Source organism: Enoplosus armatus, chromosome 22 (genome assembly GCF_043641665.1).
Source record: "Enoplosus armatus isolate fEnoArm2 chromosome 22, fEnoArm2.hap1, whole genome shotgun sequence".
Taxonomy (NCBI): Eukaryota; Metazoa; Chordata; class Actinopteri; order Centrarchiformes; family Enoplosidae; genus Enoplosus; species Enoplosus armatus.
Window position 1 is genome coordinate 9,819,797 of NC_092201.1, and position 253,862 is coordinate 10,073,658.

General features: G+C 40.9%; 12 protein-coding genes across 13 annotated transcripts; 5 read left to right on the plus strand and 7 right to left on the minus strand.

The window, feature by feature from the left end:
• Positions 1 to 6,378: 6,378 nt before the first annotated feature.
• atxn7l1 (ataxin 7-like 1) lies at positions 6,379 to 30,196 on the minus strand. The gene is made up of 12 exons (XM_070929368.1): positions 30,085 to 30,196; positions 29,571 to 29,645; positions 23,709 to 23,813; positions 16,817 to 17,012; positions 16,292 to 16,719; positions 13,168 to 13,250; positions 11,298 to 11,560; positions 9,920 to 10,136; positions 8,784 to 8,905; positions 8,043 to 8,588; positions 7,431 to 7,683; positions 6,379 to 6,396 (listed from the first exon to the last, which is right to left on the minus strand). Exons 1-12 carry the CDS (start codon positions 30,179 to 30,181, stop codon positions 6,379 to 6,381), a joined length of 2,403 nt encoding a protein of 800 aa, XP_070785469.1. The 5' UTR covers positions 30,182 to 30,196.
• Positions 30,197 to 34,703: 4,507 nt separating this feature from the next.
• Positions 34,704 to 40,823, minus strand: sypl1 (synaptophysin-like 1). Its single transcript, XM_070929062.1, has 3 exons — positions 40,755 to 40,823; positions 35,500 to 35,691; positions 34,704 to 34,890 (listed from the first exon to the last, which is right to left on the minus strand). Exons 1-3 carry the CDS (start codon positions 40,821 to 40,823, stop codon positions 34,759 to 34,761), a joined length of 393 nt encoding a protein of 130 aa, XP_070785163.1. The 3' UTR covers positions 34,704 to 34,758.
• A 1,541-nt stretch (positions 40,824 to 42,364) lies between these two features.
• nampt1 (nicotinamide phosphoribosyltransferase 1) lies at positions 42,365 to 65,545 on the minus strand. 2 transcript variants are annotated; one of them, XM_070928831.1, is made up of 11 exons: positions 65,416 to 65,545; positions 57,762 to 57,918; positions 55,376 to 55,479; positions 54,044 to 54,172; positions 49,982 to 50,140; positions 48,915 to 49,051; positions 46,724 to 46,949; positions 46,496 to 46,615; positions 46,166 to 46,306; positions 45,926 to 46,057; positions 42,365 to 45,703 (listed from the first exon to the last, which is right to left on the minus strand). In XM_070928831.1, the coding sequence occupies exons 1-11, from the start codon at positions 65,467 to 65,469 to the stop codon at positions 45,590 to 45,592; spliced, it is 1,473 nt and encodes a 490-aa protein (XP_070784932.1). In that variant the 5' UTR covers positions 65,470 to 65,545; the 3' UTR covers positions 42,365 to 45,589. The 2 variants fall into 2 exon arrangements, with proteins under 2 accessions (XP_070784932.1, XP_070784931.1); XM_070928830.1 differs by having other exon boundaries at positions 45,923 to 46,057.
• Positions 65,546 to 69,031: 3,486 nt separating this feature from the next.
• gsap (gamma-secretase activating protein) lies at positions 69,032 to 96,781 on the plus strand. The gene is made up of 33 exons (XM_070929046.1): positions 69,032 to 69,119; positions 69,728 to 69,798; positions 70,803 to 70,859; positions 70,961 to 71,030; positions 71,326 to 71,373; positions 71,458 to 71,546; positions 71,973 to 72,042; positions 72,195 to 72,244; positions 72,598 to 72,708; positions 72,835 to 72,891; positions 73,000 to 73,046; positions 73,240 to 73,325; positions 73,437 to 73,439; positions 73,849 to 73,926; positions 74,035 to 74,121; positions 74,332 to 74,424; positions 74,593 to 74,761; positions 75,170 to 75,260; positions 76,985 to 77,054; positions 77,547 to 77,626; positions 77,811 to 77,891; positions 78,344 to 78,466; positions 78,582 to 78,637; positions 79,827 to 79,858; positions 81,181 to 81,242; positions 82,779 to 82,874; positions 87,107 to 87,177; positions 87,436 to 87,530; positions 88,289 to 88,408; positions 93,666 to 93,727; positions 95,347 to 95,451; positions 96,398 to 96,494; positions 96,681 to 96,781. The coding sequence occupies exons 1-33, from the start codon at positions 69,032 to 69,034 to the stop codon at positions 96,779 to 96,781; spliced, it is 2,616 nt and encodes an 871-aa protein (XP_070785147.1).
• Positions 89,229 to 91,110, minus strand: LOC139305368 (urotensin-2 receptor-like). The gene is made up of 2 exons (XM_070929342.1): positions 90,712 to 91,110; positions 89,229 to 89,792 (listed from the first exon to the last, which is right to left on the minus strand). The coding sequence occupies exons 1-2, from the start codon at positions 91,108 to 91,110 to the stop codon at positions 89,229 to 89,231; spliced, it is 963 nt and encodes a 320-aa protein (XP_070785443.1).
• A 4,082-nt stretch (positions 96,782 to 100,863) lies between the features above and the next one.
• On the minus strand, positions 100,864 to 142,431 carry ccdc146 (coiled-coil domain containing 146). The gene is made up of 23 exons (XM_070929369.1): positions 142,413 to 142,431; positions 142,055 to 142,254; positions 128,001 to 128,083; positions 126,914 to 127,129; positions 123,984 to 124,041; positions 121,781 to 121,863; positions 121,449 to 121,542; positions 121,252 to 121,325; positions 120,054 to 120,284; positions 119,779 to 119,868; positions 119,347 to 119,443; positions 117,922 to 118,014; positions 117,378 to 117,545; positions 116,631 to 116,719; positions 115,170 to 115,334; positions 114,939 to 115,014; positions 114,089 to 114,237; positions 113,764 to 113,992; positions 105,507 to 105,617; positions 105,241 to 105,378; positions 104,562 to 104,687; positions 102,771 to 102,893; positions 100,864 to 101,064 (listed from the first exon to the last, which is right to left on the minus strand). Exons 1-23 carry the CDS (start codon positions 142,429 to 142,431, stop codon positions 100,864 to 100,866), a joined length of 2,913 nt encoding a protein of 970 aa, XP_070785470.1.
• On the plus strand, positions 132,453 to 141,699 carry fgl2a (fibrinogen-like 2a). Its single transcript, XM_070929000.1, has 5 exons — positions 132,453 to 133,061; positions 133,888 to 134,092; positions 138,389 to 138,608; positions 139,486 to 139,656; positions 139,748 to 141,699. The coding sequence occupies exons 1-5, from the start codon at positions 132,453 to 132,455 to the stop codon at positions 140,061 to 140,063; spliced, it is 1,521 nt and encodes a 506-aa protein (XP_070785101.1). The 3' UTR covers positions 140,064 to 141,699.
• A 31,452-nt stretch (positions 142,432 to 173,883) lies between the features above and the next one.
• On the plus strand, positions 173,884 to 186,856 carry lrrc17 (leucine rich repeat containing 17). Its single transcript, XM_070928804.1, has 4 exons — positions 173,884 to 174,156; positions 174,889 to 175,387; positions 182,770 to 182,925; positions 186,414 to 186,856. The coding sequence occupies exons 1-4, from the start codon at positions 173,884 to 173,886 to the stop codon at positions 186,854 to 186,856; spliced, it is 1,371 nt and encodes a 456-aa protein (XP_070784905.1).
• A 1,795-nt stretch (positions 186,857 to 188,651) lies between these two features.
• On the minus strand, positions 188,652 to 192,791 carry LOC139304902 (ras-related protein Rab-19-like). The gene is made up of 4 exons (XM_070928805.1): positions 192,100 to 192,791; positions 189,997 to 190,180; positions 189,692 to 189,795; positions 188,652 to 189,590 (listed from the first exon to the last, which is right to left on the minus strand). The coding sequence occupies exons 1-4, from the start codon at positions 192,292 to 192,294 to the stop codon at positions 189,402 to 189,404; spliced, it is 672 nt and encodes a 223-aa protein (XP_070784906.1). The 5' UTR covers positions 192,295 to 192,791; the 3' UTR covers positions 188,652 to 189,401.
• A 1,496-nt stretch (positions 192,792 to 194,287) lies between these two features.
• LOC139304903 (tetraspanin-8-like) lies at positions 194,288 to 198,270 on the plus strand. Its single transcript, XM_070928806.1, has 9 exons — positions 194,288 to 194,368; positions 195,114 to 195,179; positions 195,719 to 195,832; positions 195,998 to 196,072; positions 196,217 to 196,315; positions 197,280 to 197,366; positions 197,571 to 197,630; positions 197,724 to 197,807; positions 198,166 to 198,270. The coding sequence occupies exons 1-9, from the start codon at positions 194,288 to 194,290 to the stop codon at positions 198,268 to 198,270; spliced, it is 771 nt and encodes a 256-aa protein (XP_070784907.1).
• Positions 198,271 to 201,137: 2,867 nt separating this feature from the next.
• On the minus strand, positions 201,138 to 206,666 carry LOC139305399 (tetraspanin-8-like). Its single transcript, XM_070929370.1, has 9 exons — positions 206,607 to 206,666; positions 205,804 to 205,872; positions 204,940 to 205,056; positions 204,702 to 204,776; positions 203,608 to 203,703; positions 203,133 to 203,225; positions 202,902 to 202,973; positions 202,182 to 202,265; positions 201,138 to 201,272 (listed from the first exon to the last, which is right to left on the minus strand). Exons 1-9 carry the CDS (start codon positions 206,664 to 206,666, stop codon positions 201,138 to 201,140), a joined length of 801 nt encoding a protein of 266 aa, XP_070785471.1.
• A 2,720-nt stretch (positions 206,667 to 209,386) lies between these two features.
• pus7l (pseudouridine synthase 7 like) lies at positions 209,387 to 214,564 on the plus strand. The gene is made up of 10 exons (XM_070929122.1): positions 209,387 to 209,520; positions 209,695 to 210,529; positions 210,784 to 210,943; positions 211,129 to 211,348; positions 211,490 to 211,588; positions 211,776 to 211,857; positions 212,226 to 212,391; positions 213,007 to 213,133; positions 213,790 to 213,843; positions 213,936 to 214,564. The coding sequence occupies exons 2-10, from the start codon at positions 209,740 to 209,742 to the stop codon at positions 214,308 to 214,310; spliced, it is 2,073 nt and encodes a 690-aa protein (XP_070785223.1). The 5' UTR covers positions 209,387 to 209,520; positions 209,695 to 209,739; the 3' UTR covers positions 214,311 to 214,564.
• Positions 214,565 to 253,862: the final 39,298 nt, after the last annotated feature.

Sequence of the window (253,862 nt, forward strand, 5' to 3'; positions counted from 1 at the left end):
ATGGAACCTGGGTTTTTGAAAGCTGTGCTCCCTTTTTGAATTAATTTAATGAGCATTAAACGTAACAGACAGAAACTTAAAATGGTTAATAAGACTATTAGCCTTGTAAATTTGTGTGAAACCGTTTTCCTGAAAAAAGTTGGAGTTACCATTCATATCAACATTTACTTATAAGTAGTTCAAGGTTGACGTTAAATCTATTTGATTTTCTCCATTTAGTCAATCACTTATGAACAATCTGTGAGCCAAACTGATCTACCACAGTCTGTAAATTAAGGTGTTAGTATCATAACACAAATGCATTTCCTGATCTCTTCATAAAGCTTCACAGATACAGAAAAGTGAAAAAAAGAAAGCTCAGGGCTGGGCAAATGTCTGATTACTGCTGGCGGTGTCCTTTCTCAGGCTGAGTGGGGATTCTGTTGAATGGCCGGCTTGAGCAGAGATGATGTCTCAGTAGCCCACTTTCCACTGTAAACAATAACAACATAAAATCAGTGCTATAAAGAGAGAAGGGCAGTAAAATGGCACCACAGAACAATCAGACGTTTCCATTTCATCTGTCTTACAGTACATCACATGATGTTGAAGTTGCATCATGAAAGAGTTGTCAACCACCAAAGGGAAATCCTCTCACCATCTTACATGGAGGTCAAAGGGATAGCTACATCACCAATGGGGTCTGATCTGGAATTCAACATCATGCTCTAAGATGCTTGATGTGTACCAAGAGTCTGAGCCCACGTTCTATGATTAACATACTGTATTTCTAACTGATAAGCAGTGTTTAACTGTTGATAAAGGATGGAATAAATAATTAGCTTACAAGCACCAAGTGGGGTTCCCCAAAGATCACATTACACACTTAATCATGTGATGCATAAAATTTGTTTTTGGTTTCATTTCCTTGCCAACATAGGTGGTTTTCCCGCCGAGCTATAGTGTCAAGAGAACAAATAGTGCTTTTGTGTTATCAGCCTTTAGAGATGGACCTTAACCTGGCAAATCATACTGCTGTGGAGAAGAAGCTCCTGAGTCACAGTCCAAGATCCTCTTTCTAAATTCAAGAGAGCATTTTACTAGTAATTAAGAGGGATCTGGTTAGATTACACAAAACATAAAGGTTAGGGTCATGTGTTGTCCAACAATGGAAATGGAAAGCTTTGAAGGGGTCTGAATGGTCACACTAATTTATGTGCTAACTGTTTTATCATAATAAGAGATGGATTAAAAAGAAAACACGACTAATGAAGGCAGCCACGCTGGTGGCTTTGTGAGGCTGTACCTAGGCACAGCGTGCTTTGAGCTAAAGGCTAATGCAGGCATGCTAACATGCTTATGTTTAGCAGGTATATGGCCATACATAAAAGTAGAGGACAAATTGACTTTTCATGCAGAACCATCAGGTCAAATTTTCAGAAGATCGCCGAATTAATTAGGATGGATCATCATCTGGAGGCCATAAATATCTGTACCATATTCTATGCCAATCCAATCCAACTGTCAACCTGCTGGTGGCACTAAAGAGGAAAAGTTAGGCGATCAACACAGTCAGATCGATCTTCATCTAATAGTTGTTGAGACATTTCAGTCTGGACCAAAGTAGTGGACTGATTGACCAGAATCACCATCACTGGAGGCAGGATGCTAGGAAAAAAACCCTGAAAACAAAAGTGGGCAAAAGTCGCTATTATTCTCAGATTTGGGCATGGAAGCAGACAGGGCTCAGCACAGTTCAGTGTTTTCAATAACAAAAAGTGCAATTACAGATGCGTCTGACAATATGTAAGAACATGATATATAATTGCAGCTCCTTTATGAAACAGACAGCCACACAGAACTTTTTGCTCTTCTCCAGCAACACAAAATTATCATGTGAAAACAGTCAACAGAGAGCTGCAATAACGACACGTATAATATGCAACATTCATCATCTGTGAGACTCTCCTTCCAATTAAAAAGCTGCATCTTTGATTTACAAATAACACAACATCCACTTTCAATCATTTAATAAAAGCTTGGATATAAGACCTGTTTTTTGTTTTTTTTACAGCAAGTGTTCAGTTGTTTTGATGGGAAATCCATTTTCCGATCCAGCTGCAGTGAGAGTGAATAAACCCAAACCTCTTACAAGGCATTTTTCAGACATTCAACCTACACCACTGTTTGGATCAGCAACAACAACAGGGTGCTGGTTTAGGGGCCAACTCACCAAGAATATACTCTTCATCTTCCTTTACTACAGTTGCCAGAGACACTTTTACAAATATATAGTTATAGATTTTTGTTTTAATATCTCAAATATTTATATAAATAGAAGTTGATTTAAGATCTGGGCATTATAACAAAGTGCAAAAAAAACAAACAAAAAAAAACAGGAAGGGGAACGTTTAAAAAATAAAACTGTTAATACCTCCATAAAATTCAAGACAATATACAACTGCTCTGAAATCAACATCCATTAGCTTTGTCTTAACTTTAGCTGCAACAGACTGTAACTTCCCATTTCTTTAATAAACAGTAAGTCAGGGTGGCATTTCCCAAAAAACATCTTATCGCTAAGATCGTTCATCTGTAGATACACGTGAGAAGGTACGGAGGGGGAAAACAAACCCCACCTAATAAAACAGCTATATACTGGTACATCTGTTGGTATGTTGCTTTAAACAGAGAAAACTGTGGAAAAAAAACATTTGTTTATAATGTAATTGTAGGCATGTTAACCAGTTAACTGATAAACCACGTGTATCTACAGTCAAATAAAGACCACCGAGCCCCTATCACTAAACTGATCTAAGAGCTGTTAGACAATCTCATGCACTGATGAATAAAGTGTCATCACGGGAAGCACTTGGGAAAAGCATGACAAAAATACAACTGATTATGTACAATTCATTCATCATTAGTGCTTAGATGCTTTTGAGACAAAAAACAAAACAAAAAAACCCCCAAACGAATCCTTGAAGTTATTTCCACTGAAGCAGTTGGCAAGTACCAGGTGGGAGCGTCGCTCACAGCTTCATGCCGCTATCAAACAAATCAAAATGCTTTCAGTTACTTTAGCTTCATCAGCAACACCGGATGAATAGACGGGGTACTTTTCAGACATTTTGAAGGTTCTTACCATTTGTTTTTTGACATTATTGTTGCATCCACGATACCACTTTTAAGCAAGGAAATCACATTTCATGAATTTAACGTTTTTCTTACACCTCTACCATATCATACCCTCAGTTGTGAGCTGCTGTTGAAAAATACATGTACAAGATTAAATTTTAATCATGAATTTCCCCTTTAAACTTAAGTGTCGTCTCTTCAATTCGCGCTTGTTGTTTTGTACGTATACATCTTGTAGATATTTAAAAAAAGAAATTAAAAGGCTCATGGAATGGCTGTGCTGCATTTCCAGTGCAGTGAACTACTGAGCCACCAGAGAAGAAATGGTACCAAGCGTGACGGGTGCAGCTGATAAGTAAGTGAAGGCATTTTGACCTGGCTTTGATTTTTACATACACAACAGAGACTGGACCAATCAGCCCTGGAAGATAGAAACAGTTTAAAAATATAGCTATAGTTCTGAACATTGGAAGAAGTATGAAAAGGGTGGAACCACAGGCAAACAGGAATATGGGGCCCTTTATACGAAAATACTAACCAGTGTCTGGTTTCACAAAATCAACTTAGGTTCATTAGCATCCGTCAGATAGGAATTGTGTGGTGGGGCACAGAGCTATTACAAATGTGAAGAAATACTGGTATAGTAGTAGTATAGTACTGTAATTTAATATTGATGCCTCCATCAGCAACAAGATTGCCATTTTTTATATAGTTATTTTTAATGTCATCAGGTCCAATTCCCCCACAAAATCACACAAAACGATTTACGGCTCTCAGACCGGAAGAGCCTATGTTTACATTTTCAGTTTCACAGCAAGTAGTATGTTAGCCAGTTAAAAGGAAGCAGGAGGAGAATTTTGTTTTTGATGGCCTTGCTGCCGAGCTAAATCTTGCTGTTGGCATATCATTATGAAGACATAACATTACCAGGGAATGTGCGCATGTGCCAACCGTGCATGCAGCCTGTTACAGTCGCTGTTTGTTGTCTTATTTTTTATTACTTTTCTCCTTCATTCCTTTATCATAACTCTGTATTTACTATTACCAAGCAACCAGATCTGTTAGTTGTAGGCTTACATGTAATCTAGGTGCATGAGTGGTACTAAATCAAAGTTTACTTTGTTTCACCATCGTCATATTACAGTTATTAATCTTACATAGACACAGATAGATACATTACCTCATCGCTATGCATCCTGTAAACAGCCGTGTTTAAAAAAGAAAAATAGAGAAAATATTTAAAACAACTTGCATCTTTCTTTCACTCGCTTACTTCCAAAACAAGTGCACGCGCTAGCCAAATCAAGACCTTGGGAAAGACTACTGCTTTTGTCCACAGGAGCCGCCAAAATCAACACAAAATGAAAGTTCATTATAGTTGCTTTAAGTTTTACAAGATCTAAACAGGATGAAGTCTTGTTAAAGTGGTGATTGAGGTTCACTGAAGTACTTTGGTTCAGTGATGACACCTGAGCCATCTCCATGGCAACTGTGTAAACTCCATCTGCTGATGAAGGCTGCAGCTCTGTCCTAATTTCAAACTACATACTAATTCTAATGTGTGTGCTCACACTGGAAAAGTGACAACATTGAGCAGACTCAAAAGTAGTCAGCAGCAAAATACTAAAAACGGCTCCAGAAATATCTACAAATATAATAATAATATAATATAATAATATCACTATAAAATATTTGGAAAAAACTTTTTGCTTTCTCTTTGTGAAGTTTAAAGGCCGGTAGCTTTACAAAGTTAGTCGATGCTTGTATCATTTCCTGTTTCCATAAAACTGTTAAATATGTTAATTTCTTGTATACTAACTGCAAAAAACAGTGTAGTCTAATGACAGTAGATAGATGGTATAGATAGTATCATTAGAGCCAAAACTGTCAACCTAATGAACAATTTGATTTTGAGAAACCAGGCCAATCTCATCAATATTATTAAACACAGACCAAGGTAGGAGGGCAGAAATATTCCCTCCGTTTAGCTCATATTTAGTAAAAGGGGACAATTATTAATAAATACAAAAATAATAACAGATATGTACACATTTTCAACAATATGAACTATCATAATACTTTCAACATTTCTTCAAAATGCAATAGAAATAATTTTTTGCTCAAAAAGTCTCTGTAGCTCAAACCTCAACGGTTAGTTAGAAAACAAACATCACTTAAGAATGATAAATTATTATACAAAAAAAGATCAGACTCCGTGGTAATAATTCCTTTTTGGATGCAAGTCCTGACACACAGACAGGAGTTTGTGTTTCTTGCAACATTTAAAACCAGAACGAAGAAAAAACAAACAATCTTCAAATAAAATCGGATTTCTTCCTATATTGAAATACAACGCATTGACACAGCGCCGTTGGTAACATAGACATTTCTTCTTCCCTTGTGTGAACAGGTCCTCGTGTGGCACTGCTGGAGACTGCTCTGGAGTCAGTGAAGAGGGAAGCAAGGGGAAACGAGGGCAGTAAGTGCACTTTGAACGCGGGCATGCCAGGATGGATAGGGAGAGAGGGGGAGAAAGGAAAAAAAGAGAATGTTGACAAAGTTGTTTGATATAAAGAGTAGTAAAGAAAGATGGAGGGAAATAAAGAAGGAGGAGAAAAAGCTGGATAAAACCCAACTACAACTGCTGTTGTCTCTTCCATCTTTGAGAAAGAGGAAAAGCTGAAATCAGGAGAAAGACAGAAAAAGGGGTAGAGGGGGGACAGTTGAGGGGGCATAGCCGAAGGCTGAGTCCTATAGTAGTCGTGTCAGTAGGTCCTTCAACCATCTAACTCCAAAAAACAATCACAGACCTCTTTCCTTGTGAGCTGACCGGACACATTAACCAGGAAAAAGGTCAGAGCAACCAGAAAGGAAATATCGTCTCCCCAAAAATTGTGCAGTGGTGGTGTAATTGACAATGCCTTGCAAACTTTGTGAGGCAAATTCCCTTTTCAGAGCACACGTTTTTGGATTCCACTGTTTTGTTCTGAAAAGGCTGCGACCACACAGCAGCTTTCCATCAAAACGCTCCATAATTAGGAGGTGGAGAGCGGAAGTAACTGCCAGCCAACTGTGGGTAAAGACTGCAGGGCCCCGATGTCACAGTGGGTGAACTGAACTGTCATTGGGTAAATAGGGGTGACATCGCCGAGATGAAGCAGTCCGATTGGTGCTCTCAGTGGAAGAGCAGTGAGGTCAAAGGTCACAAACGGTAGTGGCCTGCACAGCTGCCCAATGTTCAGTCCATGAAACAGGTTTCTGTCAGTGATGCAACTTGGCCTGCAGAGAGGGGAAGACAGAGACTTATTAACTGGCTTTCATTTATTACTGGTTCAATGATGGATTTACTGGGAGAAAAGCAACTGCTGCATATTTAACATGCCTTTAAACTGCCTTTTCCTACCGAGATTGTGAATAAATGTAAGGCTGTTGGCGACTTTGTGAAATGCAGCTGGCTTGCAGTAACATTACCACAACAACAAATGTAATGGGCCACCTGTGAACTTGTCATCTAAGTGAGTTCAGGATTAGATTACTTGGGTTGCATTCAAAACAATTTGAACAAATCACGTTAGCTCTCATTCATTCAAGCTTGATTTCTTAAGAAAGTAACTGTATATTCAATTGTTTGCTCATAGCAGTGATGTATTATTTCATTTTGTGATAAGCTTTGCCTTTTTTGTTTCAGCTTACAATAACAGAAATGAATGGTGGGTTGGTTTTCTAAGAGAACTGACACTAATACAAAATGCCACTTTGTAGAATATTTTCGTAGCAAAGTACAGCTGAGACTGATGGGAAAGTCATTGGTTTTGCAGGTATTTGGCCATAAATCAAAGTATTGGACAGTTGGTGGAGCTAGGATGGAGGATTCATCATTCATGAGGATTCATGAGGTCCATGAATGTCTGAGCCAAATTTCCTAACAATGCATCCAATAGTTGTTGAGATATTTCAGTCAGGACCCAAGTGGTGGAGTGATCACCTGACCTGCCATCCTACAGCCGTGCTGCTAGCATGGCTAACTGAGACAAATGCGCCATTTCCATGACAACTGGGAAAACTCCATCCCCTGATGAAGATCATTAAATGTGGTTAAAAGCTTGGAGAAAAGCTAGTAAAAGGATGTTGAGTTAAGATTTCCTTTGTCAGACAATATTTTTTACTTCTTCCAAGCGATGGATGTGAAAGGGGTGTATAAATAGACTCTTAGTTGACTATAAGGTTGGTTTGACAATTCAGAATTGAGCACACCAAATTATACTCAGGGATATTCCTTGTAGTGCATAATAAAGAGACTATGTGACACCTACCTGTCTCGGGGACTCGGGCCCCGAAGCCATTATTCCCCCGCCATCACTCCCATTCCCAAAGAGGCTCTCCAACCCACCCGGCCTGCTCAGCTTGCTGGCCTTCCCTCTGTAAGAGCTGGGACTCCTCCTCTTCCTCCCCTCTGCTCCGCCCCCATAAGCCAAGGGTCCGGAGGGGGGAGCCAGGGGTTGATGGGGGGCGGAGGCAGGCTCCCTGCTGGGTGAGTGGGGTATACTGCTTGTGCCAAGTTCCCGACTGGGGAGGACCAGAAGAGGAGGAAAATTGATGATATATAGTAAACTGCACAGTCGGATGTATTTGGACTGGTATAACATCATCACAGCAGATTTTACAGTGCTGTGTATTTTAGAGGAAAGCCAAACACCTGTCATCACAGCCTCTGCACTGCTGGCACTGTCCTCTCTGTTTACACACTGCTCTACTTTTAATAAATCACCCTCTCAAGTGTTTCTCTACATACTGTATTATGTCGTGCTGAGCCGAGCCTGTATTGTGCTGTTTCTAGCCCTGGCTGCTACGATCAAAAAAATAAAGATAATAGCGTTTTGTTTGAAGGCATTATGTGGAACACATTTAAACAGCCCTGTACACACCTGTTTTGTGAGTTGTGGCTTTGAGACACATCGGCTCTGGATAGCCAGTCCTCTCCGCCGCTCCAAAGCCTACTTCCCCCGCGTCCAAGTCCCTTTTTCCTGGCTGGGGTTGCTGCTGTCCCCCCCGAACCTCGTAATGTTGGATGATAGCTGCTGCCGTTCCTCTTGTGATTATCCACAGTCGGAAACAAGGAGGAAGAAGAAAAGGATGAGGAGGAGGAAGAGGAGTAGGAAGAGATTTTTCTCTTCTTAGATCCCACTACAGAGTCCTCCATGTCTTTGGATGGGCGGCTGGATTTATGCGTGCCGTTACGGGCTTTACCCAGCGCGGAAACTGGGGCGACTGGCTGCGCAGCGCCTCGAATGCTGAACACCCCGGCCATGGATGCAGACTGAGGGAATGGGGCGGTGTAGGAGAGGGAGTTGGAGGGGGAGGAGAGGACAGGAGAAGTGACGGAGGTGGGAGAGAGAGTCTGTTGTGAAGTGACAGGGGAGCTCCCAGAGGATGAGAGGGAGAGGAGGCTCTCAGCAGCCAGAGGCACCTTCCTGAAATAGGAAGGGGATATTTTAAATGAGAAATGCTTCACTGCCCATATAAATTCAGAGTACCTTAAGTACTAATCAATATGTTGTATTTTACTGAACAATGGTTTTCTGCATTTACACACATTTATGTGAAAAAACTCTACCTAATCAAAGAAAAAACAATTTACCTTTAAGTGTACACTGATGCACACTCACCTCCACATCTGTGAGTTAAGATGTTTCTCCACCATGTTCTGGAGCGCCAGCCTCATCCTGTCCCATCGCCTGTCGAACACATAGTGGCCCCGTCCCATGAGCCTGCTGCTGAATACACAAAACTGGAGGGAGAAAGAAGAGAGAGAGCAAAAGGGATTGGGACAGTAGGGAAGTAAGGTGAGGCATAGAGAGAAGAGGAGAAGGCATGTAAGAGCATGTGAGACGTACATCGAGTGAAAAAAGAGAGAGAGAGAGAGAGAGAGAGAGAGAGAAAGACAGAAAGAGGAAGTAAGAGGTGGGTAGACAGAGCAGGATGTGGAGTGAAAGAGGCATTAAATGACAGAAACAGAGAGATAGATTGAAAAGAACAGATGACCAAGAGAGCGCAAAGAGGAGAGAGAAAAATACCAAATTAAGACTGACTATGAAAGATTATCTAACACAAGCAAAACTAAAATCTACACAAGAACTTCACAAGTTCAGATGTCTAAAAAAAGCTATAAACCTGACCTTCTAAGCTGGATGATATTATTACCAAATTAATGCTTCTTTTTAGTTTCTAACACAAGACTTGAGTATCCACCACATGAGAGTGGGCAGCTCAAACGTTCAACATCTCTGCTTTAGTGACAATATACAGTATAATGTACAATTTAATTAAGACAGGAAATGGAGTCATGTATCCTTCCTGTGAGCACCTTTTTGGTCTTGATCCAGATTCTGAACAACAACAGTTCATCATTAATCCATAGAGGATATAATTATGCATTGAGGTGGTCAGTTTGGCAGGAAAGTTTTCTTTACACTTACTTAATAGCAAAAAGCACAGCAATTTAATGTGAATGACATCAATACAACAAAAGCCCATATAATATAGTAACATCATAGCCATTTTTTAAACTGCTAAATAGACATACTGACATCAAAGTTGCACACAACCCTTTCCTCTTTTTTTGCACTGAAAGAACTAAATGAGCAGTGGCAACAATTCCTCTAAATGGCATATTATACTTTTATCTGCTGGGTAAAAATGGGAAATATTGTTTCAAACTTTAATTATTATTATTATTTAATGCCCCAAGGTTATGGAGCATAAAGATGTCTGTTAGCGCAGCATTAGCAGTCATAGTATTTACCCCTAAAGGTTGTGGGTGCTGATTGGAGCAGTGAAAGGCAGGTCTGTCAGTGTCCTCTGGAGTCTCTGCATCTCCCTCGTCACTGGAAAGTCGACCACCGTCTCCTGTTGCCGTCACCCAACTGTGGGGAGATGGCTGGGAGTTTGGGGCCGGGGCAGGGGCTGGCGCTGGGGGCAGAGGACTGGAGGTGGAGCTGGAGGTGGTGGAGCCTGGAACACTGAGGTGGACATGTTAGAAACAGAGAGGGGTGAGTAAAAGAAAAGATAGGCGAGGGAGCAAGGGAAAAGAGAGACATGTGGAGGGGGAGAAAATGAGAAATGTTTGTAGTATGGAGAAGCAAAGAAGAGATTGGGAAAGAGAAGGGAGATGAAGTGAAAGAGAAGTGATAGAAGAAACAGAAGAGTAATGCGGAAAAATAAATGAAGAGGAAAACAGTGAGAAGAGGAGGAGAAGAAAAAAAAGGAAATGGTAAGAAGGCAAGATTGAGGGACAGAGTGGAGAAGTAATGAGAAGGGAGAAAGCAAAAGAAAAAGAGACAGAACGACAGAAAAGTCTTAACAGATAAACACAAAAGCATATCTACACCAACATGTCTGCTACAGTGACAAAACCCTAAATAACTTCCTTTTTCAAACAGAGGATCATCTTGTAAGCAGAAGGAAATGAGTTTCTCCTGACACTTTCACAAGGGCAGACTTGCTATTGTTTCTCATTTCTCACTCTTGTTTACAGCATCCCCTGGTGGAAGAAAACATGAACAGACATGCATCTGTCTGGGACCAGCACTGTTCAGCTCCAAAAGTAAAAATGAACAAAAGTAAAGATTACCAAACTACCATAGTAAAAGTCTAAAATCACTAAATAAATAAGTAAATGTAAATAATGCTAAATAAATAAATACAAAGGCAATAAGGCTTTTCTTCAGAAAGTGTTGCTTTTCCTTACAAATTAAAATGAAAAACTCTAGAAAAATAGAAATCTTTATATAAGACCGATTTGACTCTTAGCTTATGTTTTTGATCACATGAAATAAATGAGGCAACATAAAAGTCAACATTTAAGGAAGCAAATAAAATTGTAATATTTTGAATCTTATAAGCAATCTTATAAACTGAATATCTAATTGTGTAATTTAATTACTAATACTGTGGTTTAGACACAGCTATATTTTTAACATTTAAATTTAAATATTTTACTTTTGCCAACAAAACATCTGGGCACCAAGGATACTTCCTCCCCTTGTATTTTAGGAAGATTAGACACTTGGATCATGTGACTGAAGGAACAGTTTTTAAAGTAAAGTGTATCAAGGTAGAGGTATTTAAAGGCAAACATTGTATAGTTAATACTGTGTGTGTGGGGGTGTCCACTGTCCTACCTGGGTATGTGTGCATTTGCCAGACGTAGCTTCAACGTGGACAGGGGTCGTCCATTTGGGCAGTGAGGCTTGCTGGGACATGTGCTCTCTTGTGACGCGAGACTCTGACTGCTGCCTTCCTTCCATCCCTGTGCTCTGTCCCTGTCTTTCTCCTTCTCCTTCACTCCCTCCTTCTCCTTTGCCCGCCCCTTGTGTTCGGCCAGGAGGATGTCGAAATGTTTCCTTCGCCCAGGGACGGCCCGGCGGTGGGTTAAAGAGTGAGTCTGTAGCCGCCGAGAAAAACAAACAAACAGAAAAAAGGTTAATAGCAATTTCATATGTGTCCTTCTGTGAGCTAATAAGCACAGAGTGTTAAGAGATATTAGGTTATTTCCAGAGAGACTTCGTTAATGAAAGTATTGATCTGTGAAGAATTCAGAGAGTAGCTCAAACAAACTTCAGCAGGGGCTTGAATCATGGCTCTCTGGTTTCAGGAAAGTTTCCATAATCACTGCACCATGCTGCGGCTTACGTCTCACCAGACTAACATTGGTAAATATTGCCAGTGCATGGTGAGCTTGTCTACCCTTCCAACTACTTTGGACGGTAACCAGACATCAAACATTTGGTTTTCCAAAAGTCCTCTAAAAAATGTGTGTGAGGCTGGTGAAACTCTGGTTGGAACAGGTAGAATGGCTTGTAGAGGGAAAATGGTCCTGTACTCACTCAAAGGTCATATTGAGGAGAGGTGCATCTTCTATACATTACAAGTCATTGTCACCAGTTTAAAAAGGGGCACTTCACCTATTTTACAAATTCAGTTCACTCATCTTGAGGAGTTCTACTCGGCCTATGAAAACTGAATAATGTTTTCTGTGGCTCTGAAAGAACTTTCTACAGTCTTGGGGCTTGAAGACAACATATTTATAACAGAAAGCCTGAGTTATAAACTGGAGGTGTGACTTTGAAAGAAGTAGGAGTTTGCCAAGCAGGGTGGATCTTATGAAAGATGCTATACAACTGCATTATGGGAATTGAAGGAATCACGTGCTTTTGAAGCTTGACCCATACTAGAGACTAAAAGTGAGGATATAAGTTTTGACCATCCATCTCTTGTGATTCCTTCCTACTATATGAAAGTGCAATACTGGAGTTGAAGGTGCCATGCCACTTGACCACGGCCCTCTGTATCCGAAACCAGCACTTAAGATCAAGTGCTCTCCAGACGAACATAAACTGGAAGAACAATTGCGCAAATCTATTTTTCTATTAATTTTATTTCACGTGTCTTTCCTCATTTAAAAATCATCACTAAACATTACTTAACAGAGAGCATCAGTGGCCATGAAATGTCAGTGAAACATGTAGTTCTCATTGGGACTGCCAATATAAATCTAGACATCAACAATGAGTTTTGTAAAAAAGAAAACAGATGTAGACATGATTATTCTCACAAACCACTATAAACAAAATCAACACGCTAGCCTGATACATCTCTAATTACTTAATAACCAGTTTGGAGTGATTAGTAAAACTTGCTAGAAGTAATTAAAGGGCAGTAAAATAAGAGTTGTACTGCTGAAAGATGTTGTAGCCTCATCCAACATCTATAATTACCTCATCTCGGAAAGTGTAGGCCCTGTAATGCTTCAGCACTGCTACCCCGCATTAAGTGAGAAATGGGCAGTGCAGACGTATCACAGAGACAGACAGGGCGGCAAACGGGGTCGGAGCTGTGGTAGTGTTGTTAGCGCACCCTTCAGTAATATTACTCTCTTGAACAGACAAAGTTACTTTGCTGGTGAGGCCGACTTAGACAGGAAGCAGGAAGAAACTATCACAGAAATTACACACAGGTGAACAGAGTGTTGTGCGTGCGTATTTGAGTTACCTTGCAGGTGAGAGACCTCGTGCAGGGTCGCTTAGTCTCGGGGTCCTGGACTCCACAGTGCTTGTTAGGATCAAACACTCTCCCTGTAAAACATGAAAACACACACACACACACACACACACACACACACACACATTAGACTGGTACTAAAGGCCATCATTTAGTCATTTCTTCCTTCCCTCCTTCAAGTATCAAATCACATTTGCTGGGAGTGGGAGCCTCACAGTGCCACGAGTGCATTCATTTGTCTCTTTTGCGACGGCACTCACTGACATTTGTCTATTCACATAGTCCTTTGTTCATTCAATCATTCAGTCGTGGTGTAAGGCTAGTGTCGTCTAATAGTACTATTCAGTGTGACATTAGTAATGTTTCAATGTTTCAAACAGATAAACTGTACAGATCCCGTATGCTGTGACAAATCGTTCTTGACAGGATGTACTGGCAGCCTTACAAGAGTCAACTGTGACTGACAGCCCAGGAAACTCTCTCCTGCTTTAATGAGAAGGATCTGAGGGGAAACTGTACTTTTATGATGAAATGTAAGCTCTTAATAAAGCAAAATATGTTTTCTGTGACTCCTCACGTGTAGCAGACTTAAGACTAATCATACATGAAGATGCTATTTTTGCCAGTGGGAACAGTTTGGGTTATTTCACAGGAGAGATTTCTGTATTTCTTTGTTTCTCTGTGCTACTCTCACTTGTTTGAAGTGTACAGCGCTCAGTTGGAAGATGGTGTCATCAAATACTTCCATGCACCAATCAGGATTCAGCAACATTTAAATCAGAATCTGATTGACAGTGAACGAAACAACCTACCAACTGTCATCAAATCGGATCAAACCACATGCACACCATCCTGAAGAAGCAGAGTGTTAAACTTGTAATAAATAATACCTAAAGATGTAGTCATGAATATTCAATGTTACAGAGAAATACTATATTAGAAACTTATGTTTTCAGGAGCTTTAAGGGTTAATACATCAGTTGTCACCAAATGTGCTTACAATGAAAAAATTTTTAAAGTCATACACAGCAATTAATATAAGCAGAAAAAAACTGCCAACAAGTTCCCCCTTTTTCTTTTTTTTTTTTTTTTAAACCTGGGACTTATTTTCATACTTCACTTCCCTTTCACTAACAGACACAGGTTTGTACATTGAAAAGCATTTGGTAATAACATGTCCACTCATCCTCACACTTTCATGTTTATTTGACCTAGCGTATTAACGTTGATGGTCTTTTTCATAAATCTAATGTTTATTGGGGTTATGTTAGTTATTATGTTTGTCCACCAGTCATGTGTTATAAAGGTTGGGCCATCCAGTATATATGCTCCCCCTCTTAGTCATTTAGTTAGGTCTAAGTCAGATATTCAGTTCTGTTTTGTTGAACTCTTTCAGGGCCCATTTTAGTTCATATTCAACTAGTATGTTTTCATTTTTTTGGTTAATAAAAAGCCACCTTTTTGAAAAACCTGCACCTTGTCTCTACCTGCTCGGTCTGATCATAATGACAACAAATCCTCAGTTTAACTGCACTATCTCAAACAATTGATCCACGCTGCGCACTATGGTATGTACAGTAGGTCAAAGTTGATCCACTTGCTACTTGTTACTACTGCTTGCAAATTGTTTACATCCTGAGTCAAATGTTGGATGTTGAGATTTAAGTCATGGAGGCCCTTCAAAGCAAACTTTTGTGAATTTTCTCGGCTGATACAAACAGCTAAATCATTGCATAGAAACACAGAGAGACCTTTGTTGCCCCACACAAACTATCCGGTCAACAACAACCTCGAGTCAGCAGGTTATCTTAAACAGTGTTACTGTCAGAGGGCTGTAATCTAGCGCTGGCCTTTCCTATAATCCCTGTAATCTTTTTGTGCTTGCAGGACGACACAGCTCCGACGGATACGGGTGAACAGGCAAACACACGCAAATGTACAACAGCAACAAACATGCACTTAACAAAGACAAGACATAGACATAAACACGTTCACACAAACTAAAAAAGGAAGTAGATAGAGAGAGAGAGAGAGAGAGAGAGAGAGAGAGAGAGAGAGAGAGAGAGAGAGAGAGAGAGAGAGAGAGAGAGAGATGGTGAGTGTGAACACAGACTGAAGGAGGACGGTGATGCAACACAGAATGCAGAACAAGATGAGTGAGAAACAAGACGGTGATGAAAGAAAAAAAATTAGGCCAGAGAAGGAGTGTGTGAGAGAGAAACGAGGAGGTCGAGGCAGGAGGTGGAGAGTGAGAGGATGAAAAAATATAGACACACAGGAGGTGGGGGAAATCTCTCAAGACGACAAGCAGCTTTTTGGCAGCAGGAGCTCGTGAATTAGAGGGTGTAAATCAGAGGCTCGGAGCACAGCGAGACACAGCACAAACGAAGGGAAAGAAGAGAGAAATCAGGAGGGGAGGAAGAGGAAGAAGAGCTGCACAGAGAGACATGACACCAACAACCAGACCCTGAAGCATCACAAACCCTTTTAACTGTATCGCCATGCATGTTTTTACCTCTCTTACTTCTAGATGACCACTGGGTTAACTTGTGGGCATCAATGTTAATTTTAAAAGGAAGTTAAAATGAGACAGAACAGTGGTAAGTGAGAAAGATCAAGAGAATAGTGAGATGACAGAGAAAAAAAGAGAGAGAAAGACATTAGAAAACTATAAGGAGGTGTCTCTCGCTTTCCAAAACATAGAGTCCCAAGCCCACCACTGTGCCGTCTGCAGCCAAACACTCAGGTTGGAAGCTCTCCAAAGGATACGAGGATAAGAAATAGTGAGTGTGTGAGCTTGTGAGAGCGTATGCATGTATGTCTTGTAGGAATTCCTGTGTAAAGCTTAAGAGTGTAATTTAAGGAGCAAAGCCAGAAACACAGGAATCCGTTTTCTGACCTGTATGTTAATGGATCAAGATCACAAACCAGCCATTAAAATGCAGGCAGGAAAATTATTACATTATTAAATGTTCTCCACATCTTCAATGACGTTAGTGAGCTGTAGAGGACTGTGGATGCACAGTAAAGCTCTGAAGATTAAAGAAAGAGAAAATGTGCATGTACAAGGATTTCCCCTGGATCAATGCAGAAAAAGTAACATCTTAGGACTGACCTGAGAGTCTTTTCTGCGACCTGGAAGAAGTCTTAGTTCCATTTTGCTGCTTCTTCTCCAATGGCGACGACGATGGCAGAGCGCCAGATCGGTGGGAAGGGGAAGGTGACGGGGAGGGTTTCCGGTCCAGCTGGGAAGGAGAAGGTGTGGATGATGGCCGTCGGTCCAGCGGAGAGCGTGCCGGACTGGGGCGCCCGTCAAGAGAGGATGGGGACGTGGTGGAGCGCGGCGTGGAAGGCCCGCTGGTGCCACGGCCGTTCGTGAGCTTCTCGCTAGACCGTTGGGAGGCTGGGGGAGTGAGGGATGGAGGTTTGAGGGAGGAGGGAGAGGGGGAGGAAGAGGAGGAGGAGGAGAGGCGCACATGTGACGCTGAGTCGGCCCGGTTGAGGCACGGCATCTTCTCCAGGCTTACAACGGGAAGGGATACACTGGAGAGGGGAAGAGCAAAATTAAAACTTTGTATAACTAAATGTTTTGGCAGCAGCAAAAACAGCGTTACATGAAACGCCTTAAAAAACTGCCCACCACGTCTTGTTCCGTGCCCCTTTTGGTGGGTAGACAGCAAGCGGTGCCTTGCTGAAGCGGGAGTGAGGGAAATCTTTAGGGACCCTGAAGGCCAGCGTGTCCCCAGGACTGGGAGCCACAGCGGGGACCACTGCAGCTTTGGGCTTCATGGGGACCAGGGGGCTCCTGGAAGGGACGGGGGAGACGTGGCGCTTCTCTGAAACAGGTCAAAACAGAAGCAGAGACAAAGATCTTATGCGTAAGGTCACACAGATGCATAACACACACAAAAACACACTCAACAGATCAAGACTCACTCCTACTCTGAAGATCATGCATTGCTAGTGGGTACTTTTTTGGATCTGATTTGCATCTAATTCGCACCTGAGTCTAGTACAGAGTGTAGTGTAGTGTGGTATTTACACAAACTTCTTGTTGTTTTTTTTTTTACCCTGCTTAGGTGCCAGATGGCTGTGTTGTAACAAAGGAGACACAAATCTGTGCCAGAACCTTTCCACAAAAAGAATGAAGTATTTACTAATCAATTAAGTGTACTTTTCTCTAATTAGCAACTTGCCTGACACCATCTGAAGTGTCCTTGTGTGATAAACTCCACCAACCTGTTATTATGTGAAGTTCAAACAAGAGCAACAATTATAAATACTTTTTGACCTAGATCTGATCTGAACACACAAGTGAAAGGATGCTGAGACGCAGAAGAAACGTAAGGGGGAATAAATCACGAGGCTGTGGGGGACAAAAAGTAGGAGAGGAGAGGAGCTTACACTTACGGTTTTTGCTATGCATGTCTTTGTGGGAGAAGGGTGGGGAGGGAATGAGGGGGTGTGGTCCAGGACTGTCTGTTTCTCTCTGACTGTCTCACAGGGAAACTACACCCCAGCTACCTGAATGAAAGCAGAGGGGTGAACATGTCATAAAAACAAGAGAAAGGAGGCGGGGGAGACACCCTGCACACACATTAAAACAGTAGTTTGAATTGGTAACAATGGTGTGAACAGTAAAGAATGATATGTGACACGAGTTGTATTATGTTCACAGCTCAAAACAGAGTTCTTTTAATCTGCTTCAGGAGGTCTGCAAGATCTAGCAAGGTTTAGCTGATAGATAAATTGGTGAAAAGCAGCTGTTATTTTTGGGATGAGACTGGCCCTTGTGGTTAGCTGAATTTCCTGTTTGCTGATAAGATGCAAATCTAAAACTGAAGAGAGCAGTGACATGATGAAATAGACCTACTATAAAGAGATCAGCTCAGGTAGAATATATAGACTGCTTCATTTCAAATGTTACTTATGGTGTGTGTATTTGGAAAAGAAGTCATACCACTCTCAAGCTTTACTTTGATAACAGACCGTGTGTAGCCATTTGTTGGTCAGCAGATTATTATGTCTGAGTCATTAATATACACCTTGGAACCATGAACACAAATACTGCTGCAAATGAATAATGTACATCCATGCACAACAAAACTACACTACTACTCCTACAAGTATGCAACTGCACTATGCATAGCTGTGCACTGTGCACAGCCACATATGCTCACAATTATACAGATTAACAGCAAATATACAAAACTCAAGTGTCCAAACATTTTTTCTCATGCCCTGCCTTAAAATACTTGACAGTGAGTTTGACATGTACTAGCCAAACAAAGCTAAAAGAAGCTCCCTAATACATCTACACTCACACGCCCACAAACACAAACACACAGTGACAGAGTAACAGAGTCAGGCAGACAAAACAGTAGCATGAGTATGTCCATAGCCTGACACCCTGAGACAGATCTTTGCACTCACCGCCCAAGCAGGTGGTAGCATGCATGCCCTTCGCACGGCTCCCTTTTGAGCTCAGCAACTGATGACAGAGGCCAGCTGGGCATGCAGTTAAAGGGCTTTGTTATTGGTAACCACCAGAGGCAAAGGCCCATTAGGGATGTGATGTACTCTCAGCTGGGCCTGAATCCGAGCATACAGCAACTCCGACTCAACTGCTGACTGGGCGAAAAGAAGTGAAGGGTCCCACAGCCTAACCACATGCCTGCAAGACTGAAGGCTGCCATAACCCTGAGATATGACAGCACAAAATTAGAGATGGGAGACGATGAAGCAGCCAGGCAATGTCTTCCCTGCCCCTGTAGAAGTGGGTCGACAAGGCAACGCTCCTGGTCCCACCCGGGGAGCACAACCCAGTCCCTCATAACCTGTGAAAATCTCACCACACAACCAATAGCTAGCCGCTGAGCCTGCAGCCCAAGGCAGACAAAGATTTCCCAAAAAACCTGTTGTACGACTATCATAGCAGCTGACAGCTGCTCTCATCCAGTGTGAGGGAAGGAAAGGCAATTCTTCAGTCCAGAACTCGTCACACCCCCCATCCCAATTAACAAGCTAGTTGATTGACTTGTGTAAAACAAACTCCTGACCAAGTAGCGCTGATGTCATGCTTTACTCAGTAAGCAGCATAAGGGATTCTGTGTGTGTGTGTGTGTGTGTGTGTGTGTGTGTGTGTGTGTGTGTGTGTGTGTGTGTGTATCATAATGTTGTACAAGCCAGTTAATGAGTGTAGTAGTAGTCTACTAACAGCAGCACACTGGAACAAAAGGGCAGAGCAGACAGACTGACCGACCCGGGGTGTTTGCTCAGAGTGCATGAGTACACATCAAAGTGTTCTGCAGGTGACTGAGGGAGAGTGTGTGTACAATGTGTGTGCAAAGTGTGTCTGTGTGTATTGAAGAGATTAACCACTGCGTGCTAAGTATAACAGGTGTGTGTGTGGGTATGACTGCATTTCAAGTGCATGTGTGTTTTTGTAGTAGTTTGAATGCACAGTAGAGTGTGTATGTGTGTGCAGCATGTTTATATGACAATACTTTGTAAGAGCATTAATTTGCGTAAGTGAGAATGTGTGTGTGTGTGTGTGTGTGTGTGTGTGTGTGTGTGTGTGTGTGTGTGTGTGTGGCAGGTGTGTAAATAGGCCAGTGGAAGCAGAGGCAGCTGTATTCAGAGTAGCAGGATCAAAGTCCAGGGCCACATTCGCAGGTATGCAGCTACAACAGTAATAATTTCACACATTGAATGACTTAACTGTATAGTTCAATGAAGCTGTACTGTATGAATGGACTGGGAAAACTGTGTGCACTTTGTACAGGAGTGTTTTTTAATTTCCTGATTTCAGCATTTTGTTTTTACTTTCCATGCAGGAACAAGGTAAATAATAAATCTGAAGATATATGCTATCAAGTGTACCCAAGTGTGGTTATTTGGCCAAGCCAAATACTTGTGACTTTGTGGGTCCAAATCGACCTGCTATTCTATTATTGTACTACATTTATAACAGTAAAATTAAAACATAATTACGAGCAGCTTAAATTGTTGGCTAACAAAAAACGTTTACAGCTTGTGTACCTGTATGCACAGTAAGACATAATGAATTTCCCCCAAACCAGATATATTGTGTTTTGTAACAGAACTCATCCTGTGAGCAAGGAGCCGGTTGGGAGCTAACCGTACTGATTTACAATGCATGGAACGGCTGCCCAGCCAAGGTCACTAAGCCACTCGACCACAAGGGCACCCTCATTACTACGCTCTCCTGCCTGCCTGCCTGTCGTTATGGCAATGCTGAGAGCCCAGCTGGTTGCCGATTGGCTGCAGACTCATCCTGTGGGTGGAGCCATTGCATGATGAGGAAGCAGCGGCTCCCGGAGCTCAGCTGGGTTTGTTTACATTGAGAGAGGAGCAGGGGAGAGAGTGAGAGAGAAACAGACGAAGATTCTCAGTCATCCAGGTTATCTAGAAGAACTGAGTCAAAGGCAACTAGCCTTGTTGTTTTAGAAACAGCAGGCTGTATTGTAAAAACAGTATATTGAAAACATTGGCATTCTGGTAGTACACATACTACTGTATACCTCTATGTACCTTTGCTTTTCTAAACACCGTTCAAACTTAAGTGCAAAGAAAAAAGCAAGGACAACACTTCTGATGTACAGTGGCAGCTGGCATTTTAATTGGCCCAAGACTCAGCTAATGGTTCACACACAGACAAGCCACAGGAGCAACATCACCACCACCAGTAAACGAAACTAAGCAGAGCTTCTGTGGTTAAGGGCAAACTTTCCAACTTACAAACATTAGAGAAATTAACATCTACACCACAGCCAGAAACACACACTTTCAAACAACAGCAAACTCAAGACACAGAAACACCGAGCAGCCCAGACACTTGTTAAGTTAGGAGTGAAATGACCTGCCTCAGAGCTCAATTAATCCACCACTACAGAGAAAATTTGGAAGGCGAGTAGAGAGAGAGACAGACACACCCACCAACGGCAACAACATGACCCTTTCATCATGCACTCGACTTACTCACACACAGCGGGCCAACGGCAGGGGAGGCAGAGTGAAAGAATGGAGAGAAGAAATCATGGTGGATGAAAGAATTGGAAGGAAAACACTGAAATATCTGAACACGGCATGGAGTTGCTATTTTATCCAAACACACAGCTTACACTGACACACACACACACACACAAATCATCAGTTGTGACTCTTGAATTCTCTAGTTTATCATGGTGTTCAGGGCCCAAATGTACCAACATGTGAAATGCTCTTTGAAATAAACTCATACTAAAACACTTATGAAAGAAAGTTTCATTAATCTTCACATAGTACTTAAAAGAGTGGTAAAAACATATCTCTTCATTGGGGAAAAATGTCTTTACAACATCCTGGTCTGTCCATAATAATCTTTGAGGTTCACTCACAAGCATTAAACGCAACTTTGCACATTTTCTCATTACAAGCTCATTGGTGAGAGCATGGTACCAACACTGCCAGTATGAGGGATTTATTTGATATCCCACTGGGGCCACTTATGCTAAGAATATACATGCTTGCCTTCCTCTAAGGAGATTTAAATAAACAAATCCACTAAATGGAGCAAGTCTCTGATGTATAATACACAGTATATCTTAACCTTTTTGAACAGAAGACAAAATGAAACATGTATCAGGTATTGGTCCTAGCTTAAGTTGTGACCACTCTCTTCTTCACACACAGCAAAGCTTGAGCAGCAAACTGGGTATGTATAAGTCACAGCCACTGACCCCTGAGGCAGCCGACGCCCCTCCTCCTCTGTGTGTGTGTGCATGCATGCATTTCTGCGTATGTAAGGCCTCTATGCTGATTCCATGCACAGGTCAAGCATGAAAGCCAATCCCATGATGGATACACACACATAAAAACAAACACAAGGCCACTGCAATGAATCGAAATGCTTCTCAGGGTCACAACATTTAAAGCAGAATCCCCAGCAGGGAACAATGGCGCTAGGATATTACAGTGACATGATCGGACTGAGCAACAATGGGAGGAAATGCATAAAACACCATAAGAATATCTTGACAGCGGCAGTTCCTAGAGGCAGTCCACTCAGCAGAGGTCAGGAGGAACATTTTTCATGTCATGACGCATAGTGGTTGTGTGTATAATGTTTCAAATTTAAGAATGAAGTCAATGAATCAACTATCGTGGCTGGACAGTTTAACTTCTAGGTCACTGCACTACAGTTGAAGTTATTATAGGCATAAAAGTATATGATGAAATAAGATGAAAATGATTCCAACACAAGACTTTTCTACCAGTCAGCATGTGACTTGGCCTCAGCACCACATTGCCTGCTTGTTATCGTACTGTGGCCCAAGGATCGTTTTGTTTTATGGGGAGCTCTCAGGAGATTCCCTCTCTTGCCTGTGTGTGTGTGTGTGTGTGTGTGTGTGTGTGTGTGTGTGTGCGCATGAGAGTGTTTTAGACCTGTTGTTACCCGACCCTGTGTGCGTGTCAGCAAGCAGAAATGCTGCCAACAAGAGGGGATGGGGGGGTGGCTGCAGGGGGGCAGGAGCGGGGACAAAACAACAGCGCCTGCCAGTAGTCTATGAGTGTGTGTGTGTGTGTGTGTCTCACAATACCACTGACCTCTTTCTGCTGAGAAACAGAAAGTGAGAATGTGTGTCCATGCAACTTCACTGGCCTCTCTCCTCTTAGGGAAAAGTGTGTGTGTGTTCATTAAGCGTGACCATGTGTCGTGCCCCCCCACCCGCGCTCAAACAGACGGCTCAGGCTAGTGCACGTGCCGCCAACAGAAGGAAGCAGCAGCTCGCGGGCAGATGCGAGCGTGCTCAGTGGACCCACAATCAAAAACAAACAAAAAGGTAGACAGACAGGGTGGAGGGCCAATGAGAGCCGGGATCAACACTGCTACCGCTTAAACAACAACACTGAATGGTGAATACATACTGTATACTTTCTACACATTATCAAAATCCATACTTTTGTTAGATATTAATACTTTCTACAACCTTTTCAAATCAATTCATCAACATTTTCCAACCCTGCGTAAAAACTCTGTAGGATTAAAAATCAGGAAAGTGGTACCTTTGCAGCCAGAGGTTTAACATATGGATCAACCCATCTGCCTGTCAAATTATCCTGAATAACAAAAATATCAGCCAATTTAAAGCATTATCTTTGCAAAATTGGCTTTTTCCATATACGTATGTCTTGGATAAAAGAGCATGTGCACAATGCTACATCTGGTCCATTATTCTGTAAATTATTTAGTGTTTTCCAGTAATTATCAGCCTGCTGAGTATTAGAACAAGTGGTGTTTGTTTGTGTGGAGGATAAGTTGCAGGGATAATATGTGTTAAAGTGCCCTGCAGGGGTAAATAGAAATTATTGTATTGCTCAGAATGGCTATATGTGTGTTTGTTCTGTGCCTCTGTGTGATACCCCAAGGTGTGTGTATGTGTGTTTATGTTAGTGAAGTGTAAGGTTATGCCCAGAAGTTTTTATGTGTGACTAAGCCCTGAGGGTCTCAGTGTGTGTGTGTGTCTTACCATAGTGTGTGAGGATGCCCTGAGGAGTGACCACCTGATTGCAGACATGGCAGACAACAAGACAAAAATCCTCCAGTGCTGGAAACTGGCTGAAGACAAGCATCTCTGAAGACATGAAGAGGAGAGACCATATTTTTAGAAAAAGAACAATGAGAGTTAAAGGAATACAGCAAAACCGATTTATGGGTCAATTTTGTTCCAATTGGTCCATCCATCTTAAGTAGAATTACTCTCTTTTACAGTACATTATAAACACTGAAAAAATAATGATCCATCAGTACAACTTTTGTTGGGCATTTTTCCCAGCATAACCAATTGATCATTTTGTCTGTAAAATGTTAGAAACAAGTGAAAATTTGCCCATTGTAATTTCCAAACTGATTACTTGAAACATGACAGAAGAGATCTAATTTACAATCATATAAAACAGAGAAAACAACAAATTGATTATCAAAATCGACTCCAATTCATTTTAAATCGATCCACTAATTGGAGATGCTTCAGTCTCTAAAAATGCACTTTTCAGATAATGCTGTCACTAACACTAACTAATTATCACTGACATGGAACATCACAACCAACGGATGCTCTCATTACTAAAAACACAGGCATTAAAAGACAGACAGAAAAGGACAGACTAAAATCTAATCCTTTCAAAACACACACACAAACTAGCATACTCTGTTCTAGCTAGCATATAGCAACAATGTGCATGGTTACAAGAGATACCCCACCCACTCAAAAAAATTTAATTAATAGAAATATTGAGGAAAAACAAATATGTCCAATGGAAAATAGCTATTATCTCTTTTGGCTGAGCTCTGAGAGCCTAATCTTCCTGTACCCAAACAAGCTCTGCTGACAGAAATCACAGCACTTATTAGCATGGGGCTTAAGCCAGACTTGCTGAGGGGAGGTAGTATGTGAAAGCTCGCAAGGGAAAAATTGGAGAATGTGTGGGTGTCTGACAGCGTATGGGTACATGTTGTCATGACCTTGCATTGCTGGCCAGTTGGTGAGACTGGCCAGTCATGCTTAGTGCTCACCAGTGTGTGTGTGTGTGTGTGCGGGAAAAAAAAAAGATCTGCTGGGTCACTCAAGGTCAAAGCCATATTATTATACACACGTATATACAACGTGCACTTGTGTACATACTGTAAAAAGTCAGAGTTGGCGTCATTAATCATACATGAGGTGTTTAAGGACACACACACCAGGCTGTCATCACTTGTAGGAATATTTCATTACTTTTGAGTTATGTTAATATTGATTGAAGATTGCTGTTGAATAAATACAGAAGAGTAATGAGACTGAATCAAATGAAAGGCAAGGCAGTAATAACATGGTGGTAAAATAAACTGATATTAGCTGCTGAGGAAGAGGCTTTCATTTCTGACCGTCAGTTGCATGCAGACCAGCTGCACTGAAGCAGTTAATGCAATGTTACCAGTGCAATACATATATGTATGTATGTATGTATGTATGTATGTATGTATGTATGTATATGTGTATATATATATATATATATATATATATATATATACACACACACACACACACACACACATACATTGTTATTGTATATATATATATATTTTTTTTTTTAACTTAAATATTGAAAATGTATATATTTCATTTTTTATTTTTTGTACAGACTTCTCATTTCTAAATGTATGCTACTTTTCTACTCTTGAATGGGAGCACCTGTAACTGTGTAATTTCCCCCCAGAGATCAATTAAGTATTAAGTATTCTGATTCTGTTAGCGGTAAGATACTTTGCCCAAGTTCACCTTGTCAATACAGAATTGGAGATTATTCCTCACTCATTTTCCATGGCGGTAATTTCTGAGCCTGATCCTGGATTTAAGCCACAATACAAACTCTCTGATTCCTGTGTTTGCCGACCAAAAACTGCTTCCCCTCATTAGCAAATAAACTGCTGTGTTTGTTTTTGACTTAACTGAAAGTGGCCCAGATCCGAGCTACAATACAAACACAAATGGAAAGGTGTGGCTGCGTGTGGAAAACAACTTTTTAATATTGTCATTCCAGTCAACAGGTTTTGAAGTGGTGAGGATTAATACATTTGTAAGTTAAACTGCTGCTGCTGTTAACTCTACCTGCCAAGTAGTTTCTGCTCAAAAAACTGATCACCATCATCACAGTTTGTGTCTTTCTTTCTTGTCAATAAACTATTAGCAAAGCCAAGCGAAAAAATAAATAAATATGATGGGAAACATTTGTTGTCGGGTAAATGGCAAATTCTAAGGTTTACAGTAAAAGAAAAGGACTTGCTGGAAAAAAAAAGCAAGAATGCAATTTCCTGTGCATCTGCCAAGTCAAATGCAAACTAAGTGCTTAGCCTATTTCTGCAGCCTGAATTGTGTGCGTCTCTCAAGCCAACAGCCGCAGACTGCCAAATGACTGACAGGTTAGAAAATGAACTACAAAACCATCAGTCACTGGTGAATTTGCCAGTGAGTTTGCTACTAAAACAATGTATCATTAGAAACTGATTAAATTCAGTGAAAGTAAATCAACTTCCCATTGGTGAAAAAGAGTTTAGAAGGCAACTTGAAAGACCTTGCTGGTAAACAAAAGCGTTTGGATGGCAGTGGCTACCAACATGAGAAGAAAAAGAACAGCAAAGTTACTCAGCCATACTCATAGCCAACTGAGGTTTGACTGACTAATACCAAAGTAATAATGCAACTGTAACAAAGAAACAGAAACTTGTTTCACTAAGTAAATGATGTAAATGTACCAACTCAGGGGAAATCTTGAGGATAGGAGCCACCTTTGAGTAATCACTGTGCTACAAGAGTTCTAGTTGAGGGCACAGGCCACAGCAACAGCTTCAACTGAAGTTGTTTTCTGAACAGGCACACCAGATAATTACTGGTACTGCACCAAAATGTCTGACAGAGTAAACAAGCTTACCAGCGGTTGGATGGCAGCTAATGTTGCAGACCCTAGGCTACAAACTCAACAATTCTCTCCATTTTTACAAAAATGTCCCAGATCTGGGTTCCTTTTTTTCTTAATAAGATAGTTAAGACTTTCGGTTGGCTCACAAAAATAGGTGGCAGACCTTTTAAGTAAAAGTGTTTCAATAGTATTAAAGCTGTAAAGACAGCATGTCACGAGTAAAGAATTAATAAAAGTGCTGTTAGGATAAAGAATTCATCATTTAAAAAAAGTTTAAACCCGCTCCTCCCAAGTTTTTACTCTATTAAGTTTCAAAATATCTGTTTTCAAGGTCAGAATCATCAGATCATCAGGAATAAAAGTCAGGTTGAAAAATGAACAACAGCCAGGGAAAGTGTCACATGAAGCCATTTATGAAACAAACTGTAAGAATGGTTTCACTGACAGATCCCAAAAGGTGAAAATAGAGTTATAATCTAACATCAAAATTGCTCTCTTTGTCCAAGACATTGAGTGTACTATGACATAAGATGAAGAAAAACAGCAAGTCCTCACAGTATAGAAACACAGTGCTTGATCTCGTGAATGTTTGGCATTTTTGCTTAAAAAAATAAAAATAGCTGCAGATTCATTTTTCACTAATCAATTTAAGGTTTTTGAATTCACACCTTTTTTTTCACTCAAGCAGTCTTTCATAAAGCAATGTGTCATGCATTTTCAATTTGCCTAACTTTACGAGTACAAGAAATACATGCACCATTTTCTTTGACTATATTTAAGAGGTGACTGGGTAATATGACTAATTTCAGATTGAATCGTTTAAATGCAGACAATAGTACCCCATTTACTAAATGACACATTTTGAGGCGTCAGCTAGAAACTTTTTTTTTTTAAATCCTCAAAGCTTTCAAATTCCAGAGAAAACAGCTCATGTACTGCAAACAATATTGTGCCATAGCCTGCACAATGTGGTACTTTCCCTCGTGTTTGATGCATAATGCAGTTCAGTACGTTTACAGCACATTTGGTATGGGACAACTCTCAAAGCATACTTGCAGCGATGTCTTCATCATACAAGTGTACCTCACAGTTAATAACATGGCGTTCCTGACGATTGCCATCCCTACTAAAGACAGAGGTAAATGTACAAATAGCAGCATTACAACACTGCCTATTTCTAGTGAGATGATGACAGGGGCTGCCAGTCTAGCCCGACAAAGTTGCTGTTAGTTGTCATCATCTCCACTGTGTGTATGTGTGTGTGTGAGAGTTAAGGGTGAGAAAGAGACATAGATACCAATCTTGTCCTGCACCACACACCAATAACTGGCAACTTGGCCTCACCATATACTACAAATTTGTGTCTGTGTAAACATGTAATATATAAATCGACGATGAATCACACTACTTTCTGCTACAAATAAAGCATTTAAGATGTGTTTCCCTGTGTGTTTGTGAGGCTTGTGGGTGTCTGTGTGTGTGTATGTGCATATCACTCTCAGCAGGCCTTAGTGTCATGTTGCCAACAGATCAGCAAATCTGGAAACACCGCTCCAGTTTGGCTCTGAGAGAGGAAGATGAGGCATGTGAGTGTGTGTGTGTGGGAGGGGGGGTGGTGGTGGTGGTATGTGACCAGGGAGAGTGAGAAGAGAGTTTCCCCGGCTGTGTGTGTGTGCGTCAGTGTGTTTGTACGAGGGCTGCAGCACGCTCCAACTTCCAGGGATGACTCAAGTGTGTTAGCGTGCAGCGCATGCTCCCGTGGGTATTTATATGTGGTGAGGTGTGAAGGAACTCCTCTGGGTCTGTCCCTGGGGGGTGGAGGAACCCACTCACTGCTCAGGGGCCCACAACCCCACAACCCCCTCCACATCCACTTACACATGATATATAACTATATTCTAGCACAAGCCCAAATACAACACAGGTAAGACAATAAGTAAGACAGACTTTCAGCAATACACAAACTGAGCCCACTGAGGACACTTTAGTCTGAAATGATCAAACGTACACTATAGACCATACAAATATGCATACAACAGCACAGGCACTTCTAGTTGACTGCCGCTGATAATGTAGGCCTGTCATAGGTAACATATCCAGAGATTTTGCAACTAAAATTTGTCTTAGACTACACGTAATACCAAAAAAAAAAACACATTTGAGAACCCCTGCTGTCCAGCTATATTCATGTATTTCCAACAGCACAATAGCTTAGCTAAACTTATTAATATGGAGTTTAATACATATTCCATTTAGCCGAAATAATGATTAAGACACTTCTGATTACACCACTGGGGACACCCTTCACCTGGCCTGATGTTGACAGACCCAAAACATTCATATCACAAGATGCAACAGTTACTGGTTAATATTTAATGCTGTCTTCATTAACTGTAATTAACGACACGACTAATTGATTAGTCAATCAATAGACAATTAATTAGCAAATCTTTTGATAATCAATTAATCATTTTTAAAGCACAAATGCCAAATATTCTCTAGTTCCAGCTTCTCGCATGTGAGGGTCTGATGCTTTTCTTTGTCATATATGATAGCAAACCTTTGCATTTCGGACAGTTGGAAGGAATCAGAATAAATTATGGGGCAATTATTACGGGCATTTTCACAATTTTCTGACATTTTGTGGACAAAAGATGAATCGATTAATGGAGGTAAAATCATTAGTTACAGCCCTAGGTACAGGATACCTACTGTAATGCAAACACATAGCAGGTATTTTTTTTGTTCCCCTTCAAAGCCTGTCAAAAGTATGTAACGTTACGTACAATAATACCCAGTAATTTCTGTGAGAAGAGGTTCAAAATTGAAACATCCCAGCATCCTTAATGATGCAGAACATATACAACAAAACCATAACAAACCACCACCGTGTGCGTGACAGCGTTGAGTATCCGTCAGTGTAACTTGCTTACCTTCTTTGCTGAGCTTCACGGCTTCACCGAGGCAGTAAAGCTCTTTGTCGCTGTTATCCAAGGACGAGTCTGCGTCTGAACAAACACAAACAGCCACTTACAAACACGCAGGAGCATTCACAACAAACTTTGGGGCAATGCGTGGAGCCATGCTGGTCCGAGGCTGGCTATCGGGTTAGCATTAGCTTGCTAGCGCCTGAGCTGTGGCTTCCTAAAGCAAGTGAAGCTGTCAAAGCTAACTAAACTTACAGCTGGACAGTTGAGGATATCATTACTGCACGCGCCAATGCTACAAACTCTGAAATGTAACGGTTAGCTTTGCTCACTCGCTCGTGCACGACTGTTACAGCAAGCTATTAATACTGCATTTCGTAGTAGTATTTTTGACAGTTACTTTGCTGCGCTTTGACAGACCCTGCATGGTGGATACTCAACTCAATCACAGACAGTTGGACCACGCACTTCCCGACACTTTGTCCACAAAAACAATAAGGCTACCGACGTGCGAACTTACTGTCAACAAAACGTAATTTAGCCGCACTGACGAAGGAAGACCAAGGCTCGCAAAGGAAGGTATCCAGACTTGGCATTTGGCGATCCAGTGTCGCCATTGCTCTTCCTTCTTGTTGCTTTGCTGAGAGCCGTTTTTTCCTCTCTCTCCTTCGCACGCAGCAGGCGAAAAACGAAAGAACGAGATATGCTGACGTCGTTGTCGGCCAGCTTCGGCTGGGTTCGGCATCTGTCGGAGGTTTGAGAGGCTGAGCGACAGACAGGGAGCTATTCACGAGTTCAAAAGTTCAGTATGTATGTATGTATGTATGTATGTATGTGCAGCCCAAAGCCTATTCACGACATGCATATTTTTCATTGTATGACACTTACACGGTTACATTATGTTGCATTACAAAACATTAGACCTTATACATTTTTGAAATAGCATTGGCTAATCTAACGGAAGAAAGAAAACAACATGTATGTCATGTAACAGTGTCAGTTATTGAATGTGCATTAGGCTTATCTACTACAAAGACAGGGAATTCTATCAAAAATAGGGGGAAAATATTGAGGATCATAATACAACCTATTTTTGTGGGGGATGTGAATGCAGATTCATCCATTCAACAATTCTTTGCCAGACATTTAAAACAATTCTGTAGGGATAATAATAGCCTTACCCTATAAAGTCAATATTGCTGAATGTGAACAGTTTTAGTTACATTTGTAAAGTAAATGTTGAGACCTTACCTTCATTATCTACTAAATGCAACAATATCTGTATCTGCACAGTATACCAGGCAAACCTACTCATTATACATATGATCTTTGCTATCTACACTATACTGAAAAATGGTGGCAACTGTAAAATAAGGGTTAAATATTAGACCAGGCAGGAATGTGGATGAATAGGTTGAGGCTTGAAATGTTAGGCCCATGTTTGAACCTAAAAATGTATCTAAACTAGATTAAAATCTTCTCTCTGCTTCATTGAAAGAAACTAGAGTACTGTTAGGGCTTCACAGGAAGCTGCAAAGTAATGGGTTTAATGGATTTTGGAAAGAGGAGGTCAGAACTATGAATAATATAAAAACACTAAAACCTCTTTTCTATCTAACATTATGGTGTTTCTAGCTCAGATTATATTGTAAGGTAACAGCATCAGCATAACCCCTTTTAATTGTGTGCATAGCAAAAAGGTTTATTTTGATTATTTGGCTTCACTGAGAGGCTAAAAAGGTCTGAATGGCCTTGTGCAGGTTAGGTCAGAGGTTAGCCACCACCGCAAACAGAACACCTACATAACATGATCAGTAGCCCAAGGGTCTTTCAGAGAGCATAGTTTGATTTTAATTGTAGCCTATATTGCAATCAGTTATGTCATTTCTCTTTTAACTGGGTGAGGTGGAGACCGGTGAAATGCATGGATTTTTCATCTACATCATGCATTTATAAGAATTTAATAGAGGACACTGTTGATTAAATATGCCTGGATTCTGTCGTAATTGAAACAAATTGCCCCAGGATGTTTGGCTCCTCAAAAGTGGCCCAGCAGGTCATGCTCATGGCACTACATTGACCTCTTGTGGCTGAAAACAGAACCTGCATTTCAAGTTCAAAGTCAGGCTAGATGGAGGTGATGAATGAATAGTTCTTTTCCAGAAACTTAAAGTCAAGCAGATCACAGTATTTCTCTTCTCCCATTATGATACCTAACTACATAACTACATACATAACTTCTCTCTCTGTCTCAATGGGGTTTGTCTCATGAGGGGTTCAGTACTCTCCCACACACAACACAAACAAATCCATTACTGTCTGGTGTCATAAAACCTGACCAGAACTAAAGAATCCAGTGGCTACACGCCTGTGATCACATGATTTAGTTGAATCAGAGGGAGAGTGAGAAAACCAGAGAAGGGTGGAGATACAGAGGAAATGACAGCCTTAAATGAGGGCAAGGAAATGACATTGATTAGTTTATAATGACGTGTCAAATCAGGTCAAATCCACACACACACTTCATATGATAATCTGTGGCTGCGATCCTTCCTGTCTTTCTCTCACACACACACAGGCACACTTCCCCATGCTTCTTTTCTGTTCTCCCTCCTCTTTCTCTTTCTCGCAAACACACAAAAGGCTGACTCAATCACAACGTTGTGTTTGTTTCTCGGCACAGTGATCATTGAGGTCACGGGACAAATCAGGAGGTCACAGGACAAAACCAGAACACAAAAAGTACTATTTTTCTGACTCTTCAACAGTCATGATAATGGTTTTGGGTCACAAACGCTTCAATGTATTCAAATGCTTTCACTTTTATTTTACCTTCTATATCCATAAGGTTTTTTAAAACATTTTTTTATCTCACCTGAGCTGTTAATGCCAATGTTCCTTCCATATGAGAAGCATGACAGAAAATGAGCGACAAACACACCAACAGGCACAATCACGGCCAAGTGCCAACCACACACACATTTGCAGGATGTTCACTGAAGAGATTCATGAAAAAATCATTGATTTTTATTGAAAAAAACAAAGGTACATTGAAATTGTGCATGTCACAGAGTGAATGTACGTCTCTCTTGAATAAGACAGTCTGGCAGGTTAAATGCATAGGAATCATTGACAAAGCTATAGCTAGTCGGATGATGATTACAAGAGTGCAGAGGCATAACCAGTATACCAAACACATTTGTTGTTTCATTTATCTTTGTCTGTCCAAAGTTAAATGCATTTATATCATCCCACTTACATTTTTACTATATCAAAAGGCAATAGACAAAAAATAAAAATAAAACCAGAGATTCCTTCAAATAATCATCGACATATACTGAAAATGAAAAATAAAGCACAAAAGGTTTATAACACAGTTTATAAAACACAACACCAGCACACTGTTTGGTGCCTCATGGAGGATTTTAAAAAAACTAGACAATCAAAAAACAAGAAGGACTTGGTTGAACAACAACAAAATAACTGATTTAACATCACATGGAGATATGAAATCAGCTCAAACAGGGAAGAAAAACATTTCTGTTACTTGTGATGCAAAGACAATGATGAATGAAAAGTTAAGAGGAAGTCACTACTACATTCAAAATGATAACAACAAACAGGTTTTTGTTTTTTAAAATGACACAATCAAGGAAGGATTTAACCTTCCGCTGGTACCTAGGTTGAGACTAAATAATTCAAAGCTTTCGGACACAGAAGAAGTGAAAGATTTCTAACTTTGACTGCACTCACACAGCAAGATTTTCCTCAACTAATTAAGTAGCCAACTCTCAATCAATCGAGTATTCTTTATGGATTTACACTCTCACAGTGGTTTAAAGGGTATCATAAAACCATATTAAGCACCATACAAGTGCACTGTGCATGATGTGATAAGAACATCACTACCTCCCTGATGTTTGGGTTGGAGGCCATTTTACACAGTCCATGTCGGAAGTGTCTCAAGGTTTATCTAGCACGTATCCTCATCCGCATAGATTTACCTTACGGAGGAAAATCACAGGATGCAGGATAAACGTCCTCAGCATACTTCATGATAAGAGGACATCTTGGCACTCGTTTTGTAAATTAATAATCCTAGTTTAGTTTTGTCTAGATGTTGCAACACCTAATAGCCACCGTTAGAGGGCAAATAGGTTAACGGTGAGAGAGCCAATGAATGAAGGACTGAATGAATATTTGAGTGAGTCATTATGTTATATACACAAGATGCTTTGAATCTAGAAATATACAAAATATTAAAAGAGTCAACACATGGCTCAATTTCAGGGCCAATATCAAACGTATACAATATACTGTATGTCAATAAATTACAATGAATGTAATTGTGAAATCTGGTAATATGGTATAAAGTATTATGCTTCATAGCGCTTACCCTCTCCGTTACCCTGACAACCTTGATCACATTATTCTTATTGCTGCCTACATTAAAAAATGTAATCTTGCCCCTCGTGGTTGCTTTAATGTCACAGACAAACAGATGAGTTCAAAGTACCTTACATTCATCGGCATAGAATTCAACTAAACTGGTCCTAAAATTGGACCAGAGAAGTAAGGAAACCTCACAAGCCATGATGCTTCTATAAAGCTAAACAGTTTAAATACACATCTGGTCGTGGTCTGTGCATGTATGTGCTTACTAAAGCATAAGAAACCGTCTCTGAAGTGTTGTAAGAAGGCACGTTTAAAAGGATTTGAGACACTAATTGCATTGGTGTTGCTATAGTATACGACACAGGTAAAAATAAAAAATAACAAAAGCTAAAATACACATGAAACCTTAATTATGACACTTTCTGCTCCCCCACTTCCTACTGCTGCAGGGTTGCTTAGGCCTTCAGAGGACATGTTTTGGGGAAATTTTCATAAGTTTTAGAACTGTTCTCAGTTCAAGTACGCCATGAATGTGCAAGGAATTCAACTACCTACACTGGTGCTACTGTATTGATACGATCATAATCCAATATATATCCAAATCCATCAATTTTTAAACTGACCATCTATGAATTTATCCTTCATTTTGTTTGTCTTCATCATCTTCACAGAGCATTTTTTGTGTATGTGTAATAATGTCTTCATGCACATCTGTGTATGATCTATGTGTGTTGTGTACGTGTTGATGTCTGTGAGTATTTGTATGCGACTGTGTGTTGGTGTTGCTTTATATTGTATGTTAGATGGGTGCGGGGACCTGCTGCCTTCCCGGTCCGGGTTGAGAGGAGAATTTTTGGGAGTGCCAGCGGGTCTCCTTGTACACAAACCATGCGTTGCCCGCCCACACAAACATGTTGAGGTAGCCAAACACCTGGAAGAATGCAGACAGAAAAAAAAGTACAAATTAAAAACACTAGAAAACACTTGTAATAAAGGAGGAGGTTCTTATAATGTATTGTACTGTCTACTATCTTTGAAATAGATAAAAAATATTTGCTGGGTTTTGTATCAATCACAAACCCACACAATGTAGGACAGTTTGAGGACTTACACTGTGGCCACATTTGTGTTCATTCCAACAAATTAGCTTTGGACTTGTGACACAGAAAATACTGAGCAGACCACAGCAACAGTGTTTGAGGAAAATGAAAGTGTTATTTCTCATGCAGTGTCTCATGACTGCGAGTCAGGCTGCTTAATGTTTATGCTCAAGTCTTCTAAGCAAAGTATTATATAAACTGGGGGGATGGGACACTGCCAGAATCAACGACTCCGATTTATTATTATTTTCAAATAAAAATAGCCTCTCTACTGGCCAAAGATTTGTTTTTTAAAGTAAAACAAAAAGCTCGAGGAGCATTGACACTACAAACACATTGTTAAATTTATCATTTAACAGTTTAGTCAAGAATAAAGACAGACTGGTGCGAATGTAACTAAAATCTTCATGTTTGTAAAGCCGCTCTGTATTTCTTCTCACCACAGAGATGTTGAGGGTCCGCATGTTGGCGAACTCTGTGACCTCGCAGGTGACGTTGCTCCCCTTGCAGAGTGCCAGCGTGGCGCTGATGCCTTCAGTGTCTGTGGCGTACTTCACATTCTGCAGGCCCTTCGCCCAGGCGGATGAACACACCAGCCACAGGAAGACCAGGATCGCTGTGACCACAAAGTCCTGGAAACAAGGAGGAACGCATTAGCTCTACAGACAAGAAGCTACAAGCCTCTTGTTTTCAGCAAGTTTGTCAATTAGGAAAGCTGACCAGCGAGATCAATACTCACAAAAATGGGTCCAAAGTCAGAGTCCTTGTAGACGTGCATGTAGCCTAAATACACCAACAGAGCCACCATGCTGTACAGAAAGCAGACGATGGCGATGCCCACGAAGAACTCCGCTGAGGAGGCCGAGTCTCCCACCATGTGTGTCGTCGCGACAGAGTGGTTACAAATAGTGGCATTTCCCTCGACGAGCGGCACCTGGCTTAACCTGACAAGATGGAAGGTTAAAAATCTTTATTTATTGTACACAAAAGTGTGTTTCCTCTTTGGCCAGTTAAGCAGCTATGATAGGTGACACTTCAAAACTGTGTCTGCTGCTAAAAATGACTCAAATCACACAAAACTCTGTTGAGATTCTCACCTAAATGGGTAGTGAAAGTTGGCGTTGAGAGTTTCATTGCTGCCGTCGCCACAGAAGAGGGACACGATGTTGCTCCCTGAGAATCCGCCACAGCTTCCAAAAGCAAATATGGCCGTGAGCTGTTTGGACAGACAAGAGGGAGAGCGAGGGATTAGGGAAATGGTTGAGACCGATGTGAGAAAAACCTTGTTCAGCTTTTGGGGATATAGTATAAAAATCAAGAAACTGGGGATATTATTTCTAATAAACCTACAATGCAAAAACACTGTGACATGCATGTACTCTTGGACAATACAGTTTGAAAGCGCAATGTAACGTCACCTGAACTTCACACCCAAAAGAAAGCTGGCAGCCTTAAAAACATAACGTCAGCAGTAAAGAGCCAGAGGGACCAACAGATGGCCAGCATTTTACTCTCACAAACAGCTGAGAATAAAACTCACTACTCAACAATTTTTACAAGATCAGTTTTCTTGAGTCCTTTGCTTCTAACATGAGTTTTTTTCTCATGGAAATACCCTAGCTAAATCAAAATTCTCACTGTGTTTAGATAAAAGAAAACAGCCTTATCAACAAAAATCTTTATTTGTACCATTTTCTATATTAATTTTATGGATCAAACAGCAAGAAACACTTTCTAACATGTGTGACTTGAGAGATGATTTGGTAGACCTTTCCCTCTCTCACAAATCTTAAAGTTCAATAAAATGTGGCTTACATGGCTGCACTAATGCTGCTATTCAGCTCAATTCTTTCTTGCAGAGGCAGAAAGCATCTGACTCAGTGTGTAGGCCATGTGACACTAATACTCTCCTTAAAACCAACACATACTAAATTCTTTTAGTCAGGGTGGCTGCCACTAAGCTTAACCCTCAAACTGCAATAGGCGAAACAATGATCATATAATTTGTGGGTATTGAGCTCTCACTGATATCACTTACTACTCATACTTCATGGGTAATGATGATGTGGCACGAAGATATGCATTATACATCGCAATACACTGCAAAGGAGGATTTTGTTCTGCTTTTTGTAAACAGTTTTCGCACATTCTCGACCTGCAGAGCTTCATGTCTCTTCCTGTCATCACACATCCTGGACTGAGCCTTCCAGTACCACAGACAGCTGTGCTACGGGACATTCATGTCACAGAATAGACCACAGAACAACTGTCTTGCTTCAGCGAGCAGGCATTTTGACCCTTTTCAATCATGTGCAATCATGTAGGAAAATGGAGCTAGAAAAGCAAACACGCCTTCAGCTCAGCTACTGTATGTCTTTGCGGTAAAGAAATATTGGAAACTCATTAAAAAATCCAGAAGGTTACAGAATCGTGTTTTAACATCCCTGTTTTCACCAGCTAACCAACTTTGTCTGTCTGCTGATTGGCGCTGGGCAGGTAGAGTACAGTGGGGTTTTTAGAGCTTTTTCACTGAAACTGACACTGAGAGTGGTGAGAGTGAACCAAAGCAGTAAATATTGCGTAAAATTGAGGGCTTGAAAACCAAAACAATGAGCCAAAAGACGCTAAAACGCAGATGGAACAGACAATCGGATGATAATTCTCTGGTGGTTCGTTAATACAAGTGACCCCTTTCACACTACACATACCCATTTGATCCACTGTTCAAACAAAAATATTGATTACAGGTTAAAATGATCTATGTCCCCTTTGTACTGCAACTCTATAGACTGAGATGTGGCCCTGAACACACCAGAAGGCTTCATCAACAGAAAGCCATGAAAATGATGCCGAAAGAAATAAAATGCAGATTATGTAGATTAACACTTTTCTGTTGCTGTAGACGGCATGCAGTGGACAGGAAGTGCATTATATCATGTGACGAAGGTAATAACATTTAAAAAGAAAGACTTTTAATTGACCTCTTAAATTCTGTTTCATCAGCGCAACTGTATCACACACACTCCCACCCTTGAAAAAATGCTTACAACAGGCCATCTCAACTTTTAGCCTTTCGCTTCATACCACAAGACCCACACACACACACATACACAGTACATCTACACACACACCTCGAGGCCTCTCTCCAGATGTTTCTCCAGATGTCATTGGCTGCCACTTCCTGTTTTTCTGGCTACACACCACATTAAGCTACTTCTCGCACAATCTTGTTTCACTGACTCTGTCACTACGAGGTCAAGGAGCCTCAGCATGAGCAACTGTCACAGCCAGCGTGGACCAAACACACACACACACACACACACACACACACACATCGACATTTTAATTCTTTTGTTTATGTTCACATTTTTAAACAGAGCATAAATACTACGCTGCACAAACACAGTTGGACAGTTGGGTATTTTGTCATGCTTCCAATATCACCGCTTACTCCTAATTAAGGCTACAGGTGGCATTTTCTCCAAACATGGCGACTGCCAAAGACTGAGGACACAAAGCAGTTCCTCGCCAGCTTTATCTCAGGCATCCCAGACATCTGCAAACCACACAGTACCAATTTATGGACATTCCAGAGACTGTCCAATAAAATCACAGGCAGTCTCCACTCACAATCAAGCTGTGGGACGGATTAAGACGTGAGCAATTTGCACACAGAAACCACTCACATGTGATAGAAGTTAAGTGCCAGGTTCATGTATGTGATGCAAACAATGAAAGAGAACGATTGCTTCTAGTGGGAGCGACCTGTAATCTCACTTTAGCTGAAATATCTTGTAAGAAACAGAATAATCAGCAGTGTTCCCTTCAGTTCTTACACAGAGGTCACTGAGTCCAGGTCAGTCTGCCCAAAAAATCCCAAAGCCAGCGGAGCGTGTGCCCATTTTGTCACCGGGTTTCCTTCAGAAGCCCAAGAAACCTGTTCCTCTCCCTGTTTTGGCAGAGAGACCTGGCATCGCCCCACAAGTCCAAAAAGAGAGGAATAGTTTTTATCATCATTATTCAACATGTTGAGCGAGAGGGGCAGCCTTGTAGCATTTCTTACTCCGAACCCTCCTTCCTGTTTACTACTGTGTGCAAGATAATATCTAGGGAGGTATGAGTGTTTAGGCCAAACCACTCATGTGCCAAATAAACTACTTTTTGCATTTCGATCACTCCGAGGTTCGGAGGAAAATGTTGGATTTTTAGACAAGACAACCTGCTGGATACCCTTCAATTCCATGGACAGCAGTCGTGATGGACCATCTGTCAGAACTGAAAACTGATATCAACAACTTGCTGTTGTTGATCAACTAAACAATGAATTGATTGTATTGTATTGGCTCTAACATGAAGCTTGAACTGCGGCAACATGCCCATGTAAACCTGAAAATAATATATTTCCACTTTTTCTTCTCTGTATAAGTGCAGTTTCCAAGTTATCTACCAAATGATGCTGCCTAAAAACTGTGTTCAAGTACTAAATAATTCATTTGCTAAGGATAGCTTGTTTTTAACATTGACATATTGCAATAATTAAAGCAGTAAAGTAAAGTTTGTTCAACTATTTGCTTGATATCCAGCCTAACTTTGCTGATGTTCCTCCTGGAGCTGCTTAATGATGTCTTATATAGTCGTTGCTACACACTAGTGGGTGGGCTGGGTCTCAAGTATTAGCACATATGACATTCCCAGATTTAAAATGAGTGAATATGACCACAATTTATCACCCACACCCTTGTGAATAAGAAAATATGCTGGGCAACATAAGGGTTACATAAGGCCAACACAATTAAACACACACACACACACACAGCCTTGTTGTGAGTCAGATGACCGAGTGTTACTGCTGCTCTATAGCTCTGCATCTGTGTGTTAGTGTGTGTGTGTGTATTATGAGAAAACAGAACAGCTGAGAGAAACTGTAGCTGATCTGCATTAACGCCACACTGGATTCCTCTGACCCAGTTATGTGGAAGCAGAACCGGTTACAAACTGTCTCCTCAGTTCTCTCATGATATACAAACCTTGCGCTCAAATGTGTGAGTGTATGAGTAGCCAAAATGTTTCAACCATATGAAGAGTTATTCAGAGGTAAATTATTGGTGAGAGATGCATTAATCTGTAACTGTGTCGTCTGAAGGGCAGGCCCATGCAACCAGCATAATGATCCCAATGCAGTGGACATAACTGAGCTGAACTCACTTCAGCCAAGTCAAACCCAGTTTAAATCTATGAATCCTACAGATCTGAACTTATAGTAAAAATAATAAGAACAAATATATCCAAGAAACACCTAAATTATTGTCATAATGGGCATATAACTGGGTACCAGCTTTCTTATTCTTGTGTGATAAACACTTCCAAAAACTACATCTACATATGGCCTCATATGTCTTATTGTAAGTGTGAGATATCATAACTGCAGAGGAAAGAAAGATATGAAAGTTGATATATGCTTTCTATGAAAGTGTGAAATGGTCTTGGTCGTGTTTGTGTGGTCTGCATCTGCATTTTTAACAAATTCCCCCTGAAACAGATGACTTTTTCCTCAAGGGAGAAAATCGCCGGGAAAAGGGAAAAATCTAAGGAGCAAGAAAAGGACTGAACCTCCCTGTCCTCTGGGTATGACACACACACACACACACACACACACACACACGCGCACGCAGTAGGCTATATGCATCTAACTTACCCACTCCACTAGTTTGACGAAGCCCAGAGGCTCCTTCAGCGGCGACAAGTTCAGCCGAAATCCGGTCATCATGATTGTGCTTCTGATCCAAAGTCTTTATCCAGTTGTTCCTAAGCTGTGGATGTTGGTCCAACAGGGAGGAAAAAGGGGGAGTTGTTTGACAGAATGACGTGGTTTTACTGCCAACGCTGCAAAAAATCACCAGCCCAAGTTCCCAAAAGTGAGTTTTACATCTCAACTTTGCGCCAAAGCAGCTGAATCAAATGTCTGCTACGGAGGTGAGATCATTCTGCTTACTGAAAATACAGTTTCACGCGTTTCAGGAACTTTTAACAACAAATGACAATGGCTAAAATTACTTGAGGTGGATATTTTTTGCAGTGCAGCTTGAAAGACGAGTTCCTAGCGCTCCACTTGGTGATGAGCAAAATACGCAGACGATGCAGCGGATAAGGAGGGTAAAAGTGTGCCAAATTACGCTTTGCTTTTGGTGAGAAAGCGGCATGTGTATTTAGTTACAGGTAGAGGATGCTAAATGAAAAAGAAAAGAAAAAATAGGTTTTGTTTTTCCTCTACGGGGCTAGAAGAAAAATCTCCAACTACCTCAAACACCATTAAGACAACTTTAATACACGCCGCTACACTGTAAGCTATGTGTTACCACAGATGATCCATGCACAGTCACACCAGGAGACTTCCTCCCACATGAAAGTTACAGTCCGAGTACCAAACAGCATCAGAAGCGTCCTACTGGGTTTTCATTGGATCCAGCCGCCGGAATACGCAGGCTGCCCACTCCTTGCTGAGTGTGCAGTTAGTGAGGAAACGCCTCTCTGGTGCTGACTGGGTCACATGACTTTCAGGGAAAACCACAGACTCTCTTTCAACAAAGGAAAAGAGGAAAAACCTCAGAGGCCACCTACGACTGACCGAGCAACAATTAGTAAAAGCTCATTTCACAAGACTACTTATTAATGAGGGTCCCACATGTCGAACATGGCATTATTGGAATGAAATCAGTTAAAGGGCCACTCCAGATTTCACATGCTAAGACAAGTTTACTCATCATGAGTCTGACATAGAGATATCAATATTTTAGGTATTAAAAGTCTGATAACAATATATCGACTACATATTTCATAAATACAAAAAAGAGCGGCAGGGTTATATCAGTATACTTCCTATTCTTTCATTTCAATGAACTGCCAGCTTAATGTGAAGAGTCTCTTGGTCAGTGCACAGCACATCATCTGAACATGTAAAAATGTGTCATTTGCCTGCGGATACATAAATGAATAAATGACTAATTAATTCATATTTACTTGGGTGTAACTGGAGCAGATCTTTCAAGCATATTTCTATTTTTTCCTTTTTTCTATTGGAACCAAATTACAGAACTCTTTCAAGGAAACTTCCAAGGTAATTATTAGGAAATTACAGACCTATAAAATAAAGTGTTACGTAAATGTCATTTGGGTCCAAAACCTGGATATTTAAGTTGTTTAAAGAGCCCAATATTAGTGTCTGATGACATTTGAAGTGAAACACTAAACAAGTAAGATAATACTTTAAATAAATCCCATACAAAAGTAGGCAAAATAAATCAACCATTTCAAACTGACAGGGTGGCATCTTTAATCAATGTATTGTTGACAATATAGCAAGTTATATTAGTTAAAATATCAGTTGTGTTGGGAGAGAATTTGGGACAACCAACATATACATACGAGTAAAACAACAACATAAAGAAAAAAAAAAAGGTATTCACAAACATTTTTTCATCCATTACACACAAGGCATTCACGCAGGACTAAACACACTCACACACACACACACACACACACACACACACACACACACACACACACACACACACACACACACACACACAAAAAGCTAAAAGTTAAAAGCCTGACAGTCACAAAAAACAGTCACACTGCCAATTCAAACAGTTTTGGATATTCTTCTGTTGGTACAAAAATGGTCGTTCTGACAAAAATAATAATAATAATAATATCTAGTGTGGTCGTCTCCCTAACCTGCCCTCTCCTCCTTCAGTCAAACGAGTTGCTGTATGTACAAGGGAGAAGGCAGTATGGCCGCATTGGTTGTGAACAAGGATATTTACTGCAATAGTCCTGGCGGTTTTTTTCTCCTTTGTCATACAAAATAATATTTTTCTGAGGTAAGAACTGAGACAGTATCAAAGTAGTGAAATCAGAGTTTTACTAAAATGCACCCCATAACTGGAAAAAAAGTCAAGGACAGCTGTGTTGTTACTCCAGAAAACTTGAATAACAAATGATTTGACGGATAACAGCAGTGACAGTAGTAGGTGCAAAAACAGAAGGAAAACAAAGAAAAATAGTGCGACATTGTTTCAGCATGTGACTACAGTAGTTGTGTTGTTTACCAGGTTGTCTGTGTTTGAGCAGGTTGGTCTGAGCCAGACGAGGGAGATGGGAGTCAGTGACATCACAGGTTTCCTCAAAGTCTTGCCTAAAAATCACAGAAAACTAGCAGGGTCGTGAATAAGGTCACTGAAGCTCTAATAGGGGGTAGCTCCCAGGTGGGAATATGTGAAGCTATGAATGTGAATCTGCTGAATGTCTGAGAGTGAATAAACCATTACCTGGAGTTTAAAAGTTTTAACAGGGCAGTCTACAGCTATGCTAGCAGCTCTGTGAGGCTGTACTTTGAGCTAAATGCTGATGTCAGCATGCTAACATGCTTAAAATGACGATGCTAAAATGCTGGTGTTTAGCAGGTCTAATATTCACCATGTTCAACATCTTGGTTGCAAGTTAGCACTGAAAACAAAATACAGGCTGAGAGGAATACCATTAGTTTTGCAGGTATTTGGTCATAAAGCAAAGTGTTAGACACATTCAAATTTAGACCTGATGATGGCAGCATGCTATTTGTTTCCTGTGATGTCACCAGCTTCAAGCTCCTCTTAAATCGCTCCCAGCTCTGTGACAGAAAAACATCCCTTCACTCTGAAAGGGCCAACTCAGCAATGTGACTAAACACACCTGCAAACAGCAGTGACACTCGACTGAGAGGCTCTGAATGGGAAGATAATTATCGGCAAGATCCCATTTATACCTGGGCAATGAATCCAAACAAGAGTGCATTGTGCCATCACTGGGCATTTACACTATTCCCAGAAACACAGCTGTTGAAGTTTCCCCGCTTTTCACGAGTTAAGGCAGTGATACCAACGGCAACGCTTTGCTGTTCGGCAACTGTGCACCGCAAACTGCCAAAGCTTACTTACTTTTCTGCCTCTTTTACATTGCCCAAAGGAAAAAAAACACTCTCACTACTGTATCACCACCTGTTTGTCACGACGCTGTCTCCTTTCAGAATAAAAGGCCGGCAAGGAAGAGTGTTCTCTATTCCCCCAATCAACAAGTACATTTGCATAAAAGGAATACTACACAATCCTTTAAAGAAAATATCAGTGTACACGCACACACACACACACACACACCCAAGCACACACACACACCCAAGCACACACAAATCAGAACCAACATTTAACATACATTTCAGCCCAGAGCCACATATGTAATCTTTCATAAACACATAGTTCGATCATCTTCATTCCAGTGAAGACAGTGTTTGTGATGTATTTTTTTTTTTTTTTTTTTTTTACATCAACACCTATATTGTCTGTCTTATACAGCAAAGGCTGGTTTCAAGAGCATTCACCGTCATGAAGACCCAATCCAAAAGAGAAGATTTGGAGCTTCTTCGGGAATCTTACAACGTTGAAATAATTGATGGAAAATCAGCTTTTCATAATTTCTCATGTATTATTTTCACAAATGCTGGAGCAATATGTTTACATAGGTTTACACCTATGTATACAAAGATATCTGAAATTCAAAAAATAAATTCAATTTGGGCCTTTGTGATGTGAATGCTCTGCGGGCAACATAATGGCAGATAGATGATCATTTATATACCTTCAGAGATGCACCACTAACATTTTATTTGGCGGATTAAGAGTACAAAATATCCAGGTAGTACTTGACAGATATTATAATTTGGGCCATGACTACAGATTAAAAGCAAGAAAACTGGGAGAAATTAATTCCTTCATCGCCCATGATTATAGTCATGATCTTTTCTGTTATCGGTGCACTTTTATATACCATAATCATTTTCTTCCCTCACATAAAAAGACAAAGCTAAGTAGATTCAGACACATATTTTTTTTTCTAAACAGATCTGTACACAATACACGGGGCACGGTCATTGGTGTGGGTGTGGCTTGTTATTTCTGTCTGTTTCTGTCATAACCTGTCTCACCGTGGGTTCACTCCGCACGCAGCCGCCAGGAGCTCATTCAAAAACCTACAATCATCTGATTTGCTTTTGCGTCGGCATGGGAAAGTCTGCAGCCAATCGTATTCTGGCGTTGCAATATGCCTATGTGCCACATGCCGAAGTTCAATTTGGAGCAGCAGCATGTGGAAGTGAACACACGGTTTATCATCATAATGTCAACTTCTCTCCCTCTCACACTCATGGGGTGTTCGCCATTCATCAGAGGTGTGTGAGTTTCCAAATTCCCCACTCTCTTGGAGAACCAAAGACAGCATTTTGGAACAGAGGGGTGAATTTCCGTTAAAATTTAAAGGACCAGGTTTTTAGGAACGTTTTGGGTTTTAGGTTCTCAGGCTTTGGGAATGGGATCTATTAGCAGTGCACGCTACCTCCGTTTTCTGAGGTGACGTCAGAGGCCAAAAGGTGAAGGGTTAAGGGGTGGGGGGTGGGTTTGTTTTGGGGTTAGGGTGGAGGGTGGGGGTTCAGTAGTGCTGCGTTCAGTGCAGCAGCTCTTCAAGCTCACTCTCTTTGAGCTTAGCATTGTCTCTGACTTCATCAAATGTGTACGTCTTCACAATCTTCCCGTTCTGAAAGACTGTGTGCAGCAGGTCCTGGAGATGAATGGAAGAACAAATTGGAGGGAGGGTAAACAAAAATAAGGACAGGTGACAAAGGAGGGAGTGAGGGAGGGAGGGGCAGAGCAAAAGAGAGAGAAAAAAGGGGGAAACAGAAAATACGAAGGTGAGAGGCAGGTCAGTGTTGGTGAAATTAATTCCTTTGCATTTATGTGTCCAAAAGTGTCCGAGTGCTATTGTGGGCATTGAACTCACCACGCCATACTCCTCCAGGTCGCCTTTGCCCTCCTCCAGGGTGACAAAGTCTCCACTCTGTGTTCGGTGCAGAGACAGGCGACCTTTCTTTGACCTCTTGTTGGGGTCGGCCACTGGGTCCTTGAACACATTCACCTTTTCCACACAGACAGCTACATTACTCAAGATGCAATCACCACAGCTGTTGATTGTTTTCATGTTGTATTTAAACACACGGAAAGATTCTAATGTGCCGGTACTCACCCCCAGTCCATTAGTGACCACATAGCTGCATTTGAAGGAGCAGTTGAGCAGATCTCTGGTCAGTTTCTGCAGCAGAGCCCCTCCGGACCCGAAGGCAATGTTCTCAATGGACCACTTGTGATGCTTCATTCCCTCCACTATCTGTGGAAACACAAACACACACACATCAAAAATGTTGCAGTAGTACAACATTATGTAACTACTGATGTACTAGCCAATGAAAACCATGTCTCCAAGGATTCTTAGTCCAAGCAGCTTCAAACCTTTTACCATGCAGGGAGAGATGCAACCTATTGTTATGGTGGATCAATAACTAGCATGTGTCCGTACCTCTTGCAGTGTGTTGATATCAACTCCGTCTCCTTGTATGACTCTGATGTAAGGAGGGAGAACCTTAAAACCTTTAGAGTTCTCCACTGGAACAAACTTCTTACCCAGGATCTCCAAAACCTGACAGAAGTAAAAAGAGGAGAGGAAGGTGGTACAGAGAGGGGAAAGTTAGTGTCCTGGCTTGTTTTAACATCCTAGTTGAAAGGACAGCTGTGCACTTGGCCGCACCTTCAAAACCGTATCGAGAGGGTTTCCTGAGTCTGGTCGGACAACCAGCGGGGCGTCCGCACTGCGCTTCTCTATCAGCCCCCGTAGGTCTTCTCCCCAGATCTTCTCGCAGGCGTTGTAGATGTCGTAGCTGTCGCTGACTATGGATACGGGCACGCTGGGAAACTGCTTGATGATGTGCTCAAATGCATCTTTTTCATGGTCCTTCCCCCACGCTGTGATGGTACTGCAGGGAGGACGGCAGGGTTATTATTTTAGGTCCTACAATCAAAGGAGACCACTACCCACCATTTATTAATGATAGTCCCACAGATTGTCCAGAAGAGGGCAGTGCACTCCAGGTTTTAGTCTTGGATGAAACCAGACCTTGGCCAAATTGTATTTTCTTATGGTTAAAATAGGTCTGTTGTAGGTACCTTAGATAGCAGATGTATTACTGTCGAAAGGCAAGGACATATTGTTTTTAACTACTATTCTCTGCTATGTAGTTTGCTGATTGGCCAGAAGGAAGATGGTCGTGATAACTGTGGTGTCAGGCCAACGAATGGGGTAATGCAAGTTCCACATACAGTATTCTAGGTGCACCATATGCTGACAATGTTAATCATTTTGGCACCTACATATTTTATCTGTTCTTAGCAGCTAAGCAAGTGGGAGTTTGGCTACTTAAAATGTGTGGCATAAACATAACATTATTTATGATGATCATCTTGCTTAGTTCTAACAACTATGTTTTGCCCGATTAGTGTGACCAGTCATACCAGCACCATCTGTGTTCAAGATATTTACAAAAAAGGACATATTTTTTCCCACTTTTACCAGGTCAAATCTGGCCCACTACCAAAAAAATGTGTTCACAGAGTAAACTTAAGCTACTTGGCACTCTATCAAGACTTTAAAAAACTAAGAGAGATGGTATATGTTTGAAAACTATTTGACACAAACAGCAGACTGTACTGCCCTTGTACTTCTGACTCAGTGGCAGTTTCTTTCCAGTGCAGATCTGGCCATTATTAGTCTATAAAACTGGTATTTTTTTATTTTAATGTTAAGTTTCTGTACACCAATTTGTCACAGGGCATTTCTGTTACATTGAAAGTGTACAATAAACGAGCTCTAAAGGTGACACACCTCTGCTATAAAACACCCACCCATCCGTTTCCTTCTAGATCAAAATCAAAGTGGAATTTCACTGTGACTCCTCCCTTTGAGGTAGAAACCAAACAGATCTTAGGAGGGGGGCAATTACATAACGGTTACTATGACAACTACTGCCACCATCCCACAATGCACTGGTGCGGGGAAGAAGGGTGCGCTGGAGCAGCAGTAACTGCCCTGGTGGCAAGGAAGAAGAGACTCTGTGTGCATGAGAACAAAACAGGAAGAGAGAAAGTGTGTGTGAGCAGGATAAATGGATCAGTGCCATGAAACAACACCAGAAACATCGGAGGGATATGTGCGTCAGGGCAGCAGCCAATCAAAACCTCCAACTCCAGCCAATCACAGCCCCATTCACAAACAGACAGATGAATCAGATAATTAGTGTGAGGGTGACCAAACTCCAGTCAGGGAGGCAAATTAATGCCACCAACCTCTGCCAAACGATGAGTACATTCTCACTCTGGCTGATAAATCCCCTCCATCAACAGCTTTGGCAGATAACCAACTGTTATTTGAAACAAGTTTTTTTATTTTGAAATTCAATTGGGCTGGTGGGTGAAAAAGTTTGCTTCCAGACCTGGCTCTCGGCCAAAATGTGGACTATCTCACCAGAGGCAGCACTGGAGATGAATAGAGCTGCGACGTGCCGACTGTGCCCCTGTGCTTTCCGGGAATATGTGAATACGTGGCTTATGCTGATAATTAACAGTGTGCAAAGGAATTCAGAAGCCTCCAGGGGCCAACTGTTTTGCTTAAAAGTTTCTGTGAACCTTGTATGCCCCTTAAAAAGGAGTGTTGATCACGTTGGCAGACACCCATCATAACTTGGAGGTCTTATACCGCTGGTGTATTAATTAAAGTGTGTGGTGAACTCCTGCCTTACATCACAATGGAAACGGTGCCACTAAACCTCCTGGAAAAGCCAGGAAACACTCTATAGCTAAGAACTGTAGGCTACACAGAGAGATACCCTGTCTTTAAGTTTCAATGAGTGACATTAAATAACACGCTGAGAAAAGTGTGTGTCTACCTGTGCTCTGCAGCAGGTACCGAGAAGCCTGGCACAGGGTCCTTGGTGCCGTAGTACTTCTTAATGACTCCAATGCCGGCGACCGTGTCTGTGCCCTTGAAGTTGACCAGATGGGCGGAGGCCCCAATGCCTGCAGTCTGCAAACAGGAGGGAGATGGATTACACTGGGGAACACAATTTTTGTTGAGTTAGGTCTGACAGCTGTTTTTAACTAATTTTTGGATGCGGAATCCAAAACTGATCTCAGTTTTTCTCTATCACGTCAAGTTTTTGAACTATAGGATCCCCGTTTTCTTAAAAAATATGAAAAATACTGTACTTAACAGATATGTGTGTGATAGTACTGACCTATTGGGAGCTGCACACACCTCTCACCGCACTGTCTCAATTGTGACTGCACAAACAAGTTGCCACGTAGCTGTAGATGAGTCCAGTCGTAATCAGCTGGCAAGTCTTACTACAGCTAATCAGTGGAATTTTGCTTATCTGGAGGGTAAGCTGTGGAGAAAAAACTTGACGTGCTAGAAAAAAACTGACTGCAATTTTGGAATCAGCATGCCAATTTTAGTTTTAATCAGCCTAAAAATCTAACTCAACAGAAATTTTTTTTCAAATTGTTCCCCAGTGTTATAGGGGCTAAAGGGAAAACACATCCTATTATAGAGTAAATCTTAAATTAAATTTTTGTTGTGATTCACCTTTTTATTTCTGCATTTTATTTCATTTCACACCTGAAATCTGAAAATCTACTGAGCTCTTAGGTCAACAGATCTATCTCCATGACAACTGACATGACTATATCTGCTGATGAAGACCATTTCATACTGTTGAAAGGCCAGGAAAAAGCTAGGAAGTGGAACTTGAGTTGCGATTCCTTTGTCAAACGACAAAGTCATTTCCAGTTTATTTTGTTTTCAATGTATTTGTCAGTCTGCTTAAAGTAATCTTCATGTTTCCACCGCTGTATGGGTAAGCGTACAATTTCACTTTTAGAATATACTGTACTGCATATAGTACAGTATAGTATCGTACAGTACAGTACAGTAGCATAGTGAAGTATACAGTACCTCTTGTGAGGAGACGCCCCTGTAGCCAAAGTCATGTAGTTTATACGATAGCCCCTCCAAGTTCCCAGAAGTCTCCAGGAGGTACTTGGCAAGGATCTTCTTCTGCTCTCTGGAGTTGGTTGCCACAGTGATGGGGTACCAGATCTGAACCAGAATGGTCTGATGGAGGGAGGAAGGACAGTTCACTGGATCTTCATTACCATTTCAGGGTGTCGAGAGAGATGTCACCAGGAACGTTTCACAGCAAGGTGACATCTCTCAGCTTTTCGACAAAAAAACCCATTGTTCTCAAAGTGTATTGAGTCTCTTTAAACAAACATTTCTATGTGACCATTAAATCCAAGTTAACATATACAGCTAAAGTTGCAGCAAATGTTTTTCAGCGATGAACAGACTCGTGAATGTCTGGTCCAACCACCACACTTTCTGAGTATTCAACTGGTACTAAAACCCCAAACTAACAGGCTCAGGGGGATCAAAGAGGGCTGCTTATTCACACAAGACAAACTCTGGGAAAAATACATTCCTCGATGCCTCATGTCAACACTGGACCAGAGTCACAGATTTCAATATGAAAACAAGTGGCTTATCTGTACCCACCATCACCTGGGAAATTTTATGAATACACACTTTCTACCATCATAAGTGTACAGTATGTGTGTGTGTGAAGGTCTGCCTGTTTATGCTCCTCTACATAAATCTATTTCTAGAGTGTAGTGGGAAAATACAACATATCCCTTCCTCACCCTGAAGAGTTAACGTGAATAAAACCACAAGAACTACTCCCTTGTTGCCAGTCTTCTGTTTTTCCTGAAATTCCCACGACATAGGCAAATACATACTGTGCCTTAATATTCAAAAGTGATACATTCTAATGTCAAATCAGGGTAGATTACATATTCAATACTAAACTTTAAATAGGATTGATGATGAATGCTGATTTGTTTTGTATTACGCAGGAAGTACGTTTATGTAGAGGAGGAAGTGATACTGACCATTAAATCACAACCACACCATTCACTTCCATTCCTAGAAAGAGAGTACAAGAATACTACAACATGAAGCTGATATTATTATTATTATTATTATTAATTACACACTGTGCTACATTTCACCACTTATACGAAGCTGTGTGTGTATAATGAATAATGTGTGTGCCAAACCTCATTAACAGCAGATAGAGAGCAAGAAGACTAAAATTCAAAACACCAGGATGTACAGCTATCTTCCCTCCCCCACAGTGATTTCTGTAAACTTCACTGATTCCTCACTAGTCTACTAATACTACGCAGTGTGTCTTTTCACCCTATAACCCTCAGCACAGAGTCACATGCCGCCTTAGACTAATCATAATCTAAACCATAATAAGGACTCATGTGACCCCCCCCCTCCACACACACACACACAGTCACAAGGTCATGTTGACCTTTTCATGAGGAATCTGTATGTAACATTTTACATGAAATATAACACTGTAAAATGATTGAACACAGATATACACTCTCAAAGTTGCACTTCTACTTTCGAGTTAAAAAAAACTCTAATGGTGCATTTGTGTTTAATCAAATACTGAAGATGATTGTGACATTTATACAAGTTAAATACAGTATGCAATCATCGTTCGACAGTTTGTAATGGATAATGTCTCTAACGGTAGGTGATATAATGTGGCAGCAGTTCGGCAACAACAACACTCAAGAGGAATGTTTGCACACGCACTCACCCACACACACACAAACACACACGTGCCAACATAACTTCTCGGTCAATGTCCCAGAACAAAATGGAGGGAGATAAGGAACGAGGGAGTGGGGTGAGAATGAGAAAGGGGGAACAGAGAGCGAAAAGAGCAAGAGAGACGTAAAAAAGTAGAATGGCGTGACAAACGATAGAAAGTAAAAGAAGAAGGGACACCAAGAGCAAGGGGGAGAAAGAGAACAAGCCCAAGGACACCAGGCTGAACACTATGGCTAATTTTACATCAGCCATGAAGAATGACTGTGTGTGTGTGTGTGTGTGTGTGTGTTTATGCATGTATTTATATCAGCTGTAGAGAAGTGTGTGTATGTGTGCTGTATCCAAATTTATCAGGACAGCGTGTGTTGTGACTGCGCTCTTGGCTGTGGGTGACCTATGTCCAAGCACTCTTCCCTTTTATTGGTGTATTTGTCATTAGTGTTTAGTGTATGTGCATGAAATTATAGATGCAAATGTAGTCAAAATTCAGGACTTTTAAAACCTGCTGAGATACTTTAGGAAAAAAGAGACAGACATAAACCAAACTAACAACACTTTTTTGTAATTACTTAAAAATGTGTGTGCAAGACTTTCATAAATGTGCCTTTGTACAGTATGTCAAACACTTTCTTTTAGCATAAATAGACAGAAACAGAGAAAGCATTTTTTGTTTCTGTTTCTAAGGAATCACTACATGATTATCTGTGGAAGAAGAATAATTCAGTATTTATGAATGGGGCTGAAATGGAGGAAGACAGAGAGAGGATGAGTCAAAGAGAGCAGTTAGAGAAAGGGAGAGAGAGAGAGGCTCATGGTAAATTAATTTAGTTCTGCCGAGTCATTGCAGACAGTCTGTTCATGCAGCATTAAGTTCATAAGATCTTCCTCATCTCAGTAAGGAGTCACACTGTGCTCAAACTCCAGCCTCCTCAGTGCTGCATTTGACGCCGAAGTGCCTGCTTCAAATCACTAAAGCCTATTTTACCTCTGCTGTACTTTTTGTCACAAAAGATACATCGCGTTATGTTTGTGTGTTTTAAATGTGCTTTGACATGACAGAGTAATCAGGTGACATAAGCAAATATAAGCACCTGAAATCGTCTGCCAAACCTACAGTATGAATATGAACACAAACGAGATTGTGAGCTTTAGTTACCTTTAGTTAGTTGCCTTTGGACAAAACCAGGCTAGGTGTTTCCCCCTGTTTCCAGTCTTTATGCTAAGCTAAGCTAAGCTAACTCCATTCAATGGACAGAAACAAAAGTGGTATAAACTATTCCTTTAAGAAACAATTCAAACATGATTAACATTTCTTATATTGGTGTTATAACACTTCTTATATTGTTAGTGTCAGGAACATCACAACAGGAGCACAACACCAGTCATGTTATTAACGACAACAAAGCAGCTAATGCATTTATAAAAAAGACAGAAGGAACTAAATCCTTTACAGATGGCCCAACTGGCCCATACTCTCTTACACAGTCTTAAAGTAAATTAAAATGCAAACTGAATAAAGCTGACAAACATTCTTTACACTGTTCAGAATAATTTCAAAGATGTGATGCCTCGGGGAAGAGAACTTTGGTCAGGGCAAGGTGTTGATTCATGACTTAAATTATTCTGTGAACTACAAAAACACCAAACCCAGATTTCTCTAGCACCTGACTCGCTGCTCTTGTTCTTCTCAGTCAGCCTGCATGAATGACTTCTCTGCAGTTACAGCACATCTCTGAGCAGTGATTAAGCAATAAGCCATGACACGACTGTAATTCAGTGAGATTTAAGGAGAGATAAGAGGTGTCGTCAGGAATGCTGCCAAACTAAATACTTCATGGCTTTTATAAAACTGTTAACTCGCCACTGTAATTAAAAGGGCATAAATGTTGCTAATGTATTTAGTCTTTAATCAATGATCAAATTAAGCTAACCATTAAATCTTACTGGTATGCCTAGCAATGCAGTTTTCGTAGCACATTAAAATTTAAACTGTTATATGAGGGCATAGAGGTGAGAAATTTAAAATGGCTTTTAACTTGGCGAAGCTAACCCAGAGCTGAAAACTGATACCATTCAAGGGGAACTCAAGTGATTTAGTACTGCACTTCCATAAAGTTGGGCAACTCAGAAAAGACAGACATGCTGACTGTTTGTCTCGAGCGTGGGTCCAGCTCAAAAAACGATGCAACCAACAGCATTGGTTCAGTTAGACCCTCCCTGCCTGACGTGCTCTAATCGAACAAAACACTTGTGTGTCATGTCAGGACCCACAGGCATTGACCCTCTATTCATTCTGTGCCCAGAGGGCAAACAAAACAAACTTACCTCCACCCAGTTGGTGAGCCAGTAGCATTCAGGGTCTGTGCTCTCCACTGTGAACAAAACATTGCCTCGAGGAATGACACTCCCCTCTGGCACTGCCTTGATTTCAATAGGCAGGTGTCCATTGTATTTCTGTAAACACAAAGACACACATGTACACAAATATCCTTCTTAGAATCAGATTTACACTGTGGCAGTTTCTTCTTCGTGTCTTGTACAGAGTGTTACCATTTGTTACCATCTTTATAGAGATGACCTGAAAAAGGAGACAAAAGTGACACACATTTGGAGGCAGTACAGCTTCTGAGGCAGATTCGACCTTCAGACATGTGCTTCACACCTGGGTGCAATGTGGAAAGGCAGTGAGATTATGCAAAACATATGCATACAGAATTCACCCGTTTCAAACTTGGTCTGAAGCTACTTTTCCAAATTAGTAGATCATAATCTATACCACTACCAAAAGTGTGCAACATTTATGTGCTTGATGTGGGCCTTGCTTATAGATTTATTAACATGAAATGTTAAAACAGGCAAGCAGATTAAGAGCTGATTGAGCAATATGATAAGTGACCACAAAGAGAAGACGGAGTATAAATAAGCACTCATCAACAATTCTCCTCACTCGAGAAAATACTTTGTCAGTACAGAGCACTGTGCTCTCTCCAAGGTGCTGAAACAGAACCTCTCAAGAACCAGGAACATAGTATGCGTATTTTCTTGGATATTTAAACTGACTGTGGTTCATTTCCAGTTGCTGAATCTGACTTGTATCTTAAGAATTGTACTAGTTAAGCCCTTTTCTCCTGCTATGGAAAACCACAGCACCAAATGTGGTTCAGATGTTTTGTTATTTAAGCAAGCAGGCTTTCATGACCATATCTAATAAAAACATTTGCTTGATAAATGTTTTTATTAGATACGGCTTTTAACCACCAAGCCACCTCTGAAAATGTACACACTTTTGTTTTGTTTGCAGAATGTGACACTTATGATGGTGAGTCTTTATTTATTTCATTTTGTGTGTTTAGCAGGAACACACTGTATGTAATTGTGTGTGCGTGTACATGTCTGAGATGGATCTTAAGCCTCGCTGATAATAGAGACACCAGCTTCAGAATGTTTAACATACAAACATTAAAGTGTACTGGCACCTGTGTACATGTACACCTGCATACCTTGCTCCAACTTCTAGCTTTTTTTCTCAATAACCCCATTCCTTGAAAATAGTCCCTCATGGAATCTACTCACATATATGCATAAAAATTGTTATGTACAACTGCAAAGTATCACTTTGTAAATAGCTTTTTTTGGGCACTTTCAGCAGCCTCTTACCTCCAAAATGTAAGTCCACCCCTTCTCGTTGAAAACATCATCCTGGAAGTGTTCTCTGTATACCTCCTTTGCCTCCTGGATCTTCTCTGGAGTCACCACCTTTCCTGGAGAGGAGAAAGGAGGAGGAGGAAGAGAGAGAGGAGGTGGGGAATGAGGAAGGAAGGGGAAGGTAGAAGGAAACAGAAGCACAAGAAGGTACAGAAAGAGATGTTGGAGAAACACACACTGATAGAGCGAAGGCACTGGAATGCTACTCTACTGTTGTAATTAAATTGGAAGCATCCTGTGCATGCTGACAAGACGTCTTTGTCTAAACACACACCAACCAATTTCTTGTCTCATTCAAGTTACTAGACCATAGAAACGGTTGTACACCACAAACCACAACAGGGAAGTATGTGTACAAATGCAAGAGGATACTTTGATATTTCAAAACTTAGAATGTATAGTCTGACACTTTGGGAAATAAGCAGATTGCTTTTTCGTCAAGAGTTAGATCAGGAGATTGATACCACTCTCATGTCTGTATGGTAAATATGAAGCTATCGCCAGCAGCCAGTTAGCTTAGCTTGGCACAAAGCCTGGAAGTAGGGGGAAACAGCTTGCCTATTGCCTCCTCTAAAGCATTGTTATAGAGGGGGATGTGTGCTGGTGTGACTATTTCTTTGGTATTGCAATGACTTCCTGAGGTCTCCGCTGGTTGTCTGGGGACCTCAAAGTGACGACAAGACACCAGAAAGTCACTGCTTCAAGTAAAAGAATAGTTGCATGTGTAAATTGCTTTTAAATGTAGTTTTTTGTGCAATTTAAACAAACATGATATACCACCTTAATTAGTGAGCTCTAAAATGTGTTGGTAGGCAGATTTTATTACTTTTGGACAGAGCCAGGCTAGCTGTTTCCCTCTGTTTCCAGTCTTTGTGCTATGCTAAGCTAACCAGCAACTGGCTACAGCATCATATTTACCATACAGACATGAGAGTGGTAACTTTCGGCTAGAAAGAGAATGAGAGAATTTTTCAAAATGTCAAACTATCCCTTTGACTTTATTTGTTTTCTTTAAAATTCTTTGGTGGGAACGTTTTTACATTTGTCATTCTGTTTCCAAAATATCGACAACATTGTGCACTGAAAGGCCGTAATCTCAGGGCTAAACCAGTTCTTTGTTTTCACTGAAATGCTTTACATTTTGGGAAAATTCATATAAAACGAAAAAAAGTGTTTCCCTTTAATGTAAAACTATCAAGTTAAAACTCGTGAGTACAGTAAAATTAACTCTTGTTACTCAGATGATGGACACTTTTGGTTTCACAAGTTCAAGGATCAAGGATGCATCTCTGATAGTTAGCCTGATCATTGAGCTCCGAGGGACGCTCTGCGCAGACAGCTGGCCTTTCTCCCGCAGACGGTGAAAGAGCAGCTGTGCTTTTGTCCTTTCCCTCTCTGTTCTCCCTGGCTCTCTGCCTCCCCCGCACCTCTGCTACCGCACCATGAAATCCTCTTAAGATACCGGAGGGAGATGCATTCTTTCTTTCTTTCTTTCAACTCCTTCTTCTTCTGCCTCTCTTGCTCTCTCCCATGCCCCTCAGGATCACACTAACTAACTTAAATATCCACCTTTACAAACTTCAGTTAATTAGAGCATCGAATATATTGTATCCATTATACTTTGCCTCGTTTCAGTCTTTTCTCACTCACTTTTTTCTTCTTGACCTGCTGGCTTTGTGTTATGCTCTGTACAGTCTAATCAATGTGAAGCACATTGTAACCTTGTTGCTTTTTAAGTGAGTAAAAGGACTGCTCTGCAGGCCACAATAGCAAGCACCTGCCCTGCTGAAGTGTCCTTGAGCAATGCACTGAATCTTGAGGAGCTCCAGGCATGCTGTTCTGCAGCTGACCCTGCACTAGTCTGACCTTGTCCCGGAGGAGGGGGAGAGAAAAAAGATAAAACGCTCCCACAGGGACCAATAACGTGTCACAAAAGGCTTTTGGTATGTGTCCTGATTGCAAACTGGGCAACAGTAGAATAGTGTACTGTGCAGCTCCCACATAAAGCATAATGCGCATAGTTGACTTCAATAAATAAAAGTAAGCTTGGTTTATGTAATCCAAGTATTGGAATGTTACCCTTATTTAATTAGTTAAGTTGACTGGAAACGTGTATTTACACAAACATCCTGGAGAATCATTAACAGAGGTGGTGGCTTCAAAGGGTAAAACCTGCAAGCTGCAATGTCATTCAGTCTGGCAGCATTTGCCACTGAGAAGCTCCAACTGGGGTGGAAGTGAGCACTTCAGTGTCATGCTCAAGGGCACTTTCATTCAATTGACCATACAATACAAAACATAGGCCCTTTTGAGCAGCCCAATGTGAGTCAGGACGTACCTTTTAGGTATTTGTGGAGGATGTACTGTAGGCCGTAGAAGACAGTTTTGTCATATTTGACTTTTCGGCTTTTGGTGGGATCTGTCCTCTTCTCGCGGCACTCGAAGTACGAGTACACTTTACTCGTGTTGGGGGGGTACTGTTTGTAATGTGTTACCTGCAGAGACAGAGGGCACATCAAGGATATGAGACTAATTAGCATGGCTATTTACAACAAATACGTTATACTAATAAAACATGAATACACATAAACTGATGGCATAACTGTGGTAATATACAGTTCCCACACACACCTCAGAGTGAAGATTAAATCTACTGCCTGAACAGGGTTTCATAATTATTCAGGCTGAGCTGTATATGTAGGCTTTTTTTGAGTCATGCATTTCTTGTGATATCTTGGCATTGCTAAACAGAAGCAACTGGAAATGCTGTGTACTCTGGAAATTTCACAATGCAAAGTATAAAATACTGGAGTGTCCCACCTTTCAGAGGAACTGAGGAAATTTCTTGTATCAATGTTGAAACACCTTTCAGATTTTACCTTTAAAATAGCTAGATAACATGGGGAAATGTTAACTTCACACGGCCTACACGTTATGTTTCTGTTGGATGGGGCAGTTTTTGGGATCCAAAGGCACCAATAAAACATATTCAAGCAGCAAATCAAATTTTCATGCTTGGAGATGAAGCACTCAAGAGAATTCAGTAGCTCACAGCCAACAGACAAAGTCCAGAGAGCTAATCAGGGTCTCAACTCAAAAACTGGAGGAGCACTACCATTGTGGTATTTTATCTGTGATGTTAGCAAACATTCCAGTTCAACAAAAGACCCGTCAATCAATCTATTGTGTTAAATCAAATAATACAGTACTGAAATGTCACAATCAGGGCGAGGCATGTCAGTCTTTTCCCCACACATGCACAGTCTTTAGTATTTCACAATTCCATTATTCAGAAAACACCACTTTCAGTGTCTGTCAACTGACTGATACCAGATACACTGGCAGTTCAAATCAAGACCATCAAGTAAACCCTTTGAGACATGTCCAGACATGTTTCACACACACAGGAAGAGTAAACAGTTTGACTGGGACTACACCTTAAAAGACACACACACACACACACACACACGCACACACGCACACACGCAAAAAGGAACAGACACAGTGTCAGCTGTAGCCATCTGGCCATCAATTAAATCCCAAATGAGAGACCAGGGATTTCCACAGAGTACACTGGAGCATTTGAGAGGCAATTTCCCACAAATAAGGTCAACAAAATGGCAACTACAGCTCACTCAATCATTTCATAATCTGACATTTACTTTCAGATTCAATATCCATACAAAACGTAGCTTTAAATATTTAATGGCAACGCATTTACAGCCACAGGAGTCCAGAGATGAGCTCCTCGCCTCATTTGTGAAGAAGAGAAGACATAAATGTCAATGAACTACTCAGTTTCTTTGACCCCTGTCTCTGTCCTTTCCTCTGAGCTTTCAAGGACTCAAAATAGAGTCAAGACACACAACATGACACTTGGCCTGACCACATGTGTACACATTCACTGGCGCACATGCCGACATATACACACAAACACTGAAAACCAGTAACAGTCTAGTTAGCAAAGCACCTCTTCTTCTGTGTCTTTGATCCAATATGATAGTATCATGACACCACGGAGCATCAGGTAATAAAATGGAAACCTATATGTGACTGAATCATACAACATGTAGTCTTGATCACACAGTTTATTAAACGAGATCTGGTAGGTCAGCATATTTCAGTGTGTGAAATCCTCCGTGTCTAGCACGAATACAGTTACTACTAATGGCAAATGAAGGCGAGTAATTAAAGCTGCTCAAATCAATATTTTTTATATTAACAAAGGGTAAAGTAACTATGTGTAATCTGAAAGGAGTTGCTGTCTCATAGCTGAGCATTTAGTGACTAAAGAGCCAGATATTGTTCTCAGGAGTTGGTGGAGACCGAAACAAAACTAAAAGGAGAGTGAATATTGGATTTACATTAATCAGGTGGCCAGAACCACAACCCCAAATAAATGCTAATGCTGCTCTGTGTTTAATAGGTGACATTAATTATTTCTCAATAAACCATTACACCTTTATGGAGGTGATAATACCTTAATGTTGTGTTTACAACTTGTTCTGCTGCCAAAATGTGCCAAAAAAAAAAGAATGCTCCTTTAAATAAGTGCTGCAATGATTAGTTGATTAATCGATTATTAGATCAACATAAAATTGGCAACTACTTGGATACATTTTTTCAAAGCAAAAAAGCCAAAACATTTGCAGGTTCCAGCTTCTTAAATGTGAGGATTTCATAATTATTTGTTGTACATGATAGCAAACTGAATATCTTTGGGTTTTTGACTCAAGACAAGACATTTGAGGACGTCATCTTGAACTGTGGCAAACTATAACAGGCATTTACCACAATTTTCTGACATTTTATGGACAAAATGATTAATCAAGAAAATAATCAGCAGATCAATAATGACAATAATTGTTAGTTGCTGCCCTAGACAACTTTTGACTAAAGGGAAGCTCGCGTTCAGCTCAATCTCTGATCAGATTTTCACTGAAATATTAAACCAACTTCCTCCTTTTGTCTGCACTATAAAACCCTGATCGTGGTATTTAAGGATGCAAGATCACTCAAATTACTAAGACATATTGAACACATTAAAATACGGACACACACACAGCAACTACCTATAAAAGTATAGAAAGTCCAGGTACAGTCAGTCATTTCTGGCACACTAATTATTTCTCTATTGCCCTTTTAGGATTTACTGCTGTGTCTTCAACACAAAAAAATCCTAATCGGGCCACCAGAAGGGACATTTCTCCGTTGCCGTGAGTCTTACCAAACAGCACAACATCTGAAGAATGCAGCAGCTGTTAGTGTGGCATAATGCTTAATGGGAACACCTCATTACCTAAAGGTCACAGGTTCAACCCTCACTGTAGTCATTCTGCTCTGTCAGAAAAATACCATGTTACATAAATGACAAACTTATGTTGTAAGTGCACCTCCACCCAGTAGTATGTTCAAATCTGACAGACTCTCCACACCAACAAAAAACTTGTGCATGAGTATGAGTATGTGTGTGTGTGTTTCCAGACAATAGGCTAGCTTGGCTTTATGGCTGAGCTTCTCTTTTCAATCCAAACAGACACGACATAAAGGCAGTCAGGTGCAGCTTGTTTTCATGTCCTCTGAACGACATGTATGCCTATGCTGCGAGTCAATGCAGTCAAGTGCTTTGCATGCAATACTCTGTTCTCTCTTCACAAAGGTTATTACACAGACAAGCTATACTCATACAAGCCGCTTTCAATGAAAAAACACTGCACACCCAAACTAGGTATGCATATATATTCAAGGTAGAAACTTTCCATGGGAATTAACAGGAATAAAATGGAAATATATGGGGTTATTTGCTCAGGCTGTATTAACTGAACTTAAATTAAATTAGTTGACTCATTTAACATTGTATTGAACTTTCATTGAGCAGCAACAAAATAACATTCTCTATAACCCCCCTCCAAAATAAGACTCAGGCCTCCATATCCTCTCCATTGACTTTCTCAATATCAGACTCTGATGCCTCATCTTCACTATCCAAGCTTGTTGACGATGGCTCTGTGTTTGCCCATACGGCCACCAGTTTTTCAACTCTGTTGGATGGTTGCATGGCTTGGTGCCTTAATTTTACTGAATTCCTATTTAATGAGATGCTGGCAAATTATCTGTACATGTGACGAAAGAGTGCGCTGCTGAATGCAGTGCATGGTTACACTTCAATCAAATAAGCATACTTTTAACCTGTTTCAAGATACAATAACACCACTTTAGCACTGTATGCCAACATGGGCACTCGTCGCATGGCAAAGACGTAACATGAAATTCATTCATCAGTGTCGGCCAAAATGTTTTGTCCTTTGGTAACCTATGCTGCTTTTCTTGAGCCTGTAACTATCTTGACATGACAAGAAATGCATATTTTCTCAGCAACGTCCTGCTTTAGATTGGACACACTCATACCTGGTAGCTACCAAGAGCAAATGCAGCCTTCTTCTGCTCGCCACTGAGCAGGTCTTAAGGAGCATTTTGGAAAGTCTTTATTGAGGGATAAATAAAAGGATACTAGACCCTTGATTTGTTTAACTGAGGTTAGGTTAGTCATCTTTACATTTAGCACATTAGCAGACACTTAAGTTAAAAACCCATTTTCCTTCACATCAGCTCAAAACTAATCAGCAGTGATATTACCAATCATGATATGCACATACAGTGCTGTGAAAAAGTATTTGCCCCCTTCCTGATTTCTTATATTTTTGCATATTTGTCACACTTAAATGTTTCAGATCATCAAACAAATTTTAATATTAGACAAAGATAACCCGAGTAAATACAAAATGCAGTTTTTAAATGATGATTTAATTTATTACGGGAAAAAAGCTATCCAAACCTACCTGGCCCTATGTGAAAAAGTAATTGCCCCCCCTTGTTAAATCATGAATTAACTGTGATTAACCACATTTTTTGAAAACTGAGTTCAATTTCACTAGCCACACCCAGGCCTGATTACTGCCAGACCTGTTGAATCAAGAAATCACTTAAATAGAACCTGTCTGACAAAAGGAAGCAGGCTGAAAGATCTCAAACAGCAAAACATCATGCCGAGGTCTAAAGAAATTCAAGAACAGATGAGAAACAAAGTCATTGACATCTATCAGCCTGGAAAGGGTTACAAAGCCATTTCTAAGGCTTTGGGACTCCAGTGAACCACGGTGAGAGCCATTATCCACAAATGGAGAAAACTTGGAACAGTGGTGAACCTTCCCAGGGGTGGCCGGCCGACCAAAATTACTCCAGGAGCGCATCGACGACTCATCCAGGAGGTCACAAAAGAACCAAGAACAACATCTAAAGAACTGCAGGCTTCACATTAGTGTCCATGATTCAACAATAAGAAAGAGACTGGGCAAAAATGCCGTCCATGGGAGAGCTCCAAGGCGAAAACCACTGCTGACCAAAAAGAACACAAAGGCTCATCTCACATTTGCCAAAAAACATCTTGATGATCTTTTGGGAAAATATTCTGTGGACTGACGAAACAAAAGTTGAACTTTTTGAAAGGTGTGCGTCCCGTTACATCTGGCGTAAAACTAACACAGCATTTCATAAAAAGAACATCATACCAAAAGTCAAACGAGGTGGTGGTAGTGTGATGGTACGGGGCTGCTTTGCTGCTTCAGGACCTGGACGACTTGCCGTAATTGATGGAACCATGAATTCTGCTCTCTACCAGAAAATCCTGAAGGAGAATGTCCGGCCATCAGTTCGAGACCTCAAGCTCAAGCGCACTTGGGTTATGCAGCAGGACAATGATCCGAAACACACCAGCAAGTCCACCTCTGAATGGCTTAAAAAAAACGAAGGTTTTGGAGTGGCCTAGTCAAAGTCTGGACTTAAATCCAATTGAGATGCTGTGGCATGACCTTAAACAGGCCGTTCATGCTCGAAAACCCTCCAATGTGGCTGAATTAAAAAAATTCTGCAAAGAAGAGCAGGCCAAAATTCCTCCACAGAGATGTAAAAGACTCATTGCCAGTTATCGCAAATGCTTGATTGCAGTTGTTGCTGCCAAGGGTGGCACAACCAGTTATTATGTCTAGGGGGCAATTACTTTTTCACATGGGGCCAGGTAGGTTTGGATAGCTTTTTTCCCTTAGTAAAATGAAATCATCATTTAAAAACCTCATTTTAATAATAATATTAACATTTGTTTGATGATCTGAAACATTTAAGTGTGACAAATATGCAAAATAATAAGAAATCAGGAAGGGGGCAAATACTTTTTCACAGCACTGTAATATTGATTGTTTATACTGTGTCAAGTGCCTGAAACATATACATTTGAACTTATCTTTAATCTTACCTTAAAATTCTTTCTACAGTGGAAATAAAACTATAAATATATGAGACAAAATGAAAATGAAACCTAAACTACTTGTTTCCAAGAAATCAAAACCAAAACTGTAACTGTACCGTGCAAACTAAAAAAAACCCTGTTTATTCTGGACTAGATATCCTGGAAATTCAGGTTACAAAACTAAATAAAAAAACAATAAAACAATGCTAACCATGCTAATCAGAAAACTATTCACCTACACTACAGAAAACTTTCCTGCATCCAAAAAGAAAACAACTTAATCCTGTAAGGAGATTTTATGGGAAAGCTATAGCAGTTTTCTTAGTATGAGTAGCTCCATTACATGGTAAAGCACCAGGCTTACATGCTGATATACCTCACGTGAAAATACCTTCGACCAAAAGCTCACACACTCTCAGAGCCTGGCTGAGAATCAAAAAGAGTGCATTAGTAGACACAGGTTCATTACACTATATTTGTACAGCACTCTGTAAGAGATATGTTACAGAAATAAAGCATTACTCTATACCTTCTGTAACACAGTTTGGAATAAAAAAACCTATTATTAATATTCTAGTACATGTGTGATGGTATATACAAAAACAATAGTAAACTTTATTTTCAAAGTTATAGAAAATACATCCAATTAACTCAATAATTACTGAACCCTGAAATGGAATTAAAACAACTAACAGTAATAAATAATGTGCTGTTTAAAACTAGTTTATCAATAAATACAAAAAGGTCATAGTTCATTTATGCAGTTGTTATGTGATCTCAGTCTGAACCTTTCAGTTTTAATGTTGTTTGCATTTTGTCTTTCAAGCGCAAACTCCCTCCCCTTTCATATTTGCCTCTCTGTCCCATCATCACCATCACTGAGTGCGGTCACATGACTCCTGTACATGGCAACTGACCTGGCAACCGTCCCGACAACCACTTGCTACGTGCGATAATACATTCCTGCAAGTGAATTTGTTCTCTGTAACTAGCTGCCAGTTAACGTTACTCACTGTTATATTTTAAATCACATCAATGCTTGAAGTCAATTGTTACGTTTACAGGCCCCGAAGGAGTCAACTGTGTGCAAGACTCTGGACTCAAATAACCTAGCTGTCACAGAGGGTAAATACCCCTGGCTCTTTTTAACTTTCAGTTTTGATTTCCCGTAAGTGACGCATTGCCTGTGGTAGCAGCTACCTCCATGCTGGCTAACATTGTGCCGAGCTGAGCTCTTGAATGACACTTTGTCCATGTGCAGTTCACCGGGCTATCCGCAGAGCACTTGCTAGCCAGTGGCTAATATTAGCTTTTTTATATCAATTCCCTCTGCCCTCCTTCTGCGCTCCCTGTGAGCTAGCGAGCTAGCTAATTCAGCTAGCTAGATACCACTGTGGTTAGCAAAGCCGGTGGGGAGCTGGCTGCTCACTAACCCGCGGTCTTACGATATAAGTTAGCTAGCTCATAGAGGGATGCTTGCTTTCTGAATTTAGTACCCCGTCTCTGCTATACAAGCCCTCTCCTCCTCTTCCTCCTGCTCCTTCGGCCTGCCGACGGAAACTGGTCACAGAAAGCAGTGTGATGGCCTTGGGTCTGATGATGAAACCACCTTGACTTTATCAATTTTCATCCATCAGCCGCTCCCCTCCACCCATTCTACCTCCGTCTGAAACCAACATGGGTACGGTACCTTGTATGAATCGGTCGCTAACATTATGTTGAAGTCGGCGTCTCTGTGCTCCATCTTTCCCCGCTCGGTCGTGAGTCAGTCGCAGCTGTCAGTGTGTTGTGTTGCGCGCCGTGCTGCCGGGGACTCCTGCCTGGTAGTGTAGCTGCCGGGCAGGGGGGGAAGGACGAGAGGAGAGAACCAGGCGGGGGAAGGGGCGGGGAAGGGGCGGGCGGAATATCGTCACCAAAACTTCGGCATCCTTCGGCTATATTCGGTTCACTCGGCCAGCCAACCCGGTTTAACCAAAGATTGTCTATACCTACCGTACGAAGATGAAACACTCAACGATGAAAGCGAGACACCCAAGTGTCATCAAAAAGAAACTGTACACTTAAACTAAATTATTAATTCTTCATTATATGACTAGGCTTGGCTAATGCCTTCTTTTATACGCATGAATATGTATTTTCTTTTTCCGTATGGAACACAACATTTTATAGTTAGTGGGTTTGTCAAAATTCTGTGGTTTTGTTATTCATGAGATTTTGTGTCTTAGAAGAAATATTTACAACTATGTACTTAAACTAAATGCACCAGGTGTAGATGTTTTATTAATGAACATCTATGTAACTAACAAAATCATTTCATATCACATATAAAAGTATAATAGTGAGAGGTACAACATATAGAATTATAACCCACAAAATCATTATTACATTCATTTTAAAACATTATTTATTATGACAATTTTCACATTGTGTGCCACCAAATGGGGTTTTGTGAGAAAACAAAAGACAGCAAAAGAGAAGACATGTAGCAAATAAACAGAGTTAAAGCTTTTGGGGGCCTGCTAAAAAATACAATAGCACCTTTGAATATTATATTTCAAGTAACAGATATGTTCAGTGTGTTTAAAGTACTGTGAGAAAGTAAGGTAAGAGTGGGACCCTCTTGCTTCAATGTCCTCACAGAAGTGATGCACTGACATGAACCTCTCCCCTATGGGCAGTTCTCGAGCTCAGCAGAGGGGGGCAGTGTTGGTCCTCATATGCTATTACAATGTCAGAAATTTCACTAAAAGGCTCGTTTGGGTTTATTTGCGTGTGTGCATACATATATTTGCTAGAGTCAAAGGAACATTTCCTGTATAAATTCACGTCATACCTAATTAAAGGCACAACAACACAGGTGTTTTAATTTATTATAGCTGATTAGACCTCTGGGAATTGCTGAGGTCAAAGCCCATGCACCAATAAGAATGGCAAAAGTGAAAGTTGTCCCACCTTAACAGATGCAACAAAACTAACAGGAAGAGGGAGACGTCAAGCAACCTCAGTCTGCCCATACAGTCCTGCGAAGAGGTTTAAAGTGTGGGTGTACCAAGTGACAGGGGCTTTAAGGCATCAGAAGGTTTGACCTAGACTAAAGGGTCTTGTAATATTAACCATTAGTGAAGCCTTTATTATAGCTTCTAACATGTATACTTAGGCTATGCCTTAATTCCATTTTAAGCTATTAAAAATGCTGACAGTATTTCTCCTTACTAATCTCCTTCCTGTTTAATTGTTAAATTTGGAATGCTGTATATATGTGAGTGTAATGCAATATTTGTGTTATTGTATCACAGAGAGCTTAACAATAGCTCAACAGATGCTTAAGTGTGTCTGAATCAAAACAGTGAAGCAAACAGAGGCATGTGGTATAACTGCAATAAAAATGAGCAGAGACGAAGAAACCTTCATTACCATTTGCTTCTTGGAAAGAATTCAAGTGTCATGACATGTGCAGCCTTTAATGAGCTCTGTCTGGAAGGAAGTTGATGCATTAATAACATTCACAGCATCAAATTTAGTAGCCACAAAAACATTCTGTGGTTTCAGTATACTTCCGAGTCGGTTATCTTGACAAGCAGATGTCCATTTTTTTTAGAGTTTGACCTTTTTCCAAGTAAACGTGTGTAAAGTAAAGTGTGTTTTATAGCACATTAAAAAGGTTAAAACATGGAGGAAAACAAGTTTGGGGAAGGAATCTCTCATCAAAACCAACAGCGCCTTGATTGAAAAATTCAAGATAGACCTTTACTGGCTTGGTAAAAAGCAGGGAGGACAGCCAAGACTGATGGCAACTGATATGGGTGGCCTCAGCTTGCCCAATAAGCTGTTTTTTTCCTAATATTTTGGCTTGTGTTCAACTTGGCATCTTGAATCAGATTTCAGGGACACTGGGCTTTGTCCCAGTGTTTGGATGTTCTGAAATTCTAACAACAATTTGATCTCCCAACACCAGCACATTTCTCACTTCAAACAACACTATCTCTACCTTAAATAAAGTGATAGACAATGTTTTCTTACCCCATTTGATTTCCTTCTTTTATTTGCTTGCCATCAACCCAACCAGTGTACATGTAAACAGGGGAGGGAAGTTGACAATAAAGAGTTTGACTGTTGAAGTTTGAAGTTTTTGAAATCACTCCGACTGGGGTGTTGAGGTGCCTTGTTCCTCTGTTTTACTAATTTTGAGAAGGTGGTGAATGTGAAGCTCACTGCAGTCGGTGACTGGAACCAAGACAACAGACTCAAAATGCTTGAGTCAACTGCATTGACGACATGGCGGAGAAATGCAAAATCCCAAATCTCAGTGCAGCTACTAAACTTAGTTACAATGACAAGTTTTTTTGAATCCTCTAAATGTACTATTTGATTACTGATTAATCTACCGGTTGTTTTCTCGATTGATCATTTTGGTCAACTGTAAGAAAAGCAAAATAAAAAGAAATGCCCATCATAGTTTTAAAGTCCAAGGGGACAACTTTAAATGCCTTTTTTCTCAGACCATAATCCCAAATATAATCCATTTCTAATGATTTAAAAGCAGAAACAGCATATCCTCAAATTGGAGACTCTGAAACCAGAGTTTTCTGCTCATGTTATTGATTTGTAACTATGTATGAGTTTTAATCGTCATATTGTCGGGGACGATACACTGAAATAGGCTTTTTAAGAACTACCTATCAATGCGTAAAATATATATATATTTTTTGGGCGATAACTCAATGCTTTTAACCTAAAACCATACAACTTACCACACACTCTCCATACATCTATTGTAAAGCTCCAACTATTAATGTCAGGCTTCCAGTTCAATACATTTAGCAACAGATGATAGTCATCCGGCTGACACCGACCACTGGGACACACAGTATGAAAGGTGACAGATATGACGCCAGTGTGAAGTGCCTGCCTGGCGGAGGCTGGAGGCGCGCTCGTTCAGCGGGGCGGTGAGACATTCCAACCCGCTGGACCGATGCTTTCCTCGGCCTATGGCAGCGAATCTCCCGATTCTTCTGCTCCCCGAGGAGGGCGGAGCTAACTGCGTGACATTTCCGCATGTCAATAAAAATATGTTTCTGAAGTCAAGAGGAAGAAGCAGATAGTTCATGCTGTGGGTATGTACTTAAGTGCTATACTGCTGCTTTCACTTCTACAAGTGTCCGCAGTTCACATGTAGACTTTCGGTCACATGATGCCAAGCCTGAACAGACACCAGCTGCCAGGTGCTTCCTTTTCTCAAGTAAAGAAAACACTCCGGGGTGTTTTAAAAGCAGGGGTTCTGTGCTGAAAGCCAAGGAGACGGACACATGCTCAAGTTAAAGCCAAAGTTTGACCTGCACAGAGATGTGGTGTCTGATATCCTCAGGAAGGAGGCGTCGGTCTGCAGGGTGACAGGTGAGGCGTTCAGGAGTCCGCGGTTAGCAGCGTTTTCAGCGTCTTACTGTTGACGTATATAATTGAACAGCTGACCAGTAGGTAGCTAGCTAACAGTGCAAGCTAAAAGTGTCAGGTGTCTCAATTCTATTCAATCTTTCACTGTTATTACAGAATCTAGAGTGAATTGAACTGTATTATACATTTGTGTAGTTTGTACGTAGTTGCATAATATTACCTTACAAAGTCAAGTTTCCGGAGAAAATGTAGCTAGGAATGTCTTATAGTTTTAGCTTCAAAAATATAAGTCATAAAATGTTAATACGTATTGACCAGTAGATGGCGCTGTTCAAGTGATGAAAGTGATGCATGACAATGGTGGAAACATTAAGCAGCATATTCACAGATTCACTGCCTAATAATTCACCTACACACCTACACATCCGGGCACTTAACACATGTAATTACAACTTAATATACAGTGGAAACACTATATTCTCATTCAGCATTACACTTGGTATGTTCAGCCTGAGCAGTAGCAGGGATACTAGAAACCTGTTTGTCAGGGCACACTGTTGTTCAGACATGATCAGATGTATGGGTTCACTATAATGATGCTGTGTCTGCAGAGTACTCTGGAGCAGTGGACACTCGTATCCTGAACATTGAGAGAGATGGGGGCATCCTTTACTCCTGGAAGGTAAGTCCACAGTGAAAGCACTGCATATTAGGTGTTACTCATGCTGAGTGTGCTCATTAAGTGAGTGTAATTATTCTAATCCTTATTAATCCAGTGCTCTTTCCAATTTAATTGTGTTGCAACCTGCATCGGTCTCACTTCCTTTCACTGTCATTGCCATGTCATGTGCCTTGTCTCGTCTGTTTTGTTGGACTTAAGCTTAAGCCATACAAATATACTGTATTTTTATTTAACTTGGGGAAGGGGGTTACATTCATATGAAAGTAACACACCATTGTAATTTCCTTCGAATGTAGATGTAACATTATATGCACATTGTTTGCCAACTACTCTGTATCTCCTTAGCTGAAGTTATAGTGAGAGAAATATTCAAATCCCAGATGCCATTTTTTGTGTCTCCACCATTCATCATCAATGGACACCATCAAATGAAAAACCTATATTCTTTTACACAGATTTCTCTACATCTGCTTGACATATTTGGTATTTTTGGAAACCGTGGGATCCTTGCTAGAATTTGAAATAAAGTGTTCTGTGTATTGAAGCGTGCTTCTCTGCACAACATACATTTTTAATGATAGAACCGCCAAAGAGTCTGTGGGTTTAGAAGGTTAAAGACAGTGTGCAGCCTGCAAAGAGAAAATAATCTCTCTTTTAGTGCAGGGTTCACAGTTTTATGCATGCCTGGCTGTGCCTTGGGTTTCAGAGTAGGCTTCCTTTTTATTTTAGGTCTTCTGAACCAAAAAAAAGCGGTGAATCGTCAGTTTGAAGTGAAGCAAGTCTTGTCAGGATAATCAGCAAGGTCAGCCAAGGTAATGAAAAGGTCAAGTGCGACGTTCCACACATATCGATGTGGTGGAAGACACCAGTGGGAAAGTTGGTCTGTTCGGTTGCGACAGATTAGGATTACCCATCCGTCTCTAGAGTTTGATTGATTTAAATTGATCAAAATGACCTAATTACCTAAAATTACCTAATTAGAGGATTCTATTCTGTTCTGATAGGGAGCAACAGGGACCACCAGGATTGGGAAATACGACTCTAACACCAAACAGAACAAGGTATTGTGTGTGTGTGTCTCAACTTCTTACCTTTAGTGCTGCAGATTTGGCTTTTGTGTATGTGCGCGCCCGTTCCCATGTGGCTGTATTCTCTCCAACAGCTCCTGTACACATTTGACAAGCAGGTGTGTGTCAGCAGCTGTTCCCTGAACAAGGAGGAAACGCTGTTAGGTGAGCCTTTGTAACGTACAGACTATGTAATTAACAGTTAACAGTTCTGTGTTCTTGACCCCAAATCAGGCAATTAAATGAGATGTTCAGCTTTGATCTGAGTCTAGAAAGCAGTTCAGTACTATTTTGCAACCAGGGACCCGCAAAAACGAGGCTATGGACACAGTTTGGGTGCAGATTATTGACTGTGGTGGTGCCAAATCATAGCTAAAGAAACACTGATTTAATGTAGTCTCTGTGGAAAATATATGTTAATAAGTCACATGACACATTGCTTGTGCTTTTTCCCTCTCAGCTGTCAGCTTGGCTCAAAACACCAGAGGAGAGGAGCGCCTCAAACCGAGTAACACTCAACTTATTGCATTTTTTAATCTTTCTGGCTACATTCTTCAATTCATTTCTTCTCACGTTCTGTCTGTGTTTGTAGTATCCAAATGTCTAACTCTCCTGATTGAGATCCATCCCATCAACAACACTAAAGTCCTCAAGGCAGTAGACTGCAGGGTCAAAGTGCAGGTAGAGTTTATGTGTGTGTGTGTGTGTGTGTGTGTTGTTTTGGCCACTTTCAAGCAGGTTTTACTGCAGCCACGAGCTGATGTTGCATTTATGGGAGTAACAGCGCTTACAGTGTAGTGCCATAGACTATTTATTTTACAAGCTCGCTGAAAGTGCACCGGTCTCTAGTTGCCATTCTCTCTCTAACTCACTTTTTTTTTTATCTGTCTCTCTTTCTCAGTTATGTCTTTTATCAACAGAGGACATATTATTTATGTATATGTTGGTCGCTCGCCATATTGCCAAACCACAAATTTAAAGATATGCCAAGAATGTTTGAGGCCTGCATTAAAATATGAAAATCAGCAAATAGATTTCTCCGTCTGGTACCTGTTATGAACCACTCACTTAGATGCTGACTCGTGTTTTTTTTGTGGCTGTCCCTAGTTCCTCCATTCAGAAACTGACAGGAGATCAGTGCTGGAGAGCCACCTGCTGCTGCTGACTGAGGACGGATGTGAGTCTGTGTGCCCTTATGCTTGTCTGTCTGTGTGAGCTATATTTCTGTAATCTAGTACAAAACAGATCGTCACATTTAGAGAGAATTATCTGGGGAAACATGACATTTTATATAGTTATAATACATAGTTATTCTTCTGTGCGTTTCAGATGTGGATCTCTACCATGTTCTGCTGACAAGACAGGAGGGTTATAGAGTGGTAAGTTGGACTCTGCAGTCACCACATTGCTCACTTCAGCCACCTCCTTTCTTTTTGAAGTCAGTGTCTGTGGGTAGTGGCCTCAGCTTAACTATAAATTGCATGGAGGATTTTTCTGGCTGGTGGGCTCTGTGCAGTTTTTTTAGACGTATAAATCATTTGCACATATCTAGCAATTAATAAGCAAAAAGGTTGGCATGTATGAACATAACCCAGTGCAAAGAATATATCCTTTTGACCTCATTCTCAGGCCATGAAATATGCTGTGTCTCGTGTCCTCCTGGACAGCTCTGCATTAAGGATTCAGTGTGTCTACAAAGCTGCGTATGGATGTGTTTGTGTGTGTGAACCAGGTGATGGCGAATCCCGAGCGTTTGTCCAGAACAGCAGAGAGAATAGTAGAGGACTTCTGCTGGGTCCAGTGGGACGGACACACACAAAGACTCTACTATCTCACTCATAATGTAACGTACACACACACATGTACAACTATACTAGTCAGGACATTGCTTTGAATGTCATTCATCCATAAAAAGACGGCTATAGACAATCTACAGTAAAAAGAAATCTGTATTACATGTCTTTCACAGGACAAGTTCCTGCTGCGATGTGTTCAGTTTTACCCCCACCATTCCTGCGAAACTGTGGTTAGTCATCTCTATATCTTACAATTGAATAAATGACCAGTCTTGCACATGCTGTCATACTCAAAATGTGACCTGATAATAACATATAATTGACTTACTGTCCCACAGTTGGAACTCCCATTAGAGTTGCCTGCTAATCCTTTCCACACAGTCAAGTAAGGCAGCAACTACCAGTACAGTATAAATATAGAAATATGTTTTCTCAGCAGCTACTTCAGTCTATATTCTGCACTCCTTTGAATGTTATTGACACACTGAATTCCTACATTCTTCCTGTGCTGTGCAACTTTTTAGTTGGCTGTACACGTTCGTAACTAACTGGGACTTTTATTTATGTGTGGCCAACAGGTTTGTAAATCTGGGTTTTGACCATTATCACAAGGAGAGACCAGAGCAGGAGCTTGTTAGGATGAAAGTGTTTACAAATGGAATAGGTAACACATTCACGCACATGAATCCTTGCATGAATAATAATTTTCTCACAGTTACATGACTAATTGTATATATTTGTGTGTGCGTTTTTCATTTCTCTTTACTAAAACAAGAAAGTAAGTCCCTGCCACGACTCAGAAGCTATGTTTTAATCTGCAGAACATAATAGAAATACTATATTATTAACACAATAAAACACAAAATGAGTGAATCACTCACTGGAAACATTTTGTAATTCACACAAACGATTGTTTTCAAAATTAGATTGTTGATTGAATCTTTGATTTCTGAATCAAATACAAAATCTCAATCATTCACCCCTATTATTGTCCTCTTACTGATTGATATACCTTTAAAAAGTTTACGAATGTTAGGTATTAATATGTGAATAGATTTTCCATCAAAACTTATCACAAGTGATTTAGTTTCTCATTGATTATCGTGAATATTGTTATTAATGCATGTGATCTTTTAATGATGGCACCTACTGTGTGATTACTGCTCTGTGCTGTGGTTTGTTTTTAGGGAGCATGTGTGTGTGCTACAGCCAGCCACTTAGAGACAAACAGGAACTGATCTACACTGTGATTTTAGTTCACAAAGGTGTGTATGCTGTCTACAGTTGTGGACCTCATTTCTTTCCCTTTCTATTGCTGTCTCATTTCCTTTGTTACCGTTTTTATCTTGAGCACATGGTGACTCTTTCTGCAGACTGCAGCAAGACGTTCAGAGTATCTCTGGGCAGCGACCAGTCGCCACAAGAAGCCTCACAGCTCCATCCACTCTTCATCCCCATAGGTCATTGCACACACAGACACAGACACAGACATGTAATACAGTCATACACACAAATTCAATGCCAAACATGCATGTCCTACTTTTGCATTCAAAAGAGAAACACACAATTAAAAATGAGAGTGCGTACCCTGCAGCGTAATAAATGTCTGGTGTGCATACAGCATGCTAACATATACAATGACAATGATGCCGTGTTATTTTTGTATGTAGGTTACTACATCCTGGTGTATCTGCAGGACTATTTCCTCCATTGTATCAACACCAGGCAGCAGGAGATGCTCTGCCTCTCCCTCTTTCTCTCAGGTAACACGAGGTTTTTGTACACATCATAAGTGTTTTACCTATTTTCTCAGCTACAGCACATGCTCCTATATTTCCCTGATATGGTTTTTTTAAAACATGGAACCTCATATTTATCCAATTTTAGCATGCTTCCGTGTCTTACTCTCGGTCTGTCTCGACAAACTTCAGGTCTTCCACTGGACTCGGGCCTGCAGTGTCAGTCAGCTAACATTACAGTGTTGCATGCAGAGGAAGAGTCAAGGGGTAGTCTGTTGGACCTAGCCAGTGGGAGGATCCACACTGCTGAGCTTAGCCCGGCCTACCTGCTACAGATCCTGCGATCAGACACTCCTTCTGGGTGAGAATGATTCATAACTCTGTGGAAATTAAGGATTTATGTATATTAGGGTTATTGTGTACATGGTATTTATATAGGTAGGCAGGTGGTAAGTGGAAAGAGAATTTTTTGTGAGCATACACCTGCAGAGTCTTTCTGGAATAAACAACAGATTTAACTTGAATCCTGGCCAGCAGACACCTTGGATTCAACCATCCTGCTCAATAAAGATGCATCAGTGGCCCCTTGTGCTATTTTCTTCTATTTATTCATTCATTTATTCATTCATTTTTTAACTTGAATCCCCTTTTTAAACAGTACATACATCACCTCAGTCAGTACCTGACTGTTGGCTGTCTGCCGATGCATCTGCCTCTGTGTCTGTATATGCTTATGTTGTATAAAAGTACGTTTGTTCTCGGCTCCAAGGTGTCCCAGCGGTAAGACTGACCCTCAGCGCCTGGCCGCCCTCCACTGCCTGCTGGTCTACATGGGAAATGACCCAAACCTGGAGCTGAAGGTACAGATGAAGGCAGGAGAGGAGTTGGCAGGACAAAAAGAATGACATTTAAAGCAATTTTAGCAACAAGTTAGCATCAGGTCACATTTCTTTCCTCCCCAAATAAAGATGTAACACGTCATCTGGGCCCACAGAACATAGTTTTATACAACACAATGTCATTATTTATTTTTAGAACATAAAGTAATGAATAACTTCAGTTATCAATGTTTAAACAAAGTCACAAGATCAACAATATCTCCTTGATGAAGGGAGAGGCTGAACGCAGATGTGAGGGGAGGATAAAGAAGCAGAAAAGTGGGAAAGCTGACAGAGAATGCTGTCACTTTTAATCAAATGTAAGGTGCTTTCCCTGAAGGAAAATGAACAGCAAGGTAAAAAGAAATAGATAAAAAGGTAGAGATGGCTGCTTTTCTGCACCTTAATTTCAATTGGGTAAGGGTCAACCTGGAGTTGGAAGAGAGCAGATGGAGGGAAGAAGACAGAGAAAGAAAGAAAAGACAGGATGCTGTGATAAAACAGGAGAGGAGAGAAGACAAGTGGACAGAGATCAAACTGAGTCAAACAAAGACAGAAGAAATAGATATATATTTTGTTTGGGCACAGTGCTGACTATGACTCAGACTCCATTAGTAGTACACCTAAATTAAGATGTTCCAGCTGCGCTGATAGATTGTAATAAATTATTTCTTTAGAGGTTGAATGAGTCACCAGCTTCATTAGTGCAGCTAGCACTGGGAAATTGGACACCACACATAACTTTTGTATTCTTTGTAGACTCTCTTAATGGGGTCAGCAGCACAAAAAGTAGCGGCTTTAATAAAGGTGATAGCTTGTTAACATTTTTTTGCTTTGTTCACAGCAGTTTGTAATTTTAAGAGAATGCAAATGAAGTTCTTCATCTCCTAATTTCCCTCTTCGATTGTTACACAGTATTTCTGTGTCTGGACATGGGACTCACACTGACTTTGGCAAAGAGATATTTCTTCGAACAGCAGAGAAATGGGCAACAGAATGAGAATCAGTTTTCTCTCTGAGGCACTTTGGCTGTAAGATTTGCAGGGACTATCTTTGAGGACATCATTCATTTTTCATGTTTCTGTAATGAAAACATCAGAGCACCCACCGATGCTACATCACCCCACACGTTCTTATCAGTAGCTGGCTCTGTCCAAAGGTAACTAAATCCACCTAGTAGCACCTCTAATGTTCTCTAATTATCAAATATATATCTTGTATGTTTAATCCGTAGAGTCTTATAGTCACCATGAGTTTTAGTCAACCAACAGATACTCAAGAAGTAGTCATAATCCCTCGTAAAACCGCTACTGGTTGTTTTTATGCATGAATCTCTGTAAAGATTAAACAAATGACAATTCATAATTTAATAAGTGAGCTTTAGAGGTGCCCGGAGGTGGATATTTTAACCTGCTTTGGACAAAGCCAGGCTAGCTGTTTCCCCCTGCTCCCAGTCTTTATGCTAAGCTAACTGGCTGCTGGCTGTAGTGCACAGACATGAGTGGTATCCTCTCATCTAACTCTCAGCAAGAAAGTGAATACTTCCAAAAAATGTCAAAGTATTCCTGATGATAGAAGATAAACTAAAGTCATAGGGATTTTGTGGACCATCCATATTATATTGAAAGATGAACATTGTGCAGCTGTCATGTTGCGCTGCCACCTTTTTGACACCCGCCTCCTGTGTATTTCTATCCTGCCTCTAGATTATTGAATGGCTGTGCGACAACGTGAACGCCTTCGAATCCTTTGATCAGATCCAGGAGTTCATTCTGGGTCAGTGGCAGCTGAAGCGCGGGGGACACAAGTCTCCTGAGTACCACATCTTCTTCCTTTTAGAGTCTCAGCTGCTCTCTTGCCTTTTTATGTCTCCTTCTCTCTGCGGTTACTAGACAGCTTACATCTTGTGTACACAAAATTAAGTTCTTTCATCAAGTCTGCTTGGCTCTTAAATTTCTTCTCGCAGACTTGTGCCAGGCGTCCAACACAGGTCTGCAGGGCCTGGTTATTTTGGGACCTTGGAGACTTGAAGCTTGCACGGAACAGTTTGAAAAAAAAAAGAATATGATTAAGTCCTGGTAGACACACAGCAACACATTTGTTTGCCCCGCAATGTCTGGCTGAAGAAAACAGTCATCACCTAGAGAGTAGATGATCACGTTAGATATTGGAGCACCTTGATGCATGTATTTGGATGTTATTGGTGCTGCTGTTAACTACTTTAACTTTCTCTTTCTCTCTCTCTCTCTCTCTTTCTCACACAAACAGCCTCTTTGTACAGAATAAGCTATGAGAAGTCTCTTAGCCTGGATAAAGTCCTGCCTTACTCCTCTGTATTCGACAAGAAGGTACCACACACACATACTTAGATTTCCACACGCAGCCATATATATGGATATGAGTGCAAAGAGGACAGACTTGCAGTTCTATTCTTTTTCTTTGTGCCTGAAGTATTACACACACACACACACACACACACACACACACACACACACACACACACACAATTTGGGCTGTTTTTGTGTGTTATAGGAGATGCTAGTGTGTCTGTTGGAGGTCCCTGGTGTGTTGTGTACCACTGAGCTGCATATTGAATCTGTCTTCAAAGGGAAGGTAAAAACATCTTTCAATTTTTAAAAGAAATTTATTACATTAAAACCGCTTTTAAGTTATTATTGAACGACATGTATGACATCATAGTATAGAGTCTTCTTGCTACTCTGCTTCCTGCTCTATTTCCAGAACCACTTCATAAAACTTTGTTTAGGTTGTTGATTAAATCGAACAATGCGTGTCAGTTACGTAACGTTTTATGCAAACTGTAGGTGCATTTGTGATACAGTGTTGGGAAACGATTCTAGCAGACTTTATTCAGACATTAAAAAGGCATTTATATGTAAAACAGTGTGATTTTATATACTTTGTCTGCCTGTGCGCAATTCAATTATCCTCAATTGTTTTGCAGCAATGTCACTGTGTGTGTGTGTGTGCGTGTGTGCGTGTGTGTGTGTGTGTGTGTGTGTGTGTGTGTGTGTGTGTGTGTGTGTGTGTGTGTGTGTGTGTAGGCCAGAGGTCTCCAGGGTTTCTGGTCAGAGCTTCAGTGGAACACAGATAGGACAAAATATCTGGACGCTGTTCCCAACCCCAGATACAGAACCTCACACATACAAGCCGACTGGGATAAACTGGTGAGTGTGTGAAGGATGAGACAACGTGTGTGTCCTCATCAGCGTACCTGTGGGCTTTTGTCAAAACAATGGGAGCATATTTTCAGCCCTCCCATGATGGTGTTGCTTGTTTCAGAGGTCCGAGAGGAGACCGTCCAGCCACATGAATCACATGGAGGAGAACACAAAGAAGTAGGTCTGCCTCCCACTGGAGCTTTGTTAAGAAAAGTACATTAGTTCAGACACACAGTTCTAAAAGTGGAGGGAGGGAAGGCATGACTGCACCTGTGCACTGCATTTGAAAAATTAGTTTGCTCCAATGAGGCACTGTAAGGTCTGAATTTCATCACGTCCTTTTTTTTATTTTAAAAATATATAAAAATCGTAGCTAATTTGATGAAACAGTTCGACCAAAAGGTCCATTTAGTAGCTTTTCTGGAGCTTTTGATTGTATCACACGACGATCACACGACGAAATCGACAGCCTTATGCTTTAACTATGTGTGCATTCGCACCCGAAAATGTGTTCAAATGAGTTTCTCAGCTCAGATAAGTTCTGAAGGATAATCAGTCAGTTGAAGAATAAAGCATAATCATAATCCAATAAAAGTACTTTTAGGTCTATTCCTTAAAAAGACACATTTGTAAAACTCCCTGATTTCCCTAAAAGAATGATCTGATTATTTTATCTGTCCTGTCTGGAACCTCAATAAAATTCCTTCCTTAATTTTCATGACCTGTTGGGAGCCTTGATGAAAATGCTTCTACACACTCTACCGCGAGGCAGTATGAATATAAATGTGCAACAGGATTGTGGATGGCAGGAGTTTAGTTACTTGAGCTCTTCCTTGTGGTGCGGAGGCTTTGCTCTGTTTGAAATGGACCGTCCAACCACTTTCACTTTTGGTTTTAACTGTCTGCACAAACTCCCAAACCTTTACAAGTACACAAAGCCCAGAGCTCGCTCTTGTTATTCTCATCAATGACCTGCATCAACCCTTTTACAGCATGTTTACACCACTTTAAATTATAATACCTTGGAAATTAGACCATAACTAGAGACCCTCAACAGTTAATGATTAAGTGGCTTGATGATGGGCATGTACCTGTATGCACCGCTGATGTAAACCTGCTCTGATTCCGATATAACTCTGTCCTGTTTGAGCCAGGGATCAAACCAGCAGCCTTTTGGTTCATAATTAGCTTCTCTTCCTCCAGGCTAAACTCCAGCACATGCTTACAAACTTTTAGCTTTTATATTTTTGATGTATTTTTGCTGGCGACTGCAGCAGTGTAGCATTATACTGCATAAAAAGTAAGACTCTTATTATAATGCTGGCTTGAGGGATTGTTTTCACACAAAGCTTTTCTTATTTTGTAGAGTTCTATCAATGGTGGACACCTGGTGTCTTGGTAAGACGGCATAAGCACACTGAACACACACACACATACCCTCACAGACATAAATACATAGACAGCAACACACAGGTACACACACACACACACACAATACAGGGAGTGTGAATGTCATAAATAACAAAACCTTTGACTTATTATGGAGCTCAAAACTGTGTGCAAGTGTGTTTGGGTTTGTGTGTTTGTGTGTTCTTCTGAGGTCGCATTCTTCATGCCCACTGGAGAATTAAACTAAACAGAATCACCACATTAATTTATCTTTGGAGGGAGAGGTTGAGAATAAAAAGGGGAGGACAGGGAGGGAAGAAGAGATGGAGAGGGGGGCGGGGGGGATACAAAAATACGGTGAAGAATGCTACAATTATATAACAGAGGGGAGTTAGGTACTTCCTTCCCCTCTCTCCCTGTGTTTCGTTCTGACTCCAGTGCAGCTGTTTTCTGTCAACCACAACACGGGACCTTCCCTTACCTCAGTTAATTCACATGGATGATCTCATACGCCCACAGCCTCCCTCACATTCACTTGTAAAACACACACTGTCTCACACTCACTGCATTTTGATCACTTTCCCTGCACCAACACAGATTATAGCACTCGCGTAAGGAGCTGCCTCACTGATTTCCTAATAGCTATGTGGTTGTTATATGGTGTTGTATCACATGCATTACATGGGCCGCAAAAAGCACTGAACCCGTACCTGCTCGCTCAGAATAAGAACATCAGCTAATTGTCTAAAATATGTACATTTACATGTACATACAGTTGATAACTTTGAGCTGCTAGCAGGCATACAGAGAGTCTGTCAGTCAGCTGTGCCCTGCCAGCGCTATTTATATCCAACATATTATACTGTAACATCAAAAAGCTCCTCGCATGTGTGTAAACGTGGTCAAATAAGATGGTGTGTGTTTGCATATGCAAGTGTGAAATAATTCATCTGAAGTACCCAAGTGGAGCGTGGTCCACTTGTGTGGCTGACATAAGAAAAACTGCAGCATCCGCACACACACACGCACACACATACACAGCAGAATTGCAGTCTCATAACCCTCAAGCTTTGGGATGTATTTTTAAAGTGAAAAACCCACCCCAAAAGAATCCATTAATGTCTTAGGCTCAGTCCTCTTTTTTATTAAAGCCGTAAACAAGTCAGAGTTTGGGTTTCTTCAATTCCTACTGATGGCCCGTTTAATGATGTTACTGCACTGACACACCTGAGGCTACCTGTAGTGTTCATTCTGGGGTAGGTGCAGCATCAAAGGTTTCTTCAAACGTCTCTTTTATGTGTGTGTTCCCACTGTTGCCTGGTCTCTTCCAGATAAGAAGCTGGTGCCACTTTTCCAGGAGGAGGACCATCAACAGAGGGCGCTCATAGGCCTGGTGAGAGCGAGAGCGAGAGAAAACCAGTCAATGGCTGCAACACATGCACACCCATAAACACATACGCTGATAAAAGTATCATGGCTACGACTAGACCCTTAGTTCCTATGAAGGGAAAATCATAATGCTAGGCAAAAGTATGCTTCCAAATTTATTTTCTAACCTGACGGTGACCTTATACACAAAGCCAGGTCCATAAAGACATGGATTTCCTAGTTCGCTGTGGAAGATCTTGACTGGCCTGCACAGAGCCATGGGAGCAAATCCCTGCAGCCAGGTTGCAAAATCTGGTGGAAAAATCTGGTTAGCTTAGCTTAGCTGCCTGGCTCTTACTAGAGCCTGGCAGCTCCTTTAAAGCTCACTAGGTTGTGTGCTGGACTGTTCGGGTGTCCACATGCCTTTAGCCATAATGTTGCATCACCATCCTGTGGTTTAAAGTGAAAAGCCACTCAAAAGATTTTAGAAGGATTTTAGTTTGAACTTGCATGTTCTTGAAAACCTTGAAGAGCATCATTCACTCGAAGTGCTGTCAGCCAGATGAATCACTCAGTTGAAAGACCAGTCATTCAATCAGTCATGACAAAACATGCCGATATTTCAAAAGCAGAAAGTCCTGTAACTTTCCAAAAAGACAGCAGTTAACATCCTGCCACTCAAAATCAAAGAGCCGGAGCAGAAGAGAAAATAACGACACATCAGCCACAGCCTGGATTCTTTTTCAGAACAAAAGAACATCAGACACAGACAGATGAGGCAAAGTGAAAATAGTGGATAGTAAAACGCTTCATTGTAACAATTCCTCCTGAGATGCATTGAGTATTGTTGACATACAACAGTGCATCCGCTCCTGGAGGATCCTTTAGCATGGCTTGATATATAGACCACTAAAGATCCATAGTGAAACGCTGACAGCCGATCATTTCCCCCCATAGTCATCTTTTAAGGTGAACCTCCTGTTAAGCTTCAGATGACTCGACACTTAAAAAAAAAAAAAGGCATCTTAAGGTCCCTGTCCTGCGTTTTTTTTTTTTCTTCCCAACTGTAAGCTGTTTGATGGACAATTTCATATCCTCCAGTTTTCCCTGTGCTCAGCATAGTTTTTAAAGAGCAGATAGCTTCAATTTAATGGAGTTCAGACTAGATGCTAGATCGCAGCTATTCTTAGACTGATCTGGCTCTCCTGTCTCTCTGGTTATTCTGTCCATCAATTCTCCAGCATTCTTTCTTTCTTTACCCTCTTTGCTTTTTTTTCCTCTGCTCACTTCTCTCCCCCTTTCCATCATGTCATTCTGTCAACTTTGCTCTGTTTTAAGACCTTCACTGATCTTCTGTACTTTTCCACCTTTCATATCCACAGGTCTCTCCTCTCCTCTCCTCTCCATGGTTAAATCAATTTTGGGTCGCTGTAGTCGAGGAAAAAGTCGAGGTGAACTCGATTTGACCCTGCTGAGTGCACAGCAGAGTATGCTTAAAAACACACACACACACACACACTCATGCACAGAAAATAATCAGTGTGTGTGTTTTGTGTTGCAGACAGTTGACAAGCTTCGAGAGCATCTGAACAGACACCTGCCTCGACTGGGGAAGAAGAAGATTGACTCGCTGGTTGTCAACTACGTAGCCAAACTGGTTGGTACACTGTGTGTGTGTGTGTGTGTGTGTGTGTGTGTGTGTGTGTGTGTGTGTGTGTGTGTTGGTCAGAGCCCTTTTTTTTAAAAATATACATTGTTCTCCAAGTTATGTTTATTTAATGTTTGCCCTTACTCTTTTTCGGGAGGGTTAAGTGACACTCAGAGAGGATCGCTCAGTGGGAAAGGCAGCGGGTTTTCCACTTTAACTAAACGGTTGACGGAGCTCAGAGATGGATGTGTGCTCTTCAGTTAGCAGAGGAAGCCGCCAGGTCGCCGTGTCAGTCCTCTAAAACAAACTCATCATATCTCGAGTTAAGACATGTATCTGCAACCGCGCAGTGACTATTTTTTTTTAGCTTTCTGCATCTACCAAGGGGGTAAATTCAATCCTCACACAAATCCTGTTTTTAATCGTTTTTTTTTCAGATTGATTTTCTTCCTAAAATATCTCTTAACAGTGTCCTATGACTGTCCAGCCAACATAATCCAGATGGAAGAGGAGAAAAATGTAGAAATCTGAGTAACTACTTTGAACCACTCTGAAACCTGCATTCCTTACATCCATGTTTATTTGCTAGCAATCTGTTGCCTGTTGATGAGTGGAATAACGTGAAACCACTGGCAGAAATGTTGTCGTTTTTGTCCGTGTGCACAGGCAACACACTAAATGGGGACCTCACTCATAAAAACATTGATCCATAGCACTACTAGTGGTCGAAGACTCCTCAGGGTACTTTAAGAGGGAGTCATTTTCAGACTTTTTGACCCTGGGTTTTGCCTCTCAGGCTATATTTTCCTGCTCTACTTCAGTGCTGAAAAACAAACTGCCACCTTCGCTGCATGTTTTGGAGTTTGGAGTGTAAATTGTAGTTTTTACACTTAAGATACAACATGTTAATTAATCAGCTTTAGGTGCTAGTAGGCTAGCTGTTTTCCCCTGTTTCTAGTCTAAGTTAACCGGCTGCTGGCTGTGGCCTTATATTTGATTGACAAACTGACACTTCATATCAATCTTCTCATCCCACTGTCCACAAGAAAGCGAAAAATGTCCCAAAATGTTTAGTGTAACGACTGGATTTCTCAGGGGAGAGGAAGCACGACTCAGACTCAAGCAGACTAGAAGCAAAAATATAGTCTTTACCAGAAACAGGCAGGGTTCGCTACACAGTTGAGCAGTCAGACAATGCAGATAATCCAGGAGGGAATAGGCAGAGACGTAGTCAAAAAAGCCAAAAAGGAAATCAAAAACCAGTCAGTCAAAATACAAAGAACACTGGAGAAACTGCTGGAACGCTTAGCACACTAACTGGCACAGAAGGAGGGGAGAACACAGGTTACACACAGGTGAGAGACTAATGGCGGTTAGGGTTAAGTGGAGGAAGTGGAGTGTCCGAGAGGAGGGACAAGTACCACAAAATAAAACCGGAAATGTGCAACACAAAACATGAACAAAATAAGACAAAACAGACTAACGAACAGGACGAGATGTTACATTGAGCTGTGCCTTCAACAATACATAGGTTTTTTTTTTGTCACACTACCATTACTATAGAACGCACAAAAAACAATTTCATTCCAATTTTTAAATTGATTTAAATGTATATAATATGTGTGTAAATATTTACTTCATTGTAGCCCCCCTACCACTTCTAAAACCAAACCGACACCCTTTGTATCCACCCAAAGGGCGGCAGGTGGGATCTGAATAACCAAGTGGAAAGACGGAACCACTCTCCGTCTCGGGACCTTATAGAGGTAGTCGGTTCTGTAAAGTCAGTCTTTAGTATTCCTGAGAGGTAAATCCCTTCACAGCTAGGAGCCGCTGAAAGCAGACATACAGCATATATCAACACAACAGTATTAAATCAGGCCAAGGGTAAGGCTGGAATTGAATAGAAAGCAGGATGCACCACGTTTTGGGACTTTATGGAATTGCAAATGACAGAGTGGGAAAAGACAGAAGAAATCCTCCCTGCTCTCTGCTGGATCGGTCGATGGCTCAGCTCGGTACCGCTGGCTCATGAGTTTTAACCTGCGCCTTCATACTCAGAATGAATGTAATGGAAATGGGCATGTCTGTAATCATTGTGGCGTTGCCCTGCGACAAACAAACGTGGCGATTATTGAATCAATTCAACTGTGAGTGAAAGTGAAAAAGTTTCTCATCCTGGGAAGCCGGACTTATTAAAACATACTCACGCAAGGACCCATAAGAAACAGCCTTAGGGGACGTTTTACTCAAAGAGCAGCCGGCTATCTCTCCAGCCGGGCGATGTGCTTAGACATCAAGCTGACTCATGCTTTAAAAACTCAGGGTGGTGCTGTTTCAAAGAGGGCTGACTTCCCTTTCACAAATAAAGAACATCTCCCCCTCTTGTCGGTGCTTATTGAGACTAATGGCTGCGTTGACACAGGGGAGAAGTTGGGGGTGAAATAGATTACAGCTTTTAAGAGCCAGGGAACTTCTGCTATGATACATTACAGCTCCACCGCACATTATTGTCATAGTTATTTATTTCCTGTCGCTGTTGCTACAGACAACTGAGATACATTCCTTTATATAAGATAGCCAATGTCAGAGCAAAGAACAACCCGCTAATAGCCGAATTTATTACTATTACTATTACTAAAAGCAGGAATACATATTGAAAGTAATGCAACAAATTGGAATAGGCTGAATATTTTTAATTATGCGGAAAAGCTATTCTATACTCAAGGTTATTAAACTTTGTCTCAGCAGGGGAGGCAAAGTAAATCCGGTCTCTTTGTCGGGCTCATTAAGAGAAATCGCTGATTCCAGATTTTATTCTAATAGAAAGTCACACAGGGAATACTGTGGCTTTAAATCACTTGATTGCCTTTTGTTTGACTTTCTTCGGCTACATATTCTTATCCTTTTTACTCATCTCCAGGGGCCTGGATTACATCAGCAACGAGCCTAAGAGATGTTAGTTGGAAAAGAAAGAAATTAAACTTGAATTATTTATTTTGCTTGAAAAGTTGCCATGTTTTTGTCAAACAATCAATATCTGATTTCGGGGAATAACTTAAAATGCAACATTTATTTTATACTGTTAACAGACCAATGGAAGAATTGTTTGCTGACCAACAGCAGTTTTCGACTTTCCTGTCTTCATCTGTGTTGACAGAGCCAACAGAATGAATCCCTAAATGTGTAAATGTGCAAATTCAACGGAACAAATAATATAAAACAGTGGAAGGCAGGCATGTAACCACTGTCCACAAGAGAGGAAATGAATTCCCACGAAAGATCAAGCTGCACTTTTTTGTTAAAGTGCTAAAGTTACAAAGTTATGTCATTAAAAACATGACCAGCGTGTATCGACTGCACACCAGTTTTCATCAGTGTCAAACAATCACACACACACACACACACACACACACACACACACACACACACACACACACACACACACACACAGACCCTCATTACACCTGCAATGATTGAACACAAAAGGGAATAATATTAAATGTAATAATAATGGACGGAAAAGACAACAAGAGAACAAAATAAATATCAAATATGTGGGGAGAAGTAAAAAAAAAAAAAAAAACAACAACTCAGAGGAGCTTATTTTTACATTTGTCTTCAGCACCTCTTTTATTTTTGGCAAGTCCGTTACATAAGTGAAGCTAATTGAAATTCCCACCCTGAGGTCACTGGAGGACGTTGCCGGCAGCGCTCGGAGGGGCTGGTGGAGGGTTTCCCACTGCTGTGCAGGATGTGAACGAGGCAGATTCTCTTCCTGTTATTCTGCAGGAGATGAGAGAGTGGTCATTTGTGGAAAGAAGGAGTGTGTATGTGCGCGTTCCAGCACGCAGCAGGCACGTTTCGGACCAGTCAGGTGCATTCGAAATGATCCCGGATGCTGACAGATGGGTGGTGAAATGATGTGGGCGAGTGCGAGTGTGCGTGCTGGAAGGTGTGTTCACATCCAGATCCGTTGCTCTTGTTCACTGGAAAGGAAAATGGGAAGTAAAAGAGGGAAGTGAGGAAACTGTTCATAGAACAAGTGTACGTTTCCACGAAGAAAACATCGTCAGAGCAGAAAAAAATGTCTAAAATGCATGTTTTCAGGTGTTTCAGACAATGCTTGCAAAATTCCCTGTGACTCGAGCTGCACGTTTGGGGAAAAATGTTTCATTTGAATCTAATCGAGCATCTCCTTCCCTACGCACTAACATGTGCGTGTCTGTGTGTGTGTTTAGCTGGAACTCATCAGACACATGCTGGAGTCAGTCTGGCTGAAGTATAAACTTGGCCCTCGTGTTTTGTGCTTGTGAGTAGCCCTCTCTTCCCTCGTCGGTGTGTGTGTGTGTGTCTCCTTTAAAGTCATGTTTCTAATGTAAAGTATAAAGCCCTGATGGAATGTGTGTGTATGTTCATCTTCACGCATGTGTGCTCCAGACCCCTTATCACTCCCCGCTGTGTGTGTGTCCACATGTGTAAAAATCGTTGATGACCCTTCTTCACGTGTGCGCTCACTTTACGTAACATTTTCCGTACAAATTTTTCTGTGTGTGCGCGTGTGTTCCAGCACACAGCAGGGCAGTCCAGCCGAGTGGTCAGTGTTTCACTTCATGTTTCGGATCCTGGAAGCCACGAGGGGTCTCTGCCTGCCCCTCCCACCTGGTACCATCCACACACACACACACACACACACACACACACACACACACACACTCTTACACTTTCAGTTGTTATAATCCAGTCTGTCTCTGTCTCACCCAGAATAACAATGTGTGTTTGCACTGAGGGACAACAGACCCGCTCTCTTCAGCACTAATGTAACCAAAAATATGTTAAACATTAGCATAGTGCAGACATGGGTAAAGCAGAGTGTGAATACATTTTCAATTATTTGAATTCATTTTCAATTCAATTTTTGCTGCATTCCCTGTTACACAATCCCATGATTTTAGTCGCTCATGAGTGAAGGAGGTAGTAAGCGAGAAATGCCCTGAAGCGAGGCTGCAGAACCTTGACGCCGAGGCTGCGTGAGTGTGAAGCTGTAAAACAGCAGGCATACTGTGTCTGTTTCCCCTTTGGCAAATAACACGTTGCTGTCAGGTGTATGTTTGTGTTAACAGTAGGTGACTGTATTTTCTTTTTATGATTTTAGCCACGCTAGGCTGGCTCTTTGTCCAATACTTTGACGATGACTAAACACATTAACGTCAACATTGTCAATGTGAGCATGCTAGCATGCTGACGTTAGCATTTAGCTCAAAATGCTGCTGCGTCTAAATACAGCCTCACATAGCCGCTAGCATGACTGTAGACTCTTAGTTTTACTTTTCCTTTTCCTTTGTTGTTTTCAGGAACATCAAAAGCTGAAGTCTGCTCTTTTTCTTCATCCAGTCCTGCCTTCTCTCGCTGTCTCTCCCCAGGCTATCACACCCTGTTAGCGGTGTTTGCTGTGCGTTGCCTCCCTCATCACACCTTCCTACAGTACATTGACCACGGTGTCCTGCAGCTCACTGAAACCTTTGTGTCTCGGCTCATGACAGGTACAGACACACACACACACACACACACACACTGCTAAATCTTTTTTGCAAGAAAAAGCATGTATGGTGATAAGACAGAGGGGAGAAAGTGTCCTCTTGGTCGTTCATTTTTCTACTGATGGCAATGTCAGTTGGTTGGTCCACCACTTTGATCCAGACTGAAATCTCTCAACAACTATTGGATAGATTGCCATGAAATGTAAAGACAGTCATGATCCCCAGAGGATGAATCCTAATGATCCTTTGACTTTTCCTCTGGCGCCACCATGAGGTTGACATTTATGGTTTTTAGAGCTGCTAGCGTAGTCTTGATTCAGCAGGTTAAGTTTGCTGTAAAGTTTTAGTTTTGTAGAATATTCATTTCTTTGATTTCCGAAAAAACAAAAACAAAATCAAACAATCATTGTTTAAATGTTTTATGCCAGTGGACATGGTAGCATTCCTTATTGTGCATCATTCTGTACACAGAGGAAAAGACCAAAACATATGATGAAAAATATCATTAGTCAGTTAATTTAAAATACACTACATACTGGAAATGGAGGACATAGAAGAAACAAACACATAAGCATGTAAATTAATATAATTATAGGTATAATAGATATAATAGATAGAGGCGGCAGCAACAAACAAGAGGAACTTTAAACCAACACTCCCTTGTATTTAAGTTGATAAACTCAACATGGTAAGTACAACACTGTTTTCAGTATTTCCAAGACCATCATTGAGACTGAGTTTAGCACATTGCTTTAATGTCTATCAAACCACATTAGTATGAAGAAGTTTGAAATATGAAACTATTCGCAATGCAGGGACTGTATCAGGAGTTGTCATTAAGGGGCATCAGGAGACTCTTCCTCTTACTGTTGCTTTCTCCTCTGTGATGCCGAGAGGCAAAGAAATACAGGAATGGATTCAGACAGTGATTGAAAAAGTAAAAACATTCCACAAAGGTCAGCATCTGACTAACACGAAGCAGTTTGTCTGACTCCTTGAAAAGCGCGGCCACATACACCACGCGAAGAATGAGAGGAAAAAAGCCAACAACCAGGGAGACGGTGATTATTCGAATGAAAAGTTTAGTAACTCTAGGCTGTTTTTTGTCAGGCATTTGAGTTCGGTTGACCCCTCTAACAAGGAGGACGTAGAAGGACAACAAGACTAGATGGCTAAAAACTATAAATAAGATGTAGACCACTTCGACCACTGGTGTGATCCGCTGATTGCTGCAGGTAGGACCTTCAATCTGCTCGTTCTTGGGTTTCACCTCTGTTAGTGAAAACACAACTGGAAGAGCCACCAGGGCTCCGAGCATCCACACAGTGAACAGTAAAAACCGCTGCCATGTCCGGCCCAGCCTGTCCCACTTTTTGGGGTGAATAACCTGCCAAATAAAATGGACAGTTTTAGTTTGATAACTAACAGCTTTCTGCCGTCACTACTTTACAGAATTGCTCATGTATGTTTGCTTTGAAAAGCGCTGATGACAACACATGATGAGGATTTTTTCTCTAGGGAGGTCTCAAACATTTCTGCTAAATTGGAAACATGCTAACACCAACATACTGTATAGGCTTATTTGGGAACCAATATGAGGACAGAAAAAATTAAAGCCGTCAGGAGAGCAAGATCCTGTAAAAGCCCTTAAAATGGGATGTTAAATTAAATTACCCCGACCTTTAATGTTAATCCCCTCTGAATGGGGCTTTAATGTGTATGACCATGTAGGGTTTGCCTTTAGAATAGTGGAACTGGAGAAAAAGTTCAGTGGTCAAAAAATTGTTCCAGCTTTGAGCTGTATATTAGAGGTCTGCAGTAATACTGGGATCTGCAGGATCAAACACAAATCTGCTACTCTTATGTGGACAGAAACAGGCGCTCAACATCATCTTTTCAGGATCTATGGTTTTAAATTTCCTATATGAACATATGAGAGGCATTATTGGGCTTAACCATGCAGGTAAATGCATTGTCTTGAGGTAAATTGTGTTTCTCCAAATACTGCACCAAATTCAGTTTTTCTCTCTCGCTGTTATTTGCCCAATCACTTTTAACTGTCTCTCTTCAGATTAGTTGGTTAACATATCAAACACTATCACTATCACCCTGGAGTCTGATGTTCCTTCATCTAGTTGGTATCTGTTGCCATGAGAAACATCATTAATTATTAAAGAAACAGGGTCATGATCTTTAAAAATTGTATCCGTTTTTGTTCCCATTGCTTCAAACAAAATGCTCAGAGCTACTTGTGTCTTACTTTCCCTACAAATCACAAAAACTTTGTGGGAATGTTAGGGACATACCTGGTAGTACCTCTGAATACTTATCAGCACCAGAATGTTCAAGTCGGAGGTGATGCAGAAAAAGAAGAAGTAAAAGAAAAGTTGACAGGCTCCATGTGTCAAATGTGGTCCATTGTGGAAAATGACCACGCCAACAGGCAAGCAGAGCAGGCAGAGGAGGTCCGACACTGCCAGGTTGAAGAAGAGACGCTGCGAGATGGACGAGCCGCGCAGATGCCGACTGAGTTTTACGATCACGCTGATGTTAGCGGGGATACCGAGCAGGCAACTGACTGCAATAATCGCACCAGCAACGATGTACCAGGGTTCGAGGCAGGAGATCAGAGGCTTTCCTGAGAGGGAGCAATTGTTGATGGAGGAGTTAAAGAAGAGAGAGGAAGAGCTGCCGTTAACAGTCATCGCGAAGGGGAAAGATGAAGTGATGAGACTTAATTGAAGCAAATCTGAAAGATAGAAATGCCACCTGGGGCTGCATGGCCTGGTTGCTGGAAGTTATATGTACCTACACTGTGGTGGTCTGTGGTCTTGGCATGTATGAGGGAAAGTTTGTTAGCATGCTGAAGTGAGCATTTAGCTCAGAGCACTGCTGTGTCAAAGTACAACCTCACAGAGCTGCTAATGTGGCTGTAGACTGTTTACATTCATTTACTGTAAAACTTGCAAACTGTTTTGATGTAAATTATTTGACTAAACATTTAGATTTCTATTCAGTATTTCTTTTTCTTTTGTTTTTTGAGCTGCTCAGCATCAGATGACATATTTAGCATTACCACAATGGTGGCTTGCACACTTGTTATGAACTACTTTCTGAATTACCCCAGAAACCCCACAAAAACCTACAGGGCAGTAAATGTGATGAACAGATGTGAACCCAAAGTGTTCAATATAAAATAAATAAATTAGACATTATGAAATGTATTCTCATATGAATACGTAATATAAATAAAAACACTCAATTGTTAAATAATTTATTCACACTTTCCCCAGTGACACTTTTATTTCAGTCACCAGTGCCCACCCACTCAGATCTCAGCCAATCAAATGTACCCTCAGCCACCTGGCAGACTAACCGCCTGCTGGCAAGCTAGCTAAATTTATTTGGCTACAACAATTGTATTGTAGCTGTGAACCGTGTTTATTTACAGTACAACCCTCTAGTTGGTTGATTATTTGACAATGTCTTATTTAGTCATTTCATGAATCATGCCACCTGTACATGCAGAGATACGATATGGTGGAACAGCATTAATGGTTGCTGCTGAAGAATAATTAACTCGCGACCACTGAACCTGTAAAAGCAGGTCACACCACACAGCTGTGAGCACTGGTAGAGCATGTTGGCGGGATGCTGCAGTTATCTGACTTGACTGGTCGTTATTACGTGTGAAAGTTTACCAGTTTGACGCATGAAATAAGCAACACGGCTCCTTTTCTTTTTACACTTTTTTCCAGAACTTTTTGTACAGAGAGGTTAAGGTTAGCTACCATAGGGATACAGTGCCTTACTCACAGACACTGATAATGTGTACTTTGTATGTCTTGGTGTGGATTTCATACCACGGAAAGCACAGTGTTCAAAGGCCAAACATTGTGACTTGGCACCGAGATCAACAGAACCAAAATATCTGGCCTTCCTCGTTGTCTTGATATTATTGTAGTTTACATGGTTCTTTCTCATGAAGAGAACAAACAAAGATCCTCAGAGATGAAAAGGTTATGTAAAGGACAGAGTCCAAATGGTTTTAAACTTCAAAGTGAGAGAATACTGTTTCAGGACTTTGAAGTGAGAGGGTTCATGCGTCACTTCTCCCCAGGGATTAATCAAATAAGTATATATCTATTTACATTTCTGCTATTTTATCCTGGGTAATGGGCAGGGCAGGTGCGCACTTTCTGCCTCGTTACAAACACACACAAACATATATTCTCATCTAGAATTTCCCAATCTAACCAGTCTTACTTAGCCTGGTTCCAGACTTCTGAAATGCTGTTCACATCTCAGATTTTTTCAGCAATTGACATAAATCATGAAGTGAAAAACAAAGTTGCAATTCATCCTCTGGGGGACATGAATCTGTGTACTAGATTTCGTGGCAATCTATCCAATAGTTGTTGAGACATTTCACTAAAAAAACACAAACGTCAACCTGCTGGTGGAGCCAGGGGAAAAATCATGGGATCACCAAAGTCCATAGGATTCATCCTCTTGGGAGCATGAATGTCTTTACAAAACTTCATGATAATCCATCCAATAGTTGTTGACATATTTCAATCTGGACTAGAATGGTGTACAGGAAGAACTCTGAGTTCTTGATCTGTTCAGCCACAATTTGAGAAGCCAGTTGAGGCAATCTTTGCGACAGGTTGTATGCCAAGGACATCTTAGATTGACTACATCTCCCAGAATGCTTTTAGAACACATGGGAGTCATCCAGAAGCTGCTGAAGCAAGTTACCGGGTCAAAGGATGTCAGAGGCTCTCTGCTCTGTTTCCTTTTTGAATTGATGGGTCTCGTTACAACACAAAAAATACACCTTCCTGAAATTTCTCACAGACAAACTAAGAAAGTGGCTCTGACTCAGAATCCTTTTTTCTCAGGTGATCACTTGGGAAGCCTTGTTTGCCAAAACATTGTCTGTTTTCTCTAAAAGTGAGATATTCCTCTAATGCTTTTTTTCCCGGGGAAATCAGCATATGGGAAGAATAGTTATTGTAGTTATAGCAATTTGGGATTTTGTTGTTTTTATTTTTTACCTGCCGTGTCACCAGAAAAAGAGAATAATAACTCTTTAATCCCATGTTTCCTTTCAAAGGATTTTGAGCAATTAACTTGGATATACAAGTATAGAGAGAAGGTGTGACATGGCATTATTTGTCCTCCCTTGTGAGATTTGTCTTCAGAAGAGTAATTAGCACCATGTCTCCTCTCTTGTCTTCCCTCTCTTTGTGTTCAGATTTGGACAACAGTGATGCCAACGAGAGACTAAAGTTCAGCATACTTAAGAGACTCCCTGAGGTACTTCTGTGTGTGTTTGAGTGTGTGTGGCCAAAACATAAGGTTTTTATGCAGGGCCAGGAGTGGTTTGGATTAGTTTAGCTAACAGGGGAAGATTAAAGGAGCTTATTCAACCTTTTCTATCTGGTGTAGTCACTCCAAAAATAGACTCCTGCCATAATATCAGCCGTCCACATGATGACATGTTGAGTGTACGAACTTGGAGGGCAGAGCTGAAATGGCTGGAGTGAATTTCTCTGCCAGGCTGGTATAAGGAGTAAAACAATGCATGAGGCTATTATAATCCCATCTATTAGTGAGGAGGAAGTTTTGATCTTTTCTCAAATGGTTCTCTCTCCCCAAACTTTCCAGTCTGGTCCAATTAAGAGTTTGAAGTTATTTTAGGTCTCATCTCCCTCAAGCCCCCCTCAAGCCAATCACAAAGCACTTGTGTAACTGGCTGGTGTGTGTGTGTGTGTTGGGGAGGGAATAGTGTACGTAGTTACTGAGTCTGTGTGTGTTTGTGTGTGTCCCTAAGTCTTGTGTAACTTCCACGTGTTCCCGTGTGGGTACAGTATATTTCTTCTCAAGCTGTGTGTGTGTGTGTGTGTGTGTGTGTGTGTGTGTTCCGTCCGCATTGTGATCAGAGGAATGTTGAGTGTTTAGTGTCTCTGTTCTGTTTCCTGCCCCATCAGACTTTTGTTGGGTGAGTTTGGCAGGCAGGAGAGATTTAGCAGGTACAACACACATACACACACACACGTTCCCACAGAGCCAGAAGACAGGAGATGTTAGCCCACTGTGGGAAATTCATGTCCTGGCTAAACCCAGCAACCCCCCATAACTCTGATTATGTACGTGTTTAACCCCCACGGAATTCAAGTAAAACTTCATATCATACTACAAATACACAAGAGATCAGGAGCCGGTTGTCCAGCTCTCTGTAGGTTCAAATGGAGCCCAGTTATAATTTAATAGTAATGTTCACTACGTGGAGATTTAGGCACCACTCATTTAAAACAGGTTGTCCCACCCAAACTAGTTCTCAGGTAAAGATTAGTTCTTTAGCCACAAACATTTGTTGTAACTGCCAGGTGAACATTTTTTGTTGCTTTAGTAGCTTTGACAGAATTGGCATTAGCTTGCTAATGTATGACGTGTATGACGATCAATAAAACAAACACTGAATCACTCTACGTGTTTGGTCATTATATTCACATTGCAAATTATTTTGAAAGTTCAACTAATTGTTATTCTAATGAACTAATTGTAATTGTGATTCAGCAGCACTGCATCAACTTGGCAGCGTGTTTGAAGCTGGACAGAAAGCAGCCTCGAGGAAAAGCTGCATCCTCTCTTATTGTCAGTCGCACCTGTAGTCTCTGTTTGCTCAATGTGTTATTTATTACCGTGGTGTGCATTTCACAACTCTGAAATATTACATTTCTCTGGAGTCGCTTATTAGCAGTCAACTCCTCAATAATGGTTTCGAGTTCCAGTTGGCAAAATGGAAAGGGACAGATGTTCACATGCTTTGGGGATGTTTTTTTGTTTTTTTAGCTACATGCCTAAAATGTAAACTCTGTGTGTTTGTGTGTGTGTGTGTGTGTGTGTGTGTGTGTGTGTGTGTGTGTGTGTAGCCTATGGAGCAGAGGATCTACCATATGTGGGACCATCCTGTCAGTTCAGCTTCAATCTCCAGAGATTATGTCAGGACTCTGCTGGAGAAACGCAACAAAAATAAGGTAACACAGTGCAGTGTGTCTCTCTCTTTAAGCACTGCAGACTAACAAACACAAAGTATGGGGAAAATCCCCCAGACATGAAGCTCCTCCAGAAATAAAAGAGTGAAATGTTTAATGCTGAAAAGGTTAGTTGGTCATTCAGTTAGTTGATAGACGTTTTAATATCAGATTGTACTTTGACACAGTGGTGCTTTGAGCTAAATGCTAAAGGCAGTATGCTAACATGCTCAGAATGACAATGCTAACATGATGATGTTAAGCAGGTATGATGTTTACCATGTTCACCATCTTAGTTTAGCATGTTAGCATGCTAACATTAGCTAATTAGCAGCGAAGACATAGTAGAGCTGAGGCTGACGGGAATGTCATTAGTTTTGCAGGTATTTAGTATCGGACACATTTGCTAAAAATCCTTGTATATATGTTTGGGTTTTGGACTGTTGGCTGGACAAGACAAGCTTTTTGAAGACGTCCCCTTGGGCTCCGGACAATTGTGATGGGCTATACTCACTATTATCACTATTACTATTAAGTTTCTGACAAGGAATCCTTGCAGCCCTAAAAAATGTTAACTTCAGAAAAAGGTGCTTTTTTTCTACAATGTTGCACAGAACATGTCCTGCTTGGCCTTCTTTATTACATGTGTTAAAACAGTCCCCAGCTGTACAGCTAGCACAGCATCTATCCACTGCACGGTGCTACTGGGCAGTTTCAGTCATCTAATTGGCCAGCAGACTGGCAGATGGCATGCCAGTGGCATTTCATGCAAAGACAGATAAGAATGTATGGCTGCCTAAAAAAGTTAGACTGCTGCCAGCGTCATCCATAAGAGGAAACAGTCAAGTTGACTAGTTCCTGGATTTGCAGCAGATTTGTCTTGACTTTGTGTATCCCCGGAAAACCTGCAGAACCCACAGTTGTGTTTTTGCTTTTCCTTCCTCCTCAGGGATTTGCATTCACCGGCAGAGACAAGCCAGGCTTCAGACCTGAGTTTCTGCCTCTTACCTACCTGGCAAAAATACTCTCTGATATAGAGGAACAAGGTAGTGTATGTGTGTGTGTGTGTGTGTGTATCCTGCCTTTTGAGGATTAAGACAGAATGTGTGTGTTTGGTCAAAATGCAGCAGTCTCCATCATGAAGGAGCGAAGAAGGAAGTGTGTGGTTGCGTCTGGTGTAATGTTCTCTATAAGAAGCTGAATCTCTCTCTTAACCTCTTCCTGTGTTCCAGCTCTGAACCCTTTCGAGGAGCAGGAGAACGTGGATGCCAGGTTTGTGGAGGAGACGGCGGTGAAACAGACACTAATACTGCTGGGCTTTGAGGAAAAATGAAGGATGCGCACGGGAGCGGAAGAGGCGGGGAGGGACGGGGGATGGATGGATTGAGGGGGGAAAACAGATGAGGGGGAAAAAATGTGTCATCATTGACTGGGCCTTGAGGACAAGTGCCGGATGGATGGATGATGGAGGGACGGAGGGCGAGAAGAGAAAGATGAATGGAGAGATTGAAAAGACTCATAAACAAGCTCTCAGTGTTTGATGACAAATTAGGGTGGGACGGAGGGATAGATGGATGGAGACGCCCAGAAAGGAAAGATGGAGGTGAGAATAGGAGGCAGATTGGGTGAAAAAAGTCACCCTCAGTTTTTTGTAAGTACGGTGTGTTGAGGACAGCGTCACCTTATTATACACAATACAACAGTGTATGAACAGTATATCAAATTATAACACAATAGGGAACACAGTTAGATCATCAGTTAGTGGTTTAATCCAATTTGGGGAAACATGCTTTTCAATTTTTTTTATGGAAAATCAATAACTGCAGGCAGCTATTTATATGAACTCATATTTCTGTGGCGGCAACAATTCTCTCTCTGCAACTTCTCCACTTTCTTTCTTACAATTTATGAACATTGATGTCAAATACTGCAAACAGTATTTATAAATCAAACACACTTGTTTGTCCTCTGCTGCAGCCCATCAACTTGATTACATGCTGACAAAAGCTTCACACACAGAGCAGCTTGATATGGTCGCTCAGTGGCTGCTGTGCATTAAATCTGATCTGATTAAATCAGAGTTATACAGAATCTTTGCAGCTGAGAGGAGCTTCGGTATAACTCAGCGAGACTGACTGCCACTGACAAAGATTTAAAATTACAACCCCAACCACATATTTAGATGTTGCAGAATTAACATGGACTCTTACTCGTTATAGGAAACGCACTGATTGTTACTTCATACCAAAACCAAATTGACAGATTGTGTTCATGAAGAAAAGCAGGACTAAAAGGATTTTCAAGCTTTGTGACAACTGAAATGTGGATTCAATTAAAGTTGCTAGAATTTAATATCAGGAACATGTCTGTAATATTTAGGGAATTGCGGGTAATATACCAATGTTTCTGTACAGCACAAAATGATACCTTACTTTGAGAAATAGAAACATGTTTTTCTACAAACCCCCACAGCCAAAGCTCGCAAATGTTAAACATAGTCTAAACACAAGTGACCGTGAAGAACAAAAATACATTTTGACTTCAAGTAAGACTATTTAACTTTCATAAGACCAAATATCATATTCTTACTTATACAAATGAAAAGTTGAATTCATAAGCAATGAAACAAACTATAGCTAAATCCCACACACTCAGGGCTTTTGCGGCTACAGCTGCTACAACTTGGTCTGATATGACCTGTATCTTATGTTAGCCTACGTTAGCAAACATTACGTTGATATCTCTATAACGGCATGACTGAGGTCGTTTTCTGACTCTTTCTAACTCTTGTCCACTTTTGCTGCTGTTTAGCATTCACCATTATCCTAATTGTCACTTACTGTAAGCTGCTCAGCTAAAGTTACATGGGCTCACTTTAAATCAAAGGAAAAGTAAACAAGATTATGAATCTGACAAGTCTGACATTTGATGCCAGCTTTTTCTGTATTTTAGTTTTCGATACACAGCCCTGCTTATATAATTAAGTTAATGCATAAGGGGAAAACAGCAGACTTCAATAACTTTATAGTAACTTTATTTATATAGCACATGGCAGAATCAGTCTACCAAATGCTTTACAAACCATACAATCAAACAAGACAGCACAGGGTTAAAAGTAAGGCAATAAGAAAAGACTGACGTTGCGCAGCCTGCCGACACACTCACACACTCAAATGTCTGGTTTGAATAACGTGCTCGTGTGCCCTCAATTATGACTGAGCTCTTACTGTAAGTGGTGCGTGTGTGTGTGTGTGTGTGTGTGTGTGTGTGGGTGGCATGTGTTCACAATCCTTACCACAGTGTCTGAATCAGATCTGAATGTTGGCACCCTACGAGAGTAAATACCAGGGATTATTTACACTCATGTCGTGCTTTGATTTGACAAATGACAAAACATTCCTCTGAATGAAAAAGGGATTTCTTAATCGCTCATGTTTCTTACGTTTACACAAAAAAAAGTTATGTAAGATGAATTTTAAATAAAGGATTTTTTTCCCCAAGTTTACTGTATTTTTCTCTTTAACGTTTGAAGAACATGGTGTACTGAGAAGCTTTGTGGCAACAGTTAGGCCTTGGCTCACTTTTCAAGGAATTTCGTTTGAACCCTGGAAGACTGAGAGCCAGTTGCACTGTGGAGCCTTAAGATAAATCAGGAAATGATCTCAATTTACAGTCAAATAGTTTGTAGCTTGAAGAGGAAGTGAGCTCTCAGATTCTCGACAATACTGTGTGAAATGGACAGACTCAGCTGAGTTCCCCTGAAGTCAGGAAATAATCTCAGCATCAGTCCTGAGTCACATTTAGCGAAGAACATACCCATTGTGCTTTTATACATGCTTGTTTTGCAATACTTATATTAACGCCAAATTACACAATCTTTTATTAACCATGAGCTTTAGCACATCACATAACATTTTTTTGTCTGACGCAGCCCCACATCCACGGATGCTCCCCTTCATCGACACAGCTAATTATTTCAACAGTTTATCCTTTACCCTCAGCTAACTGTTCAACTGTTCGTGAATTACTTTTAACTATTTCAACCATTGATCCATTACTTTAGCTGACTACAGTATTTCAACTGTTTATTCATTCATTTATGTAATTATTTCAATGATTCAGCCATAACTATGTGGACTTTTTGGCTAGCTTTTTCATGCACTCTAATTGGCAACATGTTTTGATTCATGTGGGTGGGAGGAGTCTCCTGTGCAGTCAGCCTGTTGTAGCTTGTAGCTTACTGATAATTGTGACAATAAATTTACTGAAGATCAATGAGACCAATTTTCTATTTGGACGTTTATTTTTCTCCTAAACACAAATATGTGTATATACTTTTAGATCAAATTAGGATTTATATTTTTTTCAAATGAGTTAGTTAGCTACTCTTTGAGCCACTGCAGATGTGCAGAAACTGTTGGGAATCACTGAAGTACTCAATAATGGTCTCCACATGAACTTTGTTCACAAACACATTTGTGCTTACTGCTGCAAAACAAGCTCACTAACACCAAAACTACTCCATCTAAGATCAGCAGATAGAATGACTCCCAGTACGTTTTCAGAAGCTTCAAAGGCAAGTGACTTTGTTTTTGGTCTCTAGTAACCGACTCTGAACTCCACCTCATTCACAGCTCTGCTTTTATCCAATTCTTTCCTTTGACTGTCCTCTGCCACCTCTTCTGACTGCCATATCTCGTTCCTCTTCATTTAAATTCTCCTCTCTCTCGTCATTCTCTGCTCTTTCATTGCCTGATCTTCCTCTCTATATTTACATTTATCATTTCAGGCATTAAGCAGCCACTCTTAGCCTAGCTTAGAGCTTAAACCCATTGCAATTTATTCATCAGCTGCAAGATTACAAGAGCGGGGGATGAAACGGCAACAGGACTGAAGAATACGTCAAAATATTCCACTGTGCCTGAGAAACAAATTTGTCTTTTAAGAGAAAGGTGGTAAGACGATAATGATGTGTCGCTAAGTACAGAAATAAATACAAAACCTAAACACAAATGTTATCTCCCCTTGTGTCCTCTGTCTTCCCTTCCGCTCTCCGACAGTATGTAGTGTTACTGCAAGCAAGCGTGTAAACAAGCTCTTGCCAGTAAATGAAAAACAAAAGGAAACAAAATTACAACCAGATGCTGTCCACAAGTACGCTCTCACATAACAGAAGCAGCAGTGGTGTGCTGGACAGGGAGCACACAAACATACACAATACAAATAAGTGTGTGAGTGTGACAGAAATGAGCCAAATCGCTGACATGCACTGGAAAATTTTTCTAAAAATTAAAACGCTCATTTGCTTTTAGATTGGAGTGGAGATTAAACGTTTGTGAAGGACACTGATGTGAACTGTGGGGGACTCAAAATGAGCCCAAAACCAACACCCACATGTTCATGAATATATGTTGTCTATATCTCTAAGGGTTTGAGCGTTGGTTTGCGGATGTGTCTCATGTTGGCACCTGGCTGGGAGGGCTTGAAGGGGGCCTGGGCTCCGTAGGGTTTGGGCAGAGGGAGCGGGCCGGTCTGGGGGATGTACGCATTGGGACGGGTTTCAGCTGTGGTGTACTCTCCATTAGGCAACTGGTTCCACTCCTCTTCTTCAGCCCGCTGCGCACACACACACACACACACACACACACACACCACGGGCAGTTTTAATATTTGATGAAAGACTGCACGACCTTGGACTGAATAGTTCAACATTAAATTGAATCATGAAAATGGAATCATTCATTTATTTTTTTAACTTCTCAAGACAGATACAAGGGCACCAATGAACAGCTGAGTGCCCGAGCTCACAACCACAAGGCTTTCTTTTCTTCATATTAACTTCAGTAATTCAAAATACACATTAGAGAGATTAGAGTTACTAGAGATGCTTTAGGTTTGTTACACAGGAGTTTGTCTTTTTGGAATAAAATAATACCAAGACACTGTGAGCTGCACTTGTTCTTCTAACTGACTGACAGGTCAACAACATTGAATGAAAGATGTTTTTCTCAAAATACTTTTCCTTTTTGGTGGGCATGTTGAGTTTTAAAAAAACATTAAAAGGATAGAGCTGGAGATATTTTATATTGTTTGTTATGTCAACAAAACCCACAGTGCATTGCTCCATACTGAATACTTTCTGACCCCACCCGGCCTGTGGCTCTCAGGCCCAACCCATTCCTTCCTACTGAAGAGGTCTCTCTTGCTTCACAAATATTTTATTTCTAAAAAAGGCAAAAAAAAGCAAACATACAGTGTATATATATATATATCACAAAATGAACATCACTCGTGTGCAGGTATACGTTAACTGTGGTTGGACATTCCTTTCCTCCTAATAAAACCAAAATATGGCTGACAGCGGCTGACAAAATTGATTTGAACCCAATATGACAGATGGATGAATTTGTAACCATGGCGGACTCCTGCTGAGAAGAAAAAAGAAAAAAGAAATCTTCTAGTGTGCACACGTCCTTGCGACACTACAGTCCCCCCATTTTGACTTTCACCCCCACCACAGCATGCAAATGAACTGTGCCTAAATCTCACTGAGACTTCAAAGAGATGGCGATTTTCTCATGCATATGAACAGTTTATCCGCTGGCATGTGATCTAAGGCGCGCACAACAAAACAAGGAATAATGGCTTTGAAAGCAAAAAAAAAAAAAATAGCAGGAAGTGCCAATGCATACACAGGAAAAAAAAACATATTCGTCTTATCAGGTTCACAGAACACATTTACATTTTAAGAAGAAGCTTAAAACGCACGATTAACAATGACTCCTGAGGTAGAAAAAAGCTTAAATTCTTAGATACGATGACTAACGTTTCAGCTTCTGCAGGTTTCTTGCTATTTTTTGGGTATGGCATTGTGCATGCAGAGTATTGTGGTGTCTTTTTGGGCCAGCGGCTATAAGCGGGAATAAACAGATCAGTGTAACAACAGACAGGCTGCAGACAGCTGGACTGGTTTCAGACACAGCTGATCCCTGTATGTGTGTCTTTCTTGTGTAGACAGCCTCTACTTCTGTTTGTCCGCCAGTCTGCCCTTCTTGTCCCGTGTTTGTGCACGAGGAGAAAACTAGTCTAGTTCCTGTCTCGTCTCCGTGGAGAGCTTCATCTCACTTCTCTGTCTGAGTCTGTGCATGTTCAGGTATACAGCAGCTCCTTTTTTGTCCCTCACAATCGTAATCGATTCCTGCCCCGCATCGTGTCCCAGCTCCACTTCTTGTTTCTTTGTCACTCTTATCTTCTTTTCTTGCCCCACAGTGCTTTAATCAATTCCTGACCGGTGATCTCTGTGTGTCTGTGTGTTTCTTTACCCTCTCTCTCTCCTCTTTGTCCCTCTGTCTCCTCTTCTTGTCTCGGAGCATCCTCCTCCACTCCTCCTCTATCTCGGGGCATGGTGGCAGGCCCTGCTCCAGCTGCTGCTGGCACCTGTCCATCTGGAAACACAGAGGCAGCGCGAGAAACCTTCACTTTGTATTCCTATCACCCGTCCACTCTGCACTCTCTTGGCTCAGTTCGGTTCTAACTGCACCCGAAAACAGATGTATTAGTGTCAGAATTTGGGCAAAGTTATGCCTCTGCGTTTTCTCCTTCTAGTTGTGTCTGCGGCGCACTGCAGGCATACATCAGCTGCAGGGGCTCTTCAGGTTATTAACACGCATCTCTTCAAACATTTAGAAGGCATGTGGGAAATCCTCTCATTTTTAGTGGTTAAATGTTTTATTGAGACAGAAAGCAGTGAGACCAGAGTCAGAATTTCAAAATTCTTGCTTAAATGATGATTTAGCTGATGGCTTTTTGGCATTGGTTGATTATTTTCATGCTCCAACTCAACAGGAAAAGGTTTTAAAATAATGATAATATAATAATAATAAGAATATATTATCAGTGCTATCATGCAGGCTTTGACTGTAAAAGTTAAACCTAATGTTACCTGAAAGCTGCACTAATCAATGTTTTACATTAACAATCAAACCAAATTATAATGTGAAAGGGGTCTGCCGTAGTAACAAACTCACAGAAGAATTATCCCCCAGCGCTGCAGTGTTTTAGCATCTTTCAGGTCATTGTTTTGGCTGTACATGTTGCAACTTTAGCTAATGTTTGGGTTTACTCTCACCGCTCTAATCAACCTTGTTTCCAGCACCTTGTTTTACAGTAAAGAAGCTCTGATAAACCCACTGTGCCACAGAAGCTTAGCTTTAAACAACAACAGAAGAACATTACACATCTATGTAATATTCTCATTTGACTGTTCAGGTGTAAAGGTCAACTTACTGTTAATCCAGTCTTGAGTCTTTTGAATATGGGTAGGAGCAGACAGTTTAAGTAAGTTGGCTAATATTTCAACTCAATGTTATGACATGTGGCTTAAATGTTAACAACAATGGAACCTTTCTTGGTTGCTATGGATACAGAAGTTGCTCATGGGCTGCTGAGGCTACTTTCAGTTCCAGTAAACAAACAACAACTTCTTGAAAGTCCACTAAGTAGCTGGGGCTTTTGATCTCTTGTCAACTTTGATGGACCAGAAGTCCCTAAAGAGCTTAGAGAAACACCTACGTTTCCATGACAACTCAGAAACTTCATCTGCTGAGGAGGATCATGTGATATGAGCGAAAGTAAACCTTGTGGTGAGATTGTTTTTGTCAAACAACAACATAGATTCTGCTTGCTGCAGGACCAGCGGTGACAGTGAATGCACCATTGCTAAATATTAATCCTGATTCCCTGATGCTTTCATCGAATGTGTTAGAACGAATTCATGTCTTGCTTTGTTTCTTCTTCTTTCACTGACATTTTTATGAACCCCTTGGAGTTTTTTTAAATCCCATTTATGATAATGATTATTGAATATTATTTTGTCCCCCTGTCTTCACCTCTTGATTTGTTTCACAAACAAGCAAAATAAATGGGCTTGAGGTGAAAGATGGGACATGGGGAGAAATAATTGTCGAGACACTTTTTGCTCTCTTTGATCGCCGCCAGTGGAGAGTGACAGAAATAATGGGAAAGACAGTGTGAGACTGAGGGGTGTGCAACCAAGATCACAGATTTTGGACTCCAGAATCACGTTGTTGTGGGTGTCTGGGACAACCTCTGACCTGGAGCTCTTTCTCTTTGATCTCTTGTTGGAGACACAAAGCAGCAGCTTGCTTCATGGACAGCTCTGCAGAAACGGCCATCATGCGATGGTTGGTGTCGATTATGTGAGTTCGGAGCTCGTTTAACTGGAGGCAGACAACACACAGACACAGAGATTAGGTGAATTTCACACTGATTTAACATGCATTTAGATACAGAATCAATGTTTTGATACAGAACATACAGGTTGTGAAGCTAATCATTCAACATGATCTGATTTAGACACATATACTTTCATCTTTGCATTTAAAAATGAAATGTATCTTCATTCATGTCGTTACATGAAATGAACCTTGTTCCCCTTGAGGCTATTTATAATTGGTGTGTGTGAGAGAGAGAGACATACAGACAGCCAAGGAGAGAGAAAGAGAGAGACAGACCAAGCGAGAGTACAAGGAAATTGTAATGCTCGGTGAACTCCTGAATGCCCACTCTGCGTGCTCCTCACATGGACCGCACATGCTCCTCAAACAATGCGTGAGAGAGAGGTAAAAGACTAGACCTACTGTGAATGAACATGGGAATGACATAACATGTGTGTGTTAATCTGAGTGTGTATTTGTTTGTCTGTATTGTTCGATCAGTATATATGAGCTGAGCCTCGTCTCCGTCTGTCTGCGAGTGGGTCTCGTAGTCTACCTTCTTTGCCAGTGAGAGTCGGTCCTGTTGGCAGTTCTCAGCCTGCTCGCTGAGTGGCTTCGAGAGCCGGGTCACCTGGTCCACGAGGAGTTCTTTTTCCAGCACCTGCCTCTCGCTCTCTGCTAGATTCGCCTCCAGCTACATGCACAGAGACAATGATTATGGTCCTTTTTTAGGATTTTTTTTGTGCTATTTTTGCTTCTATATAGAAAAAAATAAATAGGCAATATTTACACACATAAATATCTTGTAATGTTGTTGTGTACCTGCTCAATCTTCCTGACCAGCTCTACAGTTGAGGGGTCTTCACCTTTTAGCTCTTTGTAATCAACTGTTCGATGCAGACTTTCGAGTGTCTTGTCCCTGGCTTCTGACAACTGAGAGTCAGAGAGAATTAGAGACAAAACAAGTCAACAGTGTGTAAGTCAATACACGTACACTAATATAGGCCTATATTTTGTACATATAAGCCAAAATGTAGTCATTGGGTCACTGCCATTGAGGTCTAGTAATGAAATTTTAAACATGAAAGTACAAAAAGCAAGACATCCAGAATTAGTCTGCTACTGTCTGTGTTTTGAGTGCCTTGTCCTCCAGGCATTTAAGATACTTATTGTACTGGGGATTTTAAAAACCGCTTAACACATTTCTCAGCTAAATGTAGCTCCTATATGGGAGCGCCTTCCCACGAGGTGACAAGTCACTGACAAAGTGTGATAAAAGAAAGCAACATTTAAAAATGCCACAGGATCCCTCTAAAGGACTGGATTTTTTTTTTTTTTGTATTCTGCATCCCTTAAGACAACAGAAATAGAAAGGAAGGTAAGGATACACAAGAAAGCAGGAAGGAGATGAGTTTAAAGAGCGGAGGGAGACAAAAGACAGGCAGGAGGACAAGAGAAGACATTAAAATTAAGTGAGGGGACAGTGCAGGCATTTTAGAGGCAGGCCTTTAGCTGACACTCTTATCCTGCAGTTAGTGAGTTGCTCAAGTGAAACATGTAGTGCTGACCAAGGCTGTACCCACCACTGAGGTCGTTGAGGTCCGGACCTCTGTATTTTTTCTGGTGTATATATAAAAGTCATGAAATCATTTCCTGAAATAAACTTTACTTTGGTGCATGATCGGCGTCATTGCTTGTGTGTGTGTGTGTGTGTGTGTGTGTGTGTGTGTGTGCGTGCGCGTGAGCGGGTGGTGAAGTAGATGATCTTGATCTACATTTCTGTCATTTTATACTAATGATTCAACCAATTAAAGAAATAACACATTCATCAAAGGAGGATACAGGCACAGCCATGAAGAGGATATGGGCTCATAGCTGCACCTGGATTCAGCTGGTCTGTCAGTTTCATGGGAAAAGATTACAGAGACAAAGACAAATAAGAAGACAAGTGGCCTCTTAACCTGCGCAGGGACTGCAGAGGGAAATTAGCAATTAAAGTAGCTACAGTAGGGTTAATGCAAATGCCCAATGGACCCATTACAGCAAAGTAAAAGTAGTCTACATATAAAAGTATATGAAGCCCAGATGATCAAGGAACCATGACAGGGACCATAAAAGGGACATAAGCAGAAAATAGAAAGAGGGAAAAAAACGATCAGATGACAGAAGAGAGAAGAAAGAGAAAATATGAATAGATGTAGGGGAGGTTGGACAAGGAGACAAATATAAGAGACTGGATAGACAGCAGAAAGTGAAGAGGCGTTGAGGAGGAAAAACAAGGTGTGGAAAAATGTTGTACACAGGCGGTCGTCTGACCTGGCTTATGAAACAGCACTCCACTCAACCATACAGTGTGCGTGCGTGCGTACATGCACCTGTGTAAGTTTAACGTGCCTGTATCTAATGTGAGAGTTTGTGTCAGACCTGAAAGACAGCGTGGAACAAAGTGATGATTCTCATTTCCCCTCCCTTCACAGAAGAGATTAATGAAGCACAAACAAGACAGTGAGTCTGATTGAAACAGACCTCTGCCTTCAGCTCCTTAAAAAGATGATTCTCCCTCAACGTCATGTGACTCAAGTTTTAAACTAAATAGTATGACTGTCATGTGATTAACTGGGGTGTTTGTAAAGCTAAAGTTACGGATGCTCAAGAAGAAGAAGAAGTTGAGCGGCAGACAAAACTGACAGTAAGCAGCTGATAGGCTAAAAAGCTGAGATAGAGATGAGAGTGGTGCAGATGTACACGGGGAGACTGATAAAAGGCTGACAGATAGAGGAAGATAAAGTGAAGAAGAGCAAAGGAAAAGACAGTATGAAGGCCAGAGAGGGAAAGAGAGGGGGCGATAGGATGTGAAAGCAGACAAGAAAGACAGAACTGGAGAGAGAAAAGAGACGCTGAGAAACAGGAATTGGGGCTGACCAACAGGGACCAGGGTTATCTGCAGTTTTCACAGAGAATGTGACTTTGACAACAAAACCTTGTTCACGGTGCAAGTAGCTGAATGCATGTTAAGTACATTCAAAAAACGAAATTAAGCAACAACGCCGGCAACATGATCCCATTTCCTGCTGAACATGCAAATGAAGGGCACCAAACTGAAAATGATCATAGCGACACTACAAATGAACTGAATTTTGAATTCTTCCCACTTTTTGTGTAAGGAAATATATAATACTGCAGCTACAGTATTTTGCATATTTTTCCATTTATAAAAAGGTGGCTACAACTGTTCTTCAAGCCTCTTGGTGAGCATTTTGGCAGTGGCTGACAGAGATAAGACGACCAGCTAATTAGGAGACGCATTGTCAACTTCCATGGTGCTACTGACTGGAGCACGTTGTAGCCTTGTATAGCTTATTAACATTGATGCAAGACTGATTTTCTCTTTTTTGAACAAGCTCTCATATGGCTGGTTATGTACCATTAGCATATTTTTGCAAATGTTATTTTAGTATTTTAGTTATGTTTATTGTCCACTCGGGAAAGTGAAAGTTAGCAAACTAGGCTACCTAGCTTCTACTCAGAAAGTGAAAGCTAGCAAGCTAGGCCAAGTGAAAGCTAGTTATCCTAGTTTGCCAACGTTAGCACTGACTGCCACTCACTCTTACTGTTCGAGCATGTTATTTCAACACCTGCTACGCAATTGTCAAGCTCCTGCACACTAGAGGACGTCTAGCTAGCATTAGCTGTCTCTCATGGTCATTTGCCATCACCACAACCAGCAGTCCTGTAACCTCAGCACTCCGTATATAGCATTTCCCCATGCTTTGTGATTCCTTATGTGACTCTGTCAATCATAGATGGGACTAAGCAAGGGTGAAACGAATAGTCGGACATTGTGAGAAACAATGACATTTGCTTAGCTAGCTAACTGCTGGGTTAGAGATGTTTTAATTCATTTCACAGCTTTAAATAAAGATGAACTTTTCAGACTACGTCAGAATCTGCAAATACCCGACTGACCGAGTGTGTGCCCACTCCTCACTTTTGAGTCTGACTGATCTGTGTTCCACCCTCATATGTAACCACCCTGAGCCATTTAAACACTACATGATGGATGGGATACAGCGCGTCTCTGTCACTCTCCTTCTCCTCTCTCCGCTCTTCAATCAATCTTTTTTTTTTCCCCTCTGTTGTGCCCTCGCTCTTAACATTTTTATGACCGTCCTCCTCCCTCAGTTTGTATGCGCTGATGTTTGTCTTTCTCTTTGTATTCATCTGTCTCTGTGTCAGTGTCTCTGTTCTGCCTGCCTCTCTGTTTTCTTCATCTGACAGTCACAAAGTATAGCTGCTTTCCTTGCTCATGAATGCTGTAAAGCATTGTACATATGACAACATCTAAGCACAATACAATTTGCATATAATTTACATAATTTCTCAGTTAGTAATTAGCATGATGGCTTAAAAACGCCACATAATAGATGGCACACTGTATGCTTAACAGTATAATAAAGATAAATAATGACCTTATTTATATACCATTTCCCAAAATTAGGTTACAAAGTGCCGCACAATTAAAAGGGATAAAAGACAAAAGGGACAGATCAGTAAAGCAGAAAGGTCAGTAAAGTAAAAAATCATAATCATAATAAGGTTGTGTAAGGTTAATTAGCAGAACATGCGAGCAGAGGAGCTGAACTGGAGCTTTCATAAGCCCCAAATGAGGAAGAAATTATAATTAGATATGAAAATATGCATTTCAACGTGTCTTCTACATAAATATTTGACAGCAGGTCACATAATATTAGAAATACACACAGTATGACCTGCAGCTGGCAGAAAACCCATTCACAACCTTGCACGCTTTACATCATACAAACAACCATGATTTATAAAAACTGAAAATAAATAAATGCAGACATTGCAAACACAATGTCAGATAAGGGAACTGAAAAATATTAAAAGTTAGGGGCTATAAAATATCTTGTGGTGAGAAGAGATTTGAAGGATGATACTGACTCTGCTGGCCTGAATCACTCTACAGTCTTCAAGCCCCTGACAACAAAATCCCTCACTCTCAGTCTCTGACGGGGATACAGGAATAGTTATAAGGTAAGGTAATAGTTCCTGCCTGCAGAGGACCTCAGGCTACATCAAGGCTCATAAGACATCAAAAGAAAGATAACTGGGGGCCAGACCAAGCATGAACTTAAAAGTAATCAGTGACTGCATATGCTATGGAGTTATCACCCCAACAGTGAATATTAGCATTTTCTTTATGTCTTTATGTGTATGTAAAATTACCATCAGGAATCTGCTGTAGGAATCTTGAGCAGAGCTAACTTACTGGTGGTCCTACAAAAAGACGTCATTGCTGGAATGTAACACTGACTACATTTGGGATACATCCCAACGTGTCTTGAGTTGAGTTGGAAAGCTGGAAATTCTTTGGTATTAAGGCAGGAGTGTGAAGAGAACTCAGATTTCATAAACCACGCAGTAGAATAACGGAAATAAAAAGGCTCGTAATACTGTGACTTGACTGTGTGCTTGCTCTCTACCTGTCTCGCTCAACTCTGTCACAAACAATACACATTCACTTGCACAAGACACGACACACGGTGGGTTTCCCCATGGTAATAAGTTCCAGACAGCTTGGACAAAGATTTAAGAGAGGGACAGACAAACAATATGACTCACCACCGTAGGGACAGTGCAGTATGTCAGCCCCACCCTGATATAAGCCCTACCCCATCACTGACTGTGTGTGTTCTATAAATATATCCGTCTGTATGTTTGCGATACTATGCCTGCATGTGACTTCGTATAACAGAGGTATAGCAAGTCATTAGAGGACTGTTGAACAATATTCAGATGTTGCTGTGAGGGTATTATCACAACTTCACAAACACCGCACTGATCTCAGCGTGTGCACTGATGTGTGTGCACCTGTATTTGTGTGTGTTTGAGATGTGACGTGCCAGCAACTCATAAACAAGTTGTAAATTCAGAATCCAACACCAACCTCTGTTTATTTTGCAGCAATTAAAATTCCTCAGTGCAAATGAAAGCCTCAGAGTATATTGAACTTCAATAGTCTCACAGATGGCCCGATCTATCTTTGTCAAAATGGCCCATCAAAAGGAGGGGGGGTCCGTCTGCAATGAACAGATAAACTGGTCACAGATGAATACAAATACACAATACATATAATAAATCGACAGCAAGGCAGCTGCATGGAAATTGAATTCGCATAGAGAATGAATTCGCAGGCAGAATGAATTGAGCTGGCAAGCTTCCTGCAATAGGAGAGACCCCTGTGATTCACGTTTTGTACCCAGGAGAGCTATATGGCTGTATGAGGGAAAACAGCCATTTAGAAAATGATTTGCTATTTACACACAGAGGAGAGGGAGCAATACGGAATGAGTGGATGGATGAATGGACAGATACATTGATTCACTAATCAGGGATGTAACTGTTGATTACTAGGGAGCTGCATGTGTATCCAAAACAAGGCCACGCTAGCTGCTCTGTATGGCCGTACTTAGGCCTAACAAGGACAATGTTAACATGCTGATGTTTAGCGGGTAATGTTTACCATGTTCATCCTCTTGTTAAGTGCTACGTGTGTTAGCAGCTGAGCTGATATCATTAGTTCATCGGGTATATAGTCATGAACCAAAGTATTAGACAAATTCAAAATTTGACCTGACAATGGCGCTAAATGAAAAGTTAAGGGATCTCCAAAGTGATTACAATTCATCCTGAGGGGGACATGAATGTCTGCACCAAATTTCATGGCAATCCATCCAATAGTTGTTGAGCTATTTCACTTAAAACCATAAATGTCAACCTCATGTGGCACTAGAGGAAATCAGGGGATCACCAAAGTCAGTAGGATTTATCCTCTGCGGATAATGACTGTCAGTACAAACTTTCATTGCAATTCATCCAATATTTGTTGAGATATTTCAGTCACGCCGCTAGCATGTCTAAAAAGGACAGAAGGTAGGAATGTACTGTAGCCACAGCCTAACACAAGGTCTGTCAGAAAAGGGTGAAAAGGGGGAAGGGAGGTTGGAAGGGACTTTCTAGCAAAACAGATAGCTATTTCCAATGAAACAAAACCCTTAAGAATGCCTCAAGGAAGAAATGATAGGAAGGTTGGTCGAACAGAGAGTGAAGACGGATGAGAGAAACAATAGAAAATATGAGTGAAAGAAAAGAGATGGCACCAACAAGGCATGTTGTAGTAAATGATAAACAGCAGAAGGAGTAAACAGATGGAGAAAAGGGAAAGGGGCATTTTCCGAAAAAAGCTGCACATGGTGAAGTCTGTTCCAACACTGCGTTCTTCCAAAAGAGCACAAGACTCAGATGAGAGAAGTCTGGTCCAACAGCAAGTCAAAACCAGTCACTCTGATCCAGTGCAGCAACACACCCAATCCCACGACACAGCCACTGGCAGCGAGAGTGTGTTTCTCTCAAATCTCTCTCCTTCTATGTGTCTGTCACTCTCTATGCATTGCAAACTTTTCATGTTATTTATTCATGTGTGTCTCAGTCTGTCTCTGTGAAACTTGTGCAGCGCGTGGTTGTTTGGGGTTTGTCCCTCTTGGTTTACATCTTCATCTCCTTCCTGCATGTTTAGTTTGGAAAAAGTTGTTTTTCTGTCTCTGTTCAAACAGTCAGTTCGCCTATAAATGACCACTTTTGATGAGCGATCAATGACAGTTTAGAGACATATAGTAATGGTGTAGACAATACATTCTCACAAATTCATACAACGTTGTTCTTCTCAAAGCCTTTGTCTTAGATGGAGAAGTGATGGAGGGTCTGTGCATGCTCGCATTAGTTTTATATAGAGTCATTTGGGGAGACTTTTTTCAAATGCAAAAAGTAGAATTCACCTAGATTATGGTAAAAATAAATACTTTTGCTGACATTTCCTATAAGCAGAGTAGAATATGCACATTGAGTCTGTTCTTGAGATTAAAAAGAAAGCTCTCCCACGCAGTATATTTACTCGAGCAATTCAAAAGTCTCATTATAAGGCGAAGCTTTGAAAAGTATTTGAAAACAGAGATCTGCTCATTAGTGGTGCTCTAAGTGAATCTTATGGTGTCTGCACGTTTGCAAGTATTGTAGAGTTTGTACTTGACTGTTCTTTTGGAGTTCCCCTAACTTGACAATGATACACATAAAATTTAACAATAGTCTGCAATACCCTAGACACATACAACTCACATGCACCCACAATCATCGACTTCCTAAGAAACTATGAGAACTGACATCACATAAATGTCTAAAATTGCAGGTTTTTTACAAGGTTTGGGAACACACACACACACACTCACACACGTAGCTGGACAATGGCCTGCGGCACTGTTGGATAAAGTCTTTTGCAGGGAGATTCAAAAGAAAATCTGCAGACACACACAATCTGTCTTTTCGGTGCATCTCTTGTCATCTTATCACACCAGGAAGAACTAATTGACAGGCCTAACTGCTTCCAGATAGGATTTTGAATCCAATAAGCTAGGCCACATCATGATGTAGACCGGGTCACGCTGTGATTGGACACTGGGGAAATGTGGACAGCGGTATACTGAAGGCAAAAATCTGCACATATCAGTGGATATAAGAGTGAAGGCACTTCAGAGAAACTGTAGGGCCGCTATAGAAAACAGTAACACAAGATTCTATTTGCAAAGCTCATTCAACACAATAATATACCTGCAGGAGGCTCTAACACTGGCCCTTGCAAAAAATAAGGAGCACAAACCTGTTCAGTACCACAGTGCACAGTTGCTGTACTGTTTGGGAGCTAACTATCATTTCTTGTTGGCAAGGCATGAGAGAAGAGACAGAGAGAAAGGAGAAGTGGGCGTTGACAGACTGTCATCAATGTTCAAACGACAGAAAAGATTTTAATGAATGATTTCCATCAAACATGTCTATAACCCATCCTCAACAGTTTTAAAGTACACACATATATCTTTCCACCCACAACAAGTCATTAGTTTGCAGTCCTGAAACTTTACTGGAATAACTTCTGTCAATTGGTGGATCATTAAGACATAATAATAACTGGCAGATTATGACGAAGGAGTGTGTAGGTTTGTTTTTGCACCTCTATCTGCAGCGTGGTAATCTCGTCCTCCAACTTTTTCTTGAGGGGAACCTCCTTCTTCTTCAGGTCTATCTGTCTCTTCTCCTCATTAATGGCTAACTGTAAGTCTCTCGTCTCCTTCTCCAGGGTCTCCAGCGCCATGTTGCCCTTAGTAATGGCTGCCTCCTGGACGTTCACCTTATCATAGTAGTTGAATAACACCTCCTCATGCTCCAAGAGCTGAATGCCACTATAGGTGACACACATACACACAAACCAAGGCACATTATTTGACATGTTAGATCCTCTACTTGAACTCAACATTAGCTCCGAATTATAAACATACAGAGAGTTGCGGCGCTGTATGGCCGTTTCATGGTTCTTGTTCATCTCCAGAAGTGCCTGCTCCTGGAGGTTGATCATTTGTGTGAGTTTCATCAACTCCAGTGTGCCGTCCTCACACTCCTGATTGATCTGACGGTGTTTCCAGGCAACCTAGGAGATGTTAAAAAAAAAAGAGTGTGATATGTTTTTTGACCCATAAGAGGGCACCTGAACTTCTTGCATCTGCACACATTTGACTGAAAAACACTGAAACTAACTACAAACCAAAGATCACCACTCATACATTTGTTTAGTTTAGTTCTGAAACCCTACTTCAAACAACACATAAACAAGATATGTTATTCTTTATTGGTAAAAGGAACTCCGAGGCATATGTCTTCGCTAATAAGTGTAATGGAATGCATCCACTTGATAGTGCTAGGCAATGGCTTTAAAAACAACTACAGTAACAGGCAACTTCTACAGTAGACAACACAAAAGTTCACGAACTGTGAACTGTGTGTTACTGCTTAAGAGTCTTATGAAACACACAGAGATAAATACAGGGGAAACTGGGTGTGGGTTTGCCTCCTTAACTCTGTAGCAGTCTAAAACACGGTTTACGGGCCCTGCTAAACATTTTGAGCTCACTAAAAAACACTCAACAGCAGCTTTGACTATGCATCTCTGTTCAACTCTGGGCCCCCTGGATCATATTAGTCTTTATAACATATTCAATCTGTTTATTTAAAGTGTTAAATTTGTGATACTGGCTTATGGCAGAGAAGACCCACAGGGAGTTTTCCACAGTGTGTTTTGACTGGTCTAATCTCTGCTTGTGTGTGTATGTGTGTGTGTGTGTGTGTCTGGACCTTGGAGATGTCGTTGTGCAATTTGTCCCTCATTTTGGAGATATTAGAGATCTTCATACGAGCTTTTGCGAGTGATCTGGAATGGACACACGCACGCACAGAGACAGAAATCTTGAAATATTTTACACAATGACAGGGATGCAGATAAAGCTTCAATGATGATTACCAACCAATGCACTGGTCAAGAAAAAGGCAGCGCCATGCAACCCTCAACAAAACTCATGTACACACCTGTCCTTGTTGATGACAATGGTACGTTGGATCTCTTTCTCATTCTCCTGCACCTTAACCTGCTCCGTCAGTTCTGTGATTGTCTGTGAGGCGATCTGCTTCAGCTTGACATACTTAATCTTCTCCTCCATAATCATGTGGCACAGCTTACAATACTGTAATACTCTGAGGGGGGAAAACACTGATCAGCAACAAGCCTATTTTTGATCTGGATTACAGGACCTGGATCCCATCAAGAGCAGGTTTCTGACATTTTATCATTCACAGTTTATCTGTTATTTTGATCATTTGCATTTACTTATCCAGTGGTAGCTGTAATTTAAAAAACAGTTTATTCTCTTTGTTTAGCATCTTGCTGGTAACTGCAGGATTTATAGCCATAGCCAATGACAGCTGTCAGCTAATATGAAGTGCCCATATGGACAACTTCTGCTCTTATGGGCTTTAGGTCTATGTGTGCTTGAAGAAAGATTTGGCAATATGGACAAAAATGTCATTGCCATAATCATCATGATATCACACAATATCAAAGTGTTGAAAATATTCAAAATCATATTCATGTTCATCACAATATCAGTGAATCCAAAAAGCGCAATGCAGTGTGGCTTTTCATTAAATTTCAATGTACTGTTTATGTAAGACACGCGAGTTGTGAACACTAATTGCTAAATATGAGATTGGTTTTCCTATTACAACTACAGAGAGGACACACAACATTTAATCATCACCCTGCCCTGTTTTTGCTTGACTAGAGGCAGTTTTCGGAGCGGATTCCATGTCGAGTGCAACCGCGTAAGACTGTAGTCTGTGGTCGTGACATAACTGAATGCATTGCAAGAGTCTGCTGTTGTGCTGGGAGGTGCCAGATGCATTAGTCTGTGTCTGAACACTGAAGTATGACCAATTAGCAACTTATGGTTTTCTACCCAGACAACATGTGCAGATGTCTGAATTAATTGTGATCCCAGCTGTTACACAGATCAGAGGAGCCAAACAAATAACGAGGGAATCAATTATCAGTTGAGAAACTAGTCACATTAATATGCTGTATATAGAAATTCAATTTGCTGCCCGCACTGATTGCAAAGACCATGGAGGTATTGTACAGGCACTTGTTGACCCTGGATGCAGGAACGCCATTCTTGCCACTGCATATAATGCAAAAAGCTATCCGTGATGACATTTACTAAAAGCTCTTGAATTGTGCAATGAAATGTTAAGATTTATCTCTGTGTTATACAAAGAGAAAGAAAAAGTAAGAGAGAGGGACTAAGACTGAGAGACAGACAGGAAACATGAAGACAGTGACAGAGAATGAGGCGATTACGCTTCCACTAATACTACCTATTAACAGCTTAGTAGCTTCTCCGTAACCAACATCCCTTTATATCGTGACACACACCTTTGCGTTTAATGAAAGGCGGCTGACAAGGAAATAAGAAGGGAAAACAACGGTGACACCTGCGCTGTAGCATAGCATTCAGCTTGCTGTGATCCATGATGATCAGGTCCTTTTCTCGCAGCTCCTGCTGGATGTGCTGGTTCAGCTGCTGTGGATGGAGTTAAACAGGTAAAACTACATTAGCTGACCTAGCAGTCCTGGTTTAATGTACAGATTCTGAAGGGCTTTCTGATTCTTTTTCGGAATTGGTCATTGTTGACTTGGGTTTTCATTACCTACTAATCAGGTAGGAGACTCAGTGAATCTGTAGTCGCAAGTGACACTATATTAGAATGTTTTTGAGGGAAAAAAGCAGCTAATAGGAAGAATCTTTATTAACCAACACAAAAGACAGTCCAGAACCATTTATGAAAGTCATTTCGGCCAAAAATGTCCCCCTTAGAGTCTAGCTTCAATTTAGCTGAACTAAATTGCCTAGTCTCTCTATATTTTTTCAAATCATTCTGAAGTTATCTCATTGAAGTGACAGCAATATTGTTAGGGCAGTAAAGCCCTGACATTTGCACTCTTTGAAAATGTGTTTTTGTCATTTTTGTTTGCCGTCCTGTCACACTAACATCAAGAGTGCCTAAAATATAAAACTACTTTAGTTCATCTTTGATGTTTTTCACACGTTTAAGTGTGAAAATGCATGTCTATGTCTGCATATGATATTAAATGCACTAATGATGACATCAAAACCTGTTTCAAATGTACCTTTGCGTATGTGTGTGTGTTGTATGTATCCATGTGTGTTTGTATTGAACCTCAGCCTTAAGCCGTTCACGGTGCTTCTGGCCCCTCTCCTCGGCTTTGATCTGTGTCAGACATCTGAGGTTGTGGAGTTCTTCTCTGAGGCAGTTTGACTCCCTAAGCAGCCCCTGAATCATCCCATACTGCTGCTTCTTCTGGCTCTCCTCCTCGGCTGCTGATAGCTGGTTGGGAACACATTCAGTGCCGTTTTCAGTTAAAGATCTCCCAATCACAATTTGACTGCAATTGAAGGGCTCCTGACAGCCGAATGGGACAGCAAAGTAACCTAAAGGTCTCTTAATGTGAGGAAGGTGGATAGAGGATGGATATTGAAACTTTGGCATTCATGTGCAAGTGACAAGGGGTGAAAAAGTTTTGGGACATGTATTAAAACTAAGATATAGTTGAATCAACACTTTGCTATCATAGTTTCAACAAAAAAAAAAGAAATTATAGGCTCCACAAAGATATATTTGTTATAAGGCTGTAATGCAGAACATTGCATTACATTTTACAGTTGCTAATGATATTGTGTCGACCCACGCACATTGTTCCCACCTGTATTTCAAAGCTGACTTTGAGAGCGTCCACCTCTTTCTGAAGCTCCATCCTCTGCTGAGTACTGGCCTCTCTTTTGGGGACAGCATCTAACTGGAAATTCAAGTCAGAATGGAAAGTCAAAATCAGTCTGTTCAAATTGTCAGCGTGCAAGCAGATCTTACATCTGATCTTAGTAAAAAGAATGTAAAAATGTATTATTATGTGTTTCCTTGGTTGTAGTCTATTAAACTTTACATACAGAGGAAGGAAAGACCACGAGGACCCACAACAAAATTACCAAACTTCAGATCAAATTCACTCAGTGCATATTCTATCCCACATTAAACATTGACTGCAAAATAATGAATACTATATATCAGAGTTTCCCCGAGGTGTCTCTGATAGCCGTTGGATCCAGTGTCACTGCTCACTGAAACTCATAAAAAATTAACGCCACCTCTCTGCAGGGTTGCCAGGCCACGTGTTCAGTGGTATGAGCTACACCGCTCCATATTTAAAAATTGTTGGTCCCTAGAAGCTGAATAAGACTGAATCAGTAGGTTTAAGAGTTTTCAAAAGGACTACGCAATACCACCATTTTATTTCAGCTACTCACATGACGCACTAAATACTATCACTACTTTAAGTCCTTATTAGGCCTCAAGTTGTGTAAAGTTTTGAACACAACATTGTGTAAATGTCAAAGCCATCAATCACATCCTATTAGATATAAATGTGAAGCATTTTTGTGGTTAAACCCACAAAATCCTTGTCTAATTACAGCCATTACAGTCAAATTAATTGTGAGTAATTGTTCATGCGACAGTCGTTAGTGATTGGCAGATTAGTGGAAATGAATGAATCACATTGTACAACTGTTTTTGTTTTTAATAATTCCTCAATGTGTGAATTCCCTGGTGTGTCATAGTGATTTCCTTTCATATTGTTATGTGCTCATGAAATGTGCTGACGCATTTCCCATGACTCTCCCTTCTCTTCTTCTCTCTTCTTCTCTTTAACCACCTTGAACATCAGTAAAACTACAGGAAGCTTGCAAACAAAAAAAACAACGCTTCTGGTGTAACGCAGATGAACGATTTAATGCGCCGATTACTGGCACCATGACATTTACACTCAAAATGTTCCCACACCTGTGTGTTTAAGCCTGGAAAATGTTCCTAACCAATTGCCAATACCAGTAAAAACATAATGTTGAGTGAAGAATGAGTACGTGTTTTAACATTGTGGTAAAATCTGAATGTTTCCAAGCTGCAATCAGAGGTCTAAATGTCTTTGTTGTACATAATTCGAATGTATTTGTTTGAGGAAAAATAGCCTTCAGGTGCTAAAAAAAATGCCAGACCACACATGAATACTCCAGCTGCTTAAAATCTGAGCAGATGTTTCCTTTATACTCATTGAAAGTAACAATCTACAGGTCACCTGTGCCTGTAACTCATTGCAGATAGATTGCGTGTGTTCTAGCTGCTCAGTTGCTGCGGTCAACGCATGCTCCATCCTCTTGAGGGCTTGCATCTGCCTGAGGAGAAACACAGGCACCTTTTGAATATCTATCATCATCATAGTGTAAGATGGGCCTCCTACACAAAATGAAGGAACTCAAGATTAGGCTCATTATATATGGATTCCTGTCAAATACACAGGATTTCAGCTGTGGAATGCAGCTAAAGAAATGCTATGAACTTTTTGGTTGTTTGTTAAACTTGACACGTATATATTTCTTGTACTGTGTATTTTTGGTGTACAGGTGTCAGTGCAAATGCCCACACATACAGTGTGTGATTATTGAGGCGTACTGATATGTGAGAACTCATTTACATGTGCGATGGAGTTCAGTTTGACATCATTCTGTACCTATTTGTCTCCCTGAGCTGCACAGATTGGCTCTCAAACAGGTGCTTTCTGTCACACATGATGTTCTGCAACTTCATTTCCAGGATGCCTCTGGTGATGAAAAACACACAATGACATGGGTGAAAACACACTAACTAAAGTCTAAAACAATACTGTATTTCTATCTTTACAGTATCATTTCTATCCTTTAATTAATCGAATTAAATCACTTGTTTCCTGGCAACGCCTTCGCCAGAGTGTCCATTTTTGACTGTGACTGTATAAGGAGCTTGTACCTGTTCCCTGTGATTTCAGCCTCCTCCTCCCTGTTGACCGCCTGCTCTTTTAGCAGCTGTCTGCACTCCCTCTGACTGGCCTCTACTTGGGCCCGGAGACCCTCCAGCTCCTCATTCAACTCCTTCTTCTTCTTCGACTTGAGGGAGTGGTTACGCTGCTCCACCTCTTTCACTTGCCGCTCCATTTCTGAAATCTCTGTATTTAGTTCTTCGATCTTCTTCATTGCAGCTCTAATGTGTTTAATGGGACGATAGAAAAGATTAAAACATACAAAAGAACAAGGGTAAGTATAAGACCAAGAGAAGAGCATCAGTTTATTACTCCTCACTTGCACTGGAACAGCGCATATCTTATGAAATAACAGCATGCGTATCCATATTTTAGATGCACCCCCCAGTACCCCTCAGCTTTGTGAATTTCAAATTACAAGTCATAGCTCAGATGGCTCATGCAGACAGTTCCACTGCATCACTTGCAAGCCAAATATTAATTTGAAATAAACATAAAAGAGACTGCAGTGAAACTGCAAGTGGAACCATTCTCTGGTGATGAAGCTTTTGACTGCAGCTGCACTTCAATACAAAAACTAATGATGTCTGATGCATATGTTTGGCTTTTTTGCTTAAATTAGAAGGATTGACACCTTTAAAGAAGATTTCTTTGAGAAGAATTTGACTGGTGCGACAAAAACCACCCCATTCAGTCTATTGTACATCTGGCTGGAAAGATACGTTACAGAGAGGAAACTGAACAACAAGTATAAACCTGGAACCTGCTGCTTCTTGCAGGACAATGAAGAAGCTGATATTTCGCTTCAGCTTCACAGAGATTCTGTGTTTGTTTTTCTGTTCTATATCACATCCAATCAAAAGTTTACACTGAGAAAAAACAATTAGTGGCACATGCTCTTTCCATTATGAAAACTACAATATAATAACTCGTCCAGTTAAATCCAGTTCTTTTGTGTATAGGAACTCAAGATGAAGGGAAGGAGACAGATTACAGATGGATTTGAGCCAACTGACAGGAGGATTGCGCGAATCAGGGTGTGACTTCATTTTTAAAAGCGGTGTTTGCTGTCTTTTCTTCTCAGTGTTGTCTCACCGAAGCCCTAACTGGCTCATTCTTAGTCCTGGTCAACCATTCACGTCTCTGCTCTTCCCCAATAAAGAATATCAAGGGGCTAAATGTACTTACTCCCCCTTAGAGCGTTTCCTTTCAATCTCCTTTAAAATCTGGTCAGGTACGCTGATGAGCCGGGCTTTCTCGGCCTTGTTACAACACACAAAGAGACACACAAATGTAAGAAAGCAGTTGAGTTGTTATTTTATTAATGGTGTGCTGTAAGCTAAGACAACTCACACTCACACACACACATGTTCTCACACACAGACCTCTTTGAGCTCTATGATCTCCTTCTTGTCTTCCAGCTCTTTCTGTTCTTTCAATATCTGCGTTTCATGGGTTTCCACATCTTCCATCAGACTTCTGTGCAGGGAGGGAGGACAAGATAGACGCACAAAAGTACACTTATTATCTGAACAATTTTGATTAGTAGGACTTAAAAGATTCAGGTTGTTCTGCTTCTTATTAAAACGGACAACATGAGCACACTGAATGAAACTGAAAAGACATGAAGAGCTCCACAGAGTGAACATGCCTGTAACAATCTGCAGGGCAATGTGAGAAAACTGTGTGCTCGCTGAACAACAGCAAGATAAAATACCTGACTTCCAGGTGTCTCTGGGCAACCTCTTTCCTCAGATCTTCATATTTGACCTGCAGGGCCTTTGTTCTGCTCTCCAGCTCCTGGAGGACCCACCAGCATGAACATTACATCACACATCAAGAATATCAGGCGGGTGATGAGAATCTAATTGAACTCAGACTGCACACGCAAAATAATATTTTGATCCCAACTCTCAGAGTCTGTTCCAACAGCACATTTTAGTCATCTTTGTCAGTCAAGTCCTTCAGTTGTTCAGTGTTTAAATTTTGCAAGCACAAGTATAAACATAAACAACTGCAAATAAACCAGCTGCGATCAATTCAACTTGAAAAATGGTATTCACTTTAAAGCCAATTTGTGTTGATTCTCCAGCATCCATCGACTGTACATGCAGCAAAACCATTCTAAATGTGTTTGAGGACTCATGGAGCTTATTAATCATGAGAGAGAAGAGAGAAGAATGCAAACTCTCCCGGGCGCCTTTGAGTGTTTCATTAGAGTTGATATGACACTTGATGCTGTACGTCCAATGGGAAGAGGCCCTTTGACACACACACACACACACACACACACACACACACACACACACACACACACACTCTGTTACATTAATAGAATAATGCCTGAGCTGTTCTGGTAAAGCAGCTTCTGTTATTCATACAAGCAATGCCTTCTTCTGTTTGAATATTATTTGAGCAAACACTTCTGATGCTGTACATTTTAGGAATTCTTCATGAGTCCTGGAGCTGTGTGGGTCTACAGTGGTGGTGAAAATGCTTTTGTCCACTCAATGCTGCCACTCGATGATTCATGCTGAGCAGTCAAAATGCTGCAACCATTTTACTGTTTACTATTGGCTCCCCATAAAGGAGCAAACCTGCATGTGTCACTGCAGAAGTCATTTGTTGATGTAAATTCACTTTTCAAAGTTCATTTTTAACGCAGCTCAACCCAAGGACACATGGGCATCTCCAGGATAAATTAGTTAAGATTTAATTTGGTTGTAATTCAGCTTCATTTCTTAAAATCCAATTTTTTTCCCTGTTTGTTTGGTCTGTTGAATGTGACCCACAAGCCACCTTGACTCATAAGCAATGCAGTTCTTACACTCTATGGAAACGCTACCAGACAAAGGAAAGTAAGCAGACTTGTAGTAAATTTGGAATGTTTCGTTATTGCAATCAGTAATTTATCTGTAGCTGCATAATTGAACCGCAAAAGTATCCAAAATCAAAAAGTTCATTAAAGCTTAAGTTCTACAAAGATCAAACTTTAACCTTCTTTTGCTTTTAGCGGCACAGTCAACAGAATTTCGATGAAGTTGGATGATTGGAGAATTGTGCATGCGTTGCTCCTTGAGACTCCCCTAAGGGTCTTATGTTCATGTTCTTGTACCTCCGATCAGATTTTCTTCAACACAATTGCTGAAATTTTTAGTGCTGATGATTCATGATTCAACAGCCTCTATAAATTGCCCATCCAAGTGTTGGAAATGTGCAAACACTACTACCATTACTACTGGTAGACGTCTGATAGACTAAATAATAAAAGAAATACAGTATTAATGCCCAACAGCATGATATAGACTACGGTATTGTACAAATCACACAGCATAAAGTACATACTGGGATTCTGGTATGTTATAAGAATGACTGTTTTTGACTGTAAATGTCTTCCTTTTAATACAACATGCAGAGAATCATGTTTACTATAATATACTGTGAGCAATATTACATTGCATCCTGTGAGTTGGAGTGGGAGAAGAGATTCATACAAGAAGCGAGCATGCCATGAGCAACTGTCCAAACACCAGCCTGGTTTTGGCTCTAATGTCTGTGAGTTTATATTTTTATGATGGATTTGTTTTTGCTTTTAAATAATATGTTTTTCTAAAAAACATCAGTCGTCTTTTTGTGGATGATTTCCAGCGATTACTAACTTAATTCGCCTGCTTAAACAAAACAAGGATTAAAAAACGTCTTCAACTTGTATCTGAATGTGAGATTGTATTATAAAATGTTTCAGCTTCACGTTGCTTCAAATGGCTCCAAAAAGAGCCAGTGGCAAGTCTTCGAACTGAGGGATTAAGCCTGGATGGAGGCTTAAAGTAAAACTCATATTTATCCTCTCTGAAGACCGCTGTTGCAGTAATAATCCATGTCTCTGAAACTACACCTGGATGGTGCAACGATGAACTTACAGCAGGTTTCGGCTGAATCGCATTCTCTTTCTCCAGATACAGTTTCTCTTCCCGGAGACTTCAGAGGGGTGAGGTAAGGTGAGTTGAGGACAACATTTGAAAAAGAAAACAAAATGGATCTATTGTTACGAGAAGTGTTTCAGTTCCTGGTTCAACAGAAATAGGAATGCAATGAGAGGAGCAGGCATTTACATTTTTTAAAATACACTGAGTTTCAGTTTAACTGATGCTAAATTAAAATGGCAAAGGTTTTGAATAAGTTGCTATGAAACATTTCTACTATTAGTGAGTGAATAAAAAAACGTATGCTATACAGTAGACACACATAATGTATAAAAGAACCAGTATACATACACGTTTTCTCATGCATAAACACAAAGAATCATAAATCAAGTACACAGCACAGCATAAATGTGCATATAAAAACATAATTTCTAGGAATTTTTCATCTCCCTGTGGCAGACGCTTTTTGAGCAGTTGATTAGTTTGTATGAAATAATTTCAAGTCAGCTCTGTCATTGTGAAAAACCTTGGTGTACAGCTGCACGTTTCACAGAGTAAATGATATTAATCTTCCTGACAAGTTGATATATTGGATATTAACTGATATACCGAGAAAACTGCATGAATGCTAAAATATGTGACTGGATGAAGTGCTGAATTCCTGTGTATCTGTTTTGGCTAAAGATAAAGGACGCAAGGATTTGAAAAGGCATATTTGCATGGTGAGCATCTGCTTGTCATATGCAGACTGCTAGCCATTTGGACGAGAGAGGAGAAGGGGAAAAAGAACAGAAGAAAAGTCAGGAAGGGGGGATGAGATTAGGCCAGAGGGGAGAAAGAGAAGGGCAGAAAGAGAAGAAGGAGAAACAGAGGTACTGTAATGGGAGGACAAAAGAGCTCACTACCAAAAGCTGTCACAAATAATACGCACACTCAGTGTCTAATACTGTCTATTACTGCATCCTCTGAGAATGCTCTGTAAGTGGTTTTCATTTAATATTTCAATTACCGCTGTGCCTACAACTCTCTGCCTCAGTGTGTGTGCTCTGCACTAAAAATCACAGTATCCTACAGATCATATCTTTGCAATACAATGGTGAGTTTGCGTGCTGTGAGTGGTTTAATATTGCTGAGGCAATCCAGGGTCAAAAGCAATGCAGGAAAGATGGAAAAGGGATCTGCTTAAAAGAATAATAGGCTGTTGAGTAAATGAGGAGCATTAGGAATGTTAGAGTTTAATTTTCTTTCTTCTTCTGACTTTCTAGGATTCATCTGTGAGCTGATTACCAGTCAATAACATATTTCCTCTATCCAAAATTATTATTTTTACAGACTTTCCTCAAATTTTGATCTTTAAAACTCTTCATACTCATTCGTATCTTACCTAGACACATTCACACTTTCACCACCCTTTTTAATTCATCATATTAGTTCTGCTTTTTCATAACTTTTTTAGTTTTTCATCTCTTGAACGTACTGACACTTCAACGGTTTATAGTGCTCACATTTCAATCACTGTATCTCTGGTGCTTTAGCTTCAATGCAAGTTTCAGCTGTTTTCATGGCTACACTGCTAAACTGAGAATTGAGTTCAACTGCAATTCAACTGATGTCACTGCTTACGTACTGCAACAACTGACACTTCAACTATTTACAGTGCACACACGTCAACTACGTTTGGTCCTTTAACTTCGACATCTCAACTGCTTTCAACTGCAAGCACACTTTTTGGCTTATCTAATTTTTGCTTTTCCTTTCTTGTAAATTTTACTTTCTCAGGCCTGAAAAATGATTCAATCCAAGACTGGAAAATTGCTCTTTAGTTGAACTGGCCACAGCCTTAAGACATATGCAACGTGTAAAGTAGACATTGCTTTGTTTTCAAGCGTCATATGCCAAAATGTTTGGGAACCACTGGCGTATGTTATCATGTTGCTTAGCAATGTCCCAATAACCTCCCCATGGCCCTTGAAAAGCAGAGTTTGTGTACGGAATAGAAGGAGATACTCGAGCGAGTGCGTTATTTTCCATTTCTGTGTGTGTGTTTGACCCCTTGGACACAATGATAGTGGTGTCGAGTGAGTTGAGGGAAGGAAAAGACAAACCAGCCGCAGAGAAGAGGAAAATTGGTTGCGATGAGAAAAAGAGACTCATGGGAGCGAAAGGAAAGGACTAGAGGAGAGGAACAGAAACAACAGAAGGACTGATAGCTCAGACAACTAAACAAGTTACACCCAGAAAACACATACAAATCCACATGAACCTGATATTTGTATAATGGACTGCTTACATCAAGTTTTCCCCATGAAAAACTATGGCTACTGAAACAAAAACAACATTTAAGACAATGGCCAAAGAAACAGCCCCAACAGTAACACAACTTTTTCTTCTTATTACAATAAACAATCAATGGTACACAACATGCTGTAGCCAAGCCACATACACACACACACACACAGTACCAATACAATCTGTGTGTGTGTGTTTGTGTCTTATACTCTTTCCTTCACCTTCACCTTCCTCTAAAGTCAATGAAAACTTGCAAAGATGCTGCCTCATGTAGCTCACTTCAGTGTTTGGTCCCTAGTTACTTAACTGTGTGTGTGTGTGTGTGTGTATGCTGTCCTACTGTACACAAAGTCTCTCTACACCACTCCAGTTTCACTTCTGTGTTTTGTCCTTACTCTCCTTCGTCTCTTGGGTTACTGTCAGTGGTGTGAAGTTCATCTGTGTGTGTGAGTGTGTAGGTGTGTGTGTGTTTGTTTGTAAGACAGTTAAAGCTGCAGCCAAATATGAGAGAAGTTTGTAATAGATGTATTTTCTTGACTCGAATGTCATTTTTCATTTAATTCATCTGACATTTGATGTAGCATGAGTGACAGCAATAACAATGTGTGTGTGTGTGTGAATCTCTATATACAGCTCACCATTTCATTTCGTGCTGTGTCTTGTACTCTCTGTCCTCAGCAGCTTTCAGTTCATTGTATGCCTGGAGGAGGTGTTGCCTCAGTTCATTGACCTCACTTTCAGGCTCCTCAGAGGTGCTCTGCTCCTCTGTTCTCTCCACCTCGGCCTGTAGCCTCTTCAGCTCAGCACGACACCTCTTTGCCTCTCCCAAAAGCTGGATCTCAGAATCCTGGGTACTGTTGGATCAAAACAATGATTTAAGTATATGGTACAGTATGCAGTACACAGATGTTATATACTATACACTGGGTACACCATTCTGTTCTTCTGTAAGTTGGTTAATCTTTACTTTTATTTGGCCATTAAAATCAAAATATTGGCTCAATTTTATATATTTTTTTCTGCATTCCTTTTCAGGAAATGTAAAGCCAATAACTATAAGATAGAGCCATATAAACCTTAGTTAACTGCAAATTTGTAAACTTGTCTGAATCATATATCATACAGTAGCAGTTGATACTTATGATAGACTTCTGAGTACTGAGCTAATTCAATTTAAAGTGGATTGTGTGTACATCTGTACATTCAGATGTTGTTTTCACAAGAAATTACACATAGATTTGTTGTTTTCACAAGAAATTGGGGTCTCAAAAAGTTAATTTAACTTCCTCTATTATGTGTCTTGGTGGTGATTTCGAGAATCAGTGTTCCATTAAGGATTTAATAAAGCTTAAAAAGAAGTATGTTTCGGAGATGTTTTTGATTGTTAATTCTGCCTCAGCTTCCACCTCTTCGCTCAAATTGGGATTTCTGGCTCCACTGAGTGAGAAGTAACCCTGATGCAGGCTTCAAAATGTCTCTTCAGAAGCCAGTGGCTGATGTCACACATGCTACTCAACAGTATATAAGAGCAGCACAACTGGATCTGATAAGGAGTTAGTCTTTTTCAAGGACACTTCAGTTGGATGGATTCTGGCTGTCCCAAGAATTGAACTTTTCTACTATGCTGTATTTTCAGCATCTTTGCAGTCATAATGCACCTCCAAAATATAACAAACACATATATGAGAGTTACAAATGAACTTTTGTTTCAACAAGAAAACATACCTCTTCAGAGTATCATGGAGTCGCCTATAACTGGATTTCAGTTTGGCCACTTTCGTCTGGCTGATTTTGCCCAATGACAGCAACTGAGGAGTGTGAAAACAGAAATATTACCAATCATTTGGACAAAGAAGAAGAATTTGCAGGTGCTGCTCAATATTATTGATTATTTATGGTCAATAGTAACTCTAAGTGTGTAAGAAACATTTCTAAACTCTTATTAGCATATGATTGGTGGCTGGGATTTACAAATTTCCCCCGTTGTCAATCATCCATATCCGCACACATTACAGTAGTCCTAAACTTTATTCAGCTTAGGTGGCTACAAATCTTCCTGCAGGTTGCACTATTTCAAAGTCTTTAATCTGACCCAGAGCTGCCTGTATAAAAGCTATGAATAGGATATCACATTCTGTGGAAATCTCTTGTTGCCATTTTCTCCGGACGGAATATTCAATAGGGCAATATTGCTAGGAACCAGATACAATTCTGACCAGTAAGCAGTTTTGTAACATTGTTCAGTGACAAAATTACGTTCCAGTAGTTGAAGAAGAAGAAAACTGAATCACTGGAGTCTCCAAAAGAGTTTCAAATTTCATAATAGTCTGAACTTTTTTTGACAAAAATTGCTTTGTTTCTGCTGTATTATCCCCAAACTTCAGTTACTGTTGTAAGAAAAAAGCTCTTTTATACCTCTCTGGATTCACCAACACAAAGTGTGATAGACACACAACAAAGCCTAACTCCCTGATATCTGTAAAGAGGATTTAACCCAAGTTGGGCTAAATAAACCTTTATCGTCACAGCATGTCACTGTATCAGAACAACTTATCCCAATCAGGATAAAAAACAAACCTCCAACTATCTGCAGTCTCAAAAGGAGAAGAAAGATCATTGAAAACGGCCCATATATAACTACAGTTCTTGAGATTACAGGTACCATTAGCCCTGAATGCTTTAAAAAAACGTTGATAAAACAAAGATACACAGCTGTGAATCCTTGGTAAAAAGAAAACAAAAACACAGCAAAGAAAAAGATATCAGGTCAACAGCATTGCAAAAAGGGAAAATTATCACTAAGAGTTGTTGATAAATTTCTCTCTGTGGCAAGGTAGTTGTGTGTGTGTGTGTGTGTGTGTAACAGTGATGGAAACAGAAGACAGGTGTTGTTCTCCTCTTATCTTCAGAGCCAGGTTGGTAGAGTGGGGAGTAATGAGGGATAGCCTGGTCTGTATCAGAGAGCTGCAGAGCTGAGGATATCTCAGGTCAGACTGTGTAGCGGCAATGAACACACACAAATGCTCTGATTATATACACACACACAGACTGATAACTCACCCCGGCTTCAAACATTAGGGATAGCTGATTATGTTTTTAGATTTATCCCATTATATTGTTTATCTGGTTGTTGTCAAATGTGCTCGCAAGTACCTGAGCACGTTCCAAGGGCTGAAAGGACAGATATGAATGTTGTGAACGACGCAGATTAGGGCCTTCGTTAATGTGATTTATTCAGATGTTTTTCAGTCAGTTTGCATTAGCAGTCACCCAAGGTCACATCACTACAAGCAAAACACCTGACTGGTATTACATGATCTGCATTTACAACATTTAAAGTGGAGTTAAATATCTGACTCTTACATCTTGAAATGGTAAGTGGGTCGGCTGGTCCTAACTGATCTCTTTAACTTCACCCTTAGTCATGTAATCTAAAATTGACTCCTAAAAAAAGCAACTGACGGGAAAATGTGAAATTATGTCATCGCCCTGCAACTAAATAACAATTCAAAACAGATTTTGAGGCAAAATAACACATCAAATATGGTCAGTGTGTTTTCAGCAGTAGAGATGACATACCAGTGATGCGACAGACATCCTGGCCGTACGCTGGGCATTTATCTGGAGGAAGCAGCCTGAAGCGGTTTCAGGCAGCCTCTCTAATTCTGGTGCCAAGACTTATCTTCAGCAGTATAGAGTATTGGAGGCTTTTATGGGGTGGCTCACATGTGGCGGACCATCTTTGAAGTAAGATAGAGACGATCACTGGAAGATATTTATGCCGGCATATGGACACACATACCTGTCCCTTTACTCCCCCACCCACACACACGCACACAACTTGGCGAAGCAATGTGATCTGTACAGCAGAGCAGCAATAAACCTTCCAGTAATATGAGTGTGTGGTGCAGCAGCTATGTGAAGAGTGTAACAAAAAGAACCTGTGGTCTTTGAAACTCTGCACCCTCAGGGTGAAAAATAATGACCACTGAGGCCCAGCGCTGAATTCCACTGTGTGATGGAGAGAGCCACCATCTCTCTCCATGTGCATCTCTACCTTCATGTCCTGATACTGACTGTTTGAATTGGAGTTGAGCCTACAGCAGGATTGAATCACTTTGTTAGGGGAAGTTTTGTGCAGTAATATTTTCCTTTCCGGAGTGTTCCTCCATCAGGGCTGAGAGCCACTTCTGTAGATGAAATCAATTACCCGAAACTGTGTCACTTCTCTAGAAATGTGACATGTGCATGAGACATAACGGCCCAGAAAGAAAATCCAATTACATGACCCGTGGTTATGAATCACTTAATATACTGAAACAATAGCCATGTCCCACAAACAAATAATCAGCGCAAACTCAATGAACTTACTATAAGTTTATAACAAGACAAGTAGGGTAACATCCAGACTGTAAATGTCACTGGGTGAGGATCCAATTTAAGAACTGTTCACTCTGCAGAATAAACAATTCATTTTAATAGCTTGTATTGCTTAATAATTGTTCATAATAACATGCCTCATAATTGCCTCATGTATGAATAATGTTTGTGGGTGAGTATGAGTGCAATGTCAATCAAGACAATCTAAAAACCACCTAAATCACCACATCACCACATCATCATTACAGGCAAAAACAAGTGTATTGTTTATTGTTTATTCATAAAGACTTATTTGTTGGTTTGCTTTGTTAATACCTAAACATTCCATCAATGGTGACATCACAACAATTAAAGTTTTAATACACTTTTAATGAAGTTACCCATTGTGTAACTCTATCAACAAGCCGGGGCCACAGAATGGAGTGGTGAGGACGAGTTCAAACTCGCCTGTCAGCCTACATCCACCATGTTCAAATATCCTTGAGCAAGGCACTTAAAAAAACAAGTTTAATAAAATGACATGGCATGATTGAATAGATGCTACCAAAATGCCCAATTTCCCTTCATTAAAAACAACCCATTCCTAACAGACAGCGGTAAATGTATGGGAATGATTAAGTGACACAAAGGAATAAGTAGCCAGCAGTTTCAATTAATGATATCCACACTGACAGCCAGTGAGGTGAGCAAAGCCAGCAGAGCCATTTTGAATAAAGTATTTATTTCACTGACATGTTGCAGGTGTACCAGCTGCTGTTGATTTGAAATGGATTTTGAATTTCCATATTTTGTTCATGCTGGAGATGAAGAGAAGCTGTCTAAATTCAGTCCAAACTTCCCTGACACAACACAAGACACTATTGTGCCAAGAAAGGACACAAAAAAGGAAACCTGCAGCCGTATTATGTAAAAACTGATTCAGAAGTCTCTGATGATTAATTTGCAACATCCTGAACAAGCCTGGTAAATGAAAAAAACTAAACAAAACAAGTTGTTTGTACTAGTTGAAACAAACCCTCTATATTGTTACTGTTGGCTAACCATGGATTTTATAGTAATTGTGCCCACCTGAGCCTAATTTGGAACGAGAGTTCTGGCAGACTCGACCCTGTGTTTTCAATGAGGCTTTGGAATCTGAACTGGGTCGGGGACGAGGCCTTTAAATGTTTTTGCTGCGGACATCCAAAAGCACAAAACAACAAAGCGTGAAAAAACATCACCCTAGTTGAGTGAATAGTTCCTGTGCACTGAGTCATTGCGCTCTTCAGGGAAATGAGCCGACTTCAGAGTGTACAGGACGGCACCATGTACTGACTGCAGGCAAAGGACCCACCTGCCTCTCCTTTCCTCCCCCTCTTTCTTTCTCTCTCCCCCTCTCCCATAATTTCTGTTTGCATCTCTGTGGTTTTTCACAGTGCTGCTGATATGGTGTTTGCATTACGCAATAGTGCTGCCCCTCCCATCCTCTCTAACTCAGCACCCTCCCTCTCTCTCTCCCTCTCTCTCTCCCCCCCTCCCTCACTCGTCCTGATATTAATGACACAGCTATCTGAGGCAGCGGCAGTTCCCCTGCGCGCTCTCCCTCCTGCAGGCTGTGCTCACACACTCTTAAACCAATAGGATACTGGACACACATTCACATACTCCTATACACTCACTCACACACACACACACACACACACACACACACACACTACTATATGCATTCAGACACTTTTTGAGCTCACATAAGAGGCTGCTGCAGACACTCTCACTTTACACTCACTTGTTTGTCCTTTACAAATCTCACACAGAAAAATGAGGACAATTGCACTTTGCGTTTGTGCCAGTCTGCTGCTTACAGCCACCTTGGTGCCGCGTACCAGCAGGGCAGCGGACTTCCCTGTCAACTCACACCAGAGATGGGACGCAAGAGGACCCTACTCTTTGGGATCGGAATCTGGTACCCCCACCTCCTGCCCCATGAAACTGAGACCCTCGGGCCAGTGTGGGAGCTCCGGCGCAGAGGAGGGGGAGGACTGCCCTTACCAGCTCACCCTGCCTCCCCTCACCATCCAGCTGCCCAAGCAGTTCAGGCTGCTGGAGAAGACGATGAAGGAGCTGCAGAGCCTGAAGGAGGTGGTCAACAAACTGAAGAGCGGGTGCCAGGAGTGCCGTGGGGCACGGGGCAATGGAGCTTTTGGACATCAGCAAGCTGACCAGGGACAGGCGCAGGTCCCCATCCAGAGGGATGCCGGGGAAGAAGTGAGACTGGACCTGACAGGACAGGAGGTGCAAGGTGGGTCCAGCCAGGAGGAGAGGGGAGATGGGATGGTCCCTGGAGCTACTATGGACGTTGCTGGACTAGGACAAGGTTCTATTTTTGGGAAAATTACGCCGAGCCCGAGCACTATGCAGGAGATGCAGGTAAGAGGCACAGTTCAGTCTCACTAAAAAAACAAAATGTTTAACACTTTTACTTGAAAATGCAGGATTTTACCAAGGAATGAATGCTGTTTTTTGCAAATACACTTTGTTAATGAATCATCTTGGAATGTACACACACACACAAAATCTTTTTTATGAATTTGTCATGACTGATGTCAATATAATAAGTTAAGTGTATGCTTTGTCAGCACAATCTAAATAAGGGTAGGCAATAGTTTGGAATTGTTCAAACTGTGTAAAATCCACATCAGTGCACATTCTGTACCATTTAAACATAATTTAGAGGTCTGTACAAACAGTGCAATACTGGCACTGCACCAATTTTTGTATTTCCATCAAAACATGTAAATTCCCAGTAAGCCAGTATTATCATCAGCCTTGTAAAGATTTTAGTGGCACTGATCTAAACCAAACTAAAATGTGCTATTTAAACACTGTAGGAATAAAGTCCCCTAAATTTTCCCAGTCAAATGTACCCAGCTGGAATGTAAACTGGTCAGATGTTAAAAGGGCTGTAAAGTCCTACATGGCACCAATCCACCTGGGAAAATTCCTGGTACTGTAAACAGGGTGGGGGATCAGCGTTAGACACCAGCCAAATGGCGGTAAATTTTTGCTCTGTCTGGTAAGTTTGTTGACTCTCACAGCCACTTTGGCAGACGGCCAACCATCACGCAGACTTGTTTCTATTCTAAAATTGTAATTGGCTGGTAAAACAGTGAAGGAGGCTGGTGACTTCAGTAATCCACCTGCTTTGTATTCTGTGCACAAAAATAACCCCCCCCCCGACGCTGGCCCTACCCAGGTGAAGCTGAATAGGATGTCAGCCAGCCTGCGCAATGCCAGGAGCCAGATCTCGGCTATGCAGGGTCGTCTGGAGGGGCTCAACCTGCTCAACATGGACAACGTGCAGGCTATGGTGGACAGGCGGGTGGAGAACATCACTGGAGTGGTCAACAAGCTCAGCTCTACCTGCACAAACGCGTGTCCCGTACAGAACACCCCTCAGTGTAAGCCTGCTTTTTACTAAGATTCATTTGGTAGCATTCTCTATTTTGTTATTTTGAATGCTCCAGTGTTTTCCTCCCATTACTTTGGTTCTAGCCTATCTTACGCGGTCCTTTGAAAGCCCTCTCCATCTTCTCAGCAATGTACAATACATGTATTCTCTTTTGACCTTTCTTTGTGTTATATTCTGTTGCCTCTCCTCTTCTCCTCTCGTGCATTTTAGTTTTTGCAGTCTTTCTGAGCATGATCAAGAAGCCCTCTCTCTATTTTCTATTCATTTCTATTCCCTTAAATTCACCACAGATGTTTTTATGGTAATGAAACTCCAGCCCACACCATATAAGTCCAGCAGTTTGGGTTACTGTGAGGTGAATTTTCTGGCATAGGATCTATCCAATCATGCCGAAGTGGACATGGCGACTTGTAATCACTACAAAACAACTCAACTCTGGGTGGTCACCTTCACCCAACGCTGCCTTTCTGTCTGGGAAATGGGAAATGAAATCTTCCAGGCTGACGATGACATTGTAAACTGCACAGTGGTTTGTTGTGACATGCCTTCTCCATTACCAATATGAACAACATTATATGTTTAGGGGAGATTCATATAATCATAAGAGGAATTTTCCATCACCTTTAAAAAGATACTAGTGAGGGTACCATGCCCATGTCCACTACATTACTAGAGTAGAGCCTCAGTCAGCTGAGTGCAGCCATAGCCAATATTACCACAACAAAATAGCTTTAGGTTGAGGTCATACTGTACATGTGAAGAAATATGACAACTAGAATTACCTCTTATATAACTAGTTCAAGTGCCCTGACTACTCTCCATATGGAGAAACTCAAAAAGGAAAGAGGGAGAAAAATAGAGATACTTGGCGCCTACTCTACTACATAGTGTGAACACAAGAAAATAAGCTCAAAAAGGCAACAATTTCTAGAGTCAGGTTCAGTTCTGTAAAGAGGAAGTCCAGAAATTAATGGGAGCAGAAACAGATGATGGAGACTATGAAAAAACGTATCAGTGGGGATTGCAAACTAGCCAAGCATAACAAACATTCCACTTTACATTGATGTAAAAGCTTATTTGGATGAGAGCACAGTTGAAATGCAGGCCACTTTTCAGACTGAAACTGAATAACATCCTGATATTGCATGAGTGGACGTGAATGTGACACTATATTGGGGCTTTTATGTGGAAAACAGATGTGAGCTTATTTCTAAGTAGATTAGCTGGGACAGTGGTGTGAAGGGAATCCCAGCTTTTTCTCTTCGTCTGTGTTTTCTTCTCCCCTTGCCTCTTTCTCCTTCAAACTCTCCTTCAAACCATTTCCTCTCTCCCTTATACAATTATCTTTACAGTCTATCTGTGCTTCATCTCTCCATTTCCCTCCCCTTCCATCCCATCTCCACTCTCTTTCACTTCTTCTCTTTCTGTAACTTTTCCCGTCTCCCTCTCTCTTTAATCCTCTTTCCCGGTGCCTTACCCCTACCTCTCTCTTCCACTGGAGGTCATGCTCTTGAGTGCTCATTCCTGCATAAAACAACTAGCTCTCATTATCTCCTGACAACACCACAAGAAGTAATGTGGGCGAATTTCCCAACATTAGTCACGGATGGCACACAGGGTCAGTAACACTTGTATTTGTACATCAATCTGTCATGTTAAACTCAAGAACCGGCAAATTCTTCGGACACAAGTTAGGAAATCGTGCCTGAAGTGATTCCAAAAGAAGTAGACAAGAGACAGCTGTTTTAACTATGGAAATAGGCCAAAATGTAATGATAAGACGTATAAACGATGCTGCAAAGGCTTTGAGAGGCTTTGAGAAAGGCTTTCCTCATACTACTCATGTCCAATCCCTTTGTATTTAATGTGAAGTCTCTTAAAAGACTGACTCCAGATAAACTATTCAATTGGTTAAATGGTTAAATAGAGATTTGAACAAACTAAATTTAAATTCAGTTTTCATCCAAAGCAAGAGAAGCATGCAAGTCATCCGAAAATGATATCAAGATAGCATTTTTAGGAGATGTCAAGTAAGACGGATGTGTATTTCAATGGCGATGAAGCAGTGGAGATGGATCATTGGCAAGCAAATGTTAACAACCACTCACACATAAGCAAGGATTTAGAAACCAGCCACACTGGCACAGCTCATTAGGCAACACTACACAGCTTAAACAACACTTACACTCAGTCTGTTTAGAAAAGGCATCTAAGGACACCCACTTTTTCTAACTGTTTTCATCCCTTTATCCAAACGTTTTTTGTCCCAAGTTCAAAAATACAACAGCTGATGAGGAATATGTAGCAAATAAAACACTGGCACACATTACCCAGACATTTTAGTCCAATGTAGAATAGCAATTTCACCATCAAGCAGGATTAATAGTATGCTTTTCAAGATGCTTTTATCACTCACAGCTCTGTAAGCATTTATTTCACCCTCTTTGCCAATTCCCATCCCTGCTGCAAGCACTAATCTTCACTCTCACTCCTGCAAGACGTATTAGGGCCTTGAGGTGAATGGATAGCAACTCATGTTACTGTTCAGCTACATTAACTCAATTATAAACAAAGAGAATGGATGCCCAGTCCGCCTCACTGTCAAGAACCGCTTGTCTGCGATGTGGTGATACACAACCTGCTAAAGGAAGGATGTTGCTTATTGAAGAGAGTTTCTTTCTGGCAAAACACACAGTAGTATTCTATTCAAGCTGTTGTTGTGGGGAAAGATTATACTACCACTTTGGATACACATTTCCTTCCATTACAGATGCTAATCTCAGTTGACTACTTGTTGTCGCAGGGCATGGTTCCTTGATAACACTGTTGTCTTCCTTTTATGCAAATCATTTATCTGTGTGCAGTCAGTCAAACAGGCAATGTGGTATTAAAACAGTCGGTCAAGAAATCTCCTATAAAAGCATGTCATTATCAGCCTTTAAGAGAGCAGGCTACCACTTATGGAATTATAATAAGTAAGTAAGAAAGCAGGCAAAGCCATCAGCCATTCATTTGACTCAACAGCCACCTCAACAGTCATACAGCCAACGGTCATTTGGACATCAGTAAGATGTTGATATTAGAGTTATTTAGGTCAGGCACAGTGCCAGGGGTAGTTAGAGGAGATGGCTCTTGTCTGTCTAGGTATACTGGCGGCCCAGTCAGACAGATGGGGATAAATAGGGAGAGGGAGATGTACTCACTTAAAGTGAAGGAGACACTTATTTTGTGCACCATGTGCTAGTTGCAAAAACCTTCTCATTTAATAATGAGAGAAGTCTAACCTAGCACTAATGGTGCCACGTTTCTCCACAAAACACTATTAGGTCTAGACGTCTATTAACCTGACATCTGGCCCTCTGCACCCCCCCATCCTTGCTCTGTTATAATCTACCAAACCACTAAACAGATTTAACAGTATGACAAAACTGTATCAGCTATGGAGTGCGCCAAACAAACTCGGGAGGGGTCCTGCCTGCCCAATGTCGGGACGATTAAGGCCCCAGTCGCCAAACGTCCAGCGAGGGGGTACGCCATTCTAATCCAGTTTTACACTTTCCCACGTTTTGACAAGTCTGTTCCTTTCAATTCTCAAATGCTAACTGACAGAGGCCTTTGGACCTTGGTTTTGGGTGGGGTCAGTGGCCTGCAGTGCGACACAGGAGACAGGAGCAAGAGTTGGAGAAATAAGTGGGCAGGTATAAGAAGACATGGGGGGGGGGGGGGGGTCTTAGAAAGTAGTGGAGCTGTATGAAATGGGCCTGTGGTGCAGCACAGGGGAAGGTCACTGACTTCTATCCCTTGGCACTGGCCTTTGTCCCTGCACTTACTTTCTTTCATGTTGGAGTGTGATTTCCAGAAAGGGGACATCATGTTGAGAAGCAGAGGATAGGCTAGAGTGTTCTCAAATGCTTACTGAAAGATAGTATTCTGTTTTATGCTTGGTGACTTCCTGAACTCGAGTTTGATCCACACAAGAAACTGGGGAATAGTCTGGTAACAGGCTGGCTAAAGAACAGGCTGAACTGTTTTGTGTTTGAATAGACTGCCCCGGAAATTAATGCAGGAATGAAGACTTCCTCAATGGTTAAAGCTGGATTTCCTGCTAACTTATCGCATTTTCTTTTCCTACCCTCAGCCTCAGGGGCCGCTTCTATTACTGTGTCTTGGTTGGGCAGAGAAAAAGGCCAGAGAAAAGTGAAAAGATGATTGAATATCACAGTAACATCCACTTAAACACTACCCTGTCTTCTTTTCCCCCATCTTTCTCTCTGTCTCCCAACAGTCATCTTAGCCCCTCGAGACTGTTCAGACTACAATGTGCTAGAGGTGAGGAAGAACGGTGTGTATCGTGTGACCCCTGATCCCCGCAATGGGACATTTGAGGTTTTCTGTGACATGGAGTCCTTTGGAGGTGGATGGACCGTGATACAGCAACGGCTTGATGGGTCTGTCAGCTTCAACCGCACCTGGGCCGAGTATAAGAAAGGCTTCGGGAACCTCAGGTAATGGGCTGGGGTATCATACTTATTCTCCTTTCAAAAGATATTAGGATGGGGTAAAAACGCCTGCTGGAAACCAAAGCCTATGAATTCTCAGACGTTGCTTAGAGGCTTGCATAGACTACCAGCTATGTAGCTACTAGTATTTTAAGGTCTTACTCTTTAATAAATAAGTTGAAGTCATACAAACTCATTTGTTTGTAAAGTAGTGGAGGTGGTTGAGGGATTTGTGGATTTACAACTCATTTACATTGTACACATTTTGTGGAAAAAGCAAAAGCTAAATTTCCTGTTGTTTGTATGCAGGATAGGAGGCTCACATACCACATAGGCAGAGGGAGTGGAGTTCACAAAGAGCTTATATTATGGACTGCATGCTTGTAGTGCTGCCACCCCATATAGAGGGCTGTTGATGTTGTGTGGCACTGGAGAACTTAAATAACCCTCATGATGTCATTTCTTAATCTGTCTCTTCCTCAGTACCCAACTTTATAGAAGTGCAATACAAAATCATCAAAGTACCCCCACAAAAATAATAACTAAATACAATGGATTCAAATTTCAGCTCATTTTCTCTATTCTCGTCTCTGCTCATGTAGGAAGGAGTTTTATATCGGAAATAACCATGGTTACCTCTTGATAAGCATGCCTACAGATCTAGTATAACCTCCCACTGAAAGAATAATGTATTTTACTGTCACACAACTCTCCCCTAGTATCTCCTCCTTTCCTCTCCTCCCCTGTGGGGATGAGTAAATTCAGTTTGAGTAACTGTATCCATTTTCTAATCAAGCATACAAGCGTGAGCTTGTTTATATTGTTTATCTCTCATTTTGCTCTGCTCTGTCCCCTCCTTCCTCTGCCTTTTCCTCTGCTGTAGAGGTGAGTTCTGGCTGGGCAATGACCATATCCACTTGATGACAAAAGCCAAAGACATGGTCCTGCGCATCGAGCTGGAGGACTTTGAGGGTGTTCGGGAGTACGCAAAGTACGACCAGTTCTATGTGGCTAATGAATTCCTACGCTACCGGCTGTCTGTCAGTGGATACAGGTACAATATTAGATTTTGAGCATGTATGTGATCAAATATTTGTAAAGTAGGACTGCATCTTATATATATATATATCAATGTGTCATTGTAGTGGGACCGCTGGGAACGCCATCAGTTTCAACAAGCACTTCAACCATGACCAGAAGTTTTTCTCCACGCCTGACCGCGACAACGACATGTACCCCTCCGGAAACTGTGGTGCCTACTACAGCTCCGGCTGGTGGTTCGATGCCTGCATGTCGGCCAACCTCAACGGGAAGTACTATCACAAGAGGTACAAGGGAGTCAGGAACGGGATCTTCTGGGGAACATGGCACAACATGTCGACAGAGTACTACCCTACCAACTACAGGCAGGCCTTCAAAACTGTCAAGATGATGATACGGCCCAAGAACTATGCTCCTTAAGACGACAGGTAAATATTTGCGAGTATAGTCAGATGGACAGATAGACGGAAAAACACAAACAAAGCCAGTCAGAAAATGGAAGTAGACTCAGAAACTCATACACATAGTCATGCATTTGCACACATTTACACAGAAGAAGACTATAAGCCCTATAGACAGTTTGAATGCAGTAATATCAAATTTAATTGTGAAAAAATGTAACTGTGCTATTACTTTTTTTCCACTGTGGTGAGTGTGGCCTTCAAAATGTTGGATTAAAATGATGATAAGGACAATGGACTATGAACGATGATGGACTAATAAAAAAAACACACATGCAATGTAAAGGCCAACCTCCTACAGGGGCCATAATATTATACGGAGGGTTACCATAAGAAATCTTTCACTGTTTCTCTGACATTTCTCCACTTTCTGTCCTGCTGCCTCCCGCTATAAACCCAGCTGAGACACTGTACAGCACACAGTAGTAGTAAAAACTAATGAGCTATCATTTTCCCCGCTCTAAATGGTTTAATAATTAACAGCAGCCACTCAAGTGAGGTATACGAGAGCTAATGACGGAGTTTGGAGTGGGTCTGAAATGCATTGTGAAAGACTTCATGCTGGGGTCAGAGTCAAACAGTTTAAAAAGAAAAACTACAGGAAGTGATATACTACATGCTTTGGGCAGCAGTGCACAAGTAATAGCTTCCGTGTCGTTTATCTAATTACACTGGGACACTTTGCTAATGTATCATCATCCTATACAATATAAAACACAGCAGTATAAATCAGCCTAGAGATACATTTCTATTGGATCATTCCCAAGTACATTCTACATTATTGATGCTTTAGTAAATTCTTCTTGACAGCAGCCACAGAGCAGGACACTGCTGAAAGAAACCCTTCCACCCTTATCTCTGGGTGCACTTAACTACTGCACATCTCTTGATGCCACACACCAGTTTTCACATGTAAAAAAAAAAAAATGTCCTTCCTGACTCACCACTTGTACAATACTGCTGCCTAATGTTAGAAAACTGTATTGCATCATTTAATCCACTCTATACACACTGTGAATGGGAAGGATGGGGGAAAGAAATGCTTCACTTTAAGGACGTGTACAGTATTTATTTTATTTTGCGAGGTATGATAGCTTTTATATAATACATAGGTCAGGGTTTAACGACTGTTGATATTTGAGAAATGATAAAGACTGTGCATTATTGTGACCATTCATAGTAATTATGTGTGTATTTGGAGCATTGTGTATGTACAATATTGATCTTTTCTATCATTCATATTCAACTGTCATGCCAAAAGATATGCACTTTTTATATCAAAAAAATGAATAAAGTTCTAACTACACGGCTGTGTACATTGCAGTTTTAAATAATATTGATGCCTGCTTATTTTTAAAAGCATCTTCTAGTATCCAGGGCTATTTGACGCCAGTAAAAATGGAGAGATGAGGTGCTGCATGCCCATAACAAATGGGTTTATGAGGTGTTGACTCAATAAAGCAACTCAATAAAATAATGAGTTCATATGAAATTCATAGAGGATGAATGATCAAACTGTGCGCCTGTGACTTTAATGTCTGTTTACTGTATGTGACGATCAAGTTAATAAAAAAGTATTGTGCTCATCCACATGATGATTTCAAGTTCCAAGTATTCAGTTTTGTTTAAACATAAAACTTTTTTAAGTTTTAAGGGTAAACATTGTATGGCACATGTATCCATCTACAGTGCAAAGTTCTATTATAAACATCAATTTAGCTGGATAATAAAATGGTGAGGGGTTTTTCCTCAAATACACTAGCACCCACGAGATCCTTGGCATAATGAATAGTCTTTTGAAAACACTCATAGTCTTTTCTTGTATGTTTAAGGTAATTAGACTAAATCCTGTCACTGCAACTGCAAAATGTGATATTTGTCTTTCATATGGAACCTCTAAAATGCCATTCACACGAAATATGATCATTTAACAACATTTATGAGCCTTACCTCATCCAGGCACTGGAAAGCAGGACTAGTAGAGACATCAATACTGGCAGAGGGCTGCTCCTCTGGGAGTGAAGCATCAGGTGCCAGGGCCACTAGAGGGGTGTCCTCCTCCATCCCCTTGTACCCCCCCTCTTGTTCTTCCATCTCCACTTCTTCTCTGCTGGGAGGCCTTCTATCCCGCTGCTTCTCAGATAGACTCACTTATGCAAAACACATAGATACAGTAGATTGACCAATCTATTTCTATGTATACATAGACAGGTAGAAATACTAGCAACTTTCCTTTACCTTGTTAAGCTTCTTTATAGCCAAAAAACACCTGAGTGCTTCAGTAAAAGTTTTCCAGGTGGATACGTACGGTTGAAATGTGTGCTCATGCCGTTAAAAACATTGGTTTCGCGTTACCTAGCTTACAGATAGTCTAACTAACGTTATACGGAAGCAAACGAGTCAGCAAGGTTACAACTAGTGTCGACGCGTCCGCCAAACAAAGAAACAAACATTTATGCAAAAGTCTTACTTTTGAATATCTTCAATCTTCGCACACGCACCCAAGACTCTGTCCCTTTGTCCAGTAAAACTACAAGACCATACGCCTCGGACAGTTTAAAAAGAGCTAATGTTAGCAAAACTCAATCACGGACTTCTCTCTGGTTGAATGGCGTGTTGTGGTTACCAAGGCAACGACGCCATACGTCCCCAATGAAGTCAGGTGAAATCCCTTATCTTCACATGGGTTATTTATATGGCTTTATTTATATTTTGCTCCTTACACTTACCAGTTGATGAAAGATGTAAAAGTTTTGAACAAGTGCACACATAACAAAATCCTATTTTACACTCCTATTTTGCCCAGCAGATGGCGGGAAAGAGTAAGTTACTGTCGTCTTACAGCACATCATCAACATGTGTCATGCAGAGGCCACACAGAACAGCATCAAAGGCCAGCTGACTGAATATATTGACTGACTGCGCAGTGAAAGCTCTAAAATGAAAGTGGACTGAACTGACCTGAAACCAAGGTGGAAGTGATGGTGGTGATGCAATACTGCTTTTCTGCTGTTCCCACAGTGCACTCTGGGAGCTGGCATGGCCCATTACTCACTCCCTGTCCTGCAACAGCTGCAGCAATGTGCTCTCTCAGCAATGTTTATGTGTACATGCCAATACGTGTGTGTGCATACAATATGTCTGAAAGAGACAGACATCCCTTTAGACATGATGTAACTCCACGGTATGTTCCTGATTTACCTTTACCTGATTACCGACTGTCACACAAATAACCCTCCTTTTCAAAGGCTGTTTTGTTTTCAGTGTAACTTACAGTAATTCTTGTCTAGAAAAATTCACAGAACCGTATGGCTTAACATATGGTACAGGTATTTGCATTTACCATTCTGTGAGGGTGAGTGTATCTTTATGTGCACCAGGAAGAAAAAGCTCACACATACTTAAACAACCCCTAGCATTGTGTATAAATGCTTGCATGCACATATACACTAGACCTTTCTGTGTCTATTACACAGCTTCAATTCACTTTAACCATATCTGACCAACTGATCGTACACTCCCTTGCAATTTGGTTGTTTTGGCAGAGGAGATGTACTATTTTTCAGCACAAATTCATCAACTGAAATGACCATTTTCCAGTGATTGTAGTTTTATTTGACACATTATCCATGGTTTGGTTTCTGTTACGGAAATAGTGACACATGGGAGACAAGAATCAGCTCTCAGGCACAACATTATAATGGTGAACCTTTGAGAACCAAATTTGGACAGAAACATCATTCACTGTTTTTCCATTGTGAGCCAGTATGAATGAAAAAAAAGGGGGGGGGGTGCCATCCTCCTTGTACATATAAGACCAAATTAGACTTTTAAAGACAGACTCTCTAATTAAACCTGTTAATTATGTAGAGCAAATTTTACCAGCCCTTGTTAAATCCGAGCAAATCACCCAGCGCGGAATCCAGGTTTCCAAATTAACCTTGAATCCCCTCCAACAGTCTGGATATGCTAACTAACTTCTGAATCTTGGCAGACGACAGTTTATTTTCAGATGAAAATATGCTCCTTCATGTGCCACTACTATTGCCATTTTTGGCTAAATAAAACATAAGGCCCAGTTTTATAGCTATTTTGGGGGAGAGCAACTGATAATTGCAAATGTATGTGGAAATAATAGAGAGACTCTGAAAGTTTGAGAGTTGTTTGTTGCTGAGTCAGTCATTAATATAATGCATTGACATAAAATATACTATTCTGTAGTCCTTATACATATTTTGCAGATGTTGCTTTACCCTTTCATCTCGGTCAAACAGGACAAATCTGCTGACTATATGTGTTATAAAACTCTGTTTCACCATGTCGCCCTGTCAACACAACCAAAATTGCTGAGTTTGGATTTTTTGCTACAGTTCATAGGAACTGCTGTGTTTAAGTTTAAGTGTACACAGATGTTGATGATGCATATTGAATCAGTCACCAGGGGCAGTAAACAGGGCTCAAGACTGGGATTAAGCAGTATGTTGAACAGATGGGTAGGTGGATGTCAGTGGTCAAGATCATATTCTTGATATCATACATATTAACTTGCTAGTGGCACAGTTTTAGGGATGGCTGTGTCAGTCTGTCAGCCCACCACTTTGGCCCAGACAGAAATATCTCAACAATGGTTTGCCATGAAAGTTTATACAGACATTCATGGTCCCCAGAGGATGAGTCCTACTGACGCTGGTGATCCGCTGACATTACATCTAGTGCCACCATGAGGTTCATATTTGTGGATGAGTAAAATGTCTCGACAATTGGATGGATTGCCAAGACGAACTGTATTAACTTTGGTGATCTTCTTTCTTTTCATCTAGCTTGTTCACCTGATGAAATTTGTCAAAAGTTTGTCAAATGTTTTGGTTTCTGCAAAACTAATAACATTCCCATCAGCACCAACTGTATTTTGTGTTTAGTGCTAATTAGCAAATGTTAGCATGCTAGATGGTCAACATGGTAAACATTATACCTGCTAAATATCAGCATGTTAGCACTGTCATTGTAATGTAATGTTAGCATGCTGACATTAGCATTTAGGTCAAAGTATGGCTGTGCTACAGTACAGCCTCACAGAGCTGCTAGCGTGGCTGTAGAGTTTGTAGAGTCATGTCCTTAAACATAAAGAAGTCTTTTATCCAAAAAGGACTTAGATTTAAGAGGGTAACCTTAAATCTGCAACTACTCTCGTTTTGTGAACTCTGTGAGCAGGTCAAGAACCACAGCAACCAAGGGTGTCACATCGTGTGTGTGCATGGCCAGAATGTGTTGTCTTTCGGAAAAAGTCACTGTAGTCCAGATCTCTGTTTCACTGCTGTATTGTTGTCACAACAAACGCAACTTGGGGATTGGGGGTAATTTTACAACTGCCTCCACCTCCAGGTTCCTCTCTTTCATGTGTGGTTGGGTGGTGGGAGGCCATTTTAAATGTCCTAATTAAAACACACACACACACACACACACACACACACACAGACACTCACACAATGTGCAGTGTTCTTTTTCCATACACAAAATCTGCTGTTACAATTTCTCTTGTCAAAGACTTTGTCCTTCAGACAAGGCGTCTGGAGACACTTTATAAACAGATGTTTAGAGTCTCTTAAAAGCTTGAAACCAGCTTTTTATTGAAGCTTGGACAAAATAATTTGTGCACTTCACCACAGGGATGGAAACATGAAAATATCCAGTAATCTAACTCCTCATTGTCCCCATTGTTGGATCTTCTTATACATTCTGTATAAATATTTTGCACCATCAAATCTGAGTTTAAAGGACTACCTAAAACATAAATTACTGAGAAATTGAGAGCTGCTCTTGGCAAACTGTTAGTCTGATGTCATTCCTCAGAGTCTCTGCGGAGAATCCAAAGTATTGTTCCACAGTCTTTGGGCAGACCAGAGGCCCAGAAGAAAGCTATTTTACTGTAATGCAGACTGGAAGACCCCCTCCAGTTTGGACTCCTCTGACTCACCTCTGTATGTGGTTCTCACAGACAAAAAAACCCATCATGTGCACTGAACAGTCGTGTCTGTGTTTCCAGTATCTGCGTCTCTAAGTCAACTAAAGCCATATGTGTGAGCCGGCAACAGCTGTGCACATTTTCAAAAGACTATCTTGACTCATTTGGAACAAATTCGGATCCCAGAAGAGAGTCTAAATCATCAATACCTTGAACAAAAGTTGAAATTTATTAGGACGCATAGGGAAGTGAAATGTTTCAGGCACTGGGATGCAAAGTCACAGGATTTTATGGATGGGCCACAACCTAGAACCCAGTGAATGATGGAAAATATAAGGTCATAAAGTAGTGGATATTCTGTGTTGTATTGTAATGAATCATATTTGACTGTATTTAATGATGTTCTTTTGTATGGCATCAAATAATATAATCACGTATACCATAAATATCACAGCATGTTGTGTCACATTTTGCCATGTCATGTCCAATGTTTAAATTGTAATATATCAGAAGTATTCACACACAGTTTTGCATGATATCAAACAGACATTTACATTTATATAATACTGGATTGTATAATACAAATGCAGGATGAACTGGATCATTACATGGATTTGTTTGGGTGTCAACACATGCAAGTTAATTACATTTACAACCTGCAAGACTGTGTTTTTATAGGATGCTATTACTTTCAGCACTATTAGAACAACACCTGGCCCAAATATGGTGTGTGTGTGTGTGTGTCAGTGTGTGTTTGTGAACACGTGTGTATGCAGGGGCAAATTCTTTGGCTGATGTAAGATTTTTGAAGGCTTTGATTGTTTGAAATTTGCCAGCGCTGGCCTCTGTGATGAGGTAATGTTTTCAAACCTATCCTCTTTCAGGATGTCTACACGCCAGGACGTATAATGATTTGAAATAGGTTCAATTTATGGCATTTTATGGTCATTTTGATGGTTTTCCTGCAGTTTATAGTCCTAAAAGAAGAGGGAAAGGTTTACCGGGCAATGAAGGTCAACAGATAAAGTTGTATTGAAACAACTAATCCTCTCCATATTATCAATATATATGTATTATGTGGAGGCCTCTTCTCCTCTTCCTACCTTTGATGTGGTCTTTCTTGTTATTTTACCGGACCCTGGTCCTCACGAGGCCTTATACACCTTTAAGAGAAGTTCATCTGGTGCTAGTAACTAATCAGCTGTGGATAGCCTGTGCACCCGGCTGATGTCCGTTAAAATTAAACAAATTGCCAACTTCTGCATAGGTACTTGCATAGGTATAACCTGAGAGGAAGAGGATGCTTACTTCAGCTTTTTCTGCTCTAATTAGATTTTATTGTGCCTGAGGGCCACTTTACTGACACACTTTACAGTAGTAGATTGTTCTTATTATCTTTACAATGTTTTTTCACGTCAGTATTTTTGTGTTTTGGTTTCCATTGTGTTTCCAAAATGGATGCTTCTGCTGCCAAACAAATATTTGGGATAATTAAGTTTATCCTGAAACAATGACTGTATTTATAGTCACTATATATAAACTTTAATTCCTGGAGAAAATCAATGGAAAAAACATTTAAAACATTAAAAGTGATTGCAAATAATTTGGGAAGCCTAGCTTCATGCGAAATGAAATGCTGAATTAACTCGAGTTAATGCCTTTCAACTTAAACGCCCAGACTAATTATAGTTTACTGGAACCTACTGAAGCACTGTCTTTGTTCACATGGCTGATTTTGGATAGTAACCAGTTAAATAACGTAGAGCCATGAGTGGTAAAGTCTTTATAGAGGAGAATACAGTACTATTATTACTACTAACAACAAGATAAACCTTTTATAGATTCAATTGCAGTCTGATAAATCCCTGCTTCTGTCTTTGGGTGAAGCTTGGACTGGTAGTGCAGGAAGTTAATTGATTCCAGGAATGTGACCTTCCATGATCTCTGAGGTGGGATTTATCCAAGGACACCCTGCAAATGTCCAGGGGGATTAGAGTAAAATTACCACCACCTTCCTGTTTCCACTAAAGAACGGATAGAGAGTCCTGTATCTATTTTACTGCTTTCCACAAACGTGTATTGATTTCATGGTCAAGGATTTGGGGGTAAATTGGAATACCTCAGAGGGGTCACACAAGTCACATTACCTTACTGAAGAGAGTTTAAAGTCTGTACAGAAATAAACAGAGCGGGTCAGGTTGTCTTACTGCACTGCAGCAAATCAATCTGTCACGAGTGATGAGTCACTTCTCACAGAGACACACTCCAGTTACATAAACATCTTTTTGTTTGGTTTAAGCTTAAAGTTAATCTAGGTGGCACTATGGTTATTTTTACAACTGTTCTTTTCAATCTTTATCTATACAGAGAGGATGCAAGTTCTCCATTCCTTCAAACTAGCATCTCACCAGACTATTACTGGTCCAACATCTAAGGTTGGCTCAGCTGGATCAGCCTTTTACTTTACACTCACAGTCAAATTTTTCAAGATGGAGATGATATTAAAACCTTTATTGCATGTCATCCTTTATCCTCTCCCTCCACTTCATTAATGTCACTCACCACACCACTGGATACAATCTAATAAAGTAGAAACGTCTTTAAAATAGTAGAAAGTCTCACTTTATCTTTTGCACAAACCAACTCAAGCTCTCTGATGTGTTTGTGTGGTGTAAGTTGATTTCTCAGAGAGTTGCACATTGCCTGTTGAGAAGGATGGAAGCAATTAACTTCATCTGTTCACCAGATCTTGAGGATAGCCTCTCATTTACATACATGTTCGCTTTGTGTGTGTGTGTGTGTGCGTTCATGTGTGTGTTCCCCACAGATCCAGGAAGGAATCCTCCAGGGCCGCCTGGCTTCCTCCCCTTTCATCCCAGCCGCAGTCCACAGACAGCCACATCCTCGCAAACGCCGGCCTCCTTGGTCAAGATGGTTAAGTCTACGGAACATCATCTCTCACTCTCTCTGTTTCAGTTTCTGTCTGTCCTTCTATTGTCAGTTTCAACCAAAAGTTCTGTCGTTTTCGTCTTATTTTAGCTTCCATTTCTCTCGTTTTCTATATTTTCTGTCTCTTTGAAAACATCACTTTTAATCATCATGAATCATTCTCTGTTTCTTTCTTTCACTCACACACACACACACACACACACACACCACACACACACACACCACACACACACACACACCACATCTGGTAACTTGTCACTCGTCACCACTAATAAATGATATAATAGCGAAATCTCAAAGGCAGGAACAGACATTTCATATTTCTGGAGGGGCTATATTAGGCTCATATTAAAAACCTATGTTGTCTGATGTTCCCTACTGGAAAACTAGTGTTCAGTATTATGGAAATATGTCTATGTGTATCCCGCACGGTGGCCACACAGTGATACAGTAATACCTCTTATTAAATGAAATCATACAGTATGTCATGAGGTTTTCAGTAGAGCGGCATAAATAGCCCTCAGATTTTTTACTGGACCAATAACATTGAGGACTGACAAAAATTATTCAGATTTTTGGCCACCTTCTAGGGTTGGTATAGCAAATTTGTTTGCAGTTACCTATTTATTCATCCAGCAGACAGGCAGCAACGTTAGCATTCATTTGGAGTTGTGTTTTGACGAATGTAGTTTCAATATTCACTCTTTTTTTTAGCTCTGATCTGTTTTTTCACTAACTCCTGAGAAACATATATGGCTCTATAGCAGCTAAATGCTCCACTATGTTCACCAACTAGTCGCTAACTTTGTCTGTCTGCCATTTAGTCCTGAACAGGTAGTGTACAGTGGGTTTTTAGAGCTTTGGTTACTGAAAACAACTGCCTGCTGATGAGAGTCGTGAGAGTGAACCAAAACAGTACATTTGTTGGTCAGAAAACCAAAAACAATGTGCTGAAAGAGGCTGTAAAGAGTCTCTGAGGGTTTCGTCATAATGTTAATATTTTGTTAGGTTAAATCATTATACAGTATACCTTTAAACATAACATCAGTTGACCAAGTCAACTCCGTAAGCACTCACATCTTTCAGGTGACCAGTGTAATAGTATGCAATAGACCTTTCTTGTACAAACTCTTCAACCATCAACTCTAGCATCCAATTGTTTTACATCCAAAACCCCCAAAATAGTACTTTCCTTTGTTTCATTTTCTATTTTACTAAATGTACAAACCACAGAGACAGACTATAATTTTCTGTGAATGTTGGTGCCATCTTGAAGAAGGCACAGTCCATTTTTATTGCATGGTATACTATATCCACAACTTATTTTGTGTGTTTTTTTCCAATGTCTGTGGTCAGAAACTGTTTCTATGTAGTATGGAGGGTTTTTTTCTGTTTAGTCCTCTGCAGAAGCCTACACCCCAAAACCAAAATTACAGAGTAGAGAGCTCAGACTGAGGGGGAGGGAGGGAATTACAATGATACAAACATCTGAAGTCTTCAAAGGACAATTAAGGTCCTTTAAACATCTCAAATTCATGAAAACAAACTTCATCTGACTCTCTTGAAAACAGTCCCCATCTTCTTAAGAAAGAGAAAAGCACAACAAACAACAAACAAAATTTTTTTGTATGCCTACATATGTCTGCTCAGAGACCACTTAAGCAGAACCCGTTTTGCTGAAAGACGCCGTGACTCACTCTGTCTGCCGGGTCTCAGTAAAACCATTACAGTTCAGACCTCGAAAACCGACCCCCCACAATGACACATTCCCAAATCCTCCAGACTCTCACTATTTAGTGGCCAGTTTTGTAAGGCCTTAAAACTGCTCCACAGCAAAGTAACGTGATTTAAAAAAAACGTAACAGGGGCACAGCCCTGCCACTGGACCAGATGACTTAAACCAGCGAGAGTGAAAAAGAAATGAACATTAAAAGAAAAATATTTTTAAAAGCCAATAATGAGACATTCGTTTTGTGAGAAAGTCAACAAGTTAACACATGTGCTCAGCTGGTGAAGGTGAGCGAAGATGAGCAGATGCTGAGATCATGGTGAAGATATGCAGCTCCAGGGTCAGCTACAGGCTCTCTTGGTGACCTTTGAACCCTTCAGCTGTGTGGGATTTTGGCCAGTGTTTGAGCATGTAATGGCTGTGCAATTCTGCATGCAAACACACACACACACACACACACACACACACACACACACACACACACACACACACACACACACAGAATGCAAGCACGTCTGGATTCATAGATATTTGCTATAAAGCATTATGTTTACTTCCTTATAATGCACACTATATAACAGTATAGCAGCCTAGTTATGTTAAACATGCTCATTCATCACACTCCTTTGCTTTGCTTAAGGGCATATCAGCGCTAGTTGGTGAAACAGCTTTACTCTCTCTCTCTGACTGTCAGTTTATCCTAGTTTGTACCTTTTACACGGTTGTCACTCCAAACTCTGTGCAACTAAACTCAAAAGGTCTCTTCAGGGCAAAAATGGAAGTCTGTAATTTGAGTCTCAAAGTTCTAAAATTGCATTACGCATCCATGAACAATATCCTTGCTTCACTGCTTTACTGTAGCAGATGTTTATACTGCTTCACATTGTCCTCTGTGACCAGAATTCCAGAGGTTATAAAACTTTACTGTGTGCATATGTGTGTGTGTTTCTGTGAGTTCACAAACATTAATTATAGCGAGACTTGGATTTTGGTTGAAGCATCTAAGAGGATATGAGTCTGGAACAACAAACTCAATAAGTAACTGAGACTGTTGGTGAAGTTTGAACTCTTGAGAAGTTTGTGTGATCTGTGTAAAACTGTTTTTCTTTATATTGCAGATCCTCTGTTGTAAAAACACACGAACCCTTTGGAGAGTCCAACTTTTCATTCACAGGAACATTTAATGAGGTTTCTTTTAATTTTTTGTTTTTCCTCTTTTACTCGTTTAGTTGGAGGTTCCTTCATATATGTATTAACTCCATGATAAACATTGATGAAACAATGATGACCAACTGCAGTTTCACGTCAGTCCTCTCGGTCTGTCTGTCTGTCTCTGTTTCTCATTGTACCGCTTTCCACCACCAAACATGGAAACTCTTTCCTGTTGTCTTGCTGTTTTGGCTTTCCACCCTGAGCTGAGCACAGGGAGAAGTAGCTCCAGTGAATTAGACATAGTGGGACTTTGGTGACAAAATATTATTAATATTATTAAGTTAACTAGCTGTATAACTTTTATATTACACATGCAATGAATGGGATGTGTAAATAACAAAGCCCAAAGATATTCAGATGTAAAATGGAGAAACACAGCAAATCCTTACTTTTCAGAAGTTGGAACCACAGAATGATTGGCATTTTTGGTCAACACAGCAACAAAAGACAAGAAACATGAGCAGTCGGACAATCAGACATTGTTTTAAAGACAAAACAAGCAGGAAATCTATGAAGCTGGCGCGTCTTCAGGGTCGACAACACACACTCACACACAGACTCACACACACACATATATGTCATTATCACACTGTAGCTTGTCGGTGCTGGAAAGCAGATGTTCCAATGAGATCTTACCCTTCACGGTAAATCATCTTTAGACACACAATCAACTTATTTCATTCCAGCACACACAAACACAGCACACAACACTTGAACACCATAAATCACAAAGACTTGGACCAAGAACTGAAGGCAGCATTTAGTCAACATGATACAGGGAGATATGTTTGCTTCACTATGCAATCATTTCAGAGAGATCAACAGCTATAAAGGGACTTTCTATCACAGATGACAGTATGTATTTATGTAAGTGTGAGCAGGAGTGTGTCCGAACCTGTCTGTATACTAAACTCCTTACTATCTATGTCTGGAGGAAGGAAAAAATAGTTAATCGGGAGGAAGGAGGAACAAAGTATGTTTTTTTCTGAGCTCTTTTACACAAAGGAAAAAGATTTAAGGGGCTTTGTGGGAGGCTGAAGGCCTCATTTGCTGTCTTTTCTCTACTGTCAAATCTCTGATAAAAATCGACACATTTCTGTGGAAGTGATATGAACAAAATACAAAGCTCCAAACAATGAACTATTGTATTTGTTAACTCCCCATAACAATCCTGCTGACGTTAGATGATTTATTTTGATTATCAAGACAAACAAGTTGTTTGGAGATTAGCTTAAAATAAAAGTTCAAAGATCTTTGATTGGTGGAGCTCAGGACGCAGGAGAATGCCAGCTCTACTGTAGATGATTAAGTGCATGTGAATACCGTTAGTTACTATTTAATGAAGGTACCGACAGCTGTGCCAGACGTGTTTAAAAAAAACGAGGACAGACTGCAGACTCTAACTTGAAGACGTTGATGTGCATTTCAATGTGCACTACAGTGTAATCAAATATATATCCAAGTGAAAGAGGCTAAATTCAACATAACTGAAAGGACTTTCAGCCTTTCAGAGTGGTCTGAGAGTGCGTCTCTGCCAACAAGCCATGGAAACTGATCTTTGTACTTTCCTCTGAGGGAGAGAAAAAAGGCTACAAGTTAAAAATCATCCACTGATAACATAATCTTCACGTGTAACTGCCTTTTTTAATCTATTTCTCCTGCCCACCAGCATTTGCTTAGACTGCTTATGCCAGCTCTGCCTACAGCTGTCAGGGCAGATGTTTGTGTTCCATGGGGGGTGCTTTCTTCCAGTTTCCCTGGAAAGGGATTCTGGGGAAACTGGAATTTTTCCTCGCCCGCTGGAGGGGGCTTTGACAGAGTGACACAGCTGTTGAGCCTTGGCAGCAGTGACACATCAGCTGCTTCTTTACCTTTACAGTGCACCACAACATTTAATAGTAATTTCATGATATTTACTTCAATACAACTTCCCTCAACTTCTGGTATTTGTGATAGTAGCTTTAGATGCACACCAGCGTCCCCGTTATGAGTTTCATCCTGGTTTTAATCATGTTCGGGATATGATGTGGAAGAAGCTTTCTGCACCATGTATTGTCTTGCTTTCTTTTTGTTTGCTCTTACTTATTTCTAAGTAAAACAAACTTATTTCTGGAGATCATAATGAAAAGATGTCAGACGGGATATGAAAGGTAAAAAAGGCAGAAGAAATAGGTGGAGGATGAAATGTGAAAGTGGTTCTGGAAGGTGAGAAGGAAAAGTGGGAGGTAAAGAGCAGAGGAAAAAGAGGAGGATAAGAAGGAAAAGACAGAAGCTCACAAAAAGGATGAGACTGACAAAAAAGGATTTAAAAAAGAAGGGAAAGGGATTGCCGTGCAAATGGAACATTTGGATTAGGGAAAGGAGTATAGGGGGAGAGATGGCAGAGATGAAGAGAAGGGATGTGGGTCGAAGAAGGAGGTTTTGGTTGAGGTTTGGATAAAAACAGCAAGGGAGTGAAGAGGACGGCAGCATAGAGGAGGATCTTGCACAGTAATATTTTATTCTTCGATGGAATGAGCTGAAGCATCCAGTTTGGCTTCATACAGACATGTGATGAAAGTGTGATCAATCTACTGACTCACTCTGTCACAGTTTGACAACACAGTCTGTATTAAGTTGTTGTATTTACTACAGTGATGAATGATTTGTAGAGTGTAAAGATTACATAAACGGCTTCTGCAGAGTTCTTTTTTTTCTGACACAGCGCGGAACATTGATTACATTCAATGGAAAATATTCTCAGTGATCACTGCCAATAGTTTGCAATGAATGATTCCACCAATATCCATGCATGTCAACTAAAGCTGTTAAAGGTATGATTGGGCAACTAAAACTATGTCCTATGTGAGGGGAGTTTGTGTGTGTGTGTGTGTGTGTGTGTGTGTGTGTGTGTGTGTGTGTGTGTTTATGCACTGTGTGTGACAGCTGCTATAAACAGCTTGTGACATTAATGAACGACCCACAGAGTGGCACGGCATCAGAGCACTGTGACACACCACAGCCCCTGTTAGCGGCTGAGGTTTATGGTGCTGCCATCCTATTAAATCACAGATTGCAGGTTTAGAGACAAAATTAGAATCTCCATAAAAGATCCATTTAAAGACACATGCAGTTAAACAGATGTAAAACTTTGCTTGCGTGTTATGCCCAGGCCAGTGGTTATCACAAAGCTGCAAAGGAAATGAGGAGACACTGACGGTGTGTGTCCACGCAGAAAGCGTTTCAGCTGCGTCTTTCGGAGTGTATTTTTACGCTTCTTCCGTTTCATCTACAGTGATTGTGTGTTGCGCTCTGGGCACTGACAAAATGCAGGTGACATACTCACAATACTGTGCCCCAAGTAATCTTTCTCTCCCTCCAGGTGATGTTCTGTATCTGATCCTGACCTTTGGCCTCTGTGCGTAAAACCATTGTGTTGCAGATGCATGAGTGTTTTTCGGCACAGAAAGTCACAGAAAGCTGAAACTAGACTTAATTAAGTCTCTACTTGTAATAAGATTTGAGTTTGCAGCTGGGTACATTTTAATATTACATCTAATTGTGCACTACCTCTCACATCTGGCACAGCTGTGTCAACAGGCTCTATGTTTTCAGAAAGCGGAGCTCAATTTAGCTTAATTTCAAAGCTAAATATTGTCCCTTTGTCTTAGTGGGTATCGACATGACTATCTTAAAATGACAAATACTGCTTCATGCAAAAATCATCAAATAACCGTAGAAATGAAAATATTACTTGATAGTCACAAACTGGACCATACATAATTATGTGTTCCAAATGGTGAAAATGTAATTTTGACGTGAAATTGAGATTAAAGTGGAAGTCCTCTGTATAGAACTAATAGAGCTTGTGTAAATTAAGGCCAAAGAAGAAGAAAAAATGAAGTATTGTTTGCTTTCTCTCATTATGCTTCCCGTATACAGCAATTCTTCCAAGGCTAGTCATGCTTCATTTTCAATAAAGAGGTTTTAAACATTTGCAAAATATCAAGTGTAGTTTTTGCTCCAAAAACTACAGCGTTTGTTATGTTTGTGATTTTACAGAGAAGCTTGTTACATTTGAAGATGATTATGACTGCTTTCTTTCCAGAAGTCTTGTGTTGTGTCATACACAAGACAGGTCACTGATGGAAAATTCTTGTAAATATTTGGCATGACATGGGAGATAACTGAGATAAAAATGTTGGTTCCCCACGGCAGTGACATAAAATATTAGCCAATAAAGAGAGATCAGAGTTTGGTCTGTTATTAGCAGGCCTTGTGTTAGTGAGTGGTCTGTGATTATGGTGACACCTGGTTGTTTTGATTTTATGTGTTCTTTAATTTCAGTCCTGCAGAAGTCAGCACAGATGAATCATGACCAACTTGTTGAGGCAACATGTATCAAAGCTTGAGCGAGCAACATGGCTTAGAGAAGAGATTCAGGTTGGAAAATGGGACAAAACCAAAGCAGATAGTGGAGTTTGGGATTGAAACTGGCTTTTCGAAGGTTTTGGATCTCTGTTTTGTGATTACCAGAGGAGACCTTTCTCATCCAAACACACCCCAATGTCATAATCTATAACATTTGATGTTATGAAACAATTCAACTCCTTGTCCTAGCTTCGCTCTGTGTATCTCCTAATGGGTCACAAGGTTTCTTCAACTGGATCTTCACTATAACACAACTGATATTTTGTCATTAGCTAAATTAGATTTAATCCTTGGAGGGGCCAAGTTGAGGATTTCCATTTCATTACTGATCCCTGTTACGGACAGGGCCATTACATCAGAAAAAGGGTGGAAACACTGGAGCCAGATATTTAGCACATTGGAGTATTTATTGTTGGTCTTGAACTTAAGGAGGTTTAGGATCCTTAAGGTGATTGAAACTATTTCAACTTAAACGTAAGACAATCCTGAGCCAGAGAACACATCTGTATGTACTGGATGCTCTGCTGCCTGCAGCTCATGGCTACAGTAAGAGATAGCCAAATCCTGCTTAATTCCCTGGACATTGAATACCTTAGCAACACAGAAGTTCAGCCAGACGGTGACAAATACCATACTGTGTACAGGTACATTATCACATGGATACATTTAGACTAAATTGATAGATTGCGGGAAGAAAAAAAATGAGGTATTGGAAAGTTTTTTCCAGATCTAATTTAATCCAATCCACCCATGATATTCTCCATACAGACTCCGATGCCTAAAGAACACATCATCCTTGGAGCAGAGGGGGTAAAAGATTCCTCAGTCAAAGCAATTATGCTTGGAAGAAACCAAGAAGTTACTTTCACTCTTTCCAGGATGCTGTCATGTGGGTTCACTCTTTATGCAGCAGTGTAATAAAGTAATATGGTGTGGTAGGATATTAGGGACCACACGTTCTTTGAGGCAGAGCTGCAGACATGCAAATGTATCTGTAATTTGCAAACGACAATCATTTGCACTAATATGCAGAAAATGTTGTTCTACTCGGTCGGAGTAAATAAAATACAGAGACAAATCATTTCTTATTTTGACAAGATAGATGGGAGAGAAGGGACAGAAGGACAAAGCAACACAGAACAGGATGTACAAATGTGTTTTTGTTGGATTCAACTTGCAGGCTTCCTCCTCCTCCTCTCACAAAAAATCTCTATGGAAAATGTCTGAAGCTTTTCTTTTTTGTCTCACAATCCTTAATCTATTAGTATTAGTATTATAAGTCTACTTATTGTATATGAGGATTTTAAAAATTTGAGAAAATTATGAAGTGGATTGTGTAAAAGTGGCTGCATTTCAAAATTAGAAGGATGCCCACAATATTGTCATTACATTGATAAAACACATGAGGACCACTCACAGGCAAGTTTTAGGAAAATTACAGATGTAGACTTTATACATAAACCAGAACACATAACAAAGTTTCAATAATATTCCCAGATTCATCAGACAATGTAAAGAGCATTTTGAATCCAACACACTAAAGCAACACTTAACCACACTTCTACTAATTAAAACGGTTTAATGTACTGTAGTTATATTAGCCAACAACCCTGAAATTTATTTCAGCATCTTTAAGCAATTATGGAATTGGCCTTAATGGCTCAAAGACAAAAGGCATTTATGTTCAGAAAATTTGATTCATTAAAACCCCGCTTTCCCTTCATGTATGGAATATTAAATGGTGAGATACAGCCAATACATAAGCTTTTTCTAATTTTTACTTTTTTAAATCCACAGTTGTAAAGCATAGAGGAAAGGGGACAATAAATACAGATTGCTTTTAGAAGACACAATTCCAACTGATTATAAGTGTGTTTAAATGTGATTTGTACTCTCTGAGTTCCTTGTTGATCAGCTTTCATCTGATGGGGAGAACATACAGTATGAAACGACACATGATTATACAGTAGCAAATGTAACTTGTGACACACAGTGACACAAACATGACAGAAATCAAACATTTTCTTGATTTTACTTTCAACTTTCTGACACTCATGAAGTGCAAACTGATCACCTAATCCTTGAAATGGTTCCACATACTGTCATGTTGCCTTAGTCCTTATGGAGGCTTTTCCTACAGTAAGCTTGGCAGCTCAACACAAAGTCCCAGGAGCTGCCAAACTTTCTATGCAAATGAGTTTTACATGAATATATCTCTACTTTCTTCCAGCCACTGAAAACATGGTGCTTCCTTGGACTAATGTTGGCTTGGCAGCGGAAATTTCCGGTGCTGGATAACTTGTCTTGGTGACCTCACGCTGCACTCCCCTCAGGGAGAACAGCTATATAGCCTTTGGGCTAATATGACTTAAATTTAGGCTTTTGTCTGGTAGGGATCGCACAGGCATGGTTTGGGGTTGGATTGTAGGTAGGTTGTTGGTTCAAGTCTGGAGGTCTATGTAGAAACCCAAGATGGGTGAAACTGTAGTGAGAGTAATATTCAGCAATAGTAAAGCTGGGCAGTGGCCAGAAGTCCCATGGGAGGATTTGTAAGCATCAAATCCTCTCTACCCCAAATACTCCCCAAAGTTGTAGCAATGAATGTGAGCTTGTTCTTGTTCAGCGTAATTTTATCACTCTGGCTCCAGAGAGAAGAATCTCTCTGTCGAGGGAGACATTTCTTCTCTCACCATCTTGTTATTTCATCACATTAGGGAGAAGAGCTATGCAGTAATGGTGATAGCTCTGAAATGGGATATAGTCATTAGGGGCAAGAGAGATAAAATGGTTGAAAATGGTTGACAACCATTTTAACCATGAACACAGCCATTACACTCAACATGTGAAAAATAAAATGTTCTGCTGATTACTGTAAGTTTTCAACCTGATACAGGGGAGTAAGGGGTTTTTGTCACTGATGTGTGTGTGTGAACTCCTATAAAGTGATGGATGGCACTGGATGTACAGTAGCTACTGTGAATACAAAATTTGTATTCTTGAATTTCATAATAAGGAACTGTTGTATATGAATGTTAAATATCCTTGTTAAATAGCATTATTTACTGATTTTTTCAAATTTTTATTTTGGCCACTTGGGAGCAGTGGAAGAGGCTGTGAACACAACACTGACATATTACCATCCTATAAGTTGATATGCCAAACATAGGAGAACAAAGAACAGGCCACCTGTTTAATCAATGCTTTTTCGCTAAGCAGCACTGATGAGAGCCATGGGAGTCAACCTAAACATTTACTTTAAGTTGAGGGCTGTAAAACCAAAACAAAGAGCTGAAAGAGTCTAAAATGTTTGTAAAACTGAAGGGAACTGCAGAGTTGGGTGATGATTCTTTGTTGATTCATCACCACAAATGACCCCTTTCACATTACACACAGTCATTTGATTCATTGTTGATATAAAAACATTATTAGAGCAGCTTCAAGTCATGTCTGCAGACAATTTAATTGCAGTTATCTAATTGCCACCTTGCAGCAATGAAATGATCCACCTAAGCACTGGAAAGCTGATTTAGAGTGCTGCAACATAATACCTTGGAGCCATTGTTCATGTTTGTCTGTCTGGGTGTGTCTACTCCTTCTAAGGATTCAAACCAGCCTTCCTCTGGCTGCCAGGTCACTTCTCCAACAATAAATGTCATCTACATCATCTACAAGCTTTATGACACTTCCCCCTTTACAAAAGATATCATGCCAACATTTTATCACTCATCCTTCAACCATCTGCCCTTTTTTGTCTGTTATTTTTAAATGACGCATTCTTCACACCCTTGATAGTTCCCTGTAATCCTCTGGCAAAGTAAAACTAAAAATTCCAGTTTGTTGACTTACAGTACAGCACGATGGGATTCATTTATCAGTTGTGGTTCACAAGTTATACAAAATGTATCCAAACAGTCTCCTTTCCAACCCCCCTGTTAGCTTGGATTAATGGCAGTTATTAATCTAAACACACAGTAACAGTCATTTTATAGTCATTACAGCACATTGAACTACAGGCGTGTTATTCTCTTCTTTGACACCGATTTAGATGTATTTAGTGTCTCTTTCTCTTTATTCTTCCTACAACAAACCTTCATTTGTCTTTGCAGTTCGCTGTAGTTATATGTTACCAGAGAAACAGATAGTAAACGGCCCCCCTTTATCATTATGTGATGCATAATTGATGCTGCAGATATGATGATACAGACGATTAATTGATTTTTTGTTTTTTGTCGTTTTATGCTTTCTTTCTTTTTTTTGTCACAGACACATTCCTGACATATATCCCACAGTGTAACACAGAATTGAGATTGTTTGTATTAGTGATACACAGTGATTATTCAGTAATATGTCACTTCGTTCTTCTAGTGCAGCAAAGCAGAGGAGAAAATCAAAAAGAGAGAGGAAAGGAGGGAGTGTGAGAGAGAGAAATTATGCAAAACAAATAAATCACCAAAAGGAGTGGGGGGGGACAACAAGACAGAATGAGATAGATAAACAATGAGAAAATAAAGAAGGGAAAAAGAAGATGACATGATTTCCTGATTAATGCTTGTTGTCTTTGAAGTGAGCAGTTACCTGTAGAGCGTGGACTGAATCCGTGCTGCACACTGATGGACTTTGATGGGAGGGATACAGTGTATGGTGCTTTGATTAAATAGGATCTACGTTTATAGCCACAGCAGATGGAGATATGGGGTCATCTGGTTTGTCTAAATAGTTGCATCCGCACGGCTGCGTTTGTGTGTGTTGTTGAAATGCGTTTCCAGCCTGTCATGGATTGTGGCCAGGTAGAGGAGCATGGGACACGGACTTGAGAGAGGAAGAGATGCAGACAGGCAGATTCCCAAAGAGAGAGAGGCAAGAAAAAAGAAGAGACAGGATTAACTGACAAAACATGTATGTCCCGGATCAAATCGTGTCCAATACTGGACGTCTTTGCCCTGGGTTTTGCCTCTTAGGCAGTTGTAAAAACAATATTTACATATCATCATCTGTTAATTTGATATTGTGAACTTTTTAGCAAGTCCAATATTCACAGCTTTGGTTGGGTCTCTTTAGCAGCTAAATGCTCAACTATGTTCCACAGCTAGTCATGTCTGTCTGCTGTTTAGTGCTGGGCAGGTAGCCTACAGTGGGTTTTTAGAGCTTTTTTTGTTGTTGAAAACAGCTGCCTGCTGCATCTGGAAACAATGTTGATGAGAGCCGCGCAAGTTGCAGGCTGTAAATCCAAAAGAGGGGAACTGGAGAGTCCGGCGATAATTCTCTGTGGTTTTGCTACTATCAGCGACCCCTCTCACTTAAGAGTCATTTGATCCTTTGTTCATATAAAAGTACTGATTTAAGCATGATTTGTAATTATTAATAATTCAGGAAATGCATGTATGTGCAGAAAATAGCACATTTTTTCCCTGTGGCAAAGGCTGGAAATGGAGGAAATGCAGCTTTGGCCTAATTAGAGGGCAGTTTTTCATGTTTACATTACATAACTGACAACTAGTCTCCAAAGCATACATTTAGAATACATTATAATGCCATTCAGATGGGCCCATGAAGCCACTGCTTTCCATTAATTTCGGTGTAGCAACTTGTAGAGACTTGAAACTTGCTTCGCAGATATTGGATTTTATATTTTAAAGCTATAACAAAAAGGATAAACATGCCTTGAAACTGCCTTACCTGATAAAATTAGACATGTTCACACATTCGACTTTCATCACAGACTTATTTAGACATATAGTACACAGAGGTTATAAAAATGTCTTAATAGGATGCACTGGGTTCAAAAGTCGACCTGGCTCTTTAAAGAATGTGTTTGAAGCATTTTAACAAGGCGCACATCCTTCATCTCTCCACTGGCACCACAGCTGGCCTGGCACACAAACAGCCCTTCTTTTCTCAGTGTAATGACTGGTACACAGAGGAGAGGACCCAAAAGCATGACTCAGACTGGTAAAAAGGCAGGTAAAAAGTAAAAACTCAGTCTTTACTGAAAACAGGCAGGGTTCGGTTCACGGTTGAGCAGTCAAACAATGCAGAAACTAGCATAGAAGGAGGGGAGAACACAGGTTAAATACACACAGGTGAATGACAAGTGAGGACCAGGTGAAACTAATCAGGGCGGGGCAGGTAATCACGAAGGCGGAAAACACACAAGGACAGGAAGTGAAGTGTCTGAAACGAGAGGTAAGTACTACAAAATAAAACAGGAAATGTGCAACACAAAACAAAACAAAACATGAACAAAATAAGACAAGACAGACTAACGAACAGGACGAGATGTTACACTCAGGGCATGACCACACACACACACACACACACACACACACACACACACACACACACACACAGAAACACACTCTCAGGTACATGCATGCTAGGTTTGATAGAGAAAATGCATCTTGCAGGTTACTTGGATGTCATTTTGTATTATATTTCAGTCTTGTTGAGTGTCCTGAACTCCATGCATGTTTTTTGCAGTTATGCCTTTTTATTGCTAAACAGACAGGTTGACTTCTTTATAGCCTTTTCAGAACAGCCATCATGGCTCCATCCCTGCTCTTCCTTCTTACTTAAAACACTTGTTCTGGTGTAAGTGCCCTCAAGCTGTTTAAAGTGTTTGGCAGTAACCAATCCATTTAAGCCAGCGCAGACTGGTGATCCTAATATGGAGCTGTTTCACTCAGTGTCGTAGAGAAGAGTGAAGAGAAAAGATAAGAAGAGACGAACGGAGCAGGCAGCATTGTGTCATCAGGGCTTACTGTTCTCTGGCACCATAAAATGACACAGAATGCCCCTTACTAGTAGATGAAACTATTCCTGTGGGAGCTGTTTCGTGTCAGAGAGTGGTAGAGAGTGTCCAGCCACTGCGGGAATCTCCACTGCTTCATAAGTAAATATACAGATGTACTGCAGTGCAAAACAGAATACACAGAATCTACCTTCGAAGAGACACCAGGAGCTCAAACCTGAGTCATCAAAGAAATCAAACAGCACAAAACAGATTCACATAAATCTGTGTCTGCTGTCTTGTGTTTCGTAAACATAATTGCTGCATCAAACAATGGAAGATCTGTTTTTCATGATTAAACAAGAGAGTATATAAGAGTATATAAGAGTCTATAGCCACATTAGCAGCTCTATGAGGCTCTACTAGTCTTACTAACATCGGGCTAAATAGTGACTTTCAAATGATGAAACTAGGATAGTGAACATGTTAAACACATGTGTTATCAGTGCATATCATTATAGCCTATAAGTAGGAACATCAATACAAGTAATGGACCGGGCTGAGATGTAACTTCTGGAGAAGAATCACCTTCTGTTATGTGGTGATCTATATCTTCACATAAACCCTCATTCAACATTTTCCCTGCCTCCCGGAAAGTTGGATTTAATCCAGTGGAACACGAGTCAAAAATAATACTTAGCAGAATAAATGGCTTAGAAACTTGGAAAATGGCCACTACAATCACTACAAAACAAAAATGACAACCTCATGGTGGTGTTACAGGAAAAGTCAGGCATTGCTAAAGCCACCTGGATTCATCTCTGGGAACCATAAATGTCTGTACCAAATTTCATGGCAACATCCGAGAGTTGGGATATTTCAGTCTGGACCAAAGTGGTGGACTGACTGACATTGCTATCCCTAAAGTGGCTAAAAAGCAGCAGGACAGAATAGAACACTGCATACGTGGTTGGTTCCACCTCTTGCACTACTGTACAGTGATGCAGTTCAGATGATGGGTGGCACAGAACCTTGTGAAACCACAAGTGTTGCCTGCAATGTGCATGGCAACATGGTTCAAGGCCTAATAACAAAGGAGAGATCCTCCACTGGAGCGGCGATCAAAGGCAGATGTTGGAAGTGGAACAAGGCTATTCTAGAACAAACCTGCTATGATTTACATCTCAATGGCGTCTTCTCCCTTCTTCTGGGAGCATGACACCAAACACACTCAGACTGACACACATATGGGGGCATTTTGCGGTGGTGGGTGAGTGTTTCGCCTCTGTGCCACCCAGATGCCCACTCTCTCTCTTTCTGTCTCTCTCTCAGTCCATCAGGCCAGTTAGGCAGCATATTCTGTAGGAAGTCCATTGGTTTAATAGAGGGGACCAGCGCAGGGTTGCAGCCCTCCTGTGTGTGTGTGTGTGTGTGTGTGTGTGTGTGTGTGTGTGTGTGTGTGTAATGCTGAACCAGACACAGCCTTGTGGCTCCTTTGAGAATCAGCTTTACTTTGCTCACATTCTCTGTGCGATCCAGCTGAGTGGGTGAAAAGCAAAGGAGTGAGTAAAAGAGAGAGAGAGAAAGAGAGAGAGAGAGAGAGAGACAGAGAGAGAGAGAGAGAGGCAGCTTGTATAAGGCAGTAGTCAATCACTCAGCACAGGCAGCCGGGGAGAGAGAGAGAGAGAGAGAGAGAGAGAGAGAGAGAGAGAGAGAGAGGGAGAGAGAGAGAGAGAGAGAGAGAGGCAGCTTGTATAAGGCAGTAGTCAATCACTCAGCACAGGCAGCCGGGGAGAGAGAGAGAGAGAGAGAGAGAGAGAGAGAGAGAGAGAGAGAGAGAGAGAGAGAGGAGTGCAAGAGATTGGAGAAGCAGCCAGTCGTTCGTCCCTCACTCCAGGCTCTAAGTTTATAGGCAGCCAGGCAGATTTTCTTGGCTTAGACGCAGCGCTCATGACAGGATTAGGAGCCGGGGACGTGGGACCAACCGGAGATCCGCAGGTCCTAGTGGACGAGCCCGAGCCAGATTCTCTCCCCTCACAGGTAGGACTGAGACCTTCATATTGTACCCAAAGTGCATCAGATCTGTCTATCTACAAAAGATTATTCAGCTGAAAGCAGCAGCGAATCCCCAATCCTCCCTCATACAATATTCAATTTGCAAGAACATTTTTTGGCAAGTATTGTTTGGCACCACAGTTTAGTTTTTGGTGATGAAATCTGATTCCCTGAAGGCTAGGAAAAGACCACAGCATATTATTTTAATCTTGATGTGAAATGGCACTGAGGTTGCAAAATGTGTAATAAAGTCCATCAAAGGATTATTTCTGGCTCTTTCTGAATAGTTTTGAAGGTTTTACTTGAAGTGTAACTTCCCTCTTTTCTTATTCCTTTGTTCCTTAGACATTACAGGCATGCACTGATCAGTGTATGCATAGACAAAAAATAAATACAACTCGGTCATGTTGAGAACTTACTAAGTGCTTCATGAAAAGTAATTTAAAGATAAGGAGCAGCAAATGCAGACACACAACATTAGAACATGTGTTCAGTGTCAGACATTATTATACTAAAGCTTAGAGGTCCCCTGCACAAATGTGACAAGCATGAAGATATGAATGGACAGAGCTGCGTTACTCACAAGATAGAGAATTCATTACATTTTGCTTCTGCTTTGGATTGTAGTTTTTGGCACAAAAATGGTTGGGGGAAACTCCAAACAAACAATTAATTATTGTGTTCATCCCATTTAAATTGCCGGCTAAGTATTTGAGTAATTGCTTCAGTAAGCTCTCTTTTTTGACCACAAAACTTTCTCTTGGAGCTGTTGAAGTTGTGCCAAGTTTATGGAGGGTCGTTGCGCCTTGAGGTTGATCTTGATTTCCCTGGCAGATAAATTGTGCAGCAAAGAAAACATTCAATTGCTAATTTTAGATTCTTCCCCACTGCTTTTGTCATGGAACTGGCTGGTGGTCCCATGCACCGTAACTTAAAAGCACTGCCATGATTAGGCATTTAGTTCCCTGTGTGGCTCAATAGATAGAGCTAAGCACCACTTCTGCCAGAGCTAGGGGTTAATTTGCCCACTTGGACCCTGTTTGTACTGTAAGGAACTCTGGATAACTGTCCGCACCAAATGACTCATGTTCATTGAATACATAGCCAACTCTTAAAAAATGAAACAGGATTGGGAGACTTTGGTGTTTGCTGTGATTCAGGAGATTTGTCAGATGGCGAAATTTAAGGGTACGATTACAAAATTCTCAAGAGGAAGCCGAAGCTTACTGTACAGTTTGTGTTTACACTTGCACGTTGTTTAAGCATCTATGTGTGTGTGAGTGCAGCAGCTATATGTACATCTGCACATGGAGTTACATGCCTCCTGTGTAAGTTTCAGGAAAATTCCAGACTCATGCAGCGCAGAGTGGAGCAACGTGTGGTTTCACTCTGGAACCCTGCACTCAAAAAAGGGGCGGGGGGGGGGGGAGAGAAAAAGCTTGACTTGCAAGTTTAACTCTGATTACAAAGTGTGAGTGAGTCCCTTTTCCTTACGTTTCTGCTGTTTCAGCTTGCCGCAGTTAAGTGGAACACTTTGTAGTAAGAGGAGCGAGAATGAGAGTGGGAGAATTATGCTTGAGGTGTGTGCCTGTTGCATGTGTGTGTGTGTTTAAAGTGCAGATGTGTCTGGCACCAATACAAAGTAATCAACATAGCTGGTTGGTGGGCAAGACATTGTGTTGGTGTATGTTTGAGCTCTGTTAAACGTCTCATGACAGTTCTTTTAACTCCTTCGTTCTAATGAAGCAGTTTGAAAAACACTCAACACACAAAACAACACAACACAAAAATGAATAATTTCCCCAAATCTTCATTTTTCTGTCTCAGAATTTATAAACCTGACACATTTAAGCGCTACAGTAATCCCATGTTTAATGTTTTATGATGGAGCTGAGTGTTTTGTAGTTAGCAGTTTCAGAACATGATTAGACGCAGCCAAGAAATAGGGGGAGCCCCCTTGCCTGCATAATGTCAGCTGGAAGCCGGTGGTCACAGACACTCACACACATACACACACACACAACGCAAGACATGGGACGGTGACCTCTTTAGAGAGTTGTAGTTGCTATTCTTGTGGGTGTGTTTGGATTCCAGAGAATAGGAGAACGCTGGATTCTCATGGGTATAAGGGACACACACACAAACACACACAATTTGGCTTGTTCTTCCATCAGAAAGGTTCTCGTTTTTGTGAGTTCACCACCTCTGACCCTCTCTGAAAAAAGTGTCATTGTCTCTCAACTTTTTTCCCCTCTCACCTCTCCTCTTCTGCAGTGTCTGCTTTCAATTAGGCTCGCAGGGATGGGTGAGGGTTCTCTCTCTCGCTCGCTCTCTCCACATTCACAGTGTTTGTCTGTCTGTATCACTGCCCCTGGTTTGGGCTTGTGGTTAGACTTTTTTTCCTCCTCTTTACATTCTCGTAGTCTGTACTGTCGTTTTTTCCTTGTATGTCTCTTTGTTGAGGCTGGACGGCGGGTCTGTTACATGGTAACAAGCCGCAGGTCTTTTGGCACACATACACTCCACACAAAGGAAATTCAGCCCAAAGGAAACAAAGTGGTCAGCTTACTGGGAGGTTGGCTTGCAGAGGAAAAAACCCTCACCTTTAAGCAGGAGCAAGCTTAAAGGTTCCCTGTCTACATATCTACATGGATGGAAGCTGATTTTTATACATTTTTCTTTTGGTGCCTCAGGAGAAAAGGCTCGTTCTTGTTTTTGCAGCCTCCCATGCTTGTTCTCGCTTTCTCTCTGCAGCACAGTGGCCCCTGTGTTTCTGAACTGTTTCCTCAGGAGGTCTGAAGGCTTTCCATCCCCAGTGGCCCGTCCAGTGTTATTGGAACATGGAGAGCCTCTACAGGCAGCCAAGGCTGTGACATTGTGTTCTCAAAGGTGCAGCATGGACAAGATTTTTGTAGTTTTTGTATAACTTGCTTGTTCCTCAGCCTGATTGAGTTATTAACAATAGTCTACAAGTGTATCAGTCTGAATTTCTTTGGCCACGCAGCGGAACAAACTGTGAACCCAACATTGATATTATCACCTCATCCAGTTGATATGGCTAATGTGTTAGCAAACAATTTATGGATCTACACATCCAGCAGATACAGAGCAACATTAGCATTCATTTGGAGTTGAGTTTCAGACCACTTCACAATCTTTTTAGCTCTGGTCTGGTGTCCGGAGAAAAATATTTGGTGCACAGTTTGATGATTCTGTCGGTTTGTTCCATACAAGTGACCCCTTATACATCATTTGATTGATTGCTGATATAGAAATATTGATTAGCGCAGCTCCAAATCAGGGGCACATATGTTTTAGCCTGATTATTAAAAGAGGATTCATGTCTCGCCACCAGATTAAGCCTCAGTCCTGTCAGAATCAAAACGTTCATATGAAACACGTTTGATTGTTATAATAAGATGATGGACAAATCAGAAAGGGATATTTTACCCACTAATGTAACCTGGGAAAGTCTATTGTATTGCTAATGTGTGCTGTTGGCTTTTTCCCTAGTCGGTTAGGATTTAAAACGTCTTCTTGTGTGTTTTTGGCTCAACAGAAGCACAGCAGTGTCACCTGAAACCAAACAAATCCCTCTCCATGTGCCAGCGGGAATTTCCCTTTAGCTGACATCATGATATTTTATATCCTATGCAAGTTCAATGTCTGCCTGAGGACTTTCCCCCTGTCCTTCATTTCCTCCCTCTGGTTTCTTTTCTATCTGAAACATCTTTTGAAAGTGGTTTTCAAATATGTGTGCTGCCTCCGTCTGTATTCCTCTTACTGTCAGTCAGTCTCTCAGGTCTCTGTAGGTGTGTGGTGATGGTGTTAGAGGCCAACCCGTCTGTCTTTCCTCCGGTCTGCTGAGGCCAAATGACCCATTTGAGCCCACAGACAATTCAGAAAACATACACAGACCCACGCTCTCTCTTTTGTGTGTTAGTGTCTGTTTCTTTCCTCCATTCACTGTTCCAGTACGGGTGTCTGCAGTATGCATGTCTCTCTTTGTGTATATCTGCATAAACATGTTATATTATACTGTTTTATATGTGTCTATGTGTGTGTGTGTGTGTGTGTGTGTGTGTGTGTGTGTGTGTGTGCTTCACTCACACACATTTGCACTTTGACTTTAGGTTCTTTGGCCCAGCACTGTAACTTCCTCTCGCCCTGGCTAATGCCACCACTGAAGTTGTGCCAAACCTCCTGGTTAAATTATACTTTCCACTTCATTCTGCACCACTACCCTGCAATATGTGCATGTAATGTATGTGGTGTGCTACTGTACATGTAGTAACTGACTTTATAGCTTCAACTTTAAGCATTTAGGTGATGCTCTCTTTAAATTGAGTTAGCAGTGTGAGAATCAAAAGAGTGAAAGAGTTGTTTTAAGTTGGAGACGAGTTTTAAGTTTACACTCCCTGTACACTGTTCCCCAAAACAAAATTCCACACAGAGAAACACCACAGACTTATTCAGTGGTTTGTTTTGATTGAGAGCACACTTGCTGAGTACTTGCTGTCTCTGACTTGTCTAAAAGACTGACTCTGTAAATTGTTTTGGTTTGAAAAGCCATTCGAAAGATTTAAGGCGAATTATCAGATAATGATTTTTCCATTTTCTCAGCAGCGTCAGACACAATGATACAGAAAGTGTGTGTTCAGCGCGTGCTGGTAACTGAATCTCCATCACAACTGATGACATAATCATACTCTCGCTGTTACAAGTACATTTATCTGAAGGGTTTACTGGCAGCGCTGTCTGATTGTGGTCTCCCTGTAAAAATCCACCTAATGTGGTTGAAATGTGAAAGTGTGGAAAATGGAGCCAGGAATTTCAACAAAAAATAAAATGTCAAATAATTAGCACCCAATATAAAAAACAAAACAGCACCGTTAACAGAGTGAACCTGGGGCCTTTACACTACACTCTCAGCATGCAGGACCGTCACTCAACTGAGAACAAACTGAGACTGTCAGCCAAATATGGCACGACATAAAGTGCTGAGGGCTAGAGTATGATTGATAGGATAATCTACTTGACATAAAGAAGTTTTTCAGTCTGGGCGTCTGTTTCATTTGGATTTCAGACAATGAAAACACAACATCTGTCAAATAATGCCCCCATCTCACAAAGGTTTTTAAATGATGACACGTTAAAGTGTCAGATAGTATAAGAGGCTTTGCAGTATTTGTAAGGTAGATTACTGCTCCCAATGACAATGCAAACAGGCTGATGTTAAGTAGGTATGAAGTTTAACATGTCTGCTGTCTTAGTTTGCTAATGGGAATGTCATTAGTTTGACAAGTAGTTTGTCATAAACCTAGTTATTGGACACAATGGTGGCACTCGAGGAAAAGTCGGCTGATTATTAAAGTCATAAGGACACATCATGTCTGGTTATGCTTCATCATACCATGGCCATACAGGGCAAACAGATCACCTACCATCTATGCCTCAAAAAGGTCTCAGATTCTTCCCACAGGCTTATTTTTCCATGGTCCAAAATAAGAGACATGTTGCTACCATATTTCATGTCCAGACCAAACTTTATTCTGGTTCAGTACAGACGACAGTGGCAGCAAAAAACAGACATTCTGCATGGTATTTAGAGCAATGCCCCGAGGAAGTAACTGACCGAAAGCTTGAGGGCTTTCTGCTCGATGTTTACAGACACAGACTGTTTTTCTCTGAGACTTCTTGGGGTTGCTGTCGACTGACCAGAGGCAGCTGGGGTGGGAAATAATACTAGACTGGAAGGGCTAATTCTGGCTGGTATGGGCATGAGGTGAACCGCAGGGATGGGTTTGGCCTGAGTGGGTTTGTTATGGTTCCAGCAGGAATGTGTCTTGGATATTGCAGGCTGACCATGGCTATAGTTTTCAAAGAAGGGCTGGACTGTTCCTGTTGAACAGCTGTGATGTGGAAAAGATCTGAGCAGTAGCAGCACTGGTCCAAATGGTTTGGCGACTATAAAGGGAAGTAGAGAGATTTTTTAAAATTAAATAGCTTTTTTTCTCTCCAATGAGTGAACATTTTTACAAGCTTGTTTCAAATGTGAACTTCCCTTCTTTCATATTTTGAGTGACATCTGGGGAGGAACAGTGTAACAAGCAGCAATATTATGTTAGGAATACAATAGCATGTAAAATATACCAGCACTTTTCAATTTTTAAATGACGTACAGTGGTCAGATTTCCTTTATTTACTTAACCTCATAGAGGCGTGACAAATTAAAGGACAAAGAGTACTGAAGCAGTTCTGGAGGTTTCCAATGGCCATGTGGTGGACACTGTTGGTTTTTCCTTTAACTTGTCACCTCCTCCAGTAAGTGTATTTTGGAGGATGTGGCTAAACTCTACTGTTCGTGCCATGCTTCACCCACTGAGGTGCACAGGACCACTGATACAGTTGGATCCCAGTACTGTATGTAAACCACCTGTACCAGACCAAATGACTTCACCTGAAAGCAGTTATACGCGGAGAGAGACGAAGTGTCTGGGTCTACTCAAGACCCCTCTCCATGTTTTCCACCTCAGTCTAGTCTAGTCTGGTGTTTGGACTGGCACAAGTCTCGCCTTGTGTTGAAACATGTCCCTCATCAGCTGCACAATCATGCAACACAGACACATGAACATGTGCTCGCAGTCAATGCACAGTACCCGTGCACATGAACGCACACACATTGCAATATAAAGAGGCATGCTTGTATATAAATATAGAGAAAGAAGCTGGTGGCTGTGGAGAACCAATTCATCCAGTTCCTGTTGAGTTTGGAGTAACAGAAGTGTATTATTGCATGTGACGGAAGGAAATCGAACTTTCATGTTTGCTTCATTTGAGACGATTGATAGTTGGACAGTTGAAGAGCGCTCAATGGACTGGAAAGAGCGTCCCCTGATACATTCTCAGCTGTTTCTGTCTGTAGCTAGCTAACATGCCCAGTCTGTTATTCACAATGGAACAGCACCATCTGCATTGACAGGCTTGTTCCACTGTGTGGGAGACTGGACTGTAAGGGGGCTGCGGTTTGGTACAGTTGGACTGAGTCAGCGTGCACATGTGCGTCTGTGTGTATGTGTGTGTGTGTGTATGGTGTCTTGGCAGACTTGTGGGCCTTGCCTTTTTGCCTCTGATCACACAAGGGACCCATGACTCACTTTTGTTTTTTACCACAAAATAACGTTCAGGCATGGAGTCCAAAACAAGTGGCCGTGTGGCAAAAAAATGACGATCGCCATCATTATTAAGCCATAAATATTAAGATCTCCCGTCTTGGAGTTTTCATATTTGTGGCTGATGATAGTTTCACAGTTTGGCAGTACAAATGGCAGGGCTGCGGGGAAGAGACAGAAAAAGACACAAAAGCAGCTCAAAGAATAGTAGTTTTTACATTTTGGGAAATGGGCTTATTTGCTTTCTGGCAGAGAGTTAAATATATTTTTTAGTTGCCTAAACTCAACTATAGTAGTGGCAGATCAGACAATTCTCATATGAGTCATACTGTATGGGCAGGGCCTGTTTAAATGCAGATTAAAGCACATATGGATCTGAGACATGTTAAATGCAATACTTCACATGTGAAAACACGAGTTTCAAACATACTTTTTTGCAAGAGATAAACATCCTGCGAGTGGATGCATGTTTGAGAAGAAGTAATCGATAAGAAAAGACTGAAATGAAAACAGGTAGACTTGGACAACAAGATGAAGACTAGGAAAGACAGAGGTGGGACGTGCAAAAACATCTTAATGAAGAGACACGAAAGGTAGAGAGAAAAGGCATGTTTAAAAGGATGGCAGGGAGAGATGGAGAGAGAAACATCCGGGTCTGTTTAGTTGAAGGTAGAAAACATTCCTGGACAGAAAACCGCAATTTACTACGACCACATTTCAACCCATAACATGTTAAAACGTAACAAATGTCTCTTTCTTTTCCTTCAAACCCCTTTTCCTGTTTCGTCTCCCTTTCTCCCCACGTTCCTCTCGCTCTACCTCTTAACTAATTCTTCCAACATGTTCAGCGTTGCCATGTGAGTTGTCAGAAACAAATAACTGAACACTTTATTGCATATGAGAATAAAATGATTAAGATTCTCTATACCTTCAAAATCATTTAAAATCTCTCTCTCTCTCAGAACAACTTTTTTCAGATCTTTTTTTTTGTTTTTCAACCATCTTGAAATTATTGTCTCTCATGTTTTATGTGTGTATATATATATCTGTTTATGACCAATGAATGAATGAATAAAGGTGAACTTCAGTTTTCTTCGTATCACGCTGCATTCGGTGAGAGTTCACCTTCAACATTTGGGCGACAGGACAACAGTTTGAATCTATGGTCGATGGACTTTGTTGACAGGTTTAATTCACCTTGAAGTACCCTTTCATTTCTGTCTAATCAATGTTCAAGTCATAAAATGTGATGCAAATAATGAACCTCTAAAAGCACAATTTATTTGGCAGTGGAAGTCACAGTGGAATTAACCAAATAGAGTTTCATTCACTGAACTGGTTCAACACACCTGCAGTGATGTGTCTAAATGGGTGAACTGAATCCATTTATGTTAGCTGACCTTTGAAAATTCACCTCCCGCTCTCTCCCCCTCTGTTTCTCTCTTCATACACAGCTGTGACCGGCCTCCTGTGTCCCGTCACACCAATCTTCCGACAACAGTCTTCCAAGGTTGACCTGATTACGAGGTTGATAAGAGGTCTCCCTTCCTCTCCTCTCCCATCATGCGTCTCCTCGCCACCCTCCTCCTCTTGCTGCTCCTCCGGCCAGCTGAGGCCCGGAGACGGCCTTGGTCGGGGGCTGTGGAGAGGGGCGCCGGGGGCCGCGTACGGGGCAGGGGCAGGGCCGGGGTGATGAGACGCCAAACTCAGGAGTGTAAGGAATACATGGAGGCGGGAGAGAAGTACCTGGACTGCCAGGACAGGCAGCTGACCACCGTGATGCAGGACTGGCCCAAAGATATTCAGCACCTGCTGTTGGCAAGAAATAAGATTCAGGTGCGTACAAACAATTTACACGTGCAAATATAAAGACATAGCAAGACACCGAACACCTGCTGCAGCCCAGTTGCAAGAGCCAACTAACAATAATTAACAGATTCTGAGAAAGTAAAGTTTTATGTAACAAATGCACCAATCTTCTCTCAAGCCTCCTACTCTGACCCTAAACCTGCTAACCCAGCCAGCTTGTTGATACCACGAGCATCTGTGCAGCATTTATTTGGGGCCGGGATCAAAGACACATTTTTCTGCTTTGTGTGTGTGTGTGTGTGTGTGTGTGTGTGTAAGTTTGTGCATGTCGGAGTGAGCACACAGGATGTGTGTGTCACAGGTGCTGAGAGGAACAAAACAAAATGCTTTGCCAGCGAGGTAATAAATAACAAAAAGACGAATAAGTTATAAACACTGATCAAACTGGTGAATAATGAGTATAATTAAGCTTTACTTTCACCCTTTCAAGTTCTAAGAGTTGGGCTGTTGAATGAATGAGTAGTGAGGGAAAGAATGAACAAAGTGGATTTTATTCTATTTTTAGCTGCATCTTTGGTCCTGTTGGATTGAATTTAAAATGTAGTCATTAAAACTACAACCTGAGTGTGGGTCAAAGGTGCTACTTGTAGTGACGAATACATAGAGAAATATAACCCTCAGTATAACTCATTTGCCTTTTTTATGACTTACATCTTTACTGTTTTGGTCTAATCTCACCGCTCTCATCTCTCCCCTTAGGTTTTGAGGGACAACATGTTCTCCCGGTTCACCCAGCTGAAGAGCCTGGACCTCCAGCAGAACGACATCTCCATGGTGGAGGACGGAGCGTTCAGCGGCCTCTCCCAGCTCACCACCCTGCTCCTCCAGCACAACGGGCTGAAAACCGCCTCAGAGGAGGTCCTGCTCCCTCTGCCCCGCCTTACCTACCTCCGTCTGTACGACAACCCCTGGAGCTGCCACTGCCCATTGGACAGCCTGGTGAGGACCCTGCAGGTGCCTAGCAACCGCAACCTGGGCAACTACGCCAAATGTGCGGAGCCCCCGTCGCTGAGGGGCCAGAAGCTGAAGAAGCTGAGTGTGGAGTCGTTGTGTGCAAATGACAACCAGGTGGACAGGAGGCCGGGGGTCGAAGATGGGGGGCGACCCAGGCCTCCACCAATCAAAGTGAAGCCAGAGGCCACGTCCATGTGCCACACCTACATGTTCCCCAAACCTCTGCTGGACTGCAGCAGCAAAGGTGAGGCTGTCAAGTCAAGGTGTAGGTACCTTTTTGCCAATCTAGTGTTGTGGCTCTGTAAAAGGCAACGTTGGTCGGTCGGTCAGTTGGTTGGTTAGTCCGAATTTCATGACAATATATGTCTTCATTAGAATCCCAATAGCTACTATGTCTTCAGAAAAGGGTCAATTTGAATATGAGGGGTGGCATAAACTCACACAAAGAATCCATTTGCAGCCAGACCCATGTGAAATCAACCAGTGTTGCTGTGTGTTTAGCTGAAGCATTTCTACTTGTTCTGTGGTTATCAAGTGTGACGAAAAATAATTTCCCTGCCAAATATATCAAATAACCAAACAGACTGCAGAGGAGTTCCTTGTATAAAAAGGTACATTTGTGTAGAGTCAAGCTTGCTTGTCCAGTGAAACTGGGCACGAGAAGTAGTTTGCTGTCTAATGTCTTGGTTACAACCAGGCTGTGCAAGCAGAGTTGTGTTTGTTTTATTAAGTCTGCCATGTGGGGCGTCTGAACCTCATTGGGAGGGAAGGATCAGGCTCTGGACTGGTAGTGGTCTGTGCCTTCAAACTCTTGCTTTAAGACATCTTACTTGTTTGAGTTATTTCAGTACATCAGGCTACCTGCTGTAATTATGCTGCATCGTTTGGCATTTTTTAGCTGTGGTGTGTTTGTGTACTTGTGTGGTCTGTTGTGATGTTCAGCGCTCCTCAGATTTTTGCAAATACAGCACCATCTCTATTGCATTGTGTTGTATTCTAATTTGAATCGTGTAATCTTTAATTTTCTGCAGATTTGTGCTCTCCATGAGATTTTAGAGGGAAGAAGTGAATAACCCCCAGCATCTCAATCTGTTTGTGTTTTCAGTTTTAACACAGAGTCAGCATGGGTAGAGAGCTGCAGGCATCAGCCAAAATAAAAAGGAAAGAAGGGAAAGCAAGTGCTTCTCCAACTTTCTTTCAGCTCCTCCAGTTTTCACATCTTGTTCTCTCTCTGTGTAAAACTGCCCCTATGAGGCTGCTATCATAGAGGCTGTAACTTCACCAGTGCTCCATAAAATAATTTGTTTCAGTGCTGCTTTTCAAAGACAGACTGAAAGGCAACGATGACAATTTCTGAATTTGTGCAGACGGGTTACTTTTGTTACTTTAATGGGGGCTCTTTATTCTTGCTTGCTCTCTCATCTTCTCCCTTTATCTGTTTTCTCTCCGTCCAGCAAACCCCTTTCATCTCTCTCTTCTTCAAAGCATTAAAACATGACTCCTCTGACACCCAAATGGCGTCTGCTGTCAGCACACTGAACTGAAAGATTGTCTGTGTCCATGTTTCAATGTGCAATTGAATGCATCTATAAATGGAGAGCTTATGCCCTTCGCAGAAAGCAATCTTTCACAGAGCATCGACGAGCCAAAACCACACAATGAAGCATCTGTGTTGTGTAAATGCTGGAGGACGCTTTTTGCATATTTTCCTAATTTTCTTTTTTCTACAGTAGGACTTTTGAATCGATTCATTATCTGAACCACTACAAGGTCTCTCTGTTTTTCTCACAGGCTGATTCTTCCATCCATCTCTCTACATCTTTTCCTCTTTTTTTTTCATGGTAATAACTCTCCACATCCTGCCTCCTTCTAAACCATGCCCCACGATGAAAGCAATATGCGATGTGTGAATGTTGCTTAATATACTTCAGCTGTTGTGCATGACATTCGATACATGGTTTCTGTGCTTTTGTTTTGAAAGGACAACCATGTAGTTGTACTGTAAGCTGATACCAGTCGAGGTTTTGAGTCTTTTCATTTTGTTGTTCACTGCCTTCCAGCACCAATGTTTTCATTGGTTGTATTAGCTGTCAATCACAGGTAGATTATAACATTACACATTATGTTTTCTCCTCCCCCTTTTGTCTGTTCAACAGTCTAAACACTTACAGATGCTGGCAGAGTTTGGTGTGCCGTAGTATAATATAGCTTTGAAAACATAGGGTTCAAAATCCAATATTTTAAAATCTATATTGTTTGCATCCATATTTACTAGCTTGCATTCGTCTTCTTCTTCTTTGCCTTTGTTGTGGCATTGCTTTACTATACTGGAATAGTGTGATACCATCGGCGGGAATGTGTATTGAGTTGCCAACATGCGTACACAACACAAACTAACAGGGACACACCTCTAAAAGCACTGTTCAATAACGCTACTAGCGGTCAAAATCTTCACAAGGTACCTTTAATGCTTGTTGAGTTTGTGGTAATTTGATACAGCTTTTTTTATTAATAATATGCATTATGTGAGCACAAGGTAAACTAAAATAATAAAGCTCATAAAAATAGACTTGACACAGTGGTCCCCTATAAGACACCAGCACAAAATTAGCTAACAACCGTTTTGCCCAGCTTTGCACAGGAACATCATAGATTGAAGGACTGGCAGCTTTAAAAATTAACTTGTTGTGTCAGACTATAACCCACATGAATTTGAAAAATATCATCAGATTGATTAAAAATACAAAGAAGCTAAACTAAACAACATGAGTGTGTTGATGTGGAACAAATATGGGAGACGGTTTTCTTTCACATGGGACTGGAAAGCAAGTGGGGAGTGAGAATTAGAAAACCCAGAGCAGAGTGGAAACACTCTCTCCAAACCCTATATTTTCCTCTTGTCTATCTCTTTCTCCCTGCTTTCCTCCCCCTGTCTCCATGTCTCCCTCACTCTGGTTGGAAGTCTGTTTTTCTGAGGTGAACCACAGCAGATTTCAGGCTCCACATCATTCTCGCTGGAGATCACTGCTATACAGAGTGGTTAGAGCTAATATGGGAGTCTTTAAGGCTATGTTTCTCAAAGATGGGATGTGGACTTGAGAGTTCCTCTGTGGTACCTTCAAATGATTTCTGAGACTCTCTGTCCACAGAGAAATGCACACGGCCCATATTCAGAAACTGTGCTTTGAAACAAGCTGTCAGGACTTCCGTAAGGTTGTGATGTCACAACTATACAGTCACTGCACTCAGCCACGCCCCCAGCAGGTCATCTGCTCCAGGCACAGCACACCGGCCAAGTACAGGGACGCTCATCCACCCACTCAGACTGACCGCTCTGCTCAGGACTACTCCTCAAGTTTATGGAGGTTGTTCAGGATGTCTAAAACGGCTTCTTTCAGACAGAGGCTGAACTGAGGGGCTGCATGAAGAGTCAGTATGGGATAAATAAGGAGGTTTTTGTTAACTGTGAATCATACAAAGTTACTCTAATGAAATCCCAGAATAAAAATATAGAGCTGAAATTAGTATGACAGGGGACCTTTAAAGTTAGTTTTCATAGATATCTGTTGGCTCTGGCAAGCTAACATGCCACATGAAATTCTGGATATTGTATTAGTGAGACGCTGGATATATGCCAGATGTGTTACATTAGTGCAAAACAAGCTTTTGAGCTTTTAGTCATTCTGCTTTGTTTTTATCACACATCTCATGGTGTTGCTCAGAAAACCCCTCTACAGGGTGGTATTGATTGTTTCGGCCTAGTTTTAGACTCTGCCTTCACGACTGTGCTCATAAGGTCAAGAAATCATTGGTTTCAGAAGTAATATAAACCATCCATATAAACTTCAAGCCATTTGAGTGGGCAGCTGAAAAGTGAGTCATGTATATGGTGAGTTGGCTGCTTCCCAGTCACACACACGCATGCATGATGTTATATCAGGCTCTCCCTGGACTTCCTGGATCACATACAGCGGGCAGTTAGTCAGCAGAAATACTGAATCTTCCATAATGTCATTTGAGTTAGAGGTACAGGAGAGCGTGGAAGAGAAAGAGGACAGTACAAACATCGCTCTTCAGCTGAAGACTCTGCCAGACGCCAAGAAGGTTTTTCCTGCAGTAGTTTGAAGGTCCTGTCTACACTTGGAAATGTACAGATGTTATTAAACTGAACTGATGCTCAACTTCTGGGGTTCAGAGTTTCCCATAGAAAATGTCACGCTGAGGTGAAAAGGCCACTGCAACACTGTGAGAACAGACCATGATTTTTTTATTTACTCTTAAGGACACAAAGTAGCTTTAATGCACTTTTGCCCTTTGGAAAGGAAGTCCGTCTAATATGTAAACCTATTCTGTTCTGTAAGTTAAAGCATTAAGGCAATAAACCTCTTGAAAAATGTTGCACGACTTTAACCCTGAAGACCATCATTGTAAGAGAGGACACAACAACGATCGCTGTAATAGTGATATGCTATAAACAGAGTTGTCAGCATGTTTAGAAAAGGCTTCCCCTCTCCCTCGATATCTTTACTGCACATACCCTCATGTTAGACAAATAACTGTACTATATACAGTATATTTCCTATGCTACCATTATACCTCTAGTCTTGGGTCACATAATGTGTGCTTTTAAGCAACTGAGGTGCCTCACATGAAATACATTTGAAGTCAGCTCAGAAGGAAACATGTTAAATATGAACTCATTTACTGCTACCTAATGTTACCATGCAGCACATGCAGTGCTAAGAAAACACGTCAAGAAGTCATTTCCCCTGTCAAAGCCTGGGGCACGGGTCCAAACCACAAATAAATTCAGTGCACTACACACAGCTGACCCCAGAGTAATCATGTCAGCACTGTAAAAAATGAATGGCTTCCCTTTCTACTGTCTAAACAGTATAAAACATTGCACCGCCTACTCCAAGTATTGATGCATTGATTAAATATATCCTGCAGGTGTTGCCATATATTTCTATAAGTGTTCTATAAGACATTTTTATGGAATGTATGATGAAGAAAGGAGGGGGGGCAATTGGAAAAACAATTTCTTAACGCTACATGTACATATAATTCATTAGCAGTGCTAGTCCATACCCCCTGGAGCAGGATGTGTAGATAAATGTCCAGATTAATGTCCTGCACTGCTACTAAATCATGGAAATAGCTCAGCTCTATCTGTTCAAACTATGTCAATACTGCTGTACATTTACTGCCATACATAATCCATGTGTTATACTAATGCTACGTGTGTTTAACTAATAATGGACCCTCCATAGGCTGTTTTGGTAAATGACTGACTAAATTGCTGCAGAAAGTAATTTCAAACCTGGCACTTTGACATAAAAGGCTACAGTTTAGACTCCAGAGAGTAAATGATGAAATCAATCAGAAATGTAACACCCTATGGCCAAACTGAATTTATATATATTATATACATTTCAGGTAGTAGCAAAGCACAAAGCACAATCCAAGAGGGACAGATGTTCACATGCGCACTGAAATAATGACTCCAGCAGATTCAACAAAAACCCAGTCCAAACTCAGTTATGAATGAATGACTCTCCTGACATGTTCTCTCTCTCTTACTCCTTCTCTCTGTATGTTTCTTCATTCAGCAGTCTGCTCTGAGGAGGCACAGATGTTAAAGTAGGAACGAGCCTAACACTTTATCTAAAAGATTTGCTCCATTAAAAATCACAAGATACCCCAAGGGCTCCTGATAAAATGTCTGACTTCCTGAAAACACATTTAGCTTCAGGAAGCAATGCTAAAAGAGGGAAGCACACGTAACAGAGCAAGATAATAGCTCTATTACCATATTTTTTGCTTTCTTATCTAGAGGAAAGCAGGTCCTACTGGTCTCAGACACCACTTATCCAGTCTCGGCCTACTGTCACTGCTGGATACACAGTGTAGATTATCCTCATTCACCGTGAAACACAGAAGACCACAGGTGCATCTCTCTTGGACAGAGGATTTGTTTTCTGGCTCAGAAGGTCTGATTTCTGACAAGTGAGCCTGGGAAGCGTTTCCAGGGTTTTCTAATCTGAAAATCGGCCTGGACAAAGTCGCAGACACATGTACACCTACGGCGGAGTGGGATTCCCTTTGGACTTCCAGTTCTCACTGTGGAGAATTGATAGCTTGTGGAACTTAAGAGTCTCCACAGTCTGTTTCTGCCTTTGTAAATGTCAGTCTAGCTGTCTATCACTGCATCACATCACTGAACTATAATTATTTACTTTCCTGAGTGCAATGGCCACATCTGTGTGCATGCTGTATTTGTGTGTCCTGTCTCTGTGTGTGTGTGTAATTATATTTTCAGTCATGAGTCAGTCATGATTTATGGCACCATGCCTCCATGATAACTGCCTACAACTGTGGCAGTAAAGCGTGTACATAAAGACAGCAACATCTGCACTGTAAGTGCCATGAACATTCTTCTGAGCACATTATACAGTCCATGTAAACAAAGTCATGCAGGAAACTAGTCCACATGCACATACACCTGAATGCTCAACCACACACACGTTGTCCACAATCTTCAACTCATCCACAAAATTAAGCAGTCATTTTATATCAAAATAAACACTGTTTGATTATATCTTGGTCAGTATTCACTGCCTAAACATCCTCATGTTTCCTCTCATCTGCAACCATTTCGCAAACTGCTTCAAAAACAATCACCCAATTTTCATTTTGATGATACAGGTTGCGGAGGCCACCTACTCAGTTTTAAACAGAGCTACACTATGATTGGGAGAGCAGATGTGATATCCAATTTTCACATTTTCACAGGTACTGACAGGTGAAACAAGTCTAGTGACCAATATTACATCCATTTAAAAAATCTTTTTCTGGCTTCGATCCAACAGCCGATTTCACAAAAGTAGAACTTGTGCAATAAGGGTCCTGACATGAATCTGGCTTTTTTTCTGTGGAGAAGCTCCATATATCTAGATTCAAGCGTCAGCTCTGTTGTTTCTAGCTTTGGGACAAAATGTGTTGACAGTGACGAATCTTTACTTTAACCGTCCCGACATTGCAGGGATGATATAGCATTTGTGAAACGTGCTTCAGCGTGGGACTCACAACTCCAGAGAGGATCTGTTATCAAAATGGGAATATGTGGGAATCACTGTTTCATACATTAGAGCCTTCAAAGACACTCTTACAAGGGGGGGAAATGTGTGTGAGTGTGTGTGCGTGTGTGTGTGTGTGTGTGTGTGTGAGGCTGGGAACACTAATCCCTGGCACAGAAGTGAAATATTGTTATACATGCTGTCACACATGACTCCATCTCGAAAAGGTTATGAGCTGCACACAACCCACATAACATCTTGAAAATGTATAAAAATGCAGACAGATTTGATTTCCAGCTCTCCTGATGATTCTGGGACTGTGCACTTTGTATTCTGATTTCATTTGTTGTGCACATCTGCTTCAATCCTGTAAATCTATCGACAGGAGTAGAGGAATTCATCTTTATTTGTTGTGTTATGTGTATCATTCTCTCAGTTTCTTCATGGCAAGTGTTAAGTTTGACCTTTTACACTTTTGATTTATTTTTCTACACACTGTCATTCCAGAGTTGAAGAACTTAATGTTTCTTTGTCTTTTCCTTTGCAGATTTGAATAACATCCCGTCTGACCTGCCATCTGACATAGTGAAGATGGATCTGTCCAGCAACAGCATCAAACATCTCAGGCCCAAACAGTTCCTGCTGTCCAAAGACCTCAAGCTGCTCAATCTTAGCAGCAACGGCCTGCACCGTATAGACACAGGTACTGGATCATTTTACATCTTCATGTATCTAAAAATGTTTCAATTAAAACAAAGTAAAAAATCTATAAGACTTTTCTTTGTCACAAGCCAAAGAGGAATATCAAGGGAAGGTTTAGGAATGTTTTAGGTCCTTCATCAGGTAAACACAAGATCATTTAGTGTTCAAAAGATCAATAATACTGAAGCAGAATATCTGTTCTGTATACTCATTCTGCCTCAGCACTAGAGTGGCATCATTAAAAAAGTGCAGACTCATTACTCTCTCCAGGCTAATGATGTCTGGGCTCATGTCCTGGGAGGGAAATCCTTTACAGAACCTTGTAGTTTTATTCACTACCCTGCAACACATGTAAACAATCTGCTGCAGCTCGCTTCACTGTGTCCAAGACTATTTGGAAACTGAATAATACATTCTGTGTAATTCTGAGAACTTGTGATAGCCAGTGACATATGGTCTCAATCATGGTTGCTCCTTCTTACCATCAAAATAAAAAAACGTTTAGAGTCATTTTCAAGCGGTTGTTTGGCTTTTGGCTTACGCTTTTAATGTGGAGGATGACCTGAGCCAGACCGAAACATGAATGAAAAAGCAAGACAAAGGCTCTTGCACATGCTGATTGTTACTAATAGATGCACAATTATTTGCAGTAGTCTTTTATTGTTGGTTTTGGCAAATTTCTGTGCCAGATTGTTGTGGGTTTTCATCGCAGAAGAAACTCCATAACAGACAAAGCAATAATTTAGACAGTCACAGCAAAGTACAGTATAGTTGAAGGTCAATTTAGCAAACATTCCTTTGACTAATAGCTTGACACTTTAGGAATTGTCACAATGTGGGGGCCCCACCCAGCTGGAACTCCAAACCCTGAAGAAAATATTTCTTAATACTCTGCAAGTTCCTGTAGAAGATCCTTTTTGCCTGCATCTCCTTTGTGTTACTGTAAGTGAAGCAACAATGAAGCAGCAGTCAAGTTTGGAATAGAGGGATGTATGCAAAAGTGACGTCTGTAGTTATGGTGACTAGAGACTTTGAAATTGTGTTTATTTGTTATGGAGACTTGTTGCCAAGAGCGGGGCAAGCCTGGGGGGTAAATCCTTGATTTATCACCCCTGCTGAAGTTGGACGAGGGTTGTGTTTTCGTGCCACTCTGTCTGTTCCTTTGTTAGCTCGAAGAATATAAATGCATGTACATTAAAGTTGGAAAAGTCACGACAGGGTTTAAAGCATTAACCTCAGTGGATGTTTTGTTGTATGGATCTGCAATGCTGGTGGTGGGAGTGCTGCTTAAAATACTTGGAGATGAGGCTGTTAAGTAGAGCTCTTTGCCTGCATTTCTTCTGTGATAAAAAAAATGAACAGTAGTCTCAAAGGATGGTGAGATGAGGATGCTTTGAAACAAAGAATAAACGGAAAGAAGAATGATGGAAGAACTGACATGTCACACCGACTAGCTAAGCAAAGTGTGGTCATTAAAGGAAGAGTTTGACATTTTGGGAAAAGGCACTGATTCACTTTCTGGCAGAGAGTTAGATGAGTTAGCTTAGTTTAGCAGTTCATCACAAAGTCTCATTTGTTCTGAACCGTTGCAATCAGCAGAGATTCCAGGGAGTTGCTGCTCAGAGCCAAGGACTAGCTTAGTTCAGCATATAACTCATGAAATGGTTAATTGTCATATTTACATTTTATGGGTTTTGTACAGATTAAAAGAGGTTTAGAGGTGCTGGTAGGTGGATTTTGTCATTATTTGACAGAACCAGGCTAGCTGTTTTCCCCGTTTCCAGTTTTTGTGCTAAGCTTAGCTAGCTGCTGGCTGTAGCTTGATATTTAACGCACAGATGTGAAAGTGGTATCGGCCTTCTCATCTCACTCTTGACAAGCAAAGCGAATAAGCTATAAACTTTGTGTTTTTATATTATTATTGGCCCATTCAAACATGTTGCCACTGAAGTTAATAGACAGCTTAAAGACAGTGGCAGAAAGTCTCATGGCCAGTGGATTCACACTACTACTGATGGTCATGGATATTTTACCAACTGAATATAATTCACAGAGAACATTACTTCAGTTAACGTCAGTGCCTGAAAACCCCATGAAAGTAGACAACACTGGGCTAACGATTTGGGAGAGTCTCATGAGTCGAGAGATAAGACGGAGGTGAAACTGGGGCGTCCCTCATCCCTCCATTCCTCGTCCTTCCTCTCCTCTAGTTATCTCTATCTGTGTCATCTTTAGGGTTGAATGATGAGATTGCAGTAACAGTAACTTATCTGTTACAATTATTGAAAATTGTTCTTAGAAGGATTTTAGTCCCCTGCGTCCATTTTTCTTTTTCTTTCACAGTGAATTCTTTATTCTCACTGTATTTGTCTACCTCTATAAGTTCCACACACTCCCCCTCTTCTTCCTCCTCCTCTCATTTTCCTCCCCTCCTCTCTTCCGCTCTGCAAAGATCAAAGCTAGGCTCAAGGCTAGTGGACGGTTTACACAGACTGCTAACAACGTCTGGAACCTTTAAAGGACGTCAGCAGTCACCTTTTCAACTCTACTAATGAACTTAAGTTAGATGCTGGAGATCATTTAGCTCAAAGCCACTGCTGATTCACACCCATATAAATGGAGATGTATAAGAGACAGCTGTCATGTCCTATTATCAAAATGATGAACTTGAGGTGTTACATTTAATGCTTTATGTTTTTCTCTGAAAACTGAAACTGCAATTTTGGTGATCATCATGTTCTCCTTTCATCTGAAAGAAAATGATGCTAAAGACATTTTAGAATCAATAGTCAATAAATTGCCCAGAATCTTTACATTTTTGGCATACCCATTTCTCCCATTTGTCATTGAACAGTAATGATGTTGTGTAAGAATACTGGAGTTGCATATTGTGTTAAAATGTAACTTAAAGTGCATTAACCCATAAATGACAGGTGCTGAGAGTGACTAGCTTTTAACAAACCTAAATTCTCAAAGATGGACAAATCACTATTAGTTTTCATTAACAATGGGCCAAATTACTTTGTGTAATGTGAAGAGTGTCGTTTGTAGTGATGGACCCACAGAAAATCATCCAACTCTGCAGTTCCCCTCAGCTCTGTGGAGTACTGTGGAGTCTTTCATCTCATTGTTTTGGTTTTATGTTCCATGATTTTACTGTTTTGGTTCGCTCTCATAGGCATAGTTTCCTGGCACAGTTGGCAGCTGTTTTCATCAAAACAGCTCTGATAAATACTCTGTACGCTACCTGACAAGCACAAAACAGCAGATAGCTCTGTTGTTGCTCTGTGCTTATTTACAAGGTGATACTATGTCAGTGTTGTGTTCACAGCTTGTTGCGCTGTCCCCAAGTGGTCAAAAAAAATCTGTTTATGCAGGTTTTTAAATAACCCAACAGGGAGTGTCCAGGGAGACAGGATAAACGTTTTAGTATTCACACAGCAGTATGAGATGGCAACTTATTTCGTTCTACTTTTCTTCCCCTCCCAGCTGCATTCGCAGGCCTGCTGTACCTCCGTGAGCTCGACCTGTCCAACAACAGCCTCCATTACTTCCAATACGGTGTACTGGAGGACCTCTACTTCCTACGGAAGCTCACGCTGGAGAACAACCCCTGGATCTGCGACTACAACATCCACTACCTGATCTACTGGCTCAAACACCACCCCGGTGTCTTCTACACCGGCCTGATCTGCTCCGAGCCACAGGAGTTCAGGGGCTGGCGCGTCGAGGATTACGTCAAGACCTACAATGGGGAATGTCCTAAAGATAGACAAACTGGAGGGATGGACACGGGACAGGGGGGACAAGGGGGGACAGACAATGAGGCGCAGGAGGTGGTGGGGGAAACGGGCGAGGGGCAGGGTGAGCGCCTGCCTCGGCCCCTGAAAGAGAAGAAGCCCAATAGGTTTGAGATCATCAGGCTGAGTTAGAATGGTGGTGGATCAGCGGACTAGCAGGGTTTAGTGTGGAGTGAGGAGTGTTGGATTAAAATGGAGGTCTGTGGACAGGCTGAAGAACGGATTAATAAAAGGTAGACTCAGTGATTTGATGTTTAAATAAAAATGTGACGAGTAAAAGTACAATTATGGGATAAACTCCATTAACATCCTCCATCTCGTGTGGACAACAGAAAAACTCAATTTGGAACATTTAACATTTTTTGAAAAGATTATGAGTTACAATGTCATATTGCTAAGTTTACCTTTAAACTTCAAACAAAGGTTTAGGAGATGCCATTTGAGCTTTTGTTTTATCTTTATGCAGAACATTCCCAATCCAGCCTGTATCAGATCTAAGAGCCCCCGACAAAAACGTCTCTTTGAATTTTCCCCACACAATAAACTGTAGGTGCTCTCTTCTTTTCTGTTACAGTCATTTTGATACTGAGTTCAGGATATACTTTTTTCTATTCAAAATAAGTGGTTTTTGGTCTTTTTTTGTATTAATTAATGTATGACATTGTCTACCTGTTGTCTGGAAATAAAATTGGGTTTATTTTTTCTGAAAATTTCTTTTACTAAGTGACGGACAGACATGACGGTAGACATACTGAACTTAGAGACTGAAGCAGATGTATTGCATCACACAGTGACTCACTGTTGAGGCCATGCCAGTTTCCAGATACACTTTACTGGGAATCTGCCAAGTGCATCATGACTGATAATTATTGCTAAACATACTAAATTATCAAAATGGCCTGAAATCAGACCTTAACAGTGACGATGATGGAAACTTTGAGTCTGCCAAGGTTTTGTTTTTAACTTCCTCCTGAAACTTCCCACAGGTTACAGTTCAGCAGACGAAAGTTATTACAGGCACCCAAAAAATGGACTTCCTGTCAATGATGTTTTATTTATTTTCTTCACTGATTGTCAACTAGCGCCACCCAGTGTGCAGGAGACAGCGCACAACAGCCGACCTCCTTTTTGAAACTTGAACTCTCATCATGCAGATTCTTGTTCCTAGTTATGGGTATGTCATATTTTTGGCCGCAAGACCGTTTAAAAACAAGTTAATTAATTTCCTGATGTCAGTGAAAAACACAAACCAGATTATAATTTAGCAGAACTTTTTGTCGCTTAATTGAGTAAATAGTTGAAGATGAATAGAATGATTTTATAGTCATAGATTGATCGTTTAATGTCAGATGGAGCAGAAGTTTCATTTTGGGTAAAGGACAAGGCTACACCTGGATTACATAACTAAATCAATAATCATTAAGGCAGATTAACTATATCAGTGTATCAATCAGTGCAAGTCCAGCCACACGTCGTCCAGGTTTAAATAAGGCCTGCCAGCTTGGCATTAGACACAAAGACAGATTACATCCTGGATGTCAGCCTCGTCAGCTCAATTACTTCAGTTTGACTGTTGTGTTGGCAGGAAGTGATCTTGGCAAAGTTCAGCCTTAAAGGTGATTTGACTTTTTTTCCTGTTCACTGGGCAGCATATAAACTTAGTTAATTGTTACTTAGTGCAGTCACATATGTTTTAAATCACCTTGGTATTTATTGTCTAAGGCAATGAGCAAACAACTTGCAGTTATAGATTATGTGCAACAGCACAGTGCCCTCTAGTGGCCCATTGAAGGCCCAACAATTTCCTAACACACTTCATGCTGGTTTTCCCTAAGACAGCCTCAAACACAGCCTCTACAGAGTCAACTTTGTCCTGATTCGTCACGTCAACTGATCAGAAATTGAAAGAATCCATTTAGAGACAATCTCAGCCTATTATAGACATTTATAACAAAGTAAGGCATCATTACGTATATAACTGACACAGAGGATGTAAGAAAAACAAAGTATAATTCACAGTCTTCTGGTTTGTAGCAGGTTCTCCAGGACATGTAGATCCAGAGCGCAGCAGCACAGGGTCACATCTCGTCATAGAGGCACCACAAGAGGTCGCTTGGGTGAAATACTCTGAGTCTTGTGTACTACAATAGTCTTTACCAGCTTTTTTCAATGGGTTTCAATGAGTTTTATCGGCAGTGAAGCATAAATGTATCAACTACCGTGTTATTGCTTTAGTTTTTAAATTCAAATTTGAACTGCTTTTGGTAGTGCAAACTTTAAAAACATTGGAAAAGTCCCACAACATTTTCTGTAGAAAATATTACATCAGTTGGAGGAGAATAAACAGTCCAGTTGATATGAATGAGATTGGCTTGGCTGTAACTTTACCCAACACTGATCACAGCCGTCACCACTCACCGCTGTCTCTCAGCTGAAATGTCGGGTCAGGTAAGTCACAGAAAAGTACACTGAATTCATTTTTCAATACTTTCCAATTATTGCCTGAACTTCCTCAGTGCAAAAGATTCTTGGTTCGTGAGGCCTTGCCAGCCCTATTCCACATCCTTGCATCTTTGGATCTTTTCTCATTAATCTTCTCCAACATTCATGATGAAAAGTGTCCTTCACCCTCTTCCTCATATTTCCTTTTATCTCCCCTGTCCAATCCACGTTTGAATCAGCAGCAGGACTTCTTCTCTGGTGTGTAGGCAGCTATGGTGCCACTGACCGGCCGAGAGTTGGCCCGGAGGAGAACTCGAGGTGCGTTGTTTCTCTGCTGCAAGTCCCCCTGCTGGACATTAAGGCCGTTGCGAGACAGCAGCTCTCTGGCCATCATCATGAAGGCTTCCTCCACATTCTGACTCTCCTACACGCAGAGAAGAAGGAGATGGAGAACTTAGATAACAATTTTAACCAAAAACAAAACTTCAAAACTTCTCCTCTGTGTTTTATATGCATGCTCATTACCTTCGCAGATGTTTCTAGAGCAGCTAGTATGCCTCCCTCTTTTGCCAGATTGCAGGCTTCCTCAAACTTGACCAGACGTTCCTGCTCCAGGTCACATTTGTTACCTAGTTGGAGATTCGCTTTGAAGTTAGAAAATTATTTTTGACTTGATTTCTTTCTCTTTGACAGATTTTGAGGACTGTGGGGTACTCAAACAGAGTCATCAAGATAAAATGTTGTACTATAAATAGCATTAGGTTCTCAAATGTTTGTTATTTTATCCATCCTTTTCAATTCACTTAGTTAACAGTCGCACCCACACTCACCTATGAGAACCAGAACTACATTGGATGCTCCATAGAGCTCCACCTCCTTGATCCAGTGGGTCACAGAGTCAAAGGTCGAGCGTCGTGTGATGTCATAGGCTATGATGGCGCCGTGGGCGCTGCGGTAGTAGCTCTGGGTGATTGTACGAAACCTCTCCTGACCTGCCGTGTCCCACACCTGCATCTGTTACACACACGCACACACACACACAGATGATGAAATACACATGACTGGATGTATGGCTGATATGCACATAAACAACAAAATTGCAATAGAATATCACCACACACACACACACACACACACTGTATGTGTGTTTCAGACTCCTTGGTGTGCAGAACACTCCCTGAGCATCTGACAGACCATGTTTACCTGGTAACGGCTGTCATAGCAACCAATCCAGGCTCACTAGCTCTCAACCTATTTGTTTTCAATGCCAGTGTTGATGGTTTGAACCACAATCTGGATAAGCTTAAAAATATAACAGTTCATAACATAATTTTACCAAGGTTCACAGCGAAATACAGAAGTGAAATGTACTCAATATCAGGTGGCTCACTTACATATAGCCTCAGGCCTGAAGTGGGGGGGCAATAGCAACCACACAAACGGGAGCTGTCATTGTTTGGACTAATTTCAATGTATTGTGTTATTTTTACAACCTCATATTTTTGATTTACCGACTCAAGCCAGTCATCAAAACCGTCAAAACTTAAATGAATGTAGGTGGGTGGTAACCTTTGACCTCATAGTTCTCTTAACCATTAATACTTAATAGTTCATGTCACGTTTGCTGAGATGAGACAGCGTGCCATTGATTTCTATCCTGCAGTCATCTAACAAGCTTGTACAGTTGGTGTAGGTGTGTTTGTGTGTGTGTTGACTAATAGACTGAACCTCCCCCCTGGCTATAACAAACCTACATGATAGTGAGATAGACATCCCATACCTGACAGTATTAAGAGAGGCAGATTCTGCTGTGCCCGTGTCCACCCATTGATCAGGTGATCAGTTTGCACATGAACGATCACTTTAATAGTGATGATATAAAAGTATAAGCCACCATTTAACTGAATGAACACAGAGATTATGTTTTACCAGGTAGTACACGACTTTTGGTGCATGCGGAACAAATCACTGCCAAAATCATTTAGTTCCTTTTATGGCAGAGAAGTCATTCCAGGTTTATTTCCGTCCGCACAAAAGCTCGAGCAGAGAAACCTGAAGGACAGGTCCTTCATGTGAGCAGCTGGTCTGACTTGTTTTGGACTGAGTCTAACTGACACTGTTCCCACAGGACAACTCTCACTGTCTGTAGCGTAATTTATACCCAAAGCCCCCTACATCTGAGTGGTCCTTTCGTGTCCCTTGACAGGAGCTGAATTTTCCAGGTTATTTATGCCGTACTTTTCATGAAATATTTCACCAAAAAGGCCAGTAACCGTGCTATGCAGCCTGTCGCTGTCAGGGCCAGCTGACTCTACAACACCCATGATAAGGATCAGGCCATTAAGCAGGCACGACCGGAGCAGAAATCAGGGTTTCTGCAGGGTTCACTGTGTTAAATTTAAGACATTTTAAGACCTTTTAAAAACCACATAGAATGCAATTTAATACCTGTTTCACAGCCATACAGGGCCAAAGTATGAAAGTATGATGGTAAACCAGTAGAGACCAGTTGTTTATTACTACATCACGTTTTCTCTTTTGTGCTTTTCAGAAGTATATAACAATAATTCCTACTGATATAATTGATTAAATGAATGTGGCCTGGATCCAGATTCTAATGCCAAACCTTTACTTTAATCTGCACTCACATGCTGGTAGGCCCAGTTTTGACAGTTGTTTTTCACTCTATGAATTCTGAAACTCTTGTTAAAGCTACTGCTAATGGTTTCAGTGACTGCATATGAAGTGAAAATGAAGTTCTAAATCTACTCCCCACTGCACAGAAAGGTCTGCATATGGGTCACCTCAAAACACACATGCCCTAAAAGACTCCACATGCATATATGTCCCTCAACATCCCTGTTTTTATGTCTAACATGTCCACTATGCTCACACACACACACACACTCAAACACACCACATGCAGGACTAACCTTTACTTTCTTCCCCTCTATATCCAATGTCCGTACACTGAAATCCACACCGATGGTGTTCTGCTGTCTCTCTGAGAAAATCCCTGACTTGAAATTCTGAACCAAGCAGGTCTTCCCTACGTTTGAGTCTCCAATCAGGATAATCTTAAACAGGAAATCGAAAGAGTCATCATGTTCAGGTCCTGGGGTCTGCATGGTGGAGGCACAGTAGGGAGTGTGTGTCTTTTTCTGTGGATGTTTAACGTGCGAGGATGGAGGAAATAATCCCCCTTATACTGTAGATCACTTGGAATGTTTGGACTCCGAGAGATGCTGGGTTATCTTTAAGCTTGAATAAAGGTCACAGGGGAGAAAACCGATCGCAAAATGCTATTATGTCGAGACGTTTCATCCAAAAATAAAAAATTAAAATCTTACTCCCTCCAGTGAAAGTTACAGTCTGTCACCAGGCTAGACTTCAGCAGCAGGGTACATTTAGTTGTTAAACCAGTTTACGGCGGCCTAGAAAGTTTGTTTGTCAAGATGCAAAATGGTGCTGCTCAAAGATTAGAAAGTGCCTGACAAGCCATTTGCCTCCCCACCAATGTTTTCAAAATAAAATCTCAATGGTCTAAAATTTGAACACTTTAGAGTGCACACATTGTAAAGCACCAGGCACACAAGTTACAACAGAGAAGAATTAGCTGTGTCTGTTTTCAGTTGCTAATAACTAAAAAGGTATTTTCTTTATAATTCTGCATTCTCTCCGTTTTGGGTCTCCCCCCTCTTGTACTCTTTCAGGACAAAACTGCCTCAGTCTCTGCTGCTCCTTTCAGCTCCTTCTCAGGTGTTGACCCACTTCATGGCCCACAGCAACAGACAGCATGAATACACATCCCATCCTTTTTGTCTTCCTGTACAGAAAAAAAGTAACTTCCTTGAAATAAAAATTAAAAAGATGCTAGTCTGTAATCCAGGTTCCTGTCCAATCCACCTGCAGTTCTTTCACACACGTGTCACACCGGCTACTCTCCCTCCTTTTATCGTTCTGTCATCAGTTATTCCTGTTCTAACTGACTTATAGCCTGCTGCGTCTCTCTCTCTCTCCCCCTCTCTTCATAGCACCTGTGGAAACAATAGAAACCCGCCCCACCTGTTCTGTAAGTAGCCCAGCCCCATTACTGCTGTGGGATCCTGGGAAATGCAGTCATTTTGGCAGGAACTCCCACAGACTTAATGTCTGTTGAAACAGGATAGTTAGCACCCTAAAATCTTGCTGTCTTTAACTATTTTTAATTGAAACATTGTTTTCCATGCTGTATGAGATGTTTGTGTGTGACACATTTGGGATGTTTTGAAGCTTTGAGATCACAATAAGAACTTCAGCCAAAAAAGTTCAGTCAATTTGTGCTTACACGAAACTTAGGAGAAGAAAGGCGTTACTTTTCACATGCTATGCTGACATTGTGGACTCGTAGAGACAAATAGTTGACTTATGCCGTCCAGTATAAGCAAAATGTTTGGTTTGGATGTGAAAACAATATAACTGAGAGGGTGTAAAAGACCATAACTGATGTTCAAAGTAGTAGGCCTCCCTAGAGCTGCATAAAATGAGGAGTACTGCAAAAACAAGAGCTTCACATCAAGGGCTGTATGAGGACACTGAGGTCATGTCCTCTGTATGTTTTTTTTCTATAAATGTGTGAGTTTTGCAAACCTGAGGGGAGTTTACATTCTACAGCTATTGAGTCAAGTGTTCTTAGACTCAACGTATTTAAATTTGACTACTTTTACACCTAGAAATGCTGTGAAATAGCATCTAGGCCTTATTGTTGGGAAACAAAACGTACAAAAAGTATAATCCATGTGAATTATGAAATAAGTAAATTGTGAAAAATCCAAATAACAGTAAAAAGAGGGACTTTAGACCGTCCTTTTGGATTCGGCTCATAATGCACACAACCACTGCACCTATCACTCTTGAATGAATCCCTTTAATCATGGCCGAACGTCATTCCTGTGCGCTAATCCTCTCGATTCCAATATTTCCGACTGCACGTGAAGGCGGCACAGAGCATCCTCATCCTGTACATCACAGTGACGTCCTGTGCGGATAGATAGATGCCCTTACTGTTCAAATCAAAGCTCTACAGCCTTAATATTTTCTTTATGTAAAAGGCGTTTGAACGCTCGGGAGAGAAGCAGCAGCATGCAGCGGAGCGCAGTGGTCGTGGTGGCGGATAAAACGAGCCTGAAAAGGCCGTTTATTTTTGCAAATGCTGTGCATATGGTAGGTGAATTCCCCTGCTTTTGAATGCAATTTCAGCTAAGAGGCCTATCCGATTGCCTTATTATACGCTATTTCTCTAATCAAACGTTTGATTTGCTGCTGTTATTTTGACCCAAATCGTCAGTCAAGTCTATAATGAACCCAAACAAGCCTCGTGCTGTATGTCTGTCTCACATTCAAACATGCTGCAGCATCCATCAGAATTATGCACAATGTGGCAATGTCTGCAGTGCATTTTATGCCAAAATGTTTTAAGGTTTTACATAAAGAAAGTGAACACTGGACATCAAAAAGACGCCATAGTGGTGGTTATAATGTGCATTTACAAAGGATAAGCATCCTGTTCCATCCCTCCTCTCCAATCAAAGAATATCTGTAATGTTCTTATAGTGCTAATGTCAACACTGTGTGAGTTTAGAGTCATGTGCATATACAGGGTCTCATTTTGGCTGAGATATTACTGTCCTGTAAAGGTATTATTTCAGCTGGGAGGCTAATCCTGGATGGCATGCTACTGCCTTCCATTAGCGCTCAAATGAACTACACTGTTCCAGTCTATGAGTTCACCAAAGGACAGCCCACATTTAAAACATTTGAGGTGATGCTTACAATTATATTGACAGACTGGATACTAATTTAGAGACACTGACATTGTAAACCTAACGTGTTATTTCCTGCACTGTCTGCATAGCCTTAAACACTTTGCAAACTTAACACATTTCTTTTTGTGTTCCTTTCTCCAAAGGCGCTGTGCTTCTTCATGTTGACAATGACAGTGGCTTGGCATAGAGACCTCGTGCAAACTGGCAAAGTAAGATTAACTTCAGATGTTCTTCTGACCGCATGAAAATACTTTTCTAAGCAGATCATTTTATTTATTGGAGGCAGAAATAGCTCCTGTCTTGTCAGGAGCAAGAGCGTTGCTGGGATATCCAAGGACAACTGGGGAATTGTTAATGCATGGGTCTTACTTGGGTCTTCCATCAATATTTCCTGAACACACTATCTTGTCTTTTCTCTGGAAGACCTGAGTTCAAGCCCTCGTGTTGGCAAGCATCTGCCAGTTGAAGTGTCCTTGGGCAAGACAGTGAATTATCTTCAGGCGCTAAGGGTACCGTTCTGTAGCAGACCCTGACCTTTGACCTCTTTTGTAGCCATGCTATCTTGGAAATACATCTGTGACAACAACATAATATTAATATTAAGTGTAAGTGAATATCTCAGATGGATCATACTTCTTCCACAGATCCTTTGATGTTAGATTATTTTGTTACATAAAACAATAATTGTCAGTCAGGGCATTTTCCAGTCAATGTATCGCTTTAACGCCAGTGTAATTTTTCTCTTCAGCTGGTGTCCAGTGTTTCTGTAGTGATCATGTACGTCATGGAGATCGGCTGCCTGCTGCTCTCAGTGCTCGGTGTGTTTGGAGCCTGTAAAGGAAAGAGATGGTGTTTGATTCTGGTAAAAAAAAAAACTGCTCTATGTGTCTGTGTTACTATCGTGTGTGCGTTCTCGTATCTGTGCAGGAATGTGCCGCAAGAAAAAAGACAATTCTTATAAGATTTTCTTGTTTCTCTTTCACTTATTGTTGTTGGTTTGTGTGTGTGTGTGTGTGTGTGTGTGCAGTATGCAGCTGGGATGGCAGCAGCCAGTCAAACAATAATTGTTAGAACAGCACTAAGCTACCAAGATGTTTATGAGGTATAGTACCTGATTGCCCTTCTTTTACAATATTAAATGTCATCCTATAGTACAACATAACCTGCAGCTATGAAAAAGCAGCTTTAACTACAGTATCTCTTGATATGCAAAGACCAATGTTCAGTGTGACTTCTCCCTCCTCAGAAACGTGTGGTCCGTGAGGAGTCCAAGTTGCTGTCCATGATGCCACTTACTGGAACCAGCAAAGCCAACAGGACCCTGCTGTATAGTATTCAAGAAGAAGTAAGCAGCGATTATTTATATATAACTTGTTTCTTGTATTTTTCAACACCAGTAATAATAATAATAATATACAATCCAGATAATACAGCCCTCTTTCTTCAAAGTGCAGTGGGGATGGAAGTAAAATTGCTTTCTTGTGTATGTCCATTTGTCCATCTATAAAAGCTTATATCTCAAATAATATGTCAGCACTGTTCCAGCATTCCCTGAAGAAAGGATATCTCATACTGAGCTGGCATTTATAAATGACTGAATTCAGCCCAAATTCCAACGCCTTAAACGTCTGTCTATTACATTAACCTTGGTTCTCTCCGTTACATGTTCCATTATAACAGTATGTTAGCCCCTGTCTACCATGATGTCAAAACATATTAAGTGCAATGTGCATTTGTTTTACATTTTGGCAAATTGGTACCATTAAAAATACGCAGATCGAGCCATTAGCAGTTTCCGTTTGCAATGTACCCATGGGTGTACAGACAACTATCACCGGATTACTTTGATAGTGAAGAAAACTTGAAAACGTGATTACTTTCTGGCAAGTTCTGGAGTTTTAAGAGCGTCTGTTTTCTGTGATTTAAGCGGATTTATCGACTGTATTCACGATGAACATCAGATATAATGATATCCTCAGAAAGTGTAAGTCACACTCTGTCACGGCTGATGGGGCAGGGCAGCAAGGAGCACGAGGAATAGGACCCAAATGCAGACACTGAGGCAGAGTAGATGCAGTACAGGGGATTTATTAGCAAATCCAGGGGAACAAAGACTAACAGGATGGCAGGCAAGGGTCAAAACCGGGAAGCAGTCCAAAACTGGCAAACAAATCCAGCACTGTGACACACTGATTCTAAAAATATATATATCAAGTCTGTGCGCTGTATGTTGATGCTAGATGTGCATTAGATAGATGTGTGATGCATTTTGTTAGGGTTTTTTATTTATGTTTCACTGTCACCTCCAGTTTGAGTGCTGTGGTCTTATTGAAGGCTACAAAGACTGGGGCTCTTCCATCCCTGCCTCCTGTAACTGTCAATATCCAGGAAAATGCGTGAGTAGCTCCCTTTATATAAACAGTGAAGATGACTCATCGGGACATTTCTGGTCCTATAGCCACACATAGTTTTTCAGTTAGACATAAGTTTTCTTTAAATGTTATTTTATATTATAGATGCTGTACCAATTTTTCACCAGTATTGAGTCAACCTAATTTTTGTGGTCATATTATGTAATGGGATCTTGTACTCCTCACTAGATCCGGCTACGGGGCAGCGCCACACTCGGGGCTCCAAAGAACCAGTATGTTTATCAAGAGGTAAAATATCTTAACATTGTTCAGAAGAATAAGCAGGTTTACTGTCCCACTGATCTTCTCTCTAAGATCTCGACCTTCTCTCTTTTTTCACAGCCTTGCCTACCAATTTATGTTTCTGAACTGAAGCTTGCATTCTCATTGGCGATGGGTATACAATTTGGAAGTGGAGTGTTTTGGGTATGTAGTTTTTACACATTTATATGTTTAGTAATTAATTTGGATACCAATTGTACCATATATAGCTGTATTATATTAAAATTCAGGCTGTTTGTGAAAAGGGCAGCAATAGCTGACAATGACCAATCACCAAGTATGTTGAATTATTGATCTAATCTGCGTTAGATCATTTAATTTACCTTTCATTATACAAGTACACACAAATACGTACTTCCTGTCATGAAGTAGATGTATCACACAAGGGTTCTGGTGGTCAGACTTGATCCTAGGTCAGCAGAAGAATCATGCAGATCCCAGCTGTAACCATTACTGAACACCACTGCATGCTTGTAACTCTTGTGCTTCTTCCCCTCCCCAGGTGGTTTTACTCGTCATGAGCATCAAGCTGATGGGCCAGATAAAAAGGAAACAGGAGTTCATGGCTCTCCTCCAGTCAAACAGTTACGTTCCGGGTGCCTTCTAGTCACCCAGTCCGTTTTGATACACACCTCAAGTTATTATCAAGAGTTTGAATTTGCACATGTAAACACATTGCTGTATGCTGTATACCATAATCTGGCTATTTTGTGCTATAGCAACATATGTTGACATTGTAATTTTTCTATTAATGCATGTAACTGATATTGAAGAGTAATCTACATGCATAGATCAATTTCAAATGACTCTTTTTTTTTTGCCTTACTGCTGTAAAAACAATGCAATTTAATGAAGTTAACCAATCTTTAATCACCATCAACTTTTCACATGCTTTTGCCATATCTCTAAAGTTATGTGATCTCACCAAGCATTAACCAAATAGTCTTCTCTGAGTAGCTGGAGCCTATCCTGGCATTTTGTTATTTACAGTAAGTGTTGTCTTATCCGGATAATATTAGTCCATTTCCTTTATACCTGGACGCACCAGTGAGTCTTTGGAAATTGCATCTACTGTATTAAACACACACACACACACACACATAAAACACATTTTTGTTTATTTATTTTGCTTTTGGTAGGGGCTGGAGCTACATTCTGCTGGCAAGGTTAAAGAGTTTAATGTTTTGAGATGAGTGTAGTCTTCATGTTCCACAAAATCTGCACAACCATGATCATATGACACGAGACCAATCGATGCTAATGGGTTTAATTTAACACTTGTCGACCGGACCAACGTCTTTTAAACATACATATTTAAATATTCGTACTTGTCTTAAGCTCACGCAATGAATTTTCAGCATTAGAGCAACCAATAATCTTATTAATAATATTAATAACCCTTATATAGAACCTTTCTTAAACAGTGTTTACAAAGTGCTTTGATTGAAATATAATCATTTATTTATTATCGAGCGCCGTATTTTCTTGGGTAAATAATCAGGTTAGACAAAGGAATGAGCCACAGCTCTCATTGGGACACCAGAATGTCTTGATGCCTTGTTAATAAGCACATTGTATATTTGAAACGTCCATCACTTCCATTCGTTTTTTTCCTTAAAGCACATTTAGTGAGTAAATGACACGTAATCATGTCCACGAGGAGGAGAGGGGACTCTGGTTGCACATTCAGTAGACATGCAGTAAATCTTCAGTTATTTTGCCTCCAAAATTTGATTTCAAGGTTTGGAGAACGTTTTAGCAAGGCCACTGCAGACAGGTTGTGAGAGGCTCTCGTAGGAAAATGAGTCATCAATATTCTTGCAGAGACTTTAATGTCCCAACCGATGCCACTCTCACCGAAGAAGCCTTTACGCCACATCACTTCAAATATTACTTGCTGCATGAGCTGCCTGCGGTTGAAATGTCTCCTTGACTGATATATTGTCAAACCAATTTCATCTGAAACAGCAGATCCAATGTCTACCTGTGCACTTTAACCATTAATGCCTAATATACAATATGTTCTGTGTGGTATTTTTATTTCTGTCATACACTGTTTTTTTTATTTATGGAATGAATTTCTGTAATATTTTGTAAATAGCAGGAATAAAAAACAGGATTCTTGTTCCTTCAATGTCTTGAAATCGTTTCTTAGAACTCAAGTACAGTACTTAAATACAATCTTGAGGTACTTGTTAATTTAATATTTCCATTTTATGCTACTTTAAACCTCCACTCCACTACATGTTAGAGGATATGATCAGCCTCTAAAACAAAATGCATTGTTATAGATTAAACTACCCAACAGTATATCAATAAAATTAGCTCCACCTTGACCAGCTTCAATATTATGCAGTTAGTCATGTTTCTGTTTTAAAGTGTCCTGATGTTTACTCTCTGTGGTGTATTTCAAATAACCAAACCAATGAGAAGGCGGACGACCATTTTATTATAAGCAAAATGAATATAAACATTATTGCTGTTACATTTGTTTGTCATGATGCCAGTAAGGTTACACAGTTGACACCTGATTGGGAGGTTAGCTGACAATGATAAGGGCCTGAACTTTAATGTACATTCTCCTCCTGTTACACAGGGGTTAAGGAAAGAAGAAGAGACGCGTTTTATAGGAATTTGGATTTCCTTCTTAGTAACCCAAAACATGTAATATGCAGTTTATTACTTCCCTGATCCAATAATGCCAATATATACCAATGACATCCTTTTAGAGATGAAAGTATTGATGGCAAAGTTTAAATATGCATTGACTATAAAACTGCACCAGTACTCCAGTAGCTTCTTTAATTAAAAAGCCATGCAGTTCACATAGTTTGGCCGAATAAAAAAAGCTACAAAACCACATAATACATTCTTATTAAAGCTGTAACACATTCATCACTGTTTTGTTTTTAAAACCACATTTTCTTTCACCATCTCATTTCAATTATTTTCTCTCTCACTTACATCTTAGATCAAATGTGCTAAATTCCTGGGATGAAAATGCCACAACAGAGTTCAAATGTGTTCATTTCTTATTTGAACTATTTGATGCTCATTGAAGACAGTGGACAGAAATGTGCTAGATATGCAGTGCTAGAAATACTGTATATCCCACCTCTCTTCTGTAGCAGAAGTGTGTAGAGGCAAATCTTCTATAATATTTTACATAATTAAAAGATTTTCCATTATTCTTTAACTGGACTTAAATTCTTTGATATATCTCTTTTACAGTATATGTCGTTTAGCCCACAATTTCCCCATTGTAAACCCCCCCCCCCCCCCAAACAAATAGATTTAAGAAAGAAATGTGTGTTCTTTTTCATGCAACTTGACTTGTTGGACGCATCATCTGATATATTCAAGCAACATAAATACACTGTACCAATCCCATCGTTCCCAAACTTTGCAAGGTAAATATGCTGACATGATGACCTTTGCCATTGTGAAGAGCAGCCAAAGACAAAAACAAAGAAATCAGCTGTCCTCTGCAGCGTCTGTGAGAGTGTTGTAGTTACCTTCTTTTGCCTGCGGACTATAGACCACAGTCGGGATGTCTTCCTTCCGACTCAGCCGACACAAGATGGCAATACACAACACTACTGACAATACCTAGAGGACAGTGACACAGAGACAGTTTTTGTCATCTTTTGTTGTTTTGTCCTATGCCAATGCATTGTTTTGAATGGAGCTGCAATCTTATAAAGAGACAGTGGGGGGCAGAAACAGATGGGCTTCTTTCACTGAAGACATGTTGACGAGCAGATTTAACCCACATTTATTTTTTATTTATTTTATTTCCAGTACCATCTGCAGGTATTCCTTTCAGGTTTCATATAGCCCTGACAACCTTCACCAATAATATAAGGTAACCTGTATATCACCTGAGAGGCAAAACTGAGGAAGTCTGCAAAGCACTCACTTGTGAAGCTTACAGCTTTGAACACACAGCAATAACTGAATGTTTACATATTAAGTTTAAACTAATTCTTTATGCCCCTTATGTTTTTATGATTGAATGAGTTGTACCAATTCAACACTGTTAAATTATTTTAGGGTTAGGGTTATATATATATAGGGTTATATTAGTGGGGAGGGTGGAGGCTTTAAAAAATACTGTGAATAAAAATATTCGAAAGCTCCAGAACAGCTACTAAATGGACCTTGAGGTTTCTGAGGTTAGGAATGAACTTTGAACCTCCACTATTAAGCCTTAATGGAAGAGAAGTTCTTTAAATGCTCAGAAATAATGGAAATGTGTCAGTGTCCTGACAACTGGGCAAACTTTTTGAGATAAAATAAAAGCTCCGCAAGTGCTACTACAGTTGAGAATTATGGATAATAAGAGATTTAAAGTCAAGGCGTTGGATTAAAAAGGAAAAAAGGGTGAAACAGAGGTTTTGTATTAAGAATGAACATCATGATGACCATTAGTAAAAAGTACAGGTGTATAAATGAAGAACAAGTGATAATGAAATTAGAATAGATGATGATAGACACATATAGACTGACAGTACATACCCAGAGTAATATGACTCCCAGCATTACGCCCATGGTAACATTTATCAAACTCATCTGATACGCAATCAAGTGTGGAAGGCATGGCTGAAACAGGAGAGTGGATCAATCAGTGGAACTGGTGATGAGGAGTACATATTGCTTCATTTTAAGGGGTCAGAAATGTTACAATTCAAAGTATTACTCTCCCTTCGCATTAGCAGGCTTCGTAAATACAGCCCAATACAGCAATACAGAACAGCGCTTCAGTGGACCTGGTGCAACTTGTGACATTATCTGTTTCAATTCCTAGTTTTCTATTTGACGTCAGAGGATAACTGCAAGAGGAAAATAGAAAAATGCTATTAAAAATGACTTTCACACTTGACCCTTTTCAGTTTTTTGCTCACAATGAATGTGAAGTCCGTCCTGTTTCAACATGAGGACCCTTTCGCTTTAATTTAGGGGCTGTATTCCAAAACACTAAACTTTTATTTAAACATTCAAAAAAAATCTTTGCGAGGAATCAACATTGTTTTGTTTTGTTTTTTTAATAGCTGTTTTTTGAAATTCAACAGTTGTACTGTTGTTTTAGTGTCATATCCACTAGTATAAATTGAGACCAGCGTTTGCTTGCATTACAGTTGCAATGCCGTTTTCACTGTGGCATCAATTAACACAATAACAGTTTACACAATCTGTAATTGTAGAAATGAACATTTTAATTATAATGTTTTTTATTACCTCTTGGTAAATCATGATGGGCTGATCATCGTCCACATAGTCAAACAGGCTGCTGTTTCTTGGAACTGCCACCTAGAACACACAGACATGAATCATTATCTGAATGACTACTGGTCTACTTCACCAGAAGAGGAAAACAACAGTATTTCAGTCTGGACCAAAATGGTTGACCGACATTAACATCCGTGATGCCATGCTGCTGGCTAAAAATTGAGTAGCTTTCACACTCACACATGGATTAGTGGACTCTTCAGTGCACAGGCAGGATTCTGAGATGTTGTAGTCCCAGTCCAGGTAGCCCTGATCCAGTCCACAACACTGCAGCTAAGGAAGAGGAGAAAATTAGAATAAACAGAGAGACTGACCCCACCTCCTGATTCCTCCGACTACTACTAATAATAATAATCAATTCAACTTATTTCACAAGCTGCGTCTGATTTGTGCTGCTGAAAAATATCTTTCGAATAGCTTAACATTAAGTTTAAGTTGCTCATTTCATCAGGAGCGCATGTGCGTCTGTAGTTTTTCCATATTATCGGTGTACATCTCATGCTTTCTGTATCACACAACCCTCATTAATTTAGGTGTTTTTGTTCAATTTAGCCTTTCCTTAGCTTATATGTTGTTAGTGGGGTGCTGTATGTCTGTGTTTTAAGTTTTTATAATCATTATTATATTATTTATATAAAAAGACAAGGTTACCTACTTGTGTCTGTAGTTTGCTGAGGTCCTCTAGAAATCTCGTACTAGCATTAGCCAGCGGCAGCATATGCAGGTATTGCTCCCTGATTTCTTTAGCCACCTGCACAACAAAACAAAGTAAGTAAAACGTTGCTGTAGTGTTTTGGAGGCACATTTATGATTCATAAAAAAAGCATTTGGTCAAACCAAAAAAGCAGCCATGTTTTTGTTAGAACTGAAGTTATGAACAAAAGCAGTTTTGCAGTAATTGAAATCTAAATTTGGATGGTGTCAGTGAGGTACTATAGCTCATTTATAGCTAACCCCACTTATGGTGTGATTCCAACTGACCGTTAGCTAATCCCTGCCACTGAACAGCGACTGTCCAATCGTAGCTTAGCCACCGTAACTTGGCACAGCAGGTCTGTCAAGACCTCGATTTCGCTGCTTGCTGAAACGGTACCATGGATGCAAAATAAGACCGGTATCTACCAGTAGAGCGAGAATCTGTATCTACGGAGTTTGTAGGGAGTGTCTTTTCATTGCCTTTCCAGAACAAAAAACACAACAGCAAAACTGTAAGGGATGGATTAAACTGTGTGTTTATCAGATCTAAGTTGCACACATTAGCATGCGCAGCTAACTAGCTAGCTAAATAGCTTTACCCTGAAATACACAAAGCTTCCATCATCTTTGGATCATCAGCTGGTGAGGATGCTGACTTTTCACTGGGAAATGCTGTTTTAGTAGCATGTGCTATCATGTGCACCATTTTACAGGCTTTTCCTTTTGAAACAAATCAACAGAGTTTTAGTGCTTTAGTGCATTTGCTCACGCTAGCGAGCTACAGCTAATCAAATCGGCAAGGAACAGAAAGTGGGGTGGCATTTAGTCAACTGTCCATTGATCTTTGCTCCTGTCTGGTCGCATGCTATAGTACTTAATGTAAAAGCAAGAACTAGAGCATTTTCCTATGTATGTTTCTGTATTAATTTCATCAGGAATGGCTTATATAACCTATATAGTTTATATGGGTCCTTGTATGTGTAAATGTGTTGTGGGTCTAAAAGAAAAGTCACAAAAAGGACAGCACATTTCAAAGCCAACATCGTAATATACCAGTGGTCCAAAACCCAGGCCTCGAATTACACTCCCAGTCATGTACAGACTGCTCAGGATCATTCCAACTGCAAACTGAGACAAACACACACACACACACACACACACACATGTACAGCCATGAGCAATCAGATTCTGGGATAAGATCTAGGATTTAGTTTAATTTATAGTTGTTTATCACTACTACTACTACTACAGGGACTAATATACTACTAATAAAACACATTTCTTTACCCACCACTATTAACGCCCACCGCTTCTCTTTGCAGGCACCATACAGACCAATGATGGTAAAGACCAGAGGTATGATGGATAAAAAATACATGACATACAGGCCTATGAGCAGCATCCCTGGCTGTGGAGAAAACAAGCAGAGAACCAGGTCAGCAGTGCTCTGTGAACAGGGGAAAAAAGTTCAAAGCTCTGTGTCAGCATGCATGCACGCTGCTGAAGAGTCTGAATTGTTGTCTTTAGTTCCTGCAGTTTATATTGAGGTCAATGTAGGCAGTTTTTACACAGACTATTCTGAATGTCAAAGTGACATTGAACTTCAAGTGAATACCGAACTCATTATTCATTTTAAGGACAGCAAGAATTGAGCTCAATTGCCACTTTCTCAGTGAGGGCATTTATGTCAATAACATTATTATATATATATATATATATACACTGTATGTAATTACATCATTCATTTGTTGCCTGGCAGCTTTAAAGACACTATGGCAAAGTAATGACACGCCTCAAAGATTTCAGTTGATCCTTTCTAGAAAGATAGATGGCTTTAGAGGAAACAGTCACATGGTGATATAGGTTTTCATAACAAAGCAAGACTTCAGCTAGATTTTGTTGAGGGGACATGATGACTAGTTGCAGCCTAACCTTCTTCACACCAGTGTTTTTGCAAGTTTGAGCTCTTCCTTTTTGTTTCCATTCATTTCTGTACAGTCTGAAAATGATTCGGCAGACACTTGAAATTTGCTTAGTTGTTTTGTCTGTCTGCTAATAGATGCCTGGAAAGGCACACAAAATCAGATTACTAAAATACTGTAACACGGTTTGCAAAATGGTAATATGTGTTTTTTACTGTAAATGCATGAGTTACCAGTTCTTCTTCTTGGTGTAAGTATCCGTGGCTAAACAGAGTGAATGCCAATAGCAGGACACTAATGATCTGCAACAGCATCAACACACTTCATTATTGATTACTTTCAGGGCCCCAACTAACAATTATTTTTATTATCCATCAATCTGTTGATTATTTTTACAATTGACAAATTCATTTGTGTAGTCCAAAACAAATATCCAAACGAAAATCTTTAAGATTAGTGCAGAAACAAAAGGATTTATCGATTAAGTATTTAATCAATCAACAGAAATTCGTCAGCAACTATTCAGATAATAGATTATCTGGAAAATTGCCAGACAATTCCAGCTTCAATTTTGAGGATTTCCTGCTTGTCTGTGCATGAGAGAGTGAACTGAATATTGAATAGTGTTTTTCACTGTTATTCAAACAGAAGAATCAGTTTGATGGGTATTTTCCATTATTTTCTGACATTTCATACAGCCCAAACAATGAATCAATTCATCAAGTAAAATAATCAGCAGATTGATCAATAATGAAAATGATCCTCAATCGCAGGCTTGCTGTGAAATACTGTAAAAAAAAAAAAAAAGTTAAAACATTACAATAAAGTGGAATTGGTAGCTCATAATGTGGGGTTTTATTAGCAATTTACTGCTGAAGCATTATTAATAACATTTGCTTATCGTGTCCTGCAGAGTTTCCAATTGGCTTTAGCTGCTAATGCTAATAAACGGACTTCAGCGTCTGATACGACAGCTGGTTTATTTACAAGAAAGAGTCTTCTTTATCTGACTATGCAGCAGCAGAAAAACACTTACCGCGATCACACTTATCACGATAACGTAACTCCGTTTCAAACACGCGTTCACTTTCCCCATTTTGTTTCGCTTAAAGTCGCGGTCAGTATCGTTGATGTGGTAGATGTTAAAGCTTCCCTGTGTAAGAAACCCACATGCTGCGAAGGGGGACACCGTCCTGATGTTTATGTGGGGCTCTCTTGGATAATTCATTGTGCTGACTCATCGCTCATTGGGTCTGTAGGGAGGAGACAGAGTCCCCCTCTGTCTGGACTGTCAGATCATGAGGAAAACAGAGCTCTCCAAATTCTTATTTTTCTGTTGCTGTGTGTGTGTGTGTGTGTGTGTGTGTGTGTGTGAGACACTGAGCTTGAAATTTCAGTCCCCAAAAGGCCACTTTTTGTCTGCTGTGGTCTCAAACAAAGAGACTAGTGAGAGCGTGCATCACATGACTTCTCATCAAGCCCCACGCACACACACTCACACCATCTATCTATCTATCTATCTATCTATCACACAGACACAGATGCACATTATTGGCCCTTCAAAAACACTTCCACTGTTAAAGCCGATCCAGAGAGGAGCAATTCCTGATGGAGCATAGAAACATCTGGAGAACACACACACACACACACACACACACACACACACACACACACACACAAATGTAGAAATCCAAATACACGCATGCATACAGCTTTCTTATTGTCCCATGCTTCCAGATGTTTCAGGCAACTTCACCAGCACACATCAACAAAATGTTTGGCACACACACATGCGAGTGCATCGGCTCACACTCACACATTTACAGGACATGAATGGACAGAGGCATGGATGACACAGATGTTTGTGTCATGAGAGTGTTGTTGACCATTACAAGAAAAGGTGTCCACCGCAGATGAGAGTCTTCTACAGAAACATCAGTATACTTTTACTGACATCCCTGCACCAGTGTGTAGAAAAATCAGTACCATGTGTTGGACTGAGTTAACACTGTAACATCCGTCTTTCCATGTTTGAATGATGTCTATAAAGTCAAAAATGTTTCAATCACTGAAAATGAAAACCTAGTGTGCATAAACAAGGTCTCACGGTGACTTTCAGTGGTTGTTTTGCTGTAAAAAAGGAGCTTGTTTAACAGGAGAGAGAAGAGAGCGGTGTTAGGTCGGTTTTGTCAATACACTACACTTAAATAGCCGAGATAATGGACGGGGTACTCATCAAGCAGAGCCCTGTGAAAGAAAGCCTGTGAAAAAAAAGTTGAATAACATCTTCCGTGGAGAATTTTGTAGAAATGCAGCACTGAATCGTTGTTGTGCCCCTTTAACATGCAACAAAATAAATGTACAGCATTAAATTGAGGGGGAGTTCATCATTCATTTCATTTAATATGTTTATGTGCATTTTGTACTTAAGTATTTGTATGTGCTGTATTTCTAAGGTAGACAAGGGGATAAGCATTTTGTTTTGTCACCAACTCCCTTTGTTTTTGAATGCTTTGGTTCCTGTGGGGCACATTAGCACTGCTTATACTCAGCATGGCGTTTCAGGACCTCATTTGTGAAATACCAACAAAAACATCACAATTGTGTCAAGCAGGTATTCTTTCTTTTCCTTAAAGTTCACAGCAGATGTAATTCTTTCCCCACTCCCTAGGAGACTCTTTCAGGGCCTTGGTCCTAAGCAGCTGGAAGCAGCAGCAGCAGCAGTACTAGAAACACATCACCATAAACATGATCATCCTGCAGTTTGGAGTCGGTGGCTCCAAGGTTAACTAATCTGGATCTACTACCTTGAAATGAAGCCTAGATTTCAACAGTCAGGAAAGGGACATTCACTCTGGAGAAATATGCTCTCATATTTTTTCCAGTCACGACGCTGTAGTCTTATGTACATGTTGCTTAGGTAGTCCCATGTAGATGTTGCTTAGGTAGTCCCGAGAGCTGAAAAATGGCCTGGTCTAATCCACTGACTATTAGCGTATGTGTTTATCCTGGAGAAAGTAACAGTACATTCCTCATATGTTGCTCAAAGCTCCCCAGACAAGTAATCAGTCTTTCTGATTGTTGCCACAGAATGACGCTTTGAGCCTTTCAGATATTTATGTAAGAGGTACACTTCAGATACATAATTCATGTTGTTAAGATGAGGTTAGAGATGAGGAAACAGGAGTTGAAGGGTCTTTTTTACTCCCTTTACACAGCATTCTATGGGAAGAAAGCCTTGTCAAACTAAATGCCAGCAAAGTTTTTTTTTGGCACAATTTGTAGCAACCATATTACTAATAATTCAAGAGAGTGGGTGTGTGCTGTTTCCTGCCTTCCAGTGTACAAGCCAGTGCCAGTAAATCACACACCACCACGGGGTGACGAAGCCTCCCTGCAGCTCTTGCGTCTCTCATGGCACACACCATGGACACCATGATGTTGACAAAACAATAATAACACAAGGTCCATCTAGTAGCTGCTCTAGAGCTATAAATCACATCACATTGTCATGGAATTGTTGATTTTCAAATTTAAAGTTAAAACACCTGATTAATTTGGTTCTATCATTGGGTCAATTGCATATATACAAATCAATAAATGTTCCCCATTTGTTTTATTTATTGTTATGATTATTATTATTAATTTATTAGGTACCAAATAGGAAACAGGTCCTTGTCCTGCTCCTGGACTTGCTGACGGTCCCTTTAAGAAAAGTCACATGACGGTCACATGACGCGGAAGTAGACTGAATTGTTTCAGCGTTGTTGTGTTTACATCAACAGCCTCTCGTTTACATGCCGCATGCGGGTTCGTTGAGTAAATGAGTAGAAAAAAACAGTTAAGTTATTATTATTCCTTCATGATAAATTCATATTCCCATTTAAAGGCAGGAACGTGCTTTACTTTCTTTGTTATAGCAGGTACATCTCTGTGTCACCAAAGTCGAGGTAGGAATTATGTGTATGATACGGATATTCATTTAAAGCAGACGGGTTATTTCGCATGTATAACCTATACATAAGCAAAAATGAAACACCTATCATTTTTAAGCCTCCCGACAGTACGTTTAAGATGTGCTCCAACTCTGACTGCCTTTAACATTGTATTTCTGTCCTTTTCAGCAACAAGGATAAGTGAAAATTCTGCAGTGTTTGGATGAAGTGACCATGAAGCAGGACTGTGATGCTGCGAACGTCCCTGCATGCTTCATATCAAATCATGAAGGTTTTCTTGGAAGCATCAAAAACTTAATCAAAGACTTCGTGGTGACTGAGATAGACATTACCGGACAGCGTGTTAATACAGCAGCAGCCACACAGACACCAGCCTGTGCCTCCTCAGATAAAAACAATGACACCAGGGCAGAGTTTAAGGAGAATACTCGTTACTCAGCCTCACAGGACACTGATGATCCAGCTGATTGTGGGGTAGATGTCACCATACCTAGTCCAGGCAGCTTTGATTTAAGTGTGATTTTAGGCCAGTCAGTCAGCGAAGAGCTTGAGCAGTTTGTGTTGACTCTCAAAGATGAAAAGCCAACCAAGCAGGAACTATCTCTGGGATACTTCCCGGACAAACACCACAGAGCTAACGTCCACCGGGCCGTCCGACACCGCTTCCCCTTCCTCATGACTGTCACCATTCAGCCGGAGATCCGGGTGAGGGAAGACCCAGACTACAGAGAGCTCTCTCAGCTGGTTACAGAGGATGAAGCAGAGGACTTCTTCAGGTTCATAGATGCCAAAGTGCGAGGCTCCTCCTACACATTTGGACCTGATGACAGTAAGGAGCACAGGACGGCGGTCCACCACTTCCTGAGCCGAAGGTTTGGCAAATTGGTGGAGACTAAAAGCTTCAATGACCAGGGGACGACAGCGGTCTCGGTTAGGCTGAGAGAGCAAGGGAGGCCGAAGAAGAGAACTGCAGAGGAACGCAAGGAAGAAGACGTTTACACTGGTAAGGTGTAGAATTAGAACTTTTTTATTATTGATTATTTTCTCCCTTTATACTTGACATTGTCATCCTTTAATTTATTGTCATGAGGGAGAGTAAGGACACTTAATATTGAAATGTCAGTGTTTTTTATTTCAAGATGTAGTAGAAATAATGAACATTTCAAATTAGATTTCCCATAAGCAATGTAGAATAAATAATGTAGAATAAAAACACTGCTGTGTTGTGTGTGTGTGTCTGTGTGTCCTGTATTTCAGCTTTCACTCTGCGTAAGGAGAACCTGGAGACTCTGGAGGCCATCAGCTACATGGCAGCAGCTCTCGGGGTCCTGCCGTCAGATTTCACCTACGCTGGGATCAAGGATAAGAGAGCCATCACCTACCAGTCCATGGTGGTCAAGAAGGTGTCAACTCAACGGTAGTTCTGCATTTCTTTCATGGATTTGGTTGGTTTTGGGGATCATTTTTTTCTATTCAAAACTAGCGAGGCAAAAGGTTGCAACAATCCTAAGATGTTGAGTATTGTTTGAGTTCCCTTTGAAGCCTCAAAAGGAATCCCAGAAATCAGTGAGAAACTGAGGCCACTTATTTATTTATCACTAGGTTGAAAGAGAAGACGGCAGAGTTCGAGAAGAGAGGGATGCGTCTGTCTCAGATCCGCTCTGTCAGCGAGCCCCTCAGGCTTGGACGACTGCAGGGGAACCACTTTGACCTGGTGGTCCGCAACCTGAGGCCACATGGGGCCGGTGACACACACTCCTCTGATGCAGACACACACACTCGCCTGGCAGCGCTGGTAAAGGAGGCAGTGGAGAATGTCGAGGTATTAATACATTTTTTTCTAATTTCAGTTGATTTTTTTTGCCTGTCGTTTCTGTATCACTCCTGCTGTTCAGTAGTACTTGTACAAATAGACAATACAAATAGATATCCACTGCCACGTTCACCTGGTTGTTCTTTGCAGGCCAGAGGTTTTGTCAACTACTATGGACCACAGAGGTTTGGGAGCGGGCAGAGCATTCAGTCTGACCGCGTAGGGCTGGCTTTACTCAAAGAAGACATGGTAAGTGTTGCAGACAATTATTATGTACATGACCAGATGTTACTACCCTCCACTTCCACTGTGAAATGAGGCCGAGCAATTGATTCCTCAAAGTGGGCATCATGTCGCCTGAAACAGTGTCACATCAGACTGCACAGTGCTGTGTTGTTGGTGTGTGTTGTGACGTATGTTGTTGTGTGTGTGTCAGGTGGGTGCTGTTCGACTCTTTTTCACTCCAGAGGAAGGCGACGATCCTCAGAGCCAAGCCAAGAGACACTTCCTCCAAACAGGTGAGAGACAACACTGACTGTTTCAGTTTCATTTTTCCTGAAAATGGTTGAAGATGACATGAAAGTTGTTTCCCAAGAACTTTTCAAGAGTTTACAGGAACTATGAGTTTCTGTTGGTGCTTGTAATATTACCACAACAACCCAATTCCTCTATTCATTTCACAGAATCAGCTGGAATCCATCATACTTGGTAGAAATCCCTTAATTGTTTTAGTGTTCAGAGCAACTAATGTAGCACATTTATGACAGGTTTCATAAACTGAGTTTTGGTATATTAAAACATTGTAAATTACCTTAATGTGGGAATTCAACATAGTGTTTTATCGTCTTCATCACTCTGTCTTGTCTTTCCTGCGTCTCCTTACCAGATAATGCCAAGGAGTCTTTGGCGTTGATGCCGTTGTCAAAGGCCAGGGAGCGACTGATGCTTCGGGCCCTGAACCGCTATGGTACAGGTCTGGATGGCTGTGCCCAAGCCTGGCTCAGCTTGCCCCACAGCATGAGAGTCTTCTACCCACACGCCTACTGTAGCAGGTCAGCGGCAAAGAAAATACCCAGAAACACCCTTTTTATGTTGTTCCTGCCCCATTCAAACACAAACATGTTGTAGCTTTTTACTGTTGGCTATTGAGCAGCTCCATTGCAGCAACATTATTCACTTACTTTCCACCACTAGATTGTCCCCTTCATGTTCCAGGGTTTAACCGGAGCCCCTGTTTGTGCCTCTCGTGTATTATCATTACATTCGAGTCACAAAGCTAGCAGCCGATTTTCAGGAAAAAAAATGACCCGGTCACCTTAAAAGCCGGGACGGTCTTTTAACCACACATACCATTATTCTGAAGGCATTTCCAGAATCCTCAATGACTCTAATAACTATCTATAACTATATAATAAAAAACGAGTCATTTTTAACCAGTTTTCTAAGATGACACTGTGTTTTGTGTGTTTCATCTTTTTAATTCATAAACAAATTCTGTCTTAAATGAGTCATTTACTTTATTTTTACAAAACGAGTCAACATAATCATAAATGACTTTCACATAATAAGTTATAATCAGTTTGGAAATTATAGCCAGCTCCCAGTGCTTTAGTTGTTTGATAGTGATAATTGTGTGCATATCTCTGTGGTGGTGGTGGTATCTGTAGAGTGTGGAACGAGGCAGTGGCACACAGACTGGCTACTCTGGGCCACAGTGCCAGGCGAGGAGACCTGGTGTGGATGCAGGAAGGGCAAAAAAAAGTGGAGGACACTGGGGAAACCAGCTCACCTCAGGTAAGAGAGGATAGAAAATTCAAAAACAAGACGTTTGCTGTGAGATTTCATTATGTACCAATATTTTCTGTCCCCTTCTTCTTTGGCATATTATACCAGGTGGTGAGTGACCTCAACACGTGAGGGAAGAGAGAGAGGAGGGTGTGGGTGGATGGGGCTTCAGTTTGGCCTTATACTAAGGAGAGTTCCAGCGGGTGTGGGTGGAGGGGGTGGTAGTGTGATCATAAGCACTGGTGGTACCTCAGACGGTAAGCCTGAGACATCAAAGCCCTATGTTGGCCTGAAACTGCAGTTGGAGCACAATGAACAACAGAGAGAAATTGGACTTCCTCAGCATATTTTAGTAAAAAATAAATAAAAAAAAACCCCAATGATTTCAGTAGTTACTGTGACTCATTCTTCTGTGTCCAGGAAAGTGGTGGGATCCTGCCTCTGTATTTTTACTCAAAGATTTGTGGTTAAACTTAAGACTTTCAGTCAGTTTGCATGTATTATATGTGGGATTCAGTGATTCAGCTCAGCAGCAAATAGGGTTTTTTCTGGGAATTGTACTTGTGACCTCTTGATTCAAGGACACTCTGAATGTTAGGTCACCATTGTCACATTTAGCAAACATCATGTCGGTGCTGCTGATCTTCCCACCTTTGCTTTTCCAGATCCATGTGGTGACGGACCAAGAGGAGCAAGAAGGAGTGTACGCACTGGGACAAGTATGTAGTTTAGGGAAATACTTCTACTTTAAATGCTACTATTTCTTCTTTTCTCACTGCTGTTGCTACTTGTGTTTTAATGATCCTGTTAGGTGTTACTACCAATGCCGGGAAACACTGTGAAGTATCCAGAAAACGCCATGGGGACTTGGTTCCAGGAGAGACTGGCCAGAGACGGACTGGGTGACTGTCGCTTCCGAGTCAGCAGCCTCAAGCTTAATCTGCCTGGCTGCTACCGCCCCCTGCTGGCCTGTCCACGCAACCTCCGCTACCAGCTACAGAGAGAAGCCTGCGGGGAAGGAGGAGGAGAGGTGACAGGAGGCAGCAGTAGAAGAAGTGACGGGCAGCTGAACGGCACAACAGTAGAAGGGAAGCAGGACTTGCTCACCCTCACCTTAAACTTCGACCTGGACTCCTCCTGCTATGCTACTATCTGCCTCAGAGAGATCATGAAGTGTGACCCCTAGAGGTCAAGGGACATTGTCCCTGATGTATTTCTACAATATGTTTTCTTGTTTTTAGTGGAAAAGAGATTTTTGTAACCCATCGTTGTGATACATTCTCATTAGCCTTTTGGTTTGTTGTTGAAGTAATGAGCATAAGACTGTAATAAAAGAACAATGTTCAACTGATTAAAACAAATGTGAACAAATCTAAATGTAAAACCGTGTTAACAGTATTTGTGTTTTGTGCCATGAATAAAAACGATGACGATTCCATCCAACAATGTTCAGCCTTTTTAAAAAGTAAATGTGTAACCCTGAATCCATTTTAAATGTGCTGCGTATTTGATTTCCAAAGACATATTTCATCTTTCATGTGTGAAGAGAGAAAAAAAAAATCAAAACAGGTGACAGCACAGAAATCCAAATACACACATATCTCTCTCCAACATCTCCACAATGTTCCTGAATAGTCCTGCAACACTCAGATTCCTTTCAAATCAAACAAAGGAAAAAGGAAACTAGTAAACATTAATAACAGTAAAAGAAAAAAAATTGAATTGATCAAAGAATGATCATTTGTGACCTAGAACAATAGGGCACAATAGTATCCATCCATCAGCACCCAGTTTATTAGGTACACCCAGCTAAAACAACTTTTAGGTTATTGTACTGTCCACTAAGCACCACTAGATGGAAACAACAGACAACGATAATCACATAACACAGGTGGCTCCAACTCCTCCAAGTTTAATGTATAAAGATAATTTCAACTCATTTGTAAAAGTGTGAATGTTGAAAAGTTTCATCCACATTAACTCTCAGCCATGTCGGCATGATACCGAGTTCCTTATCTGAGAGGAAACAGCGCCTGCACCACATGACTAAAAGGCTAATGACGGGAATGAGTATACCACACTCCTAATCTGAGACTAAATCCATCATGCCAGTTCATATGATCCACTGTTACGTAAAAAAAAAAAGAAAAAGCCTGTACACCAGCAGGAGAGGCATTCCAGAAGCAATATAAAATATAATGAGGCATAAAACCCTGGTGTAATTATGCTGCTGTGGGGCAGCATTCGATCTGTATTAAAAGTGAGCCAGCTTTGCCTCCTGTGACTAATTTATGCAATTTTGATGAGAATGCTTAAAGACAGGAGCACATAAAATCTCCCTCGTGAATAGCTCGCGCCGGATGTACCTCTGGGCTATTTTTAATACCTGTTACTGTAAGCAATGTGGAAAGTGACTGACTGTATGGATGTTTTAGTTGGAGGTGGGTTCTGACATGCAGCCTGTCATCAAGCCATAGCGCGGGTTGATAGAGTGCCTGCCTGTGAGCTAAACTGTCTGCCAAAGAGACGCATTAGCAGTAATGAGTTTCTTCGCTGTTTAAAGAGTTTTGTTACAAAATGACATACTATCCACCAGAAAGGAGAGTGGATAATTGAAATCCTTGCAGTAAGACTTAATGTGCAGTATAGGATTCAGTCTTTGAGAGTTTTAATCTTTCTCGCCTTGGGAGTCAGACTTGATCTTGACAGATGACGTGCAAATTCTTCTTTATGTTTCTAACACAATAATATAGTGATTTTTTTTTAAAATAGTTCTCGCACATTGACATTAAATGAGACTTGAGTTGCGTGCTGGGTGAATCCCTGTGTCCCCCTAGGTGGCATAAAGGCTCCACATTTAAATGTTCAACTCCTTGACCTCTGCAGTGTCATTAAACACATTCATGTAACCTGCTGACTGAAACAGGCCATTTTCAGAACGTATCAACCAATAACATTAATCACAGGAAACCATAAGAGTTAAAGATGGGAACCTCCGTTAATGGAACAGTTCAACATTTTAAAACATTCCTTTTCAAAAGTCTTTCTCAGTCGTTGCAGTGGTTGCTATGACGGCTTTACCACCCATGTGTCTGAGTCGTTCTGTCGTCATTCTGTCTGTTCTTCTTTTAGTTCCTTTGCCATCTAAGCTGAAGTGGATGTGACATTTATAGGTTAGATCTGTGATCACTGTGAAGTTCTGTGGTGGTCTAAAACAAGTGGAACTACATTGGAAACTAAAATATCAACCAAGTATCAACACAGACAGAAATTGACGTGTTCACATGGACAATGTCCCTGTCTTTGAATGGTAGAGGGATTCAAGAAAGACTTATCTGCGTACAAATGTGAATATGATCTATCACCAAATATATACTTTGCTGGCACACTTTGGAGATTCTGTACTCTGCACAAAATATAAAATATATTGAACATATACACAGAGTATGATTGCTCTGATTGTACATTGCAGATAGTGAGAACAGGACTGTATCCTGCTCAGCTATGATTCCTCCACGCAGAAACGCGTGAGTGATTTCTTCGCGTCCTCGGGCTGAATCCCATTCCAGCCGGCTGTAGATAAATGTTGACCCACTTCAGCAGCAAAGATGACAACTTCACTTTAAGCGGAGCAAAGGCTTGAGAGTGAGAAGGAAGTCAAGGGTTATGAAAGACATATACCATGGACGTGCAGTGATTTATTTCTCCTCACAAAGAGAGACGAAGGAAGAGGAGGAAGCCGGGGGTTATGAAAGACACTTACCATGGACATGTTTTTTTGCAGCCCTTTAAAGGTCCTGGAAACATATTTTCTCAATAAGCTTCTTACTGTGAGCAGTGGGGTTCTACGTGAGCACAAGGTGTTTTTTTGCAACAGTTTGTTTTTTCAGTTGAGAGATTTCTGTTATTGTGTTTTTCTCTGTGTTCTTCTCACTGGTTTGAAGTGCAAGAGGCTCAATTGGAAAAAGCTGATGTCACATACTTCTGTCCACCAATAAGAAGAGTAATAGAAATGTCTGAATGACGGTGGTTGGTTGTCACTGTCAAAGGTGATCAAACCACACCCACAGCGAATGGAGTTTTCGAGTGTTAAACTCATCTAAGGCTCTTTTTGTCCAAGGTTATTTTCAAAACTTTATCTTTGCTGCTTAATTAGTCATGAATATTGAATGCTGTCAAGAAAAACTTTGATCTGACACCAAGTTTTTCAGGGGCTTTAGGTGTGGGAGCGATATAAGCGCAAAGAACAAGGAGCTGCTAGTGGTCTTGGTAACACTGATCATATTGAGGAGGTGGAGGATGGAGGCAGGAAGAAGTGTAGGGGAGATCGGAAAAATTTAAATAATGAAAGAAGGAGAGAGGATAAATCTGGAATAATAACGAAGCAACAAGGAAGGCCAGTGTTTGTTGATCAACGTCCTTGAACAAGAAACAGATTGACCTATCTGCTCATTCAGAGGGATTAAGGAATGATCATTTCTGCTGTGCACATTAGTTTGTTCTGGTTTGATCAGCCTATTCAGAGCTTATGGTAATGTAGGAGGTTCACACACACACACACACACACACACACACACACACACACACACACACACACACACACACACACACAGAGTTCCTCATTCATGATTAGACAAACATTCCAGCTGCCTTCAGTCAGTCAGTTGATTGGCAAGTGGTTCATTGTGTGTTTTTACTATAGCAGACGCTGATACGGGACTGTGCGTGTGGACACTTTTTAAAATGCATGCGCACGTGTGTGTCCGTGAGCGTGTCTGTGCCAGTGAAAGAGAAAGCAAAAAGAGTTTGAGCGTGTGTTTTTTTTTCTGGGCCCCTGTCAGCCATGTTGCTGCAGGAGCCACCCCGCTGAGTGTTGTCCAGACGTGACAGTCTGTGTACACAAGGTGGCTGAGCTCGGTCCAGAGAGGTTGGATGGAAGCATAAGCATAACTGTTGTTACAGTGTTAAAGTATGTGCCTTTTTACCTTTAAGCTGCCACATTAATGTGAATATCCTCTGTTTTGTCTTTACAATTTCCAGTGTTTTCTTAAGAGCCCCTACACTTACATTGCAGCCATTTATTTAAGTGATTTATTTAACTGGTGTGCTAAAGTGACATTCATGGAGTAGGTGCACAAAGGCTCTTGGATTGGATTCTGGTGCTTTGATTGCAAGGGCACAAAAGTACAAACCAGCCCTTGAAATCATTTGGAAGTGGTACCTTTTTCAGTTTGCATGGGTTTTAAGAAAGCTCACTGTAATTGCAGCTCTTATTGTACCTTACTTTCTGGTAATTACAAATGCATGTAATAAGAGGCACACATGGCTGGACACATGAGCCATCTGCAAGACTTGACCTGTGACCTTTGAATCATGGGACATTGCCATTCACAAAACCACCAGACCTCTCTGCTGCCCAGAGGCTGCTCTCTCACCCATTTAGTGTACTCCAGTCAGTGTCCCACATGTGAGAGGCCTGCATGTGGAAAATACACTGACCTGATAACTGCAGCAGAGCTATTGACAAGCGGAAAGAAAAACGAACAACAATGCTGTGTGAAATGAGATTGATTAATGGGTAACGTAATGCTGCAGTGCTTTAGGAGCATCAGTGGGTCCTGCACATTTAAAGCTGTTGGATCCATAGAACAAAAAGAGAGCGTGTGAAAGTTGGATGACACTTTCCCATGATGTCAAACCACAATGTGTATCAAGAGTGATATAAATGAATTTACCCGTTGAAGTATCAAAAGGGTAAGTATTATGTATGTATTTCCATGTTATGAGAATCAAAAAGATGATCTCATGGTAGTATGTTTATAATTAAAATTTTTACCCCTCCCAAAAAAAGGCAGCAGATGTAGAGCTGTACTGATGCCAGCGTCAGAAAACCGCAGTTGCACTTGAAAGCCCCCAGGTGTGAGTGCGTCTAACTGTGTGAGTATGAATCAGAAGCTGGTGAAAAACAGCGTGCATGCTCAGTCAGCCCTCCCCACAAGTTCACGTCATGTGTTTGAGCCCAGTTAACGTTTTGGGATACCCCAAGTTTTGTGTCTTTAATTATGGACTTAATGGCAACTGTGGCACAATGTGGTTGCAACCAGGGTGGAAAATGAAAGTTATTAGTGTAAGCCAAATGCTGGTAAATTCTATCTCTGGCTGCATATGAAGCACTGATCCAACACGGCTCTTTTCTATAATACAATAAATAAAAAGCCATAAAACATCTGGCTGCTAAAATACAAAAAGTGTCTGTCGACTTTTGGATCGGACCCCTCACTGCTTCAAGTCAGTGGAAAAACTTAATTTCCTGCCCTGTTTGTGACCCAACGTACAACCCAACTTTTAACACACTTAGGCGCAACACCAGAGGACTCGCGGTAAACTGCCTGCACATGAGCCATTAATGGGTTACTCGCTACAACTGGGAATTCTTCTCACACTGTAAAAGTTAAGACAAAAAAAAACTGTTAAACCCCTGCCTGGGTACAGTGAGCACTCTGTGCCAGAGTGGAACAATCTGTTGACTGGCTGCAAAGCATGGGGAGGTGAAGGAAAGCTCATTATTTTTAATGGCGTCCCTCCACTGGTTGAGAGAGGGAGAGAGAGAGCCTGAGAGAGATGAGCCATAATGCTATCTCAGCTAGCTCCAGACTGCATTGAGACCTTGTCGAAGTGTATGCAAGCATGCACACCCATGCTGTCTTGAAAAATAAAAACATGGACTTGCAATGTTTTTTCATTGCCATAGTTTCTCAACTGAATAAATCTTACATTTCCATTTAGTTTTTATGAAATTAAATCATTACACAAAATAGCTTTGATGGAAACTCACATAGGACTACTGTATGTTACACTAAATGAACTACATTGTTTAGACCTTTTACAATGAGTTGTTTCAATAGACAGTTAAAGGAATTGTTTAACATTTAGGAAATCACACTTATATGCTTTCGTGACGAGTCAAATGAGAAGATTAATACCACGCTCATGTCTCTACACTATAAAAGCAGCTAGAGCAAGGAAATCCGCCTACCAGCACCTGTAAATGTTTCAAATTACCACGTTGTATCTTGTTTGTTTAATCTCTACACAAACAGGAATAAAAAGGACAGTCACGTGCTAGGATTATTTCTTGGCCAGTGACTTCCTGGAGCCCCCTAGCTGGTTGCCTGGCAACATCATGGTGACAAAACTCCGCCCCCTTGCATCTTTCCATTGACCGTGTATGCAATCGTGCCACCTCTAAAATTCGCCTTGCGTTCTTGTCTGAACACACCTTTACCTTCTAGCCAGGCTAGCAATTTCCACCTGATTCCAGTCTTTATGCTAAGCTAAGCTAACGGCCTCCTGGTTTAAGCTTCAAACAGTATTTACCATACAGTCATGATAGTGGCATCAACAAGAAAGTAAATAAGCGTATCTCAAAATGTTGAACTTTTCTTTTAAAATATACCCCCCCCCCCCCCCCCCCCCCCCCACACACACACACACACAGGCCTTGAGAGGCCCATTGCTGGTGTCCTGTATCCTTTCATTGCCATCAACCTCTCTCTTTTACATCAATCAGTGTCTCAGCGGTGTAGCTGGTTTGGAGCCTGACTGTAGTCCTGTAATTACCTTGTTGGCTAAATCCCAGCTGTGTGTGTGCACAAAGTAGGTCTGTGTGTGTGTTTGTGTGTGTTCGTGGACAGATAGGAATGAAAATGGGAGGCAGGCCACTTTGGAGCAGCTGCACCGGTGCGTCTGTTGGGTTCAGTGCCCGAGGAGGAGAGGGAGAGAGCTGTCCTCATGGTGATTGATGGAGCAGCTTCCTGTCCTGGTAGGGGTTATTGAGGAGTTCTGAGGGACCATCGTTATTTCCTGATGCTCTTAAATATCCTGCTCCAATCTGCCCTCCCCCACCCCCCCACCCCCCCATTCATCTTTTTCACTTTCTCAGTCCTTCACCCTCCTTCTCTTCGAAGCCCCCTGCCCCGTTCCCCTCACCCTCCATCTTGTTTTACAAAGGAATGGCAGATATTGTTTACATATGGCTGGCTGATATCTCTATACGCCACATTATCTACACAGTATCTCACATCCATGCTTAGACCATTAGATAATATGTTGAGGAAAGTAAAAGCACTATTTATCAGAGATGTAAGCTAACAGACACATTATAGCCTGCTAAAACTGGATATGGCACATACTTAGTGCTGTTATTCTCTATCTATGTCTATACAAACAGTCAAGCAGCAGACATATGGCACACATATCTCGCCTATGTTTGTCCACTCCCTCTCTTTTTACTTTGTTTCTCAGCCTATTTTCTTCCCCCTTTTCTGCCTCATATCTACATTGTAACAAACGCTTAGAGAAATAATTAGAAATTTTGGGAAATAGACTTATTTGCTTTCTTAGTTAGGGGATCGATGCCATGTGTGTATGCTAAGTATGAAGCGAGAGTCAGGAGATGGTTAGCTTAATTTAGCATAAAGACGGGACTGTTTCTTGGCCTGGCGCAGTGATTTTCCTGGAGTATGGATTAAAAAAACAAGATGCTAGCATGGTTAATGAGCTTTAGAGGTGCTGGTAGGTCGTGTATCTAACCCCTGCATTAGTATGTGACAATACTCACTATACCTTGGGAATTAAAATGTGTGATGGATTATCTGTCTTAAGTGAGTGTTGTGAATGGAAGCAATTCCTGGAGGGTGGAAATTAGTTTATAAAATGATGGTATGTTCTTGAAAATGGTTTGCATTAATCTAAATAATTTGGGCTAAACATGCAAGACCACCAACATTTTCCTTCAAGAGTTAGTAAAATGGACACTGCATTCCTATGCAGACTCCATATATTGTTAGAGTAAAGACACGCTCCACCACATTCAAACCACAAAGCAAAAAAACTCAGTTCAAACCTCCATACTTGTCTTAATTGGCAGCTTCCACATGTCTGAGAAATTCACAAATATCCTCTGTCTTACAGCTAAACGCGCACTCACTCCGGACAAACTGAGCACCGAGCACTTGTTGGTCTGTAAACCTAAATTACACTAACTGCCGGTGAAGAGGGCAGAGGGAGAGAAGACAAAAAACAAAAGGGGTTGAGAAGCAAGAACACAAAGTACGGAGTATGCAACAGTTCAATGTCTAATTAAATTTAGTAAGAGGGGAGTTTGCCAAGAATGGAGCCATTGTTTGGGGGCATCTGGAACAACCTGACATGCATCTGTGCGTGTGGTTCTTTTAAAAACCGTTGTTCTGCAGAGGAAATGGATTTGGTTCAGTTAGGAGGAGAAAAAAGAAAAATCATTCATCATAAATGGACATGAAAAATGCTGAATTGGTGGCATTCTGTTGAGTAGAAACAACTGAGAACAACAGATGGGATGATATGAGGTTGTTTTGGAATAAAACAGTTTAGGCCACACACGGAGAAACAGATATGAATATTGCTTTTTGTAGATGGTCGAAATGATAAAACATAACTACTCTGTAGCAACAAAATACACAGTCATACCATGACTGATCCAAAACACCTCAGCCATTATCCCCTCTATTGCTGAAATCTCTTATCAGCTCCTTGCTATGATTTGTGTAAATACACAGGCTCAATGGACCGCCATGCCCTCTTTCTTTTTTATTCACTGACATGGTTCTTTGGAGGAGCACAAAGCCTGCATGTCTCACTGATCTCCTATGGGAGTTCAACACATTCAGACAGAGACAGGAGAACAATTTATCCCAAATGGATTCATCTCCTACGTCAACATGGTCAACCTGTCAAAAGAAGAGGTCTCATTGGAGGGCGAGTACAGGCCACATAAAATGCAAGGATGACTGATGGTCTGGAAAGGCCACTCAGCTGAGCACTAAAAGTGTTTCTAGTGTTAAGACAAACTGAAGAGAGTTCAGTCCATTGATGTAACCTCATTGCTTCAGAAAGTCCACGGAGTTAACTGAACAGAACTACATCAAGGCTGAAAAGAAACATGAAGAGTCCTTTCCAAGATGTCTAAAATGCAAAATCTTCTCCGCTTAAAATCACATTTGTAAGAATGTTATGTAAAAACTACGTCAATGTGGTTTATTTTCTATTATTATTTGTAGCTTTCTCATATGCATTTTATAAGGTTTGTTATTTTTAGCAATGCTGACAGCATTCAGTCAGTTGGTTAATCCACCACTGTGATCCAGACTGAAATATCTCAACAACTATTGGATGGATCGCCATGACATTTGGGACAGACATTCATGTTCCCCTCAGGATCAATTCTAGTAACTCTGGTGACTATCACTGAGCCACTAGCATGGTTGTCTTGTTGTAAGAGCTATATCACCTTATACAACTCCAACCATGCATCCAATATTTGACCATTTCTGCGGGTCTCATTCACACTGGCAACAGACCAGGGTGTGAAATTCATCAGCCTATTATAAAGCACTCTTCAATTCTGCGACTTTGTACAGTCATGTGCAAGGCAGTGGAAAAAGCTGCTCATATTGTGTTAGCCATTGCCAGGATTTCGGGAGTGACTCAGGGCTGAAGCTCTTGACTTTGTCGCTCAGTTTTGTTGTGAAGTCTGTGTGATTTATCAAGATAAGGGCTGAGTAGCTGTGGACCGAGTATAGTTGATTTCCTACAGGAGTCATCTCCTGCGTCTGCGAAATGCGTCAGAGAAATCTGTCAGAGCAGATCAAGGAAACATTCCTGTGTGGGAATATCTAGCATTCAAGGAACAATCGTGGCAGATTCTGATATGAATATGTCTGAACATCTGCTGGATTATATACTGTATAATACAAGTGTTTCCTCACTTCTGTCACATCTGGGTTATTGCATCAACCTTTTCACATGTTTTCTTGTTGCTCCACAGGGAGAAAAGAGGAGAGAAAGGGAAATTACCCTACTTGGGTATATTTAGACTCGATGGTTGAAGAAACATTATCTAAGCGATGTGGCTGATAAGGGTTAGAAAAAGCAAACAGTGTGCTTATGAGGAATTACGTAACTTAATTCTGCTCTCCTGTGAACAGCTTAATTGGGATTAGCGGTACTGATGGCCTCATAGGGACCAAAGGATAAAGAAATAGGTGGATACCGATTGTTCCCACCAAACACCCTCAGACTGTCCCTTGTTTTACTTCAAAATGCAAAACCATGTATGTTGCCGACATTTTAAAGTGAATTATTCATAGTACTCCACATTTGTCTCTATAGTTTCTCTATCGTACAACTATACTCATGACAGATTCTCGTCTCTGTTTTTTTCTCACTTTAGATTTTTCTTCTCAGTTCTTTGTCTTTTCTATTCCTCTCCTACTTTTCCTCTCCCGTCTGCTAAGTGAGCGACTTAATAGACTTTGAATGGGTTTTTAAGAAAGCCAGACCTCTGTGGTTTGGAGAGCATGTGATGATCAGGCAGGCTGGGTTTGAGGTGTTGTCACACATCTGCATTACGCAACTACAAAGTGGATATTATTACTTCCCTAGACATCTAAGACAAAATGTTTGACTTCATTATGAGTCCAAAAAGGGGATAAGTTGTTAAATGACCAAACTTGAAAACATGGATTCATTTTAATGTCGATACTGAGTATTAAGTGATGAGGCATTAAATTCAGCAAAACTTGAATTTGGAAATTAATTTTCAATCACTGTACTTGGGTTGTACCACATGAGTATTTGCTTTGCTTGGATATACATTTATCATCTGCATATCCTCTCAGCTCTATGGAGATTTTTTTCGTCTTTCGGCTCATTGTTTTGGGTTTACGGTCCGCAACTTTACTGTTTTGATTCACTCTCACTTTTCTTATCAGGCACCTGTCTTCAGTGAAAAAGCTCTAAAACCCAGTGAACGACAGACTGACAAAGTTAGCGACTTGCTAGTGAACATAGTGGAACATTCAGTAGCTAAAAAGCCAGATATTTCCCTCAGGAGTTGGTGAAGACCAAAACTGAGCTACAAGGATATTGAATATTGGACTTGCATTCTCCTGGTGGCCCGTAACACAGCTCCAAATGAATGCTAATGTTCCTCCTTAAAAAGCTAGATATGTAAATAGAGAAATCCTTCAATGGTGGTTTAACGGTATACTGTGAATTAGTTTTTTTTCTTCAGTGCTTTTTGTTCTTTTGATTTACATGTTCAGAGTACCATTATGCAGTAATGATTTAACCAGTTTCTCTCCAGGGCAGAAGCTCTAAGATGTGAGGGCGCTATCTCTCAAACTAGTTGTCTGTGAGTGTCTTATTCTCAAGGAATGAGAATAAAAATATAGAAAAACACAGAAAAAGATTTTCATAATACTTTGTGCATTTAGTGTATTTTCTGTTTTAATTTAGTCTTTTTTGTAAAGAGCGTCATTTCTTAAGGTGGCAGTGGAAAAGTTGTGTTTCCCATTTACACTTTGTCATTACAGACTGTCAACCATCCTGGTCAAACATACTATACATCGAGACTGTGCGTAAGACATACAACACTTAGATATTGGAAAAAACTATCATAGTGTGACCTGCTGATTTGGACTAAAGGAAATCCCTAAATTAAAGAAAACACCTACATGCATGTCTTAATAGAGTGCTGGGCCATTACAAACTGCCAAAACAGCTTCAGTATACTTTGGCCTTGATTCACTATGAAGTGTGTGACACAGATTTAAATCATCCCGGTGGAGTTCATTTGGGTTGAGGTCTGGGACAGCCATGAGGGGGTTTCCATTGCAGCTGAATAGGCAGGTTGCAGCACCTGAGCAGCTGTTTTAAAGAATTTAAATTGACACATAGTCCAAGCTCCTACGTCTGCTGGGCATCTTTAGTTTCGGCTTGCTAAAACAAGACCTGCCTCCACTCTTAAATTGGACTACATTGGATCGTAACACAGAGTGCAGTAGTGTGCTGTAAAATATCAATCCTTTAGCTTTCCATCTGCATTGCTTTGTTGATCAGATCAGGACACGTCCCTCTCCTGCAGGATTGCCTTCCCTGTCCTCACAGGTCCTGCTGGAGGTATGATATCGGATGACACATTCCCACACTCCCAGTCAGGCATGGGAGAGTGGGATGGGCGGCGAGATGCCAAGATCTGGCCTCACACGTGCCTCGCTGCCTCTGTCAGAACGGGCCCACATAGATAAGGATGCAGACACCTACACATCAAGATGTCCTTGTGCACGAACAAACTGTAAGAGTGCATAGCATGTAAAATGAGCAAGAAATGAAAAAGCATGTACATACGTACATGTACACAGAGATAAGAAAGGAGACAAGCTCATGCTGTTGACCAGATTAAGATGATTATCAGATCCTTGTGAGAAAAGGGCCAAAAATGTTTCTAGACAGAGAAAGAAAGCGGGATAAAAGAGATAGAAATGGGGTGGCAGGAAGAAATATAAAGAGAAGGTTAAAGATATGGGAATATAGAGAAAACAGAGCTAAAAAGGAATAGTAGGAACCCATCGCCAGCAGCCTGATAGCTTAGTTTAGCATAAAGAGTGGAAAAAGTATTTTCCTATATGCTGATCTATTCCTTTGAGAGAACCAACCTCAGACATTAAGACAGTGTAAGCAGCCCTTGACCTTTAACCCAGATGCTGAAGTTTCTGTGATGGACAACATGTCTGATCACATTGCTGTGAGGTCCTTGAGTTTTGGGAAGTGTCTGAGATGTTCATGCTCCCACTGTGACCTTTTTGTTGTAAGACCTCCCTGTGCTTTTACAACACCCCCCTGGGACTCATATTCCACAGGTCGACAGAGTAAAGGGTGAGAAACGGACGTCAAAGTTCAGCACTGTCACGTGTGCGGACGGCCATTTTACAGTCGGAAAGAATGGCTTCACGCATGCCTTTGAGGGAAGATTTTAGTGGCTTTTAGTCACTGTGTGTGTGTGTGTGTGTGTGTGTGTGTGAGTGAGAGAGAGAGAAAGAGTTGACTTACACTAAATCTGCAACTAATCCATTTCCCACAAGCATCAGGCTCTCTGCATTTCAGTATCACCGGTTTTACGACACCACATCCACATGTTCAGCTCTGGCTGGCGAGTAAACAAACATGTGTTTGTGATGTTTATTGTTTCTGGCTTGAGGTTTTACCATTGAGCATACAGTTTCATCATGAAAAAGTACTGCTGAACCACCCCTCAGAGCACAGTGCTGATTAAGGACAGATCTGCTTGTAACAATAGAAAAGATCCAAGAAAAAAAGATGGTCGAACTGTTAAAAAAAAGCCCAAAGACCTTGGTTTTTGTTGGACATAGAGTAAAAAGGAGCTGGTTAGGTTGTATGTTACTGATACTGTATGTCACTGATTGTATTGTATAGTCCTGAGGCGTGGAATCCGTCTTGCTAGGCCAACTTATAAGAAAACATTCCCCATATTAAGTAGGACTTAAGGGATATATGTGATGGAAAACCATAATTTCCATATTTTTGGCCATCAGACCATTTATAACCCGAAGGGACTGCTACCATGATTGCACACCTCCACCCATGGATCCAATTCAGAGCAGTTAGATGGTGGCCTTTGGTTGTCAATAGCCTCTTGTCCACTGAGAAGAACCACTGTTTAAAAATCTAATTGCACTGGAACACAAATGAAATGATTTCATTGCTGGCAAACATATTATTCATTGCTGGCAAACATATTACTGGCACAAATATCAGATATTCAGTCTGAATTTAAGAAAAAGTGTAAGGACATGTTTTTAAAGTGGTGGTCTGTGTCACTGGGTGGCTGGTTATTAGTGTCACAGGCCATCACCTTCAGCCTGGATTAAATCTCCTTAAGGGAGCCGGAGCAATGTCCCAGACTAAACTCCATACGACAGGATTTAGTGAAATGCGTCTAAATTAGCGTGTGATAGTGCCTTAATGCCTCGGACTTCTTTTTTTTCTTTGCCATTTTTTTCCCTCCTTGGCCATGTGAACGGCGTAGCCAGCCAATACAAACTGGATCAGCTTAATAGTTCCGTCACTAATGGATGTTATTGTTGAGTAATAGGAGAATTCACTGCCAAGCTCTGTCATGTGTTGAGAAAACTGGGATGGGCAAAAGCTTATTGCTGTATACCTGCCTTACACTCCAAAAAACATTTGTTCTTATTATTTAGTATTTAGTAACAATTTTAATAATAGGAATTTATTCCAAAGCAGCCTTTCATTCCAAACAAGCTGTAAACACTGACATATCATCTTTTCAGTTTATATGGTGACGTGTTTCTTATTTAGACATCCAACAGATATACCTGACAAATATAAGTCCAATATTCACTCTTCTCGTAGCTCTGTTTTTGGTCTCCACCAACTTCTGGCTCTTTAGCAGCTAAATGTTCCGCTATATTCACCAGCTAGTCGCTAACTTTGTCTGTCTGCTGGGCAGAATCAAAACAGTAAAACTGTGGGCAGGAGAACCAAAACAAGGAGCTGCTCAAGAGAGGAGATGCTACAATCGCTCTGTGAGGGGAACCGCAGTGTTGGGTGATAATTCTCTGTAGGGTCGTCACCACGAGCGACATCTCTCATTTGTACATGTAGCCATTTGGTCCATTGTTAACATAAATATTGATTAGTAGCTTTATGGACAGTACTTATAAAAAAGCATATAGCCCAAGAATGTTTTCCAATTAAAAAAAGGAGACAAAAAGCCTTAATAGACATCAGTTGGAAAACTTATAAGAACTGACATTTTTGCAGTGTATCTGCAGGATTTCCAGACTGAGCCCAAAACAAAACTTTATCTTGCGATCCGACTCCTGGCTCAAAGCTTCTGAGCCTGTCTGCTTTAGACAAAACGCAGGTTCATGCCAACACGAGATATCCTCCATCTGACAAGAGGGACACCAACACTTGGAAATACTTTGTGGAATTAAAGTATTTGCTGTAATAGAATTAGTTAACGGTGTAGTTGGAGACACTGGACACATAAGATAAGGACGAAAACATCCATCAGCATTTTTTAAATTTCAACTTAATGTGCAACATCTCTTCTAAGATTGAAAACACATGTGTACATTAACGTTCCTGTTAAGGAAATCTTTGTCAAACGCTTTATCATCAGCCCATAAAAACTACCGCTGGTTTGTCAACTTAAGTAACCTCAGTGTGCTTTCATTTTCTGCGTCAGTGTAAATCATTTTGTAAGAACAGCTGTCATTTCTTTTTTTCTTTTTTTTTTCAAATGATGGATTTTTTTTGGGAGCAAAATCAACAGATGCATTCCATGTGGCTCATTCTGCACACCTGGTAGGTGGAGTTTAATGAACTGGCAGCTAAGTGAAAGTTAAAATATGTCTTCACTCTCTGATAAACACATTGTGTAATGCATCAACACTTTTAATGACATTTCAATAACTGATACTGATATATGTATCTTATTTAGTTGAATGATAGTATAATGTATGCCGTCCAAAAGTGAAAATTTGGAAAACAGTAGCTAAAGGAATAGTTCACTGTTTTGGATATGGTTTGGGCATAGAAACTTTAAAACTAAGAGGCACATATTCTTTGAAAGGAAAAAAACAACTGCACCACTTAAAAAAAGTGGTTATTATAGAGTTTGCGGCTGCAATTTTGTCGAACTAAACCTAAAGCTTACAGATAATCAACCAAGCTTAAATTCCCCTTTAACAAACCTCATTGACAACAGTTTGTGGCTCAGCCGACAGCAGCTCATCTCTGCAACAACCCTGTCACCGATCCACTGGGGAAAGGAAGAGCATGTCACAACAGATCAGCCGTGTGTTAAAGGCAGAGTCGCACGCTAATGGCAACAATGTGTTTTCTCTCCCCGCAGACGCCTCAGCAGCCCATAGCCATGTGCGCTCCCGGCTAGCTCCGCTCATACCCTGCAATTTTCCAGGGATAACTGGGGAAGTTATTTCCACGCAGAGGTCAAACACAAGCACAGGGGCATCATTTGAACGCTGTGAGCAGGTTCAGGATGAGTTCAGGGGAAACAGGGCATCATTTTCACAATTAGCCTTGCTGTAAGTACTGAGGCCCTTTGCCATGATTGAGGCTTTTAGTTTGGAGCTCAGTGTTTATTAGCTCTATAATGACTGAATCAGAGCTGGTTTGACCAGATCCTGTTGTCTGATTTCTTGTTTCTTTGTGCTAAACTATGCTTCAGGTGGTAGGTGTGCTTGCATGTCTGTATGTGTTTACTTGTGTCAGAGTAGTTTAGGTTTGTTGTTTGCAGACAGAAAGTGTGGCATTTCATGTGCAATATCAGACGTCTGTTAGGCGGGCGATCCACCATTTTGTTCCAGACTGAAATATCTGAACACCTGTTGAATGGATTGCCATGGTCTCCAGAGGAGGAATCCCAATGAATTTGGTACTTTTCCTGTAGTGCCACCAGCCGGTGAAAGTGGTTTAGTACAAATATTCATGGTTCCCGGAAGCTGAATCTTACTGACTTTGATGATCGTCTGACTTTTCCTTTGGTGCCACCATGAGGTGGGCATTTATGGTTTTGAGTGAAACGTCTCAATAAGTATTTGAAGGATTGCCATGAAACTTGGCACAGACATTTGTGTCCCCCACAGGATGAATTGTAACAACTTTGATGATCCTCAGACTTTTCATGTGGCACCATCATCAGGTCAAAATTCCAATTTGTTCTTTGGTTTATGATCAAATACCTGCAAGACTAATGGCATTCCCATCGGCCTCAGCTGTTCTTTGTGTTTAGTGCGAAGACAGTGAACACGGTAAACATTATACATGCTAAACATCAGCACGTTAACATTGTCATGTCAAGATGTTACCACGCTGGCATTAGCATTTACCTCAATGGACTAGCCTCACAAAGCTGCTAGCATGGCTGTAGACTCTTAGTGTTGTTTACACCAAAGATTCAGTGATTGACTTAATGTATCACTTGTCTTTATTTCTTTATTGGTGGCAGGGTAAAAAGGACAGAGAGGACAAGAAAGGGAGGAGTAAAGGTGCCTCTCTGTCTGTCAGATGTTTTAATCATTTTGTTTCTTAAAGCCAGATGGAAGAGGTTTGTTACGCAGCCTGTCATATAAATTCTTGAGACATAGGTTCGGGTTGGGCATAGAGAGAAGGAAATCAGGGGTTATTAAAGACACAAAGGGAAGAGTGTGATGGTTTTCTTCTCAGACAGCGGGGCCAGTTTAAGAGTGAGAGAAAGTTTTTTAGAGAGAGACAGAGTTTCCTTTGGACGTGAAGTGTGACATAAATCTTTGCTTCACCTAAAGATTTAGGTGAAATGTAGGTTCTGGATAATGCTTTTCACACTTCTGTAAAAGGTGAGTGTCCAAATGAAGAAAACAAATCATAAAGGGAGGAAGGAAAAGGGCCTAAGGGAGGGCAGAAGGTTTCGGGGTGCTCAGACAGGATGGGGAGGTTACGGTAACTGGGGGAGCAAAGGGCAGGGAAGGTAGACAAGGGGTGAGAAAGTGGGGAGAGAGGAGAGGAGTGTGAGGTGGATGGGAGGCGGAGAGGGGGAGAGGAGCGAATGCTTTAAAGTGTCTGGGACAGATTATCCTTGGAAGGCAATCAATCTTCCCTGGGATTTAGACGACTGCAGGGGGGCAAATGCACACACATACAAACACACACTGAGAGAGCACCCCTCTTAACCTTGTCTGTCTCTCTTTTTTTAATCTCCCTATCTCTCCTTCCACCCTCTGCCACCTTCCCTCTCACTGAACCCACCCCCTCTTTATACACTTGAAGTTTAAAGTCAATTGTAGATAATAGTGTTGTTTCTCAAGGTGCGTGTTTGAACCTGGGGTCCCCTCAGACATATGGCTGCAATTTCTGAAATATAGGGGGAACGAGCGACACAGAGAGGGAGAGAGACGGACAATGTGGTGGGGGTTCTGTTTCGGGGGAACATGAGGGTGCATTTAGCCCTGTGGAGAATCGCAGGATCCACGTGAGCGCTGGAAAATAAAGACAGTCTGATCTGCAGATGGTCGAATCACAGTCCTGTATTGTGTCAACAGCTCAGGCCTCAATAAACTGTGGCATCTTGGCTGGAGACATCCAGGACTCTTTGTAACTCGGCACAAACAGAGCTCTATTTTTTTTTTTCCAGTGTAATTATTCTACGTTTGTCAGCCTTGTTGTCTTGTTAAACAAATCCCAACCTTGTTTTAAACATGACTGTGATAGAAGCTCCCCACAATACCACAATATTATTCCATTCCTCCTTGACAGCTTCGTGTCTCCATAATAAGCCCCATATCAAGAGGCCATCTGTGAATACATTAAGTGCATCTACTTAGTATGGATGCCACGATGACAGGCTGCGTAGCAAAAAATCAATCTGCACAGCAGCAGCAGCTGGTAAGACGTGGACAGACACGCAGACGAAATATGCTGAGAGGGAGGAAATACAGATTTAATTAGCTTGACATGTCAAATGCTGGAGCAAATCATCTCAAGGTGAGTGAAGTTAATAGAAAATGAGATTTGTTTCTGAGGACTGGGCAATACTGAAAATCTGATATGCAAATTAAGAATAGCCATTAACTTGCACAGACACAAGTCAAATGTTAAAACTTTCCTTTAATCTTCAGTTAACTACAAATTAGGTTGAAGCGCTCAAAGTTTGCCTTCATGCCTATTTCAGTTCATCTACAATGTGGAAATGTTTGTGCTCTTGACTCCATGGTTATCAAGAAGTAGTATCAGGTGTGTGTAGCAAAGGTGAGCAGTGCCATTATATAGAAAGATGGCCCAAACAACTTCAGAGAACTGGGGAAGGACTCTTCAAAAGCAAGCAGCCTATCTAAAACACAACAAAATGTGAGAACCGTGGGGGGGGAGATGAAGCGGTTCAGTCACAAGACACAACTTAGAGCCCATGCAACTCTCAAGACCTAAATAGGCTGTCACACAAAAAGCAACAGCCAATCAGGAGGAAGGTGTTGAGAGGCAGAAGGTGTTTTCAATAAACTCATTAAGTGGCTTGGTGTGGTCTCAGGGCCTACAAGGGAACCTGAAGACAAATATAGACAAAATATATTCCTTTTTCACGGAAGACATTTTGACATGTCACAGTAGGAAAAGCACAGGCTTCAGTTTCAGGGTCCTGGTGTTGTGCATGCTGCTTCACTCTCACACATCCATCGTTAATGTTATCAGTGTTTGCTATGAAAAAGGACTATACATAGACACACACATATGTAGATACACAAACGTGTATATGTACAAATATACAGAAAAGAATGAATAATTCATTGTTTCATTCAGGTTTTTTTCTTCAGCAAAATTGCCACACAGGTACTGGTTAAAGCTCCTCAGATGTGAGCATTTGCTGGTTTTACAGTCTTCTGTGATGGTAAAATGAATATATTTGGGTTTTGGACTGTTGGTCGGACAAAATAAGCCATTTAAATACTTCACCTTGGGCTCTGGGAATTTGTGAAGGGCATTTTTCCGTTTTACAGACCAAATGATTAATTGTCAGATTAACTGAAAATAAAAAGAATCGTTAGCTGCTGCCATATTCTTATTTATTGGGTGTGATAGGTGCCCATCCTTCATCATTCACAGCTTAAATGAAAAATCTGTGTGCTTAAAATAAGGGTTGTTTGGAATTTATGGTCCAAAGATGTATTATTGGAAATCTAAACCTGTTTTACAAAGTCTGACAGCACAAAATTAAATCATTATTCCAGAGGATTTGAATGTTTAAACGATGGCAGGCAATAAGACTAGATCTTTGTCTGAATTATGATTTTCAGATGGAAGAGTTTCATGCATTCAGACATTCACTCTTAAAATATTCCCCCCTCCATGAAGAATGGACTCCTTGTTGAAAGGCTGGCCAAGTGTGGCTCCACACTGCAATGAATTGAAGCCATGGATTTTTGAGTTAAAACCCAAATCCCCGGATTAAATATCTCTCTTTCTGCTGTGTCAGAGTGATTGATTCCTAGAGTGGTAGAGAGAATTTGGCAGAATGTGGAGGATGACAAATTCTCACCTCAGAGTATAATGTGTGTTACTTCTTTAAGAGATGCAAGAGCAGATGACACATTTAGTGGAATAAGTTTTGCAAGACATGCAAAAAGAAAGCAGAGTTGTTTTTCGCAGAAAGGCCTGTCCTTGGCTTCATGCATGTTTCCAGCTGTGAGATCATTGTGAGCGTCCATCTTTTTTAGTTTTTTTCCTCACACACACACACACACACACACACACACACACACGTGGACACACAGATGCAATCACTCTGTCTGTTCAGCTGCCAAGGCTAAGTGTCCTGAATCTGCAAGATCTCTATCAAATTTGCAGACCCACAGAGAGCAATTTCTCAGTGTGATTGCACATGCGTGTATGTTTTTTTTTTCAGTGTGTATCTTTGTGTGTGTGTGTGTGTGTGTGTGTGTGTGTTGAGTGTGTTGTCTGTGTACGCTCAACTCAGACCTCTGCCACAGCATTTGTTAGCATTTCTTTGTACTCAGCCTTAAGACAAACATCTTTTGGCAGATCACATCACATGCTCTCTCTCTCCTTCTTTCTTTAACACACACACACACACACACACACACACACACACACACACACACACGCTGCGGTCTCCTGTCCCTGATTGATAAGATGTCTGCTGAGAGGTCTATCTGATCATTTCAACATGGTTGTGTTGACTGTGGCTTTGCCCAGCTTAACTCTCTCTCCTCTTTTTCATTTTCTTTCTGTTCTTTTGTTCTGCATCACTTTCACTCTCTTAGTTGAACTTTTCTCCCATTTTTGGGAAATAGACATGTACTATAGATAGAGATTGTTTCTTGTTCTTGATCTTATTGATCACTGATACCTATTCTATATACTTTCAGCTCTCTGGCTGGTTGCAAAGTTGGTCATCTGAGAAATGAAGCTCACTCATTTGTTGCTCTCATTGTAAGACACTTTGGATAAGAGCATCAGGGAGACGCCTAAGATGTAAATGTTTATACAAAGAATACAAAGTTGCAATGGATTGCATGAGCTGTAGGGCCTAATGAAAAATCTGGCAGGAGTTCACAATATGTTTTTTTTCTCAAGGTTTGTCCTAGTCTTGCATAGCCAGACCTATCTCCACACTTCTTTTTAGCGCTGTGCCAGAAAAAGGTCTGCTTGAAAACATTTGCATAACGTACAGAGACGAGAGGAAAAAGGAGAGAGGCTGGAGGAAGAGAAAGGGCTAGAGTTGGTGAGTTCCAGTCAACCACTCGTAGCGCTACAGAGCAACTTTTTTACGAGTGGGTCGCTGTTTTGTTTGTATCGTTTACGCACAGAGGAATAAACATACTGCCGCCAGTTTCAAGCTATTCCACCAATCGCACAAAGAGTTGTAGCAATGCGTCCTTGAAGGCCGGGAAGAAGGAGACTGTAAGCTAGCAAACATTGATGTGAACATGATTTTAAATATTAAACATCAGCTTTGCAAATGTTTTATGGAGAATGAAATGCATTGGACGCGTTTGTTTGTTTAAAAGAAAACTCCACAGGGCACCATTCAAGCCGCGATAGTAGAATGTGAAAATCCCACTCCTTGGTGCCCCTAGTGGTAGTATCAAGAAAGACTCTATGGTAAATGAGGGTCTGAAAGTAACATACGCTGATGTATTTTCTCCCCAATTGTATAAAACCTTTTGCCATCAGAACAATTTAAAGATGCTATAATCCCATAAAATTCTCACATAGTGGCCTTAAGAAAGTACAATACAGAAGTATTTTACATGTTTGACGTTATGAGAATAATAAAGAGTGAAGTTTGTCACCTTTTGCACCCTCTCATCTGTGTTTCCGTCATCTCATCAGTCGTCATTTTAACTGTGAACCTCTGCATGACGCTCCCTATTTGTCTGACCTCTCTCTCTGTCAGTCAGCTTGTCAGTACAGTTGCTAACCGCTGCCACTCATTCTTTTTTTTTCCTGTCTGTGAGCCTGCCTGTAGAAATCTTCCACGCATCAGAGGGAGGCTGGTTTTAGCTCGTCTGTCTGTCAGTGTTTCTCCTGGGCAGCTGCTGGGGGTTTGGTTTAAAGTGGGAGAGACTCTTGGCGATGTCGTGAATCATATGTTGCTGCCTTGATAGATGTTTGAGGAATGCCCCAAGGCTATTTCAGTTTCCCCCTCTCCACGCCTTTCACTATCTCCCCCACTCCCTGCCTCTTCTTTTCTCTTCTTCTGTGACTCCTGTAGTGAAGCCCTCTAATGCAACTTTCTCTTCCTCTTTCATCAATCTAAACTCATTCCACTATGACAGACAGACTGGAGGTATCCCCCCCCCCGAAAGAGGCCCAAGTGTGTATATATTTGTGTGAGTGTATATGATCTGCAGATAAACAACAATGCATTTTTCCACTCCCCCTTGTATCCGGGTGTCATAAATCCGCCATGAAGTAAGCTGTTTCAGTGGCAGACACAATAACTTTGTAGCAGCAGGACTGTGTTATTAATAGATGACTGATATTATCGTCAATGCAGTTAATGTTTTACTTTCTCAGTAACATAAAAACATTCTTAATCAGGAAATTATGCCGTCTCTTTTACTTGGTGTGTTTGTGTTCTTGTATTTCACTACTTCTAAAACAAAAAATGCCAAAACACAAACATATTTACACATGCATTAATGCCGTTAAAAACACACATGCCTACAAATATTCTATATTCTACTACTGAATTCTACAGCTGGTACATGAATTACAAATAAACACAAATATGTGCTTGTGCTTTTGCACCAACTTTCCCTAAAAAGGGACATTTAATTCATGAAACGATGAATATCTCCACTGAAGCACAGAAATACATGAAAGACAATCGACTTGGAGTCTACAGCCATGCCAGCAGCTCGGTGCTTTGAGCTAAAAGCTAACATCAGCATCCTAGCATACTCACAGTGACAATGCTAACATGCTAATGTTTAAGGTAATATTTACTAGGTTCACCATCTTAGTTTAGCCTGTTAGCATGCTAACATTTGCTAATTAGCACTAATAAAGTACAGCTGAGGCTGATGGGAATGTCATTAGTTTTACAGATATTTGTTCATAAAGGAAAGTATTGGATAAATTTAAATTTTGACCTGATGGTGGCGCTAGATGAAAAGAACATATGATAATGTCCTAGATGAAAAACACACATTTTAACATCTAACCTCATCAAGCAACATCAGTATCTTCATGAATGGAGTACTTTGCCACGGAGAGTATGATGCAAGGGTGTATTGTCCTCGTCTATGTAACTACAGTCCCTTTCCTTTGAATCGATACAGCAACAATGGAAACACTGCATCACGGACGATACTCCCATGGCTCAAAGGAATGCATCTGATGTGAAAAACATTAAGTCGTTTGTCTGCAACGGAAAAAGAGACGGGCAATTAGGAAACATGCAATGCAATATCAAAGCCATGAAGGCAGTATTGAATGAGTAAACCATTTTCATTGGTCTCATCTAAATGTCATTGTGGCTTCAGCTGCAGTTTGTCATCCTTGTGTAGTTTGTGACTGTCCCTCTGAAATCATTTCTCGACACTTCATTCTTTTTCCACTTCCTTTGTCTGTTGTTTTCTCTCCTTCCCTTGTGATCCCCTCCCCTCGTGCCCTTTTGATTTAGCTCTCTACATATACATCTTTTGCTCTCCTCCCTCTCTGGTTCTGTGGAGCAGACATGACCCTTCTGTCTGCTCCCATATTATTAAAGCGGTTCTTGAAATCACATTAACCTAATGCATGAGGCTCTATGCACCTCATCAGATGGGAGCTGAACTCTTAAGTAAGCATTATGACATTTCCTCTGGATGAATCCAAGATCAACACATCTACACGACTGGATGATGATCAGCTCCATGATGTCTACAGCACTGACTGCTCTTCAGTTCTGGGTACATCAGTCTTCCCGTTGGGTGGCCTTTTTCACCAAGAAATACCTTTTGCGTCCACATTTCAGTCAAATATTATGGATGAGTCTGCCAGGACATAAATATGATCAATGCTCAAAAACAGATCTGATGGTTAAACAGTTTGTGTCGATGTCGTACGAGTACAGATCACCTCAGTCCATCAGTTTTTGTCTCTCATTAGGTACACAGACTGACCTTTGACCCCTGTCTGCTGACCTGCTCCAGGGGTTGTGTGTCTGGGGTGTAACAGTGAGCCAACAAGCATGCTGAGAGTGAGATAGTTATCATCTGAAGTGTCTAGAGGAGGGATTGACAGGTCTGCATTTTTGTGCATAGGTGAAGGGTGGCTGCATGTCAGTAGAACATCCAAACTAAAAAATGTTTTTCTACTGGGGAAACTCGAGCTTTTCTAAATCATATTCCCAATAGTTTTGAGTGTGTGTGGGTGGGTATGTGCCGAGTGTCCCTGTACCTCAAGGTCCGATAATCCACTTGTCAACTGACCGTAAAGTCGAGAGTGTGTGGTCACCGTGACGGCTGCTGCGTCTGCGTGTGTGATGTGTGACATTCCTGCCATACCAGACGATCACGCAGACCGAGAGAGAGAGGGAGAGAGGGAGAGAAAAGGAGTGAGAGAGAGAGATCAGTCTCTGCAAAAGCCAATGTTGCTTGAAACATTGAGTGTTAAAATATGCAAATGTGAAAAGGACACGTGGTATTCAGGTGTTGACATCAGATATCCATAGAGGTGAGAGGAAACAAATGACGTCTTTTTTGTCCATTGTTTTTAGCATTTATTTGGAGTGGTGGGTGATAATTCTCTGTAGGTACGTGACTGTGAGCGACCCCATTAACATACAAGTAGTTCTGTGATCTATTGTTGATATAAAAAGTTTGATTATAGCTGCTTTAAATGGTCTACTTTGTAAAAAGTGTTTGTCAAGGATTTAAGTAGCCATTAGTTGCTGCCATTTTGCAAGATCTTTTTGTATCCCTCTATTTCATGCCACCAATCAATCTTCTCTGGAGCCACGTTATTTGGTTGCTCTCTAATTTTCGACAAAACTCCTCCTTTCTCATTCCCCAAATCCCTCTGTGCTCCTTAAAGCTTGCAGGATATTCGTTGTTAAGCCTCTCAAGATGGCCCTGAAAGCACAAGAGCATCTTAAAACAATTATGGGCCTCGGCGTCATTAAAACAAAACTGAGTTTGAATGGATGAATTGAGTTTTTTTTAGTAAGTGTGTTGCCAGGCAACCGATTGATAGGTATAATGCAGCTGGAGAAAACAGGATCACAAAACATCCAAGGAAACAAACTTAGTCATATCATGCCTGTTTTGTAACTTAAACCAGAGATGAACACACACACACACACACACACACACACTCTCAGTGGTCAGATTTATGACATCCTCCAAAATAACAGAGACAAATGGTTGTGCATAGTTGTGTGAATGGGAAGATGAATGGTGAAGCTATAAAACAACACGTAGGGAAGGCGCAGCTGACATTGTATGTCTTACCCAGCCTTGCTACGTGCTTACTGCCATGTTACATGAATCAGGTGGTGTTTTGTACCTCTATCATTCTGTGGGAGCCTGCAATGTTTATGGTCCGGTGCTCATTTTAACGGCTCATTTCTTCCTGACAAAAGGTTTCCTGTGCATCACGGCCTCCGCCGACAAATTCGATGAGTTGCAGTTAGAAAGGACAACCAAACCAAATGATCCATAGTGCAAAGTAAAAACTTTTGCTGAATCATGCGTGAAAGCAAAGTGTTATGTTTTAAGTTAGCAATACGCAAGAGCCTATAAACTCTGATCTGATATCAGTCAGCTCCACCTTCGTGATCCAGCAGGTTAGTGTCCTCAGAGGTGTCATCCTCATCTGCTCTGTAGCAAACATCTCCTTATTGATTTAAAGTGCTCTCACGTATCCAGCTCACTTTTACCGCTCTGTCTTAAAACCACATCTTCCTCCCATTGGACGGATAACCGCCTCTTAAATCAAAGCAATAAAAAGTCTTATTTCTTACATTTTCCACTTTAATTTGTCTTTCTCTCATCAATTCTTTCCTCCTCCCTTGCTCTAAATTATCTTGTCTTTATCCCTTTCCCTCCCTGTTATTCTCTCCCTCTGTTTTCTTTATTAATTTTTCACACAAGCTAAAAGTTTCTGGGCAGAAGTTTAGCATTCACAGCCGAGTGAAAGGAAGAAATACTGCCCTCCTAAGGGTTCTGCGATGAGCCTTTCCACACTTGCTCAGAAAACCAGCAGGGGGTCTGGGCTAATGTGAAAAGCATTTTCACAACTCTTTCCTGCAAGTCATGACTCTGAAAAACACTGAGAAACACATACATGTTGGTCACCCAACTGTGTCCTTATTCACTTATGTGTTACAATGAGATTTGGTTTGGAGCCAGAATCCTGTGGTGGGATGCCCCCCTGTGAGACTACTATGGGAACCTCTATACAGTGCTTTAGTGCTTCCTCTTGACTCAAGGACAAGTAAGCACTCTTGGTTGTTCTTGACAGTCCAGACACTCTTCACAGAGGACATACAAAATCAAGTCATGTATGATATGTAACCATGCTCTTCAAGCACATTTCCAGTTGCCACTTTGCAACAACAAGAGTGAAGACGTACATTTTCCCACAAGCATCTGTTTAACACTGCAAGCTGAAAAAAAAAAAAAAGAAGCGCCTGGTGGTCACAAGGCCGAACTTGCTGTTCACACTGCGAGCAACACCATCAGCAAGTCAGCGGAAGTCCATTCACTTCCTACTGATGAGTGAGCTGGGAAACTCGGCCAATGTGTGGCCAATTGACGAGCTTGTTATCTGAAGAAAAAAAAAAGATGAACTAACTGAACTTCTCACAATAATCAACAGCTAATCTAATTGTCAAAATCTTTGGTGTGATTTTGTTTCCGGCACATTAGGTTCATTTCAGCCATTTGAGGCTTTAGTTCTCTTCTGACAGACTTCAGAAAATAATCTCTCTGGCAATGTTCTCTAAATAACATTTTGAGAACTTTTCTGTTCCAGTCAGTATGTTTACGTCTAGACCAGTTCATTTAAATATGTGCATGCAATATAAAATCAAAGTGCTTTTTTGACTTCCTTGCTGCATGCTGCTGACATTAAAAACCTTCAAGTGAAGACAACTCATTCAAGTTTAACATTTTGGGAACGATGCTTATTCATTTCTTGCCAATACTTAAATGAGAAGACAGAGTCCATGCTAATCGCCTCCAGTTACTTAGCACAGAGACATGAGTGGGATCAATCTAATCATCTAACTCTCAGCAAGAAAGTAAATTAACATATTTCCTACAATGTCAAACTACTATATTTATTACAAAACAGCTGGTGGATGGCATAGTTAGTGATTGTTAGTTTAAATAAGGTTGCTTTAGGTTTCAACCAAAGTCAGAAGTTTGTGTCTAGATTTGGATATTTTTAATAACTTTGTCTTAACTTTTTAACATTTCAGCTGAAGGGCTCGCAGTTTGTGTGAAACTCAAATTTTTAATAGACCCTTCTCAAACTGTACATAATCCGTACTGTATACACAGTATAACGTTAAAGGTTTAGCATTTGTGGAAGGCCAACCTCCTCAGGCATTTCTGAGTCAGTGTGATTGATTTACTGTCCACTGTGGTGAGGAAAACGGCTGCCAGAGATGGTATCAGCCCTACCTGCAGACTCAGGGCCCATCCCAGTCCATTAGTCCATTATCTCTCCGTCTCTCATTCTTTCTTTCTTTCTCCCAGTTTCTCTTGACATTAATCAGCATTTTCATTCGAAAGATAATTTGCTTGACTCCCCCTGTCTGACTTTGTTTCTCTCTTTTTCTCGCCTCTTCCTCCATCCCAAGTATCAAAGCAGACGTTTCTCACGCGGGCAATTATTCAGGCGACTGCGGGGTTAAGCTGGTCCTTCTGCCCACGGCTACATTTCACCTCCTGGGAATGAGTGATGAGCTCTCGAATGCAATCGCAATCCTGCACGGAGGCCATATTTCCCACTTAGCTCCACTTCTCGGTTGTTTAAAAAGTTTGCAGCAGGCATGTCTGACCTTTTTCAAAACACCTCCGATGACTCATACAAATTGCTGCTAATAATTCACATTTAGGGAGTTGATAGCGATTCGTTGCTGTCATACAAAAACTGCAATGCCTGCGACTTGTTTTTTCCCACTTGAACTGAACATTTACTTAGCAAACTTACTCTCCTCAGATACACCATTTTGGCTGAGGCTAGTTAGCCTGTAATTAACTGGAAAGAGTGTTGCCGGACATCCCCTATCACCAAATCAAAGAGATAATGGCTACATTAGCAGCATCTCAGAGACAGAGCGAAGAGACATAGTGCTGCATTTGTCTGGAATGCAGCACCGACTCAGATAAGGAGACGGCCTGGACAAGCTGCAAAGAGAGCTAAAGGCTAAGCACTAATCATTCGTGTATCTTTTTCCCCCTTTCTTTCCCACACCGCACTACTCATTTCTCTGTCCCATTTTTCACATCCTACGCTTCTGCTTCAGTCTCCTCCACTTTTTGCCCTTTTTTACCTCCTCCATGTGTCTTATGTCTTTCTCCCACTCTCAGTTCAGCTGAAAAAGAGCCAGGAAATGCCCTGTGACAGCCCGATTCACAGTGTAAATCCAACTGTTCACAGGGTAACTTATAGAAGCAGTTATATCCCCGAGTCTGCCCACACGCTGCTGCCTAACCCCACTATGACCACACTGTAATGCAAAGGTACAGCAACTAATGGCTGCCCGCACATGCACGCCCACTCACAAAGATAAACACACATTCACAGTTGAATGATAATGTTTGTGTGAGATTACCTGTGATAAGACTATATAGGTCAGAACATGGTGGCACGTCTACTTCCCTCTTCTTCTCCCTTTCTACCTTTGGTTCTTATCTCTTTTTAATGATCTGTCTTTTTCATCCTGAGACCTCCTCCACATGTAACTCTGAGGTCAGTGTTTGGCACGCAGGGCCTGATCGGTCGTCTTGGACTAATTGTGTGTATGTGTGTGTGTGTATGTACATGTAAAAGTACATGAACTTGTGTGTCTGTGCCCACAGCTGGAGTCTGCACACTGTGTTGGGGGGAAAACATTAGTAAATCCTGGCTAAGCAGACCACATCCTCTTCACCCTGAAGCCCTGCAGGTAATGAGACAGGGGGGTGTTACCTCTTAAAGGGGCAGCAGGAGATGACATGGGCAAGCGAGATTCATTGCCAGACATCCCTTCCTGCTATGTTAAGACTACATACTATGTATGTTTTTGGCTGTACAGGAGGAATTATTTGCCAATTTATTGCAGTACATTAACTTGTGGCTTTCCTCCAGTTCATTAACCTGTGCATTAACCTGTGGGAAAGTTTTGTAATTACACAATTGTACTGTTTGCTTTATGAGAATCCCCCCAGCTGAGAGTATGTAATGAGAAACAGAGTTGTGTGAATTATTTTAAATGCATCATGACCTGTGACATCGAATTGAGCGTTGGCTTCAGTTGCACATCACCTCTGTACTCGCATGTGTTTTCAGCTACAGAAACAAGATGTTTAATGGACATAATTTGAATCAGATTTGCATTCAAGCATGCAAACAGAAACAAGGCGTTGCCACCAACGACAATGATTCGCATTTGAGTACGTGATTGGGCAGCCAACAACTGTAATGTGCCTGCAAGCACACAATTTGAAATGCACAGACCATCCGGCTAGTGTCATGTGAAAGTGAGTGACCACAGTTTACAATTGATTGCCTTAAGTGGCAGTCTGCAGCACCATGGGAAAACAGAATTTGTTTTTTTGCCATGAAACTCAGAGTCAGATTGGGATGATCAATATCAGTTTCATCTTTCCGTGTCCCAAATATCCAACACACTTTGGATGATACTGAAATACCTTGGGCTGTATGTCTGTACAAGTTTCATTGCAACCCATCCACTAGTTCTTGAGATATTGCAAACAGACAATGCTGTGCACATTCTCAACACAACACATCATGCCAACTCATACTGAGACAACGTGGGTCTATGCATTGAAAAGTAAGACAAATGTTCATTGTGCCAAACGACCAAACTCTGAAAACAAAAGCATCCTTCTCCAGAGTCTGTCAATACATACGTCATTCAGATATTGCATGGAATAATGCTATTTTGTTTCAGAGAGGGGATGGCTGTGACCACATCCTCTCCTCAGTAAAGGCTTGTGTTTAATCCCCTCAGTTTGATTTCACTCCTCATTGCTGTTTGTCTTTAACTTAGCGGTATAACACTGTGTCCACATCCTGTCTTCGAAGCTGTGTGGGAAAAAGAAAAAAACGGACAAAGGCATGAATTTGCTGTTCAGTTCACATGCATGTATGTTGGAGCCACACACTGTCCATCCCTTGTGTGGCTTCAAGTGACCTGTCGAACTTTACGCTTCAGATAGGCAACGCCTTTTCCAGTGCCAAGTTTGACATATGGAAAAATAACCACGATGAGCCGGCATCACTGCTCTGATTAATGTGCTGTTTATAGCACAGCACGATGCAGGTATCCCATCGTGACAGACATTTTACGTAAGTGTACCACATGTAGCATTAGAAAATTCTTCAAACCAACTACATTTCACTGAAATAAGTGCAACTGTATAACTACACTGGCAAACATTTTTACTTATTGCAGTGAAAACAGGACTGTAAGTCTAAATGCTGGAGTGAAAAACTTGTTGAGATGAGTATTTTTTTGTGGTGGAAGAGATGCCAACTGAGGACAAGGCAGCGGGGAGGAAAGCAGCGCAGAGGAGAGCTGGCTGTTAGCAGACATAATGGGAACCAGACCTGCTGGTAGAGATGTAATTAAACAGCGCAGCACAATGGCGTCACCACTCGTAAACTCTTCAAGAGAAGTTTTTACCTCCTAACTCTTCCTTCTTTTCCTATCAACTCCTGTGTATCCAAGATGTGTAAAAAGTGATTACGCTGAACTTGGTGACAGGATTCAGCTCAATATCATCAACTGTTGTGTGGAAAAATAAGCCCAATGCCCACTAAGTCCCTGGATGAAGATTAACTTTCTGAGGTAGACTGTAAAGAAACTGAACAGCAAAATTTCAATGTCTAAATCATCATATGCAAATTATAGCATACATAACTTAATCCTTCACACAAAGCCTTTAAGTTAACACAGCGAATAACAATGATAAATGATCACTGTTTTGTTCAAGAATTATTACGATTATTCTGCCCTCAAAGGACTTAAAAACAATAAAACAATGGCGAATGTTACTGTTTTTCCAATTTACCCATAGTCAGACAAACTCACGGAGGCTGTTTTCTACATCTCTGCTTGCAATTTACTTGTGGAAGCAGACTGTTCAAGGTCTGGATTAGCCAAGTTTAGCCCAATTATTGGAGGTCTAGTACAGTTATGTAGCAATTCAGTGTGGCAGCTATCCTCAGAGGTGAAGAACTACAGCTTCTGCAGCAGTGTAATTCTTGATTTCAGCGCCTGATGCTCACAGTTTTTCTGAACAAACATTCACAAGTACATAAAGAATCCAACTGTCTCGGAAATGACTGAACATGATGTCATGTCATTAATGTTGGATGATATTAAAGCTGCACTAAGCAATATTTTGATAATAATTGAGGATCAACTGACTTTTTGTAATGTGAAAAGGGTTGCCCCTAGTGCCAAAGTTAGCAACTAGCTGGTGAACATAGTGGAGCCTTTAGCAGCTAATACAATCAAACCAAACTTTTCTGGTAGTTTCAAGTACATCTTAACTTTCTTTTTAAACATTTCATTTTGGATTAAACCTTATCACTTGCAGGTTTCTCCCACCCACTCCACTGGTACAGTTGAAGTGAGAGCACACCCTGAGGAGGGTGTCAGGGTTCAGGGGGCATCAGAGGGGTGCAGGTCACGACCTGCCATGTCACGCTTTAATTGTGATTGTCATGTTGATGGAGAGGAAAGAGACTGGAAAATTAGCAAGCTAACATAAATTTTAATGATAGGTACTGGGCCGTGGAAATAGTGTCTGAGTGTCTGAGTGTTTGTGTGGGAGTGTGTTTTTGGTGTGTGTGTGTGTGTGACAGAGGGAGTCAGAGAGAGAGAGTTTGTGTGTGTAGGGGAGGAGGAGAGTGAGTTATTTTGTCCCGGGGCAAACGGAAACCATTGTTTAAGCCACAGCTCTTGTCTCATAAGTGTTTGCTGTTGTGAGAATGCTGTGGTTTTGGAGTCACAGAACAAGAATGTTGTGTTACACTAATAGAAACAGAAACAAAGTGAGGAGGAAAGAGAGAGAGACAGAGAAGAAGACAGCAAGAGAGGGAGCGGTAGAGACAAGAAACAGTATGAGACACAGAAAGACAAAGAGCCATATGGAATTTGCATGCAAACCAGAGTCGGAAATCAAATGAACTATATGAGAGAGAAATAGACAATGAGAGACAGACACAGAAAGCAGAGAGAGAATCCACATACAGCGAAGGGAAGAGATGATCCAAAAAAAAGAGGAAGAAATTCAGAGACATGAAGAGGAGGAGATGGAGAGAGACATGCAAAATGACACGAGGAAAATGGAGAGAAGACAAGAGAGAGGTGATTCCTCCCATGCCTGTCTCTTTTTTTCCCCCTGTGATCTTTCTCAACCTCGGGCTGTGCGTATCCCCAGGCCAGCCCGCCATTGGAATTTACAGTCCGGTGGACCTGCCTGCTAATAAAACACATGTGGACTTGTAGAGGAATGGGGAGGGACAGGGGCCTGAGAACAGCCTCCCTCTGTATCCGAGCTTACAGCACATGCATACATGCACAGGAACAAACCCATTCATGTGTACATGTACCTACTAATGCAAATGCAAACTCAAACACATCCACATGCATGAAAACATGTTCACTACACACTCAGTACTGTTAGTAATTCTGCTTCTACAGTACCTTTTCTACTGCTGCTGTATTACTGAGTAAGCATACATATGGATATACATATGCAAGTATATATTTAATATTCTGCCACCACTACACAAAAACACAAGGTAATCTCTTGCAAGCTAATATAGTTTCCATTTCCTTTACTTTTACAATATCTCTTCAAATGTTGCTGTTAGTAATTGTTTTGGTCTTACAAATCAACATTTGTCCATGTTATATGCAAATTCAAACTATTGTACATGCTGCATCAGAGAAAAACAAGACTAAGAGCCATGCCAGTGGCTCTGTGAGGCTGTACAGGCGCAGCAGTGCTTTGAGCTACGTGCTAATGTCAGCATGCTGATGTGCTCACAGTGACAATGCACGCTGATGTTTAGCAGGCATACTGCTTACCTTGTTCACCATCTTATTTTAACATGCTAGCATGGTAACATTTGCTAATTAGCAAGTACCCCTGAGGCTGACGGGAATGTCATTAATTTTACAGGTATTTTGTCATAAAACAAAATTAGGGATAAGTTCACATTTTGACCTGATGATGGCACTAGATGAAAAGTCAGAGGATTCATCCTCTGGGGATCATGAATGTATGTACAAAACTGCATGGTAAATCCATCTCATAACTGTTGAGATATTTCAGTCTGGACTAAAATGGTGGACCATTGACATTCAAGCCCTAAGCTGCTAGCGTGGTTAATAAACACAGATATAAAATGAAAAGATATAAAACAAAGGCAAAAATCTGTTTTCCAAAATACACCCTTGGAGCAGAGCTGATCTCATTGTCTACCACTGATAACCATTTCTAAACACACAAAAGCCTGTCCTGGGATCAGTTCAAACCACATATTCCAAATTTGTAAAGTGGATCATTGGGGGATTAGGCTACAAATGTTCCACACATGTCATTGATTTCTACTCGTAAGAGCATGAACACTGGCCAGAGCAAAGTGGCCTCAAGTCCAACTGAAATGAGTCCTGTATGTCCCTGCGCTCTGGTACCAAATAACAACTGATGAAGAACACATGCAGTTCTTCTTTATCCATTCACAAAACAGGATCTGTGTCTGGCTTCTTGCGTCTTTGTCTTGTCCTATTATTTCTCTTTCTCTGTGATTCATCCTCCAGCTGTCCACAAAATATGTCCTTGCTGGGCTGATACGCTCATGGATTATCCCCTGCATAGAAAAGCTTGTAATTAAATGTTTTATATACTTGCCTCAAGAGGAGTGTGTGGCTGACAGAGTAAAAGAGAGCGTGCACATGCCTGCGTCATGTGTGCAGTATGGGCTTCAAGCAGAGATCCTGCTTCCAACTGGGGGCCCTTCTGGGTTTTGTGAGACTCCAGGGGGTCGAGGAGAGAGACACAGAGATAGAGAGCCCTGTCACCAAAACCTTTCCAACTCAGCCTCTCTCCTCGTTAATCTCAAGTCTTTAGAGAGTCTGCAGAGATGCATGTCTGTGTTAAAGAAATACGCTCAGGTCGGCCCGTTGGTCATCATACCTGTTATGCGATGAGAACACAGGAACCAAAGTCATCCATACTGTATAGAGCATTCACTCAGACTGGGGAAAAACCAGTAAAGCTAAAGTAAACAGTAAAGCTGCAGGACGTAATCCAAAACAATGAGGTGAAACAAGCTAGTAGGGCTGGTAAGAATGCAGAGTTGGGTGTTAATTATCTTTGGGTTCATCACAGCCCCTTTCACATGACACACAGTGAGATACGATCCATCACGTGTTACATAATGAGAAGGACGTAAACAAAGAGACGGCACAGACAGTGCATCGAAAAATTTCTCCATTGTTTCTCAAGCTGTCCCGCATCATGTGGACATACAGACCGGAGTGGGGGTTGGGATGCGACTGAGGTCAAATTAAGGCTAAGGCTCAGTCTGTATATTATTAGGATGAAGGCCGATAAAGATGGAGGGAGTGTCTAGTGATTAGATAGACTCTCTTAATGTATCCAATAGAAGTATCCTTGAGCAAGATTTAACCATCCAGTCATTGTAAGTCATTTTAGATAAAAGGTTTCTTCAAAATGTCTACAAATATAATATGAAGGGTATAGAGAGAACTTGGTCCTCCATTATAGTTGGAACCAGCATGACACACATGAAGTATCGTGAGTGGGTGGGGGGTGGGGGGTATTGTACAGTACTGGGGCGTTTGGCGTCACAATAAATTGTACTGTATGTCAAGGATGGGGGGTGGCAGGGGTAGGAACGGTTATTTGCTCGCTGTCTGTGCATTTTCTTTGTGTAATCTGTGATAATGAGGAGGATAGAGTAGACAAGGCTGCAGAATATAGGACACAGAGTAGGATTATTATATTCATTCATCTCCATCGCTGGAAATTAATGAACTGAGTCACTTGTTTGTAGACACATATTATAGACTTGATGGCTTATTCATGCTCAAGACATATTTCGGTAATTTAAGCAAATCCTAGACCCAGTGACATTTTGTCAAGGCAGGTTTTACATTCTTGTCCATGGTGGATATCTCATCATGAGATGCAACTATTTTATGGCACCCAGTAGACTCAGGCCTGAGGAGGGGCTTTTGAGTCACCGGTGCTTCAGCCGTGTCTGACAGCAAACCCCCAGGGACTAATAGGGAATCTTCTCTCTGCATGTAAAAAGGAAATGGGCATTAAGTTAAAGAGACTTCCTCCCCGCCTGTGTAAGTTATATCAACTGTGTCCTTTATTGTCAGTGTTTATCCCTTTAAACATTTACCGTTCTCACAAAGAATAAACCAGTTTATCAGGGTGCCAGGATTTGGGTTTTTGTTTCTCGGCGGCCACATCAAAAAAGTCTTTGAACCCTGTAATTACATTTCATTTTCCTTACATTAATTGTAAATTGATTCTACATTAAAAGTCTGTATATTTAGTCGTAAGCCAAATAGGGACAGCTTGGAGGAGCTGTTAACCCTAAAAAATTTAATTTGGGTTCATGTGAGAGTTTTGGTGTAAATAATGGTCTAAATGCTGCTTTGGAAGTTTTTACATGCTGACATGAACAAAATACAGACAGGAAAGTTGTACTATTCATCACTTTTGGGGAATAGAGTTTAAAGTCATGCAGAGTAAAGGAGCTCTGGCTCTGGTAATGAATGATTTTTACTTTGGCTCACAGTTACGATTGGTGTCTGCTTTGCATGGGCCCAGGTAGCACGACTTTCCGACTTATCTTGAAGACAAAGCTCTCATTTTACTTTTTTGTGTGCAGGTTCCTCTCTGTCTCTTTGCATGTTTATATCTCTGTGTGTTTATTTTCTGAGTTGTGTGAACATTAGGCTTTAAGTGTGGGCTGGGCTTGTGTAAATGTGGTTTACATAAACCTATAATTGCTTTCACATCTCTGATCCCTGCCGCTGGCCTGTTCCTTCCGTGTCATGCTGCTGCAGTGTCAATAGCATGCCAACCCACAATACATACATAATTGATCCGTCTCCATGGTGACATGGAATCTGAGGAGTTATCGCCCTGGTGATCTTGATTGAAAAGGCAGACTTCTTATCTGATTTTGTCATAACTATGTGATTCTTCCTTGCCGGTGTAATTAAAACTCTTTAATGTTCCTGTTAATGACGAACCTGATTAAGAGCTTTAATTTGAGTGGGTTCAGGTAGCACATGTCATTTCCAATGAGTGAGATTCAGTTATTTTTGCCTAAATTCCACATATTTGGAGAATTACTAAACAGGACATGCTAATGAGATGAGTAATAATTGAAGCTGAGGCTGGTGAACCCGTCACAAATGATTTGTATGAAGGCCGCTTTGGTCAGACGAGCCAGTGCATTATCCTAATGCAGGATGTCTATTCAAAGAAAAGAGGTCACACTCAATGAAGCAAAATATTTTAGATTTTTTTATTTCATTACGACCAAAATGCTGTCAGCCCTGGGGCCCATCTATTTATGCTTTTTGCAGAAACAATGCAGTATGCATAGTAAACCACTGGGAAAGAGAGTGGAAAGCATCCTCTGTATGGAAACTCTTTCCTGCACATGAATGAACCATAAGAACAGCAGGTGTATTTTTGAGGACAAATCACACTATATCTTTTAGGCATGACTATAATTCAGCTGTAAGCTGTAAAATGGCCTGAAGTTAGTGAGATGACTGTGCCACAGGTTGAAGTATCTTAAAATAAACCATCATTGCCACAGGTGCACATGTGTTTCAACGTCTGATAGGTTGAGGAAAGCAGCAGTTTGACAGTTACAAGCAGAGAGTGATGGGCTTTTGCTCGAGGACGAATGAAAAGTCACCCAGAGTTCAGACACAGCTGCCCATCTATCTGTCTGTCTGTCTGGCAGATGATCGATGTGAAGTGTCTTTCTGCATAATGTGAAAATCTCAGGGGAGTCAGCCAGAAAGGTCACAGCTGAAAGTGAACAACAAGGTTTAAACTTCCAGCTCAGTGTGCCCCACTGGGTAGAGCATGGCACGGAAACTGTGGAGGGGATTTTTGGCATTCAACTGCCATTAAGGTCATCAAAATTAAAAAGGTTAGAGGAAAACAGTGTGGAATGTAAAGCGAGGGCGGTCATTTATAAGGTGTTTCTGTCTCTAGCAATGTCTGAGGAATTACAAAACCATTGAAAACTAAGTTTTCGACTCAGATTTAGCTTCAATGTGTAGCTGCGATTTGTTGGAAATATAAAGATGGTGAGGAAAAAAGGTCAGAGAAAAGGTCAGAAACTACTGAGCAATGCACCTTAGATGAAGACACTTTTCTATGAATACAAATTGTTTTGAAATGTAATCATTTACACAATATATCTCTTGATTAGTCTCCCTCCTGTCCAGACAAAGAGTTATAAAGAGAAATAAATGTCACACCCAGCATGACGCCAGAAATAGTTGGTGAGCTGGGAATGCAAACACAACGTCGTGATATTGACATTTTGCCAATTCGAGATGTAATTATCTGGCTATTATAACAGCAGCAGCAAGGCACAGCAAGACTATAACTGAGCATGGTGTGGAGCACACAGATCTCAGCTTGGCCATTAATCTGCATATACCCCTTTTTAATAACTTATTTCTGCAGGGCAGCAACCCAGAGGACGAGGGTCAATGTGTTGTGCGAGAGAGGCAACGTGTCGTCCTGTTGCCACCATCCTGAGCTGATTGATTGGCCTTATAGCCCTCATGGTGATACTATGGACCTATCTAATCTGAACAAACGTGTGACTGGATGGATTCATCTGATGTTGACACACACTGCCGCCCATGTGAAACAGCACATTCTACATGGTAGATCATTTAATCTAACATGTAAAGGCTTTGCATGCAAGTGGAACCCTGTTGGCGGACCCTGTTTGGAAAGACCACAGTGTTTGTCAATGTCTTTTAAAATGCATATGAGCCAAATTATTCATATGACTGTTTTCTGCTCTGCCACAGGGTTTAGGCCTAAAAACTTCAGTAAGGTTAGGGAAAGATTGTGGTCATGGGAGATTTTGTAGCACAATAATTTGACGCTACTTCCCCCTTTGCTTCTGGCAGACAACAAGGTAAAACTGCCTTCAGAAACCCAGATAAGAGTAAACATGGCTAAGGGTGTCGACTTTCTCTTAATCCCTTATCCCGAAGTTTCTCATTTAAGAAATCAGTTCATCATAGAAATACAAAAACCCAGTCAATTATGTTCATGTAAATGTAGCAAGGACACACAAGATGTCTTATTTTGTAAGGAAACTGGTCATATCATTTCCATCATTACCAAATAAACATATTTCAATAACTGCAGTGCACATGGTGGTGACCTAAATTACTGGTGGGAAAACTGTAAACACTTCTGTTTGTAATGGAAATAATAACATCATAACAATTTAAGCCTTTGTGTCCTCTTGCCCTCCAAACAATCACTCAATGTACAGTAAGTCCACATAATGAACACACTTAATCCTGAATGCACTGGTTAATCCTGTGGCTCTGCAGAATTTGGAGCATCACTTGTTAATGTACAGCAACTCTTTGTGTTAATGAGCCTACTGTGCAACACTCTTACTACTTTCTCCCAACTTTAGCCATATCATTTACAATGACTCTCTTAATGTGGTTGATGCTGGCCTGTATAGTCCCTCAGGCTGTGGAGGGATGTCGTCGGTAAAGTACCTTTTAATGAACCTGTCTATTTTTAAAAATGGCCCTGTTGGTGCCTGGCCCTTATATTTACATTAAGTTTTTAGCTGCAGGGTGCCACACCACTGGTAAGGCTTTAATGAACGCCACTGCAACAGCAGGCAGTTACGCACACACGTAAACACATACATGCATGCACACAAAAGACAGCATACATAGGCTACGCACAAAGAGGAAACATATACGTATGTATGTTGGTGCACACACTCATGGTCACTCAAGCAAACGAGGTTAATCAAGCAAGCATTATTCAGCCCCCCCGTCAGCTGCTGTAATTGTTGTGAGTGTCCTCTTGTTCACAGTCTGCGGTGCTGCAGGGTTGCTTGATTCCATCTTTATCACTTTGTTTAGGCTTTAAACTTTACACATTCAGCTCATCCTCCTATTTTTCTTATTCATCTTACGCATGGACATGGAATTACAGATGTTGCAAGCAGACTTTTTCATCTGTAGCCACCTAGATAATTAAGCTAACGTCATGCATGAGTTGGTTGAAAACGCAGACTCCAGTCCATTAATGTTGTGCCGATTCATTTTAAAACAAAAAGGAGTCTTTAAAAAAACACAAGAAAAACCTCTGAGGAACAAAGTCTGGCCTTAGCACTGTTACCACTTCAGGAACTGAAGGATCTGGTGAAGACTGGAATGAAGAGCCAGGGTTTTAGTATTGCAGGTCTTGATTAGTGGATGGTGAACAGGTGTGCAGGATGAGATACAACCGGAGATAGCTGAGGCCACGCCCACACAAACAAT

Bases quoted from the DNA above. Each gene is read 5' to 3' on its own strand.
- atxn7l1 (XM_070929368.1), bottom strand. From the start codon at position 30,181: ATGGCGACACTGGATCGCCAAATGCCAAGTCTGGATACCTTCCTTTGC. The intron at 29,646-30,084 runs GTAAGTTCGCAC...GTGTTTGTTCAG, and splicing joins TAAATTACGTTTTGTTGACA to ACGCAGACTCGTCCTTGGAT. The intron at 8,906-9,919 runs GTAAATACTATG...TTCTCCCTCCAG, and splicing joins AGCACCCACAACCTTTAGGG to TTTTGTGTATTCAGCAGCAG.
- sypl1 (XM_070929062.1), bottom strand. From the start codon at position 40,823: ATGACCGGATTTCGGCTGAACTTGTCGCCGCTGAAGGAGCCTCTGGGC. The intron at 35,692-40,754 runs GTAAGTTAGATG...CCTTGTTTCCAG, and splicing joins TCGTCAAACTAGTGGAGTGG to GACTTTGTGGTCACAGCGAT. The intron at 34,891-35,499 runs GTGAGAAGAAAT...GCATTCTTCCAG, and splicing joins GGACCCTCAACATCTCTGTG to GTGTTTGGCTACCTCAACAT.
- nampt1 (XM_070928830.1), bottom strand. From the start codon at position 65,469: ATGGAGCACAGAGACGCCGACTTCAACATAATGTTAGCGACCGATTCA. The intron at 57,919-65,415 runs GTACCGTACCCA...CTGTCTCTGCAG, and splicing joins TAGCGACCGATTCATACAAG to GTAACACATTACAAACAGTA. The intron at 46,616-46,723 runs GTGCGGCCAAGT...TACTTCTGTCAG, and splicing joins CTCTCGATACGGTTTTGAAG to GTTTTGGAGATCCTGGGTAA.
- gsap (XM_070929046.1), top strand. From the start codon at position 69,032: ATGCTCAAGTTAAAGCCAAAGTTTGACCTGCACAGAGATGTGGTGTCT. The intron at 70,860-70,960 runs GTATTGTGTGTG...TCTCTCCAACAG, and splicing joins CTAACACCAAACAGAACAAG to CTCCTGTACACATTTGACAA. The intron at 96,495-96,680 runs GTAGTGTATGTG...CCTGTGTTCCAG, and splicing joins CTCTGATATAGAGGAACAAG to CTCTGAACCCTTTCGAGGAG.
- LOC139305368 (XM_070929342.1), bottom strand. From the start codon at position 91,110: ATGACTGTTAACGGCAGCTCTTCCTCTCTCTTCTTTAACTCCTCCATC. The intron at 89,793-90,711 runs GTATGTCCCTAA...TTTATTTGGCAG, and splicing joins GTATTCAGAGGTACTACCAG to GTTATTCACCCCAAAAAGTG.
- fgl2a (XM_070929000.1), top strand. From the start codon at position 132,453: ATGAGGACAATTGCACTTTGCGTTTGTGCCAGTCTGCTGCTTACAGCC. The intron at 138,609-139,485 runs GTAATGGGCTGG...CCTCTGCTGTAG, and splicing joins AAAGGCTTCGGGAACCTCAG to AGGTGAGTTCTGGCTGGGCA. The intron at 139,657-139,747 runs GTACAATATTAG...GTGTCATTGTAG, and splicing joins CTGTCTGTCAGTGGATACAG to TGGGACCGCTGGGAACGCCA.
- ccdc146 (XM_070929369.1), bottom strand. The intron at 119,444-119,778 runs GTACAGAATGAT...GTTTCTCCTCAG, and splicing joins CAGCTCAGGGAGACAAATAG to GCAGATGCAAGCCCTCAAGA. The intron at 114,238-114,938 runs GTCCAGACACAC...AACATCTCCTAG, and splicing joins TGCACAACGACATCTCCAAG to GTTGCCTGGAAACACCGTCA.
- lrrc17 (XM_070928804.1), top strand. From the start codon at position 173,884: ATGCGTCTCCTCGCCACCCTCCTCCTCTTGCTGCTCCTCCGGCCAGCT. The intron at 175,388-182,769 runs GTGAGGCTGTCA...TTTCCTTTGCAG, and splicing joins GCTGGACTGCAGCAGCAAAG to ATTTGAATAACATCCCGTCT. The intron at 182,926-186,413 runs GTACTGGATCAT...TTCCCCTCCCAG, and splicing joins CCTGCACCGTATAGACACAG to CTGCATTCGCAGGCCTGCTG.
- LOC139304902 (XM_070928805.1), bottom strand. From the start codon at position 192,294: ATGCAGACCCCAGGACCTGAACATGATGACTCTTTCGATTTCCTGTTT. The intron at 189,796-189,996 runs GTGAGTGTGGGT...ATCTCCAACTAG, and splicing joins TGTAGTTCTGGTTCTCATAG to GTAACAAATGTGACCTGGAG. The intron at 189,591-189,691 runs GTAATGAGCATG...CTCTGCGTGTAG, and splicing joins CTCTAGAAACATCTGCGAAG to GAGAGTCAGAATGTGGAGGA.
- LOC139304903 (XM_070928806.1), top strand. From the start codon at position 194,288: ATGCAGCGGAGCGCAGTGGTCGTGGTGGCGGATAAAACGAGCCTGAAA. The intron at 196,316-197,279 runs GTAAGCAGCGAT...TGTCACCTCCAG, and splicing joins TGTATAGTATTCAAGAAGAA to TTTGAGTGCTGTGGTCTTAT. The intron at 197,808-198,165 runs GTATGTAGTTTT...TCCCCTCCCCAG, and splicing joins TTGGAAGTGGAGTGTTTTGG to GTGGTTTTACTCGTCATGAG.
- LOC139305399 (XM_070929370.1), bottom strand. From the start codon at position 206,666: ATGGGGAAAGTGAACGCGTGTTTGAAACGGAGTTACGTTATCGTGATA. The intron at 204,777-204,939 runs GTGGGTAAAGAA...TGTTTGTCTCAG, and splicing joins AGCGGTGGGCGTTAATAGTG to TTTGCAGTTGGAATGATCCT. The intron at 203,226-203,607 runs GTAGGTAACCTT...CCTCTTCCTTAG, and splicing joins TCAGCAAACTACAGACACAA to CTGCAGTGTTGTGGACTGGA.
- pus7l (XM_070929122.1), top strand. From the start codon at position 209,740: ATGAAGCAGGACTGTGATGCTGCGAACGTCCCTGCATGCTTCATATCA. The intron at 210,944-211,128 runs GTAGTTCTGCAT...ATTTATCACTAG, and splicing joins AAGAAGGTGTCAACTCAACG to GTTGAAAGAGAAGACGGCAG. The intron at 211,349-211,489 runs GTATTAATACAT...TGTTCTTTGCAG, and splicing joins AGGCAGTGGAGAATGTCGAG to GCCAGAGGTTTTGTCAACTA.